We start from the raw sequence: 286,288 nt of genomic DNA, 5'->3' as shown, positions 1-286,288 counted from the left end.
CGGTTACGGGGATATTCATAAATATAAATTTGGTACTCTCAACCTTGGTAACGCGTTGTATATTACGTTTATATTATATATATAATAAATTGTACAAGACTGCGCCTTTAAAACGTATATTTATGCCGGATAAACGCGCATGAACACCACCGCGCCGAGGTACATTTTTTTCACGTCGATAGCGTATTCTCACGTAGATGCGCCATGGACTTCCTTCCTCCGCCATTGTGACGTAACCTCTCAGAGCGCTCTGGCCTTCTTCTCTAGGAGGTGTTGGGCAAGCGACCCCCCTCCCCCCCCCCCCCCCCCCTCAGTCCTCAGAGGCATTATCTAAGGGGGGAATGTACATAAACCTCCAGCTAAATGTCACGGACGACGAGGTGAAACAAAAAAATAACTGGGGAAACTGAAACGTTTAATGGGGCGAACTTGTGCCCAAAAAATAAAAAAAAAGGAAACCGAAGATAACAGCAGAGCGTCCCGGCCGTCGAAGTCGGCGTAACAGCAGAGTCGAACGCTGGGGCAAGACTGACTCCGCTCGCCATGCAGAGTCTTTATGTACCCTCGTGGGTTTCTGGAACCTTCGGCGTGGAAGTTTCGGCGCGTAGAACATTCGGAACTAGATCAGACGACAATGTTCTCGAACTTACGAGAACGCCAAATTGAAAGAATAAATAAAAGGACATTTCCAGTGGCTGGAGTCGAACCTAGACCTACCGCGTGACAGTCTAGCGCGCTAACCATTTGGCCACGCACGCGCTCGCTCGGCCACGCGCGTGGCGATATTTAATATAAGTAGTTATAACGCGATTCGTTGCGGAATACACGAGAAAAGAAAACCACACCCTTGCATGTAAAAAGAAATGAAAATAAGAATAAAGGTTAATAAAATAATAAAAAAATAGCTTGACGAGAGTTAAGAGGGTCAGTGATGGTAACAATGTCGCCAGGAAGGCCGTTCCAGTTCAGAATGGCTGAAGGAAATAAATGGCGGGAAAATGAGACTGAAGTGCAATTAATCGGGGCAGTCTTACAAGAGTAATCGAGACGAGCAGAAACGTAGGAGGCTGGTGCGAGTAAAGATGATCCCAGTAATAAAGAATAATAAATTTTATGAAAGAGACACAGTTTAGACACCCTACGTCGAAACTGTAAAGGTTCAAGATCCGCACAAAGCTTTAAGTTAGTGACACTCGTGTTACGTGAATCATTAGAATAAATAAACCGCGAGGAATGATTTTGGAATGCTTCCAGGGTCTCTTAGGTAACAGAGGTTGGGGTTCCAAATACTAGAAGCATTTTCCAAAATAGGACGGACTAGTGACACGTATGTTAGACGTTTTAGAGAAGAAGGGCCGTTACTATAAGATTGCGTTTGAAGTAACCGAGGCTGCGATTTGTTTTAGAAAGGACAATTAACGTGAACATTCCATGAAAGATCAGATGCGATGTAGACGCCCAGGTATTTATGAGGATTGACAGTTTCAAGTGGAGTATCGTAGTAACTAACTTGAAAGTTAGAGTTACGTTTGCTGAAAGGAACATGTTTGCACTTGTTAGTATTTAATACCATTAACCATGTGGAACACCCCCATTGCAATGTTAGCAAGTCAGTCTGCAAAGCATTAGAATCAGCCATGTCACGTACACGCAGGCGTCTACAAAGAGTCGTACTAACGACTTGCAGAATATTTTTCAACCAGGGAAAAAGTCCTCTTCGCCCCACCCTTTCCATTTCCTCCTCTCCCACTTTTAACTTGACGGCGGGGGGACTTCTTTTGTTGCTGCAGCTCGGGGCCGGATGAGCCAGGCTAAAGCGCGAAACACATGTACGACGAAACCGTCCGATCCGACGTCCGACCGCGCAATACGACGGTCGGAGGCGAGGGTTTTCAACGCTCTCCGATGCTACGAAAACCCTCTCCCCCCCAAGGTCATTCCGGCAGTCCGCACGTCGGATCGGACGGTTTCGTCGTACATGTGTTTCGCGCTTAAGCGCATAATGGCCGCCAGTGGCCGCATTCGCGGAGCGGGCAAACGCGATGCATCGGAGCCATACCGGTTCTTTCGAAAAGTGTAGGGAGCTGCGGGACTGCACGTAGTCCCGCGGTTACGGGGATACTCATAAATATAAATTTGGTGCTCTCAACCTTGGTAACGCGTTGTACATTATGTTTATATTGTATATAAACGTTCATATTATAAACGTTATAATATATTATTTTATTATTATAATATAACCGTTTATATATATATATATATATAGAGAGAGAGAGAGAGAGAGAGAGACGAATCTTGACAAATGCTTCGCAAAAGTAATGTGCGCAGACACAGCAGCCCTAGGATGATAAAAATAAAATTCTAATTTAATGGCGAAAAAAGTCACGCAAGAATATATATATATATATATATATATATATATATATATATATATATATATATATATATATAAATTGTATATTAATGTCGTATAAACGCGCACGAACACCACTGCGCCGCTTGACAAGGAACTTTTTTTTTTTCACGTCGATAGCATCGATAGCAGATATTTTCTCACGTAGTCGCCATGGCCTTCCTTCCTCCGACATTGTGACGTAACCTCTCAGAGTGCTATGGCCTTCTTCTCTAGGAGGTGTTGGCTTATCGGTCTGTTTCTCCGGTTTCTCCGCTCCCCCTCTCCTCTTTCGTCTTCTCTCCTTCCCCCTCTCCCCCGGGCCATCACCGTCCACGCCATACAAAGCGACCTGCCCGCGTCGCGTGTCCTCACCTGTACCTCGCCCCCACGAACGTCACAAGACCACGTGGTTCGACGTGACGTGGCCATGACTCTGACGACACGAGACCAGTATTGCCTGACGCAAGCGAAGTTTCGGTTTCGGTATCTGCTGATGTTTATAACTTTAAAGGGATACTTCAACGAAATTTGAAATATATCCATCGTGTTCAAAAATAGGTTGAATATGATCCACAATATCTATAAATGACAATCGCACGTTTGTATTTTGAGCCTGGTGGCTCTATTTTCTTGTTATTCACCACATTCGGTGGGAGTTGATACCACGAGGGCGCCAGGTTATTTGGTGCCCCGGTAGACTTCCGGTAGTGTATTTATTCGTTCTTCAGCAACGCACAGCGGTCGGATAAGAAGAGTTTCCTTCAAAGAAGTTTCTGTAGTATGTTTGTAAGAACATTAGTGCACTTTACAAAATAGTGAAAATAACTAAAGGTGGCGAGACAAATGGAAAAGAAGAGGAAAACCGGAAGCGCGCAGGGGTCCGCCGATAGGGGGTGGTAGTGAGCTTGTTTGCAAACAAACATCAGTGAATAAACGGCCCATTCTGGCAAGCGCTCGGAGAAGGCCCAGCTTAGAGCACGTGACATCCGACGCAATCGTGACGTAGGTCGTCTCGGGACGAGCAAAGCTACCGCGAGGCTGACGTCGAGAGGATGGCCTAGTCGTTCCAGCCACCGAAGCGGCTGATTTTGTAAGAATTTTGAGTGACGGGTGAATCTTCTATAATCTTGTAGAGGGACAATTGCGACGTCTGGGACGCACAAAAGGAATTCTCGGGAAGAGGGGAGTTCCTCCTTTCCCTCTTCTCTCATCGTGGCCGGAGGCGAGACAATAACCGTCACTGCCTCTCAAGGTTCCTAGATGGGCATTACAAACGAGGCGTTAGCGACATCCACCACGTGCTTTTTGCTAATCGTTTAATTCGTTTTAAAATTATTTTTCGTGTCTTTTTTTAACAAGATATTGGTAGTCCGACGTGATACCGCTCCTTTGAACACATATAGACCATAAAATAAGCGCCGAAATTTCGTTGTAGTACCCCTTAAAATTAAGATTACACAAATAATATTCCACATTTCGCGAATCCGAAAACGTAAAGCTGTTTAGTAGTGCTTTGTGAAATGGAGTCACATGTAAGCCTAATTTTTTCGGAATTGAGTGGAGTTGCCCTTGAAGAAAAAATAACATATAAATATGTTTAAAGATTAATTGGGATATAGGTATAAGGTTGGTTTGGCACTTTTTTTACATCAAGGCCACTGTCCGCCAGTGCTACATGTACTCACCTGACTCACTGTTTTTTATCCAGTTCTTTCGCGCTGTGGGGTCTTGCGGAAATTTGAACTGCGAGAATCTTTCTCCGCGCGATAGTTACAAACAACCCGGTACGAAGCACCCTCCCATAGCGCGAGTCCGCGAACAATATTTGGGATCTCAACCGATCGCCTGAAGTGCTTTTCTCGCGGGTGCAATGCGATCTTTTAGCAGACGATCATCTCGATCGACGCCCGGACTTTCGATAAACCATATTTTGCATCGAACCCCACTATGAATTCTTATAAGTGTCTGAAACTCATTATATTTCAAACAAATGCAATATCAGGATATCGTCTTTATTCACACGATTCAAACAACGGCGCCGGCTTGGCCGGCCGGAGTGTGGCAGACGGCACACTTCTTGTATTCGTCGTCTGCTGCTGGAATCTTGAGGACCGGAAGTTGCAGTCGTAAACATTTCAGAAACAGGCGATTACCGACACACTTCTGTCGAAACATATGACACTGAAGCTTTCTTTATCTGTGATTTTTAGAAGTTTAAATCCTACTTCTGATTTTTGAACGGTCGGGTTTCCGTAGCGAAACCTAGCCACATGTATTTGACCATAACAACGATTCTAGCAACGGTTTCTTACGGAGTCACGAAAATATTATTACAACAACAAACAGGAAGGTAGAAGATGGGTGGAAAAGGTCCAGAGAAGTGTGATATTACACGAACTTCGGGATTTATGCTTATTAACAAGGAACAGAATTTAGTGAAAAATTTTTAAACTGATAAAAACTAGGCCAGGCGGCGCAAGCTGCCGCCCATTACAAAAAGAACAGCCAATGTTCATTTTTTTTATCCATCCATCTATCCGACTTCCAAGCGCGCCAAATCAACGTTGCGCCAAACCACGCTTGTCACACTGCCATCCGCTATCAGTACGTTTAGGTACTTTCATCTGCTTAGAAAGCAATTTTCATGTCATGCCAAATGTTTGTATCGTCACAACGTGCCGCAACCAAACGATGAAGGCTGCGCGAAAGGTACGAAAGAGGCTGCGGTTTTTTGCATTGCCTGTGGAGGAGCCACGCAGAAGCGCATGGTTACGTTTCGCCGGGCGAGAAGACACCAAAAACCTGCCCCACACACCCCGTTTCTGTGCCGAACATTTCGAGCTACGTGCGTACCTAGGCCGCCTAGGCAGTGACCCGCGTACTTCACGTCTTCGTTGGAATGCTCAGCCGACGCTTCTCCCCGCCGTCGACGAGACTCTTGCATCTCCGCCAAAGCGCCGAAGAAACCAGGTGAGTGTTTCGTCAATTCATAGCATCTTCGATCAACTCGCACCGGAATCGCCCTGAAACCAGCACAGTGCTCCTCGGTCGTGCAGCGCAATGTCGGTGCAACATCGAGGACAAACTGCGCCGCGCCGGTGCACCGCGGCGAGCTCCACCTTGCGTCACTTCGCGTTTTGTTCGTTTTTTCTTGCGTAGGTCAGCGCACGGTGCCCGTCTGCTGTCAATTACTTCTATTTTTTACTCGCGGATTTGACGGTCCCACAGAAATAAACATCGTGGACGTGATTGTCGATGGGGTCACGAAGCGGGTGACAATTCCACATGTATATGTTGGCCATCATTATTGGTTCAAGAAAACGAAACGCCAGATAATAGCCGTACCTCGCTGTCATCGAAACGCCTCGCGCCGCTTTCCACGAAGTTCGTGCTTTTCGGGCGCTCCTTGCCACTGCAGCAATCGCCAGTAATCGCGGCGATGGTGAGAAGCTCGTCGTCTCGCCGTCAGAAGACCCGAGGAAATCATCTAGCGCAGCTGCGAGGCGTGCTCGTTTTTGCAAGATCGCCATCTCGATAGTCTGCGCGTCTGCTACTCCCGCCATCGTCTCGATTCCCGCTCCTGGCCGCAATGCCTGATGGGACTGCCCCCCGGCGCACCGCCGATTTTCTTGGTGCGCGTTGGGGCAACGAAAAGCCGCACCGGGAGGGTGCGCTTCGTTGATCGAGGACGTCCGGTGCGCACCGGTGCACTTGATCGAAGATGAAGGGGCGCACCTCAGTGCCCCGGTGCGCACCGGTGCGGATGATCGAGGATGCTATCAATGATTTCTAGGAGCATCGCGTTGCGGGATACGGATGCTAACTTTGTACCCAAACACTACTCCATAAGCGCCCGTGACCGCGAAGGAGCATCGGAAACATGTTCACGACGTCGTGCACCTCGACCGGAAATTGCTATACGCACGGCGCGAAGCGCTCCAGTGGCTCCAGGCACCATACTTTAGCTCATCAAAATATTTGTTTCACTTTAGCAAGGTAAATTTTTAAAATCTGTAAACAGCAACAATAATTTGCGTCTCATCCTATTAAATCGATTTTCCGGCGAAAAGTTCAGAATGGAAACCGAACGAATAAAAGATGGCGCTCAAACAGCTCACCGGAAGTCGATCGGAGATTCCGGGAAATGTGATTCCGATCGTTGGTTTGCTGTTTGCCGGGTTAGCTTTGAAGAGTTGAAGACCTGTGGACGAACACTGGCCGCGGGTCCGTCTGTTCCGTTCTTCGGTCTGCCACGCCGATTTCGACGCGCAGTCCTCTATGCCACCCGGCCGTAAGCGCAGGGGGTCGTCGCCCCTGCACGTACAACAAAAGCGCCAACGCAAAGCCCAAGCGGACCGACTACGCCGTTTGCACGAACCCGCCGACGTCCGGGAGAAAAGACTAGCTCTCCGAAGACAGCAGTATGCGGACCGCACGCGTCGATTGAAAGAAGCAGCGGTGACTGCGGCCGAAACCGCCGAGGCCCGGGAGAAAAGACTGGCCCTCCGAAGGCAACAGTATGCGGACCGTCAGCGGCGAGCGAGGGAAGGTGGGTTGGCTGCACTCGATGCTCCCGAAACCGCCGAAGCGCGGGAAAAAAGACTGGCCCTCCGAAGACGGCGGTACGCGGACCGCAAGCGGCGAGCGAGGGAAGGTCTGCTGGGTGCGTCCGAGAACGCCGACACCCGGGAGAACGGACTGACTCTCCGAAGACGTCCGGACCGTAGGCGGCGATCGAGGGAACTTGTGGTAAGGCTCATCTCGTTTCACGCGCCCAGGTCCTCCATGCACATGCTCGCTGACCTGATGTGCAAGCACAGGGCGGTTCGCGGTTGGGCGGTCTTGCCAGTGCCTCCTATATAAGTTACACGATGCCTGTCGGCTCCGAGCACTGGCAAGCGGAAGGGAGAGGGCAACTGGTAAGTGTGGCTGCCGTGCGGCGGAGCCACCTAGGCGTACAAACCTGCCGTGTAGTGAAGCCAATCATCTCTTGCGTAGAAGGTACAATGATGTCGCCCCAGCAGCACCGACAGCAAGAAATCTAAATGTCCTTGACCGACAGCTCGGGACCAGCTCCCCGTTTCAACGGAACATTGCCCCAGCCCAAGCTATTTCTATGTCACGATTCAAGGTGACCGCCAAAGCCCCAAACTGCCACCAAAGCAGACGGTCAAGCGGCCAAGCGGTTTCTCCGCGTTCGTGCTGCAAAAGCGCAGCCTGGCCGTGCTTGTTTCATATTTTGTCTCAGCGAAACTCGTTTGAATCAGGGCGGTCACATCCAGAAAAGTGTTCCACATGTTGTTAAAAAACACAGATATGATATATCTTCAATAATAATGTAAATGCAACATGCTAGACAAATAAAAAAAACGAACGTCCACCAGGCAGTTCTACCTATAGTAGACAAATAAAAAAAACGAACGTCCACCAGGCAGTTCTACCTATAGTAGACAAATAAAAAAAACGAACGTCCACCAGACAGTTCTACCTATAGTCGGTTACAAGTCAAGAAGGTAGGAGAAGCTCCTCCCACAAGTGTGATGCGCCCGTTTCAAATCTCTCCGCAGTCGAAAGAAGAGTTCACTGGAAACGCTCCTTGTTCCGCTTCAATGGATTCCCACTTGTCTCCGATCCCACTTTTTAAGAAAGCGACCTTTGTATTCATCGGAGAGGGAACCGAGCCCCTGAAAGCAGCCTTTGTATCCATCGGGGGGAAAGCTAATCCCCGAAAGTCGTATTTGTTTCCGTCGGTGGGGGAGAACTCTAATCTCCCTCTCGTGGCTTCCACAGTGCTAAGTCAAAGTCGAAAGATAAAGCAAATATGTACAGAAAGGCAAGACCCTCCTCGCGCGTTGGCCGCGACGTCACGGAAACGGTGGGACGCTATTGGATGCGGAGGTGGCGGAGGGATATCTGATTCCCTTTGAGGGGCATTTGCCGCTACCTTCTCAGCCTGTAACTGACTATAGCCGTACGTGCGTGCTGTGAGGTGAAGCATCGCGCCTGGACACCTCTTGGAGAGAAGCTGACAGGCATAGTGTAACTTATATAGGAGGCACTGTCTCTGTGCGTAGTAGAGCATCGCAGATGCGACTGTAATTAAAGTTTTAGCTAGGGGACGCAAGTCGCCGCCCAGTTATTAGGGTTCGGCCCCATCCAACCGTGCTGTGGCTGCCGAGGCCATCGCCACTCGAAATCCGTGCTCCCCTCTCATTCTTCGCCAGCCGCGAGTTATGTGAGGAAGATACGTCGGCGCTTTCTTGGGGCTCGGTTGGCTTAAAGGAGCCCTGCAAGCACTTTTTTACTGGTTTTTAATTTGCACCGAACCTGAGCGCACTGAACGTAGTAACCTAATGCAACTTTTCTTTTCTCGAAATTCGCTTCATTTTAAAAGTTATGGGCAAATTAAAATTACAAAAACAAGCAAAAAATAACCTCCTTCATGACGTCCTTGGTTGCTTGAGTGGCCGTGAACTAGAGGAGGGGTAGTGAGCTATGCGAGCGCTCACGGCTGCCGCACTTTTAGTCGACGGCACGAGAGGGCGCCACTAAAGCATCTTTTGTATAGGCTGTATACAGCGGGCAGCCAGAGCGGCTCTCATTGCATTTGCTGCGCGAATAAACGCTAATTCTACATGACACTTCATCGGCCACAAACGACAGCAAACACAAGGTAAAGATCAGTTCAGAATGGGAGCCACTTCGCACTGCCGTACCGCGAAACAGCCAAACCGCATGACAAAGCTACTCGCCGAAGGCCTTCGGAACGCTCGGAGCCGGTCGGATCCCCCAGTCCGTAAACGACCGCAGTGCCGCCGCGTACATCCGGGACCTTTCCATGTCGGCACCTGATCCCACTACTCCTTTCTAGTATGCGCCGCCTTTTCCACCGCTTGGTGGCGGGTATGTCGACGGGTCACTTCTTCTTTCCGTACTTTATAAACTGCATTTGTTTCTTTTCTGGTCTAAAGTAGTAAACAAAAACTACTTTTGTAAATAATTGAAGCGGTTCGCGCCACTTATATTTTGTATTTCGACTAAAACGAAGCTTTTAGCGGCTCCGACCAGTAGTAAGCCCAGGACCTAAGACGTCACATTTTGCGCGCTTTCGGTACCGCGGGTCGCCCTCGTCGGTGGAAGAAGTTTCGGCGTCGTCCGGTTAAAATATGACGCACTCATATTTAGTTACTCTCTCCGTGCCCGCTGGCTTGCCCGAACCCCAAGAGACGTGGAAACTGCAAAAAAGGTAGACGCTTAAATATGATTGCAGGGCCCCTTTAAGGGGATACTGAATCCAAACTTGAAATGTACAGAAAACATCAAGAAATAACTTGAATAGAATCGGCTAAAACTGTATATAATCGCATTGTTGTATTTTAAGCAAAGAACGTGGGATACATGATGCAAGTTATTCAGGACATGGAAGCACAACAGGCCAGTCTGATGGCACAGTTCAGCGTAGGCGACTCGAGCCTTCGCAACACAAGTCTCCAAGACGCTAGTCTCCGCTCGCCATGGCCACACGCAGCAACAGCAATCGCCCCCCGCAACCGGTCAGTGGCGTGTTGGCGCCCCTGACATCCTGCAATGGAACTGCCGCTCTCTAGGGCAGTGCACGGCCGAGCTCGCCGAAGTATTGCATTGCATCGGTAAGCCCGCTGCACTCCTGCCGCAGGAAACAAGTGGTGACCGCCTGGGCCTGTCGGGCTACACCAGCTCTTTCCAACCTACGGTAGAGCACAGACACGCCAGGGACCCGCCCAAGCCGCGGTTTTCGTACGGAAAGGCCTGCCACAAGCACAGATTGACATGATGCAGTACTGCGACAAATTTTGGGAAGTTCTCGCGGTGCGTATGACAATAGGGAACAGACACACGATTCTCGTGTCCTACTATGCAAGACCAGCATTGAGCTACTTCTGACGAGGCTACGACAGGTGCACTGGATACCATTGGATGTGAAACCTCCGAAGACGATACCCTAAGGGTTGCATGTTCGTAACGGGCAATTTCAACGCACACCACCCAGAATGGGGCCATCCCAGCGCAGGCGCGAGAGGAACTCTACTTCGAGAAACTGCCGAAGCTGCGCGCCTCGCACTTGTCAACGATCTCGACTACCTGACCAGGCACGGACTCAACGTGAGAAACACCAGCACACGCATGCGTCCTTCTCAAGCGATTCACTGGGACGTCTTCAGATCCACCGTTGTAATGTGCAAGGCAACGTTGCCCATCTTTGAGAAGCTGCAAAGAGCCAAGCAAGACTATACGATGGAGATCGAGGTGCTCAAGGGCGGGCCCGTTCCTGACAAGCATCTGTTCAATCTATGGGAAATGTGTCGGCAACTGCACGACCACTACCTTCGCAACGGCAGGTGGTTCAAAGACTTCCCGAAGGTGAGGAACAGGACGGCACAAGCACGTCACTATGCCAGACGCCTATCAAGATCACGGTCGTTTAGTCACTGCGTGTCCTTCAATAAGACGGGAGCAAGGTACCTACCGAGTGATGATGCGGCCAACGCAACTCGCAGCATCCTGCTCACGACTGATTTCTCCTTGCAGGACTTGGAGAGGGAAGCGGCCCACACATTCTTCTTACAACCTGTCACACTTCCAGACCCAAACATGAACCTGCTGCACAGGCCTGAAGATGATAGAGTACAGAACTCCCCGTTTACACTGCAGGAACTCACGCTGGCCCCACAATCAGTTGACGTGGGCAGCACACCGGGAAGGACGATGTTATGTGGTGTATGCTACGTAATCTATTAGGAAGGTGGACTCCAGCTCTTACACAAACTCGCAACACATTGTGGATGTCGGGCAACCTCCCTGCGGAATGGAAGCACTTGAAGTTCCCTCCTATTCGAAAACCTGGTAAAAAGCCTGACTGCATACAGAACTTCAGACCTGTTTCTTTGACTTTGATGTTCTGCAAACCACTCGAGAAGATGGTCCTCACCCGACTGACTTACCTCCTGGGGGACACCAAAGGCGAGCCACACAATGACGATGCTACAACTGGGTTTCGTCCTGGGCTGTGCATGCACGATAGCTTATACCTCCTTTGCGACCTAATCAGCAGCTCCACCTAGGCTGCGAGCCTAGGTGGAAACAGCAACTGCACATCATTAAGTGAATCGGCAACCGCTTCGGTGGCGCTGGAATGCGCATGCTTTGCATTCTTACTTGAGCCGTCCTCGCATCCAAAGTTTGCCACGGAGCCGTGTGTTTCAGCTAGGGATGCCGCGAACCTCCCCAAAGTTTGGGTTCGAAAGGGTTTGAAATGTTTGAACCTTGCTAAGGATCGAATTTGAGAAGTTCGTAACTTTAAAACCCTGCTGAGGTTTGAATTAGAACAATTAGAAAATGTTATGCTCTCTAAAAGTTTGAGTTCGAAGATATCGAAAATTTTTTTATAGATCGAAAAATTCCAACATGTTGAATTTATTTGAGATTTAAGTTCGAAAAATTGAATATTTAGATTCTTTTTTTAGATACAAGGAGGTACAAGTTCGAAAAGTTCAAAAGTTTTGATTTTAAGTTTCCTGAATTTCACAGTTGAAAATCGAATTCTGCAGTTTCAAACTAAGTTTTCATGAATTCATCTATAGAAAAAAAAATCATAAAATATGCTACAAATTTTACTGAAAACGTCGCCCATTTCTCTTTCACCGTAAATATACTCCTTCCTTCTGAGTGCTGTGGTACTGATGGTACTTCCTGTATTCCTCGTTATTTGTCGTAACTTATGAAACAATCATTGAACTGGCTGAACGGCTTATCGAAAAGCCCTGAGGCGGTCAAGCAAACATGCTTCCTACTTATTTGCAGACTAGTAGTAATCCGATCAAACGTTGCCTATATGCAATGCTGGCATAAGACAACTAAATATACAGGACAACACATTCTAAATGCCGGGATTTTGGCGAGCGCTTCAAAATCGGTAATTGAAGAGTGCGATGCATCTCAGGAGATCCGTCACGCCCTTGACGTCATCATGTCATGCGGGGCCAAGCATACGGTAGTTATTAACGTGTCCACTTGGAGGTGTCAACGCGTTACAGTCGAAGTACCCTAAGGCTGTAGCATATCGCAGAGCCGGCGGAGCTGCCTCATGTGTGCAGTGGCTGACCGACGGGAGCAGGGGGTATGACGACGTTGATGAGGGCAAAGACACTGCCACATCACCAGCGGCCACGATGACCGTGAAGAGATTTGGCCTAGTCGTATTTGTGTGACCTGTCGGCCTTCTTCGTTGTCCGCAACAGGTAACGGAGCTTATTCGCGAAACAAACTCAGACAAAAAAAGGTGCGCATGACAAAACCTAAAAACATCCATATTCACAAAGCGTAATTATCGTAAGTTTTGCGGAAGTTACGACGAAATCCCACGACAAGTGCAGCTGGGCAGTGAAAGTGTGTGGGGGGGAGGTGTCGTGGAGGGCCACCGCCCCCGGGTGTACGCATTTGTTAGGATCAAATGCACCAGGCTGGCAACGTCGCTCGTCATCGCGACGACCAACAGACATTTCTAGGTGCTCTCCACGCGCTTGCCGACTTCAAGCAGCTAGAGAAAAAAAAAAGTACTTGAAAATGAACGCCGCGGAGACAAATGCTGGAACCACTGATACCCGAACAAGCTACTACGACAACGATCCCACCGACCAAGCGACCGCCAAGGACTAGCTGAGAATGCTAGGCTTAGCAAGACACTTTGACGCAATGCTGCTCCGACGACCCTGGCCAAAACCATCTGCCCACGACCAGCTGGCTTGCTGAATGGAATGTGCCCACGCGACCTTTGTGGACCCTTCCCGTATAAACAGTTCGAACCCTGATTCCTCTTTCGGGGTAAGGAGGCCAGTCTTTCCCCTCGTCTCCCCTAGCTCGTTTTCAGATGCAGCAGTGATGAACGCTCTTGTCGAAAAGGGACACATACCTTTTTTGTGTGTTATAGTTCTATAGAGCTCAAATAAATGCCACATGGATTGCCTTTGCAACATGGGTGCATACACTTTCTTTAGCATGTGTCCATTTCATTCCGACATGACGGTATGCAAACACATGTAAAGTTTATGCAGTTTTTGGGAGCTACTCGATGCCGGTCCAACCTTCCTCTGCCGAGTGTCACGTCAGCATCAAGTTGGGGTTCATAAAATCGGTTGTAAAAGATTGTTCCCGAAGCGGTTACCAAGAGCACGATGCCAGTGCGGTTCCGTCCTTACTGTGAACAGGCATTTAAGTGACCATTGTCGACACTAATTTAGCTCGCACATATCTTCCTGGAAGTCGGCTCCCTTCTGCATCCCCGAAGCATTGTAAAATGCCGCGGCGATTTGTTTACACAGGTGCAGCTTCGCAGAGCTGTGCAGCCTGTCCTTTTTTCTAGCATTGATGGTAGTTGTGCTGACTTTGTAGCGATCGAGTTTGTGGCAGTCGACCAAGGCGACCTTCTCGTTGACGGGAAAAGTGGGCATTCGGATCCGTTTCAGTCAAAATTTCCCAGAGTCAGCATCACATCACATGGACAGAATCCCCAAACAAGCGTTGCCGGAAAGACCACCCAAAACATTGGGGGAAGGCAGGCTTGCAGGTCGAGCGTCTAAAAATGCAGTCTAAAAATGGACTATGCCCAGCATTTGTTCTGTGCTGTCCAACGAGGTAGAGGGCCTTAAGCGCGAAACACATGTACGACGAAACCGTCCGATCCGACGTCCGACCGCGCAATACGACGGAGGCGAGGGTTTTCAACGCTCTCCGATGCTACGAAAACCCTCTCCCCCCCAAGGTCATTCCGGCAGTCCGCACGTCGGATCGGACGGTTTCGTCGTACATGTGTTTCGCGCTTTTGAGCAATAAACTGGCAGCTGAAAATGACCCCCAATTGGCCTTATAGTTTTACGTCTAGATTTTAATGAAATACCGCACACATGTAATTTCTTATTGATCTTTAATAACAGTACCGACAATATAAGTTATGTTTCGTTTCTTTTTAGTTCAAAATGTGCTTTTACGACAAAAACTTGGGCAGCTTCGCAATGCCTTCGCTACATGCCGTCAGCTGCGGTGCTGTATTTTGGGTTTTTATCGGAGCTAGACACTAATATCTGGGGCTAACAGGATTGAAAAAAATAGCTTGTTCTTTACGGTGATTGCAGTATGAATCTCGGCTCAGCTTTGCGTAAAAGCCTCAGGATTTAATAACGTCACATGTCTAGTGGTCAAAATTGTACAACATGGCGGCAGCCAAGTTGGGAGTCACTTTTGCCTGGTGAACATGATACTAATTTATCGATCTAAGCCCCTCAATCTTTTTGGGTCAGGCCTAAGTAATCTACAAGTGAGCATACTTCCCGTTATGGCGCTGCTGTTACTTCACAGATTTCGATGAGGTGGTTTTTGCTGCCGACGAAGAAAGTGTTAGAAAAAGGACAAAGAAGGCTGCGGCACCCCTCGGGTATTGGCGGCGGAAGAAAGCGAGTGCTCTCACGCATGCCACCGACGACAAAGTGAGCTCTAGAACTAGCAAAAAAAAGGCTGCATCTGTTCACGAGTGCTGGTGGCGGAAGAAGCATGAAGGTGCCCAGCATTTACTGGCACAACTGGGACAGCCTACTGTGAGCGACAGCGACGTGCAATACAGGAATGCCACGTTCGCTAAGCGAGCCGCCGCAGCCATCGAGCATCGGTGACGCAAGAACCAGGACGAGGCGCAACGTTTGTTAGATGACGCAGCAGAATACGGTCTGTTCACTCTTCAAATGGTGCTCGGGATATTCGTGCAAATTTATCCACTCTTTGCACTTCCTGTGTTTGTTTGCCCGCCAAATGCACCCACATGCGTTTGTGGCCTCACGACCTCGGCCAGTGACGGCATGCATTCTCTATGTTATGAGCACCACGTCTGGGGCCCCAAACTGAGGCTTAAGAAGAACGGTGGGCTCGAGGCTTGGTGAGCGATCCATGCGCAATGTTAGAGGATGAGACATACTCCATCTCTGCGACTTATTTTCTTTAGCTCTTTTGGGTATTTCTACTTAACAGGCTCGATTTCACCCTGTAATGCCCAGACGGTGAAAACGTCATATGAAAATTGACAAACTTATATTATTTGGCTGCATCTGGCCTTACAGATTAAAAATACAAAATAAATCTAAGTTTCTTTTTTAGACAGAAAAATCCAATGTATCAAATATGATACACTGGGCAGTTAGTGAACTCTATTTATGAAAATCGTAAAAGCAGTTGCACTCTTTGTTGAGGCACAGATAGGCATTACACTTGCAGCATGTAACGAAACTGAACTTGTCATGAGGTGAGCAGTTCTTGCATCGCTGCCTCTCCTCAGACGTCGGAAGAGGGTGACCTACACCATCCTTACGAACGTCAATCTTCGGAGTTCTGCTTGCGCCTGCATGTTTCCTTCGTTTGGGTGTGGGGCATGGTAGAGATGATGGTCTCCCTTTCACATTCTTCTCTGCTTTAAACAGACTGTCAGCGACGCCCTCAATGAACATGCGAAGCTTCATCGTCTTCATGTGAAGTTGCTTACAGTGCCGTCTGCAAATTCCACGCATTCACTGCCGTGATCATGACTGTGTGGTAGAAGATGTATAAGTACCACCTGCCTGACTTGATGCAGTTCTTGTACAAAGAAACCAGATAATTATGAAGATCAATTCCGCCCACGAAGCTGTTGTTTGCTCCAATGATGTGGGGGCGAGAGATCTTGATATGTTCTTTCTCTTTTCTGTCCCATCGCCTCACGGTTTCACCAGGTTTGACAGACCAGTAGTTAGACACGAGTGAAACAGCACGACTGTCATACCATCTCACAGTGGCAATGGACCTCGCATTGTTGACACGGTAGTCAAAAGAACTTCCTTCTTTTCAGAACTCCTTCTCGGTCATGAGTTTGCAGTCTTGCAGTCGGTTTTGACGCAATGTTCCTTCGCAATAAATGCCTTTCTTTTGCAGCTCAGCCGCTAAGTTAGTGCTGCTGAGAAAGTTGTCTGCTGCAACTTTGAAGTTTTTGTTTTCTGGAATCAGTGAGCATATTTGTAAGACTGTTCCGCCTCCAAGCCCATGTTCATACTTATTTCTGCTTTGTCCCTGGTACACCTCAAATGGGTATTGTAGTAGGGTGAAGACTTGGCCAAGTTGATTCTGCATATTGAAGAATCGAAAGGTAGCAGCGCTGTCTGTCTACGTCTCCTCTTGTCCTTCATCTTGTTCACACTGTTTCTAATTCTTTAACACTCAAATTGGTATAGGAGCCAAGGTGTTCCAGCACGTCCCCAAAGTTTGAAGCTCTAAAGGGTCGGTTTGTTGAGGATTGAGGATGCTTTAGATTGCTCCTTCCCATGAAAGCTACCGTAATCTCATCAACGGCATTCAGCTCCTCTTGCTCAACCTGAGCGAAGTTGCACTGCAGGCTTGAAATCCAGGGATGGAGTTTTCATATCTTGTCATACTCGTCTTCCTGAGCAACGTCGCAATTGTTGACAAAATGAATGCACTGCATTAGTCTCTCGAACCTATTCCTTGACATCAGAGATCGGGGTGTATCGTGTACCGTTTTTCCAATAGCCCCGTACACTCGGCATCTGAAACAAACCCGTCTGCAAGTATATTCCCAAAAGTTGTTCCAGTTCTGCCCTGGTTGTGGTCACACACTGCCCCTTTTTCTGAGTGCTGTAGATGTTTGTATGCTCAGTAAGAGGCCAAATTGTCTGAAGAACCGAAAGGTTTATCGAGGTCACCAGGTTTGGAAAACTTTTCAGAGAACAAACCTGGATTGCCGTTAAGTAGCACTTTTTTCCATCGTCCACAATCCACTATTGAACTGCGTGAAGAAGCCTGATGAAGCCTAAGATGATCTGTTCATCCTCATCGTCCGACGACTTTTTTCCGGGATTCGGTGGAGGTAGTTCTCAAGCCAAATACTCATCACGTATCCCGGAGAAAAGCTCACCGGAGAAAAGCTCACCAGAGAAAAGCTCACCGGAGATAAGCTCACTGGAGAAAAGCTCACCACAGAATTGGTGGATGCGGAGAAAAGCTCACCAATTTTTTTTTTCTTCTTTTTATATGGAGGCTGTTGGATCATACGCAACCTATATCAATTTATTAACATTAAAATTCAGCTTTGTAAAAAAGAAAATATCCTTTTTTTTTAATATTTGTTAAGCTTATTGGGTATATTTCTCCCAAATTAATAATTGCGGGCGAGTGTTCTATGGCTTACTCTCTATGCAACGAAGCCTTACTGAAAACTTTATGCACTTGAAGAACAGGAAAGTGTTTGAAAACTTAATAATGTCTGCCTAAAACCTAAAAATCACAACTGTAAATGCCGAAAGTGCATGCGCAACAATGCGGTGCCTGAAATTCTCTTTGAAGCTTTTGTTCACCTTTGAAAACAGGATAAAACAGTCAGTAGGATATCGAGGCTTCTTTCTTCTGCGGACATGCCCGTCTTCTAGCCGTTCGTGCTGGTGTTTCCGCTCGTTGCCTTTGTGCGATAGTGCCCTTCTACTGCGAACCACCCGTGACCTTCAGAGCTGCACACTCTCAGCGTTGCTACTCATGACCTATATAATAAGTAGTCCTGTGTAATGTAGCAAACAGGGCAAGTTGGTAAATGTTACATGATGAAAACCGCTTAAACGACGCCGCCGGAGTGAAGACAACAAACACGACAGGACAAGGCTGTTCTTGCAACTAAAGTGAAATTAACAGAAACAGCGTAGCCGGCACTCATTACATCAACAAACACCTACTTATCTATTAGGCAGTACAAAATATTTGGAGCTGAAACGGTTTACACACCGCTATTCATATTGGCTCGCAAAGAATAAACCTCGAAGGCGCACTGTCAGCTGTCAATAAATTGTTCTTTTTTTACCAGTGTATGATGTTCTTATTTTATACTTGTGGCTTAATTAATACACAGAATGGGTGATTACTAATTTCTGAGGAATTAGTAAATATGCCCAATAAACTTCAAGAACATAACAGAGAAGAGGACATACTTTTAATGAAGTGACGAATGCGAATTGCGTTATATTGCCACGTTTGAAGCAGAACCTGCTAAGTTAAAGCACACATGCGAAGGAAAAAGCTTTTTTTTTTTTTTTTAAACGGCTTAGATGAAAAAGGGATGTCATAAAACAATTTAACAACGAAGAAAAAAAATTTTAGAGCTATTTACGGCGCAAAACGAATTTGTATTTGGCGCCCGCGGGCACCGTGGAAAAGTGGCCCATATTTATCACGTGACTGGCCCTTATTTATCACGTAGTGCTTGCGCTCTTTCGAAAGCTTTCTATGGTCTTTGAAAGTTATTTATTTTCTCCATTTTTTTTTTTTCACTTGTTTTGTAACAAAAATACTTTGACTTTTGGGAAACTCAAGTATAAGAAAATCATCACTTCTGTTTTGACGCTTACGAAACCAAAGAAAGACCGCCATTTTCTCTGCGAAGGGGCGCGGAGTTGTTTGTGACATGTCGGTTCCACGAAAGCGACGCCGCTGCTGGGTGAAAGGCTGCAGCTCTCGTGATCGAGACCAGGAAGATTTCAGTAATCACGCGGTACCGGCGGACGAGCATTTGAGAGTGATCTGGCTAGAAGCGATCGGGCGTACGCCTGGCACACCTGGCGAGAAGCATGTCCGAGTGTGTTCTCGTCACTTCGCCCCGGAGGCCTTCGAGCCACGCAGCGAGCGAACCCAACGCGTGATCTTAAAGCCAGGGACGGTCCCAACGCTTTTCTTGCCGACGCCAACAGCAGCAAAGGCTCCGTCACCGGTAAGTGAGGCACAGTCTACTCGATGACTCGGGCGGGAGCTGCGACCCACCGGCAACGCTGTCCGCAGGCGTATCGCTGGCCTCGGAGCGTTCCGCGGGTGGGTTCGCTGGCGTGCGAGGCGTGTCCTCGTTGGGGCGAAGCCCTAGCTGCCCGATCCGGTCGTGGAGTCTGCGCTTCTACTCGGGATCCATCGTAAAAGACGCGGCGCAGACTACCACCGCCTCCACCACCAGCACACAAATGAGCGAAAGCGGCGAAAGTTGCACGTTTTTTAGCCGAGCTGGCCGAGCCAGGCCGAGCAGCCAAGCGGATACCTCTCCCGTGTTGCCTCTCCTCCCCGCGGAGCCAACACCTCCTAGCGGCGGAGCGCACAGGCGCGAGAGAGAAAAGTGGAAAGAAGGACCTCGCTTGACAAAAAATCATCTCGCGCCGTAATTATGTCTCTAAAAATTTTTTTCTTCGTTGTAAAATCATTTTACGACATCCTTTTTCCATCTAAGCCGTTTAAATTTTTTTTTTTTTTTTTTTTTTTTGCGTGTGTCTTAAAAAAAAAAAAAAATCGGTGAGCTTTTTTTTGCATCTGCTCAGAGGCTGGTGAGCTTTTCTCCGCATCTGCCGGTTTTGCGGTGAGCTTATCTCCGCCGCCCACTCATCACTGTCTTCAGAAAGGTCGATATCACTGCATTCACCACCGACACAGACGCGATTGAGAATGTCCCGTGCGGAGAAATCTGTAAAGAAGGAGTTATAACAAAACGCCCAGCTGAAACATCTGACATTTAAAATATCCCCAAAAGAATTGACAAGTGTAGATGGTTGAGCGTGTTGGTTTCCGATTTACGATAAGTAAAGAGGGACATTCAAGACATGCCACTAACTGCTGATACTGTACAGTCAACAAAACTGTGCACTGATCGTTCACTGTGCCTAATGAAGAAATGGCAAATATCAACGTCGCAAACTCGCCTCCTGATTTAGCGGTACGTCCGTAAAAAAGTTTATGTTGACTCGCCGTATCGTCTGCTTGGCGGCCTGTAGGACCCCTTGCGGTGTATATTTGAACTACATTTTGCGAAAAATACCGGGAAATGTATCTGGGGATGATAGAGTGGGCATTTAATTTCCGAAAATGCGTTTAGTATAAAAAAAAATAAAATAAAAAGTCTGGATAGACGACATCAGATAAGATACGCTGGGCATTACAGCGTTAAAGTGGTTGCTGTTAAAGGGGTGTCGCGAACCGGCCGCGGTTCGAGTTCGACCAGGTTCGACTTTTTCGACCTTTTAGTGGAAAGTTCGTCGAACCTTGTATTGAGGTTCGACTCGAGTGCGCATGCGCGACAGGCTGGCCAGTTGGCTTCGGATTGGATGGTAATGGCTAAGAGATGAATTAAGTGCAGCGCTGATCGGCTATTTCAATCAATACAGTACTAAAATTTAAGTTATTAACTTCTTCAGTGAATAGAATTAGTTTATTTTAATTGCAGCTGTTCACAAAATAAAATAACCCTTTGCATAAAAAAATAAATTCTCCAAACCTAGACATGCTTGTATCAAGGTCTAGCCACACTGTCCACAAAGTCGAACCGGTCGAATTTGGTGAAAAGTTCGAAGGTTCGTCGAACCCCGAAGGGTCGACCAAAAAATCTGGTTCGACAAAAGTTCGCGACACGTTGGAGCGACAGCAGAGCAGCTGAGCGGAGTTACAGCAGTTACAGCGGAGTCATTCACGTTTTGTTGCTTTTGTATTGTACGGTTGTTTTGCCGTGCTTCCGTATGAAGGAATCTCGTGATGGCCAAAAAGTGTTTTGTCCCCCGTTGCATGAGTGGACAAAAGCGCTGTCGCGAGAAGTACTCAATATTTGCTGCTCCCAAAGACGAGGCACTACTCGAGCTCTGGCGACGTGCGATACGAAGGAAGGACCGCCAGCTTCAGGCGACTGACCACGTCTGCGAGAAACATTTCGAGCCTTGTCTCGTATCAAAGACCTGGAAGGCCGAATACAACGGAAGGGTGCTGGTCAGCACGCCCCGACGTGCTTGCTTGTCGAAGGACGCCGTACCGACCAGGTTTCTGGAATGTCCGTCGTACCTCCTGGAAGTCGAGAAGCCCAGGAGGAGGGGCCGTGCGGGAAGGCAGCTTCCAGCAGAAAAGAAAAGTGCAGTGTCTAGCGGCGGCAGTGAACGCCGTGATGTTGATCCAAGTTCTTGCGCGCCGTCGACGTCTGCGTTCGACGACGACGACGGCGGCGGCGGCACGCATGCAACGGGCGAAGAACGCCGTGGCCGAGAAGGAACCGACCGTGGCCCGTGTGCCACGGCAGTTTCTTCACTTGCGGGCTCGCTCGATAAGCTGCCGCCTCCGTGCCTGCCGTCGAATTCGGGGGAATGTCGTCGACTTGAAACGAGCGAGGTGAGGAGTGTTGTAGTGTGAAAATGTATGATTTTGCGTGTCTTCAACAAATGGCCCGTCACGGCGTGCCCACCGAACATGCTCGCCGCTGAAGCACAAACATACCTACCAAGTCTCTCGTATTACCAGTTTGTACGGTTGTACATACGATTGACAGCAAAACGTCCAGAAAAAAAGCAAATTACCCCCCCCCCCCCCCCCCCCCCCCAAATTCCCCGCACTTAGCCGTCGTAACAAACGGTTGCAATGATAGCGAGGCCCAGCTGTATCTCGCTATAATGAGCAGTGCAATATAAGTGTAATGAAGTTGTCTTTATGTAACTTTGTTGCCAATATTTCTGTTTAACCCCCCCCCCCCCCCCTCCCCTTTCCCCCACCCCTCCAACTTTCCCGGATTTGGTTTCTTCGAACTTGGCAGGTATTCACAAAACCTTTTGTGTATGCGAGTGGTTGTGCACATATTTGATGAGATGAGCATCTGAGCTATCTTACGTCGGTGCTGAAGGGTCGGTAGTTTTGTGTGTTTGCATTAACGATGACAGGGAATCTGTGCGCTTTGTATTTTCCATAGATGGAAACGAATGGTGTGTCTTTGAACTTTCTCTAAAATGTCGCTATGTTTTTCTGGTAAATGGATCCCAGACTATGGAACAATATTCTAACTTTGGTCAAATGAATGCGGTGTGGGCAAGTAACTTGACGTTGGGTGATGGTCGTTGTTTGTTAAGGTTATGTCGAACCAGACCGAGCTTGTGGAAAGTTGCTAAAGAAACGTTGACATGATTTGGCCAACTCAAAGTTTTGTCAATGATGACTCAAAGGTATTTGAAGTGATCTACTTCAGAAATGGGAAAAATTAGTAATGAGGTAAGAAAAGATGAAAGGCTTCTTTTTGTTAGTAATACGAAGAAGGCTGTTTTCATCAAGCTTTAATTTCATGTCACATTTGTTACACCAGTTTTGAGTTGTACCAAGATCTGAATCTAGCAAATTTTGATCAGAAATTGAAGCTATATTTTTGAATAAGACTCAATCATCCGCAAATAACCTAATGCTCGTAGATGGGTCTGTGACATCCACTATGTCATTTACATAATTTAAAAAGTAGTAGTGGTCCCAAAATGCTTCTTTGTGGCACCCCTGATGGTACATTTAACGTCTCCGAACAACAACCCCCTATCTCTATGAACTGCTTGCGGTGTAGTAAGTATGAATGAACCCACTTTACGATTTCTGGGGGAAGCCCAATACCGTGTAGTTTTGAAATTAGTTTTCCATGGGGGCCTTACCGAAATAAAAAAAAAAAAAAAAAGATATCATCGCACTCGCCGGTTTTGTCTACTAATAGTCTTGCAAATTCATGAACAGTGGATACTTACTGGGTGGTGGTTGAAAAGCCTTTTCTGAATCTGTATTGAAACTCTCAATACGTTGTTGGCGCATAGATATTCGCTAATGTCATTACCATTAATATGCTCAAGCAGCTTGCAACATGTTAATGAGATGGGTCGGTCATTGCTTGGTGATAGAGGGACCCCTTTTTTAAAAACAGGTACAACACGTGCTGTAAGCCAGTCATCAAGTGATACGCCAGAAGAAAAAAAAACACGGAAAGTCATTTAATTTCAAACAAATGCATAATCGTCTCTTTCATTGTTCGAAATTGATTAGCATTAAGTGGCGCATTTGGGTACAGATTGAACTGTACTTACTCCTCGGGGACTTGAGAAAAGGTGTCAAAGCAGGACGCAAGCAATCACAATTTTTCCTTTAGGGCAAAAATGACCGCGGATGTTGGCAGCACTGGTCTCGCATCTTTTTAAAAAAATTTTCAACGATGGACGCGGGCATGTGCGGACGCTTTGACGCATGGCTGCCGGGTACCAGCCATGCCGTCATGCTGTGAAGTGAAACCATGTTTTTGCGTGGTGGGAGTTGATTTTCCTGAAAGCAACGATCGTTGGAAAACTCTATTTGGTCCCTGCCTACCAGTCACCGTGGTCTCGCGGCGTCGGGTGTGGCGTCCCCACGTCGCTGCAGATATGGCACTTTCTAAACTGAAATGTAAATACCAGTGCATCTTCATCAACATTCCTGTCCTTCTTTAAATCTTACGCTACTACAAAAATCTTTCCTTTATCCTGCTGTGTCGAAGTATTGATTACCTAGGTTTCTCTCGCTGGGCTTTGTTTCGAGAGGGACCCCGGTACGTGAAAAATCTGCCGTGAAAGAAAGTTGGTGAAGAGAGGTTAGCTAAAGCAAAGAAGGCAATGTCTGCACGCTGAACCCACACAGCGCGCTTGTTTTTCTCGAGTTCAATTGTTGCATAAAGCGCTCCAAGAACTTTTTGACCCTGGCTCGGGATATTATGCATCGGAGTGCTCAAGTTTTTTTTTTCCTGTATGTATAGTTTGTATTTCGTCTGCCGGCATGGCAAGCACGTGCCGCTGGACTCTTTTTTTTTTGTCGTATGCTGGACAGTTACATTTTGTATACAATTTTGGGAACTAGTTGGTGACAGAGTGGAGGGGCATGGCATAGATCGAACAGCCATTTCTGCTCGCGGGACAATTTCGCTCTGCACTGCAGTAGTTACGTGTTTTATCAGTTGGAGACTGCTTGCATTCATTATAGAAGTATTCAACCTAATGCTGTGCTATTTACTACTAAGCTGGTCCTTTTCAAATAAATTTTAATATGTGCAGTTTGTTTCTTATTTACCTATAGTGGGTACATATATATGTATCGTTTAACTGAAGCATTGCAAAATGTGTCATGTCATAGGCATTTCAGTTACATGTTGAAAGACTCCCAGGTGGTCTAACTTGACTATAATTTGTTCATTGTGGTGAACAAAATGTTGTTCGTTTGTCCAGCACCTGAAACAAATATTTCTATAAGACTATCTGCTCCAAAAGTCGCTTTTGCTGCTTTGAAAGACTATTTTAGCTGCTTCGAAAGCCACTTATGTTGCTCCAAAATGCTGTTTTGGCTGCTCTCAAGGCCACTTTTGCTGCTCCAAAACATTGTTTTGGTTGCTCCAAAAGGTGCTCCAAAACAGCTGAGGCCAATCACATCACTGCAAAGGGCGCAGGATCCCAAATATCATGTACGAGCGGCAGCCCACGAGGCGTCAAGAACGCCTCGTTTGCGAGAAAGTTGCAAAGAGGAAGCGTCAACGGCAGGCCGCAGACGACGAGCTGCAGGAGAACAAGGCGGCGGGCCCTACTGCGGCAACCACCGAATTAGAAGCCCGCCTCAGTGTTATTTTCTTGCCAAAAGCGCGTTGGTAAAAACATTCTGCAAACGCACGTCTCCTATGACTATACTACTAAAAGCGAATACCCTAAAGCACATCAGCTTAAATTATGTCTTCTAAAGCACATCTTTCGATACTGCGACAGCTGCCACTGTCGATCGCGGCACACTTTGTGATAATTTAAAAAATTTTATTTAATTTGTTTCCAGGGTTTTTTTGGCCCAGACCAGTTCCAGATGGCCCTGAGGAGGTCCGACGAGGAAAAGGAGGGGAGCGCCCACGGTATGGACCCTGTTCTCAAATTGGCTGCTTCGTAGTCCAAGGTTATCTCAATAAAAGTTTCCTGTTCCGAGCTCTCTGCGCGCGCTGAAATCGAGCATTCCAAGGATTCACATGAAACCTTTGAATCCGTAGCTTACATATCGCTTATAAGTCTGATCACACTGACATCTAGCAACAAAATGGCGGATAAACGCCTTATGAATACCTCCCATTCGGACGTAACTAAACCTTGGAAGTGTGTTCCCTATCCATGTCTCCATCCGCCCGCCTGTCGTCGCCTAGCGACGGCTCATGTCATCGCCCTTCAAAGGGGTAGCGGTGTCGTTTGCGCGGCGCAGATTCTGTGTCGTCAGTTCTTAACAGTACACAGAAGGGGCCAAACGACGCTCTTTTCAACTTCAACCGAAAAAAGTGTAGGGATGTGAAACGTAAACATTTAGCAAGTGCTTTGCAGTCTTCCAAAGCTGAGGCAGATGTTGCTGAATGCAAGTGCGTGCTTCATCACATTAGCAAGACACGTTGACTTCAGTGACATTACCACGTCCGTTCAGGCATGACGCAGCTAATATGTATTGGAAGTGCTTTACGAACTATCCCCTATGAAATGCGTGCAGTGTCCGTCATATATTTGGGTTTCAGTGATTCACTTTGTGTGCGAAAAACCACCAGGCGCTGTGAATAACTGATTCACTCGAGAAGGCTGTTAGCAAACCTGCCACCATGGTTCTCTGTTCTAGCTGCTAAGCGTCGTCAGTTTCGTTGGTGTAGCCGATCTATAGTCATTTCTTGTTGCCATTAGCAGTTCCCGTTTCTAGTTACGTTAATGTGGATTCATTTTTTTACGCGAAAGCATTAACTGTCCCATGAAGCGAAGCCGGCATTGTCTGTAGCAGCGAAAAACGGCACCTAAATTCCTATTGGCGCAGCGTAACGTGACACCTGCCTGACACGCCGATTATGTGCTGGTCTGAATAATAGCTTGGTTACAATTTCCTTACATTATTTTTTTTTTCCATGCGTCATAAATTATATTTTATGTTTTGTCTCAGATGTGCAGGGCCATTCTGACACCGAAGAAAGCGAATCGATACTGCCGGACGATGGACCGGGTGAGTTTGCGCACTTGTCTTTGACCCACGTGGGCGATAGTTTTAATGGATTGGCATTATTAGTTGTTGGAAGTTCTGTGACTTGAACACTAGAAGATTTTGTCAACTTGTCTTCATGCACAGCTTCAGGCTTCTGAAAATACCTGTAAATGCATTAGCACATTATTGTGAGTGGGATCATTTCTTTGATAGTTACAGCAAAGCACTTTTATGCTGTGAATTGGGCATTAATAGCAGCTTAATTTTCAGCACATAACTTTTTTGTAATTAAAGCCTCCTGCCATCATTTTTTGCAGGGTGGGGCAGTTCCAGTGACAACAGTCTGACGCGAGCTGTTACTATCAAAACAGGTTTGTTGCTGCATGAGTAGTTTTCGCTTTAGGTAGCGGCTCATTTCAGGTTAAAACATGGCAACATTTGAGGGTTGTATGACTGAACACACAGCATAAATGGGATGGGTACAAAATCGGACAACCTGTTGCACCCTCATCTAAGCCACTGTTCATGGCTCCGGAGAAAAGCAGTAGAAAGTGATCTTTCCAAACTACTTATCTCGCAAAAAAAAAAAGCAATCTGATGCATTGGCAAGTTAGATCTCTGCACTGCACAGATCTTTCTTCTTTACACTTGAATTCCTAGAGTTCAACAACATAATGACTTATATCTATATTAGTTTACGTTGGGACAAAAAATCGTGAGCTGTGTTTCTTTAAGTGGACGCTCAGAAAATTATGATATAAAGTATGCCGTGCAAACTATTTTCAATCTAAACTTTTCACAAAGGTCGCATAATGTAGGAAAAGGCCCACACAAAAGAGCTATTTGTAACTGTCGTTATCAGCAGCAGGTCACTTCTGGTTTTTTCTAGCTTTTCTTCTGTACCTTTCAGCATCACCTAAAATGTCCCTCGGCACTAAGACATGTCAATAATTTCTCGGTTAGGAATGTTTAAGGGGGAACACTGCTTCTAAAGCTTTTTTTTTTTTTTTATGTAACTTGTGATAGAATACAAATTAAATTTTCACAACTTATCTGCCTTTACAATCTGACTACTAATATATCCTTCATATTAGAAGTTTCATTTGCAAAGATTATGGAAGGGATTATGACAAAATTAAAATATTGAAATCAGGAAATAAACATAGCTGAGTAAACTGATAGGAATGTAGAGTCCAGTAAAGTATAAATGGAAGCTCTAACAGATTTTGTTTTTATGACACTTTTGAATTGTTTCATTTCAAAATTATTTATTGCAGGAAGTATATAGGGCATCTAAAAAACACTTGACGTTATGTTTAACGTATTATTAGATACCTCGGAGACACACCTATAGGGCAAAGAAAGAGGTTGGGACACTTTGAATGCATGCAATGGAGATATGTCTTCCATAAAAGAGCAGTGTGTAAATAGCAGTTTCTGAAATAATAGCAGAAAAGCATGCACAGCCCCATTTTACAACGTTTTCAAGTCAACATTTCAGGATAAAACAGGCTTATTTCTCCAAAATATTTCAGGACAAGGTGGTAAGTTTCTGTCAATCTCCAAAAAACAAAATTTCAAAAGTGTTTTCTTTTTTGTTTTAAAAAGCAGTTTAAAGCATCTATCTAGCCCCCTTCCTTTGTATCTTGGTGCAAGCCAAAGATCTCAAGCCAGGTCACCTTTTAGCATCCTACAGTGTTGTTTTTATTGCATTTCAGCATAAGCTAAAATTTCACTATGCTATGCTTCCACTTCCAGAACCACCAGAATATGTTGAACAGGACGAAGAGCCTAGCAGCCATCTTGTGTCTGTTAAATCAGGTCTGTCATAAAATTGTGCCTTATAGTTTTTTTTTTTTTTTTTTTTAGCATTATCTCTACTATAAAGGATCTGAAACCTTTTTGTGCTCGCAGAGCCAGAATTTTACGAAGATGTTAAGGAACCTAACAGCCTATTGCCAGCTCTTACGAAAGGTATGTTGCCGATAGCATTTCTTTTTGTAGCTAGGAAGGTGTCTGAACAGTTTCTCGTGTATTTTTCATTTCTATCTGCTGAATCGCCAGATTACACGGACATGACAAAGGTCACGTTCCACTTCAATGCAGGTGTGTACTTTATTAAGCTGGCAAATTCGACGTTCAATTGGCGGCAGCACGTTGAATCCGACCTCATTCTTTGCAGAGCCACAGGTTTCCGAAGAGACTCGACTTTGGCACAACACGACAGTGGCCGTTAAGATTGGTCTGTTGTCTTCGTGGCATTTTATGGTTAGGTGCCACTCTAAATATTGGAATCACTTCCGTGTGCAGAGCCGCCAGATCCGACAGAAGTCCACACCGAGACAGTTTCCACGGGGACGGGTATGTAGCCATGCTATTTTTCTTTCAGTTAAATTTCTTTATTTTTTTCTTAACACAGAACATGTTTTATTAATTAATTTATGTATAGAGTTCCGTAAGCTTTTAGAGTAACATTTTACTGTAATGGCTGGCAGTAAGGGCCTGCTATAAAGAGGCCCTGCAATCCTATTTAAGCCTCTACCTTTTTTTCTGGCGGTTTCCACGTCTCTTGTGGTTCGGGCAGCCCAGTGGGCACGGAGAGAGTAACTAAATATCAGTGGCGTCATTTTTGAACCGGACGACGCGAAAACCTCCTCCTCCTACGGGGGGCGCCCCGTGGTGCCGAATGCGCGCGGCATGTGACGAAATTGCGACGTTGTTGGTCCTGGTCAGCCGAGGGGAGAGAGCTGCCCCTTTACCGGGCAGCTTCTCTCCTCGGCCTCACCTCCTTTCCCCGTCTTCCCCTCCCTCCCCGCATTCCTCAGTCACCGTGGTCCGCAGGCGCGGGGAGACAGAGGACAAACAATGTCACGAAAGAGGTTATTTTTTGCTTGTTTTTGTAATTTTAATATGCCTATAACTTTGAAAATAAAACGAATTTCGAGAAAAGAGAGAGTTCACTAAGTTACTACATTCGGTGTGCTCAGGTTCAGTGCAAATTAAAAAAACAGCAAAAAGTCGTTGCAGGGTCCTTTTAACGAAAATCACCAAAAAGCTTTACACCCGTAGGTAACCATATAGAAACGCTTCAGTTTCTGGCAGGATTTGAACTCGCCTTGAGATTGTGAAAGAAGTGCTTTGCCGACTGAGGCTATCCAGGGACGGCGTTCGGAATGCGCAAAAGCTATCTCTTTGGCGCTCGTACGAGCTTGTTTGTTGAAACATTTTATATACCGTATTTACTCGCATAATGGACATATTCTTATAATGAACGCACCCCTTACAACGGGCATCAATATTTTGACTTGTTTCGTTTTTTTAAGTAACGAACTCACTTTTAATTTTCGGCTCCGCGAGTCTTGAGGCCAATTTTCTTTTGCCGCCTAGCAACCAGGCCAAGTCAAGCCAAGCCAAGCTGCTCTCGTAATGGCTGCAATTGCGTGGTTGCGGAGGTGATCAACCATGAAACTGAGCGGCGATCGCGTCTAGCAAAGCTGGGATCGAGGAATTGTTCAGCCCCGGACATGTTTCGCCCATCGGATGCATTGATGTCAACAAACATGCCGTCGTCTGTGATTCGCTTTCAGTCAGTCAAATTGTGAGAGTGCTGAGGCCTAAGAACAGTCTCTTTGCTCTCTGCTGAGTGAGCTTCGTAGGGCACTTTTTCTTCAGCAAAAGGCACACCAAAAGCGCCCTGAAAAAGGTTCGCAATTTATAGAGCATGGTTACTGGGCGCGCACCCGACCAGCCGTGGGTGCGCCTCCGTCAGTGGAGACGTGCCACAGTACCCTGCCGTGTCATATTGGCACCTAAAATGACATTTGTGCAAAGTGTGTAAATGCAAAAATTTTACCCAGCGTAATGAACACCCCCCCCCCCCCCCCCCCAAATATAAGTCAATTTAAAAAAAAAATGTGTCCATTATGTGAGTAAATACGGTACATAAAAATTAAGTGATCCACCGTCTAGTTTGACTCTCACGGCATGATGGGCCTTCAGGCCTATCACACCATAAGAAACTGTGATAGGCCTATCCCAGATTCTGTGCTTAGTGGGCGTTGTCAGCATGATCAAACTGTTGTTATTTTTATTCTCTAACTTTTTTTTATTTGGGCATGTAGGCTTTTGAGGAGAGCCCATAAAACTGTGTTTGCTTTGTGGGCTCTCTGGCAAACCAGGTTCATGGTGGTCTCATCAACAGCTTGTTGCCAGTCTGATGTATTCTTTCGTGCATCATTCATGATATTTCGCATGTTTTGTCTCGGATATGCGGGATGACTTTGCTGCCCGGCAAAGTGGGACTATTCCGGCGAAAGCTAGACTAGGGCCGTGTTCCAAATCTTACCCGAATAGTTCAGAGGTACTCTGGCTGCTCCTGTGACGTGACAAGACAGAGCAATGCTGGACGCGGGTAGGTATTCGAACCCCTAAGTACAAAACCTCTACCCTAAAGTGAGATTGAGTAAATTTTGGAACACGTCCCGAGTGAACTTGCACATTTATGTCTATCCTGCGTGGCGGACAGTTCGGTAGGTTGACGTTATTGGTTGCCTTCACGTCTCGTGTACTGGAAGACTTTTTTTGCTTCTCTTTTTTGCTTCAAGCTTTTGAAAATGCCTGCAAGTGCAATAGCGTTCTAGCGTCAACAAAATCATTCCATTATTAATGGCGGCAAAGCACTTCTGTGCTCTGAATTAGACACTTCATAACACAAATTTTTCCAGTGGATAACTTTGTATTAATCGCAGCCTTTTGCCATCTTCCCTTGCAGTGTTGGGTGGTTCCAGCGGCAACACTGTGATGACGGCTGTTACTATTAAGACGGGTGGGTTGTTGCACGAGCAGTTTTCGCATAATGTAGCGGGACATTTCGGATTAAATCTAGCACTAAAGGGACTCCCAGCATTTGTGGTTTCTACAATGAAACCGGTGGAACAGGTGCACCGTGCCAATGTTCACAAAATCGCAGCCCAGTGTGTGTTCATCAAAGCCCGGCAGACGCATGTTTGTTGCTTCGTAAGGCATGCGAGGCACATGCCATATGCTCAAATGCTGAAAATGGGAGCAGCCAGATTCCCATTTCGGGAATGGTCCATATCAGGGGTGGCCAAGCTGTGGCTCGTGCGGCTCTTCGGGTGTTGAATTCGGCTCGCAGCTCCCTTCTCTCCCCCTCTGCCCCCTCCCCCACCTCTCTGCAAAGATAAATGGAATGCTTTTTATATCGAAAGACAGGTTGCAGTTCGGTAGTCTTCTGCTACTGCTACCTTATGTACAGTCAGGCTGCTTTTGACTCGGATAGATTGAAAGTGGTACGAGTTTTGTTTATTGCTCTGAACAGACGTTTGCCCTGCCCCCCCCCTCCCCCCGCGGCTCTTGGAAATTTCGTGGTTTTGGTTTAGGCTCTTGGGCCGGGTCAGCCTGGCTACCCCTGGTCTATAGGATGTGGAGGATGATCGTAGAATGCATTATGGTCAACCATTATTGGTCCATCATTATTAAATTGGTCAGGATCAGTAACAGAAACTTGTTGTTGCGAGTTACTTGTTTTACAAAAGAAAGCTATCAAATGTATTGACAACCTAGACTTGTGCATAAGTCTAGGGTTGTCTAGCTTGTAGCTTCTTGTGTTAATGGGAGTTGTTATAATTCAATAACGCTAAAACTTGAGAAGCCAGAGTAATATGTTGTAAATAACTTTATGTTAGCAGATTGAATATTTTGTGAAATTTGCGAAGCGCAGATTTTGGAAATATTTTGCGGGTACAAAATTTCCTGATATGGAGCAATATGTATTGCATTAAGTAACATGAGGTGATCTATTTGTGGGATAAATTTTTTTGTTTTATTTCAAGGTGCGATGTTAGCGAAAATTAATTTGTTTACATTACAGAAGGACCAACAACTGCTATTCATTCTTGATATAAATCTACCAATAAAAAACTGCAGCATAACACATATGGCACAAAATATCTTCTTTAAATAACACTTGTGCAAATAATGGGTAACAATTTACAATTAAGCTTGTTTCGTACCTGAATTCTTACCATCTTTTCCCGAAGACACTGGGCGTTGTTGATTTAGAGCTGTCCTCCGTTGCAGAGTATTAAAGCGAATAAAGGCAGTGCATTTTAATGCTCCTATATTAAATGCTTAAAAGGATCTATTCTATATGTATCTTATATTCTCGTACCACGTAAATGCAATTATTGCACCAACTATATTTTATAGTTGGTGCAAAGTTGCACCGACTGTTGCGACTGCCAAATCCGGAAGGAATTGAACAGGGTACATTTTGTGTAATTTATTAATGTTAGAAAAATTATTAGCACAGGTGTCTTCAAGCTTTATTTAATTTCAGCTTGACCTAAAGTGTCCCTTGGCACATTCTTTTAAATTCTTGTTAAGAAGTGCGTCCAGGGCATATCTATCGTGACAGTTAAGCATAGGCTCCTTCCTTTGTATCTTGGCGTAAGCCAAACATCTCGTAGCATCTCAAGCTAAGCTTCCTTTTGGGATCTCCTAATAGTATTGTTTTTATGTTGTTTTAGCATAAGCTAATGTGTTGCTGTGCCATCCCTGCATTTGCAGAGCCACCAGAATATGTTGAACAGGACGAAGAGCCTAGCAGCCATCTTGTATCTGTTAAATCAGGTCAGTCCTAAATTTGGTGCTTGTTTTCTTGGGGTGGGGGGTTTACTCTGGGTTTTAAAGCATTACATTTATTACAAATGGTTGTGCCTCCTTCTTCACTCTCAGAGCCGGAATGTTACGAGGAAATTTGGGAACCTAGGAACCCAGTGCCAGCTCTTACGAATGGTACGTTTCCGATAGCATTTCTTTCTGTAATGGGAACATGTCGTCTAAATGTTGTCTCGTGTCAGATTTTTTAGAGCGCAGCTCTTAGGGGCCCGTTCCCGGCTTAAGCGGCGTCGCCGTCGTCGTAACCAAGGTCATCCCAAGGTCACTTGACTCCTAAGGTCACATGACCCCAAGGTCACGTGACCCCAAGGTCACATGACACCCAAGGTCACGTGACCCCTCCCCCAGGGTCACGTGACACCCAAAGTCACGTGGCTCCCCAAGTCACGTGACCCCCGATGACGTCATCAATGACGTCACTGTGGATGCCGGTGACGTCACTGATGACGTCACCGGCATCCGCATCGTCAGCGTCATCATCACTGATGACGTCATCAGTGACGTCACCGGCATCCGCATCGTCATTGTCATCATCACTGATGACGTCATCAGTGACGTTACTGATGACGTCACCGGCATCTGCATCGTCATCGTCATCATCGCTGATGACGTCATCAGTGATGTCACTGATGACGTCACCGGCATCCGCATCGTCATCGTCATCATCACTGATGACGTCACCGGCATCGTCATTGTCATCATCACTGATGACGTCATCAGTGACGTCACTGATGACGTCATCGTCACGTGACCCCCACCCAAGGTCAGACCCCCCCCCCCCCCCCCCCAGTACCCTTCCCTCCTCCTCCTCAAGAGCTGCGCTCTAATTCGGCGTTACAGGGAGTTGTAAACGGCTTTCACTTTTTTCCCACCAGGTGAAGCACCAGATTTCACAGACGTAACAAAGGTTACATTCCACACGAATCCAGGTCTGTACTTTATTAAACTGGCGATTTCGACATTCAGTCAATGGCAACAGGTTGAATTCAACCTCGTCCATTGCAGAGCCGCAGGTTTCCGAAGGGGCCCAACAACGTGGCAACGCAGCGGTGGCCGTCAAAACTGGTCTGTTGTCCCAGTGTCATTTCACGGCTAGGTGACATTCTTTATGCTGGAACCACCTCTGTGTGCAGAGCCTCAAGATCCGACGGAAGTCGACGCTCCAGCGATTTTTCTGGGGGCAGGTACGTAGCTGCTCTATTTGTACGGCAATAGCTGTATAAGGCCCTTCCCACCACTGGAAATGACGTCCATTGTCGATGTTGTAGTTGGCGTAGTAGAACGTCGGTCGTTGACGTTGCCAAATCCTCGCAGAACATGCAAAACATGCGTCCCTTTTGTTCCAAACGCTTACCTTCTCGCACCCCACAGACGCCGATGCCCAATGACTTTGCCGTGGCGTGTCGCAGTGTCGCAGCGTCGCAGCTATTGCTGCGACTCTCCTGTGAATTTACGCGGGACTGCTAAATTTGTTTTTCTTGCAGTTCATTATTAGTGCCGTCTCTTGGCGGACGCGCAAACTATCGTGCCTCCACGCCATCTTTGAGGCTCCTCCACCATCCTTTCCCTGCCCGCATAGCCTTCTTCGGGCTGGTTCATACGACGCTGGTTTTCTGGGATGTGGGGGAGGCGTTTGGTACTTAAATATGAATTATATTGCCGAGCCTGATTCTGAAAGTTGCATTGGTTTTGTTTAGAATGACCGAAATGGCGCCAAGAATCTAGCCACTGGGAAGCCTTTTTGCCGCGCATGATGTGACAAGCGCAAGTAGTAACCTCGCGAAAGAATCGCGAGCCGCAGTTGGGGTCCCGGTATTTTTATTGTTGCCGTAATTTTGGTTGGCCGTGGACGCAACTGGCACCGCATTAGTGTCAATTTCGCGGCTTTCTTTTTTTTAAACAATCTTTACCCATAAAATCAATGCCTTTTACAGTGTGGTCACTGCGACATCCATTGGTTTTCTCTTTCTAGATCTGGGTGCGGCACCTCTGAAAGAGTTCCAGCAAGCTCCTGTCCCCACGAATTCTATTGGCTCGTACGCCGTCGTGGCCCGGCCACTACGGTGGGTCCCCACCTCCGTCCGCAACGAAGTGCAGCCGCAGGCAGACATCGTCTACTTGCGCAACGTGGAACGGCACGGCATTCCGATTCAGCCCGTGGTGGCGACACTGCCAGTCGTGGCGGTGCTGCCGGAACGACCGGACGTCGTGCCGCCATGACTTCCTGGTTTAGGTGGGTCTTGCGGATTTCTTCGGGGTGACTTTAAGGCTGGGTCACACTGTTGCGACTGCTTACGAACGTGTGCCTCAAAACCTCTTGATATCTCTTGCGACGAGAAAATGCTTGCGCCGTCTATCAAGTAGCACTGGAACACTCTGCATGTTTCCTGTATTTTTTGCGCATCATTCTTTCATTTTTGGCTCAAAGAATTTCTGACAATGTTAGAAGCAGGATTCCATGTTTTCGGAGTTTATTTTTTTGCGAAATTCTTAGGGTATTTTTCGGATTTTTATATTTTGCTGGAAATTCCAGGTTTATCGGAGATTATTTTTGTTTGATTCCCGATTCTCCGAAATGGGGAGCACTGTTCTTAATTTTTTTTTAAACAAAATTAAATGCCCAGACAAAAAACATTTGGCATTGGCGCCCTTGCGATTAGCAGTATTAACTGTCCCACGACAAACCTTGAAACAATAAGTTACTTCAATAAACGTCGGTACTTTCAAATAGCCACACAGGCATAAAACCATTCAGGCCCTCCTCATACTACGAAATCTACAAGTTCACATCTTTCATCGGTATAAAAACAGAACCTTTTCTCCCTCTAAGGAGAAGTGGCTCTGTTTGTACTGCAGTGAAGCCACCGGTCTTCAAACAATAGAGCGCCCTATTGTTTGAAGACCCGGAGCAGAATTTTCGTCGTGGTTGAGAAGGATGTTAACCCATTGTACTGAACGATTTTTGACAAGATAAACGGGAAGCTTCATTTTGTCAATAGTCCAAGATAAATAAAACCGAACTGGCCTTTACTTGAAACCACTAGTCCTGTGCTCCGCGAAATTTGTTAAGTACCGTCCCTATTGGCTTTTTTTTTTTTTCTATCATGGCTTTGAAATTCTGAGTTTATCTGATTTATCCGAGAACACAGAAGCCCAGTGACAAGCAACCACTTCCCGTAGGCAGTGTGTACGTTTGATCTCATAAAATCCTGCCAAAGCTTTGCTCTAGTGAAAGGTAGTTCTAGGGCAGGATATAAGACAGGCAGGTGGAGAAACGACCACTAAAACCTACCGCTGTCTTGCGACCTGATTGTGTCCTCCTGGCGGCTTTCACTCGGCAGGTGTGTTAGCATTGCGATAGATGGTGCGGCGGCATACGGAAGGCGATAGACCCGTGTTTGTATGAAACTCTACGAGAGAATGCATTGTGTCAGCGATGTTTCTTAATTTGAAGTAGAATTTACTAAATCCTGACGAAATAAAATTACCACATGATTATTTATTGAAATTTTTCCCAAGTTTTATGCATTTTCCAAATCGTGTGAGCGACTGGCAATGTGAAGTCCTCTGTGAAACGTCCGACGCTATGCTTTGCTTTTCATTTTGTTTGTTTTGCTCCCGAACTTGCCTGAAGCAGACAAGTATGGTGGTAGCAGAGGAAACTGGCATTTCTCGTCGGGTTTTCGACCCCTATGTACAGCAAAGATTCTTGAGGTATGGGCCACTACTGTTCTGTTCCGAACTGTCGGTCAGGTTATGGCCCGAAGAAAGAAAAATCGGTGATATTTAACGTGGGCAATGTTGACTTTGGGTGACTTCGTCGTGCTGAGCACAGTGCAACCGCAGTGTGGTGCGACGGCATACAGCTGGCTTTAAATCATGTTTGACTTAAACTTGCTTGCTTGCCTGTAAAAAGCGGAAACTTATAAGGTAGATTGCTGAACTTATAGTGCACGAGTACTGTAGGCTGAGATTACTGTAAAACAGTTAAAGCAGCTTCTGAAGCTGGGAGCTTTCACTCTTAGCATTCACTGTGCGCCACAGCTGTCCTAAAGATGCCTAGTCTTCATCTGGAATGTGGGCACTGGGCAGTCGGTTCCACCTCCATTACAAAACGTTGGGTTTATCGGGGGGGTGTCCATACATTGTGTATTTACTGCAACCCCATTCATTTGATCCTTCTAGGTCCTGGGGCAGCATCTTCAGTGGAAGTCTAGCAACATCAAGTCCTCATGGATCTGACCATCGGTGAGGCCACCTCGGCACGCACCCCCCGCCGTGTGCGACAGATTTCGGCCCCAAGCAGACGTAATCAAGTTCCGCGAGGTCGAACAGTCAAAGCAACAAGTGGTTGTGACATAGTTGTTTTGACGAAGTTGTTATGGGACAGTTGTTGCCTTCTTGTGGCCTCCCTGCAGCACAGTGTTCGGCAGCGTTGCGACTCGTTGAACCGGAACAAGTTTTCGTCGTGCCAGCACAACCTGCTGGTTCAAGTAAGGGGCTCTCCTCAACTAGCTTTTGGAGATAGCGTACGGTGCCTGGATGGTGTCTCCGATCCATGTGCCTACCACGTCCTCATACTTGGGCCCTCTATTTTCGCTCGATGATGTGGTAGAAGTGTCGTGCTGTATGTAGCCTGCCGCGATCCTGCTGGTGACGTAGTGGCAGAGCTGGGCACGGGAGACACCCGTCTTGCCGCCGGTCGCTTGCCAGCTTGCCGGTTTACGGAAGCCCTGGCAGCCTGTAGTTAGAATGCCGCAACAACAGCCGCACTTGCAGTCTCTTTTTATGGCGCAGCTCTTAAGCACCTGTTTTCAGCTTGAGCATCGTCGGCGTAATTGCGCGTTGCATTATGGGAAACGTCCGATGATGCAACACGCGGGTCACTCATGACCCACGCGTTGCATCATGGGACATTTCCCATAATGATGTCATGAGGGTCACAAGTGACGTCACGAAGGTTACGAAAGACGTCACGAGTGACGTCCCCAAAGACACTTGTGGAGGTCACGACAAAGGTCACGACCTCCACAGTAAAGGCGATGATCTTATCAGTGAAGGTGACGACCTTCACGAGCGATGTTATGAGGGGGCGGGAAGAGGAGGAAGGAGAATGAGAGAAGGAGGATGGAGCAGGGGGAAAGGGAGGAGGAGGGGAGGGACAGGAGGAGAGAGTACTGAGGAGGAGGGGCACACCCTACTCTCCCCTCCTCGTCCTCCTCAAGAACTGCGCTCTAGTTCGGCATTGCAGAAAGATGTAAACGTCTTTCTTTATTTCATTTTTTTTCTACGGGACTTTATTGCTTGTTTGCTAGGATCGCGACATCCGAGAGCAAGTCATTCCGGCTTTTGTGACGTCATTTGTTGCCTTTCCCGGACCACTTTAGATGCATGGACGCTAAACACAGCAGCTGGAGGCAGGTTCCAGGCAATTGTACCCAACCGGCAGACTCTTCCTATCCCTCCCATTGGGACTCCAATTGCAGACGGCAGTGGCACATCTCTCCCAACGGGTGTTGGGTTTCTACAATAACAATAAGAAATAAAACAATATGCGCACCGTCGTTGTGGCAACCGCTAGGTTAGGGGGGAGGGTGTGAGAAGCGTTGTCCCTCCTCTCCCTCTCTCGCCCTCAGCGACAATAGGATGCAAGTTCGTTTGGAGTTCGGAGCAGCCTCCAAACTCCCAACGAACTTCCATCCTATTGTCGCCAATGTTGAGAGAAGAAAAACTGCCCTTAACTCTGATTGGACTTGCATCCCATTGCTGCCGTCTGGTTCTTCTACAAAACGATGTAATGGCAATATCTTTTTTTAGATAAAACAAAAAAGAAAGTGTCTACCTTTTTTTGCGAATGTCCGATGCTTCCAAAATGATTGCACTTGACTTTGCGTCACTCAATTGAGTTCTGCTTGGCAACAGTCGTGTTCAGTGACAACCACTTCTCATCATATCGTCAATCAATGAGTGCAAAGCGTGCCCAGCTGCCGGTGTTCCGCGGCTTAAGACGGGCGCACGTCGCCAGTCTGAGCACAAGTTTAAACTTCTTTTTCAAGTTCTCTTTTTATGAGGCACGCTCTTTATATGTAAAAAAAATACTTACTTCACGGCACAACAAAGTAACAGAATCTACATGAAGCTACTATTCAAGTATTCACAGACCTGCAATCACATTGTCAACCTTGCTGTAATTAGCAACAGTGACTCGATCGCCACAGTCTCTCGCAGGTTCCTTCTTCAGCACGAGCTGCTCCACGCGCGTGCTACTGAGCTGCAGTACTCCAACAGCAATCCCCCCACACCGCTCATCTTAACGTAAATGCCGTGTCCTTTGTGACCTTCCAAAATAACTAGCATATTGAAACATAAACTAGCAATTTTTGGCAATCCGAAACTGTAGAAGCAAAAGTATAGCAGCCCCTGTCTTTACCTTTCGTCACTCGGTTATCCAAAGAACTTGGCAGAGCTGTTGCCACAGGAATTGCAGCGCCACTGAGTCGAGCAATTGACAAGGTGCCGTTTGCTCGACATACTGATAGTCGAAATAGACCGATGACCAACAGGCGAACAAAAGCGCCCGCTGCCGCAAATGATAACCACCACCGCAACGCTAGCACAGGCACCGTCGAGCAGTAGACGCAGCCGCGACCACGGCAGTCGACGCGCAACTGTTCTCAACAGTCAAAATAAAAAAAAAAAAAAAAAAAAAGACCAACAAGAGCAAAGTGTGAGGGCCAAACTTTAGCTAACCAAAATATTTGTTTCACCTTACCAAGACAATTCTCTAAATCTGTAAGCACCAACAATAAATGCATCTCATTATATTAAATACATTTTCTGGCGTAAACAGGAAGTAGATCGAAGTTTCCGCCGGTTGACGTACCTTAGCGCAGCGACTTTTTAGGCCGCAAACACAGTCAAAATTTTGTCTATAAACTGCAACGGTTCACTCCGTGCCTGCTCCGCTTGAACGTAGACACTCGGGCTTTATTCGTTATGGTCGTCGCAGGTCCCAGTAAACGTGGTGCGTGTGAAGGCTTTGCTACGAAATAGTCGACCCATTTTTCGAGAAATCTGTATGGTACGGGGTAGTGCTAGGGCACGAGATGGTTCTACTAAATTTGAAACTCCTCCAGTCGGGTCGGGCGTCTCCGCCACCATCCTCGCCGGTCGGCCACCATTTCCGTGACGGTGACGGACCCCTTTGTCTGCAGGAAGTCGTGGGTCCACAAGGCAGAAGAGCCAGCCCGAGCAGTTCTACGAGCTTTTCCTTGGTGGCTTGGACTACGGTACGACAGACACTAGGGCGACTTCGGGCGGCGAAGAGAGGTCGCGGAGCTTGCGGTGATGCAGCTAAGGAATCGGCTACGAGTGTCACAACGGAGGACACGGCCGGCCGAGCTCTGGGTCATACGGAAGTGGCAGTACGGTGCCCGGAACATGTCCTCGACCGGTGTTTACGACGTCCTCAAAAGTGGTCCCTCATAGAGCGGTCATGGTGTCACCGTTTGCGATCCCGGTGGTGTCGTGGCAGTGATGGTGCATGTTTGCAGATGCAGGTTCTGCTGCAGGTTTCTCTCTAGCTTGATAGTCTAGGCAAGCTTCCACGGGCTGGAGTTGGGTCGCCACAACATCTCGACATGTGACACGACGTCTTCCGCATCGTCGTTTGTTGCCACTTCGGGATCGGCTTGTGACGTGGGGGTGGAATGGGACGCCAAACACACCGGACGGCGACTCATTCCGGGCTCCCTAGTGTCTGCTCGGGAGGCACCTTCTGCAAACGAGTGGAAGGTGGCCACACTCTACAAGAGACTACGTTTCCAATCTCTTCTTTTGCCAAACCTCGAATCTGGCGAAGGAGATCCAGTGGTTGTGAACGAGCGGTGCATGTAAGCGAGAAGCGGCGTGTAAAGACTCGCATTTTTTTGACACATAGATAGATTTGGAGGAGGTGCAGTCTGCAAGTCGGCGGTGCATTTACGTCAATTTGCAGTTTCAATCTTGTCTCTTGGCAGTGGATGTAAGCCTACGCCAATAGACGTGGGCTTCGGTGATATTGTCTGTTGAAATTTGGCAAGGCCCATATTGACACCGTTTAGGCGAGGCACGGCCAAAGTGCTCTGGGCATTCCCGACTATACATCACGACGAAAGGATTGTGCCGGGATATGCCGTCTTGAGTCTTAATCCCACATCGAGTATCGTCGACGTGGCAAAAAAGTCAGTGTGCCGTTCAAGCTCCAGTGGCCCGCACTGTGGCATCCGTGGTTGCTTTCGGTGCTCGTCGTGGTTTCACTTTGTGTGCGCAAATAGGTTGGCGTTCGAGTGTGGCCGATCGAGCTTGTCGGAACTCTTTTTCACGTTCATCCATCGTAGGCGCATTTTTACCATTTTGTGAATTCATTATTACGACGCGGAAGTCGTAAATTCATTGAGCGGCCGTGCCAATTTATTGGTAGTGCTGCAAAGAGTTTGTCGTACAAAGAAACGGGATTTCCCCGGTTTACATACTTGCAAGAAGTCCCGAGGCCCTTTGGGAAAACATTTTTGTTTTCAGTTTAGACCTGTCAAGTGCTCTGGTTCTTCACTTTTCCTGCCTTGTGTTTTAGAGGGGAATAAAGCTTGAAGACCTTGAATAGCATTCTCCCTGCTATGCCTCCAACTGGTACTTTACCTGTCACTCTTTTCATAATTTATTTGGAGTGTCTGCTTGCATTGTATTTTAGACAATACTGTTTTATGAATGTAGAAAATCTATGAATACAATATATTTTTGCCAGGCTGACACAAAACTGGGGGTTGCCCAATTTTCCTTTCCTGTAGTGGATGACTGGCATGGACTGGGTGGAGCCAGTTGCCAACACTTTCATTGCCCACGTTTAGAGGATGGATTTAAAGTCTAACATGATGCAGTTGCAGCAGAAAATGAGAACCGTCCAAGTGTAGACGACAGACAAGTGCGCTTGTCTGTTGTCTACATGTTCTCCTTTATCCCTGTCTTTTTTTGCACAACTGTAACTATGTTCAATCTATACCAAACAGCATTGAACGCTCATTCTCCATCCAAATGTAGTAGCAGTCCAAACCATATGCCAAAGTTTCAGAACCTAAAAGTAATATCTGATTTTCTAAGTACTTAGATAGGAAAATGGGGCTTGTTTTTGATAACTGTCACCATTCCGCTCCGCATACTCGAGTGTTTCGTCGGCTGCCATTTTCCCATTGGAAATTTCAGAAAATCTAAACTTTTGAATAAGATAACAAATAGTTCTGAAATTTTGCCATCTGATTCAGACTACTAGAGCTACATTTGGACAGAGATTGAGCATTCTGCAATGCATGCATGTTTACTTTCGCAATTAAAAAAGAAACTACTTTTTTTTGGAAGGGGGGGGGGGGGGACATTGTATGTTTAAGTAGTCATGTCTTGTTTATATGAACCTCGTTAGTTAAGCACATTATGACCAAACTTTTCGGTGGCATATCTTTAGCTATGCCATTTTGCACACAAAAATATGGAAACCCACAGTCCTGACGAATGGGGTAAATACAGAAATTTGTCTCGTTCCTTTGAATGCCTGTGCCTCAGTTAAGAAAAAAAATAATAAGGTCCAAAAGGCCCCTTCGATACCAGTGAACCCAAAAGGTCGCAGTGCGCACTCGGACGTTCGTTGCGGGCCTTGTGGTCAGAGCTGCGCACCAAAACTTTTGACGAAAACTCTGCGGTGTCTTTCGTTTGTGAGTGCCGGGGACAACGGGACGCGTGCGACGCCGTCATTGGTCCGAAGCGCCGCCGTTGGCACTCGTCGGCCTCCCTCTCTCCCCAGCGCTGACAAACTGACAGACACCGCTGGGTTTTTGTCAAAATGAGCCCTTTCGTTTTCGGCAGTCATTTGCAAAGCTGGCGGGGAGCCAGAGAGGAGGAGGCGCCGCACAAAGCATAGCCGTAGTGCTGAATGAGGTGGCGTAATCGGAGAAGGCCAAGGCTAGGCACAGATTGGAAATGAGTGCTGCATCAGTGCTCGGCTTCCAGTCAGGTTTGAGCCGAAACTTTGACGCAATCGCCGTGTCCAATCTCTGCCCAGCGTTGGCCTTCTCTGGTGACGCCATCTGATTCAGCACTGCATCTTTGTTATCTAGGAGGTGTTGGTAAAATGTGTGCGTGTTCAGTTGCTGCTCTGCTGTCGTCGGTGGTTCTTTGTTCTGCTCTCGTAGTAGTGGCGACAGCGGTGCGTGGGCTGCGATATGGATATAGATGCGGTTCCTTCCCCGAGTGAAATGAATCTGGTTCTTTCCAGGAGTGATATGGATGACCGTATCCAAGGGCATCAACATATACCTCGACAGGCACTGTACAGAAAAGGGGTTAAAAAAAAATTGCAGTAAGATCCAGTGGTGTATTAGAGTATACATTATTATGACCCTTGGGAAATGCTTACACTGACTCCATTACGAGGCAAAAAAAAAAAAGGCAACAAAAAATGGAGGAAGCAGAAGAGAAAGCCAAAAAAGTAAAGTGAAGGGGTCAGCGTTTGCGCTTTTCAAAGAGGGACACGTAGCGTTTCCAAGGGTCATGCTAACACATTCCTTAAAGGGACACGAACGCCCTCCCAAATTTTTGTTTCAATTTTTTCCAGGCAAAATTTTCCAAGTGTTCTCAACGGTAAGTCTCAACGCTTACACAGGCTCTTAAAAAGCTACTTTGGTGAATGATGACGAACGAGTAGAAAACTTGTCATCAGCACATTGCCGCCAGCCTCTGCAATGCTAGCAAAAATGCAATTTCGCCGCATGCAAGATGGCCGTCCGGTGGCTTCACTCTCGGTGCAGCGACCAAGCAGGGAAGCGCGATCCAGGAATTGTCATGGAGATTGGTGGTCTATTGCAGAGCCGTGTATAGAGAGAGTTTGGTCAGTGGGAGGCGCGGGCACAGCCAGGGCGTGCACCAGACCCGAAAAGAGGGATCGACATGCTCTCTTGGCCAACCAGAAGCTGAAAAAAATCCTCTGGCGGTGGTAGCAAGAAACAGTTTTAATCATTGGTATACGTTGGTACGTGGTTTTAATAAGGGCGTAAGAGTGAAGTGCAGTAACCCTTCATGGTTGAAAATAGAGTGCACGTGATGTTTGATCATGATCATGCAGAAAGATGTAAGAAACGAATGTGCCGCTCAATTCTGTTTTGCTCGGACAGAGTGTGACCGCTCGGACGACAGATTCTCGGCGTTTGGCGTACGGATTATGTCGATCGTTCCGCGAGTCGCACTCTTCCACCATGATTTTGGATGACCATGATTGAAACATCCCGTGCACCGTATTTTCAATCGCCGAGAGTTACTCCAACACACTTATTGAGTTTGTTTCTCGCGGCCATCGCCAGGGTATTATTTGCGGCTTCTGCTTGGCCACATTCAAATTTTTGAAGACGCCCTGGAACACTCCCAGCACGCTTTCGGCCAATGGCGTCTCATTCGCGTCCTATACTTCCCAATGAATTAATAGAAGTTGTGGGGGGAGGGGTATGGAAGGGAGTAATGGTACCAGGGTCGACTTTCGGTAATGCAGTTTTGTGTATGAAATCTGAAGTACAGTCAAGCTTAGAGGTAAGACAAAGGATTGTAGGCAGGTTAGCTTTAAGGGCACATGATAATTCACCAAGTGAAGGGGTATAGGGAGATATCGGGTTGGCATCCTTTGAGAGCAGAGAGGCAAGAAGTAAAGTTTGACCAAAGGCTAACTGATATGGAGCAGATTAGATGGGCAGCTAAGGTATTCAAGCTCCTATGCATGAAAAGCTTGATTAGAAATCGGACGAAACTGACTTGAAAGCTCGGAAACAAATTTTTACAGGCGGGCAGTCAAACGAAGTCGGTTGAAAACAGAGTTAAGGATGCGGAGAGTAGCTATGTATTGGTTACAAAAACGGGAAATGAGGAAAGAAACTTTGTTTGTTAATTCTCGGGGGAGCTCTGTACTGTTTGAAGTCGGAACTGGGGTACTAAGAACGAAGAATTGCAGGGCAAAATTATAAGATATATAGATATTTTGTTGAATATGTGGAATGGAGGTTCGGGCAACCCAGCGGGAATGGAGAGAATAACTAAATATCAGTGCCATATTTTAACCTGACGAAGGGAAAACCCCCTCCTCCTACGGGGCGCCCCGTGGTGTCGAAAGCGTGCGGCATGTGACGAAATCGTGACGTTGTCCAGGGGCGGATTCAGAGGGGGGGTCCGGATGTCCTGACCCCCCTCTTGAATTCTGGATGTGTAAAAATTTAGGGAGTGGACTTAGGAAAGGGGGGAGGGGGGTCTTAAACATATGATACGCTGACCAACACCTGACCCCCCCCCTCAAGAAATACCTGCGTCCGCCCCTGACGTTGTCGGTCCCGGTCAGTCAGCGTCTGCCAACGTTGGCTTCTGCCTTCAGGGCCGCTAGAAGATTTTTTTTAGTCGAAATACAAAATATAAGTGGTGCGTACCATTTCAATTAGTTATGAAAGTAGCTTTTGTTTAGTGTTTTAGATGAGAAAAGAAAGTCAGTTTAGAAAGCACGGAAACAAGAAACGACATATCCGTCGCCAAGCAGTGGAAAAGGGAGCGCAAACTAGAAAGGAATAGTGGGATCAGGTGCCGATGCGTGCCACGGATCGCTGTGAAGCGGCGCGTAGGGGTGTTGCAAACTTTTGTTGAACCGGATTTTTAGGTCGAACTTTTCGAGTTCGAGCCGGTTTGACGAACCTTCGAATTTTTAACCAGATTCGACTGGTTGGACCTTGTGCCTTTATCCCGTGCTTGCTGTCGTTTATGGCCAATCTAGTGTCATGCTGAATTAGTGTTCAGTCACGCAGCAAATACATACAATGCGAGCCGCCCTGGCCGCCTGCTTCATCCAGCCTATCCAGCACATGCTTTAGTGGTGCCCTCTCGAGCCGTCGACACGGGGTGCGGCAGCCCTGAGCGCTCGAGCAGCTCACTACCCCTCCTCTAGTTGACGGCCACCCAAGCCAGGACCAGGGACGTCACGAAAGAGGTTATTTTTTGCTTGTTTTTGTAATTCTAATTTGCCTATAACTTTTAAAATAAAGCGAAATTAGAGAAAAACAAGGTTTCACTATGTTACTACGTTCAGTGCACTCGGGTTTGGCGCAAATTAAAAACCAGTCGAAAAGTCGTTTCAGGGCCCCTTTATACCTTCCCTCCCTGAGGGGAGAAGAGACGTAGAAAGGGCCCTGGGTTTGGTGGAGAAGATGGAAGGGTGGATTATAAAAGGGTTGAGAATGCAAAGGAGGTTAGAGCCTTGGACTAGGGAAAACTGAAATTGGTAAAAGCAGCTACCATAACTGGAGACAGTGAGGACCGAGAAAAAGTGGGACTCCCTCCCGCGTGGCTCCGGCCCAAAGTCTCAACCCTGTCTCTCAGTGGGTCCGAGTTTTGGAAAGAAACCCAACAAAGTTGACCTAAGTTGACCAGACGAAAATTGGCGACTCCCTCGCCGGGTATGTTTTTCTTTTTTCGTTTTATTTTGTATTTGCCCGATCTCCCAAAGGTTAGCCTGGTGGTTCATTCCCCCGGCCCGGTGATAGCTGCAGGAGCTGCAGGGACGTAGAGAGAAAGAAATGAAGTATGGGATGAAAGCACTTTCTCAGGCTAGGTGGCGCAAGTTACCGTCCGTTACGAAAGGCATCGCATACGTTCATCCATCCGTGATCGTCCGCGTCGTCGGCGGCCGTAATGGCCGTAACGTCGGGCTTCGGGGGGCACTTGGCAGTAGTCGCTGTAGTAAAACGTTGCCCGCGAAACGAGCGAAGAGGCAAGCAGTCCACCATCGTTGTCAAGTCTCCGAATACATGGCGGCCGGAACGAGCAGCGGCGCAACGCGCTAAAAGGCAGAACGTAATGCTTTCGCATTCACAACTCATAAGTGCTTAGGTGTCCTCGGAATTTTTCCCCGTGGTCAAGTTGACACTATTTACTTCGATTGTACTAACGCTTTTGATCCTGCAGTTCATAAGTTGTTCCTTACCAAATTGTCAGCATTGGGCATGACTAGCTCGTTTTGCAGTTGGTTGTCAAGTTCTCTTGGTGAGATCAAAGTGCTTTATGAAAGGTGTTTTTCTACCTCGGTACGTTTTAAATGGATACTGCAACGAAATTTCGGCGCTTATCTTTCGGTCTATACGTGTTCAAAGGATCAGTATCACATCGGACACAGCAGTATCTTCTTAAAAAACACACGAAAAGTAATTTTAAAACAAATTAAACGATTAGCAAAGAGCACCCCAGGCGAAAATTTTCAACTGGGACCAGTTGGTCCCAGTTGCAACTGGTTTATGGAACAATTCCCAGTTGCAACTGGTCCCAGTTGGAGTCGTCCAACTGGGACCAGTTGGTCCCAGTTGCAACTGGTTTATGGAACAATTCCCAGTTGGAGTCGTCCAACTGGTCCCAGTTGGAGTTGGTACCAACTCCAGCAACAATGAAACACGGCACAAAATGGAAGGTTGACAAGACTTTATTGTCAAAAACTTGGAGAATGAAACTAAATAGGTTCGGTGACGTACACGCTCCGGGTTTAGCCACTTGCTTGCGACGGTTGAATCGCTTTTTCAGAGGTGGTCCTTCATGAGATGAAGGAAGATCGGCCGCTGGCGTCTGTTAGTGAAGACGTCCTCAGCTTCTCTTCCCATCGCGTGAAGAAAGGTGCTCACCCGTGATCCTGCGTTGCGCAGGTGAAGTCCTGATAAGATGCGGTAGCGCTCCCACCTTGCAATCTCTGTCACAACAGTCGAACATTTTCGAGGTAGACCTCCCGCCATTTTCGCCATTGTGCTCTCCGCGGCGTGTTCTCTTCCGTCCGGTCTTTCCTGGGTGCCCTCCGATCGCTGAACTGCATCGTTCCATCCTCGAAGTTCACCGCCGCCACCATGGCGTGTGTACGGTTAGGTCCAAAGAAGCGCAGCTGTAGTTTTGACATTTTCATAACGACGCCAACTTGGGCGATGGCGACCCTTCCCTACCGCGTCCGTCCGACTCCGGCGTCAGCATAGGCAGCGCCATCTGTCGACAGCGCGTACCACTAATCCGCACCCGCGTGCCACGGCGGCCGGCTAGCTCTGATTAGTCAAAAGATAAATTTATTTATTAAAAGAAAAAAAATACTGTTGCTATTTAAATAAATGTTTTAATATATTTTAATAATGCACTAAATGTTCATTTAGGTGAACACATTTTGTCACTAATTATATTTTCCAATTAAAAAAATATTTAGTTAATTAAAATTTTTATATTATTTTTATAAATATATAAATGTACCCCAGTAATTAAAAATTCCCTATTTGTATAAATCTAAAAATGTTAGTGTTTTTAGTTTTCTTCATTAGCAAAGGTCAATACACCCCCAACTTGTCCAAATTGTTGCCCAATGTTAACTGGGAATGGGAAAGGCATTTGAAGCTCGACTGGGAATCGCTCCAACCAGTTACTTTCCTAACTGGTTCCAGTGCACTCCATTCCCAACTGGGAGTGAAACCAGTTCACTCCCAACTGGGAATGGTTCAAACCAGTTGACTCCCAACTGGGAATGGTTCAAACCAGTTGACCCCTCAGCTGGCCCCAGTTGGACTCCCATTGGTCCCAGTTGATTCCCAGTTGGGACCAGTTAGTCCCAGTTGCTTCCCAGTTGGGACCAGTTAGTCCCAGTTGAAACCAGTTGAGGTGCCAACTGGTCCCAGTTAGAAATTTTCGCCTGGGACCTCGTGGATGTCGCTAAAGCCTCGTTTGTAATGCCCGCCTAAAAACCTTGACAGGTAGTGACGATAACTTTTCTGGAGCTCCTGCGAAGCTAAGTGATTTTTGGTTGCGTGTGTGTTTATGGGGTAGTAGAAAACAGTTTGTAAAGTAGTGGTAGGATAGTTGGGTTAAAGTAGACTTTTTGGATAGGGTCACGAGACCGAAGCACGCACACATTTGAAACTTTTGGCAGGCTAGTTGGTTGTGTGGGTAGAGGCGTACCCAGGTTTTCTTGCTTTGAGTTTTGGTAAGATATTTTTCGGGGGCTTGCGCTGTGTGTCGGTAGGCAATGGTGAATACGCGACGGAAGAAGGATAAGTCTAAAGTAAAAGAAAGACACAAATCCGATGTAGAGTCTGAGGAGTGTGGGTGTTGGTGCTCCATTCTGGAGACGGAGTTCAAAAGTAGCAGAAGCCGAGGGGAGCAGCTTTACATGGTGGAGTTACAAGAAGGTCGAAGATGGTTTTAGGAGAAAAGGAGGGGAATAGGCGGCTATGGTTGACGAGTTGACGCGGGAAATATGGGTAGAGCGGGAGAAGCGGGATCAGCTTGAGGTGCAGGTTAAGCTGATTAAGAAGGCCGAAGTGGATGTGGAGGAAATGACCAGGGAATGGGAAAGTAAGGTAGAGAGCGTGGCGGGAGAACTTGGGCAAGAACGGGAGCAGCGAGCCGAGCTTGAGCGACAGGTAGAGGAGCTTAGACAGGAGGAAGAGTGGAAGGTTGAGTTGGAGCAGCATATAAGAAGAAGTGTGAGGATATGGTGCAGCAACTGACAGGCGTAGTTAACAAGGAAAAGGAGGAGGTGGCAGAGAAGACGGCGGTAGGGGCGGCAGACCCAGGGGGACAGTTCGCTGGTGACGAGTTGGTTGGCAGTGCAAGAAAGGAGGCTGCACAGCTCTATAGTGCTGCAGTACAGCAGGGTCCGAGGAAGGAAGCAGAGGTTGAGGCAGAGAAAGCACAGATAGCTGGAGGGGGTGAAGACAGGCAGTCGGGGGTTAAGGTGGTGCTGATGGTAGGAGACTCAAACATAACAAGGTTTAAATAGGGGCTGCTGGACAGGGTGCAAGGGGATGGGAGGGTAACCGTAGTGGCCCAGTCAGGAAAGTGCATGGTAGATGCTATGGCCAAAGTGAAGTAGGAGGTGTGGGAAAACAGGGAGGGAGAGAACCTAGTGGTAGTACATGCAGGACTAAAGGATGTGTTAAAGGGACGGAGCCAGAACCTCGGCAGGCAGATAGAGTTGGGTTACCTAAGCTGAGGGAGGTCTACTAGACTGTGCATGTGCAAATATGCACCATCCCAGGGGTCTGGGGACAGTCTTTGCAGATAGAGACGCGGGTGGTGGAGGCTAACCGGGTGATAAGGGGTATGAGCCGACGATTTGAGTATCAAGTAATGGAAGTTAACAGGGGGGTGTACGAGGCTCGCTTCGACCCTTTTACAAGGGGCATCCACTACAGTGGAACTACTGTAAATGAGGGCCGAAATGTAGATCCAGCCGAGAAGGTTTGGAAGGGTGGTAGGAAGCCTTGGGAAGGAATAGGAAAAAGAAACAGCTTAACATGGTGTTCATAAACATGCAGGGGGGCAGGAACAGAATAAAGTGGGAGGAGATCGAGGAGCAATTAGAAAGCGAAAACATTGCGGTATGTGGATTAGCAGAAACACATCTGAGGGATATGGAAGAACCACCATACATACAGGGCTATCATTGGATGGGATGCAACCGAGCCAATGGGGAACGCAAGGGAGGGAGATTAGGAGTGTTAGTGAAGGGTTAGAAACAGGAAAGGGAACGAGAGGGCTGCAGGGAACACGTGTAAATCAAAGGCAGTATTGACTGTTTGGACAAAATCCTGGGTTATGTGTACCTTAAGAACACGGAGTGATGCAGGGGAGGAAAATGCAGAGCACTTAACATGTATATCAGGAGACAATATGGAAATTGCCACTAACAGGGAAATAATTATGTTGGGGGACATGAATGCGCATTTGGAAGACTTTGATAGACATACGGATACAACAGGGAGGATGTAAGAGGAGTTCTGCAAAGCTCAAACACCCCCCACACAGAAGTAGCTCGGAAACCGCACTCACTTCCATTTTGGTGTTCTGGAAGGTTCTCCGACGTGCCTACGAAGAAAAGGTGCAGCCCTGATCAACAATCAATCAGTTCTCCCCCTCCCCATACATGGCCAGACTAGAGTCACTACGTTACCAGAGCAACGCGTTCGATAGTCCACTGTTACTGTTCAATTTTAGCTCTGATCGGCCATTTTGGCGCTGAAACATATACGGTGAAATGGGCTTCACGGCCGCCGACCCCCGTCTCCCAAGTGGACGCACTGCGAAATATCACTGAAATTAGAACGTGCCTTGTCGGGACGCACTACCTCAACGGTGAGACATGGTTGTATAAAAACAATATTAATTGTGCCAAATAGCCTTGTAAACTAAAAGTTTATGACAACATCACACTCCTGTCATTCTGTACTAATCTCCAATAAAAGTTTCTACAAAAAAGCTTTTTCTGTTTGTTTTTACGCAAAAACATGCTTTCTGAATGCTCATGGTGACCACAGTAAAAAAAAAAAAAAAAAAAATTGAGGTGCCATTTTGGTGTTTCAAGTAAGAGTTTCAGTGCCCTGGGAACATTTAGTGACTCTAAGCCGGAGCACGCAGGATTCGCTCTTCGTCCAAGGATCGGGAATAGCAAGCGTGCTGCACTGGGCAGAGTAGACGGAGCGGCGTAACGGTGCGAGAAGAGAAAAGGGAGCGGGACCTCGAATATCGCGCACGAGCGGCAGCGCGTTAAAGCAAGTGGCGTCAAGACGCCCTTGTTTGCGAGAAAGAGGCAAAGAGAAACCGTCGACGGCGGGTCGCAGACGACAAGTTGCGGGAGCACGAGGCGGATACGAAGTGTCGGATGCGGCGGTTCCCACATGTTCCTTCTGCTGTGGCAACCACCGAATTTTAGAAGCGCATCTCAGTGTTATTTTCTCTTCAAAAGCACATCGCGTGAAATCATTCTGCAAACGCACGTCTCCTATGACTATACTACTAAAAGCGAATACCCTAAAGCACATCAGCTAAAGGTATGTCTTCTAAAGCACATGCCTCGACAACACGACAGCTGCCACTGTTTGCGGCACACTGTGTAGTCATTTTAAATTTTTTATTTATTAGAGCGCAGCTCTTAGGGGCCCGTTCCCGGCTTGAGCGGCGTTGGCGTCGCCGTCGGCGTAACCAAGGTTACCCCTAGGTCACGCGACCCCCCAAGGTCACTTGGCCCCCAAGGTCACATGACCCCTCCCCCAGGGTGACGTGACCCCCAAGGTCACGTGACACACAAAGTCACGTGACCCCCCGCCGAAGTCACGTGACCTCCCCTGTGCGTGACGTACGTCATCAGTGACGCACGTCACTGATGACGTCACCGGCATCCACATCGTCATCGTCATCATCACTGATGACGTCATCAGTTACGTCACTGATGACGTCACCGGCATCCGCATCGTCATCGTCATCATCGCTGATGACGTCATCGGAGTCCGCATCGTCATCGTCACTGATGACGTCATCAGTGACGTCACTGATGACCTCACCGGCATCCGCATCGTCATCGTCATCATCACTGATGAAGTCATCAGTGACGTCACTGATGACGTCACCGGCATCCGCATCGCCATCATCACGGATGACGTCATCAGTGACGTCACTGATGACATCATCGGCATCGTCACGTGACCCCTCCCCCCCAGGTCACTTCACCCCCCAGTACCCTTCCCTCCTCCTCCTCAAGAGCTGCGCTCTAATTCGGTGTTACAGGGAGTTGTAAATGGCTTTCACTTTTTTTTTTCCAGGACTTTTTGGCCTAGATCTGTTCCAGATAGCCTTGAGGAGATCCGATAAGGAAACGGAGGGGAACGCCAATGGTATGGACCCTCTTCTCTCATTGGCTGCTTCGTAGTCGGTGGTCCTCTCGAGAAAAGTTTCCTGTTCCGAGCTGTCTGACGCACACTGAAATCGAGCATTGCAAGGATTGGCATGACACCTTCGAATCCGTAGCTTACGTTACGCTTATAAGCTGATCACACTGACATCTAGCAACAAAATGTGGGACGAACGCCATATGAATACCTCCCATTCCAAAAAAACTAAACTTCACAAGTGTGTCCTCTGTCCGTGTGTCCATCTGCTTGCCAGTCGCCTAGCAATGGCTCATGTCGTCGTTTAAGGGTGTAGCGACATCGTTTGCGCAACGCGAATTCTGTGTCGTCAGTTCTTAGCATTACACAGAAGGGGCCGAACGACGCTCTTTTCAACTTCAACCGAAAGAAGTGTAGGGATGTAAAATGTAAACATCTAGCAAGTGCTTTGCAGTCTACTGAAGCTGAGGCAGATGTTGCTGAATGCAGGTGCATGCTTCGTCGCATTGCAAGACTTGCTTCGTCACATTAGCACTTCGGTGGTGTTACCACATCCTTTGGAGCATGACGCAGCTAATGTGCATTGGAAGTGCTTTACAAACTATCCTCTAGGAAATGCGTGCAGTGTTTGTGATAGGCTGGGGTTTCAGTGATTTCCTTTGTGTGCAAAATGGTTGGAAAGTGTTGCTCTAGCAAAGTCAGCCAACTGGTAACGTAAGCTTCACTGAACGAGAACAGGCAAATTTACGGTTACTTCGAGGCAGTTTCATATTTTATTTGTTTGACATTCTTATCTTGTTTAAGTAAGGCCAGCTGAACTAGAATAAACATACAAAGAAAATATTATACAGAAGAGGAGGAAAAAGAAAAGTCTGTTGTTAGTCCAGTGGTGTGTATGGTCTTTTCTTCGTGTATGTTTATTCTAGTTCAGCTGGCCTTACCTGAAGTATGAACCAACTAGCTCAGCTTAAGCCTGTTACTGTTTAACTTGTTTTGTTTGTTGGACTCTTTGATTTGTTTTGAATTTTTGCTCTTCTGAAACTGTAGATGTGAAATGAATGCGTCTCAGAGTAACAATACATTTGTTTCCAGTCCAAGGTGACAATGGTATTGCCAATTTTCACCATATGCTTTTATACTCCGTTTCACCTTCAGTCCGAGCGCAGTGGACGCCACGAGCCATCCCAGCCGATCCAGCGCCGGGAGAGAAACGCGTGACCTGCCGGTAGGGTGGGGCGACCACTGATCTCTATGTCGGGGCGACACAGGGAGCTCAAGGTCGCATGACACTCCCTCAACGCCGCATTGGCTGGGATGGCTCCTAGCGTCCGCTGTGCTCGGACGGAAGGTGAAACGGAGTATAGCATACTTTCACGGCTTCATCTTTAGACTGCCAGGCGCTGTGAATATCTGGTTCACTCGAGAAGGGTGTGCGAACCTGCCACCACAGCTTTTTGTTCTAGCTGCTGAGTGTCGTCGATTTCGCTGGTGTAGCCTATCATAGTCATTTCTTGTTGCCATTAGCAGTTCCTGTTTCTGGTTACAATAATGTAAATCCATTTTTTAATGCAAAAGCCCATGGAGCGAAGCCAGCGTTGTCTGTAGACGCGAAAACAGGCACCTAAATTCCCATCGGCTGAGCGAAACGTCACCTAAATTCCCATTGGCTGAACGAAACGACACCTAAATTCCCATTGGTTGCGGCGCGTCATGTGGACCCATAGTAACGTCATCATAATGTCATCATCGTAACATGCTAAGAAGCCAGCCGAACTGTTGGTGGCGCAGCGGGGAGGGGGAATCTGGGTATGCGCGCTGGCCTTATATTAGGCCTAATGTTAGGCCTGTGCTTATGCTTTGAGATCTAATGTCGTTAACTGGTACGCGCAGCTGTTTGATGCGAGGGGTAGACGCAGGTATGCACTGGCCTGGTGTTAGGCCTAAAGTTAGGCCTAACGTTTCACCTTGAGGTCTTATGTCGTCAATCGGTACCTGCAGCTAGGGCCTTGATGATGATGAGATGACATCTGATTTCAGCACGCGTTTTGCTGACCCCTGCCGCGGCCTCACCCAGCGGCGCTGCAGTCACCAGCGAGCCAGAGCAGTCTGTTCGGCGCACCGCTGCAATCCCTCCCGGAGCTGCGACCACTTCTGCTCCTCTCGGCGCCGAGGAACATGGCGGCACCTGAGGCATCTATATCGTTGGAGGCCGCAACCTCGGCAGTAGCGAAACGTGAGCAAAACTTGAAAACATTACTCGCAGTGCAAAACTCGAAGAAATACTCAGTGGCGTTCGATGGACCTTCTCCACATACCGACGGCACCAGGCGGTGGCTTGCTGAACTAAATATCAAGGAGGTGACCTACCTGCGCTACCAGTCGATAATGGGAGCTACGCTACCAGTTTCTTCGCTCTCTGAGCTGCGGTGCACGCTTAACGCGACTTAAAGGGGTTATGACACGAAAATTAAACGGATAGATTATTCTTGAAATGGAATGCTCATCGGCTACTTAGTATATACACCAAGTTACGCAATTTTTAGAGCTCTGGTAATTGCAATATTCAATTTACGAATTTTTATCATTTTGATCTGGCTACCAGGCAACACTGCCCAAGTTAGTCACGTACACCATGGTGTCCATAAACCACGTGACCATGAACACTCTCTCATTCTAGGCGCCCTCATGATCGCCCAAGCTTTCCTCACCACGGTACGATCAAAACCGCTCACGCAACTCGGTAACCCGAAAGCTATTCTCGCTCTCGCCCCCGGCCCGTTAACCTTTCACCCGGCCTGCATGCGCCTGCGACATATTCCCGGACGACGGTGACCACGGCAAGTTTGTCCGTAACTCGCCGTCGCTGGAGCTGGTAGCCAGCGAGTCGCAGTCAAAATGAACAGCTTCCAACATCTCTTGATAGCAACCACTGTCATCGCTGCTGCGATCATTGTCGAACACTTCTACAAGGCGAGCGATGCCGTAGACGTAATCGTCACGGACGGCATGCTCGAAGCGTGGAAGGTAAATGTCTAAACCAGGAAGCTGAGGTTTGAGACGCCAAGAGAGCCAAGTCTGTGAGTGCGTGCAAGGAGACACCGCGCTAGAGGCTGGCTACGTAGCCAGCCTCCAGCTTCGCCTGGATGTGCCCCTCCGAGGGACCCCCATATAAATCGATTTATCCACGAAACTATCGCGCCGTTTTCAAAACAAATTTAGCAAGAGTATAGGAACATACAATGGGTTTTAGCAGTATAGTTATCGCATATTTTATTTTTGGCTTGTCATAACCCCTTTAAAGAGGGGCATCCGTGGGCGTCCGCCCAAACGTCGTGTTTTTCTTTGTGTCCACTTTCTTTTTTTGTGTAACACCATTATATATACGCTACAATTACGTGTTCTACTCGCTGATCCACAGCCTCCTTCCGAATTTTCTTGATTTCTCGTGCCAACGTCCGCCGTTTGGCATCAGGCACTCGCGCATGCGCAGAACGCTTCTGGGAAAAGGTCCATTAAAGGGCAACTCCGCTTCTTTTCCAGTAGTGCAAAACTATACAGTTCTCTTTGTTATCATCTACAAAACCCCCATGGCAAATATCACGACGGAATTCCGCCTAGAAGTTCATTAAAATCGCTGTCAAAGTTTGACAAGCACGAATCCGCTGGTTTTGGATGAGACGTGCGGGCCAGACAACACTGCCCGGCTGCATTTCCACTTCTTCCAAATTCCTTCTCCCGGCACGTCCGCGACGTCATCAAGCATGCACAGCTTCTTCTTCTTTTTTTTTTTTCTTTTTTTTCTTTCTTTTTTGGGGAGAGCACGGGTGGCGCCAGCGCCGTGAAAGACGTGAGTGACGCGCTCGGCCGGCCCGGCGCTCGACTATTGATACTACTGATAAGCCAATCGCCTCGTTGAGCGCCGGCTTGTGTTACATCCCATACTTTTGAACACCAAGTAAAAGGAGGAGAGGGAAGCTGCTTTTGTAAGAATTTTGAGTGACAGCTTAATCTTCTATAATCTTCTGGGAGGAGAATAGCGACGCCTGTAGAAATCCAGGAGGCACAAAGGAGGATCCTGATAAGAAGGGAGCTCCTTCTTCCCTTGTATATCACGTGGGTGTACATGCTTAGTGATGCCGAATATACAATGTTGTCCGGCTTTGCCACCGTTTCGGTTTCGGTTTGTAATCATGGCTAGAGTAAAACTACACGAAAAATATTTTATTTTTCGCGAAACAAAAGATTGGGGATTGTTTTTGAGTGCTTCAAAAAGCAAAATCGGCCACTATCTCAAATATTTTTAAATTAAGTGGAGGTGCCCTTTTAACATTACTGCTTTCGCTTTCGCAACTCATAAGAAGTGCCTATGTTTTTATGACACTTTTAAATTGTTCAGTTCCAAAATTATTTATTGCAGGAAGTATAAAGGGTGTCTAAAAATAGTTAATGTTATGTTTAACATATTTATACCCCTTATTGGATACCTCAGACATGTACGTATCGGAGAAAGAAAAAGACTGGGACAATTGTGTAAATACCAGTTCATTCTGAAATAATAACAAAAAAGCATGCACAGACAGATTGTACAATGTTTTCAATACAATATTTGAGGATGAGAGAAATTGTTTCACAAAAAGATAAGTACTATCTAGTCCTCTTCCTTCGTATCTTGGTGCAAGGCATATGTCTCAAGCCAGGCCACATTTTAGCATCATATAGTGTTGTTTTCATTGTGTTTCAGCGTCGGCTAAAATTTCAGTATGCTGTGCTTCCACTTGCAGAACCATCAGATTATGTTGAACAGGACGAAGAGCCTAGCAGCCATCTTGTGTCTGTTAAATCAGGTCTGTCATAAAGTTGACGCTTCCATATTTTTCTTTTTAAACATTATCTTTATTGAAAAAAATCTCAATCCTTTTTGTACTTGCAGAGCCAGAATGTTGCAAGGAAGTTCGGGAGCCTAACAGAGTTTTTGTAACATTTCAGTGTAACATTTTATTGTATTTGCTGGCAGTAACAGCCCAAAGCGTGACTCGTTTGCCTTGCGTGGTCCGTATGCAGAGGCCGTGCACGGGAGACCCGCACGGCCGATGCTGTCCTCTGGGATGCAGACATCTGCGGATGGCCTGCGTGTCCCGTCGGGGTCCCCCTCTACCTCGGGACCGGTGCGGCAAACACCGCCTCCGAGCTCTAGGAAAGATGTGGGCGTGACCAGACCTGGCAAGAAGCAGGGCTTGGCGGCCCTCGCCTCTCGTCCTGCCCCGCCCCCCAAGGGACGGGGTATGCCATCTTGTCCTTCTGGTACCCAGAGGAACCCTCTCCGGCCAATCAAGCCAGCGGCATCTAAGGGTCAGCCATCGGCGACAACCACCAATGTTCCAATGAATCAAGGTGAGCTGAAGTCCGACGAGGACGGGCCCACGTCAGGGTCTGAGTGGAATTCCCTTCCTGCCGCTGGTGGATCCACCAGTGAGCAGACGGTACCACTTAAAAGAAAAATGCTCCTCGTGTGAGGGTTGATTTTAAGACCTGTAAATGTCTTCCTTGTCTCTTTTTAAACTTTCCTTTGCTTTTAGACTTCACTCTTTTAAATTGAGACCTGCATTATGCAGTGGAACTGCAGAGGTCTTTTCTGTAATTTAGACGACGTGAGGCTCTTGTTGCAGAGGCATGAACCCTCTGCATTTTGCCTGCAAGAGACTTACTTTAAACCGCTCGACAGCAACTCTTTTAGGTCATATTATCAAGTCTACAGGAAGTAGCGCGTGACTACCCCTGGTGCTTCCAATGCAGTTTCTGTCGTTGCACACAGTGGCACGCCTGCCTGTGTGGTCCCCCTATACATGGCTCTGGAGGCCGGCGCAGTGAGGTTGCTACAGCATCGCCTCGTTACCAATCTGCTCCATTTACATCCCCCCTTCATTTGCCCTGGAACTGGCCCAGCTTGAAACTTTAGTCGATCAATTACCTGAACCTTTTATTTTAATGGGCGATTTTAATGTGCATAACCCCCTCTGGGGCAGTGTAGGAACTGACAGCCGAGATTCTGTTGTGGCGCGCTTTTTAGCTCTCAGAGAAGTATGTGTCCTGAATACAGGAGAGCCAACATATTTTAGTTCTGCTAATCGCGCTTTTAGAGCGCAGCTCTTAGGCGCCCGTTTCCGGCTTGAGCGGCGTCGCCGTCGCCGTCGGCGTAACCGCGCTGTGCATTATGGGTAAATTTCCCCGCTAAATCTAGCGGAAAATTTCCCCGCTAAATGTAGCGGAAAATTTCCCCGCTAAATCTAGCGGAAAAAATTTCCCCGTTAAATCTAGCGGAAAAAATTTCCCCGCTAAATCTAGCGGAAAAATTTCCCCGCTAAATCTAGCGGAAAAAATTTCCCCGCTAAATCTAGCGGAAAAAATTTCCCCGCTAAATCTGGCGGAAAAAATTTCCCCGCTAAATCTAGCATAAAACTTTCCCCGCTAAATCTAGTGGAAAAATTTTGGTCACGTGACCTGGGGAGTCACGTGACACCCCAAGGTCATGTGACCCCCCCCCCCCCCCCCCCCCGAGGTCACGTGACCTCTGAGGGGGCACGTGTTTGCCCCCACGTGACCCCACCAAGGTCACGTGCCCTCGGGGGGGGGGGGGTCAAGTGACTTCCCCCCCCCCCGAGGGCACGTGACTCCCCAGGCTGTTTTTTCATCATGTTCACACACACTTGACTCGTGGCTACCTTTCAAAAAGCAAAGACCCACCGATGTGCAACTACTGCTCAGGAACCATAAGTGTACTTCACATCCTTTTAGTACAGGGGTGGCCAAGCTACGGCTCGCGAGCCGCAATGCGGATCTTCGCGTCTTAAAGTGCGGCTCGCGGCTCCCTCCCCTACCCCCCCCCCCTTCCTCCCTTCCCACTTTCCCGCATCCCTCCCGCTCACACGAGCACTTCCCCAAAAAGCGAAATGGAACGCGTTTTAAATCGAAAGACAGGTTGCGGCTTGCTAGTGTTGTGCTACTGCTACCTTATATACAGTTGGACTGCTTTTGACTCGGATAGATTGAAAGTATATAGTCCAAATTTCAATAATTTCTCTGAACAAATTTCTCTGAACTCCAAATTCAGCTCAGTAACAGCCAGCCGTAACAAAAAACCAACACCAAAAAGCGTTGCCCGTAGGTAACATATAAAAACACTTCAGTTCCTGGCAGGATTTGAACTCGCCATTTTTCAATGGACCTTTACCACATACCGACGGCACCAGGCGTTGGCTGCACGAACTAAAAATCGAGGAAGTGACCTACCTGCGCTACCAATCGATACCGGGAGCTACGCTACCAGTTTCTTCGCTCTCCGAGCTGCGGCGCGTGCCCAACGCGAGCTTAAAGATGGGCATCCGTGGCGTCCACCCAATCGTCGTGTTTTTCCTTCCGTCCACTTTCTTTTTTTGTGTAACCCAATTATATATATGCTGCAATTACCTGTTCTACTCGCTTATCCACAGGCTCATTCCGAATTTCCTCGATTTTTCAATCCGACTTCCGCCGCTTAACATCGGGCGCTCGCGCGTGCGCAGAACGCTTCTCGGAAAAGGTCTATTGTGAAAGAAGAACAATGAAGCGTGGTCACGCGCTTCGTTGTTGAAGCTTTTTATGTACATAAAAATGAAGTGAGCCAGCATCTCGTTTGACTTTCACGGCGTGATAGGCCTAAAGCATAAATACCTTGTCAGAGCATAAATACTCTGTCACTGTCCCTTTAACTGTCCCAAGGAGCAAAACCGGCGTTGTCTGTAGCAGAGAAAAATGGCACCTAAATTCCCACTGGCTGAGCGAAACGGCACCTAAATTGCCATTGGCTGCGACTTGTCATGGGGCTTCATAGCAATGGCGTCATCGTTGCTAAGAAGCCAGCCGAACTGCTGGTTGCGCAGCGGGAGAGGGGGACGTGGGTATGCGCTGACCTGACCTTAGGCCTATCGTTAAAGAAACGCTGACAACCCCTCAAAAAAGTTTTTTTTTTTCATTTTTTGCCAGGCAATTTTTTATGGTGTCAGAATACTACCCAATTAATATTTTGCTACAGAATCGCATATATTTTTAATAAAGCCAAGACACGCAACTGCTCAAAACCAAAACCTGCGCACGGAGGTCGGAGAAATACCTATAGAGGACGTGCCGGAAGTCGTGTGGCTACACCCAACCCTCCAACTGCGTTTTTTTTTTTTTTTGGTTGCGCGCAGCAGGCGACAGCGTTGAGAGTACCGTTTGCTGTGTGTTTGCTTTGCAGTTATGTTTGTTCCACTCACTGTTCTGCACCTCAAGATGAGTTGTTTTGTACATTGAGTAGTGAGTGCCCGTGGTGAATGCCCGTGATCAGCTCCAAGGTATTGCGTGAAGAGCTGCCTCACAGGTGAGGCAGCTCCAAAAGTGGCATTGTGCGGCAGAATTTGCTGAAGTTTTTTAATTATCAACGGAATCGGGACCAATGGCTTGTTGCAATTCCTGTAGAACAGTTACGGACACCTCGGAAAGCGTACACTACCCGATATATATGCTCCTTGTGGAAAGTGACTACAATGAGTTCGCAAGTGTCAAAAAGGGAGTCCCATATTATTTAGTTCAGCGATGTTTCGTCCACAACTTTTGTTCGTTTTTGTTCAGTGATAAATGTAAAAAAGAAATGCGTAAATATTGCAAAGTGTTTGACAAAAACAACGTAGCCCATGCTTTGGATTAAACCTGGGTCCACTGCATGTGAAGCGGACACCTTTCCACTGAGCTGCTGCTTTAAAAATCCGTTTTTACAATTAATTTTATACGAGACCCAATAGGGGACAATTCTGCCGGCAATTTGTTTCTCGAGTTGTGCCGGCTGCCGGCAGAATATTCACTTCCTAACAACATAGCCTTGTGGATGTCCTTGGGCATGTGCAGCTTCCTATCGTGGAGCTCCAAGTATGCTAGTTTTAACATCGTAATGTTCAGGCAGACGAGAGGGAACTTCTCGTTTGTAGTAATGCAGCCGGCTGACTGGCACTCTTGGCTCGAAGTCGGGCAGCACCACGGATTGGCCACATTCGCACCTAGTAAAGAAATTGTATGCATGCATATTCAACTCGAAGTATGCACTTCGTGCTTGACGTTTGCGCATTTTTCAATCTCTTAACAATTCGTGTACGTAACACGACCGATGTCTTCAGCCACGAGAAGGTTCGATGACTCGGCGACTTCTTCGTGCAAATCGGCCCTGTGGTTGGGCGTGTCGTACGGAATTGTAATTGTTTTTATCGGTCCAGAATTTCTCTTTCGAAGGAAGACAGATTGGCTGGTACCGCAAACGACATTTTAAAATAGACGTCCCACGCCCGTCGCCCGCCGCCATCGGCATCCAGCCTGCCAGTCCCACGGTACACGATACGACGCCATTTTGAGAATTATCCAGTGAATGCACAGAATGCTTCCGGTTTTCTGTGCAACTCTTTTTTTCAATCAATGTATTTGCAGCTTTTTAGAAGCCACAAAAAATGGGTTTAATACCTTTCTCTAATTTTAATATTGAGTCTCTGCCTTTAATGATCCCACCGCTTTGATTAAATTTGGTAGTTGTCTAAACCTTAGAAAACGGCCCGTGACCACGGAGAAGAGTGTGAGCGCGACTCAAACCTGCCAGTTCTCGATTGGTTCTTTTCAGGCAGAAAGGAACCGAATTTCGAGTTCCAAACTCTGTTCTGGGTTGTTGGACTGTCATATGTCACGTACGACTAAAAACCTCGTCGAGCATAAATACCCTTTCAGTGTCCCTTTAAGCTTTGAGGTCTAATGTCGTCAAACGGTACACACATGCAGCTGTTGACGTGAGGGGGAACATGGGTATGCGCTGGCCTGACGTTAGGCCTAATGTTATGCTTTGAGGTCTAACGTCGTCAACCGGTACACGCAGCTGCTGACGTGAGAAGGGGACATGGGTATGCGCTGGCCTGACATTAGGCCTGACGTTGTGCTTTGAGGTCCAATGTTGTCAACCGGTACACGCAGCTGCTGACGTGAGGGAGGGGACATGGGTATGCGCTGGCCTGACGTTAGGCCTGACGTTATGCTTTGAGGTCTAACGTCATCAACCGGTACACGCAGCTGTTGACGTGAGGGGGGACGCGGGTATGCACTGGTCTGACGTTAGGCCTAATATTAGGCCTAACATTATGCTTTGAGGTCTAACGTCGTCAACCGGTACCCGTAGTTAGGGCCATGATGATGATGAGATGACACGTGATTTCAGCACCAGCAGCGCCAAGCTTCGCACTCTTGCCGCTGCATCACCCAGCGGTGCAGCAGTCATCAGCGAGCCAGGGCGATCCGCGTGGTGCATCGCCACACTCCTTGCCAACCCTCGGGCCGCTTCTGCTCCTCTCGATGCCGCAGCCGCTTTTGCCACAATCGCCGTTGACGAACGTGGTGGTGATGGCGGCGCCTGGAGCACCTATATCGTCGGCGGCCACAGCTTGGGCAGTAGCGAAACCTGCCCGTCTACGCAAGTACACCGCAGACCAACTAAGGGAGCGGAGTAACGCATTACAACGAGTGAGGAGGCAGGCAGCGAGACCCCCCAAGGTTGTCAAGTCTCCCGATACACGGCGGGCGGAACGAGCAGCGGCGCAACGCGCTAGGAGATGGAAAGCAAATCCTCTCAAGCCGCAAAAAGCATCGATATCGTCGGTGGTCGCAACCTCAGGAGTAGCGAAACGTGAGCAAAACTCTAAAACATTACTCGCAATGCAAAACTCAAAGGAGCACTCAGTGGCATTCAATTGGACATTGATGCTTTTGCATTCACAACTCATAACAAGTGCTTAGGCGTCCTCACAATTTTTTTTCATAACTTTTGAAATTTATATGCGAAAACTTTTGAAAAGAACTAACTAAATAACTATTTCGGGGGCTGTGTGACTGGCTGATTATGTACTGGTCTGAATAATAGCTTGGTAACTGTTTCCTTATATTTGTTTTTCATGCCTCATAAATTATATTTTTTATGCTGTCTCAGATGTGCAAGGCGATTCTGACACGCAAGAAGGCGAATCTACACTGACGAACGATGGACCGGGTGAGTTTGCGCACTTGTCTTTGACCCATGTGATCAATAGTTTGAATGATTTGGCATTATTAGTTGTTGAAAGTTCTGTGACTTAAACACTAGAAGATTTTGTCAACTTGTCTTCATGCAGAACTTCAGGCGTCTGGAAAATACCTGTAAATGCATTAGGACATTAGTGTGAGGGGCATCATTTTTTTGATAATTGTTGCAAAGCATTCCTACGCTTTGAAGTGGGCATAAATAGCATTGTAATTTTCAGCACATCACTTTGTGGTAATTAAAGTCTCCTGCCATCTCTTTTTGCAGGGCGGGGCAGTTCCAGTGGCAGCAGTCCGACGCGAGCTGTTACCATCAAGACAGGTTCGTTGCTGCAAGAATAGCTTTTGCGTTAGGTAGCGGCTCATTTCGGGTTAAAACGTGGCAGGTAAAGGGCTTGCAACATTTGAGGGTTGTATGACCAAACAGGCAGCCTAAATGAGACGGGAACCAAATAAGACAAACTGTTGCCCTCATCTAAGCCACTGTTCATTGCTCCGGAGAAAAGCGGTAGAAAGTGATCTTTCCAAGGTAGTACTCATCTTTCGAAAAAAAAGCAATCTGATGCATTGGCAAGTTAGATTTATGCACTTGCACAGATCTCTCTTCTCTTCACTTCAATTCTTACAATTGATCAAGTCATTAAGTTACATTGTTCACGCGCAGGGCTGAGCAAGTAGTGCCCGGTCCTACGCGCGGCAACATCTACATTAATTTACGTTGGGACAAAAAATCGCGAGTTGCTGTTTCCAGAGGTGCACGTCCACAAAAATGTACATAAAGCATGCCGGGAAGACTATTTTCTACCAAAAATTCTCACAAATTTCGCATAATGTAGGAAAAGGCCCCCACAAAAAAACGCTATGTGTAACTGACATTATCAGCTGCACATTTTTCTGGTTTTTCTTCAGTACTTTTCAGCATAACCCAAAATGTCCCTTGATCTAAGACATGTCCATGGCTTCTCTGTTATGGATGTTTAAGGGGGAGCACTGCTTCTAGAGTTTTTTTTTAATATAACTTGTAATTGAATACAAATTAAATTAGCACAGCTGCCTTTACAATCTGACTACAAATATGTCCTTGACTCTTCCCTGACTGCGGGATAAGCAGCAATTTTCAAAGGATCCGTGCAGCCACTTATATTTTCCTAACTAATTTGCGTATTTAGAAATATAACATATCAAAATGTGGCCATTTAGTTGTTCTTTCTAAAGAAACAAAGTTTGGTATAATGTAAAAGAAAAATTTTTAAATTAAATTTTTTAAAAATACAATGTTGTTGCGGAAGGCGTATAAACGCTGAAACCTTTACATTTTTGTCAAATTAAACAAAAAATAAAAAAAAAATTCAGAATATGCAAAATGATCCCCACACACACAGCTATTGCTTATTCTCAAAGTTAGTGTACTCTGACTGAAGTTGTCTATTTTTGATTCGTCGAAGAGTTAACTTCCGTAACATGCGTGCTTTTCAACGAAAGAGTGCTTATGTTGGGGAAACGCAGATAGTACACCTCACATCCCCAGCAGAATGCTTTGTGTTCTACCTTGGTTTCGTCGTAGCCTTGATTGCAGTTTCTTCCTACTATTTAGCATTTTTGTCCACCTTGTTGGGAACATAAAACGTGCACTCTTGCTCCGTGCAGCATTGGAAATTATAGTGATGCTTAGCCACAAACGTGTTTTAAGTGATGTCTACAACATCATTTAAAGTGCAGCCAGAGCTCTTGACGTCTAAAAAATATGCCACAATATAGTTGAATTATGTAAATAATGCCGTCTTTGTTACGAAGGCTGATACATGCAGTTAGCAACGTTAGACAAGTGAAACCACCGTTCTCAGGACTATTTTTTGACAGCCCACCGGCTTGTGATCAAGCTCAAACCTACGTTGAAAATGCAACTACACTTCTTCAGCTATCCACATGATTGTGAAACATAGTTCTCACTGAATTTAATTTTTCTGACGGCGCTTGGAAACCATTCATCACCGGGGATCGATGACCTATGGGCACAATCAGGAAAGAGTTAATATTGGAAGTTTCATTTGCAGAGATAATAGAAAGGAATTAAGACAAATTAAAATACTGAAATCAGAGAATGAACATAGCTCAGCAAACTGAAAGGTATGTGGATTTCAGTAAGACATAAATGGAAGCTCTAGGAGAAATTGGGGTTGTGTGTGTGTTTATACAGCCTAGAACTTGGTCTGCTTCAGGGGCGACGAGTCTCCCAGCTGTAGATGAGAAATTTAGCCAGTGCGGTACAACCGCTAGCCTGGGATCTTTCACGTGCATCACACAGTAGTGATACACGACCGCACGCCGGTACGATGCTCATCCTGATCGAAACGGGCAGGGGTGGGGCTCGAACCCAGGATCCCTGGGTTCTGCAGCGCCAGCTTTCGCTCCATGTGCTCCGAGCTGGTGTGCGCTAGACCACTCGGCCACCGATCCCCCCCAGCTCTAGGAGAAGTTGTGTTATTATGACACTTTTGAATTGTTCAGTTTCAATATGATTTATTGCAGGAAGTATAAAGGATGTCTAAAAACTCTTAGTGTTATGTTTAACATATTTATACGTCTTATTGGATACCTCAGACATGCACCTGTTGGAGAAAGAAAACAACTGGGGCAATTGGATCTGTGCAAGTGTAGATGTGGCTTCCATAAAAGAGCAGTGTGTCAATCCCAGTTTATTCTGAAATAATATAAAAAAAGCAAGTGCAGACCGATTTTACAATGTTTTCAATTCAATGTTTCAGGATAAGAGTGTTTCACAAGAATACTTCAGAACGAGATGATAAGTGCTATCTAGCCCCCTTCCTTCACATCTTGGTGCAAGCCAAACATCTCAAGCTAGGCCAGCTTTTAGCATCCTATAGTCTTGTTTTCATTCTGCTTCAGCATAAGCTAAAATTTCACTATACCCTCTGGGCAATGAAGTTTGGTATGACACGTTGCACCATCTAGCTCAAAATATTTGCAACACTGGGAAGGCCCTTTCGCCAGCCTGCTTGCTCGTGGGGCTGTTTACGCAACAGTTTGAAGGTGTTGATTTGTGCGTTTTTGGTCTTTTATTCTTAACATTGCTATCGGATGTCTCAGAAGAACAAATGTTGAAGCTATAGGCACTGTTGCACACCGAACTGTGGCTACCTTGAAAGCTTAGCAGGCGTGAAGCTCTGCAGTTTCCCGTCGAGGCCGTGGAAAATACGATGCCGTCGGAGATGAATAAGTGCCGTAAAACGTTAAAATAAGCATTCCGGTCACATTGCCTGACTTGGGATGGATTTCTAAGTGTGCTGTTTGACTCGATATTCGGAATTAATGTGCTCGAAGCCCGGCGTTGTCTTTGGATTCAATGACTCTAGGGTCAGATCAGTCCTTTGACACTTTCACTGCTCCGTGGTCACATCTTGATCGAACAACGTTTTGTGGACGTTTGATAGTAGTTACCGAAAACCGAAGCGAGTGTTTTTTCTGCTTCGCCAATCGCAGAACGGACTGTCATTTGTGCCTTTAGCACGATCGCATAGCTGCCCAAGATGGTTGCTCTATTTCAACCCGTGTCTGTATGGTTCTAACTTTGTTCCCGCTGCGAAAAAACAGTCTACTCAAGAAATAATAATAAAAAAAAGTACTTACCCCACGAGAAAAGGTTATCCATGCGGCATTTATTTGTGCTCTATGTAAAAGTGAACAGCATATTCATTTGACGAGAACAAGCATCAGCCCGCGACGAGCAACTGCGTGTGACACCCTCCAAACTACAGCCAGCTTGCACCAAAAACACATTCCTCGGACACCATAATCGTCTTCAACACAGCGACGAGGCGACTGGAAACAAGCTGATCATCAAAATGAGAATGGCTATTCATGCGGGAAGAGTTCACTTGGAAAGAAAGGCTCAAGGTACACCTAAGCACTTCTTATGAATTGTGAATGTGAAAGCACACACTCCACTCTCCACTCCCTTCTTTAGTCTGCGGCGTACAGCGCGCTGACCTTGGGCGTGGAATGGTGAAGCCACTTCCTCGCGGGCACGCAGCGCCATCGGGTGAGCGATCGTTCAAACTGACGCGCGGGGGCCAATGGGAGCCTCGTCGACGTGCGCCAGCCAGTGGGACTGAAGCCAAAAATTCATCAGCTTTACTGTGCTCTTTTGGGATCGGGGAAACTAGGTGCCGTATCTAGGCTTTTCGAGTGGCTTCATAGCTGGGAGCTGGCCACACTTGAAGAAAGGATTTCAGGTGCCGTTCTCGCGCTTCAAACTGGTGACATCGGCTCGCTCCATGAGACAGTTAGTGCTTTCGCATTAAAACGGTGGGTGAGAGGGAGGGGTGGGTCGCTTTTAGTTAGCTTGTTCTGCACAGGTTTCCGAAGAGACGCGATGACGGCACATGCCACTCTAAATGTTGGAATCACTTATTTGTGCAGAGCTGCCAGATCCGACAGAAGTCCAGACCGAGGACGTTTCCAAGGGAACAGGTATGTGGATAAATGCTATTGTTCTTGCCATTTAATTTTTTTTTTTTTTTAACGCAGAGTGTGTTTTATTATTTGATTTCTATAGAGAGTTCTGTAACATTTTAGTGTAACCCTTTGCTGTAATGGCTGGCGGTAACAGCCAGCCGGAACAAAAAACCAACACCGAAGGGCATTAAGCACATAGGTAACCATATATAAAAACACTTCATTTCCTGGCAGGATTTGAACTCACCACTTTGCGATTGTGAAAGAACAACAACTAAGTGCAGTTGTGTGCTTTTTTGTTGAAACTTTTTATATACATAAAAATAAAGTGAGCCACTGCCTCAATTAACTCCCACGGCGTGATAAGCCTAAAGCATAAATACCTTGTCAGACCGTAAATACCCTGTCGGAGCATGAATACTCTGTCAGTGCCCCTTCAACTGTCCCTTTGAGCGAAGCCGGTGTTGTCTGTAGCAGCAAAAAAACGGCACCTAAATTGCCACTGGCTGACCGAAACGACACCTAAATTTCCATTGGCTGCGATGCGTCTTTTGGCTTCATAGCAACGGCATCATCATTGCTAAGGGGCCAGCCAAACTGCCTGCAACGCAGCAGGATGGGGGAACGTGGGTATGCGCTGGCCTGACGTTAGGTCTAAAGTTATGCTTTGAGGTCTCACGTCATCAACCGGTACCCGCAGCTAGGGCCATGATGATGATGAGAGGACACGCGATTTCAGCACGCGCCGCGCCGAGTTTCAAACTCCCGCTGCTCCCTCACCCAGCGGTGCAGCAGTCATCAACGAGCCAGGGCAGCCCGCGCAGCGCACCACCGCACTCCCTGCCGGCACTGCGGCCGCGTCTGCTTCTTTCGGCGCCGCCGAACACGGTGGTGCCCAAAGCTTCTATATCGTCGGCAGTCGCAACCTCGGCAGTGAAGCAACGGGGCCGTCCACGCCGGTACACCGCAGACGAACAAAGGGAGCGGAAGAACGCAGCAAGACGAGCGAAGAGGCGGTCAGCGAGAGCGAAGAGGCAGGCAGCAAAACTAGCCATGGTCAAGTCTGCACAGTGGGCGAAACGAGCAGCGCGGGCAGCGGCGCAACGCGCTAGGAGACGGGAAGCAAGGCAGAAAGCAAGTCTGTACGGCACACCGCTGCACTCCCTCCCGAAGCTGCAACCGCTTCTACTCCTCTCGGCGTCGAGGAACATGGCAGCGCCTGAAGCATCTACATCGTCGGAGGCCGCAACCTCGGCATTAGCGAAACGTGAGCAAAACTTAAAAACATTACTCGCAATGCAAAACTCAAAGGAGTGCTCAGTGGCATTCAATTGGACATTAATGCTGTCAGAACTCATAAAATATGCTTAGGTGTCCTTGTAATTTATTTTTATTTTTTTACTTTTGAATTTTTGATGCAAACACTTCTCAAAAGAACTAACAAAATAACTATTTCAGGGGCTGTCTGACAGGTCGATTATGTGCTTGTCTGAATAATACAGTCGAACCCGGATATATCAGATTCAAAGGGGATGGTAAAATAGTTCGATGTATTGATAATTTGATATACGAAAATCTGGTAACTTAAGCTCTAGTTGAAATTTCCGCGCGCCTCTGCTAATACCGAAGGCTGCGAGAAACGGGACCTTACCAGATAGAGCCTCTAAGAGCCGCTAAATACAGTTGAGCTTAGTTGGTGAAGATCACAAATACCGCTGTGTTTATGCGACGACGGTGTTTGCGGTCGTTTATGACTGGCCACGACCTCCACACAGCGCCGGCAACAAAAGACAAAAATTATTTTAGAAAATGCATAGAAAAAAACACAAAAACTTGATCCATAGAATAAAGCTGGCACGTCGCAAAAAAAAGTGGCTACCGAAAGTTGGAGAGGAGGGGCTGGGAATCGGAAGCGGAGGGAAGATTGCCTGCTAGCGCCATACAAGAGCGAGCGGCCAAACAGAGAAACAGTCTTTTTTTTTTTTTTCCTCTTTTCTTTTTGGAATTGTGGAGAAGAGAAACTCAATATAAACCCTTTCCCTTTGCCATCCCTGCGTCCGCATTTCCGCAACGGTCGTCGGTTTCGTTTGCGCTGGAGGTTGTGCGACGAACTGCCCGGAAAGGTCGGTATCTGGCGCTTGGAGTGTTCGGCGATTCATGGGCCATATACTTCGTTTGATCTTACGTGCGAGCGAAGGCAATGTTAGGCCTGCGAGTTGAGCACTCGTATGTTCCTGCTTTAAAGGCGCGCTTATCCAGTTAATGCATTTCCTCGGGCTATGCTCTCACGCTTCGCCTTCGCTCCCACATAAGACTAAACGAAGTATAGAAGCGCGAGATCGACGCTTTGTGCATTGCTGCTTTGCTCGAGCGTGCGTGCGATGCAGTAACGCAAAAAGCGCTGGGCTCACGCTTCTAGCTTTGGTTTCGCTCGCACATGAGGTGAAACCAAGTAATATGATACGCAACTTTCGCTTCCGTGAGGAACGAGAGCAACTCACCTGCTAAGGACAAAAAAATAAAAGGTGAAGGACACGGACAGACGTGCACACAGTGTAGATGTCTGCACCTGTCATTTACGTCTTCACTTTCGTAATTAGCATACTATATTAGTCTTCGTCGCTTACTCAACGAAGGCTCGAGCGATGGCAGCGTCCACCATAAACATTTTGACTACTATTTTACTAATTGCTTACATTGTTGCGCCTGTAGTCCAGTTGAAGCTCCTACACGCGACGTTCAATATGTGGCTAATCGGGCACTTCCACTGAAATGACGGTGCACTTTCCTGCTTGTCAGACTGGCGACCGTAGGTCTGTACTCTGCACGAGTATGTGATTTTTTGCTATGTATGCACATACCTTAGGCACCCAGCTTCTCTGCGAAACAGACAAGAGCTACATAGGTGAGCCCGTCGATATTTGGTCAATGGCCAGCGTGTACTCGCCGCTCGAGCTTTTGTACCAAAGAATCATTATTTCAAAATTAAAAAAAAAAAAAGCAGCATTTGCTTTCCAATATATATATATATATGTTTTTTTTTTTATTCTAGTCAACTTTGCCAACTTTGAAGAAAAAGATGAGCTAGCTGTATTAGGACACTTTTAATTTTGTCATAAGTATACCCGTCTTGGCGACCACTGGGAGCAAGTTTTCTCGTGCAATTAGGTGACTGGTTAACAAAAATATTTCAATTAACTTTTTTAAATAGGAAGTTTTAGAATAGCGCACGCTAAAGCTTTGCGTACGCAGATAAATGAGGGAGTTTTAGAATAACGCACGCAATTTTAGTGCACGCAAGCGCTAACTTTAGAATATGGAGTTTTAGAATAAGGTACGCAATTTTAGCGCACGCTAGCGCTAAATTTAGCGCTTGTATTAGCGCACGCGACGCAAGAGAATCTCGCGCTTGCGACGCCACCAAGATACGGTCACAATTTTATTTCACACACGAAATGTTGTAACTTAAGGAAAAACAAGTTTTTTGGTCCAGAGTATTATTTTAGATTTGTTTAAACGTGAGAATGCGACGCGAGCGGTTGACCGGTCGTGTCCGCTTGCGTCGCCTCAACAAGAGAGGTCTCGTGTACTGACCTTCGCACATTGTACCTTCGCCGAGAAATGTTCACGCGTCACAAGCATCAAGCTGTCGGTGATCGTTGTCAAACCGAGTACAATGTCGTCCCGTATTGAAAATCACAGTCGCGAGGATGCCGCCGACGTCGCACTCACGACGAGCCTAAGCAGCCGCTGACATAATTCTGGAAGCCGCCATTGTTTTTTTCAACTCTGCTTGTCTTGGCTTTAGCTACCCTGGCTTTAGCCAACTTCTCATCACGAATCCTCCTTGGAGAAGCGCAAAGCCTCTTTGCGTACGCACGCTATTTCCGAGAAATAGCGCACGCTAAAATTGCGCGCGCAAAGCGCAAAACAACAAAGCCCCTCTACCTCGTTGGCGCAAAACCTGGTTTGCGTTCGGAGCATGCGCAGTGTTGACGACGCTATTCTTTGCGTGCGCAAAGCTTTAGCGTGCGCTATTCTAAAACTCCCTAATGAGAAGTTGGCTAAAGCCAAAACGAGCACAGTTAAAAAGATGGCGGCCCCCAGGACCATGGCTGCGGTCGCTTTGGCGGCGTCGTGAGTGGGACATCGGCGGCATCCTCGACGCTGCAATTTTCAAGACGGGACGAGATTGCACTCGGCTTGGAAAACCCAGTAAGGTGGGCAACGATCACCGGCAACCTGATGCTTGCGACGAGCGAACATTTCTCGGCGAAGGTCAGTCTTGCCGAGGCGTCGCATGCGGATACGACCGGTCGACCGCTCGCGTCGCATTCTCGCGTTTAAACAAATGTGCAATTGTTACTCCAATCCAAAAATCTTGTTTTTATTTTCTCAAGTTACAGCATTTCGTGCGTGAAATAAAAATCGTGACTGTATCTTGGTGGCGTTGCAAGTGCGAGATGCTTGGGCCTTTCCGTCGCGGCGGAGAAACGAAGTGCGAATGACATTTTAGCGAACGGCGACATTTGAGCGAATGGTCGTTTTAGCGAATAACGGGGGCGCGCGTTAACCCATCCGTCGCGCTGCGCTTTACGCCGCTTCGCGGCGACAGTCTGCGGCAACTCATTACAAAAATATTAACTCACTTAGCCCAACCGAAAACGCCGCTTCGCGGCGTCCGACTATTCGCTAAAGTGTCGTTCGATGAAACGTGGGCGTTCGCTAAAACGTCATTCGATCAAGTGAGTGCCTCCCGAAACGCCATTCTAAAACTTTCTTGCGTCGCGTGTGCTAACGCAAGCGCTGCGCTAGCGTGCGCTAAAATCGCGTCCGTTATTCTAAAACTCCCTAATGTTGACTTTAGAGGGCTTATTGCATTTACGAAATTGAAGCCCAACCTCCATACGCTCCAACCGCATTGTCGAATAATTTGGCCGGTATCAGCCGCAGCGATTTTTTCTGCGTTATTTACCATGCGGTTGGAACGTAGGGAGGTTGGGCTTCAATGTCGTAAATGCCATATGCCCTCTAAACACACTAATTAAAAAGTTAATGAAACTATTTTTTGTTAATCAGTCGCCTAATTGCACATTTAAACTTGTTTAGTGGTTGACAAGAAGGGTGTGCTAATGGCAATATTAAAAGTGTCCTAATGCAGCTCTTTCTTTTTTTGAGAAGTTGGCAAAGTTGTTTTGAATAAAAAAAAATATCACCATATATATATATATATATATATATATATATATATATATATATATATATAGTGAGAAGGGAATATTTCGAACAAGTGCAAACGCTAGTATTACTTTGAAATAAATGGTGGAGAGGGGGACTTTTTTCAGGTTTTTTTCTGTTTAAACAAAGGGAAGAGAAAGGTATACCTTCTTAATGCTAACATGTGTCGAGAGCTAACATACTTTCATATACTTCCTGTGCTAGGGCTGAGCCATGGTGGTACAATGCTGCGTCCCTTCTTGCAAGAGGAAATTCAGAAGAGGCAGTGGCATATCACTTCATCAATTTCCCTCAGATCCGAAGCTCCGTCAAGAGTGGATTAAGGCTGTCCATTATGAAGGGTTTACACTCTACATCGAATCATACAGAGTCTGTTCTGATCACTTCAAGCCGACAGACTTCAAGCAGACAAACACCAAACTAAGGTTTCTAAAAAAAGGAGCAGTCCCCAGTATTTTCTCCACAGATTCTGAGAAGTTGCCACCACCAAACAAAGAATCATCCTCAGTTCGTCAAAAGCAAAATGGTAAGAGCAACATTTGAGCCATGTAGGCAATCTAACTACACTACTTCTTGGTGACTTTGCACTGCAGCTTTGTTCAATTAATATCTAGACTTAAGTCCACTTCAACGTCATCCACTTGCCGTCATCACTAACTCAGAAACTTCTTTAATGCCAGTTTAAGCCGCATGTGCGAAACGCAAATGCGCCTTGCGGGTGCACCTCATGTTGGACAATATGAATAGCTCGTTGATACAAAGTAACAAAAACCACAGCACTCAAGAATGCGCATTATTTTCCATAACTGTCTTTCGATGGACAGCGACATAACGCGCTGCTAGTTAAGCAAACAGTCCTGATGCCTTGTCGGAATCAAAAACATAAAAATCACAGCTGTACGACAAACGGGTTTGCACGATTGCACGTCAGTTTGACTCCATGTAGGTTCTCCGCCTCCGACCCCCCCCCCCCCCCCCAAAACACACACACGCACCACCGTCATGACCACCACCACCGCACACAAACATGCCGGCGCATGTCGGCGAACCAAACAGAATCCCGCACCTCATGCACAATCGCTTCTCAACCTCGCACGACGCAGCCACAACGGCCCATGTCACCCACTGCCGATGGTGGTCTAAGAAGCTCTTCTCATGTCTCCAGGTAGTGTAAATTCGTGGCCCTTTGCCACCGATCACATATATCTCCGACGTACGTGCACTGCCTGTCTCTTGCCTGAAAGCGTTCGCCTTCGCGACGCACGCACATACCTTCGTTTCCCGTCGCAGTTGGCTGCAATGCTCGCTGGAACACGCCGAACTTTCATCCTGTAGCGCTGTTACTTGTATCCTCGACACCTGGCTGTCGAAACTACTTAGTCAAAACTGTTTGGTTCTTCCGCGGCATGACACAATGATCCGACGACGACGCACTCCGCTGGCAGACCGACATGGTGCATGCGTGGTGCATTGTTGCCAGTACCCTTTTGAATCGCCGCAGGCGTTGCTCCTGAAGTACGAAAACGACGGTGACGAAAACACGAAAACAAACGTGGTTCGAGGGGCGGCCGCTCATGACCCAAGCGCTCGCACACTATCTCTGCGCTTTCTGCACTGCGCTACCATATTGGTCACCGCTCTGCGTGCTCCTCCTCTCCTTTTTCCTGCGTCCACGTGCCCTAACTGGCCCTATGGCTCCGTCGTCAATGTGCCAGGCTTTCTCCGTATAGAGGAGGCTATGAATGAAGTTAAGCAAGCAACGAAAAAAGAAACTTCACTAAATTCAGCAGCAAACAAAGAAAAAAACGGGCAAAGCAAAACCGGTGAAAGAAAAAGGGAAACAAAGATAAGGCGTTCAAAGTGTGATTGAGGCTAAAGAGTCGCACAGCGACAGCTCTGTTGGAGGAAGAGTGCACGCTACCGTTCCAACAGCAACAGCAAGCACTCCCTGCCCTCTATGCGCTCGCGTGCCCTTCCCCTTGCTTTTGCCATCCTCCACTTTGCTTGTTTTTCGGCTTTTTTACAGTTGCTCTTTCCTTTCTTGCAACTTCCCTTCTGCTGCGTATCCCCGTGCGCGTATGCTGGCTTGGCGGTCTGCCAGCCCAGCAACGCGAGCGGCAGTTTTAATTCGCCATATCCAGTGTCCCCGCCATGGTATTTCGATACAGGAAAACCGCTCCTATGCTATTACTTATGATTTTGAAGGGAATGTTGGGACTGTTCGATATAAGCAATAATTCGAAATACCCGAGTGTGATATAGCCGGGCTCGACTGTAGCTTGGTGACAATTTCCTTATATGTGTTTTTCATGCGCCATAATTTTTTTTTTTTTGCTTCGTTTCAGATGTGCAGGGCGATTCTGACACCCAAGAAATCAAATCTATACTACCAAACAGTGGACCAGGTGAGTTTGCGCACTTGTCTATAACCCACGTGGTCAATAGTTCTTATGGATTTTCATTATTAGTTGTTGGAAGTTCTGTGGCTTGAACACTAGAAGATTTATGCTGTGATTTGGGCATTAATAGCACCTTAATTTTCATCACATCACTTTTTGGTAAAGCCTCCTGCCATCCCTTTTTGCAGGGTGGGGCAGTTCCAGTGACAACAGTTTGACGCAAGTTGTTACTATCAAGACAGGTTCGTTGCTGCATGAGTAGTTTTCGCGTTTGGTAGCGGCTCATTTCGGGTTAAAACGTGGCATGTAAAGGGCTGGCAACATGTAACCGTGGGCGTCCGAGTGCGACCATATGGTCGCCAGGCAGAAGGAACACAACCACCCCATGTGACAGCTCGTCAAAAAGTGCCTTTAATCGTAAATCAACAACCGGAAGAAGCTTCGCTTCCGGTAATCCCGCAGCACAACACATGTGGTGCCATCTATTGCCAGATGTCCTCACTACATCTCCCCTTCCAGCTCGAGGGAGCTTTACCTCGTTCTTTCACAAGTTCAGTCTTTGAGGAGGCTTGACTTGCCGCCCCGAACGTGTGACGCGTATACCCGGTGGGGGAGACTGCCGTGTAGAACTGGGCACCACCGCTGAATCGCCTGTTGGTTTTTCGGCAACAGGAACTGGCCCTTCTGAAGTTGCAGGCTGGGTGCAAACAAAGTCGCTTGGCTGGCTGGGAGTACTGGGCGTAAACGGCACCAAGTGGCGACGGTTGCGCTGGACAACACCCCTTGGCGTCTCGACCACGTAGGAGCGCGGCTGCTTGGCCGGGCTCAACACCCTAGCAGCACATGGTATATCTTGTACCCACACCTCTTCCCCTGCTTCCAGAGGGCGCAGTGACTGGGCGGCGTGACGCCTGTTGAAGTCCTCGCGTTGATGGCTCTTCACGCTCTGGTCCCTGCTCTTGACGAGCTTTGGCGACGGCCACTTCGGCATCAGCGATGCAGGTAACCCTGGCAGTCTGGTTCGGAGACGACGACCCATGAGCAGCTCCGAAGGGCTGTAGCCGGTCACTCCGGGTGTGTCCCGGTACACCAGTAACGCCATGTGCGGATCCGCTGCCTTCACGAAGAGCTCCTTCAGTGTTCGAACCATGCGCTCTGCCTCGCCATTCGCTTGCGGGTACCTCGGACTGCTCGTACGGTGGGCGAACCCATACAAGGCTGCGAAAGAGGCAAATTCCGTTGACGAAAACTGCGGACCGTTATCAGAGACCACAGTCTCCGGAATCCCAAAGCGGGCAAAGGAACTCTTCATAGCCGCGATGACGGAGCTTGATGTTGTGGTCGCAAGACTGACCACCTCGGGGAAACGGGAATAGTAGTCAACCATGACCACATAGTTGCGTCCTTGCAGCTCAAAGAGGTCAACCCCGATACGTTGCCAGGGGCGATCGGGTGTAGGAGTCCCGAGAAGCGGCTCGCAGCGCTGAATTCTTGTTTGGGCACAACGCTCACACGTCCCCACCAGTTGCTCCAGCTCGCTGTTCAAGGTTGGCCACCACACTGAGTCGCGAGCCCTTGCCTTGCATCTTCCTACGCCTTGGTGGCCCTCGTGGAGTAATGTTAGCATCTCCTTCTGAAGAGTCTGAGGAACCACGATGCGACAGTCCTTCAGCAACAAGCCCTCGAAGGCTGTGATGCTGCCTCGCTCCTTCCAGAAAGCCCTAAGATGAACTGGAACGTTGGACACCTTCTTGGGCCACCCATCCTTGCAGAATCGGAGTAGGCCGGCACAGACTCCATCCTCTGCTTGGTGCTGGCGAAGACGATCGAGGCGAGTGGATGCAAGACTTTCGATGTTCTTGAGCAGTGTCCCAACGAAGAGCTCGACGGTGTTTACTTTGGTGTCGGCAGCCTGTACGGGAGCTCGGGAAAGGGTGTCTGCTGTCGCCAGGAGCTTCCCCGGTACATAGAGAACGTTGTATTGGTAGGCCATAAGCCGCATCCTCAGGCGCTGAATGTGAGGAGGCATAGTGTCCAGTTCTGCAGATCCCAACAGAGTGACGAGGGGTCGATGATCTGTTTCGACATCAAACCTGATGCCACGGACGAACTGGTCGAACCTTTCAACGGCCCACGTGACGGCCAGAGCCTCTTTCTCCGTCTGGCTATACCGGGTTTCTGTCGGTGTAAGAGATCGCGAAGCGTAGGCAACGGCACGACGCTCTCCCGATGGTTGGTCGTGTAGCAGAACGGCTCCCAGTCCATACGAACTTGCATCAGCCGACACTGTGGTATGGTACGAAGGGTCGTACTTGGCCATGCAGACTTTGGAGCTCAACATGCCCTTAAGACGATCAAAGGCAGACTGCTGACTGGGCCCCCAACACCATGCACTGTTCTTTTGGAGAAGAGCACGAATCGGCGTAGTCATGTCGGACAGGTGAGGAAGAAAACGGCCTACGTGATTAGCCATGCCGAGAAGTCTCCTGACACCACTGACGTCCGCTGGGGCCTCCAAGTTGACCAGAGCCTGGACCTTGTCTGGATCGGGGCTGATACCGTCTGCACTGACTGTGACTCCTAAGAACCTAACAGTGGACGCTGAAAAGACGCACTTGGCCCTGTTCAGTTTCACTCCGGCACTGCTCAGGCGACCCAACACTGTTGCAAAATCATGTTCCTCTTGGGTGCGTCCGAAAACCAAAATGTCGTCGATCATGTGGACGACTCCGTCGAGACCCTCCAGGATCCTCCCCATTTGACGTTGGAAATACTCCGGAGCGGAGCAAATTCCAAAAGGAAGGCGACAGAAGCAGTATCTGCCAAACGGGGTAATGAAGGTCGTGAGGAGCTGGCTTTCGGCAGATAGCTTGATCTGGTGAAAACTGGCTGTAGCGTCGAGCTTGGAAAAGATCCGTGCAGGACCCAGACGTCCCAGGATGTGCTCCACCGATGGGAGGACGTGACGCTCCCGCTGGACCACCTGGTTAAGGCGTGTGAGATCGACACAGATCCGGTAACCTCCAGAGGACTTGGGGACGACAACGATACCAGAACACCAGTCCGTCGGATTGTCGACTTTACGGATCACACCGTCAGCTTCTAGCTTATCCAGTTCTTCGCGGACAATGTTATGAAGGGGAATCGGAATGCGGCGAGGAACGCTGAGGGAGAACGGCTGTGCTCCTGGCTGGAGTCGAATCACATACTCGTCCTTCAGCTCACCCAACCCTTCGAAGATGTCGCTGTGAAGAGGGCTCTGCTGGTTGAGACTGGAGAGGGTGTCAACAAACTTCACCACACCCAGCTTCTGGATGGCAGGAAACCCCAAAAGAGGCGAGTCTTGCGACGGCAGGACATAAACCCGCTCCACTACCGACTTGCCTTTCCAAGTCAGTGTGGCTTGGAAGGTACCGAGAACTGTCAATGGGTGATTGCCCGGTCCAGTGAGTTGCCCTTCAGGCTCTTGGAGACTGTGAGGTGCTCCGGGAAACGTGCTTGGCACCACCGTGACTTCGGCTCCGGAGTCCACTTTGAAGTCGACGTCGTACCCGTTGACGGCGACCTTGACAAACTTCGCTCGGCCCGCGGTCGAAACAGCATGTAGATGAACAGTGCTCAAACTCCGTTTCCGCTTCTCGCAGACATCTTCGAAGTGACCCAGGCGTCGACAGTAGTGACACTTGGCTTGTCTAGCCGGGCACTCGTTGCGGGGGTGCGCTTGACGGCCGCAGAATCTGCAGTTCTTGCTGCCTTCTCTCGGTGACGACGCCGAGTCTTGCTTGGGAGACGTCTTAGGGGCCGGTTTCCGACCTTTCTTCACACGAGCTTCATCCAGCTTGAGCTGCTCAGGTGCGACGGCAGCTGTCTCGTCACGAAAAACGGTCGCCCGCGCCTTGACGGCGTCTTCGTGGATGCGTGCTTGTAGCCGGGCCTCGGCCATGGTGAGGGTCGGACAGCGGCAGAGCTTGTCAGAGAGTCTCGAGTCGAGAAGTCCTACGACGAAGCGGTCTCTAACGAGCCTGTCCTCGACCTCCGTGGACGGATAGTTGCACTTGTGGACGAGTGCTCGAAGGGCCGTGTAAAAACTGTCGACGGTTTCCCCTCGTTCCTGGACCCGCCGGTGAAAAAGCACGCTGTCGTACACCTCGTTCGGTGGATGCACGAAGTGCGCCTTGAACTTGTCTGTTACCGCAGCGAAGGACCACCATTCCTCTGCGGTGAGGCCTAACGTCTCAAGAACACGCCGCGCCTCTTCGGATCCCATAGTGTACAGTAACGTCCGCACCTGAACTTTGTCCGACGCTTGGTAGAGGCCTGACGCAAAGCTGAAGTCTTCGAATTGTAGAAACCATTGCGGCCACTTGTCGGGGTTTGCGAAGTCGAATTTGGGCGGTGGAACCAAGCTCGGGAGTGAGACGACGGGGGCGGTGGCGGCGGCAGCTTCCGTTGTTCTCTCCTGCGACATGACGAGGAACGCAGCGACGTTGACGAGAAGACGGAAAGCGTAGCAGCGTGCGACGCAGAGAGGCAGGGCTAGCTGTGAGCATAGCAGCAGCGAGGAGGACTTCAAACCGGGAGGCCGGCCACTTCTGACACCATGTTGTGACCGTGGGCGTCCGAGTGCGACCACATGGTCGCCAGGCAGAAGGAACACAACCACCCCATGTGACAGATCGTCAAAAAGTGCCTTTAATCGTAAATCAACAACCGGAAGAAGCTTCGCTTCCGGTAATCCCCCAGCACAACACATGTGGTGCCATCTATTGCCAGATGTCCTCACTACAATTGGGGCTAAAGAGTCGTGCAGTGACAGCTCTGTTGGAGGAAGAGTGCACGCTACCGTTCCAACAGCAACAGCGAGCACTCCCTGCCCTCTATGCGCTCGCGTGCCCTTCCCCTTGATTTTGCCATCCTCCACTTTGCTTGTTTTTCGGATTTTTTACAGTTGCTCTTTCCTTTCTTGCAACTGCTCTTCTGCTGCGTATCCCCGTGCGCGTATGCTGGCTTGGCGGTCTGCCAGCCCAGCAACGCGAGCGGCTGTTTTAATTCGCCATATCCAGTGTCCCCGCCATGGTATTTCGATAGAGGAAAACCGCTCCTATGCTATTACTTGTGATTTTGAAGGGAATGTTGGGACTGTTCGATATAAGCAATAATTCGAAATACCCTAGTGTGATACAGTAAAACCTCGTTATAACAAAGTTGAAGGAGCGGTCGTAATTATTTCGTTATAACCATTAGTTTGTTATAGCCAAAGTCCATTTCTTCCCACTATTAGCAAGCAAGGGGAATTATGATTGCTTTGTTATATCCATTAGTTTGTTATATCCCGTTTTGTTATAACGAGGTTTTACTGTATAGCCGGGCTCGACTGTAGCTTGGTGACAATTTCCTTATATGTGTTTTTCATGCGCCATAATTTTTTTTTTTTTTTCTTCGTTTCAGATGTGCAGGGCGATTCTGACACCCAAGAAATCAAATCTATACTACCAAACAGTGGACCAGGTGAGTTTGCGCACTTGTCTATAACCCACGTGGTCAATAGTTCTTATGGATTTTCATTATTAGTTGTTGGAAGTTCTGTGGCTTGAACACTAGAAGATTTATGCTGTGATTTGGGCATTAATAGCACCTTAATTTTCATCACATCACTTTTTGGTAAAGCCTCCTGCCATCCCTTTTTGCAGGGTGGGGCAGTTCCAGTGACAACAGTTTGACGCAAGCTGTTACTATCAAGACAGGTTCGTTGCTCCATGAGTAGTTTTCGCGTTTCGTAGCGGCTCATTTCGGGTTAAAACGTGGCATGTAAAGGGCTGGCAACATTTGAGGGTTGTATGACCAAACAGGCGGCCTAAATGAGACGGGAACCAAATAAAACAAACTGTTGCCCTCATCTAAGCCACTGTTCATTGCTCCGGAGAAAAGCGGTAGAAAGTGATCTTTCCAAGGTAGTACTCATCCTTCGAAAAAAAGCAATCCGATGCATTGGCAAGTTAGATTTATGCACTTGCACAGAACTTTCTTCTTTACACCTGAATTCCTACAATTCAGCAACATAAATTTCTAGGAGCGCACATACAGAAAACTGAAACATAAAGTATGCCGTGAAAACTATTTTCGATCCAATATTTTCACAAACAACGCATAATGTAAGAGAAGACCCACAGACAAAAGCCACATACATGCATAAGTCATGTTATCAGCAGCAAGTCACTTCTAGTGTTTCCAGCTTTTCTTCTGTACCTTTCAGCTTAACCTAAAATGTCCCTCAACACTAAGGCATGTCCATGGCTTCTCTGTTATGCCTGTTTAAGGGGGAACCCTGCTCCTTCAGCTTTTTAAAATAACTTATGATCGAGTACTAATTAAAGTTTCACAACTTGTCTACCTTTTCAATCTGACTGCAAATATATCCTTAATACTGGAAGTTCCATTTGCAAAGATTATGGAAAGTATTAAAGGGAACTACAAAGAAATAAAGTGTTTTTCTAGACAGCCTAATTGGGACAAGCATGTCACAAAACAATTTTTTACAAAAAAAAAAAAAATTTTGCAGCAATACTTATTGCGCGAGACTGATTTTAGTTTGTGGCTATTTTGTCCGTTTTAAATTGCGCGCCACAAAGTTGGTATTATGCATCACGGAGAGTGGCTGTTATACGTCACGGAGGGACATGCGATAGCAACTCTTTTCATTGGCTAGGAGATTGATTGACAGCTTAGATCTTGGTTGTTAAACCTTTGTGATGTACTGTAATTTCCTTTTGAGTGGCATATTTTTATGTTTTAAGAATAGCCCATGTAATGAGAGTTATTATTATTTACAAAAGGTTTACAAGACGGGAACTTCCATTTGGATTCATACCATAACAGACAAAAGCATGGCCGCCAAACTCTCTGCTCCCACCTGTCTCGCCTACCTCGACTAGTTTGGCTGAAGTGATCAGTGTTTCGCGTTGACTCGGGTGCTTGAGTGAGACTTCCTGAAGTGAAGTAGTGTGTGTTTAACAGCTGTCGCAGGTGTTAGTGATAGGAAGCGACGCGGGGTTTAGGCTTTCATGGTGCGGTTTGTTACTTGCGTTTTCTTGGGGTGTTCCCTTTGCTTTCGTAGCACATTTTCATTGGCTTCTCACCGTGCTTTTTCTTTTTTCTTTTTTTTTGCACGTGCAAATGTCAATTTTTTGGAGATGTCAGCTCCCGTAAAGCAGCACCGTTGCTTTGTAAAGTGCTGCCAGATTAGTGATCGCGACGGCGAGTCTTCCAGCAGCCATGTCCCCCCGAAAGATGACAAGCTGAATGCTATTTGGTTGGAGGCAATCGGGCGTAGCGACAAAAGTGTCCAGGTATGTTCTCGTCCTTTCGCTCGGGAGGCCTTCGAAATTCGCACCAGGTGCACTGAACGCCCGCGACTGAGACACGGGGTGGTCCCGACGCTTTTCCTACCGAGCGCGCCGAAGGCTCAGGCAGTGCGCCGTCATCGTTGCTGGCAGCCGTCCTCTGTGGCGTATCTCCGTCTGGCCGAAGACCCGCTTGCTCGCAGCGGCCAAGATGTTGACGCTTCAATTCAGGGTCCATTTTGTGCGCAGTTCGCACAGAACCAACGTTACTAGTTGCACAGAACACAGAAGTTACAAAAGGCTGTGGTACGCACACAAGACGCACCGGGAGTCGAGACGCTGCTTGCGTCGTTCAGCTCCGCAGCCAAGTCAATTCAAGAGCAAATCCAGGAGCGAGGGTTGAGGCCGACTTCTTTTCCGCGCGGGTCGAAAGAACGGGAGTTTAAAATGTGGAGAGGTTATGACTCCGACTAAATTACATCCTGTATCGTAAATATTCCTAAAGAAAATTTTTTTTTTTGGGGGGGGGGAAGATTTGTTTTGTGGCATGCTTGTCTGTTTAAAGGGTTTAAGACAAATTAAAATACTGAAATGAGAAAATAAATGTAGCTGACTAAACTGAAAGGTATGTGTATTCCAGTAAGGTATAAATGGAAGTTCTAGGAGAAGTTATGTTTTTATGACACTTCTGAATTGTTTATTTTCAAAATTATTTATTGCAGGAAATATAAAGGGCACCTAAAAACACTTGATATTAAGTTTAACATATTTCTACCTCTTATTGGATACCTCAGACATGCATGTATCAGAGAAAGAAAAAGACTGGGACAATTAAATCTGTGCAAGTGGAGAATATGGCTTCCATAAAAGAGCAGTGTGTAAATACCAGTTCATTCTGAAATAATAACAAAAAAAGCATGCACAGACCCATTGTAGAATGTTTTCAATACAATATTTCAGGATGAGAGAACTTGTTTCACAAAAATACTTCAGGACAAGATAAGTGCTATCTAGCCCCTTTCCTTCGTATCTTGGCGCAAGCCAAACATCTCAAGCCAGGCCACCTTTTAGCATCCTGTAATGTTGTTTTCATTGTGTTTCAGCATAAGCTAAAATTTCACTATGCTGTGCTTCCACTTGCAGAACCACCAGAATATGTTGAACAGGACAAAGAGCCTAGCAGCCATCTTGTGTCTGTTAAATCAGGTCTGTCATAAAGTTGGTGCTTTCATAATTTTTTTTCTTTTAAAACATTATCTTTATTGAAAAGAACATCAATCCTTTTTGTACTTGCAGAGCCAGAATGTTACAAGGAAGTTCAGGAGCCTAACAGCCTAGTTCCAACTTTTACAAAAGGTATGTTAGCGACAGCATTTCTTTTTGTAGCCAGGAACATTTCTGAACATTTTCTCGTGACGTTTTTTTTTCATTTCTATCTGCTAAATCGCCAGATTACACGGACATGACAAAGATCACCTTCCACATCAATGCAGGTGTGTACTTTATTAAAGTGGCAAATTCGGCGTTCAATCACCAACAGCACGTTGAATCCGACCACATTCTTTGCAGAGCCACAGGTTTCCGAAGAGACTCTTCGACAGCACAACACGGCAGTTGCTGTTAAGATTGGTTTGTTGTCTTCGTGGAATTTTATGGCTAGGTGCCACTCTAAATGTTGGAATCATTTATTTGTGCAGAGCCGCCAGATCCGACAGAAGTCCACAGCAAGGCAGTTTCCACAGGAACAGGTATGTAGCCAATACTATTGTTCTTGCCATTTAACTTTTTTTTTTAACGCAGAGTGTGTTTTATTATTTGATTTCTATAGGGAGTTCTGTAACATTTTAGTGTAACACTTTACTGTAATGGTTGGCAGTAACAGCCAGCCATGACAAAAGACCAACACCGAAAAGCGTTACGCCCATAGGTAACCATATAAAAATGCTTCAGTTCCTGGCAGGATTTGAACTTACCACTTAGCGATTGTAAAAGAAGAACGAGGAAGTGCGGTCACGCGCTTCATTGTTGAAACTTTTTATATACCTAAAAAAGAAGTGAGCCACCGTCTCGTTTGACTCTCACGGCTTGATAGGCTTGAAGCATAAATAACCTGTCACTCTCGCTTTAAGGGGGGACATGGCCTGGGAGGGTCAACTTTTGAACCGTTCCCTTAAATTAATTCAAACTTTCAGGGTGAATTGAACCCCATTAGGATTGATGACATCTAAAGTTTCAGTCTTGCAGGCCAATTCTACAACACATAGTGCTTAAAAAGCTCCAGAAAAAAAGTGACTTCAATAGGAAATGTATTTAAAAAATATAATAATTGCAATCCACAAAACGTTTGTTTTAACGTGAAGTAGAATACCCATAAAGTTAAGGTAAAAATTAATTGTAGAAAATGCAATTCTAAAGGAAAACAATAACACAAAAAAGTGTAAAAGATTTCAACAAATTTCTGTGTTTTAAAATATTCAGTTTTTGTCATGAAGAAGTTAGCTTTTTCAGAATATGAGTACCTTAACTTGTTCCTCAGGAAATTTCAGTCCAGGACACCACTGAATGAAATCTTTACACTTTCGACATGTCAAATGATACATTTCCTCATACCACATTTCCTGCCAAAAAGCGGAACTGAGAAAAATGCATTTGAAGTTTCAACTTTAGGTTTCTTTCTTTTGCATGAGCCCGAGGTAGGCAAAATTCACCTGGGGCATTGTTAGCATCTTCCTCTTTGAGACTTCCTTGTTCCCCTGGCAATAGGCTCCTTGCACTGACGTCACATCGCACACTTTTGAACACCAAGTAAAAGGAGGAGAGGGAAGCTGCTTTTGTAAGAATCTTGAGTGACAGGTTAATCTTCTATAGTCTTCTGGGAGGAGAATAGCGACGCCTGTGCAAATCCGGGAGGCACAAAGGAGGATCCTGATAAGAGGGGAGCTCCTTCTTCCCCTTTTCTCTGGGGCATCGGAAGTGACGTCAAGTGCAAGCCACGTATAGCTACCAGTTTGTGTCATTTGTAGGCAAGCTAACTTTTGTAGCAGGCATTCCTTGACAGATAAACTGGCAAGAACGAAGAGGCCAATCATACTAAGGAAGAGCAGCAAAGCAGGAATATGATCTGAAGTGGAAGATACTGTGAAAGGGTGTTACTGAAGATGACACAATATCACATCACTGGGCAGGACCAATCGTAAACCTTGTTTCGGGTCTCAACCAATAAGATTGCTCATACCAAATTTTCAGGATTTTTTCTGTTTGGATGTAAAGGGTTCTCCTGGCCAGTGATACTTTTGAACTTTGAAAGTCTCTACGGGCTAAATCTAAAGTAAATGGCGCTTCCAATGAGGGTGAGATGTTCTGGCTATGTTAAACGAGTAGGAAGTAGCACTAAGTAAAAAACACACAAAACTTACTCCCTGCTGACCAAAGGGCTGCCGACATGTCGAAAATAATTTATTGTGAGATAAATCCTGCATGTATAAAAATGAAATTTTCTGAAACCATTTTTTAGAAGTTGATAAACCTAAAAATATACTTTTTGAAAAAAACATTTTTTCTGAAAATTTTGAATTTCGAGGCCATGTCCCCCTTTAACTGTCCTATTGAGCGAAGCCGGCGTTGTCTGTAGCAGCAAAAAACGGCACCTAAATTCCCATTGGCTGCAACGCATCATGTGGCTCCATAGCAACGGCGTCATCGTTGCTAAGGGGCCAGCCGAACTGCTGGCGACGCAGCGGGATGGGGAAAACGCGGGTATGCGCTGGCCTGACGTTAGGCCTAACATTATGCTTTGAGGTCTAACGTCATCAACCGGTACCCGCAGCTAGGGCCATGATGATGATGATGATGATAAGAGGACACATAATTTCAGCACACGCCGCGCCGAGCTTCGCACTCCTGCCGCTGCCTCACCCAGCGGTGCAGCAGTCGTCAGCAAGCCAGGGCAGTCAGCGCGGTGCACCACCCCCCCTCCTGCCGGCGCCGAGGAACATGACAGCGCCTGAGGCATTCATATCGGTGGCGGCCACAATCTCGCTAGTAGCGAAACCTCGCCGTGGCCCTCCACGCCAGTACACCGCAGAGGAACGAAAGGAGAGGAGGAATGCAGCAAAACGAGCAAAGAGGCTTGCAGCGAAATCCACCATCGTTGGCCAGTCTCCGAAAACACGGTGCAAGTCTCCGAACACACGGCGGGCGGAACGAACAGCGGCGCAACGTGCTAGGAGACAGAATCAAGCCATTCAGAAGCGTGAGAGGGAAGGGGATCGCAAAGCAAAGCTTTCCAAGTGGGAAAAAGCATCTATATCGTTGATGGCCGCAACCGCAGCAGAAGCGAAACGTGAGCAAAACTTGAAAACATCACTCGCAATGCAAAACTCAAATGGAGCATGCAGTGGCGTTCAATTGGACATGAATGCATTCACATTCACAGCTCATAAGAAGTGCTTAGGTGTCTTGAATTTTTTTTCCCCAACTTTTTAAATTTAAATGCAAACATTTTTGAAAAGTGTTACCAAAATAACTGTTTCAGGGGCTGTCTGATAGGCCAATTATGTGCTGGTCTCAATAAAAGCTTGGTGACAAATTTCCTTGTGTGTTTTTTTTTCATGCACCATAAATTATATTTTTTATGTTTTGTCTCAGATGTGCAGGGCGACTCTGACACCCAAGAAAGCGAATCGATACTGCCGGACGATGGACCGGGTGAGTTTGCGCACTTGTCTATGACCCACATGGCGAATAGTTTTAATGGATTGGCATTATTAGTTGTTGGAAGTTCTCTGACTTGAACACTAGCAGGGTTTGCCATCTTGTCTGCATGCAGAGCTTCAGGCTTCTGAAAATACCTGTAAATGCATATTAGTGTGAGAGGGATCATTTCTTTGATAATTGCAGCAAAGCACTTTTATGCTGTTAAAGGGCAACTTCGCTCAATTCCAATAATGTGTGATTTCGAATTAAAAAGCCCTAGTAAAAGACACTACGTCGTTTGCTTCGCGAAAATTGGGATATATATTTTTAAATCTAATTTTAAACGCGAGCGGAAATTGAAACCGAAACTTCGGCTTCGTCCGGCAATATTGGCCTCAGGCCGCCAAGTACATGGCCATCACGAGGTACGAGATGTCACGTGATCCTCGGCCCAACGACGGACGGGATGGGGGCGGGCGTGCGGCAGGCGCGAGTGTCTACGGCATTTGACGACGTCTGCACAACTGCGGCATAAGTCTGCGACTCTGCGCACGTGGTGTCCATAGTGTGGACGAAACTCCGAGAGGCAATAATCACAAACGGTGAGACGACGACGGTGGTTGTGACGCGGAAGGCGGCGGTAACGGCGGGCGGTTGATCTGCTCCCAAGAAGCGCGCTGCGCAGGCGCGTACGCCAATCACGTGGACACCGCTGAGCGCAGAGAGGCAACGTTGCTGACATCAGGCGCTACGCTCGATCGGAGAAGTAAAAACAAGCAAAAGGGGGGCCATGATGATGACGTTTAGCTCAATGTTGGCTCCGCCCATGCCGTAGCCTTGACTGCGCTGTTGGTTGCGCCTGAATTCGCCCGCTCGAGTCGGCCGATTTCGGCCACTTGGCGAGTTGCAAAATTTGCCGGACCGTTTAAGAAACATTTAGACAGAACTGCGTCGTAATATTTGACGTGTGGTCTTCCTAGGCAATACTGAAGAGGACTGCATTGTTTTTTCAAAACCAAAAATGAAGCGAAGTTGCCCTTTAAGTGGGCAATAATAGCACCTTAATTTTCAGCACATCACTTTGTGGTAATTAAAGCCTCCTGTCATCTCTTTTTGCAGGGTGGGACAGTTCCAGTGACAACAGTCTGACGCAAGCTGTTACTGTCAAGACAGGTTCGTTCCTGCATGAGTAGTTTTCGCGTTTGGTAGCGGCTCATTTCGGGTTAAAACGTGGCATGAAAAGGGTTGGCAACATTTGAGGGTTGTAAGACCGAACAGGCGGCCCAAATGGGACGGGAACCAAAAAAGACAAACTGTGTTGCCCTCATCTAAGCCACGGTTCATTGCTCCGGAGAAAAGCAGTAGAAAGTGATCTTTCCAAGCTAGTGCTCATCCTTCGAAAAACAAAAAAAGCAATCCGATGCATTGGCAAGATAGATATCTGCACTTGCGGAGATCTTTCTTCTTTACACCTGAATTCTTACAATTCAGCAACATTAATTTTTAGGAGCACATGCACAGAAAACCACAACATAGAGTATGCCATGAAAACTATTTTCAATCTAAAATTTTTACAAACCACGCATAATGTAAGAGAAGACCCACACAAAAAAGCTACATGTAACTGACGTTATCAGCAGCAGGTCACTTCTGGTTTTTCTAGCTTCTGTACCTTTCAGCATAACCTAAAATGTCTCTCGGCACTAAGACATGTCGATGGCTTCTCCGTTATGGCTGTTTAAGAGGGAACACTGCTTCTGAAGCTTTTTTTTTTTTTTATGTAACTTGTGATAGAATACAAATTAAATTTGCACAACTTATCTGCCTTTACAATCTGACTACTAATATCTCCTTAATATTAGAAGTTTCATTTGCAAAGATTATGGAAAGGGTTAATTAAGACAAATTAAAATACCTAAATCAGAAAATAAACATAGCTCAATAAACTGAAAGGTATGTGGAGTCCAGTAAGGTATAAATGGAAGCTCGAGGAGAATTTGTTTTTATGGCACTTTTGCATTTTTCAGTTTCAAAACTATTTATTGCAGGAGGTATAAAGGGCATAAAAAAAACACTTGGAGTTTTGTTTGGGGAACTACGCAAAAAAGTGAACGTTTGAACCACTCGTCCGATTCAAATGACATTTACAGGGTTTGTTTCTGTTGATGTTGAGAACATTTCTGCCAAATTTTGTGAACCTGAGTGAAGTGTGTCTGCGTAGGAGAACTATCGTTTTTTGAATTACTCGTAATTTTGTCGTTTTTATGTGTTATATTGCTTTAGGACAGTTCAGAGCAGATAGCTTTGGAGCCAGGCACGCAGCCAGGGGGGAGGCCTATGGGGCCCGGGCCCCTCCCGAAATCTTCCATTTTGCTGGAACCTCCTCTCCCCCCTCCCCCTCATACAGCATTTTGTCATGGGCGGGCCCCATGACAATTCTGGCTACGTGGTTGTTTGGAGCTATGTTTCTATATTATACCATCTTTCGTGACAAAAAAAGCTACGTAAAGACAAATACTATTTTTTAGATTTCCATCCTTTGTCCAAAATTTTAGTTCTGGAGCATGAAACATGACAAAAATAAAAAAATACAAGCTCATAGCTATCTTCCCCTTAAAATTTCACCTCACAAAAACTCGTAGAAATGAATCCAAGTTACGCAATAACAAAACGATAGTTTTAAAGTGAAATTTATGCCGAAAAGTGGAAGGGAAAAAAATGTGTTCAATGTGCTCCAACCTCTACCTTTTCTTTAGCATTGGTGGACCGAAAATACTAAAAAAAAAATAACTGCAGTGTAAACTAATGAAACTAAATAGTAGTTCCTGAAATTAAAGCAAAAAGGCTTGCACGGCCCCATTTTACAATGTTTTCAAGTAAATATTTCAGGATAAAAGACTTATTTCACAAAAATACTTCAGGACAAGATGATAAGTGCCTGCCACTTTCTAAAAACAAAATTTCAAAAATGTTGTCTTTTATATATTTTGTTTCAAATAAAGCTTGGCACAAACCAAACATCTCAAGCTAGGCCATCTTTTAGCATCCTATAGTCTTGTTTTCATAGTGCTTCGGCATAAGCTAGAATTTCACTATGCTGTGCTTTTATTTGCAGAAGCACCAGAATATGTTGAACAGGACAAAAAGCTTAGCAGCCATCTTGTGTCTTTTAAATCAGGTCTGTCATAAAATTGGTGCCTCCATAGTTTCTAGTGCAAAAGCATTAACTGTCTCATGGAGCGAGCCGACGTCATCAGCTTTGAAGCCATACAAAACGGCACCTTAATGAAACCGCCCGCGTAGCTAGCCAACAGCACCTTTTACGCTTCAGTCCCATTGGCTGGTGCGCGTCAACGAGGCTCCCATTGACCGCTGCGCTGCGTGTCAATTTGTGTGGTGTCATCCTGACTGTGTTATCACTTATCACCGCGTTCGCTCGCCTCTTATCGGTTGTACGGCGCGTGGCAATATATACGACGCATGGAATAAACCAAGGGGTTCGTTCTGCTGGCAACCAGGTTGCTGTCTGTTCCTTCCTTGCGCCACAAGGCGCACGACAGTTTGAACGATCGTTCACGATCGCTGCGTGTCCGTGAGGCAGCAGCTCCACCGTTCCACGCCCAAGATCAGCGCGTTGTGCGCCGCAGATTAAAGAAGGGAGCGAAGAGCGGCGTGCGTGCTTTCACATTCACAACTCATGAGAAGTACTGAGGTGTACCTCGAGGATTAAAAAAAAAGAATCTCAAAACCTTTTTGTACCCGCAGAGCCGTTATGTTACGAGGATGTTCGGTAGCCTAACGGTCTAGTGTCAGCTCTTATGAAATAGACGTTGCCGATAGCCTTTCTTTTTGTAGCTAGGAACATTTCTAAACATTGTCTCATGACTTTTTCTTGGTTTCTACCTGCTGAATCTCCAGATTTACACGGATGTAACAAAAGTCACATATAATGCAACCACATTCTTTGCAGAGCCTCAGGTTTCTGAAGAGACTCTAGGACAGCACAGCACGGCAGTGGCCGTTAAGATTGGTCTGTTGTCTTCGTGGCATTTTATGGCTAGGTGCCGTTCTAAATGTTGGAATCACTTACATGTGCAGAGCCGCCAGATCCGACAGAAGTCCGCACCGAGGCAGTTTCCACGGGGACGGGTACGTAGCCATGCCATTGTTCTTTCCGTTAAATTTTTTAAAAAAATTAATAGAACAGAATGTGTTTTATTAGTTGATTTCTATATAGAATTCTGTAACGTTTTAGTGTAACCGCGCATGCGCTCTGCAGCGCCGGAGCATTACAGCAGATGAATGGGTTACAGATCACATTTATGCATTGAATATTCACACATACTGCACAAGCCAGCAACTAATATAAAAAAAAAAAACATAATTCAAAACGATACAGAATAATAAAATGTTAATTTTTTATAAATTTTAATAATGCCAAAAGCACTATCAAAGAAATTCACATTGCATAGATCAGGTTATTAAAAGAGGCACCGTTAGCTGGTACAATATCCGGAAGTACCTCATTCCATTCCGATATAGTTCTCGGAAAAAAAAAAAAAGAAAACATCATATAGTAGTTAGTTCGACATTTTATTTCACATATTTTCTTTTCATGATCCCCCCTGCTCGGTATATAAGATATATAATGGGGCATTTGAAGATAATTTGATTCAGTGATTCTAGTGAGATCATTATTAATAGCATAGATAAGTTTAAGTCTATTTTGCTTACGCCTTTTTTCGAGAGGTTCGATACCCATACAAGCTTTCATCACTGTCACACCTTCTGCTCGAGAATAGTTGTTTACAATAAATCTAACGGCACGATTTTGAGTGCCCTCTGTCTTATCTACGAGATATTTTTGATGCGGATCCCATAATGTGCTTGCACATTCGAGGTGTGGTCTAACTAGTGAATGATACACAGAATCTTTTTTAAGATTTGAGGAGCATTACGGACGTTGCAGATGGCTAGGCTAAGGACCCTGCCAGCCTTTTTCAAGATCATATCTATGTGTTGATTAAACGACAGGTCTTGTGAAAGAACGACGCCAAGATATAATAGTTTCGGATACCTTTCGCGGCGAGTCTCTTCCAATAGCATACGTGGAATCAATATTTTTTTTTTTTTTTTTTTTTTTTTACTAAATGTGATGTGAAAGCATTTACTTGTGTTTAACCCCAGTTTCCTGGTTTTTTGCACACCGAACGAACCCGTTTGAGATCCTCCTGCAGAAACGACACATCATTAACATTCTTTATTGCTCTGTAAATTACGCGATCGTCCGAGCATAATCTGATTTTAGAAGGTAGGAAAGACGCTAAATCATTGATGTAGATTAAAAATAAAAGCGGTCCTAAAACTCAACCTTGAGGTACTCCCGAAGTTACGTCTACAAATTTCGATTTCTTAGTCCCCAGGACAATGCAGTGTTTCCTCCCACTCGGATAGTCTTCTATCCACCGAAGTACATTACTGTCTATGTTTAGAGCTCTCATTTTATGCAATAACAATTGGTGCGAAACAGAATCAAATGCTCTAAGGAAATCTATAAAATTGCATCAGTTTGCTGCCTATTTCCAGCAGTACTGACGTTGGGCGTTGCAGGAGACTCCTCCAAGAAAGCCGTGTTGGTTAGGATAAAAAAATGTATTGTCTTCTAAGTGCTCTATTATACTGAATGTCAACGATTGATTTTGGCCCGTTTTTATGAATCGGTGCAACATATGTTTCTTTCCATTGTTTAGGGAGTAACCCAGTTTCGAGCGACTTATGAGAAATTATATAAAAGTATTTCGACGCTATATCCGAGCAGGCGCTTAATACCCTGGGAGACATCTCGTATGGGCCTTGTCTTCTTCTAAGGAGTTTAAACAATTTCTTATTCCCTCTAGTGTGATTATGACAGGAGGCATGACATTTCTTACCGTATCTGTAAGAATCGACAAATTTTGATAGCGACTGTTTTTAAGAAATATTGACTGAAAATAATCATTGAAACTGTTAAAAACGGTTAGCTTTAATAGCGTTGTCGGTTAGGACTGTACCGCTATTTGTAATGCTCGGGACTCCTGTTCTTTCTATCCGTGTTGTCTTGAGATAACTCCAGAATGCTTTAATAATTTTATAATTACATTATTAATGGTGGAAAACAACTTCTGTGCTTTGAATTAGTCGTTAATAACACAATTGTTCTAGTGCATAACTTTGTATTAATCGCAGCCCCTTGCCATCTCCACTTCCAGGGTTGGACGGTTCCAGCGGCAACACTGCGATGACGGCTGTTACTATCAAGACGGGTGGGTTGTTGCGCAGTCAGTTTTCGCATAATGTTGTGGGTCATTTCGGAATAAAACTAGCACTAAAAGGACTACCAGAATTTGTGGTTTCTACAACGAAACAGGTGGAACAAGTGCACCGTGCCAATGTTCACAAAATCGCAGCCCAGCGCTTGATGATCAAAGCCCGACAGACGCATGCTTGTTGCTTCGTAAAGCGGAGAAGGCACGTGTCATATGCGCAAATGCCGAAATTGAGACCAGCCAGACGCCCGTTTCTGGAATGGTCTATTGGATGTGGAGGATGATTGTAGAATGCATTGTTGCCAACCATTATTGGTCCATCATTAATTTTACTGGTCAGGAACAGTAACAAAAACTTGTTGCAAGTTACTTGTTTTACAAAAGAAAGCTAGCTTCTAGCTTTCTTTTGTAAAGTCTAGCTTCTGGCTTGTGTTAATCAGAGTTGTTATAATTCAATAAAACTATGACTTGAGAAGTCAGAGTAATTTACGGTGAACGACTTTATGTTAACAGGCTGAATATTTTGCAAGGTGCGGATTTCGGAAATATTTTGCGGGCACAAAATTTCGCGATTTGGAGCAATACAATGTGCATTAATTACCATGACGTGATACATTTGCGTGATAAATTTTTAGTGTTTTATTTCAAGTTGCGATATTCGCGAAAATTAATTTGTTTATATTACTGAAGGACGAACGACTGCTATTCTTTCTTGAGAGAAATCTACCTACAGGAAACCACAGCATAAGACTTATGGCACGAAATATTCTTTTAAAATAACATTTGTGCAAATAATGGGTAAAAATTTACAATTAAGCTTGTTTTGTGCCTGAATTTATACGTCTTTTCCCGAAGACACTGGACGTTGTTCATTTATAGCTGTCCGTTTCGGAGTTTTAAAGCGAAATAAGGCAGTGCATTTTAATGCTCCTATAATACATACTTAGAAGATTCTATTCTATATGTCTCGTAATATTGTAGTACAAAGTTGGTACAATTTTTGCTCCAAGTATATTGGTGCAAAAATATATAGTTTACGAACTATACATTTTTATCGAGTATAAAAAAAACGATGCATGCATAACAGACTGTTACGACCGCCAAATCCAAAAATAATTGAACAGGCTACATTGCGTGGAATTTCTTAATGTTAGAAAACTTATGAGCACAGGTGTTTTACAGCTTTATTTAATTTCAACATAACCTAAAGTGTCCCTTGGTACCTTTTTTGAAGTTCTTGTAAGTAAAGCACGTCCAGGGCATCTCTATAGTAACTGTTAAGCGTAGGCACGTACCTCCCTCCTTCGTATATTGGCATAAGCCAAACGTCTCGTAGCATCTCAAGCTAAGCCTCCTTTTGGGATCTCATAACCGTATTGTTTTCATAGTGTTTTAGCATAAGCTAATGTGTTGCTGTGCCGTCCCTGCATTTCCAGAGCCACCAGAATATGTTGAACAGGACAAAGAGCCTGGCAGTAATCTTGTATCCGTTAAATCAGGTCTGTCTTAAAATTAATGCTTGTTTTTTTTTTTTTTGTTTTGTTTTTATACTCTGGGCTTTACAACGCATCACCTTTATTAAACATGGTCTCAGTTTCTTGTTCACTCACAGAGCCAGAGTGGTACGAGGAAGTTTGGGAACCTGGGAACCCAGTGCCAGCTCTTACGAAAGGTATGTTCCCGATAACATTTCTCTAATGGGAACATGTTGTCAAAATCTGATTTGTCGTGTCGTATATTTTTCCCATTAGGTGAAGCACCAGATTACACGGACGTGACAAAGGTTACGTTTCACACAAATCCAGGTCTGTACTTTATTAAACTGTCAATTTCGACATTCAGTTGAAGGCAACAGGTTGAATTCCAGCTCGTCCTTTGCAGAGCCGCAGGTCTCCGAAGGGGCCCAACAATGTGGCAACGCAATGGTGGCCGTCAAGACTGGTCTGTTGTCTCAGTGTCATTTCACAGCTAGGTGCGATTCTGAATGCTGGAACCACCTCTTGTGTGCAGAGCCTCAAGATCCGACGGAAGCCGACGCTCTGGCGATTTCTTCGGGGGCAGGTATGTAGCTGCGCTATTCGTATGGCGATAGCTGTTGTGGGCTCTTCCCACACCTGGAAATGATGTCCATTGTTGGATGCCCGTCATTTACGTAGCCAAATCCTCAAAAAAAAGATTGCCCATTGCCCACAGGATTCAAACCTGGGTCTGCTGCATGCGAAGTGGAGGAATTACCATAGAGCTACGCCATGGCGTTAATAACCCGCTTTATACTTGAGGTTTTTGTAGTAACCAATGCCCTGTGCACTTTGCTAAAAGAAAAAAAAAGGGTTGATAAAATTTTTGTTGTAGCTCTGCCAGTACCGAGAGCTTGTGCTAGGAGGAGGGCTTCACGTGCTCTGGACCAAAGAACCGAAACGAAGCGGAGGCGTTTGGAACAGAACATACGTCTATTTCGTTCCAAACGCTTATCTTCTCGCACCCCACGGACGCCGATGCCCAACGACTCCGCCATGAATTGTGGCAGCCATAGCTGTGGCTGTACTGTGATTTTATGCAGGACTGCTAAACTTGTTTTGGAGCGCAAGCTTTTAGGCACCCGTTTCCATCTTGAGCGGTGTCGACGTCGCCGTCAACGTAACCGCGGGGAAATTTTTTCTGCTAAATTTAGCGGGGAGTTTTTTCCGATAAATTTAGCGGGGAAATTTTTCTGCTAAACTTAGCGGGCAAATTTTTCCACTAAGTTTAGCGGGGGAAATTTCCTGCTAAATTTAGCGGAAAAATTTCCCTGCTAAAAATTCCGCTAAATTTAGCGGAATTTTCTCCTAAATGGGAGGCGAGCAGAAGAGGAGGACGGGCATAGACTTCTCTTTGTACCTTCCCCTCCTCCTCCTCAAGAGCTGCGCTCTAATTTGGCGTTACACAAGATTGTAAATGTCTTTCTTTTTTCTTGCAGTTTAGGGTTTTTATAGACATTTTTACTATTAGGGCCATTTCTCAGCGGACGGGCGAACCATCGTGTCTCCACGCCATCTTTGAGGCTCTTCCACCGTCCTCCCCCTGCCCGCATAGACTTCTCCGGGCTGGTTCATTCGATGTCGTCGGTTTTCTGGGATGGAGTGGAGGCATTTGATGCTTAAAAATGAATTATATTAGTGAGCCTTGTTTTGAATGTTGCACTGGTTTCGTTCAGTATGACCGAAACGACACCAAGAATCTAGGCACCGGGAAACCTTTTTGCCGCACACGACATGACAAGCGCAAGAAGCAACCTCGTGAAAGAATCTGTAGCCACAGTTGTCCCGATGTCTTTATTGTTGCCGTCGTTCTGGTTGCTGCGGATGCAACTGGCACAAATCTGGGATTTGTGCCAGTTGCTGTATTGATGGCCTTGACCAGCCATCAATACAGCAATGGGGAGCTTCATGTATCGAGAGAATTTGACAAAGCTCTCGGTAGAAGCAGGCGGCGTGGTCCTCGCCATTTTGCCACTTGGATAGTCCTGGTCCAACGCTACTAACTAGAGAGATTCGCCATAAGAAGTTCAGGTTGAAAATAAAAACAAATGCAATCCATATATTTACTTTAGTTGGCTTCTCATTTTTTTTTTAATGATTGCGCAGCGAAACACGGCAGTAGCGTCGCGTCACTTTGCCGTTGCAGCGCCCTGCCCGTCACATCAAACGTGGGTCACCGCGTTTGAAACAACGGAAGAAGTTTGGCGCAACGTCTGACAGATGGCGCGCAAATATGAAAAAAGTCTATTGGCTGTCGCAGGCACTGGGGTTGCCATTTTATGTTAAAAGGACCGTGATATTAATTGTTGGGCGGGGATAAATTATTTTAGGTTGGGGTTTTCAATATTTGCATATCTTCTAGTGTGCCCAAAAGAAAACTAGTACACGAGGGTTGAAAGCCAAAAGCCTGCTTTTCGGTACGAAAATATGAAAATATAGCGGACCATTTCTTACTTCCTTTCCTTCGGTAGCTCTCCGCCTTTTCACTGCGACGCATCCTCAGTGCCAAAGCACGTCGGCCAAACCCAGCTCACTCACTCGTCCGTCGACAAATGTTTGTATTTGCGTTCATTGCCAAGGAGTGCCTTGGCAGCACTTATTATCACTCGCGAATGACTGGTTTCATGGTGGGCCTGGAAAGTAGGATGGAAGCTGGGGGTCATCGCGTCCGGTGAAATATTACGTCACAGCCACGTGGTGTCTCAATTTTGCTTTGGAGTTGAAGAGGAAAGCTAAGGAGGAAAAAGTTTCAAAAATCATTTGATGGTCCCTTTGACTCGGAGCTCAGCTAAGGCTACAAGTAACGTTGTTTCTAGGTTCCTTCCATTGCAGTAAACTTCCTGGGTCTGTGCCCTGCAAGGTGCCTATCCTGCACAGCAGTTTCCAAAGCTGAAACTTGCATTCTTAGCCTTCTCTCTACTACACATCATTGCTGAGGACATCTGGTTTCTACTTGCCGTATGGGCACGGGGGAATTATTTCCCACATAGAAATGTTGCATTTATTGAACGCTTCGTTTTTGGGGCTTTACGGATTATTTAAAAAGAAGCCGTGGAAGCTACACTGGTGCTGTCTTAAAAGGTGAGTTATACAGCGAGGGAGGCATAATATAAGGGGTTAATTGCCGCAATAAGTTACACAATCAACTAAAATTTGTTTGTTAGTACTGAAACTAAAGTACAAAGTAAGTGAGAGGTTATATACTTCAAGTAAAGTAGGAAGCACACCGAGTGCAATGTACTTAAAGTGAAGGACTAAAAATATTATGTAATTTTAAACTAAAGTATAAGTACTTTTTAACACAAGCTTTTATATTGCCTTTTCATTCGTTTTTGTTTTTTTTCTCTTTAATTTGTATGCTTTGCCTCAAGGGGTTGCGTCAGTTAGTTGGGTGCGTCAGTTAGTTTCGGAAATGGCGGCAAATAGTGAATAAAGTCAAGTGGCCAAGGGGTAGTTTTGTTTTCGCCGACAAACTATATGACACATTCAACTTATAAGGCTCTTCATTGTATAGGTATTATAGCCGCCATTACTTCACTCGGAGAAATGACCAGTGACTTCTCGAAAGATGATAGCGCGTTTTCATAGGACGATGCACCATTTGTGTGTGTGTGTGTGTGTGTGTGTGTGTGTGTGTGCACGTGTGCGTGCGCGCGTGCGTGCGTGTGTGCGTGCGTGCGTGCGTTAGATGTTGCAGGTTTTTTTTGCCATATTTCTTTAGAGTTGACAAGGCATCATTTTGTGCTACAAGTCAAACATCACCAAATTTGGGGATATGTATACTTTGAAGTCGGCGATTGTACTTCCCTCCGAAAGTACTAGAAAAAATACTTAAGTACAAGTACATGCTCAGAGAATGTACCCTACTTCAAGTAAAGTACAAGTTTTCTAAACCTACTTGAAGTAGTACTTTAAGTATGGTGTGCTTAAAGTATTTCCCTACTCCGCTTTTTAATTAGTAAAAATAGACATATTGTTTCAATAAGAAATTTGCAGAGTACTGACCAGTAACAGATAACGTTATCCATTATGTTTTGCACCACCAGCCTTGCGCCTGTCACACGAGGGATAACCTTTGCACACAACTCTGCTTTGTCTCTAAAATTGGCTGAATTAGTTGTTTAGCTGTTTTAAATGACACTCAACAAGTTTCTAATTGGAACCACATATTTATTTTCACTAATTAATGAGTTCATTAACAAGTTTCAGTTACCTAGTTGTCCGACTTATCACTATGGTTAGCCCCTATATTGTGCCCCCTGACCAGATAACTCACCTGCACACACTGCATTTATATCGAGTTTGCAGCTTTTTTTTTTTAGTAACCTTTCTTTATAAAAACAACGCTTTTTACAGTGTAGTCACTGCGACATCCATCCGTTTGCTCTTTCTAGGTCTGGCTGCGGCAGCTCCGAAAGAGTTCCAGCAAGATCCAGTCCCCACGAATCCCAGTGGCTCGTACACCGTCACGGCCCAGCCACTGCAGTGGGTCCCCACCTCCATCCGTGACGAAGCGCAGCCGCAGGCGAACGTCGTTTACTTCCACAACGTGGAACGGCACGGCATTGCAACTCAGCCCGTAGTGGCGACAGTGCCAGTCGTGGCGGTGCAGCCGGAACGACCGCACGTCACACCGCCGTGGCTTGCTGGTTTGGGTGGGTCTTTCGGATTTCTTCATGGTGACGTTAAGGCTGGCTCACACTAGAGTGCCTTCATGTGCGCTTCGCATAGAGTGATGCCAACTGCCTGTTTCCCTTTCCCACGCCCTCTTCCACCTCCATTTTGTTTCTCTCATTGTTTCCCCGTGCGCCGGAAAGTGGCGTTTGTGTCCATCAGTAATCCCATCCGAGGGGGAAAATGCTAATCCTCCCTCCGGAGGTTCCACAATGCTGCTCCGAACTTCTGAGATAAGGTGCTTGTTTCCGGGAGGGTTATAAGCCCCACGGATTATCGCCGAGGAACAAAATGGCTGCTGGTTTGTCGGCAAGTGGTATTACAAAGGGTGGCATCACCCTAGCAAAGCGCACATGAAGGCTCCCTAGCTCACACGCTTGCGACTGATATCAGCCGTGTGCCTTAATATATCTAAATATCTTTTACAAAGAGAAAATGCTGGCGCCGTCTATCAAGTGTCACTGGAACACTCTTCATGTTTGTATATATCTTCCCTATATTTTTTGTGCATCGTTCTCTCATTTTTGGCTCAAAGAACTTCCAACAATGTTATAAGCAGGATTCCGTGTTTTTTTAGTTAATTTTCTTGTGAAATTCGGAGGGTGTTTTTCTGAGTTATATTTTTCGCTGGAAATTCGGGGTTTATTGGGCCTATTTTTGTTAGATTCCCAAGTCTTTGATATTCAAAGCTTAATTTTACTCTGTTCTTATTTCTTTTAAACAAAAATTAAAAATGCCCAAACAGACATACGCTAAATTCATTAAAAGAGTAACCGGTCTCAAAAGACATTTCTGCAGCTGCATTTGGCATTGGCGCCCTTGCAATTAGCCCCGAGAAGTTCGCGTGGCGCCCCCTTACGGCGAACCGGGGTGACGTCACGGCGAGGAGAGAATTTTTCCCCGACTCGGCACGCTCGCCCTGTGGAGGCTGTGACGACGTTACCTGTCGGCGCGCTCGTTTCTATTTGATTTTTTTTTTGGCGTGTTTTTTATAGGAAGTGTAAATTTTTATATGAGCCTTTATTGAGGTATGGCCTGTAGCTACAGGCGAAACTTCAACCAACATTTTAAGCATGGTTGACAGGGCAGGCAACGCACGAATCACAGCTGGTATATGAAAATAAAGAAATATGGCCACAATTGCAGGAGCATCACTATAGATTTACATTTTGCACAATAAATGCTGCTGATGGTCTGAATGAATTGGCAGGTTATGTATATTATTTTTTTTTTGTATATCAGTTTTTAAACAAGATCGCCGAAGCAGAAAAGCTGCATGCTGCTCGAGCAACATGTTAGATACAGTCTGGGCCATGAAGAGAGAATTACAAGTAAGACAGCCCAAATGCAGGGGCAAAGTAGGAAAAAAAAAAAAAAAAAAAAAAAAAAAAAACAAGGAACATTTATTATATACATTGCTCGCATTTGACCTTTGCTGGATTCGGATAGTATATCAATGGACTACACGGGTGGTATCTGTGGACTAGTTTATATCAACCCTCAAGTAATGTATAACAAACGTAAGCGAAGGTGTCTAGCTAGTTATTAGCCCCTTAAGCCCTAAAATTGAAATTTTACTTAAATCGAATTGTCCTGAAGCTAAAATACCAGAAGCTTTTCTCACGCAGACTGTCGCCCTTCACAGGTTCCACATTTTCTGTTGCTAGTGCTGCATCTACCACTGGACAGACGTTCGAATGCTTGCTTTTACTCCTGTTTGCCTCTGATGTCAGAGAGTTCAGTTCTAGGGAGTGTGGACGCTGAGGAAGCTTTTGGGGACCTGCAGCAGTGTCCCTTTTAATTGGAAATGACAATTCAGACTAAACGGTGTATTTTCGGAATACCCAAGGCTGGAATAAAGAATGTCAGGAAAAAGTATAAACATTGCATATTACGGCACTATTGCCGTGCATAGTTTGGCAGTTCAATACATATCATACTGACAACTGGGGGCAATTCGGCCGTTTTTGCTGCTACCATACAAACTAATTTCCAGTAATTGTGCAGCTTCTAAGAAATATGCCTGCATGCGTGTGTAAACTATATAATTAATTCACGAAGAAGCTACATTTATTGAAAACAACCCTGTTCCACGAGCACTTTCAAGATCATCAGACGCAGGGCCTTTAAAACATCTGCGAACCAGCGCATGTAGAGTGGCAGCGCAGAGTCGGGGTCGCGAGCTAATTTGCCGACCACCCAAAGGCCCATGATATAAATGCCACTTCAAATGCCTTGAAAGCGGGATGTAATATCGTCTTAAATCACAAACGTGCAAGGAACAGAATCCCAGCGTCTGAAACACTCGCGCCACCGCTTCACCGACCCCTCGCAAGATTGCCTTGTGTCGTGTGGACGGACGGGGAGGTTCATCGGCGGAATGGCCTCCACCGATAGCTTTCGGGATTTTTAACCCAATTTTAAAAGTAAAAGGGACAAGCAGGCTTATAAAATGTACGGAAGCACGTCAATATCGGCCTAACTCAACGTCTTGTACACAGGGTAAACAAAGTCCAGCTCCTCGAAGAGCTTGCGGCACACAATGCCAAACCAGGAAACCGGTGCTGGGAAGCGAGCCGATGCGAGATAGCGGAGCGGAGTACTCCCCCTGACGTCACGGTACACCTCACCCAATCCGGGCGCGGCGACCGCAGCGACGCTTGTGTTCGCTCTCGGGGCTAATTGGCAGTATTAACTGTCCCAGGACAAATCTTGAAACAATATGTTGCTTCAATGAACGTCATTACTTTGAAATAGCCAAACATTCATAATAAACCCTTCAGCTGCCCTCTTTATACTACGAAATCTACAAGTTCACATCTTTCATCGTTATAAAAACAGAACCTGTTTGTACTGCAGTGAAGCCACCGGTCTTCAAACAATAGGGCGCCCTATTGTTTGAAGACCCGTGGCTTCGCTGCGTTCCCATAAGAGATGAGCCTTTTTCTTTTTAGAGTGCAGCTCTTAGGCGCCCGTTTCCGGTTTGAGCGTTGTCGCCGTTGCCGTCAGTGTAACCGTGCATTGCATTACGTTACATTCCTATAATAACGTCACACGTGATGTCACGAGGGTCACGAGTGACGTCATGCGTGACGTCACCCTCGTGACGTCACACGGGGCCTAAATTTAGCGGGAATATTTCCATGCTAAATTCTGGCGAGGAAATTTCCCCACAAAATTTAGTGGAAAAATTCCCCGCTAAATTTAGCAGAAAAATTTACCCACTAAATTTAGCAGAAAAACTTTCCCACTAAATGTAGCGGAAAAAATTCTTTGCCAAATTTAACAGAACAATTTCCTCGGAAAATTTAGCTAAAAACTTCCCGTGCTAAATTTATCGGAAATATTTTTCTGCTAAATTTAGCGTAAAAATTTCCACGCCGAGTTAGGTGGGGAAATTTCCCTGCTAAATTTAGCGGAAAAAATACCCCTCTAAATTTAGTGAGAAAATTTTCCCGCTAAATTTAGTGGAAAAAAAATTTAGCTGAAAAAATTCCCCGCTAAATGGGAGGGCAGCAGAAGAGGAGGGGGAAGAGGGGCATACCCTCCCCTTCTCTTCCTCAAGAGCTGCACTCTAATTTGGCATAAAAGAGAATTGTAGACGTCTTTCTTTTATTTTATTTTTTTACTTTTTCCTCAGGTAAGTTTGGTCTTTGCGAAGTTTATAGAAAAAATGCACCACCTGTAGGCAACGCTGCTCAAAATCGTAGCGCGATAGGTTAAGAAACCGATCTCGGTCGATACAAAGAGCCTGGCCGCTATTGGAGACACCCTGTTGTTCTCTTCCCATAAAAAAATGAAACCAATAAGCTTGCCCACGTCAACGGTGGACGTGTTTGCAAACGTCGGAGTTTAAAGTAACTTGCGGTGCTTTCTCCCTAAAAGGGGGCGGTGAGAGGCAACAGAGTGTGCTGTACCTTTCGGGCCCAGCTGCAAGAGCATGTGGCTTCGTCTCTCGTTTCATTTTCTCTCGCTCTCGTGCGAAGGACTTGGAGCAGTGCGGAAGCTACGCTAGCCTCGACAATCCAGTGCGAAACAGTTTATTCGGAGCATGGTAGCTCGCACACGTAAGTTGTAGTGCATGAGTACTATAGGTTGAGGTTACTATGAGGCAGTTGAAGTAGCTTCTGAAGCTGGGAGCTTCCACTCTTTGCCTTCACTGTGCTCCACACCTGTCCTAAAGATGCCTAGTCTTAATCTGGACGTCCACCTCCATAACAAAACATTGTGTTTATCGTGGGGGTGTCCATACAGTGTGTATTTATAGTACAACCCTATCCATTTGTTGCTTCTAGGTCAAGGGGCGGCATTTTTGCTGCAAATCGGGCAACATCGGGTCCTCGTGGATCCGTCTGTCGCGGCGAAGCCATCTTGACACGCACCCCCCGCCGTCTGCGACGGACAACGGCCGCAAAAAGACGTAATCGAGTTCCGCGAGGTCGAACAGTTGTAGCAGCAAGTTGTTGTGACATAGTTGTTTTGACAAAGTTGTTGTGGCACAGTTTTTGTGGCCTCGTTGCAGCACAGTGTTTGGTGCTGTTGCGACACTTCGAAACGGATCGTCGTCCTGCTGGCACATTCGGATGGTTCAGGTAAGGGGCTCTCCTCAATTAGCTTTTGGAGATGGCGTACAGTGCCTGGATCATGTCTTTGACCCGTGAGCCTACCACATCCTCAAATTCGGTCCCTCGATTTTTGCCCCACGACAATGTGCGAGTGTCGTGCTGTCGCCTGCCGTGAATCCTGCTGGTGACGTAGAGACAGAGCTGGGTGCGGGAGACGCCCATTCTGCCGCTGGTTGCTCGCCAGCTTGACGGTTTATGGAAGCCCTGGTAGCCGGGAGTTGGAACGCCGCAACAACACCCACACTTAGAATCTTTCTTTCTTTTTTTTTTCTTTTTTTTATGGGATTTTTATGGTTCTCTGCTGGGATCGCGACATCCGACAGGACATCACTCCAAATTTTGCGACATCATTTGTTGCTGTTTCAGGACCGCTTTATTTGCTTGGATAGAATAGGACGCTAAACGCAGCAGTTGGAGGCACATTCCAGACATCATACCTTTGCACCCAGCGCATAGGTATTCAGAGAAAAGGGAGTAAGGGGGGGGGGGGGGCATGTTGCCCCCCCCCCCCCCCCTTTTGAAACCTCTCCTTCCTCCCCTCATACAGCATTTTGTCACCGGGCGGCCCCCCCCCCCCCCCCCCCTCCCCCCCTGAATCAATACCCTGGCTACATGCCTGCTTAGCGCAACAAGTTTTTGGGCTGCAGACGCAATCAAAGTTCTGTCTATAAATGGCGATGGTTCACTCTGTGCCTGCTCCGCGTGAAAGTAGACACGCAGGCTTAATTTGTTATGGTTGTCCTGGGTCCCAGTGAATGTGGTGCGTGTGAAGGCTTTGCCACGAGATGGTCAACCCATTTTAAAGAAATGTGTACGGTACAAAATACTGCGAGGGAACGAGATGTTGGTTCTAATAAATTTGGAATTTCTCCGGTCGGGTCGAACAGGTCCGCCGCCGTCCTTGCCTGTCGACTACCACTTCTGTGTTGGTAATAGACTTCTTTGTCTCCAGGAAGCCGTGGGTCCACAAGACGGTAAAAGCCAGCGTGTGCAGTTCTACGAGTTCTTCATTGGTGGCTTAGACTATGGTACGACTACTCAAGGGTGACTTTGGGTGGCAAGGAGAGTGTGCAGTGATGCAGCTGTGGAACCGGCTACAGGTGTGGGGTCAAAGGACACGACCAGTCGAGATGTGGGTCGTACGGAGGTGGCGGTACGGTGCTCGGAACACTTCCTCAACCGGTGTTTACGGCCTCCTCGAATGTGGTCCGTTGGGAACCTGTCACGGTGTTGCCAGTGTGTGATCCTGGTGGTGTCGTGGCAGTGGTGGTGCATGTTTGCAGATGCAGGTTCTGCTGTAGGTTGCTCTCTAGCTGGACAGTCCAAGCAAGCCTCCACAACCTGGAGTTGGGTCGCCACAACATCTCGACGTGTGACACGACGTCTTCCGCATTGTCGTTTGTCGTCACTTCGGAACTGGCTTGCGATGTATGGGCGGGATGGGACGCCGAAGGCACCGGACAGCGACTCGTTCCAGGCACCCTAGTGGCAGCTCGGGAGGTGCCTACTGCAAACGAGTGGAAGGTCGCACTACGAGAGACTAGGTTTCCAACGTCTGCTTTTGCCGAACCTTAAATATGGCGAAGGAGATCCAGTGCTTGTGAACGAACGGTCAAAGTAATGGCGCACGCACGTGAGAAACGGTGTGCCAAGACCGTTGCGATGTTTTGTTGCAGTCTCAATCTTGTCTCCCTTGGCAGTGGATGTAAGCCTGCGCCAATAGATGTGGGCTTCGGTGATACTGTCTGTTGAAAGTTGGCAAGGCCCATATTGACACCGTCTAGGCGAGGCACGGCCGAAGAACTCTGGGCATGCGCGAGCGACTACATCACAACGGAAGGATTGTGCGGGGTATGCCGTATCATCTTGGTGCAGACTCTTGATCCCACATTGATTATTGTTCCAGTGGCCCGCATTGTGGCGCCTGTGGTCGCATTCGGTGCCCATCGTGGTTTCACTTTACGCACGTGTGCGCACAAATAGGTTGGCGTTCGAGTGTGGCACGCTCGAGCTTGTCGGAACTCTTTTTCACGTTCATCGATCGTACAAGCATTATTACCATTTTGTGAATTCAAAAAACGCGGAAGTCGTAAGTTCATTGAGCAGTCGAGCCAATTTATTGGTAGTGCTGCAAAGAGTTTGTCGTGCATGGAAGAGGGATTTCTCCGGTTTACATATTAGCAAGAAGTCCCTAGTCTCGTTGAGAAAATGTTTTTATTTGTTTTCAATTTAGACCTGTTAAGTGCTCTGGTTCTTCACTTTTTCTGCCTCGTGTTTTAAAGGTGAATAAAGCTCGAAGACGTTGAACAGCATTCTCCCTGCTGTGCCTCCAACCAGTGTTGCGGAGTTGCCACTCCGGAGTTGGAATGATTCCGGAATCATTCCACATTTTTGTGACCCCGGAATGGAATGGGAATGGAATTAGATGCCTTTTGCCCGGAATGGAATGGGAATGGAATGGGCCCGGTTCTTTATATTTTTTATTCATTTTTTTTTTTTACGTGTAGCTATATTGAGTTAGGCAGCGAGTCAGTTGTTCAGAAATAAAATCAACGGGAAACTGCGAACCCGCGTGGAGCCCTAACAGACTTATACTCAAAAAAATGCAATACAAAATATAAGCATCAAAGCAAGGGACAAAGGGGGGAGGGAAGGGGGTGGCAGTGGCGCCTTTCACCAGTGAAGTTCAACAGAAATCCGAATGCATCTGCGCCTGTTGCACGGCTCAAGGGTACGTCATCAGTCGACGTGAACCTGACCCGCTGCTCTGGTGATCCGATACCCAGGAAGGAGGCCAGACGTGGCCTCGCTGTGCCGACCCAGACTTTGTACTCCTGCGACTCGGCTCGAGCGCGCTGTTTCTCGGAGAGCTCACACCTATGCCGGCCATCTCAGGTCACAATCCACAGGTCTTTGTTTGGATGATGCTAGCCGAAACTTGAGGACTGCCATTAATGCGTTGGAGGCGGAAGGTCGGCAGGTAGGGCCGTCGCAGCAGGGATGCCACCGTATCGATTTCTCAACCATAGCAGAAGATAAGACATGTGCTCCAGGATGCTTCACATGGTCCACCCTATTCTCGAAAATTCCAAATGCAACTGCCTGCATGGTCTTCAACGAGGTCCCCTACAACGAAAGTACATATTGTCCTCTCATACAGTAGCGTGGGTAAAGTTTCATGTTCAAGGCAACACCTACAGATACAAAAATACTAGTTCATTCCGCCGTGACGTCATGTGATCAGCGTTGACAGGGGCACCCTTATTGGACAGGAAAGTGATGATGTTTTGATGGAATTTAGAGGTCAAGGTCTTTTCGCATCACTGGTCAGACAGACAGGATGCCAGGGAAGGGATCGCGGTCAATCCTTGATGGAACGTTTTTCGAACCCCGTCGTCCGGAACCACTACCTTTAAGGCGAAGCTCCAAGCCTGTGGGAAAATAATTTCGGGATAAAAAAGAAAAAAAAACTTCCACTTCAAACTTAAAGCCTCATCTCAGTTGGCATCTCAAAGAAATTTGAAAAATGTATTGCATTATCAGTATTTATATTTTTGTCCTCCCTAAAAAGTATTCCTGCATTTGATTTTGCAAAGACGTTTTGACTCTTTTTAAAATGTATTTGCGATGCGTATCATAATACATTTTAACAGATATATTTGAGTATCAGTATTAATTTTTAGCTACTATTTTCATCTGTCCCAGTATTTGTATTTTCAAATACATTTCTGACTATTTCTGCCCAACCCTGCAACGCAATGCACCTGTCAGGTGTAAATTTTTACGTTTAGGAACTAGAGGGATGGAATGGAAAGATTCAGCCATTCCAGGAGTGGGAATGGGCCCAGTGTCCCCAAAGGAATGGAATTGTCGAAAAATCTAATTCCCCGCAATGGGAATGGAATGGGGGTGCCCATTCTGCAACACTGCCTCCAACTGGTACTTTACCTGTCACTCTTTTCATAATCTATTTGGAGTGTCTGCTTGCATTGGGTTTTAGACAATACGGTTTTATGTGTGCAGAAAATTTATGTATGCAATATATTTTTGCCAGGCTGACACAAAACTGGGAGTTGCGCTAATTTTCCTTTCCCATAGTGGATGACTGGCATGGACTAGTGGAGCCACTTGCCAACACTTTCATTGCCCACGGTAGACGATGGATTTGAAGTCGAACATGATGTAATTACAGTAGAAATTAAGAACCGTTCAAGCGTAGATGACAGACAGGTACGCTTGTCAGTCGTCTATGTGTCCCTGTCCTTCTGTGTTCAACTGTAACTATGTTCAGTCTATACCATTTTGCCCAACTGTCTACATTACTGTATAATGGCATGGCAGGAAAAGAACCACCTGAACCATTATATGGTATGCTGAAGTCGTTGCTCATTTGACAGCAATGACCACGGGAACAAATATTCCAGAGACATGCAGTAAGTGAAATTATAGACGCTTTCAGGCAGCTGTGCATGGGCGCCGCCATAACCGACCTTCAGTTTTTGTTCCCGATTATTCCGTTCGCTTCACTTCATCATTACCACAGCAGGACAGGCTATTGCCATTTTAGATTCTACTGCGTTCTTCTCCCCAGCCAAGGCCTTTGTGGGGGCTCGACAACGCCCGCTTCAGTGGCTCGGCATCTCGGTAAGACAAGAGAAGGTCGGCTATGGCGGCTCAATCTGGCGCGCGCTGAAAGCGTCTATATGCAAAGCATTAGGTGAACATCGCCATGTTGAAATCCCGACAGGCCGTCGGACGACGACAATGCTTGTGAGTAGTTTCGTATCCTGCTCTCACTTTACAGTGACTGTAGGGAACTTAGCAGTTCAATTAAGTGCCTCTTTCGTCTGCCACATTAAACCCTTGAATGCCCCAAAAGCAGTATATTCCCCCCCCCCCCCCCCCCCCCCCCAAGTCAAGAGGGAAATATATTCCCTCGGTATCGCAGCAACTTCCACCCATGTTTCAACTTAATAAAAATATTTTTAAGAGAGTATGTGCACGAGGGGCCTGCAAAACCTGTTGACTGGACTAAAATTTTTCAGCATGATGTTTTGTTTGTTTGTTCGTTTCATTTTGGGGGGGGGGGGGGGGGGGGGGGGGGGGGGGGAACGAGCTCTGGTTGCAGAAGGATGATTTATTGAAAAATGGGAGGAAAACGTTGAGGAAAAAGATCTCATTTAATACATGTACTGCACTCAAACAAATTTCCTTCAGTAATAATTATACTTGTCATCATCAAGTAAAATTACACAAGTTTGTTGTATACTACTCGCGTGGCAACATCATTCTTTACGGGCATTTTGTAAAGGTTCGTTTTTCAGTATTTTATGTTTTTCACCTGAAAGGGGAAATCGCTTGTCAACGAGAGAGGCAAGGCATGTATTTTCTTTCCTTCTGGATGATATAAGAAGTCGTCGGATGATCTATCATCCAGTGCTGTTACATGCCCAAAGGTTCCTGGAGAAAATGCAGATTTCAAACTTGGCATAACAATATTGGCTCTTCCTATGATGCCATTGGCTTATATGTGATGACTCTGATTGGAACTCGGATGCTGACACTCGCCAGAACGGCACTGCTAATGTGGTTTAAAAAAAAAAAGAAAGGTTAGTGCTACGTGTAAAATAATTCCATTTCTTGTTCATCAGCGTCGGGGTCCTCCAAAGTCGCTCCAACCCTTGCACCAGTGATGATTTTGGATGCACTGTTTGCTAAAATATTTAACGTAATTGTGGCGAAAACCAACCTGTACGCAAACAAAATTGGGATCGGAGTGCGGGAAGAAGAGAAAAAGATTTCGGCATACCATTTGCAGCATAGAAACTATTTGCTTGCTTTGAAAAAAAAAAAAAAAAAATTGAGAAACTGCAGGCATTGTTTGACAGAGAAAAATGATAAGGATAAGGTTCACCTTTGTGTAGTGCTCTCTTTTGAAGAGTTCCACCAGAAATGTATGGGCTCAACGATGACCCAGAGGAAAGAATGTTCTCGCCCCTGCATTCCTGGCATTAGACATTCAATCTTGCAACTTTTTGGTTTTAGTGCGAAAGCATTAACTGGTCCCATGGAGCGAGCTGACGTCATCAGTTTGAAGCGTGAAATTGGCACCTAGCTTTTGCGATCGCCTTCGGTTCCATTGGCTGGCGCGCATCAATGAGGCTCCCATTGGCCTCTGCGCTCGTCAGTCTCCACGACCGCTCACCCCACGGCGCTGCGTGTCTATCGGCCCGCCATTAACACGGAGCGTCCAAGGTCACGAGAGGAGCACGCATGCTGACCGGCGACGAAAAGTATGCAGCAGACGAAAAAGGAAGCGGACGAGCGGCTTGCATGCTTTCGCATTCACAACTCGTAAGGTGTGCTTAGGTGAACCTCGAGCTTTTATTATGTATGTGGCAATAAAGACAATTTTACAAAGTTTCATTAATATCTAAAACCCGTATAAAAACATTTTTTTTTAAGGGATAAGCAGAAAATAATGATTCCCAGTTATTGCAGCTATCCTGACTATGCATTGCCGAACGCTCATTTTCACACAAATCTAGTAGCAGTCCTAACCAGATGCCAAAGTTTCAGAACTTAATCAAAAGTCGTGTGATTTTGTAAATATTTAAATAGGAAAATGGGGCTTGTTTTTGGTAACTGGCAACATTCAGCTCCTTGTATTCAAGAGCTTCATCAGCCGCCATTTTCTCAATGGAATTTTCCAAAAATCTTACTTTTGAATGAGATAATGAATAGTTTTGAAACTTTTCCATTAAGCTACATTTCGACAGAGATTGAGCATTCTGCAATGCATAAAATGTTTTTTTTAATGCGAAAGCTGATGTCATCAGTTTGAAGCGTGAAAACGGCACCTAGTTTCCTTCGGTTCCAATCCTGGCACGCGTTGACGGGGCTCCCATTGGCCACTGCACTCTTCAGTTTCCACCACCGCTCACCCCATGGTGCCGAGTGTCCATTAGCACGGCGTTAACACGGAGCGTCCAAGGTCACCGTGCCCAGTGGCACACGCGCTGCCCGGCCACGAAAAGTATGCAGCAGACGAAAAAAACTTTCAGCCTTTCCACCCTGGTGAAAAAGGAAGACCAGCGAAGCTGTACTACGGTCAGATGACCTCCAGGACGACGTCTAGGACGACCTCGAGGACAACGTCTAAGACGTAGTGATGCAAAACTATCGATAAATTGACTATCGATACTATCGATAGTTTTGGAAAAAACTATCGATAGTCGACTATCGATAGTGTTATCGGTAGTTTTTCGACAGTCGACTATCGATAGTACTATCGATAGTTTTTCGATAGTCGACATTCGATAGTTTTTTGATAGTCGACTATCGATAATACTATTGATAGTTTTTCGATAGTCGACTATCGATAGTTTTTCGATAGTCGACTATCGATAGTTTTTTGATAGTCGACTATCGATAATACTATCGATAGTTTTTCGATAGTCGACTATCGATAGTTTTTTACTATACTGGCGACTACGATGCTATCGATAGTTTTGCACCTATAGACCGTTCCATTAGGGTCATAGCAGAGAGGGTAATAGAGAAAAAAATTCCCTCTCCCTCTCACCCCGCACATCGTCTGCTCTGCCGAGTGGACTGTACCTAGCATGCGACTGGCGTGCAAACCCTGTTTAAAACCGCGTCATTTTGGACATTGAAGCGCAGATGAGCAGGTTTTAGTATGCCGGTTATCATGTAATACTATGCTAGATAAAAAGACTAACAGGGTCCAATTGCGCTGTCACCAGCGTGCAAATAAAAAAAAGGAAAACTGTGTCAGATTGGCCGGTCTTATCCGGCCAAAAATAAATCCGGTTGCTGTATTGTTTTTACTTCACAAAGTTCGTACTGGTGTAGGCCTTTAGCGACCATGAGTGGAAGTCTGAAATAATAAATAAAAACGTGCTCTCTTGCCGCAATACGCGCAGTAGTTGAGGGTAGTACTGCCGGCTGACTCAATTACTATTTAAGTAACGGAAAAAGAGATATGCTAGTTGGCCATTCACCGAAATAGAACAACAATAGACTGATTTTAGAGTAGCCATAACTATTCTAAGAACGCGAACAACTTCACAACGGTAGCCACGAGCGAGAGTTCGATGTTCCGTACAGCCCAAAAATGGAGAATGGCAACCTCCCGGTTTGTCGTCTGCTAGTGGTGTCGGGCGCGTACCCTTTCTCTCGTTTTACCCCGCCGAACTTGGCCGAACCCGCTGAATTTCCCGGATGTATGGAGAGGGCACAGCTGTCTAACAAAATGGTGCCGCCCAGAGAGTGCTAAATAGAATGGTCTATAGTCTGTTACAACTTACAACTCAAGAAGGTAGTGCGAGGGTAAGATGGGCCGGGGAGGGGGAAGCAGACAGAACGCTAAAGAGATGAGGAGGTTTCCCCATCTCTTCTCCAGCGTTCCGTCTGCTTCCTGCTCCCCGGCCCGTCTACCGCTCGCCTCCCCTTCTCCTCTTTTCGCCCAAACTCTCATATTCGTCACTGAAAGCTGAACCAAAGTTGGGATGGTAAGTGCCTGGGCTAGTTGGTGTCCCATTTGAAAAACATAAATTGAGAAAAAGAGAAGAGGGAGCGACGCAAACTACTAGTGTCGCAAAACTATCGATAGTAAACTGTCGACAGCACTATTGATAGGTTTACGATAGTAGATTATCGATAGTTTTCCGATAGACGATTAACGAGAGTTTTTCGATAGTCAACTATCGATAGTACTATCGATAGTTTTTCGATAGTCGACTATCGATAGTACTATTGATAGTTTTTCGATAGTCTACTATCAATAGTACTATCGATAGTTTTTTTAACTATCGTTAGTCAGATTTCTGGCAACTATCGATACTATCGATAGTACTATCGATAGTTTTGCACCACTACTCGGACGACCTCAAGGACGACTTCTAAGACGACCTCGAGGACGACGCCTAGGGGAAGCCTAGAGGACAACCTCGGACGACATTTAGACGACGTCTCGGGCCACTTTAAGGACGATGTCTAGGACGACCTCAAGGACGACTTCTAAGATGACCTCGAGGACGACGCCTAGAGGAGGACCTCAGGGATGACATCTTGGACGACGCCTAAAGAAATTCAGCCTTTCCACTCGGGTGAAAACCAGAGTAAAAAGGCTGGAAAGGTTGTCGCCATCTATGAGCAAGGCCGGCAAGCCGATTGTCTGGTTGCCGCCGTCGCTCATAGATGGCGGTAGCTGTCCAGAGTTTTCTGTCGACATTTCTTTGCGGGGGACACGATCCTGGGGAAACTAGCCCTTAACAGCTCCGCTGTAAAAGGGAGCGGACGAGCGGCTTGCATGCGTTCGCATAAACACACAAGGGATGCTTAGGTGTACCTCAATCTTTTTTTTTTCCCAATTAAAATAAACTTGTAAAATTTTTTTTTTTGACATTGTACATTTAAGTACAATAATGTCTTGTTAATATGGACCCTGTTGACATATTCACCCCGAGTTATGAGTGAAATTTTTGGCGACGGATCTTCGCCATTTATCGCAGTGTGCACCCAGACACTCATTGTGGGTTTAGGGATCAGAACTGCGCACCAAAACGCTCGTTTTGACGAAAACCCGGCGGTGTCTTTCGTTTAGGAGTGCCAAAGAGATAAAAGGAGAAGGGGGAGAGGGTGACGCGTGCGACGCTCTGGTTGGTCTAAAGCGCCGACGTCGGCATGCGCCCTCCCCCTCTCCCCGGCACTCACAAACTGACAGACACCGCCAGGTTTTTGCCAAAACAAGCCCTTTTATTTTCAGCAAAGTCATGTGCACAGCTGGCGTGGAGCAAGAGAGGAGGAGGCACCGTACAAAGCAGAGCCCTAATGCTAATTGAGACTGCGTAATCAGAAAAGGCCGAACCTCGGACACAGATTGGAAACGAGTGCTGCAGCTTCAGTGCTTGGCTTAGAGTCAAGTTTTAGCCGAACGTTGAGGTTGACACAATCGTCGTTTTCACTGTGTGCCCAGCGTTGGCCTTCTCTGATGATGCCATCTGATTCAGCACTATGGCTTTTTTGTATCTAAGAGCGTTTCCACCGCGCCGTGGCGCAGGTTCCACTGCGCCGCGGTGCGGTGGAATCCGGTTTCGTAAGGTCTTCATAGTTGCGTTCAAATGCCTCATTCACACACTGTAACCAGCTTCTAGTAACCAGTGTCAGTGGCGTACCAATTAACTTGTTTAGAGGCAAACCAGACCCCTCCCCAAGATTGGGGGGTGGTGCCCTTAGTATCCCTTGGCCAGTGTTCGCTCTGCCCAGTTTCGGGTGTTTCAGGGGGGGGGGGGGGGGGGGGGGGGGCAAATGCCCCTTTTTGTCCCCTCCCGGTTGGTACACCCATGACCAGTGTGAATGAGGCGCATTTGACCGCAATTACGAAGACCGTAGTTCAGATTTCAGCAGCTCTTTTCAGAGCCCCCAAATCGCTGCTCTTTCGGATACACTCCTTGCTGCCTCTTACGTCAAACTACAAAAGCAGACGATGCACAAAACAAGAACCGTCACAGACGAAGCTACGTCATTTCTGTAGCAGCATTGGGCTGTTTTATTAATTAATATTTTCGGCGTGACGCTTTCTGCACTGTGAAACTTAAATGAAAACACAAACAACTTCATTTTGGCAAATATTATTCGGAACCAAAAAAACTCGGATAAAAGTGCTTTTTCACTCGGCACGTCCGGTCCAGTGCACTCACTGGACTCGACTCACTCACTCTGCGCGTCCGGTCCAGTACGTCCAGTGCACTGGACGCTGGACATGCGAAGGCACAGAGACACAGCACTTCGGCATGCCAAGGAAGCTTTGAACACGCCATGAAACCGGCGAAACTTCTTTCAAAGAGTTGTGCCTTTTTCTGTGGCACTGCGCTTTCGTAAAAATTTCCACGTGTTCTCAATGGCAAGTATCACGCCTCACACAGAATCTTAAAAATAATCTTCAGCGAATGACGACGAACGGGTAGAAAATGTGTCTTCAACACGCTGCCGCCGGCCTCTGCAATGCTAGCAAAACGGAAAAAAACGGCATGCAAGATGGCCGTCCGGTGGCCGCAGTTGCACTAAGCCACTGTAGTTGCACTACAGTGGCCTAGAGAGTCTAGGGCACTGTAGTTGCACTGCAGCGAACCAGCGGGGATGCGCGATCCAGCAATTGTCCTAGAGATCAGTGGTAGAGTCACATTTTTAGAGCTCGCGACCACCGCTAGGGGCTGTTTCGCGGCCTGTGGTTGGCCACGAGATGCTCGCCTATTTAAACCTATTAATGGCCAAACTGGATAAGGCAAAAAAACATGGCAGTCGTTCGGTGTCTCCCCGAGAGCTGTTGCTCCGCCGTTGAGAAATAATCACTTTTTCTTTTCTTTGTACTCGGACTTCCGACTTGAAATTTTAGCACAACAGGCCAGTCAGACATTTTCGAGAAACGTTGCTACAAGATCCGTTAAGTTTTTATTTTTGCGAGTCATTTTGGAGTGTAATTTGTTTTTTCTGACACCCTGTACAACAAACTTTTGTAATTTTATTTGGTGAATAGTATAATTATAACTGAAGGAAATATTTGTTTCAAGAATGCAGTATATGTATTAAATGAGATTGTTTTCCTCAGTTTTCTTCACGTTTCTTGATAAATTATCCTCCACATTCTAGAGTTCCCCGCTCCCCCCCCCTCCCCCCCCCCCCCCCCCAAAAAAAAAAAAAAAACACATTATGCTGAAAAATTTGAGACCAGCCAACAAAAGTTTTGCAGGCCCTTGTGGCATGTACTCTGTCTTTGAAATATTTTTATTATGTTGAAACATGAGCGGAAGTTTGCTGCGATACCGAAGATATATTTCCCTCTTGGACTCGTGGGTGTTTCTAGGGGATGGGAAATATATTCCCTTCGGCGATTCAAGGGTTTAAAGGGGCCATGAAACGAATTTTGGGTTGGAATGAATGATTTTAAATTGGGACTTTACTAATCGCATATCGTTTAGTTGGCCAAAAGAAAGAGGCTGGAAAGTCAAAAGCCAGCTTTTCGGTACGAACATTTGAAAATATAGCGCACTATTTTGTACCTTCTTGCCTTCGAAAGCTCTCCAGCTTTTCACTATGATACATCCGCGGTTCCAAAAGCGCGTCACCGGCGCCAAACTGACGTCAGCAGAGCCCAGCTCACGCATTGGACACGAGAACTGCGTCACTCGGACGTATGCGCTCGTCAACAATCAATCCGTCGACGAATATTTGGATTCGCGTTCGTGGCCAATGAGTGCCCTGACGGAACTTATTGTCACTGGGGAATGACAAGTTCTATGGTGTGCATAACAAGCACGGTGGAAGCTAGGAGTCATCGCACCGGTGCCGAAGGAATGTCACGACCACGTGATTTCACAATTGGCATTTGAGTTGAGGATTAAAGCTAAGGAGGAAGAAGTAGGAAAATCGTTTCATGGCCCCTTTAAGGTGGCACACGGAAGAGGCACTTAATTGAACTGCTAAGCTCCCTACAGTCACTGAAAAGCGGGAGCCGGGTACAAAACTGCTCACAAGCATTGTCGTCGTCCGACAACCTGTTGGGATTTCCACATAGCGATTTTCACCTAAAGGCCTGTTCACACTCTTGCGACTGCTTGCGACCTTTTAAACCTGGGTTCCTTAAAACTTCTTAAACCAGAGAACACACTGGCGCCATCTATTGGGAAGCAGTGTAAACTCGGCGGTCCGGCATATTTTTTTTTTATTTCTCACGCAATATCCTTTCTTTTTTGGCTCGCAAAGCTTTTGTCAATGTTATAAACGAGCCTTTCTATGGACGCGTATTACGCACATTTGACCTCGGAAATCCCGCAAAACCTTCGCTTTTGTGAAATGCAGTTCTAGGGTCACCGCATAGATGGCGCCACAATGTCAGTGTGTTCCCTCATTCTAGAAACATTTACGAAGTTGTAAGAGATCTCGTCTCTCTCAGTCGTACTCGGTCGCAAGAGTGTGAACGGGCCTTAATGCTTGGCATAAAAAGTTTAACATCCTGCAAAAAGATGCTCGTAAAATATTTGTTCACATGGTCGTTGCTGTCAAATGAGCAAGACTTCAGCATACCATGGGTGGCCCTTTTCCTGATACGCCACTATACAGCAGTAACAGTTAGGCGAGTTGGTATAGATTAGGGTGCCTTCAAGTCCTGCTTCGCTAGTATAGATAGAACATAGTTACAGTTGTGCACAGTAACAATTACAGTAAATAACAGTAACACAAAGACGACAAACAAGCACACTTGTTTGTCGTCTGAACGGTTGTCAGATTCTACTGTAATTGTATCATGTTAAACTTTAAACCATCCTCTAAATGTGGGCAATGAAGGTGTTGGCAACTGGCTCCACCCAGTCCATGCCAGTCATCCACTATGGGAAAGGAAAATTAGACAACCCCCTGTTTTGTGTCAGACTCACAAAAATATATTGCATACATACATTTTCAGCATTCATAAAACAGTATTGTCTAAAATTTAATGCAAGCAGGCACTCCAAATAGATTACTCAAAGAGTGTGAGGTAAAGTACCAGTTGGGAGGCACAGCAGGGAGAATGCTATTCAAGGTCTTCAAGCTTTATTCCCCTTTCTAAAACACAAGGCAGAAAAAGTGAAGAACCAGAGCACTTGACAGGTCTAAACTGAAAACAAAAAAATGTTTTCTCAAAGGGCCTCAGGACTTCTTGCAAGTATGTAAACCGGGAAAATCCCATTTCCGCGTACGACAAACTCTTTGCAGTACTACCAATAAATTGGCTCAGCAGCTCGATGAACAATTAGGACTTCTGTGTCGTAATAATAAATTTACAAAATGGTAAAAATGCTCGTACGATCGATGATTGTGAAAAAAAGTTCCGACAAACTCGATCGTGCCACACTCGAACGCCAACCTATTTGTGCACACACGCGCACGAAGTGAAACCACGACGGGCACCGAATGCGACCACAGGTGCCACAATGCGGGCCACTGGAACTTTGAACGGCAGACAAACTTTTTGGCACATCGACGATACTCGATGTGGGATCAAGAGACTGCATAGAGATGATACGGCGTATCCTGGCACAATCCTTCCGTCGTGATATATAATCGGTAATGCCCGAGCACCTTGACTGTGCTTCACCTAGACGGTGTCAATATTGGCCTTGCCAACTTTCAACAGACAGTATCACCGAAGCCCACGTCTATTGGCGTAGGCTTACACCCACCGCCAAGAGACGGGATCGAGACTGCGAGTTCATGTATTGGACTTGCAGTCTAGGAAATGCACCGCTGACTTGCAGATTGTATATTTTCCAAATCTATGCGGCAAAAAAATGTGAGTCTTTACACGCTGCTTTGAGCTTATGTGCACTATTAATTCAACCGCTCATTCGCAAGCACTGGGTCTCCTTCGCCAAATTTCAAGTTTCGCAAAAAAAAGACATTGGAAAGTAGTCTCTCGTAGTGTGTGGCCACCTTCCACTCGTTTGCGGTAGGCACCTCCCAAGCTGCCACTAGGGTGCCTGGAACGAGTCGTCGTCCGGTGTGTTTGGCGTCCCATTCCGCCCGCACACGAAAAACAAGTCCAGAAGTGGCGACAAACGACAATGCGGAAGATGTCGTATCACATGTCGAGATCCCGGCAGTTGAGGCTAGAAGTTCCATCAAAAAGTATGAGCGAACGCGGGAGTCACTGCTGTTGCGCCGACCCAGCTCTTGGCCGTGGAAGCTTGCCCGGATTGTCAAACTAAAGAGCAACCTGCAGCAGAACCTGCACCCGCCACATCCACCGCCACTGACACGACACCATCAGGATCACAACCGGCGACACCATGACAGCTCTATGAGGGACCACTTCTAAGGAGGCCGTAAACACCGGTCAAGACATGTTCCAGCACCGTACCGCCACTTCTGTATGACCCACAGTTGGGCTGGTCGTGTCCACCGAACCCACCACCCGTAGCCGGTTGCACAGCCGCATCACCGTACACTCCGCGAGCTCTCCTCGCCGCCCGAAATCGCCTTGGAGTCTGTTGTACCGTAGTCGAAGCCACCAAGGAACAGCTTGTAGAACTGCCGGGCTGGCTCTTACCATCTTGTTGACCCACGGCTTCCTGCAGACAAAGGGGTCTATGACTGGCACGGAAATGGCGGCCGGCTGGCAAGGACGGCGACGGACCCGTCAAACCCGACCGGTGGGGTTCGAAATTTAGTAGAATCAACATCTCGTGTCGTCGCTGCATCCCGTACTGTACACAGTTCTTGAAAAATGGGTCCACCGTTTCGTAGCAACGCCTTCACATGCACCACGTTTACTGGGACCTGGAGAATTGTAACGAATAAAGCCTGCACGTCTGCTTTCCCGCGGAGCAGGCACGGAGTGAACCATTGCAGTTTATAGATAAAACTTTTTATTGCGTTTGCGGGCTAAACAGTCGCTGCGCTAAGGTACAGTTTCCTGGAAGGTGCCTCCAGCTGCGGTGTTAAATGTCCTGGCGCCTAAAGTGGTCTGGAAACGGCAACGAACGTCGCAAAAGCCGGAGTGACGTGCTATCGGATGTCGCAATCCTAGCAAATAAGCGTGAAAGTCCCGTAGAAAAAACACAAGAAAAACGAGAAATTGGAAGTGTAGCTGTTGTCACGGTGTTCCAACTTCTGGCTGCCAGGGCTACCGTAAAGCTTTCAGCTGGCGAGCAACCAGCGGCGGAACGGGCATCTCCCGCACCCAGCTCCGCCTCTGCGTCACCAGCAGTATCGCGGCAGGCGACAGCACACACACTTTTACATCATCGGGCGAAAATCGAGAAACCGAATTTGAGGACCTGGTAGGCACACGGATCGGAGACACGATACAGGCACCGTACGCCATCTCCAAAAGCTAATTGAGGAGAGCCCCTTACCTGAACCATCAGAATGTGCCGGCAGGACGACGATCCGGTTCGATATGTCGCAATGCCACCAAGCACTGTGCTGCAACGAGGCCGCAATAACTGTGCCACAACAACTTTGTCAAAACAACTATGTCACAATCAGTTGCTGCTACGACTGTTTGACCTCGCGGAGCTTGATAACGTCTGCTAGCGGCCGTAGTCCGTCACAAACGGCGGGGGGTGCTTGTTGAGGTGGCCTCACCGCAACGGTCGGATCCACGAGGACCTGATGTTGCCCGACTTCCTGCGATGATGCCGCCTCCGGACCTAGAAGCAACAAAGGGATGAGGTTCCACTAACCACTCGCTGTATGGACAGCCCGACGATCGATGCCCACATAGCGAATGAAGACTAGGCATCTTTAGGACCGGTGTGGCGCACAGTGAAGTCTAAGAGTAGAATCTCCCAGCTTCAGAAGCCACTTCGACTGCCTTATAGAAATCTGAGCCTGTAGTACTCACGCACTACAAGTTACGAGCTCCCATCCTCGGCATAAAGTGTTTTGCACTGGATTGTCGAGGCTAGCGTAGCTTTCGCGGTGCTCCAACTCCTTCACACCGGCGGCTTCACTGTGTTTGAAGACCGATGGCATCACCGCAGTACAAACCGAGCCACTTCTCTTTAGAGGGAGAAGAGGTTCTGTTTTTATAAAGGTGAAAGTTGTGAACTTGTAGATTTCGTAGTATAAAGAGGGCAGCTGAGGTTTTATTTAAGTGTTTGGCTATTTGAAAATATCGACGTTTACTGAAGCAAGATATGTTTTCAAGATTTGTCCTGGGACAGTTAATACTGCGAATTGCAAGGGCGCCAATGCCAAATGCAGCTGCAGAAATGTCTTTTGAGACCGGTGATATTTTTTTTTTATCAATTTAGCATATGTTTGTTTGGGCATATTTAATTTTTGTTTTAAAAAAAATCAGAGTAAAATTAAGCTTTGAATATTGGAGAATCGGGAATCTAACACAAATAATCTCCGATAAACCCAGAATTTCCAGCGAAATAAATATTAACTAAAAAAAAACACACTTCAAAATTCACAAATAGAAAACGGAATCCTGCTTATGACATTGTCGGAAGTTTTTTGAGCCAAAAATGAAAGAATGATGTGCAAAATATATAGGAAACACATGTACGGACATGCAGTGTTCCAGTGCTACTTTATAGATGGTGCCAGCATTTTTTCGTCGCAAGAGATTAAAGAGGTTTGAAGCCACACGGTCGAGAGAAGTCGCCAGCGTGTAAACCAGCCTCAACTTCACCACAAAGAAATCCCAAAGACCCACCCAAACCAGCAAGCCACGGCGGCACAACGTCCGGTTGTTCCAGCTGCACCGCCACGACTGGCAGTGTTGCCACCAAGGGCTGCATTGCAATGCCGTGCCGTTCCACGTTGTGGAAGTAAACGACGTTTGCCTGTGGCTGCGCTTCGTCACGGATGGAGGTGGGGACCCACTGCAGTGGCCGAGCCATGACGGTGTACGAGCCAATGGAATTTGTGGGGACTAGATCTTGCTGGAACTCTTTTGGAGCTGCCGCAGCCGGACCTAGAAAGAGCAAACGGATAGATGTCGCAGTGACCACACTGTGAAGGACATTGTATTTATCAATAAAGATTTCTTAAAAAAAAAATAAAAATCTTTCAGCCTTTCCATTCTTGTCAAGAAGGAAGACCAGCGAAGCTATATCTTTACGACGTCTCGGACGATGTCTAGAGGACGACGTCTAGGACGACCTCAAGGGCAATGCCTAGAGGACAACGTCTAGGACAACCTCAAGGGCGACTTCTAGGACAACGTTTGTAGGACGCATAGAACAACCACATGGATGACGCCTAAGTCGTCCTTAAGGACACCACGTCTCCCAGCACAAGCTCTTAGCATTGACAGTACTACAGCAAAACTTTGTTGTTGACCCTTTTTTTCTGGCTTAAGTGGCTTCACCGCAACCGTGACGTCACAAGGGTCAAGTGATGTCAAGAGAGTCACGTGACAGAGGGGAAGGAGGAGGGGCATACCCTCCCCTTAGTACCCTCCCCCCCTCCTCAAAAGCTGCATTCTAATTCGGCGCTACAAGAGGTTGTAAACCTCTCATTTTTTAAGAGTATGTGCAGAGGGCGTTGGTTACTACAAAAACCCCAAGTATAAAGCGGGTTGTTAAAGGGGCACTGACAGGTCAAAATCATATTTTTTTTATTATCCGAAGCGACTGAAAATGATTTTTGGACATTACCTTCACAATTTTAAACTTGGGAACTCAGTACTATACCTGGAGTAAGAAAACAATTTCCCAAAGCCGAATTTCAAGTTCCTGCGCAATCCGCGCCAGTGCAGTGACATCAAAGATTGAGTCGTCCTGCAACTCGAGTTTCTCTCAAACCTCCGAACCGTCTCGAGCAGAAGTGTAGTTTGCCCGTGTCCCGCGATCAACTTCTCTTCTCCGTGCCTGCCGCCTATTGCTTTGAGCAGGCGATACTTCACTTTCGAGTTTGAAGTTCTTTTAGGGCCCTTTCAGCAATCTCAAATTTTTTGAAACGGTGCGAGGTCACAGAGAATGCGCAGTGGACCCTTGTTAGGCAATGTAAGGGGCCACGTCGCGCCGGTTCTGCATGAAAGGCTGACCCGGCAGAGTTGCAACCAAGTCTGTGATACACAGACACCAAACACAGTTGTTTTGACCCTTTAACGATTTCCTTTTCGTAGTCCGATGTGTTGTCGGTGCCTAAAGAAGAGAACTTTGTCCGATTCCCCGACTCGCCGATCATAGTGCCGAGCACCCGCATGTATTTTGAAGGAGGATAAAAAGCCAGGAGGCGACATCATTCCAGACTTCAATGTTCGGGCATGTATTTTGAAGGAGGATAAAAAGCCAGGAGGCGACATCATTCCAGACTTCAATGTTCGGTATTTCAAAAAGAAAAGTCGTAGTGTGTTGGCAACTGCGCTTAAAAACACGTTTCACAAATGCCGTTTTTAAATATTGTAGAAATGTTGCTTACAAAGATTCTAAATTTCAGTATCGATTATGTCACAAATAAAAAGAAGCGAGGAGGTGAAAAAAGGGAGAGAAAAATGCCAAAAATAAGGTGTTTGCGTGTCTGATTACAAGTTGCATCGTTTCAGACAACAACAAAAAATTATGACCTTTGGGGTGTCAGTGCCCCCTGACACTGTGGCGTAGCTCTATGTTAATCCCTCTGCTTTGCATGCAGTGGACCCAGGTTCGATTCCCGTGGGCAATGGGCAATCTTTTTTTGAGGATTTGGCTACGTCAATGACGGGCACCCTGCTACGCCAACTACAACATCAACAATGGACGTCATTTCCAGTGGAGCTTAACAGCTATTGCCGTACAAGTAGCACAGCTACATACCTGCCCCCAGAAAAATCGCCGGAGCGTCGAATCCCGTCGGATCCTGAGGCTCTGCACACAGAGGTGGTTTCAGCATTCAGAACGGTACCTAGCTGTGAAATGATACTGAGACAACAGACCAGTCTTGATGGCCACCGCTGCATTGTTACGTTGTTGGGCCCCTTTGGAAACCTGCGGCTCTGCAAAGGATGAGCTAGAATTCAACCTGTTGCCGGCGATTGAATGTCAAAATTGCCAGTTTAATGAAGCACAGACCTGGATTCGTGTGGAACGTAACCTTTGTCACGTCCCTGTGATCTGGTGGTTCACCTGGTGGAAAATAAATGCGACACGAGACATAACATTTTGACTACATGTTTCCATTACAAAAAGAAATGTTATTGGGAACGTACCATTCGTAAGAGCTGGCACTAGGTTCCCAGGTTCCCAAACTTCCTTGTAATATTCTGGCTCTGTGAGTAAAGAAAGGTGCAATCATTTATAATAAATGTAATGCTTTGCAAGGCCCAGAGTAAAAACACACACAAAAAAATTAAAGCCGTTTATAACTCCGTGTATCGCGGAATTAGAGCGCAGCTCTTGAGGAGGAGGTTGGAAGGGTACTGATGGGAGGGTATACCCGTCCTCCCTCCTCCTCACCTCGTCATACTGCCTGCTACTTCGCCACAAGGGCCACAAAACCTCAGGGGGAGGAGCCACGTGATCTCAGGTGGGGTCACGTGACCCCAGGGGGGGGCGGGGTCACGTGACCTCAGGGGGGTCACGTGACCCCCTACGGTTATGCCGACGGCGACGGCACTCAAGCCGGAAACGGGCGCCTAAGAGCTGCACTCTAATAACAAAAAACAAGCACCAACTTAGGAATGACCTGATTTAACAGATACAAGAGGACTGCTAGGCTCTTCGTCCTGTTCAACATATTCTGGTGGCTCTGCAAATGCAGGGATGGCACAGCAACACATTAGCTTATGCTAAGACAGCACGAAAACAATACATACTATTATGAGATCCTAAAAGGAGGCTTAGCTTGAGATGTTACGAGACGTTTGGTTTATGCCAGGGTACGAAGGAGGGAGGTACGTGCCTGAGCTTAACTGTCACGATGGAGATGTCCTGGTCCTAACAAGACTTTAAAAAAAGGTACCAAGGGACGCTTTGAGTTATGCTGAAATTAAATAGAGCTAGAAGACAGCTGCTTTAAAACTCTGCAATGGAGGACAGCTACAGATCAACAACGCCCAATGTCTTCGGGAAAAGATGTAAGAATTCAGGTATGAAACAAGCTTAATTGTAAATTGCAAACTGTTATTCGCACAAACGTTATTTTAAAAGAACATTTTGTGCTAGAAGTCTTATGCTTCAGTTTTCTGCGGGTACATTCCTATCAAGGAAGAACAGCAGTTGCTCATCCTTCTGTAATGCAAACAAATTCATTTTCGCAAATACCGCAACTTGAAATAAAATGAGAAAAATTTATCACGCAAATATATCACCTCATGATACTTAATGCAATACGTATTGCTGCCTATCAGTAAATTTTGTACCCAAAAAATATTTCAAAAATCTGCGCTTTGCAAATTTCACAAAATATTCAACCTGCTAACATAGTTATTCACAACATATTACTCTGGCTTCTCAAGTTTTAGTGCTATTGAATTATAACAACTCTTATTAACACAAGAAGCTAGAAGCTAGACAACCTAGACTTGTGCACAAGTCTAGGTTGTCAATACATCTGATAGCTTTCTTTTCTAGAACAAGTGACTTGTAACGACAAGATTTTGATACTGTTTCTGCCCAATAAATTTAATCTTGACAGACCAATAATGGTTAACCATAACGCATTAATTCTACAATCAACCTCCAGATCCTATACAACATTCCAGAAACGGGCATCTGGCTGGTCCCAATTTCAGCATTTGTGCATATGGCACGTGCCTTGCATGCCTTATGAAGAAACAAACATGCGTCTGCCGGGCTGTGATGATCATGCGCTGGGCTACAATTTTGTGGACATTGGCACGGTGCACTTGTTCCCCCTGTTTCATTGTAGAAACCAGAAATGCTGGTAGTCCTTTAAGTGCTAGATTTAATCCGAAATGACCTGCTACATCATGTGAAAAATGCTTGTGCAACAACACACCCGTCTTGATAGTAACAGCCGTCGTCGCAGTGTTGCTGCTGGAACCATCCAACCCTGCAAGAGGAGATGGCAAGAGGCTGCGATTAATGCAAAGTATGCGCTGGGAAAATAAGTGTTCTGAAAAAATTCAAAGCACAGAAGTACTTCGCCACCATTAATAATGGAGTGATCACGTTGATGCTAGTATGCTAATACACTTCCAGGTATATTCAAAAGCTTGAAGCTGTTTATAAAGAGAAGCAAAAAAGTGAAAGCCGTTTACAACTCCCTGTAACACCGAATTAGAGCGCAGCTCTTGAGGAGGAGGAGGGAAGGGTACTGGGGGGGTGAAGTGACCTGGGGGGGGGGGGGTCACGTGACCTTGGGGGGTCACGTGACGATGCCGATGATGTCGTCAGTGACGTCACTGATGACGTCATCAGTGACGATGACGATGCGGACTCCGATGACGTCATCAGCGATGATGACGATGACGATGCAGATGTCGGTGACGTCATCAGTGACGTCACTGATGACGTCATCTGTGATGATGACGATGACGATGCGGATGCCCCCCCGAAGTCACGTGACACCCCCAGGTCACGTGACCACCCCCAGGGTCACGTGACCCCCGCCGAGGTCACGTGACCTCCCCGATGACGTCATCGTTACTGATGACGTCTCCGGCATCCGCATCGTCATCGTCATCATCACTGATGACGTCATCAGTGACGTCACTGAGGACCTCACCGGCATCCGCATCGTCATCGCCATCATCACTGATGACGTCATCAGTGACGTCATCAGTGATGATGACGATGACGATGCGGATGCCGGTGACGTCATCAGTGACGATGACGTCATCGGGGAGGTCACGTGACCTCGGCGGGGGTCACGTGACCCTGGGGGTGGTCACGTGACCTGGGGGTGTCACGTGACTTCGGGAGGGGGGTCACGTGACCTCAGGAGGGGGGGGGTCACGTGACCTCGGGGGGTCACGTGACTTCAGAGGGGTCACGTGACTTTGGGTGTCACGTGACCTTGGGGGTCACGTGACCCTGGGGGAGGGGTCACATGACCTTGGGATGACCTTGGGGGCCACGTGACCTTGGTGACGGCGACGCCGCTCAAGCCGGGAACGGGCCCCTAAGAGCTGCGCTCTAAAAACGTCTTGCAGCGCACAAGGCATGAAGCCTCCTGCAACCAATAACGCCAACCCATCCAACTGTCGGCCACGCAGGATAGACATAAATGTGCAAGTTCACCTGGGACGTGTTCCGAAATTTACTCCATCTCGCTTTAGGGTAAAGGTTTTGTACTTTGGGGTTCGAAAACCTACCCACGTCCAGCGTTGCTCTATCTGTCTTGTCACAGGACAGGAGCAGCCAGAGTAACTCATCTATTCGGGTAAGATTTGGAACACAGCCCTAGTCTAGCCTTCGCCGGAATGGCCCCACTTTGTCAAGCAGCAAAGTCGTCCCGCATATCCGAGACAAAACATGCGAAATATCATGAATGATGCACAAAAGAATATATCAGACTGGCAACAAGCTGTTGATGAGACCACCATGAACCTGGTTTGCCAGAGAGCCCACAAAGCATAAGCAAATTCATGGGCTCTCCTCAAAAGCCTCCATGCCCAAATAATAAAAAAAGTTACAGAATAAAAAAAAAACAGTTTGATCATGCTGACAAAGACCCATAAGCACAAAATCTGTGCTTATTAGGCCTATCTTGCCGTGAGAATCAAACAAGACTGTGGCTCACTTCATTTTTATGTATATAAAATGTTTCAACAACGAAGCGCGTCACAACGCCAGAGATCGCTTTTGCACGTTCCGAACGCCGTCCTTGGATAGCTCAGTCAGCAAAGCACTTCTTTCAGTCCCAAGGTGGGGAGGAAAGTTAAAATCCTGCCAGTAACTGAAGTGTCTTTGTATGGCTATACCTATGGGCATAACGCTTTTCGGTGTTCTTTGTTACACCTGGCTGTTACTGCCAGTCGTTACAGTAAAGCGTTACACTAAAACTTTACGGAACTCGTCAAACCAGACTATATTGAACCCATTTACATCAAATTATTCCTTATATTGAAAAATTTTTGTGCACAGTAATGTTACAGTGATAATATATAGCAAAAACTATGGTTACATCGAACAAAAATAGCAGCTGCTACCGACATATCGAACTGCCAAGACCGCCGTTTTGCTCTGCAAGCTGGCTTTCCCCTAAGGCAGGCGGCTGCATTGGGGGAAAGCCAGCTTGCAAAGCAGGCTGGCTTTTTTTTTAACGGAAGACAAAAAAAGATAAAAAATATCTTTTGCAGAAGGAGCGGGGAGAGGGTGCTTCGTGCTCCCTCTCCTTGCTCCGTCCGCAAAAGAGAATATTGTTTCTTTTTTCTTCCAGGCATTTGACACAACACCCCGAAAGAAAAAAAAAGAAAAAAGCCAGCTTGCTCTGCTAGCTGGCTTTCCCCCAACGCAGCCGCCTGCCTTAGGGGAAAGCCCACTTGCAGAGCAAAACGATGCTCTGCAGGGGAAAGTGCTCCTGCTTGGACGTGCTCCGTGCTCTCGGCATAGTTAGGTGCTAATGCGCGAATATGGAAGGCAGCGGCCTCAGCATTTTGGAGTCCGTCGATAGTGTAGAAAAATATCGTTATCGCGGATGCAATGAAGAAAAAGCAGCAAAAGATGCACGACTACTTCACTGTGTAATATTTCAGCAGGAAGGGAATTTTTGAGAGTGAAATTCGTTAAAACTTTTATATCGAATTACCCGCTATATCGAACTGGTAGACGTTATGTTTGCGAGTTCGATATAAACGGGTTTGGCTGTATATAGAGATCAACTAATAAAACACATTCCGTGAAAAAAATAAAAAATATTTAAACGGCAAGAACAATAGCATGGGCATGGCTACATACCTGACCCCTTGGAAATTGCCTTGGTGTGGACTTCTGTCAAATCTGGCGCCTCTGCACAGGTAAGTGATTCCAACATTTAGAGTGGCACCTACCCATAAAATGCCACGAAAACAACAGACCAATCTCAACGAACACTGCCGTGTTGTGCCGTCGTCGAGTCTCTTCGGAAACCTGTGGCTCTGCAAAGAACGATTTCGGATTCAATGTGCTGCCGGCAATTGAACGCCAAAATCTCGAGTTTAACAGAGTACACACCTGCATTGAAATGGAAGGTGACCTTTGTCATGTCCGTGTAATCTGGTGATTCAGCAGACAGAAAAAAGTCATGAGAAAAGGTTCAGACACCTTCCTAGCTACAAAAAGAAATGTTATCAGCAACATACCTTTCGTAAAAGTTGGAACTAGGCTGTTAGGCTCCCGAACTTCCTCGTAACATCCTGGCTCTGCAAGTACAAAAAAGATTGGTATTTTTTTCAATAAAGATAATGTAAAAAAAAATATATATATGGAAGTGTCAACTCTATGACAGACCTGATTTAACAGACACAAGATGGCTGCTAGGCTCTTTGTCCTGTTCAACATATTCTGGTGGTTCTGCAAGTGGAAGCACAGCATAGTGAAATTTTAGCTTATGCTGAAACACAATGAAAACAACACTATAGGATGCTAAAAGGTGGCCTGGTTTGAGATGAACGGCCTGCACCAAGATACAAATGGACTAGATCAGGGGTGGCCAAACTGCGGCTCACGAGTCACATGCGGCTCTTTGCGGGTTCAAGTGCAGCTCGTGGCTCCCGGGTAAGCTGAACCTTTTTCCCCTCCTGTGTCCCTGGGACAAAAAAATATAACAAAAATGTTCCTTGGCAGCTAGACGTGTCCAGTGACCCTGTTCCATTATTGTTCTAGAAAGAATTTCGAACGCATGATGGGCATCAGGGGCAGTGGCTGGCTGGAGAACCATGCAATAATTTTTGTTTAGTGGGTGAAGAAACGTTTTGGTGCCTGGTGTTACTTGTTGTAGTCGACAATTACACTTGACTCCTTTGGAAAGGACGGTTATTTCCGTATTATTTCTTGTTCAAAATAGCCCCCTCCCTCCCCTCCCCCCTTTTTTTCCCTGCGGCTTTTTGAACTTCTTTATTTTTGTCTGCGGCTCAAATCCCATGTCACTCTGGCCGCCCCTGGGCTAGATGTTTTACACTGCTTTTTGAAACAAAATATATAAAAAAAAATATTTTTGACATTTAGTTTTTGGAGATCTACAGGCACTTATGATCATGTACTCAAGTATTTTTATGAAATAAGTCTCTTTTCCCCTGAAACATTGACTTGAAAACATTGTAAAATCGGTTTGTGCATGTTTTCTTGCTATTATTTGCATCCAACTGACCTTTTTCAGAGATTGTTGGGCGCATGCACCGAGTCTGAGAGAGGGGAGGAAAGGAGACGGCGCCATTTTTGGAGGCTCTCTCTCGTGCTCTAAGTCACTTAGACAGTGCTGGTTTGGCTTGAATCCCTTCACTATTCTTACGGCTTGGCTTCACAGTCGCCATACTTCACCACTGCACAGACGTTTAGTTGCACAAATAGCAGCAAAAATGGTTCAAATTCAAGAATTTATAAAGTTCCAGCAGCGGGTGGCGTATGAAACCACCCAATGTCAAACACCCCTCCCTTTTTGCCATGCTTTCAAAAGCCCCTCTTTCAGAAGCCTATGACGCAAATCCCTCGTGTCAGGTGGCCGGGTCTTCAACACGATGGCAAGACATTCTGCTTTTAACTAAAAAAACTAAGTGTGCGTGCGAGTTTGCATAACGCAATCATGCCGTGCCCGGTACTCAAGTAAAGATTAACCGTGGATAAGGCTTTCCATACTTCATGTGCGCTATACACATCCACGTCTTGCAATGTGAAAAGTGAAAAAAAAAAATTATATATTAGTCTGGCAAAACATTTAAAGCGTGCGAAATGGATTACGGCGACAGAACCCTGACGGAACGCGTTGGCAACCGACTGTGAACTTTCGTTGGCAAGACCCACTTCGTCGGATGTTCGTAAACGTGCTGAATTCAAAGAGAGATTCTACCATACCGTTCCTCACTTTTCGACAGTGCAGGCGAGCCTTCGCGACATCAAGACTGCCCGGAATTCACCCTGATCGAGTTTGTTTGCACAGCTCCGGGTGCGGCGATGCCCTGTGCACTTGCACCGTACACCGGACGGAATGCAATAAGCTTGAATAACTTAGGCGATCAACCAGAGCGAAATCAGTTTGTAGTGGTATGGCCTCATAAACAAAGTGCACAAGCTCCGCACAAGGTGGATGGTTGAGTCGGGATCGAAACTGGTCACCATTACTTTCCGTACATAACACTTTGCCTTGAAAGCCGACCCCTTTTTCAGTTGCTTGCACGACGCGACACCGAAGTGACGACTGAGTGACTCTGAGCCGATGGTAGGAATCGATGCGGCATCGACGGTCTATCTATCTTTGAAGGTATAAAGACGAACGAGGTCGTTCGTATCAAAGATAGTGGCTTTCGTTAATCCTCCGGGGTCGTCCTCAGCCATTTCAAAGAAAATAGGCACGCGAAGCAACGACAGAAAGGCACGTTCTGAATGGCGAAAGGTGGAACAAGGGAACACGTAAATATGCGGGCCGGGAGACACGCCGGACGCTGGCGCAGACGATGGAGCAACGGGCCCGAAGCCCCCAAAAGTGTTTCGAGCGAATCCCGCGAGAGCGCGCCACGATCGTGGCCAAACTCTGAAAAAGGCCCCCCATTGTGCATTTTTTTTCTTTCTCCGATAGGTACATGCATGGGGTATATAATTAAGGGGTATAAATATGTTAAACATAATATCCAATTTTTTAGATGCTTTTTATACTTCCTGCAATAAATAACTTTGAAACTAAAAATTCTAAAGTGTCATAAAAACAAAATTTCCTAGAGCTCATTTATACCTTACTGGGCTCTACACTCCTATCAGTTTACTGAGCTATGTTTATTTTCTGATTTGAGTATTTTAATCTGCCTTGGTTCCTTTCCATAATCTTTGCAAATGAAACTTCCAATATTAAGGACACCTTAGTAGTCAGATTGTAAAAGCAGATAAGTTGTGAAAATTTAATTTGTATTCTATTGCAAGTTAGATAAAAAGAAAAAAGTTCTAGAAGCAGTGTTCCCCCTTAAACAGCAATAACAGAGAAGCCATGGACATGTCTTAGTGCAGAGGGACACTTTAGGTGATGCTGAAAGATGCAGAAACTAGAAAATCTAGAAGGGACTTGCTGCTGATAACGTCAGTTATAGTATGTAGCTTTTTTGTGTGGTTCACCTCCTACATTATGCGTGGTTTGTGAAAATTTTATATCGAAAATAGTTTTCACAGCACACTTTACGTTGCGGTTTTGTGTGTGCACTTCTGGAAACCGACTCCCGATTTTTTGTTCCAAAGATATAACTTATGTTGCTGAATCGTGTAAAGAAGAAAGATCTGTGCAAGTCCAGAAATCTAACTTATCAATGCATCGGATTGCTTTTTCTTTTATTGTAGGATGAGTAGCTTAATTGGAAAGATCACTTTCTACTGCTTTTCTCCGGAGCAATGATAGTGGCTTAGATGAGCTCGCAACAGGTTGCCTTATTTGGTACCCGTCCCATTTAGGCCACCTGTTTGGTCTTACAGCCCTCAAATGTTGCCAGCCCTTTACATGCCACATTTTAACCCAAAATGAGCCAATACCTAATGCGAAAACTACTCATGCAGCAACGAACCTGTCTTGATAGTAACAGCTCGCGTCAGACTGCTGTCACAGGAACTGCCCCACCCTGCAAAAAGAGATGGCAGGAGGCTTTAATTACCACAAAGTGATGTGCTGAAAATTAAAATGCTATTACTGCCCAATTCACAGCATAAAAGTGCTTCGCTGCAATTATCAAAGAAACGATCCCACATACTAATCTGCTAATGAATTTACAGGTATTATCAGAAGCCTGAAGCTCTATAGCTGCATGAAGACAAGTTGGCAAAATCTTCTAGTGTTCAAGTCACAGAGCTTCCAACAACTAATAGTGCCAATCCATTAAAACTATCGGCCACGTGGGTCAAAGACAAGTGCGCAAACTCACCTCGTTCATCGTTCGGTAGTATGGATTCACTTTCCTGGGTGACAGAATGGCCCTGCACATCTGAGACAAAAAAATATAATTTATGGTGCATGAAAAAAATATAGTATAAAGAAATTGTCACCAAGCTATTATTTAAACCAGCACATAATCGGCCTGTCAGGCAGCCCCAGAAATAGTTACCTTGTTAGTTCTTTTCAAAAGATTTTGCATCTAAATTTCAAAAGTTATGAAAAAAAATTCCGAGGACACCTAAGCATATCTTCTGAGTTGTGAATGCAAAACCATTAATGTCCAATAGAATGCCACTGAGTGCTCCTTTGAGTTTTGCATCGCGAGTAATGTTTTAGAGTTTCGCTCACGTTTCACATGTGCTGAGGTTGCGGCCACCGACGATATATATGCTTTTTGCCGCTTGAGACGCTTTGCTTTGCGATCCATTTCCCTCTCCCGCTTTCGAATGGCTTCATTCTGTCTCCTAGCACGTTGCGCTGCTGCTCGTTCCGCCCGCCGTGTGTTCGGAGACTTGCACCGTGTTTTCGGAGACTTGCCGACGATGGTGGATTTTGCTGCCTTCCTCTTCGCTCGTTTTGCTGCATTCAGTCGCTCCCTTAGTTCGTCTGCGGTGTACTGGCGTGGACGGCCACGGCCACGTTTCACTATTTCCGAGGTTGCGGCCACCGCCGATATAGATGCCTCAGACGTCGCCATGTTCCTTGGTGCCGAGAGGAGCAGAAGGTGCCGCGGTGCCGGCAGTGAGTGCGGCGATACACCGTGCGGACCGCCCTGGCTTGCGGGTGACTGCCGCGCCGCTGGGTGAGGCAGCGACGGGACTGCGAGGCTCGGCACGGTGCATACTGAAACCAAGTGTCCTCTAATCATCATCATGGCCCTAGCTGCGGGTACCAGTTGACGACGTTAGACCTCAAAGGATAACGTTAGGCCTAACGTCAGGCCAGCGCATAGCCACGTCCCCCATCCCGCAGCGCTGCCAGCAGTTTGGCCGGCCCCTTAGCAACGATGATGCCACTTCTATGAAGCCACATGACACGTCGCAACCAATGGAAATTTAGGTGCATGCCGTTTCAGTCAGCCAGTGGCAATTTAGGTGCCATATTTCGCTGCTACAGACAATGCCGGCTTCGGTCCTTGGGACAGTTAAAGAGACACTGACAGGGTGTTTACGCCCCGATAGGGTATTTCTGCTTCAGGCCTATCATGCCGTGTGAGTCAAACGAGACGGTGGCTCGCTTCATTTGTATGTATATAAAAAGTTTCGACAACGCAGTGCATAACCGCGTTTCGTTGTTTTTCTTTCACAATTGCGAAGTGGTGAGTTCAAATCCTGCCAGGAATTGAAGTGTTTTTATGTTACCTATGGGCGTAACGCCTTTCGGTGTTGGGATTTTTTGTTACGCCTGCCTGTTACTGCCAGCCGTTATAGTAAACAGTTATAATAAAATGTTACAGAACTCTCTATAGAAATCAAATAATAAAACACTCTGCATTAAAAAAAAGTTAAATGGCAAGAACAATAGCATTGGCTACATACCTGTTCCCATGGAAACTGCCTTGCTGTGGACTTCTGGCGGATCTGGCGGCTCTGCACACGTGAGTCCAACATTTAGACTGGCACCTTACCATAAAATGCCATGAAGACAACAAACCAATCTTAACAGCCACTGCCATGTTGTGCTGTCGTAGAGTCTCTTCGGAAATCTGTGGCTCTGCAAAGAACGTGGTCGGATTCAACATGCTCTTTGTGATTGAACACCGAATTGGCCAGTTTAATAAAGTACACACCTGCATTGAGGTGGAAGGTGACCTTTGTCACGTCCGCGTAATCTGGCGATTCAGCAGATAGTAATGAAGAAACTCATGAGAAAATGTTCAGAAATGTTCCTAGCTCCAAAAAGAAATGCTATCGGCAACATACCTTTCGTAAAAGTTGGAACTAGGCTGTTAGGCTCCCGAACTTCCTCGTAACATCCTGGCTCTGCAAGTAAAAAAGGATTGAGATTCTACTCAATAAAGAAAATGTTAAAAAAAAAATATATATATCAAAGCGTCAATTCTATGACAGACCTGATTTAACAGACACAAGATAACTGCTAGGCTCTTCATCCTGTTCAGCATATTCTGGTGGTTCTGCAAGTAAAAGCACAGCATAGTGAAATTTTAGCTTATGCTAGAACACAGTGAAAACAACACTGTAGGATGCTGGCCTAGCTTGAGATGTTTGGCTTGCGCCAAGATACGAAGGAAGGGGGCTAGATAGCACTTATCATCTTGTTCTGAAGTATTTTTGTAAAACAAGTCTCTCTTATCCTGAAATATTGAATTGAAAACATTGTACAATTGGTCTGTGCATGCTTTTTTGCTATTATTTCATAATTAACTGGTATTTACACACTGCTCTTTTATGGAAGCCACATCTCCACTTGCACACATCCAATTGTCCTAGTCTTTTTCTTTCTCCTAGTGTTGTGCGAATATTCGAATTTTCGAATAGTAGTTTCGAATAGTTATCTATTCGATATTCGCTTCGAGAGCAGTTGTAATATTCGTGCTTTTCAAAGTGTTCACAACTCACGGTGGCAAGTTTGTTTACTGTCTAAAGACCAGAAAGAAACGATATCTAAAATCAAGAATATACTCACATGTTTGGCAAAATGGTATAAATACTAGGGTGGGAACTTTGAAATATATTCATTGCATTTATTTCATCAACTTTTTTAATAATGGGCAAAAGAAACCGAGCAACGAACTCCAGAGACGCCGGCGCCATCTTCGCCAATCTTGGCGGCCTGGTTGCCAGCACTCTTTTCTTACCACCACCACGTCCAGACATAAATTTAGAAAAACAAGTTTAGGATAAAAATAAACACTATTAGAAATTTCTCATAACGTGCATAATTGCTCAGAAATTTTCATTTCCGATAAAACTCAAACACGGTTTCAAAACATTTAAACTATAATATTTCGAAGGAATATTATTACAGTGACAAAGTGAGTGGATGACATCGACATTGTCAAAATGACGGCAGCTAAGTCGGTTGGCAAGATGGACTAAAGACAGCGTGAGAAGTCCAGTTTGAAAGTATTTCTGTAAACTTCCCTCTAAAAACGGCCAAGGTTTTTGAACGGCAAGTATTCGATATTCGATTCGAAAATATTCGACCAAAATCACTATTCACTTCGAATTCGATTCAAACTCAATATCCACTATTTGCACAACCCTACTTTCTCCAATACGTACATGTGTGAGGTATCCAACAAGGGGTATAAATATGTCAAACATAACATTAAGTGTTTTTAGACATCCTTTATATTTCCTCCAATAAACAATTTTGAAACTGAACAATTCAAAAGTGTCATCAAAATATAACTTCTCCTGAAGCTTCCATTTATAACTTACTGGAATCCACATACCTTTCAGTTTACTGAGCTAATAGCCGAAAAAGTGTAGTTTCGGCTTCAAGGTAGGTTTGAGCTTGATCACAAGCTGGTGTGTTGCTCAAAAATTGTCTTGAGAACGATGGTTGCCTTTGTCTAACATGGCTAACTGCTTGCATCAGTCTTCGTAACAAAGATGGCATTATTTACAAAATTCAAGTGTATTGTGGAATATGTTTTAGACGTCAAGAGCTCTGGCGACACTTTAAATGACGTTACAGGCATCACTTAACAGACGTTTGTCGCTAAGCATCAGTATAATTTCCAAGGCTGTACTGAGCCGGCGTGCACGTTTTATGTTCCCAACAAGGTGGACAAATATGCTGAATAGGAAGGAACTGCAGTCAAGGCTATGACAAAACCAAGGTAGAACACAAAGAAAGCATTCTGCTGAGGATGTGAGGCATACTATCTGTGTTTCACCAATATAAGCATTCCTTCGTTGAAAAGCACACGTGTTACGGAGGCTAACTCTTCGACGAATTAAAAATAGACGTCAATTAAAGCGCACTAACTTTGAAAAGTAAAAGCCGTGTGTGAAACCCATTTTGCATACCGTATACGGTATTTTTTTTATTTTTCAGTTTTGCATGTTTTTTGTATTAAAAAAAAATATATTTTAAAATCTTTCGACCAAATTGTACCAAACTCTATTTCTTTTGAAAAAAAACAACTAAATGGCTACATTTTGATGTGTTATATTTCTACATACGCCAATTAGATAGGAAAACATAAGCGGTTGCACGGATCCTTCTTATCCCGCGGTCAGAAAAGAGTTAAGGACATATTTGTAGTCAAATCGTAAAGGCAGATAAGTTGTGCAAATTTAATTTGTATTCGATTGCAAGTTATATTAAAAAGCTCCAGAAGCAGTGTTCCCTCTTAAACAGCCATAACAGAGAAGCCATGGCCATGTCTTAGTGCCGAGGGACATTTTAGGTTATGCTGAAGGGTACAGAAGAAAAGCTAGAAAAACCAGAAGTGACCTGCTGCTGCTAACGTCAGTTAAACATAGCTTTTTTGTGTGGGCCTTTTCCTACATTATGCGACCTTTGTGAAAATTCTAGATCCAAAATTGTTTTCACGGCATACTTTATGTAGCGGTTTTTTGTGCGTGTCGCTACTTCTTGAAGCGACATGCACAGAATCGCAATTCGCTACTCCCGATTTTTTGTCCCAACGTAAATTAATGAAGATATAACTTATAATGTTGCTGAATTGTAAGAATTCAAGTGTAAAGAAGAAAGATCTGTGCAAATCCAGATATCTAACATGTCAATGCATTGGATTGCTTTATTTTTTTTTTTTGTAGGATGAGTAGCTGGGAAAGATACTTTTCTACTGCTTTTCTCCGGAGCAATGAACAGTGGCTTAGATGAGGGCGCAACAGGTTGTCTTATTTGGTTCCTGTCCCATTTAGGCCAGGTGTTTGGTCATACAACCCTCAAATGTTGCCAACCCTTTACATGCCATGTTTTAACCTGAAATGAGCTGCTACCTAAAGCGAAAATTACTCATGCAGCAACAAACCTGTTTTGATAGTAACAGCTCGCATCAGACTGTTGTCACTGGAACTGCCCCACCCTGCAAAAAGAGATGGCAGGAGGCTTTAATTGTGATTTGCTGAAAATTAAGGTGCTATTAATGCCCAATTCACAGCATAAAAGTGCTCTGCTGCAATTATCAAAGAAATTATGCACTAATGCATTCACAGGTATTTTCATAAGCCTGAAGCTCTGCATGAAGACAAGTTGACAAAATCTTCTAGTACTCAAGTCACAGAACTTCTAACAACTAATAATGCCAGCTCCATTAAAACTATTGGCCACGTGGGTCAATCAAAAGAGAACCGACGTCACGGATATGCGAATTTACACGGATTCTCAAGAGGCGCTCCGAGAATTCCGCCGGATTGACACGTGCAACCCCACTATTGCAGAGATTCGAACCCTGGTGCGCCAGGCGAGGGCGCATCAAGCCATCAGCGTTACGTGGCTCCAGGCCACGAAGGCATCCCGGGGAACGAGCAGGCAAAAGGGGCCGTGAGGGCAGCGCTAGAAGCAAGATCGCTCTCACAAGGCCCGGTTCCCTCGTCTGTTCAACGGGAGGGGCCCCAGGACGACTTCAAACTTTCAGAGATGAGGCGTGCAGAGAAAACCACACGCAAGGCGAGCCTCACTGCACTTCTACCGCCCAACCCTCATCTGAACCCGCGCGGCTTTCCACGGTGGGAGCGGATGGCACTAAACCAGCTACAAACAAGAACTATGATGACGCCAGTTAGCCTGGCAAGGTTACACCACCCAGCGAATCCACAAGACTTCGGCCCCGATCCAAACTGCCAACAGTGCAGCGTCTCGGCCACCTGCTCCTATCTTGTGTGGGAGTGTGCTGGATATGCGCAAACGCGGGAGGCCGCCATCCACGACCTCCCAAAAAACCTTACGCCCCCGCTCCTTTTTGGAGTGGACTCATCCGAACACTACTGAGAATGCGGAACAGAAACTCATTTATGCATCACTTTCATTTATGCATCACTTATCAACTTCCTCCGATCCTCAGGGGTCGGTAGATTCATCTAATCATTATCACCCATCACTCCCCCCCCCTTATCCCCCTGCCTACCTTGAGGCCCTCCAGCCAGAAGGCAGATATCTAATAAATGTATTATCCATCCATCCACGTCGGTCAAAAACAAGAGTGCAAACTCACCTGGTCCATCGTCCGGCAGTGTAGATCCGCTTTCTTGAATGTCAGAATCGCCCTGCACATCTAAAGAAAAGAAAAAAAAAAAAATATATATATATAAATATATATATGCCGGGTGTTAAAAAAAGCAGTGAAAGTTGCACTTATGCCGCTTAAGGAGGCGAGTTATACGGCCAGGGGGACATATTATAGGGGCTAATCGTAACGACCAGTGGACTAATTATTTAAAATTCGTTAATTAACTTTTTAAATAAATGAAAATAGACATATAGTTCCAATTAGAAACTTGTTCAGTGTCATCGAAAACCACGTAATCAGTCATTTCCAGAAAGACTTTGAGCGCGTGAGAAGCGTTAGTAGTGCACTAAAGTTACCACTTGTGGAGCAGGTACAAAGCTAGCTGTTGCAATAACGCGATTTTTCCGTCTCTTATCTAGCCCCAGCCTTGTACCTGCTCCACGAGTGGGAACTTTAGTGCAATACTACGCTTCTCACGAGCCAAAAGTCTTTCTGAAAATGACTGATTTAGTGGTTTTCGATGACACTGAGCAAGTTTCTAATTGGAACCATATGTTTATTTTCATTAATTAAAAGTTAATTAATGAATTTTAATTAATTAAGCGACTGATCGTTACGATTAGCCCTTTATAATATGTTCCCCTGGCCGTATAACTTATCTCCACAAGCGGCATAAGTGTAACTTTCAAGGCTTTTTTTAAACAAATCTGTTAAGCTTAAAAAAAAAACACCCTGTATATATATATATATATACAGCACATGAAAAAAATCTAAGGAAATTGTTACCAAGCTATTATTAAGACCAGCACATAATCGGCCTGTCAGACAGCCCCTGAAATAGTTATTCTGTTAGCTCTTTTCATAAGTGCTTGTATCTAAATTTCAAAAGTTATGAAAAAACAATTTCGAGGACGTGCACCTAAGCACTTGTTGTGAGTTGTGAATGCGAAAACATTATTAGGGGCAAAGCTCCTTACGGTCTAGCCCTATCCATCCGTCCGGCATCCGTGCTCACATCGATTGCACTGCCTCTGGGACCGACCCACTTTAAAAAAAAACAATGTACGCCCAGACGGGGGTTCAAACTCAGGACCGCTTGCTTACGAGGCAGACGTCTTAACCACTATGCTAACGTTGGATGTAGCGTCTATACAGGAGAGGGCGCTGCGGTCAAGTGCATATATAATCGCGTTAAACTTTGCATGCATTGGCTCAATGTTAATAGACGAGGTGGAGATGCGTTCCCACGGCTTCTAGCGGATCCAAGCTGATCCGCTAGAAGAACCACTGGCTCTGCATTTCACCGACCGTAAAGCAGTAATAATGAAGTCGAAACACAACCCGGAACTCAGCACTACCTATGAGCAATAAAAAAAAATCAGCACCATCAGCACTACCTATGAACAATAAACTCAGTATCATCAGCACCACCAGAGCTTCGCCCCAATCAACATCATTCACCAAGTGAAGATGCGGCCTCTTTTGTCCAACTGAACGCCACTGAGTGCTCCTTCGAGTTTTGCATTGTGAAAAATGTTTTCAAGTTTCGCTCACGTTTTGCTACTGCAGAGGTTGTGGCCACCGACGACATAGATGCTTTTTGCAGCTTGAGACGCTCTGCCTTCTGTCTCCTAGCACGTTGCGCCGCTGCTCGTTCCGCCCGCCGTGTATCGGGAGACTTGACAACCTTGGGGAGTCTCGCTGCCTGCCTCCTTGCTCGTTGTAATGCACTTTTCCGCTCCCTTAGTTCTTCTGCGCTGTATTTGCGTGGACGGGAAGGTTTTACTACTGCCGAAGTTGCGGCCACCGACGATATAGATGCTTCTTGCCGCTCGAGATGCTCCGATTCGCGAGCCGCTTCCTTCTCACGCTTTCGAAAGGCCTCGTTCTGTCTCCTAGCGCGTTGTGCTGCTGCTCGTTTTGCCCGCCGTGCATTCAAAGACTTGAGAACGATAGCTAATTTATCTGCCTGCCTCTTCGCTCTCGCTGCCAGCCTCTTCGCTCGTCTTGCTGCGTTATTCCGCTCCCTTAGTTCGACTGCTGTGTACTGGCGTGGACGGCCCCGTTTCGCTACTGCCAAGGCTGCGGGTGCAGACGATATAGAAGCTTCGGGTGCCGCCATGTTCCTTGACGCCGAGAGGGGCAGAAGCGGCCCAAGCGCCGGTAGGGAGTGCGGCGGTGCGCTGTGCTGACCGCCCTGGCTCGCTGATGACTGCTGCACCGCTGGGTGAAGCAGCGGCAGGAGTGCGAAGCTCGGCGCGGCGCAAGCTGAAATGACGTGTCGTCTCATCATGATCATGGCTCGAAGTGCGGGCACCAGTTGATGACGTCAGACCTCAAAACATAACTTTAGGCCTAACGTCAGGCCAGCGCATACCCACATTCCCCCATCCTGCTGCGTTGCCAGCAGTTTGGCTGGCCCCTTAGCAACAATGACGCCGTTGCTATGAAGCCACAAGACGCGTCGCAGCCAATGGAATTTAGGTGTCGTTTTGGTCAGCCAGTGGAAATTTAGGTGCCGTTTTTCGCTGCTACAGAAAACACCGGCTTCGCTCAATGGGAGAGTTAAAAGGGCACTGACAGAGTATTCATGTTCCGACAGGGTATTTACGGTCTGACAAGGTATTTATGCTTTAGGCTTATCACGCCGTGAGAGTTAAACGAAGCGGTGGCTCACTTCATTTTTATGGATATAAAAAGTTTCAACAACAAAGCGCACGACTGCACTTAGTTCTTCTTTCACAATCGCAAAGTGGCGAGTTCAAATCCTGCCAGGAAATGAAGTGTTTCTTTATATGGTTACCCATGTGCGTAACGCCCTTCGGTGTTCGTTTTTCGTCACGGCTGGCTGTTACCGCCAGCCATTACAGCAAAGGGTTACGCTAAAATGTTACAGAACTCTCTATAGAAATCAAAAAATAAAACACACTCTGCATTAAAAAAAGATTAAATGGCAATAACAATAGCATTATCTACATACCTGTTCCCGTGGAAACGTCCTCGGTCTGGACTTCTGTCGGATCTGGCGGCTCTGCACAAATAAGTGATTCCAACATTTAGAGTGGCATGTGCCGTCATCGCGTCTCTTCAGAAACCTGTGCAGAACAACCTAACTAAAAGCAACCCACCCCTCCCTCTCACCCACCCTTTTAATGCGAAAGCACTGTCTCATGGAGCGAGCCGACGTCACCAGTTTGAAGCGAGAAAACGGCACCTTAAATCCTTTCTTCAAGTGTGGTTAGCTCCCAGCTATGAAGCCACTCGAAAAGCCTAGATACGGCACCTAGTTTCCCCGATCCCAAGATAGCGAAGTAAAGCTGATGAACTTTCGGCTTCAGTCCCATTGGCTGGCGCGCGTCGACGAGGCTCCCATTGGCCCCTATGCGTCAGTTTGAATGATCGCTCACCCGATGGCGCTGCGTGCCCGCGAGGAAGCGGCTTCACCGTTCCACGCCCAATGTCAGCGCGCCGTACGCCGCAGACGAAAGAAGGGAGTGGAGAGCGGCGTGTGTGCTTTCGCATTCACAACTCATAAGAAGTGCTTAGGTGTACCTTGAGCCTTTCTTTCCAAGTGAACTCTTCCTGCATGAATAGCCGACCTCATTTTGATGATCAGCTTGTTTCCAGTCCCCTCGTCGCCGTGTTGAAGACGATTATGGTGTCCGAAGAATGTGTTCTTCGTGCAAGCTGGCTGTAGTTTGGACGGTGTCACACGCAGTTGCTAGTCACGGGCTGATGCTCATTCTCGTCGACTGAATATGCAGTTCACTTTTACATAGAACACAAATAAACGCTGCATGGATAACTTTTTCTCGTAGTGCAAGTACTTTTTTTTAATTATTATTTCTTGAGTAGACTGTTTTCTCACAGCGGGAACAAAGTTAGAACCGTACAGACACGGGTCGAAATAGAGCAACCATTTTGAGCAGCTATGCAATCATGCTAAAGGCACAAATGACAGTCCGTTCTGTAATCGGCGAAGCAAAGAAAACACTCACTTCGGTTTTCGGTAACTACGTTCAAATGTCCACAAAACGTCGTTTGATCAAGATGTGTCCACGAAGCAGTGAGAGTGTCAAGGGACTGATCTGACTCTAGAGTCATTGAATCCAAAGACAACGCCGGGCTTTGAGCGCATTAATTCCGAATATCGAGTCAAACAGCGCACTTAGAAATCCATCTCAAGTCAGGAAATGTGATTGGAATGCTTATTTTACACGTTTTACAACATTTATTCATCTCTGACGGCATCGTATTTTCCACGGCCTCGACGGGAACCTGCGGAGCTTCACGCCTGCTAAGCTTCCGTGGTTGCAACAGTCCGGTGCACAACAGTGCCTACATCTTCGACATTTGCTCTTCTGAGACATCCAAAAGAAATGTTAAAAATGAAAGACCAAAAACGTATGAATCAACACCTTGAAATTGATGCGTGAACAGCCCCACGAGCAAGCAGGCTGGCGAAAGGGCCTTCCCAGTGTTGCAAATATTTTGTGCTAGATGGCGCAACGTGTCACACCAAATTTGATTGCCCTGAGGGTATAGTGAAATTTTAGCTTATGCTAAAACACACTGAAAACAACACTATGGGTATACTATGGGATACTAAAAGGTGGCCTGGCTTGAGATGTTTGGCTTGTGCCAAGATGTGGAGGAAGGGGGCTAAATAGCACTTATCATCTTGTCCTGAAGTATTTTTGTGAAACACCCTTATCCAAAAATATTGAATTGAAAACATTGTAAAATCAGTCTGTGCTTGCTTTTTTTATATTATTTCAGAATGAACTGGTATTATTGACACACTGCTCTTTTATGAAAGCCACATCTCCACTTGCACACATCCAATTGTCCCAGCTGTTCTCTTTCTCCGACAGGTGCATGTCTGAGGTATCCAATAAGGGGTATAAATATGTTAAACGTAACATTAAGTGTTTTTAGACATTCTTTATAGTATTTCCTGCAATAAATAATTTTGAAACTGAACAATTCAAAAGTGTCATAATAACACAACTTCTCCTAGAGCTTCCATTTATGTCTTACTGAAATCCACTCACCTTTCAGTTTGCAGAGCTATGTTTATTTTCTGATTTCAGTATATTAATCTGTCTTAATTCTTTTCTATTATCTCTGCAAATGAAACTTCCAATATTAACTCTTTCCTGATCATGCCAATAGGTCATCGATCCCCGGTGATGGATGGTTTTCAAGTGCACCCAAAACATTAAATGTAGTGTGGAGAACTATGTTCCACAATCATGTGGATAGCCGAAGAAGTGTGGTTTCGGTTTCAACGCAGCTTTCAGCTTGATCACAGGCTGGTGTGTTCTCAAAAATAGTCCTGAGAACGGTGGTTGCACTTGTCTAACATGGATAACTGCTTGCATCAGTCTTCGTAACAAAGATGGCATTATTTACATAATTCAACTGCATTGTGGCATATCTTTTGATGTCAAGAGCTCTGGCTGCACTTTAAATGAGGTTATAGAAATCCCTTAACAGACGTTTGTGGCTAAGCATCACTATAATTTCCGGCGCGCACGTTTTATGTTCCCAACAAGGTGGACAAAAATCCTAAATATGAAGGAACTCCAGTCAAGGCTATGACAAAACCAAGGTAGAACACAAAGAAAGCATTCTGCTGGGGATGTGAGGTGTACCATCTGTGTTTCACCAATATAAGCATTCCTTCATTGAAAAGCACACATTTTATGAAGGCTAATCTCCGACGAATCAAAAATAGATGTCGGTTAGAATACAGTAACTTTGAGAAATAATAGCAGTGCATGTGGGGCCCATTTTGTATATTCAAAAGTTTTTTGTCGTGTCGTTTAATTTGACACAACTGTTGAAGATTCGATGTTTATACTCATTCCTCACGATTAGTGTATTTTTAAAAAATTACATTTTAACATCTTTTTTTTACATTATACCAAACTCTGTTTCTTTTCACAAACAACTAAATGGCCACATTTTGATGCGTTATATTTCTACATATGCAAATTAGGAAAATATAAGCAGTTGCACAGAACCTTTGAAAACTGCTGCCTTTCTCGCGGTCAGGAAAGAGTTAAGGACATACTTGTAGTCAGATTGTAAAGGCAGACAAGTTGTGCAAATTTAATTTGTATTCTATCACAAGTTTTATATATAAAAAAAAAAAAAAAAAAAAAAAACCCTAGGAGCAGTGTTCCCCCTTAAACAGCCATAACAGAGAAGCCATGGACATGTCTTAGTGCCGAGGGACATTTTGGGTTATGCTGAAAGGTACAGTAGAAAAACTAGAAAAATCTGCGGCTGATAATGTACATGGCTTTTTTTGTGTGGGCCTTTTCACACATTTGCGAGGTTTGTGAAAATTTTAGATAGAAAATATCTTCACAGCATACTTTATGTAGCGGTTTTCTGTGCGTGCACTACCAGAAACAGTGAGTTGCAATTTTTTTGGTCCCAAACGTGAATTAATGTATGTACAGATAACTTATTATGTTGCTTAATTGTAAGAATTCAAGTGTAAAGAAGAAAGATCTCTGCAAGGGCAGAAATCTAACTGGCCAATGCATCAGATTGCTTTTTTTTTTTTTCAAAGGATGAGCATTAGCTTGGAAAGATTTTTTTCTACTGCTTTTCTCCGGAGCAATGAACAGTGGCTTAGATAAGGGCGCAACAGGTTGTCATATTTGGTTCCCGTCCAATTCAGGCGACCTGTTTGGTCATACAACCCTCAAATGTTGCCAGCCCATTACATGCCACGTTTTAACCCGAAATGAGCCGTTACCCAACGCGAAACTACTCAAGCAGCAACAAACCTGTCTTGATAGTAGCAGCATGCGTCAGACTGTTGCCACTGGAACTGCCCCATCCTGCAAAAAGAGATGGCAGGAGACTTTAATTACCACAAAGTGATGTGCTGAAAATTAAAATGCTATTTATGCCCACTTCAAAGCGTAGAAATGCTTTGCCGCAACTATCAAAGAAATGATCCCTCTCATACAAATGTGCTAATGCATTTACAGGTATTTTCAGAAGCCTGAAGCTCTGCATGCAGACAAGATGGCAAAACCTGCTAGTGTTCAAGTGAGAGAACTTCTAACAACTAATAATGCCAATCCATTAAAACTATTTGCCACGTGGGTCATAGACAAGTGCGCAAACTCACCCGGTCCATCGTCCGGCAGTATGGATTCGCTTTCTTGTGTGTCAGAATCGCCCTGCACATCTGAGACAAAACATAAAAAATATAATGTGTGACGCATGAAAAAAAGTTTAAGGAAATTGTCACCAAGCTATTATTCGGACCAACACATAGTTAGCCTGTCAGACAGCCCATGAAATAGTTATTTTGTTAGTTCTTTCAGGAGTGTTTACATCTGAATTTCAAAAGAAAAAAAAAATTCCAAGGACACCTATTCTTACGATTTGTGATTGAAAGCATTAATTTCCAATTGAGCATTGCTCAGAGCTGATTCAAGTTTTGCGCTGCTAGTAATGTTTTCGTGTTTTGCTCACATTTTGCTAGTGCCGATGTTGCTGCCACCAACGATATAGATGCTTCTTGCCGCTTGAGACGCTTTGACTCACGATCCGCTTCGGCCTCCTGCTTTCGAATGGCCTGGTTCTGTCTTCTAGCGCGTTGTGCCGCCGCTCGCCTCACCCGCCGTGTATTTGGAGACATGCATCGTCTGTTGGAAGACTTGACAACAATGGTGGATTTCGCTGCCCGCCTTTTCGCTCGTTTTGCTGCGTTTTTCCGCTCCCTTAATTCGTCAGCGGTGTACTGGCGTGGACGTCCACATTTCACTACTGCCGAGGTTGCAGCTGCTAACAATATAGATGCTTCAGGCGCCGCCATGTTCCTCGGCGCCGAGAAAAGCAGAAGCGGCCTCAACGCCGGCAGGGAGTGCGGCGGTGCGCCACAGAGAGCGCCCTGGCTCGCTGCTCTAGCTCGCTGGTGACTGCTGCACCGCTGAATGAGGCCGTGGCGGGAGTGCAAACATCAGTGCAGGACCAGGAGTGTGAAGATCAGTGCGGCACGTGCTGGAATCATATGTCATCTCATCATCATCAAGGCCCTAGCTGCAAGTACCGGTTGATGACATCAGACCTCAAGGTGAAACATTAGGCCTAACTTTAGGCCTAACGTCAGGCCAGTGTACTGGGTGTATCAAGGAGTGGCCAGGCTCTTTAAATCGACCGCAAAATTCGGTTTCTTAACCTATCGCGCTATGACTTTGTGCAGCGTTGCCCACAGATGGTGCATTTTTTTCGTAAAATTTGCAAAGAGCGAACTTACCTGAGGAAAAAGTTAAGAAAGAAAAAGGCTTAGCTCTTATGGAAATGCGGCGAAGCCAAAAGTCTTCAAAGAATACTGCGCCGTTTCGCACGGAACACAAGAGATGGCACAAGCGGCCACGATGCCAACTGTTCCAACGAACGAGCATACGGCGCCGAGAGCCGACGTCTTTAGCAGACAATATTTACGACTCGAAAGCGGCGCAAGCTTTTCTGATATCAGTTGCCAATGCATTATTTATCATCCTTACTGATGAAACATATTGAATGGACCCATAATCGATTAAAAAAATGGTTTGTCGGGATATTTTGACTGTTTTTTTCGGGCTACCGATGTCGTCTGCTTTGCAGTTATTTGTAGTTACTGTACCTGTTATTGTTTCTGCGACTGTCGCCGCCTGCAGAACGCGCTCCGCTTTTGAGTCGAAAATATTGTCCGCTAAAGACGTCGGCTCTCGGCGCCATATGCTCGTTCGTTGGCGCAGTTGGCATCACGGCCGCTTGCGCCATCTCTTGACTCGCGTGCGAAACGGCGCCGAACTGTTTGAAGACCTTTGGCTTCACCGCATTTCCATAGGAGCTAAGCCTTTTTCTTTCTTTACTTTTTCCTCAGTTAAGTTTGCTCTTCGCAAATTTTATGAAACAAAATGCACCATCTGTGGGAAACGCTGCACAAAGTCGTAGCACGATACGTTAAGAAACCGAATTTCGCAGTCGATTTAAAGAGCCTGGCCACTCCTTGATACACCCAGTATACCCGTTTCACCCCCTCACGTCAAACAGCTGCACGTACCGGTTAACAACATAGGCCCGTGGCTCTCAAGTTTTGAGCAGTGCTCCAGGCGAGCAAAATAAAATATCTGGCTCGCGTTCCAGACGTGCGTCATCATGCTTCCCCACTACAGTTTTTTATACACCGTTCCATTGTAAGGGCCAGCGTAGCAGAGGCTACAAGTGCAAGCTCCAAGCTTGCAGTGTCCCTGCCAAGCATGCGCGCTCGTGCAGTGCAAGCATCGCTCGGGGGAACATGTTTTTGTAAGTAGCTTCAGCTTTGCTATCACTTAAAGTGAAACATACGGGCTCACGGAAGCTATGAAAGAACGCAATAAAATAATAAAGCTCATTGGGACGCCGAGGCCGCGAGCTGCATAATTAATTTTTATTTTAGTTTTTCTTTTTTTTAAGACAATTTGCTATCGCGCATCTATGGATGCTGACAGATGCTTGCATTCGAACGTGGCACGTGCAAAATTGAACGTTACAGCGCCACCTGGATAGTGCTGCCAGCATAACACGGTCGCGTGTTCCGGACACGCTCGCGCTCCCTGCCCGAGAGCAGCGGGCCTATTAGATATCAAAGCGTAAGGATATGCCGAACAGTAGGGCTAACGTCAGGCCAGCACATACCTGCAGATTCCCCCTCCCGCCGCGCCGCCAGCAGTTCGGCTGGCTCCTTCCTTAAGCGCGGTCCAAACCAGCGCGTTTTTCTGCGCGCGTAAGTCGTGCACTTCCCGGAAATTGCGTATTTCGTGATGTCGCACTGATTCCTTGCGCCTTCTGGGCGCGCATAAGAAAGTTGGAGGATTCCAACTTTTTCTGAACGCGAACAAAAACGCGCTGTGACGTAGTAGGGCGCTCCTCTCCCGCCCAATCGGTGAAGGGCACCAGTTCCGGCGCCGCGTTTTTTCGCCGTCGCATGCATATGCTCTCCGCTCGCCCGAAAGTGCACCGTCCTAACCAACGCGCACGCTTGTGACTCTGAAAGCGCACAAGAAACAGCAAAAACGTCAAGAATTAAGCAATTTCCGGGAAGCACATGACTTTCGCGCACACAAAAATGCGTTGGTTTAGATCGTGCTTTACCAATGATGATGCCATTATAATGGAGCCACATGACGTGTCGCAACCAATGGGGATTTAGGTGTCGTTTCTGGCTGCAACAGACATCTACAAATAACGCCGGCTTCGCTCCATGCGACAGCTAAGACTTTTGCATTAAAAAATGGATTTACATTAACGTAACCAGAAATGGGAACTCCTAATGGCAACAAGAAATGACTACAGATAGGCTATCACCAGCGAAATCAATGACACTTAGCAGATAGAACAAAAAGCTGTGGTGGCAGGTTCGCAAACCCTTCTAGAGTGAATCAGATGTTCTCAGCGCCTGGCAGCCTAAAGATGAAGCCATGAAAGTTGTATGTTAAAAAGCATACAATGAAAATCGTCAATACCCTTGTCACCTTGGACCGAAAAAAAATGTACTGTTACTTTGAGACAAAGTTTGATCACAGATTCATTTCACTTCTACAATTTTAGAAGAGAAAAAACTAACAAATCAAAGAGACCAACAAGCAAAACAAGATAAACTAACAGTCTTAAGCTGAGCTAGTTGGTTCATACTTCAGGTAAGGCCAGCTGAACTAGAATAAACATACACAGAGGAAAGACCATACACACCGCTGGATTAACTAACTATTCTGTTTCCTCCTCTTCTGTATGGTCTTTTCTTTGTGTGTACGTTTAATCTAGTTCACCTGGCCTTACCTAAACAAGATAACGGTGTCAAACAAATAAAATATGAAACTGCCTCGATCTAACCGTAAATTTGGCTGTTCTCCTTCAGTGACGCTTACGTTATCAGTTGGCTGAATTTGCTAGAGCAACACTTTCCAATCATTTTGCACACAAAGTAAATCACTCAATCCCCAGTCTATCACAGACACTGCACACATTTCCTAGGGGATAGTTTGTAAAGCACTTCCAATGCACATTAGCTGCATCATACTCCGACGGACTTAATAACGCCAGCGAAGTGCTAATCTGACAAAGCAAGTCTTGCAATGCGATGAAGCATGCACCTGCATTCAGCAACATCTGCCTCAGCTTTGGTAGACTGCGAAGCACTTGCTAGATGTTTACATTTCACATCCCTACACCTTTTTCGGTTGAAGTTGAAAAGAGCATTGTTCGGCCCCTTCTGTGAAATGATAAATACTTACGACAGTATGAGAACAGGGTCCATTCCATTGGCGTTCGCCTCCTTTTCTTTAGGGACAATAGACCCTGAAAAAAATTAAAAATTTAATATGACTACACAGTGTGCTGCGGCCACAGTGGCAGCTGTCGCGTTGTCGAAAGGTGTGCTTTAGAAGACATACTTTTAGCTGATGTGCTTTAGGGTATTTCCTTTTACGTTTGCAGAATGCTTCCACGCTATGTGCTTTTGGCGAAAAAATAACACTGAAACGCGCTTCTATAATTCGGTGGTTGCCGCAGCAGAAGGAACAACATGTAGGGCCCGCCGCCTCCGACACTTTGCATCCGCCTTGTGCTCCCGCAGCTTGTCGTCTGCGGCCCGCTGTCGACGCTTTCTCTTTGCCTCGCCCTCGCAAACAAGGGGGTCTTGACGCCCCTTGCGCTAATGCGCTGCCGCTCATGAGTGATATTTGGGGTTCTGCACCCTTCGCTGTTCTCGTGCCGTTACGCATCTCTGTTTAGTCTGCCCAGTGCAGTGCGCTTGCTGTTCCTGCACCTCAGATGGAGGGCGAATGTTGCGTGGTGTGGCCTGGAGTCACTGAATGTTCCCAGAGTACCGAAACTCCCAGGCTCAAAACACCAAAATGGCGGCTCAATTTTTTTTTTTTTTTTTTTTTTTACTGTGGTCATTAGGAGCATTTAGAAAGCCTGTTTTAGCAAAAAGTCAAACAGAAAAAGCCCCTTTTGTAGAAATTTTTATTGGAGATTAGTACAGAATGACAGGAGCATGATGTTTTCATAAAATTTTGGTTTACAAGGTTACGCGGCACAATAAATATTGTTTTTATACAACCATGTCTCATTGGCGACTTCAGGTATCGCATCCAGACCTGGGCGCATCCTTTTTTCAGTGGTATTTCGCAGCGTGTCCGCTTGGGAGATGGGGGTCGGCGGCCCTGAAGCCCCTTCCGCCGCATGTTTTAGCTCCAAAATGGACAAACCGAACCCGAAAGCTTCTTCAGAAACTACAAGCGATATTAAATAATACCTCATTAGTTAATTGGATCGAAGATTATCTAAGAAATAGATCACAGTTTGTCTCATATAGGGATGTTCATTCTAGCAATGTTAGTTCCGGTGTCCCACAGGGATCGGTTTTAGGACCTCTTTTGTTTTTACTTCACATTAACGACGTCGCAAATGGTCTTCCAGTTAAAATTTGCCTCTAGCAGATGATTACGTTTTGTACAACGAAATCAACTCCGTAGATGACCATGCCTTGCTAAATGACTCTTTTGAACAGTTTTTCAATTGGAGTAAAAAGTGGAAGATGGAAATTAATTTTGAGAAATCTGTCGTTATGTCATTTACTAATAAAAAGAAACCATCTGTTTTTAGGTATGGTACTGGTAATATAATTCTGCGTCAAGTTCATGAATACAAGTATTTGGGTGGTTTTTTCACGCCTAGTCTCAAATGGGATAAGCACATCGGTTCTATTTGTTCTCATGCTCTGCAAAGGCTAGGATATGTCAAAAGAACCTTAAAATCTTCAACTAGGAAAGTTAAAATAACGGCGTATAAGACCTTGATTAGACCTATCTTAGAGTATGGTTGTGTGGTGTGGGATACGTACCTAAAGGGTGATATTAAGCAGATTGATGCAATACTATCAAAGGCAGTTATATTTATTTGTGATATGACCGCAATTTTTCTCCTAGATCTACCATGACTTATATAGGACTTACGCCTCTTGATTCTAGACGCGCTGTAGAACGGCTTAAGCTCCTACACAAAATTGTGAATAATAACTGTGCACTTATTCATGAAAAATATGTTGGTTCTGTTACTGAATCACGCACTCAAAGCTTCCATCCTTTAAATCTCGTACCGTACAGAGCCCACCTTAACTGTTTTAAATATTCTTTTTTTCTTCGAACGATAGAAAACTGGAATAACATAAATGGATCAGTTCGTTATCTCCATTTTTTAAAGGTTTGTTTTAGAAATACAGTAGGTGTTCTGGTACGGTGCCTGGAGTGTGCTATATAAGTATATGTGATTGTTTTTGTACGCATTTTTCACGGTTTTCTAAGTTTTGTTTCGTAGGGTGTGTACATCTTTAATCGTTGGCCTTTCTGAATGTTTATGTATGTTTTCTTTCCACTCCTGCGATGACCTCATTGAGGTCGCAGTATTTTGAAATAAATAAATAAAAGCAGGGGTGCATCAAGCGTAGCGTTCACTATATGTTATACAAAAATACAAAGTCTCGCATTAATCTTTTTTTTCATGGAAGGGTACAAGATCCAGGAGATTAAGTAGGTATTCATAACCAAAATAGATGCACCTCCCAACCCATGAACAATATGCACGAGTCGATGCTGGACTTTTTCTGAAATACTTGATTGGGTCATTCAATGGTGTTCCATACGACTGAGCGAAACTCCGGTTTCGACAAAGCAACAGCATGAAATAGATGAATCATGCTAGCGTGAGTACGAAAATTCCGCATCATTCAGGAAATAAGGTTTAGTACCAGATAAGTCATTCACAATCTTCGAAACGTGCTCAGTAAACGAGAGGCAGGAATCAAACAGCACTACCAGGTCAAGAATAGTATCTGACCTTGCAATAGTTGAACCTAACATTTGGTATACGGGTATTCAACGCAGCTTGTCTGACGGGTATAGGAATGAGCCTTGGTCTTATTGGGGTTAAGTAAAGAATTATTTTTCAAACGAAAATTTAGAACTGTTTGAACAGCGTCTTGATTTATCTGGCGGTCAGTAAATGGGGAAGCGGATCGGTGGCCAAGTGAGCTAGCACACATCAGCTCGGTGCACATGGAGCGAAAGCTCGCGCTGCACTGCGGGGGCTCCGGAAGCGGGGGGGCAGGGTGGGCTTGAGCCCCTCCTGTCCTCAGGACCGAGCTGCCGAGCCCCCCCTCCCCCTCCCTCTTTTTTTTTTTTTAGTTTGTGTGTTTGCAGGTTATCTGGTATGGGCCTTCGGCCTATCTGCTGTACCTCCGTCTCTCCTGAGCCGAAATAAATGAAATGACTCTTTATGCATGCTGACCTACCGCCCTCCTCACCTCCTCCAAGCACAAAAAGCACCGGGGCGACGGAGAGGCTTGCTTGAAAAGTCAAAACCAGAAGAAAATGACAGGCAGGACTCATGAGCCTGATTGACAACCAGTTTAGAGCGAGCAAAGAGGAGACAGCGAAATGAATAGATTTCAACAAGACGACGTCGGTGAGCATTTGTCTGCTTCCCCCGTGTGGAAGCAAGAAGCCCAGAAGATGCATGGTGCTTCTGGCCCGCGGACAAAACAGGCATGCGGTACTACCGCGGCGCTTAAAGGCCATCATTAGGAGAGGGGGGGGGGGGGGGGGGCTGGTGAGCTTGAGTGGGGATTCGGGAGTGCTTAGAAAAGGCGAAAGTCTACGAGCTCCCAAATTTGACAAGGCGCCTTCGATGGCGAAAGCTTTGCGCGCATGCGGCGTCGTGCCCGCAGGGTGGTAAGGCATGAGGCGACACATGTTTACAAACTCAGGACAACACAACACGAAGTCTGAAACACAGCTCTTATCCTTCAGTACCCTCCTTTTGTGATGCCCCCCAACTTGTATTGACGCCAGGAGTCCGAAGCGATCACGGTCGATGTACTTGATCCTGAGGTACATACCGATGTATGCAACCTCTGCTTCCAGTTAAGACATCCGATGGCCCAACTTGCTGTGTTTGAGACTCCGTGTTGTGTTGTCCTTTTTTCCCCCCAGTCTCGGGGTTTTGTCTAAAACTTTTAACACTTGTTTGTCTACGTCTGCGTTAATACATCATGCTTCCCCGAGAATCCCTAAATGAAGGAAGGTTTTCATTTTTAGACATAGCCAATTTGGCATAGGCACAGCTGCGGTTGACATGTAACAGTTGGTATAGGAAAGAAAAAATAAAGAACACATGGTGCGGCTGATTTCAGGGGTTATCCAATCATTGTATGAGTTGTCAGTGCAAGCTTCTTACTGTTATTTTACTGAACCATTGTTTTAATTTGTTTTCCATGGATATGTGCGTGAATATGCGAACGCGGTGCATTAATATGTTTTCATTCAAATGTGGCAATTAATGTCAACCTGAAACCAACCTAACCTTGAGGATTTCGGAGATGTCGAGCCCCCCCTCTAAAGAAAGACTTCCGGAGCCTCTGCGCTGCAGAACCCAGGGAGCCTGAGCTCAATCCCCACCTCTGCCCATTTCGATCTGGATGATCATTAATTGTACCGGCGTGCGGTCATGTATCACCACTGCGTGGTGCACGTTCAAGACCCCAGGCTATCAATTGTATTGCATTGGCTAGATTGCTCATCTATAGCTGAGAGACAAGTCGCTCGTTGAGGCAGACTAAGTTGAGGCTGTATAAACATACCAACAACCGTTTTTTTTTTTTGTTTTTGGCAGTAAGTAGTTGTCTGACTTTTGCCCCGATACATTTTGACATCATCTGCAAACTGCAGCACCTATGAATGCTGCAGACTATCTGCCAGATCATAGACAAGAATGTTGAACAACAGCAGCCCAAGACTTTGCCCCTGAGGCATTTCAGTATTTGAAACGTACGATGTAGTTTGGTCTGTTTGCTCTCACCAAGATAACTTGACAACCAACTACAAAACGAGCTAGTCATGCCCAATGCTGACATTTTTTAAGGAACAACTTATGATCTACAAGATCACAAGCTTTCGTGCATTCGAAATAAACAGTGTCAACTTGTACACGAAGAAAAATTCCGAGAACGCCCAAGCAGTTGTGAATGCAAAAACATTACGTTCTGTCTCCTAGCGCGTTGCGCCACTGCTCGCCGTGTATTTGGAGACTTGGCAACGATGGTGGATTTAGCTGCCTGCCTCTTCGCTCGTTTTGTTGGCCACGTTTCACTACTGCAACTACTGCCGAGGTTGTGGCCGCCGCCGACCATCCCGTTCACCGGGCAAAAGTGTCCCTCACTCGGCTGCCGCCATGTTGTTCAATTTTGATTTTTTTGAAATTTTGATTTTGACCACTAGACACGTGATCATAACAAGTCCTGAGGCTTTTGCGCAAAAATGAGCCAAGATCTGTATTGCGATCGCTGTAAAAAATATAGTAAACTATTTTTCTCAAGCTGTTAGCCTCAGAGATCAGTGTCGAGCTCGGCGGCTGACGGGTCGGCATCTAGCGGAAGCATTGCGAAGCTGCCCGAGTTTTTGTCATAAAAGCACATTTTGGACCAAAAAATTGTTTTGGACACTGAGCCCCCCCCCCCCCCCCCCCCCCCCCCCCCCCCCCCATCCCCCCTTTTTGTTTCATTTCTTTTACAGGCCATTCATTATGGTTGTCAGAAGACTACCCGATCAATAGTTCGCTGCAGCGTCACGTTTATTTTTATAAAGTCAAAAAACGCAACTTCTCGAAACCGAAACCGGACTGGGAAGGAAAAAGAAATGTTCAAGAGGAGAGAGAGTTGGCAGAAATCACGTGGCTCTGCAACATTTTTTTGTCTCCAATCAGCGCATTTGCGGCCATTTAGAAGCCACAAAAATTTGGTATATTTAATTTTTGTTTTTAATATTGAGTGAGTGCGTTCGATGACCCACAACGTTGATTATATTCCGTAATTGTGTCTAAACCATTGAAAGCGCACGTGAACACGGAGAAGAGAGTGAGCGCGACTCAAACCAGCCAGCTGTCGATCGGTGATTTTCGGGCGGAAGAAATTCTGTTTTGGGTAATTGGGCTCTCATCTGTCATGTACAAATGAAAACCTTGACGAGCATAAGCACCGTCAGTGTCCCTTTAAAACAGACGAAACATAACTTATCTCGTCGGTACTGTTATTAAAGATCAATAAACAATTATTTGTGCACGGTACTTCGTTACTGGAGCAGCATTTTACTTCACACTAACGATTGTATTTTTAACTTGCAGCACTCGCAATCCAGAAATGAACTTGATTCAGCATCGTTAGACGGTTTACAAAATACCACACACACAGCTCATCACTGATATCAGTGGTCTGGCTGATTATCAAGTGCACGTGACATGAAGTTTGAGTGCGGCTCGCCTAATCGTGATTGGTCAACCGATTGCACACAACCATATGAGCCGCGCCTCAAAGATTTTCAATCTTACCGTCTTGTACTTTCAATCTCGCCGTCTTGTACGTTTGCCTTCGAAAACCATCCTCGCTCCACAGCGTTGCTCTATTTGTGCTGCCATGTAATCCATTCGAGTAGATCTGGAACATTGCCACAACCGAACAGATTGTATTCCACCTTTAACTAATAGCAAATCGCCGGAACAGCTGGACTGTCCAGAACTTTGTACCTGATATATGATGCAAAAACATCTACGCGCGACACACTTACCAAGTTTTTCCCGCAGTGCCGATTCTTGATCGGTATCCAAGCGCGTGAAGGCAGAGACGCAGCACTTCAGCGTGCCAAGGAAGCTTTGATCACGCCGCAAGACCAGCGAAACTTACTTTCAATGAGTTGTGGTTTTTTTCTACGGCACTGCACTTTCGTAAAAATTTTCACGTGTTCTCAACAGCAAGTCTCAACATTTACACGCGGTTTTAAAAAACGTCTTCAACGAATAACGACGAACGAGTAGAAAACGTGTTTTCAACACGCTGCCTCTGCAACGCTAGCAAAAGCGCAATTTCGCTGCATGCAAGATGGTTGTCCGGTGGCCGCACTCGTGGTGCGGGGTTGCGCGATTTAAGCGAGTTCGTTTCACTACACGCGCGCCCACCAGTGGTGGAGTAACTGTATAGTCTCTGCTTGCACAGCAAGCGTAGCATATACAGTCACTCTAACTAGTGGTGCCCACGCGTGCCGACCAACATTACTAGATTACCTAGTTACTTCAGTCCGCCTTCCGTGGTTTGAAGCGCCACCTAGATTCTTGTTTCATAACTGTGTGTTCTATAGAGCTAGTGTCACTGAACAACTTTTCAGAGTACCACTTTCGCATTCGCCAATCCTGATCACGTGGACGGAAGTGCCGCCATGGAGCATCCTGCTACACCAGCGCCACTTACTTCCGTGCTTTCCGGCATTTCCAGTTCCAGTAGATTTGAATTTGGGAGCGTTTTTTTTTTCATGTGGATCAACAGGATCGAGCGATAAGGTGATAATGCCTGGGTGCTGCGCCAAGGGCTGCAGCAATAGGGCAGAGTTTCGGAAAGCATTGTTTAACAATCCTCAACAAAATGCAGACCGAGAACAATAAAACAAGTGGTTGCGCGGCATCAATCGAACGAACTTCAAACCCACCAAGGTCGCATTTCTGAAAGCATAAATAATTTTACTTCATGTAAACACTGTTTACTGCTTTGGTCCTGCCGAGTACTGTTGCTCTGTATGGTGCCCATTCCAGGCCCAACTGGTCGACAGACTCGAAATCGTGCAGCGTCAGGCCACATGGACTCTATTTTCACATGCCGGGCCAGCGTGCCCCTGCACCCCTGTGTGAGGCTCGGCTTAAGGCTCTTGGGTGGCAGAGCCTTTGGCGCCGCCGGACTGTGGATCGGGCTGGTCTGCTGTGTCAGCTGCTCGACGTCGGTTCTATGGAGGGCACTCCTCTTAGCTCCGACATCCAAATAGGGAAGCGATCCGGCCAGCCAGGTCCACAGCTTGCAAGCAATGTGCCCCACACTAACTCTGCGCTCCCGGCTGCCCTTAGGGACTTCTTGGCCGCACCCTTGTCCGTTTGTTACCCCATCCCTACTGAACGGACAGAATCAGCTGCCCTTTGCCCCGCTTTCTCGCAATCCTTTCTAGCGAGTAGGTACATGTTGTTCTTATGATGTTTCTGTTATGTTTTTCTCCTTTCTTTTTCTCCTGCCTCCAGTGGTTGGCTAGCAGACGCACAAGCGTACGGGCTTTCGTCTTTCTGTTCTAACCGGGCAAGCCACTCGGGGTAAAACTTCTCTCCAAATAAAGATAATTATTATTAATAGATTATAAAAAGAGTGACAGGTGAAGTACCAGTTGGAGGCACAACAGGGAGAATGCTATTCAAGGTCTTCAAGCTTTATTCACCTCTAAAACACAGGGCAGAAAAAGTGAACAACCAGAGCACTTCACAGGTCTAAACTGAAAACAAATAAAAACGTCTTTTCAATGGTACTCGGGACTTCTTGCAAGCATGCAAACCGGGGAAATCCCTTTTCCTCGTTCAACGAAGTCTTTGGAACACTACCAATAAATTGGCTCAACCGCTCGATGAACTTACGACTTCAGCGTCGTAATAATGAATTCACAAAATGGTAATGATGCTCGTACGATCGATGAACGTGAAAAAGAGTTCCGACAAGCTCGGCCGTGTCGCACTCGAACGCCAGCCTATTTGTGCACACACGCGCATGAAGTGAAACCACGATGGGCACCGAATGCAACCCCGGATGCCACAATGCAGGCCACTGGAACGGCACACAGAATGTTTCGGCACGTCGACGACACCTACTCGATGTGGAATCAAGAGTACGCACAGAGATGATACAGGGTGTTCTGGCACAATCCTTCCATCCTGACGTAGTCGCGCATGCCCAGAGTGCTTCGTCCGCACCTTGCCTAGACAGTGTCAATATGGGCCTTGCCAACTTTCAACAGACAGTATCACCGAAGCCCACACTATTGGCGTAGGCTTACACTGCCAATAGTCAAGATTGAAACTGCAAATTCATGCATTGGACTTGCAGTCTAGGAAATGCGCTTGCAGATTGTGTCTTCTCCAAATCTAGGCCCCAAAAAAACGTGACGGTCTTTACACGCCGCTTCTCGTGTACGTGCACCATTACTTTGACCGCTCATTCACAACCACTGGATCTCCTTCGTAAGATTTGAGGTTTTGCAAAACCAGACGCTGGGAATGTAGTCTCTTGTAGTGTGTGGCCACCTTCCACTTGCTTGCGGTAGGCACCTCCCAAGCCACCACTAGGGTGCCGGGATCGCAACCGGCGACACCATGACAGCTCTGTGACTGACCACTTTTGAGAAGGCCGTAAACATTGGTCGAGGACGTGTTCTGCGCACCATACTGCCACTTCCGTACGACCCACAGCTCGGCCAGTCGTGTCCTCCGACCCCACACCCGTAGCCGTTTCTGCAGCCGCATCACCGCACGCTCCGCGACCTCTCCTCGCCGCTCGAAGCCGCCCTAGAGTCTGTCGAACCGTAGTCGAAGCCACCAAGGAAGACCTCGTAGAACTGCACACGCTGGCTGTTAGCTCCTTGTGGACCCATGGCTTCCTGCAGATAAGGAAGTCTATGACTGGCACTGAAATGGCGGCCGACCGGAGAGGACGGCGGCAGACCCGCTTGACTTGGCCGGAGGGGTTCGAAATTTAGTAGAACCATCTCGTGCCCTTGCAGCACCCTGTACCGTACACATTTCTTTGAAAATGGGTCGACCATTTCGTAGCAAAGCCTTCACACGCACCACATTTAATGGGACCCAGGACAACCGTAACGAATAAAGCCTACGTGTCAACTTTCACTCAGAGCGGGTACGGAAAGAACCATTGAACTTTACAGACAAAACCTTGCGTCTGCGGCCCAAAAAGTTGCTGTGCTAAGGTACAGAACTTGGAATTTGCCTCCAACTGCTGTGTTTAGTGTTCTATTCCGCCCAAGCATCTAAAGCGATCACGACATGACAACAAATGACGTTGCAAAAGCCAGAGTGACATGCTCTCAGATGTCACAATCCTAGCAAATAGGTGTGAAAGTCCCGTAGAAAACAAAAAAAAACGAGAGATTTCAAGTGTGGTTGCTGAGGCGGTGTTCCAAGTCCTTGCTGCCAGGGCTTCCATAAACCTTCTAGCTGGCAAGAGACCAGCGGTGGAATGGGTGTCTCCCACACCCAGCTCCTCCGCTGCGTCACCAGCAGCATTACGGCAGGTGACAGCACAACACTTCTACTGCTGCGCCGGATAGGCGCCTTCCGGGGCACATACCCTGGAGGTATAATGCAACGGAAGGAACCTAGACACAACGTTACTCGTAGCCTTAGCTGCGCTCCGAGCCAAAGGGACCATCAAATGATTTTTGCAACTCCTTCCTCCTTAGCTTTTCTCTTCAACTCCAAAGCAAAATGAGCCACCACATGGTTGTGACGCGGTATTTCGCCGGACGCGATGACCCCAAGTTTCCATCCTGCTTTCTATGCACACCATGAAACTTGTCATTCGCAAGTGATAATAAGTGCCGTCAAGGCACTCCTTGGCTACTATCGTGAATCCAAACATTTGTCGACGGACTGACTGTTGACGAGTGAGTGAGCTGGGTTCGGCTGACCTGCTTGGGCACCGCGGATGCATCGCAGTAAAAAGGCGGAGAGCTACCAAAGGAAAGGAGGTCACAAACAATCCGCTGTATTTTCGTACCGAAAAGCAGGCTTTTGGCTTTCTACCCTCGTGTACAAGTTTTATTTTGGCACAATAAAAGATGGGCAATTAGTAAAAATCCCAATCTAAAATCATTTACCCAGCCCCAAATTAAAATCATGGTCCTTTTAACATAAAATAGTGTACAGAAGTGCTCTTTTGACCCCAGTGCCTGTGACGGCTGATTCTCACATCCAATAGACCTTTTTCATATATGCGCGCCATCTGTCGGAAGTTGCGCCAAACCTTTTCCGCGGTCTCGAACGTGTCGACCCACGTTTGATGTGACAGGCGGAGCGCTGCTACGGCAAAGTGATGCAGCGCTACTACCGTGTCTCGCTGCGCAATCAACGAAGCAATGAGAAGCCAACTAAAGTGAATATATGGATTGCGTTTGCGTTTCTTTTTAACCTGAACTTCTCACACCGAATATTGGAATGATTGTAGCATTTTGCCGGGACTATCCAAGTGGTGAAATGGCAAAGTCCGTGCCGCCTGCTTCTACTGAGGGCTTTGTCAAACTCTCTCGATATATGAAGCTCCCCATTGTTGTATTGATGGCCGGTCAAGGCTGTTTCCCAGATTTGTGCCAGTTGCGTCCGCAGCAACCAAAAGGACGTAACAATAAAGACACTGGGACAACTGCGGTTAGTGGTTCTACGAGGTTGCTCCTTGCGCTTGTCACGTTGTTTGCGGAAAAAAGCTTTCCTGGTGACTAGATTTTCGGTGTTTTTCGGTCATTCTGAACAAAGCCGATGACACCTTCAGAATCAGGCTCGCTAATATAATACATACTTAAGTACCCAACGCCTCCACCACATCCCAGAAAACCGATGACATCGTATGAACTAGCCCGGAGAAGGCTATGCAGGCAGAGCAAGAACGGTGGAAAAGCCTAAAAGATGGCGTGGAGGAACGACAGTTTGCGCGTCCGCCGAGAGATGGCGCCAATAATGAATAAAGTCTAAAAAAACCGTAAATTGCAAAAAAAAAAAGAAAGAAAACGCACAAAATTCTACAGTAGAGTCGCAGCAATGGCTTGGACAAGTCACGGCGAAGTCGTTGGGCATCGGCGTTCTTGGGATGGGCATAGAAAAGCGTTCGGAAAGAAACAGACGCATGTTTTGTTCCGAAAGTTTTTGCTTTTTGTTTCTTCTTTGGTGGAGAGCATGTGATACTGCATCTCCCAGCACAAGCTCTTGGCATTGACAGTGTTACAACAAAATTTTGTTGTCGACCATTTTTTGTTTTTGTTTTGAAGAGTGTGTGCAGAGGGCGTTGGTCAGTACAAAAACCCCAAGTTTACAGCAGGTTTTACACTGTGGTTTAGCTCTATGGTAATGCCTCCGCTTCGCATGCAGCGGACCCAGGTTCGATTCCCGTGGGCAATGGGCAATCTTTGTTGAGGATTTGCCAACGTCGACAATGGACATACCTGCCCCCGAAAAATCTCCGGAGCGTCGACTTCCGTCGGATCTTGGGGCTCTGCACACAGAGGTGGTTTCAGCATTCAGAATCGCACCTAGCTGTGAAATGACTCAGACAACAGACCAATCTTAACAGACACCATTGCGTTGCCACGTTGTTGGGCCCCTTTGGAAACCTGCGGCTCTGCAAAAGACGAGCTGGAATTCAACCTGTTGCCAGTGATTGAATGTCAAAGTTGCTAGTTTAAAAAAGTACAGACCTGGATTCGTGTGGAATGCAACCTTCGTCACGTCCGTGTAATCTCGTGGTTCACCTGAAGGGAAAAAGATCTGACACGAGACATAACATTCTGACTACATGTTCCCATTACAGAAAGAAATGCTATCGGGAACATACCTTTCGTAAGAGCTGGCACTGGGTTCCTAGGTTCCCAAACTTCCTCGTAACATTCCGGCTCTGTGAGTCAAGAAGAAAGTGTGATCATTTTCAATAAAGGTAATGCTTTGTAAGACCCAGAGTAAAAAACCCCCAAAAAACAAGCACCAATTCTAGGACTGACCTGATTTAACAGATACAAGATGGCTGCTAGGCTCTTCGTCCTGTTCAACATATTCTGGTGGCTCTGCAAACGCAGGGACGGCAGCGTAACATATTTATTTGTTTATTTATTTACCCTCAAGGCCCCAAAGGGCGTTGCAGAGGGGAGTGGAAGAGAGTGGGGGGGAAAAAGGTGACAATGGTACAGTTGTTCATACAATGAAATATAATGTAGTAATTAACGCTTGCTCAGACATTTCAAAAATAAGTTATAAAATGTTATAACAGTAATACCAATTAGAAAATGGATCATCAGAAAATGACAAACAAGGCATTTTTAAAATCAATAGTACTGGTTATGGAGACTATGTCAGCGGAAAGGCAATTCCAATCAGAGCTAGTGCGAGGAACAAAGGAATTATAATAAGTGTTAGTTTTTGTAATTGAAAATACCGACTTTGTTCTGAAAACATTAGTAGGTGGAGTTAGAGGTTCACGGTGCATGAAAGGGTTATTATGATAAATCTTATGAAATAAAGTCAGGCGGAATATGCGTCTACTGTTCATTAGTGTAAGTAAACCAAGGCCATGTTTCATTGAAGTAATGCTGGAAACGGTGTAATTACAGAGAATGGAACGTGCCGCGCAAATTTGAACTGGTTCCAACGTTGCAATGTTAGTGTTGGTATGACCGTGGTCCCAAATAAAACATGCGTTTTCAAGCTTTGTACGTACTAAAGTAGTATATAAGAGAAGTTTTAGTGACACTGGTGACTGTGAGAAATTTTGTTTGAGATATCTAAGCATGCAATTGGCGTTGTTAGTTATGTAGTTAGTGTGAGTTTCCCAGGAAAGATCAGAAGTTATGTAAACACCTAAGTATTATTACGAGGACGCAGACTGCAGCGGATGTCGTCGATGTAGTAATTCGAGCATATGTTAGTATGACGGGAAACTCTCACGGATTTACATTTATTAAGGTTGAGTTGCATCAAACACTTGTCGCACCAGTCAGATGGGAGGACGGAGATGCCCGGAGTTATTTGTTATTTCTTTATATACTACACAATCATCAGCAAATAAATTGATATTAGAGGGGATACATTCAGACAGATCATTAATATGGATGAGGAAAAGTAGTGGACCTAAAACAGAACCCTGGGGAACTCCAGATGCTACGGGAGAAAGTGGAGTTAGTAGCATTGGCATGCACAAATTGATAATGGTTGGTTAAAAACGATTCTATCCAGCGTAGCATGTTTGGATCAATGTTGAGCTTACTAAGTTTTAATAGGATAGCCGGTGAGGAACTTTATCAAAGGCCTTAGAGAAATCAAAATCAACAAAAAAGCAGTCTATCTGGGAGCCATGGTCAAGGACAGAATGAAGCTTATTAGTGAAGAGCAGAAGCTGTGTTTCGCAGGAAAATTATTTGCGGAAGCCGTGTCAAGTAGGATGAAAAAAAGAATCTGATTCTAGGAAACATGCAAAGTTAGATTATATGATATGTTAGAGTATCTTACAAGAAATGGATGTTAAAGAAATGTGCCGGAAGTTATTCGGTGAGGAGTGGTCACCACTTTTACGAATTGGAGTCACCTTTCCAACTCTCTAGTCTTTGGGAAGGCAGCCTTCCTCCAATGATTGCTTAAAAATCACTGATAGTATAGTTGATGAATATGGCTTTGTGTTCTTCAAGAATTTAGAGTTAATATTGTCAATACTGGACAAAGAAGAGAGCTTGACGTTGTTAATTATTGCAGCTATACATCATTGGCAAAAAGTCAGGGCCAGTAAAGTTGGGGTACAAAGAAACATGGGTGGAAGAAAAAGATTGTATAAATATATCGCTTAGCAATGATGCACACTCATCTTGCCCTACCCGTTCCCCATCTATGTTTGCAAGCTTATGCTAAAACGCCATGAAAACAATACTGTTACGAGATCCTAAAAGGAAGCTTAGCTTGAGATGTTTGGCTTGTGCCAAGATGTGAAGGAAGGAACTACATGCCTATGCTTAACTGTTGCGATAGATACTATGCCCTGGACGCTCTTTACTAAAAAAATTTAAAAAAAGGGACCAAGGGACATTTCAGGTTATGCTGCAATTAAATAAAGCTATAAAACATCTGTGCTAATAATTTTTCTAGCATTAAGAAATGCCACAAAATCTACCCTGTTCAATTCTTTCTGGATTTGTCGGTTGCAACAGTCTTTTATGCATTTGTCATTTTTCAACCAACTCTAAACCTTTTTAGTCGGTGCAACTTTGCACCAACTATAAAAATATAGTTGGTGCAATAATTGCACCAACATTGAACAAAAATATTAAGATGCATATAGATCCTTTTAAGTAATTAATATAGGAGCATTAAAATATACTACCTTATTTTGCTTTAAAACTCTGCAACAAAAACAGCTCTAAATCAACAACACCCAGTGTCTTCGGGAAAAGACGTAAAAATTCAGGAACGAGACAAGCTGAATTGTAAATGTTTCTCCGTTATTTGCAAAAAAGTTATTTTAAAAGAATATTTTGTACCATAAGTCTTATGTCGCAGTTTTAAGTGGGGAGGTTTCTATCAAAAAAGAATAGCAGTTCGTCTTTGTGTAATGTAAAAAAATGAATTTTCACGAATATCGCAACTTGAAATAGAACGCAAAAAATTTATCACACAAATATATCACCGCATGGTACTTAATGCAATATCTATTGCTCCAAATCCCAAAATTTTGCACCCGCAAAATATTTTCAAAGTTTGCACTTTGCAAAATTCACAAAATGTTTAACCTGCTAACATAAAGTCGCTAACAGTATATTACTCTGGCTTCTCAAGTTATGGTGTTATTGAATTATAACAACTATGATTAACACACAAAGCTAGAAGCTAGACAACCTAGACTTGTACACAAGTCTAGGTTGTCAATACATCTGATAGCTTTGTTTTGTAAAACAAGTAACTTGCAACAAGATTTTGTTACTGTTCCTGACCAATAAATTTACTAATAACGATGGACAAATAATAGTTCACCACAATGCATTCTACAATCATCCTCCATTCCAGAAACGGGCAACTGGCCACTCCTAATTTTAGCATTTGTGCATATGGCACGTGCCTCGCATGCATTACGAAGCAAAAAACATCTGCCTGCCGGGCTTTGACGATCACGCGCTGGGCTGCGATTTTGTGGACATTGGCACGGTGCACTTGTTCCACGTGTTTCGTTGTAGAAACCTCAAATGCTGGTAGTCCCTTTAGTGCTAGATTTAATCTGAAATGACCCGCTACATTATGCAAAAACAGCTCGCACAGCAACCCACCCTTCTTGATAGTAACAGCCGTCATCGCAGTGTTGCCACCGGAACCGTCCAACCCTGCAAGGGGAGATGGCAAGAGGCTGCGATTAATGCAAAAATACGCACTGAAAAAATTTGTGTCATTAACGCCAATTCGAAGCACAGAAGTGCTTTGCCACCATTAATAATGGAAAGATCACGTTGATGCTTGTATGCTAATACACTTGCAGGTATTTTCAAAAGCTTAAAGCTCTCCATAAAGAGAAGCACGAAAAGTCTTAGTGCGCAAGACATGAAGGCTCCAGCAACCAATAACGCCAACCCATCCAACTGTCAGCCACGCAAGATAGACATAAATGTGCAAGTTCACCTGAGACGTGTTCCAAAACTTCCTCAATCTCACTTTAGGGCAACGGTTTTGTACCTCGGGGTTCAAAAACCTACCTGCGTCTAGCATTGCTCTGTCTTGTCACGTGACAGGAGCAGCCAGATTAACTGTGATCTATTCGGGTAAGATTTGGAACACAGCCCTAGTCTAGCCTTCGCCAGAATAGTCCTACCTGATCATGCTGACAAAGACCGATGAGCACAGAATCTGTCATAAGACTTCCAGTCCTATCACAGATTCTTACGGCATGATGGGCCTAAAAGGGGCACTGACTCGTCAAAATCATTATTTTTTTCATTATCAGAAATGACTGAAAACGATACCTGGACATTATCCTCAAAATGCGAAACTTGTGAAATCAGTATCTGTGAAGTAAAAAAACTACTTCCAGATACCGAATTTGAAGTTCGCGTGCGATCCGCGGCAGTGCAGCGACTACCCATATTGAGCCGTCCTGTGAGTTCGAGTTTCTCTGACACCTCCGAACCTGCGTCACAGCTAGCTGTTGCTGCCAGCCAATACAGTAAAGTGTTGCACTAAAACTTTACAGAACTGTATACAGAAATCAGCTAATAAAACAAAATATGTGTTTAAAAAAAAAAAAGAATCTAACGGAAAGAACAATAGCATGGAAACATACCCATCCCCGTGGAAACTGCCTCGGTGCAGACCTCTGTAGGATCTGGCGGCTCTGCACACATAAGTGATTCCAACATTTAGAGTGGCACCTACCCATAAAATGCTACGAAGACAACAGACCAATCTTAACAGCCACTGCCGTGTTGATCTGTCGTAGTCTCTCTTCGGACACCTGTGGCTCTGCAAAGAATGTGGTCGGATTCAACGTGCTGTTGGTGATTGAACGCCGAATTTGCCAGTTTAATAAAGTACACACCTGCATTGAAGTGGAAGGTGATCTTTGTAACGTCCGCGTAATCTGGCCATTCAGCGGATAGAAATGAAAAAAAGTCATGAGAAAATGTTCAGAAATGTTCCTAGCCCCAAAAAGAAATGCTATTAACAACATACCTTTCGTAAAAGTTGGAACTAGGCTGTTAGGCTCTCGAACTTCCTCGTAAAATTCTGGCTCTGCAAGTACAAAAAGGATTGAGATTCTATTCAATAAAGATAATGTTAAAAAAAAAACTATGGAGGCATTAATTTTTTGACAGACCTGATTTAACAGACACAAGATGGCTGCTAGGCTCTTTGTCCTGTTCAACATATTCTGGTGGTTCTGCAAGTGGAAGCACAGCATAGTGAAATTTTAGCTTATGCTGAAACACAATGAAAACACTATACGATGCCAAAAGCTTAAGATGTTTCGCTTGCGCCAAGATACGAAGGAAGGGGGGCTAGATGCTTTACACTGCTTTTTAAACAAAATATATTTAAAAAAAAAACCTTTTTGAAATTTTGTTTTTGGAGTTTAGCAGGCACTTATCATCTTGTCCTGAAGTATTCTTGTGAAATAAGTCCCTCTTCCCCTGAAACATTGACTTGGAAACGTAAAATCGGTCTGTGCATGCTCTTTTGCTATTACTGTAAAACCCTTTAAAAAACCCCTGAAAAAGAAACAAGTTTTTTTTTTTTTTTTTTTTTTTTTTTTTTTTTTAACAATCAGGTTGGGACACGCGTGTCAAGAAATTAAATTTATGCGAGAAAAGATTTTATCCTGCAATATTAAAGGTGCGAGAAACGGTTTAGTTGGCAGTCACCTCCTTTCCACTTGTTTCCTCTCTCGGCCTTTCAGGCGTGTGGAGGAGTGGTGGATCGGCTTTGCCCTCACGTTGAAGTGGAAAGACCGAATGACCATTCCGTAATGTCATGGACTTTGCGCGCAGAATTTCAAATAAATCTCTCCAAAAAATATTGCTCTAAAAAGAGTCCTTTCATTTTTTTTTTTTTTGTGTCAAATTAATTTTTTGACACGCGTGTTCCAACAAGACTGTCTAAAAGATCTTTCTTTTTTTTTTCTTCTCAGGGGTTCTTTAAGTTTGTAAGCCCTAAACTTTCACAAAATTTGAGAATTGAAAAATTCGCCAAATTGAAAGGTACACGAAAATTTCGGTACTTAAAAAACAGGCGTCTGAAATTCACAAACTCCAGCGGCTGCGATTATGACCTCTGTGTCCGATTCGAAAAAAATAGGGGCCGCGAAAATAAAGTGTTTTACAGTATTTCAGAATTAACTGCTATTAACACACTGCTGTTTTATGGCAGCCATATCTCCACTTGCACGCATCCAATAGTCCATTTTTTCTTTCTCCGACAGGTACACGTGTGAGGTATTTAATAAGAGGTATATATATGTTAAACATAACATTGTGTTCTTTAGATGCCCTTTATACTTCCCACAATAAATAATTTTGAAACTGAAAAAGTCATAAAAACAAAACCTCCAAGTGCTTCCATTTGTCTTAATACTTTCCATAATCTTTGCAAATGAAACTTTCAATATTAGGACATATTTGTAGTCAGATTGTGAAGGCAGATATGTTGTGCTAATTTAATTCGTATTCACTTACAAGTTATGTTAAAAAAACTCTAGAAGCAGTGTTCCCTCTTAAACAGTCATAACAGAGAAGCCAAGGGCATATCTTAGTGCCAAGAAACATTTTAATATATGCTGAAAGGTGCGGAAGAAAAGCTAGAAAAACCAGAAGTGACCCGCTGCTAATGTCTGCTACATGTCGCTTTTTTGTGTGGGTCTTCTCCTACATTATGTGTGGTTTGTGAAAATTTTAGATCGAAAGTAGTTTTCACGGCATACTTTTTGTTGCGATTTTCTGTGTGTGCGCTCCTAGAAATTTATGCTGCTGAATTGTAAGAATTCAGGTGTAAAGAAGAAAGATCTGTGCAAGTCTAGTTGTCTAACATGTCAATGCATTGGATTGCTTTATTTTTGTAGGATGAGTAGCTTGGAAAGATCATTCTCTACTGCTTTTCTCCGGAGCAATGAACAGTGGCTTAGGTGAAGGCGCAACAGGTTGTCTTACTCGGTCCCCGTCCCCTTTATGCCACCTGTTTGGTCAGACAACCCTCAAATGTTGCCAGCCCTTTACAAGCCACATTTTAACCCAAAATGAGCTTTTACCTAACACGAAAACTACTCATGCAGCAACGAACCTGTTTTGATAGTAACAGCCCGCATCAGGCTGTTGTCACTGGAACAGCCCCACCCTGCAAAAAGAGATGGCAGGAGGCTTTAATTACCCAAAAAAAAAAGTGATGTGCTGAAAATTAAGGTGCTATTAATGCCCAAATCACAGCATAAAAGTGCCTTGCTGTAATTATCAAAGAAATGATCCCACTCACACTAATGTGCTAATGCATTTACAGGTATTTTCCAGAAGCCTGAAGCTCTGCATGAAGACAAGTTGACGAAATCTTCTAGTGTTCAAGTCAGAGAACTTCCAACAACTAATAATGCCAATCCATTAAAACTATCGGCCACGAGGGTCAAAGACAAGTGCGCAAACTCACCTGGTCCATCGTCCGGCAGTATGGATTCGCTTTCCTGGGTGTCAGAATGGCCCTGCAGATCTGAGACAAAACATAAAAAATATAATTTAGGATGCATGAAAAAAAAATGTTTGGGAAATTGTCACCAAGCTATTATTCAGACCAACAGATAGTTGGCCTGTCAGACAGCCCCTGAAATAGTTATTTTGTTAGTTCTTTTCAAAAGTGTTTGCATCTAAATTTAAGAAGTTGGGAAAAAAAAATTCGATGACACTTGATGTGAATGCGAAAGCATTATTGTCCAACTGAAAGCCGCCAAGTGCTCCTTCGAGTCTTGCGCCGCCAAGTGCTCCTTCGAGTCTTGCGCCGCGAGTGATGTTTTCGAGTTTTGCTCATGTTTCCCTACTGCTGAGGTTGCAGCTGCTAACGATATAGATACTCCGACCGCCGCCATGTTCCTCGCCGTTGAGAGGAGCAGAACTGGCTGCAGCGCCAACAGGGAGTGTAGCGGCGCGCCGCGCAGACTACCCTGGCTTGCTGCTTTGGCTCGCTCGTGACTGCTGCGCCGCTGGGTGAGGCCGCGGCGGGACTGCGAAGCTTGGTGCGACACCGGGAGTGTGAAGCTCGGCACGGCGCATGCTGAAATCACGTGTCCTCTCATCATCATCAAGGCCCCAGCTGCGGGTAACGGTTGACAATGTTGGACCTAAAAGCGCAATGTTAGGCATAACGCCATGCCAGCGTCACCCCCCTCACGTCAAACAGCTGCGCGTACCGGTTGATGACATTACACCTCAAAGCGTAACGATAGGCCAACCATTAGGCCTAACGTCAAGCCAGAGCATATCCGCACCCCCCTCTTGCTGCGTCGCCAACAGTTCGGCTGGCCCCTTAGCAACAACTATGGAGCCACATGACACGTTGAAACCAATGGGAGTTTAGGTGCCGTTTCGTTCAGTCAATGGGAATTCAGGAGACGCTTCGCCCAGCCAATGGGAATTTAGGTGCCGTTTTTCGCTGCTACAGACAACGCCGGCTTCGCTCCATGGGCCAGTTAATGCTTCCGCATTAAAACATGGATTTACATCAACATAACCAGATATGGGAACTGCTAATGGCAACAAGAAATGACTTTAGATAGGCTACATCAGCGAAATCGACGACACCTAGCAGTTTGAACAGAAAGCTGTTGTGGCAGATTCGCCAGCCTTCTTCAGTGAATCAGATATTCACAGCGCCTGGCGGTATAAAGATGAAGCCGTGAAAGAATGTTAAAAATACATATGGTGAAATTCGTAAATAGTGTTGCCAACTTGGACCAGAAACAATTGTATTGTTACTTTGAGACAAAGTTTGATCATGCATTCATTTCACGTCTACAATTTCAGAAGAGCAAAAATTCAAACAAATCAAAGAGTCCAACAAACTAGACAAGATAACAGGCTTAAGCTAGCGGAGCTAGTTGTTCCATACTTCAGGTAAGGCCAGCTGGACTAGAAAAAACATATACACACAAAGAAATGACCATACACACCGCTAGACTAACAACCAACTTTTTTTTTTTTTCCTCTTCTGTATGTTTTTTTGTGTGTGTATGTTTATTCTAGTTCAGCTGGCCTTACCTACACAAGATAAGAGTGTCAAACAAATGAAATATGAAACTGCCTCAAACTAACTGTAAATTTTCCTGTTCTCCTTCAGCCACGCTTACGTTGTCAGTTGGCTGGATTTGCTCGAGCAACACTTTGCAATCATTTTGTACACGGAGTAAATCGCTCAAACCCCAGTCTATCGCAGACACTGCACGCATTTCCTACAGGATAGTTTGTAAAGCACTTCCAATGCACATTAGCTGCGTCATGCCCCGACAGACGTGGTAATGCCACTGAAGAGTAATGTGACGAAGCAAGTTTTGCGATGTGACAACGCATGAACTTGCATTCAGCAACATCTGCCTCAGCTTTGGTAGACTGCAAAGCACATGCTAGATGTTTACGTTTTACATTGCTACACTTTCACATCGCTACACAGTTCAAAAGAGCGTCATTCGGCCCCTTCTGTGTAATGTAGTGATGTGCCAAACTTTTGCCAAATCAAAAATTCGGCGCCGAATCGCCAAATTTTAAAAATACATTGTTGCCAGACCTAAGAGTTTATATTTCATTTTTTTGGGCAAAAAAAGTTTGTAGGTTCTTTATAAATGCATATTGGCACAGCTCTTACAAAAATAAGGTAATATTCTACAAGATAATTGTATTGGTGTCATTTTTGTGTGTTTACTGGCAATTGTACAGTGACTTTTTGCAGAAGTGGTGTGACAACGAGGTTGGGTAGTAGCTGGTAGTAGCAAACGCAGCAATGAGGTTGGGACGCAGTCACGATACCGGAGTTTCGATTTTGAGGCCTCATCAGCGCAAGCCTTACTTTCTCTGCCAGTCACCGTTTCGTGAATGCAATGGCTGCTGAGCCTCAACTATAAGAGAAAACAATATTATTGTAAATATGCTTGTTTTCGGATTCAGATCAATTCAGCTTTGCATTAAAGTGTGCGTCCCATATTCCCAACGTCTCGTTTTTAACTTTTAAAACGCCAGTTTCCAATGTTAGGACACGAAGATGGGAAGAGTTAGGAATGTTGGACGTGCAATGTGGAGCATGATAGTTATGTTTAGTTTTATGCAGATAGGTGAAAGCCGCGACATAACGCTAATTAAAATGCAATATTATTTGTTTTGGCACAAACTACTTGTGAGCCGAAAACAGGACCGCTATAATAGTGACGAGTTCTTTAAAGTACTTGTCAGTCAATGTTGCAACTACCTCGCTGCATCACTCGAAAGATCAAACGAAAATCACGTTATCCAGAATGTACCGGCTCATTTGTGACTTGCGCAGTAGACTGTGTCAATTCCAAGTCTTGTTCCAGGTCTGCTCTTGAGGCAGAAAATATGAGAATTACACTCACAAGGGCGAACAAACGCACAGTTACCATGCCTCCTACTCCGTACCTCGCCATAACCACTGGTTGTGCTACACTGTACGATGGTAATCGCACGACCGCACGGCGTCCATTTGCAATTCATGGCCCTGTCAGCCCCGTCGCATTCTCGCGGAAGCACAGACATTTGCTGAACTTTTGCCAAACTTTCGTTCAAAAGTTTGGCATGTGCCAAACTTCGCTGACTTTGAAGTTTGGCAGATTCGGTCCATCACTAGTGTAACGCTAAGAACTGAAAACACAGAATCCGCGCCGCGCAAACAATGTCGCTACGCCATTGAGGGGCGACGACTGGCGGATGGATGGACACACGGACAGAGGACACACTTCTGAGGTTGAGTTACGTCGGAATGGGAGGTACTCATATGGTGTTAATCCGCTGTTTCGTTGCTAGATGTCAGTGTGATCAGACTTATAAGCGTCATGTAAGCTATGTATTCAACGGTGTCATGTGATTCCTTGCAATGCTCAATTTCAGCCTGTGCCAGACAGATGGAACAGGAAACTTTTCTTGAGAGAACCTCAGACTATGAAGCAGCCAGTGAGAGAATAGGGTCCATACCATTGGCATTCCCCTCCGTTTCCTCGTCTGACCTCCTCAGGGCTATCTGGAACTGATCTGGGCATAAAATTCCCTGGAAAAAAAAATAAAATAAAAAATTTAAAATGATTACACAGTGTGCCGCAATTGACAGTGGCAGCTGTTGCGTTGTCAAAAAATGTGCTTTATTTAGAAGACATACTTTTAGCTGATGTGCTTTAGGGTATTTGCTTTTCGTAGTATAGTCATAGGAGACGTGCGTTTGCAGAATGTTTTTACGCTATGCGCTTTTGGTGAGAAAATATCACCGAGACGCGCTTCTCTAATTCGGTGGTTGCCGCAGCAGAAGGAACAACATGTAGGGTCCACTGCTTCCACCACTTTGCATCTGCCTCGTGCTCCCGCAGCTTGTCGTCTGTGGCTTGCCGTCGATGCTTTCTCTTTACCTCTTCCTCACAAACAAGGGGGCCTTGACACCTCTTGCGCTAACGTGCTGCTGCTCGTGTGTAGTATTTGGGGTCCTGCGTCCTTCGCTGTTATCGTGCCGCTACGGTCCTCCGCCTACTCTGCCCAGTGCGGCAAGCTTGCTATTCCTGCTCCTCAGATGGAGAGCGAATGTTGCGTGGTCTGGCCTAGAGTCACTGAATGTTCCCAGAGTACCGAAACTCCCAGGTTTGAGGCTCCAAGATGGCGGCTCAATCTTTTTTTCTTTACTGTGGGCACCAGGAGCGTTTAGAAAGCATGTTTTAGCAAAAAATCAAACAGAAAAATCTCTTTTTTGTAGGAATTTTTATTGGAGATTAGTACAGAACAACAGGAGCATGATGTTTTTCTAAAATTTTAGTTTACATGGTTATGTGGCACAATATTGTTTTTATACAACCATGTCTCACGGGTGATTTAAAGGGATGCTGAACCGAAATCTGGATTTCCCAAAACACGCGGCAAAAGCGTGCAACGGGATGCTACAAACACCAAAATATCACTCATACAGCGATATCTCGAATGGATGACCGTATTTTTAAAAAAAAGAGGCGCATTTGGCAGGAATGTTGACGTCATGTTTCTCCGAGAAGGAGAGGGAACGGCCTCGCGTCTTCTCCGCCTCGCGGCCTTAAGGGAACGAAGCGAAGAGAAGAGGAAACTAGGTATCTTGACGGTCACGCGCCTCGTCGGCCTGGTTCAATCTCGACTTCTTTTTCCAAAAATACGGCCGTCCATTTGAGATATTGCCTTACTAGTAGTGTTGTAGGGATTGTAGTGTCCCGCCTACATCTCCAGCATTGTTTTTTTTAAATCCAAATTTCGGTTCACCATCCCTTTAAGGTATCGCGTCCAGACCTAGGCGCGCCCTTTTTTCAGTTGTATTTCGCAGCGCGTCCGCTTGGGAGATGGGGGTCGGCAGCCCTGAAACCCCTTCCACCGCATATGTTTTGGCGCCAAAATGGACAAACCGAACCCAAAAGCTTACATTTAAATACCTACACATTTGTGATGGGGCTGAGCAGACTACCGTGCACAAATAATTATTATTGATCTTTAAAGGAACACAAACATTCTCCATATATTTTTTAAATCTTATGTTAGGCAATTTATTATATTGTCAGAAAACTTCCCAATCAATATTTTGCAAGTGTCACATATATTTGTAATAAAGTAAAAAAAAAAAAAGACAACTACTCAAAACTGAAACTAGACTGGGGTGTGTAGCCGAAAATCATGTGGCTGTGCAACTTTTCTTTTTTTTTTTTAGTCAACATATAGTATCAGTTTTTAGAAGTCACAAAAAATAGGCATCATACTTTTTCCTATTTTTAAAGGGATACTTCAATGAAATTTGAAATATACCCGTCGTGTTCACAAATAGGTTGAATATGATCCACAATATCCGTAAATGACAATCGCACGTTTGTATTTTCAGCCTCCCATGGCTGTATTTTTCGTTATAAACGACCTACTCTGGCAAGCGCTCAGAGAGCAGCCAGCAGAGAGCACATCACATCCGCCGCAATCATGACGCAGTTTTTCTCGGGACCTTACGTCCGGACGCAGCGAGCTATCCCAGCCAATCCTGCTCTGTGGACGTAGCCCATGATACGCCTTCTGTGCGTCGCTATCTCTAAGGTCACGTGACATTCACACGGCCTTGGATAGGCCCCGATGGCTCGTAGCATCTGCTGAAAGCAGCCGAAGCACACCAGCGATCGCGCCCCTGCAAGTAAACCCAAAGCTGTCTTTGTACGAATTTTGAGTGGCGGGTTAATCTTCTATAATCTTGTAAAGGGACAATAGCGACTTCTGCGACACACAAAAGGCATTCTCGGGAAGAGGGGAGTTCCTTCTGCTCTTCTCTCGTCGTGCCCGGAGGCGAGACAGTTACCGTCACTACCTGTCAAGTTTCCTAGACGGGCATTACAAACGAGGCGTTTGCGACATCCACCAGGTGCTCTTTGCTAATCGTTTAATTTGTTTTAAAATTCCTCTTCGAGTCCTTTTCAACAAGAGATTGGTGAGTCTGATGTGATAATGGTCCATTAACACGAATAGACCAAGAAATAAGCTCCGAAATTTCGTTGTAGCATCCCTTTAATACCGAGTGTGCTGAGTGTGTGCCTTCGATGACCCACAACTTTGATTATCTTTAGTGGTTGTGTCCATGGTGGAAGAAAGCACTGGTGACTAAATATCATTAACATTCAAAATAAAACTGAATAAAATTAAAATAATTTTTGTAGTTCATGGCGTGACATTTTAGTATTGCAGGTCTGATACCCAAGAAGTGACCTGTTTCCTGAAGTGCTACGACAGATATATTGAACTAGGCACATTTACTACATATGCATGAACGAATTTAGCAGTTAGCAGAAATCATTGAAGTAAGACAAAAGAAAAGAAATGTAGTATTAGTAAACATTTAAGCATGATTCCTGCCATGTGCTATACCATTTAGATTACCTTTGTGTCACTTGAATGAGTTGCACCGGAGGAGCTTGTTTCCCCCGAAGAGCTGTTGCCAGCTTCCACGGTAACAGACGGGTCTTGTCCCTCATTCGTGAGTGGCACCGACGGTATGACGGGCGGTGCAACGCCGGAGGAATTAGTACGTCTTTTAAACGGCTTCGATGACGGCGAAATAGCAAGCTCGGAAGATTGGACAGAATGCAGGGGCGCTTCAGCGACAGATGTCTTCGGCTGACGTCGTTTACGGTCGCTAGTCTCAGCATGCTTTCTCTTTCGAGGCGGATTTCTGGGTTTTTTGTAACCTGCAAGGTACTTCGGGCAGTCAGGGAAAATGCTCGGAACAGCGTCTACAGATAGCACGGCCTTCTTTGGAGCATGGAGGAGAACTCTCCCCCCGAGCTCCGCATGATACGTTTTCGATACCAGTTCGTCGGGGAAATGCTTGGCACAAACATGATGACTAGGTAGTAACCTGCGATCGGCCCTCGCGATTGCACGACGCCACTGCTCCAGGCGAGCGTCATTCGATGGAGCTTTAAACAAGGGCACTCGCTCTGCACAGTTCCGGTACCCCGAGTTGCAGTTGGGAACGAAGCACTTCTTTCCCATCACCTTCGTGCACGATGGTGGCACCTGTGATTCAGAGCCGTGTTTAGGGTGCAAAACACGAGGCCAGCCACTGGCCACACACCACCGCCACACATGCACCGCTTGCACCACACCACCACTCCAACCACACCACGAAAAAGGCGAGCAAGCACACTACGCCGCCGACACCGTGGCCGCCGAGGAATGACTAGCCCACGATCAGCCTTAGGAGGCACTGTCGCACCGTGTTAGGAGGGACCCTAGTATGAAAAAACATCTAGGGACTTTACTAGTATTCAGTGCTTTAGACCCTCGTTGCTTGGTGTAAACAGTGTAAACCACTGTAGTGTAAACATAGGTTTGTTTACCGAAATTCCAGATATTCGTGTACAAGCCGGGCAACACTGTCCATACTTTCGAACTTCTTCGAACTTTAGTGAAAGTTCGCAGGCTTAGCGAATCGGGGAAACCAGGGGAACCATGAGTTTCGACGGTTCGACGTCAAAATCGAGGTTCGAAAAAATTTGACGACACCCCTTGCCAAGCTTGACTCGCGTACTACCTCGTGTACTACCTCGGGTGGTTTTATGTTTTTATCGCGTTTATATGTGAAGACCACGGTGAAGACCACGGTGAAGACCTCCTGAAAAGGGCTAGTACTTAGGAAGTGGCGCGGGGTAACAGGCTTTTGTTTTTGTTGTTTTTCCGGTTCGCTTAGCGTGATTCGCGTGTCCCGTCTACCCTACTTTGTTTTCGTTTGCTGGCGCGTGTTTTTTTAGATGTCGGATCCCGTAAAGCTGGTAAAGCGGCGCCGCTGCGCTGTCAGTCGCTGCAAGCCAAGTGATCGTGATGCCAAGTATATCAGCAGCCATGGTGTTCCGGAAGATAAAAATTTGAGAGCTAGTTGGCTGGAGGCAATCGGGCGTTCGCCTAGCGACAAATTTTTTCGGGTATGCTCGCGACATTTCGCTCCGAATGCTTTCAAGCCTCGCACTGGTGCACGTCTGCAACTGAAACCCGGGGTGATCCCTACGCTGTTCTTACCGACGGCAACAGCGGCAGCTTCCTTGGTAAAAGGTGAGGTTGCAGCCAAGGAAATGTTCGTGTCGTTGGCGTTGTAATTAAAGCGAAAAACTCCCGGCGAACAATTGAAGGCAAAACAGCATATCTCCTTTGAAATCGGGCATACAGCATACAGCTTAGTATCCGTTTCAAACAGCCGTGTTCACTATTCTTTTTATACGAGACCCAATGGGGCACAACTGCCGGCGCTTTTTTTCCCCGGGCTATTGTGCCGGCTGCCGGCAGAATATCCACTTCCAAAAAAAAAAAAACCATAAAGGACAATGCGAAGCATGTTCCGTCTCCCCGCGTGTGTTTCCTGGTAAAGATTATGGTTGCGTAAGCTACTCCGAGTGGAAAAGTACCCAACAGCAGAGAAATCATCTAGTGACGTCACCATTCTTTTATATATAGAAGGGAGACCGGTCTAGCAACTCATTCGGTTCATTTCAGACTACCATGGGCAGACCACAGAGAGTAAAGACGCCAGAAGAACAGCGTGAATATAATGCTCGACGAAAAGAACAAAACCGTCTTGCTCAACAGCGTCGTAGGCAAAACCCAGCAGCTCTCGCACAAGACGCCGAGTGTATGCGTCGGGCTAGGCAGGACCCAGCATATGCCGCTAGAGAAGCGGAGCGGAAGCGACAAGCTAGGCAGGACCCAGCGTATGCTGCCAGAGAATCCGAGTATATGTGTCGGGCTAGGCAGGACCCAGCATATGCCGCCAGAGAAGCGGAGCGGAAGCGACAAGCCCGCCAAAACGACGAGGAGCGACGTGGGGCAGAGAGCGCTGCGAAACGACGCAAGTATCATGCCGATCAGTTGGCCAATTTCAAGGGGGCTAATTCTAAATTTGAAAAGAAATTTGTTGACGTTAAATTTGGATTCACTTGCTTCGTGTGTGATCGACTATGGTTTCAAGACGATCTAATGTGCATTTCACATGTCACAAATAGACAAAAGAAGCAAAGCGCACTCGACGTGTTGTCACATTCCTTTCCTGGGGAGGACGTTGTGAACTTTAAAGTATGGTGCCTGCAAGGATTCCTTACTCGAAGGTAAAGTGCCTCTACTTTCCAAGACTTTTGGATACGCATATCCTCTGATCCCAGCACATCTACCTCAGTTAAACATCGTAGAAGAACGACTGGTTGCACCGCGGATTGTGTTCATGTCAATCGGACGTCTTTCTCATGGAGGCGGACAGTTGGGGATTAAAGGCGAAATCGTAAACGTCCCCATTGATGTACAAAAGACTGTCCAGAGCCTTCCTCAAAGCATCAATGACGACGTCGCCATCAACGTACACTTGAAGCGGTGCCTGCTCGCAAAACCTACATACGCTGCAGGTATCGTTCGAAAGGATAACATCAAAGCATGGCTCGACGTTCTTCTCCAGAGTCCGCTCTACAAGTTCAACAACATTCGCTTCAACTAACAGACTTTCGAACGTCTCCCGGACAAAGGGGAGATAGACGAAGACAAGGTTGAGAAGCTGATGGGCGTTGACGACTTTGATCACCCAAAGCAATGCGTCGTGGCTATGAATGCAACGAGTCGGACGGTTGTGTACGATGAAACATGCATGGCCGGTCTGCAAAATCAGATGCACTTCGTGGCCATTGCTCCTGGTAAAGGTCAGGCGCCAATCTCACTCTTGTATGATTCTAATCCGGAAGAACTCCCTCCGCAAATATACCTCTGTCAGCCTCGTCAGATCATGAGCGATCGGGTACATCATTCTCCCTTGTAACGAGTGAAGTTCGTTGCACTGATCGAAGGGGCGTCCATCCGACGCATGTGCTGTACATGGCTATGAAAGTCGTAAGGCACAGGATGGTTGAAAAGACGATCACCTTCAGAAGCAACCATGCGACAGGCAGCATTACGCGCAAACAACTCGAGGACGGCGAGTTTGTCAAATCCGCCATCGACCAAGACCTGGTGTTCATGCGAGACGGCCCGAACACCATCCAGTACATGATGGAGAAGAAGAGAGAGGTGTTTGCAATGATCCGACAGCTCGGGAAGTCGACAGTCTTCCTCACCATGTCGGCATCGGAAATGCATTGGAAGCTTTTGGTTGCACTCTTCGAGAAATTAAGGGTGCAAGGCAACCCGGAGTTGCAGCAATCGCTCGAGAAGTTGTGGCTCATCGATGCGTCTGACTTCGTGAACAACGATCAGGATCTTTGTCTGGCAGACTTTGTCGCCCATTACAGCTCCAACGATAGGGCTAAGAGATATGACCGGAAGGACAGACCCTTCATCATCAGATACAGGCAATACACAATCGACGACCCCATCAACTACAAAAGGGAGCAAGTTCTCCTCTTCCATGCAATCATGCGAGAAGTTGACATTCTAGACAACCAGTAGTGTAGGCTTTCCATTTTCCCGGGGGGCAGTCAGGCAGGCAGCAGGCTGAGAAGTTCTCCAGGGGCGGGGGGGGTGCCTTTTTGCACAATTTGTTTTACACCTGCAATTGTCAGTAGTTTATTATAGGGGGTACATTTTACAGCGTATTTATATCGCCATGTGTCCATCACTGTGTGTCAATGTCAATCGCCGTGCAAGCGTAGCCGTGTGTTCATCGCCGGTGCCACGGCGGATGCGCCGGCGAACACAAATCTGCAAAACAAAATGCTTGTGCCAGCTGCGAAGTTGTGGGGGTCAGAGTCGCTACTAAACAGACTTTTGGAACAGCTCCGGATGGAGTAGGCGCCCTCTATATGAGCTTCCGGTTGTTTCATTATTTATTTATTTATTTATTTTTTATTTTTTTTTTGTGGTGGGACATTGCAAAATGGCAGGCTGCTGTGGAAGCAGACCACGCGGACGTAAAAGTGATCGATCCCATGTTACGTCCTTGCCAGAACTGAAGCTTGAAGCTAACAAAAGCACGCTGGGATTCAATTTCCCATGTATTTTGTCTATAAAGGCAAAGTGGGTGTTATTTTGTTTACATGCCACTACTAAAAGCTCGTTACATGGCACGTAAACAGCGTCTTAGTGAGGGTCATGGCCCGGTGGGGGGCTCTGCCTCCCCCCCCGGATCCCACCGGAGAAGCACGGGCCCCGATGCCCCCCCCTCGTAGTCTACGCCTATGTAGACAGCAAGTTTGCGACAATTTATGAAGAAAACCTGGACAGCATAGCGAAGCAAAAGCAGTATGTGGTGGGGATGGATTACGAAAAGATCCTGAACATCCACAGATCCATCATATCCGAGGAGAGCGAGCGAGCAGTGGGGACTACTGAAGATGCAGAAGCCTCATCGAACGTCCGTGTCGACTACGACCAAGACGGCGACATTCTCGATGAACCAAAGTACATAGCTTCGATTCATAGCGACAGTCCTTGTGCAGCAGTTTGAAAGCGGACAAACATTTACACACGGGAAGAGGGAAGCATGAACCGTGGTTCCACTCCATTATGTGATTGACCAACGCAGAACAGTACGAGGTCGTCCGAGAAGTCATTCACCGAATCACTACACCCGGTTCTAAGTCAATGTGGGTCTTCCTGACCGGACCAGCAGGATGTGGAAAGACGTTCGTCCTTTTCCTCATCATGGATGTGTATAACAGGTACTATAATACCAATGGTAACTGTGATACAAATGCGTATGCCGTGTGTGCAAGTACTGGAAAGGCCGCTGTCGCCATTGGTGGAACCACGGTTCATGCTGCGTTTAAGCTCACCCTTCACAACGAGGGTGGATTGTCTGACAGTGATCTTGACACATATTGCATGGTCTTCCGAAATGTGAAGTACGTCATCATCGATGAAGCGAGTGTGCTCTCTGCCGACATGTTCGCTAGAGTCGAGAGATTCAGACAAATTACGTGCGAGTACAATGAACTGTTCAAAGGACTTGATTTGATCATGTGTTGTGATCTGTGGCAATGTCGCCTGTTAGAGCCAGTCCACTTGCATACTTTCCGTTGAATCGGGTGGTACGGCAGGAAGACATGACATTCTCGTCAATTCTCACTGAAATCGGAAAAGGCGGTCCTCGAGCAAGAAGAACTGAAACTGATTGAGAGTCGTTTCGTCACGGCCGATCATGCGACAGTGGTGGCACCGGGCGCACTGCGTCTGTACTATTCCAATAGCGACGCCGCTACGTTTAACACGGAGGTAACCCTGAAAGGGGTTGACAATGTGGTCGTTGCAGGATTGCATGACCAATACTTCAGGTAGCAGACCAACGACGAGTATGCCAAAGCACTTGCTAAAGTTAAGAAAATGCAACATACCGAAATGGGTAACTTGCCACAGACGATCATGCTAGCGGTTCGAAAGCCGTACATGATCACACTCAACACCGACGTCAAGGACGGACTTGTGAATGGTGGTGTTGGCACTCTGCAAGTGATTGAGTATGCGGAGGATGCCATTGACGTGCCTCGCCGACTTTGGTTTAGATTCAATGTGCCTAACACGAAACGCTTTGCACGCATCAAAGCAAAACCACTTAGGGAGGCGGCCAAGAGGCAAGGTGTCCGCATTGATCCAGATCTGGTGCCAATTGAGCTACGCTCCGTTACCATCACTTTGGACCAAAAGACAAGAATCAGTTGCAAGAACAAGCAATTCCCTCTCATGCAGGCGAGTGCACTGACAGTTAACAAGTCGCAGGGGGCAACCTACTCAGATGTTGTGTATGATTACGGCAAGAAGCATCCCCAGAAGTTGGAGTATGTCGCCCTAAGTCGGTGTACAGATCTCAACCGACTGTACATAACAAACGTCAACGTTGACTTCACGTTCTACCACAGAAATGAAAACGTCGATAGGGACTTGCAAGACGAGTTCAGGCATCTGGAGAACCATCATCTCCCCACCATCACGAAGGCATGCAATGCAATGTTAGAAGAACTGCATTCGATTGCACATGCTGCTCAGTGTTCGATCCCTAGGTCTGCACTCCAAGGATCTGACTCACGACTTCATCCTCAACTAGGTACCAGTGTTGTATCTTTCGGAGACGTGGTCGGACGCGTCCTACGAATTGGACGGATACATTGGAATAGTCTGTGCGAAGCGAGAGGGCAGCCGCGCGGCAAGCGTCGCAATCTACGCAAAGAAGGAAGCTTGTGTCTCTCGCTTAATCAATAATCCTTTGTATGCGGCGTGCAAGTTTATCTGCTCTTTGCGCTCCTCGTGTGTTTAATGCACCCACATGCTTTTGTTTCACCACAATCTCTTTATGTTGCCTGTTGATTGCCATACCCCTCCTTTTAAACATTTCCTCTCTTCTTGCTGCTGATGTTGGTAGATCATCTGATAATCAAGCACTGCTGAGGCATACCCTCGGCTTCAGCAATGACCTACCCACACCAGCAGCAAGATGGCAGAGGCCGCGCCACGGCACGGTTGTTTTGCGTCGGGCGCACTTCCGGTCTGGGGCTGTGGGCGGAAGTCACCATGCAGGACTTGCATTCCTGTGTTGTTTTGGAAGAAATCACACAGAAACCTGCCTTCTGGGGTTGTACCAAAAGGGTCGGGCAAAGTTTGAAGGTCAGTTTTCATGTGTTTTCTGTGTGCTCAGTTTGTCCGAAAATGTGGATAGGGGCCGAGAAAAAGGAAAACCAGACGCCGTCGGGCCACGATTGCTTGTGAGGGAGGCACTTTGTTATGTTCAGTGTGTCTTAAGTTTAAACGGCCGCCTGATCGTTCGAACTGTCATCTGCTTTTTGAAACGTTGCTGCTGGTTGTCATCTGCTCCAAACATTGACCTGGTAATTGCGATAAGAAGTAAGTGCAGGCCTTAAAAGACTTAAGTTTGAAGGTTGTTTGGGGTAAGTAAGCTCGGTGTAAACAGTAGACTCAATGTAAACAGTTTTTGTTTGTAAACATGAGTTGGTCTATAGACAAACCCATGTTTACAAACAAACCTGAGCGTCCCTGGCAGATGCTACCGGCGCGGCGCATGCGCAATGGAGTGTGAGCAAGAAGCTCTCCATCGTTCGTAAACAAACCATTGGATTGCGACGTTGTCAGCGTCGGTGTGAGTCCCCCATGCTTTTTTTTTGCGTTGGAATTGTTGATTGGATGTCTTCCTGGGGGTAATGTCTGACTACTTTAGCGGCTTGGCAAAACTAACGAGGCTCGTTACACCGCAAAACTTGGCGTGAATAATGTGCGACGTGCGGTGATTCATTCCGCATGGACGCCGCAGAATGGACGCTAAAGTCTGTTAAGACTTCAGCGTCCATTTTTAACAGAAGGCTGCCACCACGGCTTTTTGTTCTAGCTGCTAAGTGTCGTCGATTTCGCTGGTGTAGCCTTTCTATATTATTTCTTGTTTCAATTAGCAGTTCTGGTTTCTAATTACGTCAGCGGAAATCCCTTTTTTTCGTATCTTTTGAAATTTAGATGCAAACACTTTTTATAAGAACTAACAAGATGACTATTACAGGGGCTGTCTGACAGGCTGATGATGTGCTGGTGTGGATGATAGCTTGGTGTCAATTTCCTTATACTTTTTTTTCATGTCATAAATTATATATGTTTTGTCTCAGATTTGCAGAGCGATTCTGACACCCAAGAAAGTGAATCCATACTGCCGGACAATGGACTAGGTGAGTTTGTGTGCTTGTCTTTGACCCAGGTGGTCAATAGTTTTAATGGATTGGCATTATTAGTTGTTGGAAGTTCTGTGACTTGAACACTGGAATATTTTGTCAACTTGCCTTCATGCAGAGCTTCAGGTTTCTGAAAAATATCTGTAAATACATTAGGACACTAGTGTATGTGAGTGGGATCAATTTCTTTAATAATTGCAGCAAATCACTTTTATGCTGTGAAGTAAGCATTTATAGCACCTTAATTTTCAGCACATCACTTTGTGGTAATTAAAGCCTCATGCCATCTCTTTTTGCAGGGTGGGGCAGTTCCAGTGACAACAGTTTGACGCGAGCTGTTACTATCAAGACAGGTTTGTTGCTGCATGAGTAGTTTTCGCGTTTGGTAGCGGCTCATTTCGGGTTAAAATGTGGCATGTAAAGGTCTGGCAACATTTGAGGGTTGTATGACCAAACACCTGGCCTAAATGGGACGGGATAAGCATTCCAACGATGGAATGCTTATATTGGTGAAACACAGATAGTACACCTCACATCCTCAGCAGAATGCTTTCTTTGTGTTCTACCATGGTTTTGTCATAGCCTTGACTGCAGTTCCTTCCTATTTAGCATATTTGTCCACCTTGTTGGGAACAAAATGTGCACGCCGGCTCAAGACAGCCTTGGAAATTATAGCGATGCTTAGCGACAAACGTCTGTTAAGTGATGCCTATAATATGATTTAAAGTGTTGCCAGAGCTCTTGATGTCTAAAAGATATGTCACAAACAGGTGAATTATGTAAATAATGCCATCTTTGTTACGAAGACTGATGCAAGCAGTTAGCCATGTTAGACAAGTGCAACCACTGTTCTGAGTACTATTCTTGACAGCACACCAGCTTGTGATCAGCTTAAACGTATGTTGAAACCGAAACTACACTTCTTCAGCTATCCACATGATTGTGGAACATAGTTCTCCACACTACACTTAATGTTTTGGCGGCGCTTAGAAACCATAGATTACCAGTGATCGATGACCTCTGGTCATGGTCAGGAAAGAGTTAATATTGGAAGTTTCATTTGCAAAGATTATGGAAAGGAATAAGACAAATTAAAATACTGAAATCAGAAAATGAACATAGCTCTGCAAACTGAACTGTATGTGGATTCCAATAAGGTATAAATTGAAGCTCTAGGAGAATTTGTGCTTTTATGACACTTCTTGATTTTTCAGTTTCAAAGAAAACACTTGACGTTATGTTTAACATATGTTATTGGATACCTCAGACATGTACCTACTGAAGAAAAAAAAAGGCTGGGGCAATTGGATGTGTGCAAGTGGAGATGTGGCTTCCATAAAAGAGCAGTGTGTAAATACCAGTTAATTCTGAAATGATAGCAAAAAGGCATGCACAGACCCATTCTACAATCTTTTCAACTCAATATTTCAGGATAGAAGAGACTTATTTTACAAAGATACTTCAGGACAAGATGATAAGTGCTATCTAGCCCCCTTTCTTCGTATCTTGGCGCAAGCCAAACATCTCAAGCTAGGCCATTTTTTAGCATCCTATAATGTTGTTTTCATTGTGTTTCAGCATGTGCTAAAATTTCACTATGTTGTGCTTCCACTTGCAGAACCACCAGATTATGTTGAACAGGACGAAGAGCCTAGCAGCCTGGTTCCAGCTTTTACGAAAGGTAAGTTGCCGACAGCATTTCTTTTTGTAGCGAGGAACGTTTCTGAACATTTTCTCGTGATTTTTTTAATTTCTATGTGCTGAATCGCCAGATTACACGGATGTGACAAAGGTCACCTTCCACTTCAGTGCAGGTGTGTACTTTGTTAAACTGGCAAATTCGGCGTTCAATTGCCAGCAGCTCGTTAAATCCGACCACATTCTTTGCAGAGCCACAGGCTTCCGAAGAGACTCGACGACCGCACAGTGCAGCAGTGGCCGTTAAGATTGGTCTGTTGTCTTCGTGGTATTTTATGGGTAGCTGCCATTCTAAATGTTGGAATCAATTACGTGTGCAGAGCCGCCAGACCTAACAGAAGTTCACACCGAGGCAGTTTCTACGGGGACAGGTATGGAGCCATGCTATTGTTCTGTCTGTTAAATTTTTTTTATTTAACGCAGAATGTGTTTTATTAGTTGATTTCTGTATAGAGTTCTGCAACGTTTTAGTGTAACGTTTTAGAGTAACGGCTGGCAGTAACAGCCAGCTGTAACGAAAATCACCAAAAAGCGTTCCGCCCCTAGGTAACCGTATAAAAACACCTTAGCTCCTGTAAGGATTTGAACTTCCCACCTTGCGATTGTGAAAGAAGTGCTTTGCCGACTGAGGTATCCAAGGACCGCGTTCGCAACGCGCAAAAGCGACCTCTTTGGCGCTGTCATGTGCTTCGTTGTCGAAACATTTTATGTACATATAAATGAAGTGAGGCATTGTCTCGTATGACTCTTGCAGCGCGATAGGCCTGAAGGGCTATCACGCCGTAAGAATTTGTGATAGGCCTCGAAGGCCTATCAGATTCTGTGCTTACCAGTCTGTCAGCATGATCAAACTGTTATGATTTTTTTTTTTTTTTTTGGCATGGAGGTTTTTGAGGAGAGCCCATGAAATTACTTATGCTTTGTGGACTCTCTGGTAAACCAGATTCATGGTGGTCTCATCAACAGCTTGTTGACAATCTTAAATATTCTTTTGTGCATCATCCACAATATTTAGCTTGTTTTGTCTCAGATATGCCGGACGACTTTGCTGCTAGACAAGGGCTGAGTTCCCAATCCTACTTGAATGGATCAGGGTTGGACGGTTCCGGCGGCAACACTGCGACGACGGCTGTTACTATCAAGACGGGTGGGTTGTTGCACGATCAGTTTTCGCGTAATGTAGTGGGTCATTTCGGATTAAATCCAGCACTTAAGAGACTACCAGCATTTGAGGTTTCTACAACGAAACAGGTGGAACAGGCGCACCGTGCCAATGTTCACAAAATCGCAGCCCAGCACGTGATCCTCAAAGCCCGGCAGACGCATGTTTGTTTGCTTCGTGAAGCGTGGAAGGCACGTGCCATGTGCACGAATGCTGAAAATGGCAGCGGCCAGTTGCCTGCTTCTGGAATGGTCTATAAGGGTGTGGAGGATGATTGTAGAATGCGTTATGGTCAGCCATTATGGGTTCATCATTATTAAATTTATTGGTCAGGAACAGTATCAAATACTTGTCGTTGCAAGTTACTTGTTCTGCAGAAGAAAGCTACCAACCTAGACTTGTGCTCTTGTGTCGCTTGTTGTGTTAATCAGTTGTTATAATTCAATAACACTAACTTGAGAAGCCCGAGTACTAATACGTGATGTGAACGACTTTATTTTCACGGGCTGAATGTTTTGCGAAGTGCGGATTTCTGAAATATTTTGCGGGGCACAGAATTTCACGATTTAGAACCATACATAGTGCATTAAAGGGATACAGGATCAAAACTTGAAATATGCAGAAAACATCAAGAAATAAGTTCAGTATGATCAGCGAAGCCTGTAATGAATAATCGCACGGTCGTATTTTGATCAGATGGCTATATTTTTGGTTCTAAATGCCGGGATTTTGGTGAGTGCTTCAAGATCAGCCAGCGAAGAGCACGATGCATCTGGTTAGACCCGGCAGACATCTTGACGTCACCATGCCTCGGAGGGCCAGGCGTACCATAGTTACGAGTTTTGCCACTCGGAGGCGTAAACGCGTTACAATCTCGCTTTGTCGAAGTACCCGAGGGCTGTAGATATCGCGGAGCTGGCAGAGCTGCTTCAACTGCGGGATGGCCGACCAGCATGACGAGAGTGGTGGCAGCGGCGGTGGGTACGATGACATTAGCGAAGACGACGATGCCGCCACATCCCTAGTGGCTATGGTGGCCGAGAAGCGATTCGGCATGGAGCCGTATTTGTATGACCCCTCTCCCTCCTTGTCCGCAACAGACAAGAAATCCTCTGACACTCAGGAAGCGCCAGGCAGCCCCTTTCCACCAGCAGTCGGGCGCGTGGGCACGGCGAATTGGTGAGCCTGATCATTGAAGAGTCCGCAAATGCATTCGCGCAGGCATGCACGCTAAAGCAGCGAGACGCTTTAATGACAGCGCGCTAGCCGCGCTGTCATGAATCATGAAAGTATGCCGCCTAGACCAGGTCGTGGTGTTAGCATGCACACCACACTCCATTCTTCTTTCCTTATTAGCTTGTAACTTTTGTTGGTAGCCTGCGAAATGTGATTTTGTCGAAGGAACGCTCGCGCTAACAGAGATCGGTAGTTAGAGTATGCTCTCAACGGCGGCCTTCCAAAAGTGTACGAATGCACAAACACAACAATGAATGTGCCACAAAGCGCTTTTACGGAAAGGGCAGAAAGATGTATAAAATGCAAGTTTGGAACCAAAAAGCGCGTGTGGCCTTCAAAAGAGTTTTCCCCGTGCGAGGGCTTGACCGTGCAGGCAATGCAATCTGCCCTAGTCTGCTCCATGCAAGTGTGTACGTAACCGGTGCTACCATGCTGTGCTGCAAGCCCGTGGTGGTTTTGCACAATGTTTTCCCTTTGCGCGTGCGCAGTGGTCCCGCTCAAAGTGGTGTCACCCTCATTCCCGTAGCATCTTTGCTCACGCTTGTCACTGAAGTCGGCCTGCCGTAGCATAGCAACGGTGCTTCACGCCGTAGCTGAGACATTGTGCCAGTACAGTACGTCAGGCAGTAACGGTACACGACGGTACGGTGCTCATCCAGATCAAACAGGGGAGGGATGGACATTCAGTCCAGAATCCCAGCTGGTTCTACGATTTGATGTTGCGTTCAACGTGCACCAGGCTGCGGAGTGCCAACACGCTCGGCTACCAATCCTCCCTGAAGGAATGTAGTCTACTGCGACTGCTTGCAAAACAAATATTTAAAGAACACACATTGCAAAGATTGTGAGAATTTAGCACTTTTTCACAAAAACATATTTGTACGTGCCACACACTTTCTAGGCCTCGAGAACATTAAGGGTGAACAAATAGAAAAAAAAAATGTATTTGTTCTAACAGGTGCTCCTGCGGCAGCATGTGCAGACCAATGCAGACGGCGAAGGAGTCAGTGTGCTGCAGGGAGCTGCACAATGTGGCACGCATGTGCAGTGACCAGGGGGTGACTTGTGTAACAAAGCACCCCTTGTTCGAGCTGTACTGCCTAAACACCGCCATCTTGGACCTAGAGTACCAAAAGCTCCGGCTCCTCTGCCCTCTGGATGCAGGAGACGGGGGCCCACAAGAGTATGTATATTAGAATTCTGGCAAAACTTGTGATATAAGCAAGATGATTTTCTCAGTTGATACTGCCTGTCCTTCGGAAATCAACATTCCATGCCTCCAGTTTTCATTAGCTGTTTTTCTCCTCGATTTGTAAGATAAAAAGATAAATCTCTTAAAAAACTAACGGGGTGGCAAAGGAACCGTGGAGGAGTTCTGTAACTTGTATTGCTTGCACCGTACTCGGCATCAACCATTTCGTGCTGCATTGTCAAGGGAAGTGTAGCTTCCACCATGCTTCAGCTCATCACTGCTGCAAAAACACATGGCTTCGTGTTTATTCTCATTCAAATGCTATCGCGCGACTAGCTTTGACAGTTAAAGCACTGTTGCAGCAACACTGACCTTGACAACACAGCACAAAATAGTTAACACTAAATAAAGCACGTGTAAATGTGCACAATCTGACGAGTTTACTATTCAATAAAATTTGCTTTCAAGCTCGTCCATTTCTGTATTCACAGAATCTTGGATAAAACAGATAGCAAATAGTTCATACTGGTCATCATTGCAACATGGTTGGGTGTGATATCTCAAGGGAAAAATAACAAAATTGTGTAATGGGCGAGGTGAATTTTTTTAAATGACAGTGACTGATTGACCTCGATGATGGTGAGCAATAAAAATATAAAAGATAGGCTTGCTTTTGCATTATCGAGATATTACCACCATATACTAGTCATTGAGAAAATTCTTGTGTGCTTTATCTGAATTGCAGTTAGGTTCTATTATATATCGAACTCGCATATATCGAACTCCACATATATCGAACTCTCAAAACAAAAAAACGGGAATTAATTCGATATATCGTGTAATTCGCTATAACAGTTTTATTGAATTTGACTTCTCAAAAATCCACTTTCAGCTGACATATTCCACAGTGAAATAGTCTTGTATCTCCTGCTGCCTTTTCTTCATTGCATCCGCGATAACGATATTTTTTTACACTATCGGTGGACTCCAAAATGCTGAGGCCGCTGCCTTCCTTATTTGCGCATTAGCGCCGAACTATGCCGAGAGCACAGAGCTCGTCCGAGCATGAGCACCTTCTGCAGACCGCCGTTTTGCTCTGCAAGTTGGCTTTCCCCTAAGACAGGCGGCTGCGTTGAGGGAAAGCCAGCTATAAAAAGCAAGCTGGCTTTTTTTTTTTTTTCATTTTTTTCTGAGCGGGAAGAAAAAAGAAACATTATTCTCTTTTGCGGACGGAGCGGGGAGAGGGAGCACGAAGCACCCTCTCCCCCTCTCTCCGCAAAAGAGATTTTTTCTTTCTTTTTTGTTTTCCGTTTAAAAAATAAAGCCAACGTGCTTTGCAAGCTGGCTTTCCCCCAATGCGACTGCTAGCGTTGGGGGAAAGCCAGCTTGCAGAGCAAAACGGCGGTTTTGGCAGTTCGATATATCGGTAGCGGCTGCTATTTTTGTTCGATGTAACCGTATTTTTTGCTATATATTATTACTGTAACATTACTGTGCACAAAAATTGTTAGATATAAGGGATAATTCGATGTAAACGGGTTCGACATAGTCGGGTTTGACTGTATTCTCTTGAACTGGCAACTGATTGGTGTTTCATGCAATCTCATCCGATCTTAGGAGGCACCGCTACACTGCCTACCAACAATTTACGTGGTGGGTGGACCACAAGCCAAGGCACGGCAACCGGGTGCCACTGCCCAGCTGCGCCGTGGAACGGATTCGACGGGAGTTCCCATCCACCAATGGAAGTTACGTCGATCAAAAAAAATAAAAGGTATCCGCCATATGAAGAGCTCCTTTACATAGTGCTATAACTGATGTGGCTAGACAAAAAGGCCTGGTATCAACAAACACATTTATTATTCAACACAAAACCGGAACTGGGCAATGTAGGTGAAATGTACAAGATGGTCCGCTTCCGTATTGTACTGGAAAATATCCTTCTTGTAGCACGTCTTGATCTTTCTCATTGTGTCTGGTTCTGCTGCAGGTCGTCCCGTGAAGTCAGTTCAAGTGTGCTCCCTATGTCAGTTATCAAATACTTGATCACCAATCGTCGCAGAAAACTTCACTCATTTTCACGTTTTGCTCAGTCGGGAATGGAAAGGCATTTGAAAACACATTTGTACTAACTTCATAGAACGATTCACAACAAAACTCAACTTTCTAAAAAAGATCATCACATGTGACAAGGCACAGATTTTCTAGAACAGTCTGGACACCGGACGACTGATGCACTGGGAGACTTTTATGTTGCTGATAAGGAAAATGTCAAAATGGCACTGCAGAATATGCAGAAGAGGTAAAAGAGAAAATGGTACGACTGCTAAAAGGGTTGGCACATGGTAGCTTGCAGCACCGTTCTCAACTGGGGGAAAGTTGTATGTAACACTATAATGATAGGGAAGGGGGCATGTTGAAGACAATATTAGTTCAGTTGCAAGACCTTGGTGACTGGTGACTTTTGTCACCAGTCATTATTTAATATCCACAACTCGTAAAACTGCCAGAGGTGAAAGGTTTTCATATAACACTGCACAGATGACCACCCTATATGCTACGCCAGTTGTCTGTCATGATATGAGCACGTCGACCTACAGACCCAGCCTACTGTTCAGGGACAGATGTGATGAGCTGCTACAACAGCATACGTTTGCAGAAAGGCCACATTCCCAGCAGCCTTTGACATTGCACTCAAGGGCTGAAAGAGTTTCTAACAACATAAGAAAACCGCAAACAAAGTGGAACTCCAAGTCAACAAGAAACAAACCCTCGACACACATAAAGGGGCAATGCCACTAGCCTTGTACAGCGTAATATATTCTGATTGAGCACGCCCTAAGTGTGGACATACAGCTTGTTTTGGAAGATGAAAGAATGAAGTCAAGCAAACAAATCAACTACTAGTACGTAACGGCAAGAGCAAATGTACAAGATATTCTTGATATAAAAACACCGCGTTTTTCGGACCAGGTAAATAAACTATCGCAGGAAGCTGAAACTGCGAGAATGTGACGTTAACGACTGGGACAGAATGCGAGAGTTTGAGAATGTGACGTTACTTGGATTAAGAAATTAAAAGTTAAAAACCAAATTTTTTTTATGAGCTGCTGTCCCCCTAAACCTAATATTGTGCGAACAATAACTGACATTGCAGACAGATGTGGCATTGATATCAGTGAAAAACACTTGGCACAAAGAAAGAAACTTTTTTTAGAGAGAAGCTGTTAGGCGCCCGTTCTCGGCTCGAGTGGCGGCGCCGTCGGCACAACTGCGTGTTGCATTATGGGACGTTTCCCATAACGACGTCACGAGGGCAAAATTTTCTTGCCAGGTTTGGCGCGAAATTTTTCTGCTAAAGTTAGCAGGAAAATTTTCCCGCTAAGTTTAGTGGAATAATTTTTTCAACAAATTTAGCGGAAAACTTTTACCCTCGTGACGTCACGTGACCCTCCCCTCCTCCTCAAGAGCTGCGCTCTAATTTGGCATTACTGTCGAGACCGGTTATAACGAAGTCAACGGGAATCGGAAATCCCTTCGCTATATCCGCTGTTTCGTTATAACCGACTCCGGTTATAACGAAGCACAAAAGGGAATGGGAAATCGTGATCGCTTCGCTGTAGCTGCTATTTCGTTATAACCGACTTCGTTATAAGCGGTCTTGACAGTACAGAGAATTTTCTTTCTTGCTGCCAAGAGTTTCGACCCAAATAAATGTCAGTTCTTATTTTTACTATAGGTAGAGACGCCTACTTGGTTTTTCTTTTATAAGGGGGGGGGGGTTAAAATTAATAAAAGCACTTGCACAAACTTACATTGATGTACATAAATCGAAAATGAAGTTTTTTTTTATTTCACGACAAACAACATGAGATACGACCTTTCCACGAAAACCTAGAGACTCCTCTCGGTGAGACTTTTGGTGTTGAACTGCGCTCGCCAAACTACGAAGATCCGCATTCAAGCTGCTAACTGCGAGTCGCAAAACATTGTGGAGGTTCTCGTCAGGCATCCGTGAGCGGAAGTTGGATTTTATGCACTTCATTCGTGAAAAAGTCTGCTCGCAGACGGGCAGCGAATTAGTCAACTTTATTTTTTTGTTGTTGTTTCTTTAGCTGACTGCGTAGGGGGGGAGGGGGGGTTACCGGGAGGTTGAGGGCCGTATGATACTACGGCCCGCCGGATCCGGCCCGCAGGCCGCTGGTTGCCGACCACTGCGCTATAGTTTCTCCTCCCTGCGACAGGTAGTTTTCTAGCAAGGATAAAAGAACAGTTTTTTTTTTTCTGAGTAACATTTGGTAGAATTTTGCTTAACCCAATTCTGGACGCTCATTTCATAGGCCTTTTCACCCGCCCTCGCATGGGTGCCACCATCTTGGAATCTCATGATGCGGCTGCCTTTATGTTGCTTCAACTTGTCGATCCGCTCTCCCCTCCACGCCTTGGCGGATGCATTGTGTTCATGTCTTTCGTTGCGTTTCACCGCGTTTTCTTATTTCGGAAATTGTCGTCCAATACTTATGTGTACTACTTAATTGCATTACAACATTACGCGGCCAAGTTTTGTGGCACGTTTTAACTATTTTCACCGTCTGTTTACCGGATACCTGTGAGGAGGCCATATGATGCGCGGAAATCGGTGTTAGCACTGATATACATTGAGTATATAGACGACTCTAAGATAGCACAAAGGTTCAAACGCCAATGCAACACCAGTTTGCTTACTAATAGTGGCGCAACATTCACAATAAGACGCAAAAAAGGTGACAGAAACAGTCAGCATAAACAGCCTCTATCTGTTTCACGAGAGCATCATCCTTTGCATTCATAACAGATCAAGAACATTTGCTTTAAATTATAGGAGGGAACTCGTGGAGAAGATGGGCAACAAACGTCTAACGTGCATTTTATCTGAATCTAGGCATCACGGTATGTCAGGATCAAGCGATTTGTTTGCTCACATTATTACACCTACAAACGTTTGATGTTCTTAATTGTTTTTGCAATATAAAGTAGCTGATCATTTTATTTATCAATTTAGAGAAAAACTACGCAGTGAAGTCTTTTGAGTGTATTATGATTTGCTTAAAATAGCCAGTTCAATTTAATATAATTTCAATATAAAATCTGAAGCCCTTCCACTTCACGTGAAGATGGAGGACCAGCGAAACTGTTATCTTTGCCCTGTCTACGACGATGCCTAAAGGACGACTTCTTGAATGACGTCTAGTACGACGCCTAGGACGACATTTAGGATGACCTCAAGGACAACTTCTAGGACAACCTCGAGGACGTCTTAAGATGGCCTCAAGGATGACTTCTGGGACGACCTCGAGGACGACTCCTAGAGAAATTCAGTTTTTCTACACTGGTGAAAACCAGAGTGGAAAGGCTGGAAAGGTTGCTGCTACCTATGAGCAACGGCGGCAACCAGACAACCGGCAAACCGATTGTCTGGTTATCGCCGTCGCTCATAGGTGGCGGTAGTTGTCTGGAGTTTTGTGTCAACATGCCGCTTGTCCGCGGACACGATACTGGGCAAACTAGCCCTTAACAGCTCCGCTGTAAAAATTGGGACGTCCCACGGAAAGCAATACCGACGAAGCTCACAGTCATCGCTTTTCCGCAGTGCGCGGGTGCTCGGTGAGAAGTGCACTCAATGGGACTGACCATAGCCTCCTATATACTGACAAAGCCTGGCAGATCGCCACGAGAAGCACCCGCCGAAATGGAAAAGGTGGAGCGGCAGATAACGGATGAGAAGAAAGCCACGTGACTGGTGCCCCACTGCAGCAAGACGCTGAAACGCACTTCTTCCGAGCGAACTAGTGTGTTTCGGGTCCTCGCCGCCGCAAAAGCTGTGCGCCGACGTCCAGGTTCCCCGAGAAACGGCTCTTTGATGCTCCCTGCTACCAGATCCTCGCGCTCCAAATCTGCGACTGGGCGCTCTATGGCTCCGTCGCTGAACTGCCAGGCGTTGCGAGCGTAGAGGCTATGTATAGTATTTGAAAATTTTTGTTAAGTGATCTACAGTACCCAGAGGGTGCCACTCGCCATCATGTACACCCTCGCCCCCGGGTGCGCAGCTTCATGCTTGTGAACAGTTGAGTAACTGAGTGTGGCTGGAACTTCCACCTGTGTTGGATGTCTTTCTTTGCGGCGTTGGCACACGAATCCTAGGCCGCCGGCTACCTCCGTCTTCGGCATGCAAGATCGTCTTTGCTTCTCGCAGGCTCGTGTGGGCCTGTGCTCTTTTCGTGGGGTTTTCTTTTTCAAGGTATAACCGCTGACATCAGCACACGTCAACCTCTCCCTCTCCCTGGCGCTGACCAACTGACGGACACCGCTGGGTTTTCTTCAAAACGAGCCCTTTAGTTTTCGGCAAAATAATTTGCACAGTCGGCACGGAGCCAGAGAGAAAGAAGCACCGTACAAAAGCCGTAGTGCTGAATGAGATGGCGTAATCAGAGAAGGCCAACACTCGACACTGTTTGGAAACGAGTGCTGTGTCGGCACTCGGCTTAGAGTCAAGTTTGAGCAAAAGGTAAAAAAAAGGTAAACTCCAATTGTTTCCAATCTGTGCCCAGCGTTGGCCTTCTCTGATGATGCCATCTGATTCAGCAATATGGCTGTTATATCTAGGAGGTTTTGCGCCGCGTCACGGTGGAATGCAGGAGTGTTCAGTTGCCACTCTGCCGTCGCTGGTGGTTCTTCGTTGTTCTGGTAGATGGTGCGTAGGCTGTGATGTGTGTGTGTAGTTAAAATGATGGATGCGGTTCCTTCCATGAGTGGTATGAATGTGGTTCTTTCCACAAGTGATATGGATGACCGTATCCAAGGGCGTGACATGCTCCAATAGGCAGAGTACAGAAAAGGTGAAAAAAATTACAGTAAGATCCATTGGTGTTTTAGAAAATACAATATCATGACCCTTGGGAAACGCTAACACTGACCCCGTAACGAGGCCAAAAAAGGGCAGCAAAAAATAAAGGAAGCAAGAGAAGGCCAAAAAATAAAAGTGAAGGGGTCAGCGTCAGCGCTTCCCAACGGGGGACGTGTGTGACATTTCCAAGGGTCATGCTAACGCATTCCTTAAGAATCCACCAATGGATCTTCCTGTATCTGTTTGGTCTTTTACGTAAAAATGGGTCATTACCACTTGCAGTCTAGTGTTGCTCGAGATCGTGTGACCTACGACTGGGAACAGAGAAGAACGAACCCTAAAGCAGCTAGCTCACCTCACTGTAGACCTCGTCACCAATGGAGAACGGAAGGGAAGCTCTGGACCAACAAAGCTCTCCTGTACTCCGTTTCACCGTAACTTCGCAAACAGCAAAGGCTACGGTCTAAGCGAGCCAATCCGCACTGGAGATGCGAGACTCCCTAGGCGCACACAGTGCTGTCAAAGACAGGAGGGAGAGATTGCTGCTTTTGTACAAATTGCGAGTGATAAGTTTCTGGGGGTTCAAGGCGACGTCGAGGGACACACAAAAGCATCGGATAAGTTTCTCCTTCCTATCTCCCCCACGGCTGGAGAAGAGGGGAAAGAGGAGCTCCCCCCTACGCTTGTTGATGTCTGTGTTTGGATCCCAATTCTTTATTATAGACGACCCGTGCTATGGACGATTTTTCTGGGGAATGGAGCCGTTCTTATTAGTGAGGCACGACTGTACAGATTTTAAATGGATTACATTTATAGGGCCACCTCTTATACCTGAGCCCCACAAAAGCGACAAGCAGTAACAACCGACACCAGCTAGCCTAGAGCACGTGCTGCATTTCCGCGAAACTGCCCCTGGCGGGCTTGCTGTCTCAAGTGCAGGTTAAGTAAGCGGCAGTGATTGCGAGCCTGCCAAAGATACCTTTGCGGGCACGGGGCTTGTCAGTGTCGGTCATTTGTTTGTTGCTCCAGCGGGACTCTGGCATTAGGGTTCTCGTATCCATGCCCACAAGTGGCCTGAATGGCGACGTCACACTAACGACACATATTCCACAGAATAGTGCCACAGGGGACATAACCGCTGCACAGTTTGAGCAACTCTGGGATACACTACCAAAGAGACTAGCGTTTCTTTTGTTTTGTTTGAAGGTGATGTCTTACAAGGATTGCGTGGTGTCCTACAGATCCTCGTGCCTGCGGTCCCTACCCTTGCCCCATTCTTGTCCTTGGGACAGTTGCCTGCAGTGAGATGCCTTTCACAACAACTAGAGGGTTTGCTCAAAACCTGGGAGGTGTCGTCGCTCAAAAGAACATGTGCAATTCGGTTCTTTTTATACTTCAAAATCGTAGCACAACATAGCGCTGCCAAAGGTGAAAACAAAAGATGCGTTCGCACACAAACTCGAGGCATAGAAGTAACCCCACTTCAAACCCTGTGGGCAACCTGGGGATCCAAAGCGTTGGCCCAGGTTGCCCATCTACCAAATCGTCAGTGGTCAATTCTACCGCGAGGGGGCCAAGAACAACTGGCCATGCAAGCGGCGCTCCACCGCTGACAAAAGGTCGTCGCAGCGTATGCACGAGGGCTCTTGGGGTCACGGTGCGGGCGATAACGGTCATTAAATGTCTACGTGTTTTTGAACCAGTGTATTGTGTCCTTCCCCGAGACGGGTAGCAGCAAAGGAATTCCCACAACCTTCATATTACAAAAGGGAATGGGTGACATTTATTTTCTACAAGTATCGTCAGTGGCACTGCCACATACAGAGCTCAATGACAGAGCACAACTACTTTTTTTTTTTTTTTTAGGAGGAGGAAGTGTAGAACAAACAAAGACCTACTGTATCGTCGTCTCAAACATCTATTACACAAGCTTCTGAACAAGCGTCGCAAAAGCCTCCAAAAAAGAGGCGTCGTCCGACTCCTTTAAGTATAGCCACGCCACTACCAAAGGCCCTTACTATCTTGTTCTATACTGGCACAAAAAAAAAGTGTGCCGCGCGGCTCGTGTGACCTTACCGGGATTGAAGGACGAGTTGGAGTCGCAGTGTATAATACCGGCACCGGTGGTACAAACACACCGCCAAATACCGTGGAATTGGGCTATACAAGCAATACGGCCGTAACGGCCTGGTGGTGGTAGAGATGCACAAACACTGTTTTCACTGACCCCACTAACACGCAACATGCAGTGTGAGAAATAAATAAAAGGATGCAGTCGCACAAAAGAATGTGCCACAGGAACTCATAATCGTCGAGAAACGAAGAAAAAATCATGCGCCTCGTCTCGCCAGCGTCCGACGATCCAAGGCGATCCGACGTCGAAGCTGCCATAAAAATCCAATCGCGCCGTCGGATCGAACCGTTTCCCGAAATGTTACCAGCTGCACTCTTCTCGTTGGAGTTCCCGAAAACTTATGAAGTTCCAAGTTTGGAACAAACTCATTATGAGGCTATGGCAAGACACTCCTGAGCGGACCCCGAACCGGAGATCTTTGTGTTTGGCTCCGACAATCTGGTGGAGCCTTTTCTTTTCTAAAACCGCTCCCGAAATCCCGAAAGGCAGGTGGGTCCGAGACACGGAAAGGTGCGGACCCGCGGAATGAGAACTAAGCTAGCCGGCTTTCCGCTTCCGCCATCGGTTGTTTGTTGCCTCGGCGAGAGGGTCGTGAAGTTGGGTCTTCGGATGTTTTGTTTGTTGGCTGGCTGGCTACTGCCCGGCAAATGCCGGTGGCGGCAGCATCCGAAATCTTTCTTCAGGCGGCCGGAGCACGGCCCTGGTACGTGACGTCGTTTGGATGACCTCCACCGCCTTGACATTTCTGCGAGGGAAAGCAAACAAGTTAAAACTCGGATTTCAAGAAACCCAACTTTACAAACTAATTACTATATTTTTTGGTTTCTTACGGCGTGTTTCGTCTGCCAGGTCTTCATGGCCAGCTTGTACTTCTCAAACTCGTGGCACCAGTCCGAGTAAATCTTGCGGTAGTCCGTCTCGGATGGCGTCCCGCAGGTGTCTGCGAGCGGGAGCGGGTCGGCGTTACTCCACTGTCACGGGTTCCCACGTCAAAGCGCAGTATTTTGGTTGCGCCGTACCCCATTCATCTTTAAGCCAAGTGTTGAGATGTCTATGAGCATGTGCTCCTTGCTGTATTGTAAGCTCCAACATGAATGGGACAAAGACTAGAGCAGTGGGGAAGCTACAGACCCATTGAGTACTGCGAATTTGATTCATGATATGTTTGAAAGTAGTACTGGATGCTGAGTGTCTGTCATTGATTGGTGAAGATTACAGTAAACCAAGAGATAGTCTTTCCATACTCTCCTAAAGGTGAAATAGGGATGATTTTTTCATACTTCACCTATTACTTTTTTTGATAATTGTGTGCACTATGTTATGGAATGACTCAACAGTTGCAGTTACGCACGCAATTTCCAGCCGTCTTGCAAATGAATAAATATTTGATTCCAGTTTTCATAATTTGCCAGGTCAATGTTTTCGCTATCTCCACTCAAAAACTTGCCGAATTGGGTACCCACCAATTTCTCTTTCCAAAACCAATAGGAAATTTCAGTCCCCGAAAATACACTCTTTATGCGATTTTAAAAAAATCTCCACTTCGTCCTTCTTTTTCCAAATGCCCGCATTTGCAATGTTGGCATGTGCAGCGCTTTTCAAATACTCACGAAGGATTTTCTTGTTGCCGCATTGCAAGGAGCTTGGAATTGAGTCGATGCAATGAGTCAGCATAATCCTAGCAAACCTGAGCCACTCGCCCACGGATAGCTATGAGCCAAGCACTTTGAAGTATGAACATTACTGCTGGAAGGGATACGTCTGCTGCCAGAGGACAAGCGCTAACTAACAACTGACAATTAATGGACGAGTTGTTTGTCAGTGGGTGCTAGTCCTGCGTTTGCCCCCTACTACGGGGTGTTTCAAAGCAATGCTGTGGTGTAAAAAAATATAATAAAAATACACCGATGAACGGCGTTCTATCTGCTGGATTGGTTTTCGGGTATTCGCTGCAAAGAAGCTTTCACGTTTTTGCTTTACGTTGTGCCATCTGTGGGTAGCAATGTCAACCAAAGACGGCTTTTGCCGTTTTCCTCTCTATGCATAGAAAATTTTTAAAAAAGTTTTGGACTTAAATTATGTTTTTGATTTTTACGGCCGAATTGCGGTTGGCGACACACTGCAGTGTTTGTCCTGTTGAGCCGTGTTTACTTTAAGATGCACAACCAACTACCGTAAAATACCGAGCATGCACCCTCACTTGAGCAAGCGCCCCCCCCACATCTTCCTGGAATTGGCCATTTTTGTACATGACCGAGCAAGCACCCCCTCCCACTGCCACCCGTCCCGAAGGCATTTTTTTAGCTTTGTTTCGGGCTTTTCGGCTGTCGCAGTAGTGAACAAAGCCAATGTTGAATCCAATCCAATAGATTGCTAGAATGCACCACCAGCCATTGCCACCATTTCCTTGGCGCCTGCGTAGGGAGCGGCTGTCTTCGTTCGCCAAGCATCCGTATACGGTGCAAAAGAAACTCGAAGTTGTGAATAAACCTCGGAAGAATGGCAAAAACGTGTACCTGACCTCTCGCCATTTCAAGTTGGACTGTAAGAGGGTATGCGAGAGGTACGTGAAGTACAAACTTCGGGAAGTCAAAGGTGCGACGCAAATTGAGCAACGGTGCCCATATCTTTAGCGAAGTTGACGACGCCTTGTACGAGTTCTCGGAGTGCGAAAGGAACTCTGGACGTGCGGCGAGGAGAGCGACCTTCATGAACGGCTGTCTGACGTCGGCGCCATTGTCCCCGAGAACCCCGACAAGCTGCGGACCGAGGGCCTAGACCTCATTTTTAGATCTGATACATAGGATCGTTTTTGTGACTTTCATAGCGACTGAGGAGAATACCAGAATTTCCGAATTGAACATTGATTGGAGTGTCTGTAAATGAATGTTTTCAATATTGCACGCTATAATGCTTTCTTTATTTCAGTTTTACTGGCCTCCCTTTTGTGGCTGCCATCTTGAATTTCGGGATCCATCCGAGTAAGGGCCCTCTCCCTATCTAGGCGAATTATCTCGAAATTTTGGGGGGTGCTTGCTCGGTATTTTACGATAGTCTGCCAGTCAATTTCGATTCAGACAGGGTTCCTTAAGATGTGCAAGTTTGAGAAACACCGACCCAAAACACCGCACCAACGTAATCGAAGAGACTGACCGGCGTCCACGGTGACGTTGTAGCTGCACAGCGTTCCGAGGGAGTCCAGGTGCAGGTCGTAGCGTCCGGTGTCCCGCTCAGTCAGCCCCAGCACCACCAGCCCGTGTCCCGTCGAGTGGACAAACTTGTCCCGCTTGCTCGGCACCGGGCGCCGCTCCCGCCCCTGCTGGTGGTACCACACCGGGGTCGCCCCCGTCGCACCCGGGTTGCCCCGGAGCGCTCCCGCGTGGGGCGGCTCCAGGAGTTCGGGGTGGTGGCCCTGACAGCTCAGGTGGACGCTCTCGCCCCAGTGGGCGCGCAGCTGGCGACGACGGATGCCTGGGGGCGAGGCGAGACGGCTCAAGGGGAGGTGCGACGACTTTAGCGTTGCAAGAACTTGCGGCACGTTACTTTTATTTAGCTTATCGTAGCGCGAGTAGAAGTAAATATGCCGTTTTCCCCTAGAACCAGGATACTGCAATGTCATCGTGCAATCACAAAGCAAAAAACATGGTAGATGGCGCTACAGATGCCATCCAAGTCAACAAAACCATCCCATCTCTGCCATTTCTGTGACAAACTGGAAAAAAATGTATAGCAACACTTGTGTTTTCTCGCTCGCCTGAGATCAAGTGTCAGTTGCGAACGTCAGTGATGCCGACTGGTTGTGGTGTTTGGACAAGAGTATGTAGAAATACAAAAAAAAAAAAAAGAGAAGTAAAAGATATCAAAGGAGGGAACTAAGATGCATAGAAATACACCCATTTAAATGCAACTAAAGCACCACACGTGAAACAAATGCTAGGCTCGTTCGATTTGACTACACCTCGTGCGCCAGTCTGCACTTCGTGTCAAAGTTGCCAAGTAACTAAGTTCAAGAATTTAGGCATTTGTTATTAGCTACAATTTTAGTAACTAAATACAAAAAAAAAAAAAAACTTGGACGCTTTGTTTTAATATTTTTGGTTATTTCGAAGCGTGGTTGCTGCCCCGGCAATCATTCATGCCAGTCTATGAAGCAAAAAATATTCAGAAATTAAAAGTTTATCCTATAAGACTGGTTAATACCGAAGGATATTTTCTTGTGCGCTCGAGATATCCAGGAAATTCAGGAGCGTGTAAAAGCCTCGTGATTATGCTGGCCAAGCTTAGATAGCAAACATGCACACTTCATCACTTTGATGTACTGCGTGGCCAAGTCGAGCATTACCGCGGAGCACGGACGACCAACGAAGCTTGCTTCGAGGAATTTCCCAGCCCTATGAGCCCTTTTGTCCATCGTATACACTGATGCCAACGAGCAAGTCATGGTCTGTGACCGCTTTTGGACACTGAAACTGTGCAAGCGGTTACTCCTAAGAACGGTCGCATCGCTTTCAATGCCGAGTGCCGCTGACACGGAAGTCGCGTGTGGCATTGCAGAGGACTTTTTCACATTATTGTCGGCGAAGAAACTGCTGAATGCACTCTAAGAAAGGTTGGCTATTTGCAAAGCGGTTACTGCTGCGCAACTGTTAGCAGAGGCCAGCAAAAAAATCAACAAATTCTCCCCAGTGAGTACTGAATAAAAAAACAAACTTGCAGTTTGAGTGTGTTTTATTTAATTCAAAGTTCACTTAATTTTTAAACGTCTTGCTGTCCTCGTGAGCTTTGAATTATCGAGAGTCTACTTTCTAAGTAACAATGAAATTTAAGCAATTCTACGTTCAAACTGTAGTTGCACCTCTGGGGTAAGAAATTAATCGGCTCCATTGCTTGTCAACATCATGCTCACAGATATTGCATAAACTCACGTTAATTTTACTTATATGCGAGCTTGGTGTGGTGCTCTTTCACCAAGGATGAAATTACAAAAGTGGAAGGCATTTAAAAGTTAGCTCCTCGGTTTGTGTTTAACATTTATAATCAAGATCATCACCCACCAAATTAACAAAAAGAGCTCAGCTTCCGATATTAGAGACACAAGCTCAAATAGGTTGAAAACTGTTTATAATATGATGAACGGCTCCATTCACATAGGTAGCTCTGACAACCGTTTTAGGACTTCTTTCTTCCCTCGGGCAATTCAGGATTGGAACAATTTAGCAAATGACATTGGGACTTTAACTAATTTCGATACCTTAGTAGAGGCTATTGAGTTACACTTTAACAAGAAGCTCAAAGGGTTTTTGATAAAAACGAGTTAGACGTGAATTCTAGAGTATATTTATCACGTTTGTTGTCCTCGAAGATATAACTAAACATCAGAAAACAAGAAAAACCTCCAACCAGTCGTTACGTCGTACTATTATCTACTATCTTTCAGCCGCTAAATGCGTGTCGCTCATGTGGGCAGCGCGTGCAATGGCAAGCTTGCCGGGTATTTTCCCCCGCACCGACACCAGCCAAGACGTCTTTTTCTAACCTTTTTGAAAACGGCAAGAGTGCATGTGCATAGCTTTGATTGGAGCTAAAGACACGCGAGAGCGGAGATTTCGAAAACTCTGGCTATGACGTCACACTCCGAGAAGGAAGGACTTCAGCGGTACTTCGAAAATCATTTTCCGCAGCCTCCGTGCACCAAATTGAAAAAATAATCTCGATATTTGTGATTTTGGAAGCCAAATGAAGACGATTTAAGTGTTTTTCCTCAAAAACAGAGCCCCTTCAGTTTTTGTTTAACGGTGTGCCGCTATATTTTTCCTTATTTTTAAGAAAACAAAACTTTAAACCACTTCTACAGTCGATTTTTCAGGGAAGCTGGTAGTATTTTCAAATAAATAAATATATATTGGTGCAAGCAGAGAGCTAAGGCCCACACGAAACTATGCCGACCTCTTTTCCGTGTTAAAAATTAATCTACAGTGAGCGATTGCAGCACATCTCGATGTTGAGGGATTTTTAAAAGCAATCGGAATGGGCGTTGTATTTTATGAGTAAGTTTAATGGCAACCAAGTACAATGGCAAAAATGTAACAATAGTTATAACTTAATTATGCTTCAGCTCGTTTAACCGCAACCTAAAGTACTTTTCTTGGACAATTTTTACACCTCTGTTCGGTGTAGGTCGGCACAAGTAAATGACAGAATAGCAGAGAATAAGATGCTCGAATACTTACTGCCTTCGCAAAGCCCTGGCGTGGTATTACTCACATCCTGAAGGTACCTGGAAAGGTGATGAGGCATACAGAAATTAATCACAAGCTTAAGATACAGGTGAATGCTCTTTAATAAAATCCCTAGTTAAATGTGTTCTCGCACACCTGCTTTGTTACACGAGGGAACTCACTACGGTAAGTCTCGCATGAAATAAAAGTTTCTAAAGTGCGCACCTAACTGTAATGTATGGAACCTCGACCCTTGGGAAAACGTGTGCATGATGGGATTTCAACCACATTGGGAATATTCACCACCCTCAAACATAACCGGATCTCAAGCAGATTGGGAATGAAATGCATTAACAAGTACGAACAGAGCTCATGTTGCGCACGTTCCAGAACACCACAACCTTTCAACAAATGCCCCCATAGTCGCAGACGGCACGCCGACGTACACTCCGTGCTTTCCACCGTTCCTCTCTCTCTCTCTCTCTCGTATCCGCTCCACCTTTCAACTCACCCCAACATGCAGCTTTGGAGGGGAGGTTTAGGAAAACTATCATTTGATAATGAAGTGACGTGTGGAGCATGTTTTTCAAGTTTTTGTGCTGAAATTTTGTAAGGACTGCAGCTGGAAGCTTACTTTCTGCATTTTCATGTTTTTGTTATGAAAAAATACCAATATCTTTAACCTGCTGTACGTGAAAAAAAATTAACTTTTTTTCACAATTTTATTTTTGATTAAAACACTTCCAGCCTTCCTCTCTGGTGAAGAAGGAAGACCAGCGAAGCTGTACTATGGTGGGATTGAAGTATTTATAAAAACTACCCAGCCAGCGTGGCGTCCTGTCGTCGCCGGGCATCGCGCTTGCGCTTGGCTTCCGTGGCACGATCGTCGTCCGTGACGTTGGCCCGCCCGCGCCGGCTACATCGCTGTTTCTGTTCACGGCGGTGTTCGAGGCGACACTCTGCTCTTCTTTTGCAAGGGATTCGGAACCACTCAACGCAGAGGAACTTGAGGCGATAGTGGCTTCGCGGCGTTTGCGCGACCCATCGCAGTGCTGCGCGTGTCGCCGCTCCTTGCGCTCCCGCTCTTCTTTCTCCAAACGAACGTTGTCACGTGGCCGAATCATTGCGAGTCCAAAGGGCAACTGATAAGAGCACTTGCGCAACCTCAACATCACAGGACACAGGACACACACGACTGGTAGGTAAGATGATGTTTTCGACTCTCCTCCTCGTACGCAAGTGAGGGTGACGGTGAACTGGCTCAAGTTTTGTGTCAACACGCCGCTTGTCCGCGGACACAGTAGGGGGGGAACCAGCCCTTAACAGCTTCGCTGTAAAACTGTATAATTTCTGTAATTTGTTTCTATAGCCACATTGTTACACTGTATGTTTCACCGAAAGAACTGGCTATTATCATGACCTTTTCTAAAATATAGTCATCCCCAGGTGGCACAGTGTACACTCTATGCACTTCACGGAACTCTCCCAACGATAAACTTATAAACTTGAAACTTTACACGTCATCCTCTTCCCCAGCTATGGATATGCCTTGAAAATTTTCTACAAATGAGACTAACAGTTACAAAGCTTGCTTTCCCAAGCAGTGTCCTCCCTTAAAACGAGCAAAAGGGGGGTCGTCTTTCTGTCCTTCTCACCCGTTGACGTAGGGGCGGCACTCATGGTGCTCCCTGTCCCAGCCACAGTAGGGGTCCCGCACACAGCGCAAACAGCTCAGGTGGCGCCCCCTGCACAGGTGCAGGCTCACCTGGCGCACTCCGTCGTCCGAGCCCACGTACAGCGACTTGTGCTGCGAAGGGGGAAGAGACAGCCAATGGCCGCGTCGATTTGGGACCTCCATTTAACCCCACCGTATAACCCCGTAACTCCATATAAACCCGTGTTCCACCAAACACGGGTCAAAATGTCTGTGTGAGAAAACCATGCATTGCGCAGAAAAAAGATGCATACCGGTAGCGTCCTTCGTTTTAGGGTAAAACCCTATATTTACACCCCGACTCGATCTAAAAAACACAACTCGATCTAAAAAAATCGAGTTAAGCTTGATTTTTTCCTCCGAGGTCGGAAATTGAATTTCACCAATTTCCAAATGGCTCTGCTCCGAATGTATCTTTCAGGAAACAAAGGGTTGGTAGGAACACGTGCGCTAGCCGCAGACCTCGGAAGCAAACCTAGATTCTGTTGGATTCAGTGCACTGCAGAGAACTTCAGTGAGTCAAGCCCCAGAATGCTCCCTTTAGATCTATTGTCAAGTACCCTTTGCCCTTCTCAATTTTAATCCCTGCAAAAAAAAAAAAAGAGTAAAGAGAAGGATGAGAAGTTATTTTCAAAACTTTGCTTTGAAAGAAGAGTTCGAAATTTTGTTCTCGTCAAAATGAAGTGTTATTGTTGTGCTTTGTAAATGTATGCATAAGCTGGGAGATGTTGAGAGAACATTCTCTCAATTCAAATATGCCCAAAGGACGAAACAAGACTAGCTAGGATGGAAACAGAAATGGTGCACATGCAGAAGATAATGTAAGCAAAAATAATTACGAAAAAATTAAAAAGTCCGAAAGAGCTCTTATATTATGTTCCCATGCTATCTTGTGTGCTATAACTTGACTGTGAGAAAAAAAAAAAAAAAAAAGAAAAAAACACATTGATATAATGAATGCGGTCAACGTTTTTTACTGTTAATTATACTTACATCTTTCCAAATAAAATCTGAAAAAACCCGAATTCAATAATTTTCAATTTCTCCAGATTACCAGCTTTAACCCAGCGCCCAATTTTTAGCCCCAATTTTTGAAGAATATCAAACTCGAAATCGAAGGATTCTACGCATTGGTCACTAATTGTGTGGTGTGTATGTTCAGACAGCCAAATGTTATTAGCCAGCCCCAGTGGACGTCTGGTGTCTCAGCTGTAGATGAGAAATTTGACCAGTGCAGTACCACTGGACACCTGGGGTCTTTAATGTGCATCACGCAGTAGCGATACACGACCACACGCCGGTTCGACGTTCATCCAGGTCGAAACGGACGGGGGTGGGGATGGAACCCAGGATCTCTCGGCTCTGCAGCGCGAGCTTTTGCTCTACGTGCCCAGAGCTGCCGTGCAGTAACGCACGTGGCCACCGTTCTTCCACTTGCTTACTATCGAAGAGTCTATTTACTGAGGTGCGTAGTGTCTAAGGTAATTAAATATTTTGAGTTTGATTCGCATAATTAACTTTTGTAGTTAGTGAAAATAGAAAGATAGTTCCAGTTAGAAACTTGGTAGACATCATTGAACAAATTTAGAAAGGTTTGGAGTGCGCGCTTTATTTTTGTCTTCCTAAAATTTACCGATTTAATGGTTTACGATGACGCTTATCAAGTTTCTAACTAAAACCATTTAAATCAGTGATACAGCACGCAATTAACACGAACAGAGATGGACAGCGGACAGGATGAGCGCCGAAACGACACGTTTATTTTTACTAACAAAAAGGTTAACTATGCGCAGCTAATTAAGGACTTATTCTCCGAAGCAGTGTGGACTTCGCTAAATTGGCCACTCAACAATGACTGATGTGGTGCCGATCGGTTTTCCTCCGCGATGCATAGTTCTTGCGCTAAAAGTTGGGCCGACGTTCGGTGAAACGGCCGACCTATCAAACACCGACACTGCAGAGATACACTAGGGGGAAAAGAGAGTATGCTACCTCATTGGAGACCTCCATGGTACGAATAGGTTCCCCGGGATTGACCTCGAACACGTCCACGAGGTTGGAGAAAGACTGGCCGGAACGGTCCTTCCACTCCACCAGCTTGTAGACCAGGCCGTCCCCTGCGCGCCAGGCCAAATACGTTGATACAACCACTCGGGTGGTGACAAAAAGCAGGCACCGATATACCAAAGTTTCTTTCTGCTGACTTTACTGTAAAGAGGTTTTAACTGTACTTCAACATTGCTTCCTCGACAAATACGCTCGCCCATTTTGCTTTAACACCACCACAAATGCAAACAAACTGTAGTCCGCTTCGCCTCTAAGTGTGAACGGGCAGTAGAGGCCTTTCTGGTGAGAGTGCTCGTTCCAGAAAAGCATGTTTCGAAGCGCCTTCGAAACACTAAACTCTCGGAGAAGCTTTTTTTTTTTTTTTCTTTTTTAAACTGCCTGGATAAGACATTCTGTCACAAAACGCACTCCCCCCCTCTAAATATATTAATGCTATATTTTATGTTGCAAGACATAAGTTAGCCCCTTGGCTACCAATCATTCGTGTCGCCCCTAAAGCCGCAGTCCCACAAAAAACACTGTGTTCGCTGCAGGCGTAAAGACAGAATTGTCTGCACCTCAAGCACGTTTCAGGACACATTTGCTTTGAACATATCTTTTTGCATATATAGCGTCTGCAGGCCATCTCTTATAACGTACTAGCAGCGCAAGCATGGCTTAAAGGACCAGAATCGGTGCCGCGAAGGCCGCTTCAAGGGTGAACGAAGCACCGTCCAAACGCGACGGGGAAATTCCACTCACGGGTGCCGGCGTAGTAGACGAGGTAGTCCACGCCATCCACGTCGACCCGGTGCACGGCCAGCGAAAGGAACACGACGTTCTCGCGGAAGAAGACGGGGCGCCCTCCGGCCTGGGGCACGGCCGAGTCCATGAGGGTGTGGGTGCGCAGAAAGTTGAGCACCGCGTCGGGCAGGGTCTTGGTGCTGTTCACGCACAGGCCTGGACGGGGCTCCGGCACCTGGCTCGTCAGCACGGGGAGCCAGGCGGACGAGGACGTCTTCTGCTCCTTGAACTTGCCCCCGAAGGCGCCCTGGATGTCGCTCAGCCGGAACGAGCAGACGGCTGATCCGTGCGGGCCGCCGTGCCTGGGGTCGGGTGACACGGTGAACTCAGCACGAGGACTTAAGGCCGCCGCCAGAATCCGATTCACACGGTCGGGCGACGCTTTCAGGTTCGATACGGAAGGTCGAGCCAAACCGCCACAATCGAATTCAAACGGTCGGGCAACACTGTCATCTTAATACGGAGGGTTGAGTCGCCACAACCCAATCCAATCTGCATGGTCAGGAAATGCTAGCTGCATTCGATTTACCCGCACCTCCTGCAGCGGTGCAGAAAAGTGTAGGGTGTTGTACTTTCAGTCGTATCTCAAAACACATCACGGAAGTACACTGCCCAGCACTTTTCTGCACCAGTGCAGGAGGTGCGGTTAAATCGAATGCAGCTACTATTAACTCAATAAACGAGGCTAAGCTGCCACAATCCAATCCAATCTCATCCACATAGTCAAGTAACAGTCGATTTGATATGAACAGTTAAGTTGCAACAATTGAATCCACACAGTCGAGCAACTGTCGACTCGATACAAAGGGGCCAGAGGAAAATTGTTCACACCCTCGCCGGGCAGAAAAGGCGGACGGGGGGGGGGGTTTGACATTTTTAGTTTTTTTTTTGCCTGATCCCCCAAAGGTCTGCCTGGTGATAGTTTCAAGCCAATACGAGAAACGCATTGACTTGAAAAGGGAAAGGGGAAACCAGGTTTTAGCTATCGTTTCTAGGCTAAGTGGCGCAAGATACTGCTCGTTTCGAAGGCTACACCGTTATCATCCATCCATCCAGTTTGAGTCTCCAAATTCCAATCCAATTGACATGGTCAAATAACACTACCAACTCGACACGAAGGGTTACCTCACCGCTACCGAATACAATCTAGAAGGCTTTTGCAATGTGTGGTGGTCGCACCGCTGAAAAGCACCGACGTGGTTTCCTTGGGGGCTTTCCTTTCTAAGTGCGCGGCGTTCACAAATCGGCCCACATACTGCGTGTTCCGTCGCCGCATCCAGTAATCTGAGTGAAATTGGGCTACACTACAAAAAAGGGTTACATTGGAGTCCACTTACAGCGATGTGGTGAAGACTGCGTAGACGTAGCTGTCGTCGTCTGGAAACTTGTACACCGACTCTGCCAATGAATTGCAACGAGTACGTAATTAAGAATGCGGGTCGGCTTAACTCGGCGGCTAACGGAACTCACGGATTTCATTGAAGTAAAAGGGGTACTCTCCGGGTAAGGAGCAGTTGAGGCGTGCCTTGAGGAATGTGGCCCAGTTGTGCGTAAGGATGTTCTTTCCACCCGTGTCTTTCTGCAACATTCCAAGCAGACCGACAAATCTAAGGGCAACCGGCGACCCATCGAAAACCTTGCTGTGAGCTCCGCTAACATTTAAGCACGAAGAAAAGAGCTTAACTGACCTTCGTTGTGACCAGAAAAAATGCAGTGCCAACACCGGATTTTCGCATCAAAGCAGCTCTACTAGGCGTCGACTATTCTGCGCTACGTTGTCGAAGTTAGCGTAGCTTCCTGCAGTGCTCCAACTCTGTCAAATCTAGCTTAGCAAGAGCATGAAAAGGAGATGCAAGATGAAGTCGTGTGCTCTCCCAGTAGTGCGGGGCTGTGGCACTCTGGAAGATACGCTAACCTTTACAATGTAGCACAAATAGGTGGACACCGTTCATATAATCACTAAACAGACTGCGCTTATAAGGGAAGTCAATGAGGCCGTAATTTTGAGTCAGAGCAGTGTTGTTAGCTGTCGGCGACTTGCCTGGCAGAAGGGATTTTCACCACTTCTAATCTTTCTGCTTGTTAAAACGGCCCGTTACAGAACACTACAATGCAATCCAATTATAACGATAATTAAAAAATCCAAAAATTCAATAGTTATAACCGACTATTGTTGTATCAGGACCAGAAACTGATCATTTCTAGTCTAGAAACAGACCATTATAAGCAGTACATTGTTATATGTGGTTCCATTATAAGTGGATTGCACAGTACACCATTGACAAAGTCTCAGCATAAAATGTAGTAGAAATCCATGTTAAGCCTAGCTTGACAATAATTGTCCCTAGTTATGTTTCTTTCATGCATGCAGTAGCAATGCAACCAACTGTTCTTAGCATGAGATGCAAAGCTAAAAAAAAATTAAGCCCAAATTAAAAAAAAAAATTTATACAAGCTTGAATATGTTGACAGACTGGTAAGCACGGAATGGTAAGCACCGAAGTCTTTTTATACGGTACCCTATGAGCATAACGCTTTCGGTGTCAGTTTTTTGTTACAGTCAAACGTTACCGACCTCCATAGAAATCGCCCGATAAAACACGTGCTGCGTTAAAATTATTATTGTCCTTCCGAGAAGGCAGTAGAAATGCAACTGATTGTTCATAAAAGTAAAAAGGATAGATCAGGCTGCGGCAGCTCACCTTGCAGACGCGGGCAACACGCGAGTAGATGACCTTCCCGCAGTTGATGTACTCCACGGCGCTCTCGCGGAAGAAGAAGAAGACGTGGTCTCCGATGTCGAAGGAGCCCACAAAGTTGGGTTCTGCGACGCGAGAAAATCGCAAGAAGACAGGTCGTGAAGAAAAGACGTAACGGTGTAACGTAATGAGAATAACCTTTTGTGGCAATGCTTGGTCATTTGCTCCTGAATTTAAAAGGCACGCAGTCATCCGAAGACATTTTGCAAGCCTATCCTTGTATATCAGGTTTCCGTTTCACTATACACCTCTATACTAGTAGAGACCGATGTATAGTGAAGTTGGGAATATAGTGAGACAAAGTTTAAGCATGCCTCTAATACTTCTAAAGGCTTTCAGGCACCAATGTAGAAAATGTTTTACTTCTCCTCCCCCCCCCCCAAGAAAAAAAACAACTGAATTTATTATAAACAGGGTTAGCGATACTGCTTACCTACTAAAAAAAAATGCTGAACTCCACTAGCTATTGCAGCACCAGAAGACTGTTAATAATACAATAGTGACTGCTAAAGTTCAAACGCCCCGACCCCGATACACTGAAGAAGTATAGGAGTCGGTACGGCAGTAGACCCCACCGCCCCAGTTTTTGTTCACGAGGCCCGTTTCAAATGCCGCAACTTATGACACGGGCCGATGCAGGCACCTTAAAAACCCGCACCACAGGGGTGAAGCGCAGAGTGAAGGCAGGGAGCCGTGGTGACTCACTGTCGAGCCACATGGAGTCGTATTTGAGGGTGCGCATGAAGAACTCGCTCTGCTCGTGGGTGGTGCGGTTGAACAGCGTCGACCGGAAGATCACCGTGTCCGCCTTGGTGAACTCCGCCACCGTGCCGCTGTACAGCCCCGGCAAATCTCCGGGGTTGCCCCGCTCTGCGGAGAAGGCGGCCCTCACAATTCGCCCGAGTTACTGGTCGGTCGATTAAGTCGGTTGAAGTAATTTCCGGCCTATAAGTCGCACCTTCCTATAAATGCTCCTCTTCGCAAAAACGTTGCTACGCAAGTCCCCCTTCTTTGCACAATGAGCCCAGCACAGTAGCCACAGACTATAGTCCGCGGATTGTACGTGTTTAAAAGTTTAAATTTTACGCGGTGCGAACTTTCTACGGGTGCGGACTATACAAGGATTTGTTTTTTCTAGATCGTTGATTATGACGAGACAAGACAAATTCTGCGAATGACAGAGTAGTATGTTAATAAAAATTTCTGTATGATACGAGCTTCTTTGTGAGCTAAGAAAGCTAAAATTTATCAAGGTATACTGATTATAAGTTTTTTTGTTTTTTTTTAAACTTCAAACTATACACTGATTCCAACTATAGTCCAGAAAATGGGTTTCACAGATCGGCAGCAAGGGGGCGGTGCCCAAGGGTTGTACTTGCAAACATGCACAGACAACTGGGAATATCATTGTATTGAATTTTATATAAAGCTCAATTCTTCCACAGCCAGTAATGTGTGACTGTATGCATTGCTTTTTTTTTTATTCTTTTACTATGACATTGTACGACTAGTGTTGATAGGTCGATCAATAGTCAAGTCCCTTTTTTTCTCCCTCTCCGACGAGCGCTGTGCACGGCTGCGAGCGCCTCGTCGGGCAGCGTCAGCCAGCCCCTCGTTCCATCATCCGGGACTAAAAGTCCGAATAAGGTCTAATCATTATTATTACTACATCGTTAAAACATAAATCTCCGGCGAAGCGCAGCCACACTCACCGACCCAGACGGCGGTAGAGTTATCGTCCGGATCAAAAGGGCACTTTCCGATGCCCCGCCCGATGTCTCGCAGGGTCAGCTGATCCCTCGGCACCTCGGTCAAGTTGCTGCTCTGCAGGGGCAAAGACGGTAAGAGCAAAGTCGTCTCAACAACACTTTGGGACCGCCAAAGGCCCGTTCGCACGCTTGCATTTGCTCACGACCGAGCCTCTACGACCCCTTACGACGCAAGAACACGCTGACATCTACCAGTTAGGCCTGGAACACTTCTGACCCTCGAATATATTTTTCTCTTTTCTCACTCATCTTTCTTTCACTGTGGGCTCTAATGGCGTAAATTCGATCTCAGAAAGACAGCAAAACCTTCGGTCTGGTTATACGCTGGTTCGATGTGTTCCACACATACCCAATTGACGACAACAGCGGGCCAGCATTTGGAAGGGATCGCAACATACGAGGCACGGTCAAACGCAAACGTGTGATCCGGCATCAAAACGTTACACAACGAGGTAACCGGCAGACCGTTACTACGATCCAATTTGTGTCGAGCGCGGGGACTCACGAATATCTCCAGGTCCCGCGGATTCTGAGCGTTGGTGCCGCACACGTAGAGCTTGCTGCCATCGCCTATGGGCTGGATGACCTTGATGTGGTTCCTGCACTCGTAGTCCTGTAGACCGACGTGGTCGGCTCTGGTTAGGCTCAAGATGCAAGTCAAAAATTGATGGGCAAAGTTAATGCTTCCAATGAGAAGTAAACGGACTGACACACGCTCAATCACCCAAAATAAAGTGTGCCGTCTGAAAGCCTAAACCTGAACATCACTCGTGCGTGCCATTGATGTCTACCTTTAGTTGTTTTTTTTTACCTTCACAGCCTTCGCATTGAAAGCAATTATCTACTATGTACATGATACCGCAACCTGCACATCTGTTGCATGATTGCCTAAATAAATTGAACTTCATGTCATCAAGATCATTATAAAGAAGGGCCAGTTTATAGATACCCTGTAATCACATGACGTTTTGGACCCAACCCCGAGACAAGGCAAGACTTCATCCTAGTATTTTGTTTCTGCATTATGAAAAAAAGATGTTTCTTCTTAGGTATGTATGAGATATGACCGTTCATTCAATAGTAGCCTTACCTATGCAGACCACACAAAGCGGGAGAAATACAAGGGAACAAAATGAACAAGGCAACATACCTCACGCTTTCCTTTATAGACACACGTGGACACAACGTTGGGATTCGCCGTCAAGCTGCGATCCTGTAAAGAGCGCAGAGTGCGTATTGGCACGATAGACCGGCAAACTCACTTAAAAAGTTGAGTACCTAACTCGTAACTCATGTCATATCAAAAGCCCCACTCACGTTGCACTTGGTTCGGTTGACGTTGGCCAAGTTGAGACGGAACACTTTGTCCCTGAAAACAAGTGAAACACGGTAATGTTAACAGTCTACCTACGGCATCCCGATGTGCCACAATCCGGTTATCGGATTTTCTTATCGTATTTCTTTATTATTTCGTATCAATTTTTTGTTGTCTTCTTTGTATTTGTTTTATGCAGACTTTCCGCTCGAGGTCACGGTTCAAACCTGCTCACATTCCTCCGACGAAGAGAACTTCCCGCTTGCGATCCATGTAAAATGTCCTGTAGTAGAGACGTCCGCACGAGAACTCACGTACATGATCTGAAACAAAAGTTTTAGATCAGTGATTGTACCTGAACTAGAAACAAACTCTGATCAGCCTACTCGTAAGCGAGACATATACAGGGGATTTCTGCAAAAGCTTTCAAAAGTCCCCAAAAAATATGCTGTTCGAGATAAAAAAGAAACTTTTTGCGGGAGCCTTGGCAGACGTCAAGGATTGCAAAAACATAGTACCATAAAATGCCGTGGAAGAGCCCACTTCGTTCAAGTGCCCACAATTAATGTGTTCCAAACTTGGGAATTCTACAACTTATGCGTCAAATGCTCGATTTGACCGGACGGGCGCCCATGTTTAGATTAATCCAGTTTTCAGTGGAAGTGGAGTGGGCACTTTTCCGGTATTTTACGGTAATTAGCAAGATGATTAACTAAATATTTTTTAATTATTTTTTCAATTAGTCAAAACTAACATATGACTCCAATTAGGAACTTGCTAAACGCCATCGAAAACCACTAGATCAACTTTTTTTAGAAATACATAAGGCAGGGGCAGCACTTCACAAAATGCCAAAAAAAAAAAAAATCAGTTTGGACGTGTTTTTTGGGTTTAATTTCTTACCGGAGCGCATCCCTTTGCCCATGGTCCCCAGTGGCCGAGACATGCAACACACGTGCACCATACTTCCGTTCATTCTACGAGGAAGGCAGCGCGCCGGGAAGTGGCTCCGGTAAAAAACCGAAACCTAGAAATGCGTCCAAAGTGAGTTTTCTTTTCAGAACGCCGTAAAATGCTGCCCCCACCTTATATCTTTCTAAAAAGAGTTCATTTATCGGTTTTTTATGATGCCTAGCAAGCTTCTCGGTAAAACTATATGCTTACAATCACTAATTAAAAAATTAATCAGTAAATTTTAGTTAACCGTCTTGCTAATTAGTATGCTTTCGCAGCCCTTGACGACGGGCTGGTAGTTCGTTCCTGCAAAGTTTCTTTATCTCGAACAGCATATTTTCAGGGATTTTTAAAGCTTTTGCAAAAACAGCCTGGATAAAGGGTTTTCTTGAGCGATCATAAGCCATAAAAAAGCCACACGTATAAGCCAAGGGACAGAGTGCAATGAAAAATTTCACAAAGGTGGTACATGCTCAAATCTGCCAAGCCTGCTCTAAAATGTTTGTCCTAAAATTTTTTCTTCAAGAATTTGTTTTAAGTGGTGCCACCTGTGAATAGCAGGCCAACTAGATGGTTTGATTCCATTTTTCTCCTGACCATAGGAATAACACATTCTTCTTTTCTTGCATTATTTTTTCCAGAAGCCTACACTTGCAAAATTTGGATATGATTAGAATCCTATGTTTTCGGTGTTTATTTTTCTTCAAATTCAGTAATGTTTTTTCGGTTTTTTTTTTTTCTTTTTTACCCGCACATGAGGTATTTCTCGGTGTCAATTTTCAGTGTTGGACAATAAATTGGTGTTTGTCGAGCCTTATGCTGAAGAAATGAGACACTAACTGTAATTCTTCAACCTCCAAAAACATGCTTGTGCCCAGAATACTTGGATAATGTTGCGGCACCAACAAAAGAAGAAAACAAGATAAGGGATCTTGCTTCCGAAGAAAGAAGCAGCCTCGCAAGCAGTTCAGTGTGGCCGTGTTCACGTAAAATAAAATAAAATTGGAGTCGAAGACTTTTTGTTGGGGGGGAAGCTTGGGTTTTTTTTAGTGAAGGAAAGTTCTCATTCTGTGTTTTTCGGCTTTTCCCGATTTCAATAAAACCAGCTCAGGGGTTAGTTTTGGGGCTTGTCGGTATTTACAGAAAACAAGGAACCTTAGTTACGATAAATGCACCACATAAAGACACCTTTGTGATAAAGTTTTGTATACTCTTTTCTTTTCATTTGCTTATTTAAACTGCTCTTTACGACAGAATAGTGCACGAGAACACACTATATATGGATGAGCTATGCAAACGTATGCATCAGGAGTCGCAAACAAAGAAACAGACGTCCTCAGCTTCAAGTCCATAGTAGACAGCCCAGTACAAGAACAACAACAGCATCAATTATTCAATGTTCAAGAGAAAAACACCAGTGTCCCCTTGAGCACACACACAACAAAAAAAACTCTAGAGAGAAAAAAAGAAAAGGAGGGTAAGAAAAAAGTACTAAACAATGTGGGACATGGGTGTGGCTAAGTGCATGAACATGCCAGCCACCGTTCCCCTCACCCATCCTCCTATCAGTCCACCTAGAACGGTTTGGCCACTGACATCCTTTAGAGAATGCCCCAAACAAACAGTACTATAAAACCAGTATGTTATAAAACGTGCCAAAAAAATTATCCTGACGATGATTACACTACTTCATTACCCACTGACAGAACCCTGTCATTAAACACGAGGCAAGAAGACAACGCCTAAATGCAGACGACCAGACATCTATTGCAGACGACGCCGCCGCCATTATTTCGAACCGCCCGCGCAGGCGGCACAAAAAACGCGGAGTCGCGCGACGCGAGGACATCTTCGAACACAAGTTGTTGACTACTCCGAGAACACGCTCGATCACTGACCTTTGTGATGATGGCGTAGCGCAAAAGGCCAGCGACTGCCGGCAACCGCCCGCGCGAGAACCGTTACAAACAGCAGCGACAGCGGGACCGCCCGTTCCCCGGCCATAACTCCCGCCACCCGATGTCTTGCCGAGTTCTAGGAGAACGCTAACGACTGGACTCTGGGGAAAAGACGGGCTCGTCTCCGGAGAACGGCACGACACCGTCCCCACATCGCGAACAGCCGGGAAACTCGCGGTCTTCGAAGCCCGGTCTGGGCGGGTCTCAAGCCGCGGGCGTCGCGGCGCTACGGTCTACGTCTCTACTACCAGGACCGATCGATGATGTGGGGAGAGCGGCACGAGTAGCGACGCACCTGCGTTGCGCCGTCAAGCGCATCCTTCCCTACCGACGGGGCCGTGGCGGTGTTTCGACCCGGAGCTGCGACACTCGTGTTTTATGGTCTTTGAGCTAAAAAAAGCCACACGCATCGCATTCTACTGTGTCGAGTACGCGGTTCCATTCAAGATGGCGGCCGCGTCAGGAGATCACGTCTGCTAACCGTCTGATATCGGCAAAATGAACAAAACTGGCGGCGCGACGCCGATTTAGGGTCTTCTCAACTGAACAGAACGAAGCTCGGGAAGTTTCTTCACTTGTAAAATGAATTCAGCGCGATAAAAATGCTGCTTTGTTCGGTAGATGGCCGAGATTAAGTCGGGTGGGTGGTCTTTGTAACTGCAGTTTCAGTTTTCTAGAGCGGTAGCGCGCCGCTGTTGTCGGGTCTGCCTTTTGAACACGGGCATCATCGAGTAGTAAAATGCGCACTGTAGCGCCAGTCACAAGTGCAGGTTCACGTTCGCTTCTTACGGAAGTCAGTGACCACGCGTCGTTGCAGTTCGGCGTTGCAGTTTCGTTCGTAAGAAATGCCGAGACGCCGCCGGCAATGCTGCTTTCAAAAAGGGTAATTTGCGGCTAAAACCCATAAAAGCCTACTCAACGTTGACGCGTGACTCCGCTTTCCAATGGGAACGCGTTTATTTATTTATTTTTTCGGAAGGAAGTGACGTTTTTTGACAGCCATCGACGCTTTTGAAGCACATAACGAACTTTCGTTACAGCGCTTATAACGGCAAAAAGCGTTTTAACGCCGCAGGAAGTTGACGAATGACGTCACTTCCTTCCACTAAAGAAACACGTTCAAGCAGAAAAGCTGCCTGGAGAGAATTTGAAAAATTATTGAAAGCCGACCAAAACGTTTAGTTCTGGTCTAACTGAGGGCGCATCAAAACACGAAGCCCGCGCATTGTATGGCGCGCAGATATCCTTTGGGTTCTTTTATTAAAGGACTAAACATTACCCCATATTTCCAAAGCCGTAGTGAATTCAAAGTCACCGTCTCCATACAAATAAACGCTAAAAGTAAAAGCAAAGGAGCAAGCAAAGCGTTCCTAGTTGCTTTTGTGCGTTTTTAAGTCATATGACAGCTTTCAATCAAACTCGAATGCCTCGTGCTCCTTGAATATATATATGTTTCTTTTCTCTATATCTTTGAGGGGCTTGGCCAATGTCAGATTGAAACCAAATATTATTATTCAGCAAGACAATGTGAGATCTTGGGAAAAAAAATGAACTTTCTTGGTAAAAAAAAAAAAAAAACTGAAAAACATTCTTCATTTACAGTACCCTCCCGAAATATAAAATCAGTGGTGGAACCAGCATTTGAACTTTTGCGGCAGGTTCTGTAGCAAGCAAAATATTGGTTTTGAGCAGCCACTGACGCTTTTGGAGCAGATGCCAACATCTGTTAGCACATCACTTGAGAATGAAAAAGTGACTGCATCTCTAGATGGGTCCATTAACGATAGTGATCAAGGGATCCTTTTTGATATTCAATCATTTCACGCATTACCGTTTGTGATAATAATAGACAGGACGTAAGAGGAACACAGTCAAATAAGGCTCTAGTCAGAGTAGGTTTCATTTACAATGGGTATTAAAAATGGTTGAAAAGTGAATCATTGCGCAACACTTCATTGGGATAAATCCTGTCTCCTCCCCGTTTTACGCTCGGTAGTCTGTTTACCCTGTAAATATTTCTGTCAAATGCCAGCATATCCGCTAACACGTCAACCGACAAAAATGGGTCCCGTAAGTTTAATGAACCCACCGAACTCAAGACCTCTAACAACATAAACTGCAAGAAACAACCGCCCAAAAATATTATAAAAGCCTACACGTGAGCTTTAAAGGTGACACTGCTCTTTTGATGGACAGCAGTTGTACGGGAACTACCATGATTATTCAAATATATGCAAACCCGTGTTTTCTTCTCTCTCTTTTTCTGCTCAGTTTCGTTCTTTTTAATTTGGAGATGAACTTACAATTAGGACATAGAAGGTCGACCTTTAATAATCCTGAGCGTAAATTGTGCGCCTATCGCGCTAAGCCAGGCGCTCCCCCGGGTCAGTCGCTGCTCCTAGCACTCCGGTGTAAAGAGGTGAAGCTCGACGCGAGGAGCGCAAGTGCCACGGTACTCTACAGCCACCAAACAAAGGCACGCGGCGGACGTGATAATCGATTGATCTGATCGGGAGTACCAGACCCTGGTTTTGTCTTATCGCGGTAGCCGCAATCGGCAATCCTGCTATTTCGCGAAGTTTTCTCGGGACTCTTAGTTTCTGACATCGCCGCAGCATCATCTGGAAATTTAGATGATCTCGGCGATCAAACGGCCAGAGCGGTTGATGCCCGGCATCGGCGGCTCTGGCCGGTTGATTTGCAACATCAAAGCGCGACATCGTGGCATTCGTCATTTCCTTGTACGTACGTTCTTGCATCGGCTAAACTAGAGTAGGCTAAACCAATGAAGTACAGCGAATGTCCTGGGACTTGCGCTTTTAGTGTGCGTGTTTGTAGTTGTATGGGTTCCGAAGTTCGACTGTGCTCCGAGCTAAAACGAAACATTGCTATGAAATATATATTTGTACAATTTTTCTTTCTTTCGACCATTTTTTTTTTTTTTTTTTGCTTTATGCAAAAAAAGGCATTTTGGCGCAAGATGTAGCAGACTTTCGTCAATTTGGTGCAGCACCTCCATGACTGTAAAATGCAAAAGATGCGCTATGGCCTGAAACATATTGTAAGAACACCTATGCTGCCCATATGTTGTGTTATGCTTTCCACCCCACTGAATAACAAATCTGATGATTAGTCGTCATGTCACAAATCACATTACTTTCATCGACACCCCATAAAAAGGACAGTCTCAGATGTCAAAGCCTCCTGCACAACTACGAATATGTGCCCCCCCCCAATGTGTTGTACACTTTGATGGCCTTTTGTGACACCTCGAACAAAAATGAAACGACGCTCCAAACTGAACCTTTGCTTCCCCTCTACAGCGTCTGCACATATATCTTGGAGTGAGGCACAGAACAAGCGTGAAGACAAAGTCTCCACAAAACGAATAAGGACATGGCTAGAGTAGCATAAAACTTTCCAGCAGTTATGCAGCACCAACATAAGTGTGACCAAACTGACAAGGCCAGTGGCATACCAACTTGCTTTTGAGTGGGGGGCAAACCGCACCCCCCGCCCCCCCCCACACACACACACAGGGCGGGGGGGGGCAGTGCCTTTAGCACACCTTGGACGCCGCCGGCCATTGTTTGCCCTGCTTAGTGGCAGCTGTTTCAGGGGGGGGGGGGGGGGGGGGGGGGGGCAAAACACGTGCCTTGCCCCACCACTCTAAGAACTGGGGGAGGGCAAGCGCCCCCTTGCCCCCCCCGGTTGGTACGCCCATCCACACGGCAGAATAAGTGAGAATACTCACCAGGCCAGATGGCACGATGGCTGGAACCGGTGACGGTAGCCACTAAGCAGACCACGGTAACTGTGATAACCGCAGAAATCCCCATGCCGCCGGTGACTAAGTTTTTGAGGCGGTGCCGTTGAAAACGGGTGGTTTGGCACAGGTGCACTTTCTTGGCGCCTGAAAGCAACTAGATGCACGATAGAAATGCATTGTGAGACCTGAGAATTTTTTTTTTTTTTCGGTAGCAATTTTGACATGAATGAGATACTGAATGTAGCATGTTTTAATTTTTAGAGAAAGATGTCATTAGGCAATAGTATATAAAGTTTTCAGGGATCAAGCTTGTTAGGATCAAGTTTAAAAATCAAAAGCCTCAGTGAAAATCGCTAGCAGACGATTCAGACGTTGGCAGCGATGAGATGCGCAAGGATCTACAAGAGTGATGCAAATTTCAGGAAATCAGACATTTGTTTGTGTACAAACATGTATAAGAAAAAAAAATTATCCTTACAGTTGCGAAGTCAATAACGATGTGACATCAGTGAAAAAATGCAAAAATACCACTACAGGTGTAAAACGCAAAAATACTGAGAAGCCGGGAGACATCAGAACTAAGATAAGCATGCTGACTACACAATAAATAAAAATTCATTGCACGCTTCATCTTCCATGCATGTATGCACACAGCAAATACAAGCATCCATCTCAATACAGAGCTATTTCTCGGCATGCCTGAGCATTAGCGTTCCCTTCAGTTTATATATCTCGTCTAAATCCTAAGATGACATGGGAATCTGCAGAAACGAAAACAGAATAATAAAGTTGCTTGATTAAAGATGATTCTTGAGATTTCAATCAGTTATCGTGCCACATGCCGCAGAGACTTGAAAAAAGGTTTTGAGCTTGTTGTATGTTTACCTCAGTCTCTATGCAATACATCTAAGGGGTGTTACCGAGCGCTTTTCAGGCATAAAATAAATTCATATAAATAAACCAGTGGTCGGAGTGCAACAAAACTTTTCACAAATGTGTGTTTAGTTTATGCATTTATTATAATAAAAATTTGTGAGTGTAAGATTCCGGGAAAAAAAATGCAAGAAAGGAGAAACATGTTATTCCTATGCGCAGGTAGAAAAACAGAAACAAACCATCTGGTTGGCAGAGCTACTTACAGATGCCACCACATGAAACAAGGACCTGAAAACCTTAAGGAGGATAAATGCTTGAAAGCAGATACATCAGATCCGAGCACGTGTGGCATCATAAGTGAATGGGAGTAGCAACATCAACCAGACAGTTAGCTTCCATTTTGCCTTCTGTACATAGGAATAAAACTATACAAAGGAATAACATATTGATGAATGCACTACCTAAATACACTATTCTGTTCATAATGGAACAGCGTGAATTTTACAGGGACAGAGGAAGGAACTGGACAGGACGAACGCTGACTAACAACTGAGAGGTTTATAATAAACCTTTCAGTTGTTCGTCAGCGCTCGTCCTGTCCAGCTCCTTCCTCTGTCCCTGTAAAATTCGCACTGTTCCATTATGAATACACACCAACTCGCCCAGCTATCTTGTTTACTAACACTATTCTGAAAAGTTTCAATGCACTCCACTCACTGACTTATTTGTTTTTTTTTTACACCTGGGTAGCGCTTGGGGAGAGCACAGATGATCATGTTGCAATGAACGACAGTAAGCCTCTGAATAGTTGCATGTTAACAATAAAATGAACGGGCAATCAGACAATTTATGCTACTTGCACCCGTATCTTCTGTACTTATACAGGACGAGATCAATGGGTAGACCAATTAATAAATGACATTTATGTTGGAAAAGCACCTCTGCATACCCCCAATGACTGCGCCCAAAATGAGAACATAGACATATTAGGGTCATCCATTGCATTTTAAAATTGGCGTGCTTCTACAAGTGTTTGTACCGAGGCCCGTTCACACACTTGTGACTTCTTAAAAATACACTGACATCCCCCCAAAAAATTTTTTTGGCAGTTGATTCAAATTGGTGTCAGAAGATTAGCCAATCAATATTTTGCTACAGCGCCACATATATTTTTAATGAAGTCAAAAAACACAACTGCTCGAAACCGAAACCGAGCTGGGGAGGAAGAAGAAATATAGAAGAGGAGAGAGTTGGCAGAAGTCATGTGGCTGTGCAACTTTTTTTGTTCTAATCAATGTATTTCCAGGTTTACAGAAGCCAGAAAAACTGGGTATCATATTTCTTTTCAACTTTTTCATATTCTGTGTGTGCCTTTGATGACCCACAGCTTCGATTATATTCGGTGGTTGTGTCTGAACCATAGAATACGGCACGTGACCACTGAGAACAGAGTGAGCGCGACTCATACCGGCCAGTTCTCGATCGACGGTTTTAGGGGAAAAAGAAACCGAATTTCGAGCCGCGAATTGTTTTCTGGGTAGTTGGCCTCTCATATGTCATGTACAACTAAAAGCCTCGGCGAGCATAAATACCCTGTCAGTGTCCCTTTAAGACCTAGTGCCTTGGAACCTCTTAAAATCTCTTACAAGAGGACACACTGGTGCCATCTATTGAGTAGCGGTGGAAACTTGGCGGTCCCGTATATTTTCTATTTCTCTCGCACATCATGCTTTCTTTCTTGGCTCGAAAAACTTTTGTCAAGGTTATAAATGACCATTTCTCAAAGATAGTATGCACATTTTACCTCGGAAATCCCGCAAAACCTTCGCTCTCGTGAAAAGCAGTTTCAGGGTCATCCACAGATGGCGCCAGTGTGTTCTCTCGTCCCAAGCGATTAGGAGTCGCAAGTGTGTGAACGGGTCTTTAGCCAGAATTTGTTGTATTTACAACCTCAGTTTAGGAACAAGGCTAAAAACAGCTGCTGTATGTTTTGGCTCGCTGGAAGCTACAGCTTCAGCTCTGCACAAGCTGAATCTGAAGTTTAATGGAATGCATGCCCAAAGCAAACGTTAATATGATGCCATTAAACTTGTCATCCTTAGTGCAAAAACAAGTCATGACTGATGTCGTGATTGGAGTTCTAGTGACCCAAATGAACCTGGGCAATTCCTTCTTAATTGGCTTTTGAACTTCAACATGACAGGCCTTAATTTCAAGATACCACAAGTTAACTTATGACTTGGATCATTGAAGGTTCTACCTTTCAATTCTGCTGCAGACCATGAACATTGTAAATATATTTTTACGCATCAGTGGAATACTTTTACACATTACTGTAGTCTACTTTTATGCATTACTGTAATCTATAAAAAAATATCGTAAAAAATCTAATACCTGTTAGTGATGTAGTAATCACCACTGACTAGGTAAAAAGCATGCTGACCACTCTGCTTTTTCTATCTTTTGATCTTCATATGTTCTTTATAAAGTTAGTACGTTGCCTTCGCTGCGCTACAAAGATGTTCTGACCGAGCACGCAGTCTGCTGTAACAGCCCCGCAAACATGGTGAGCACAGAACATATATTTTCTCCTTAAACCACCGCCGCGCCACATTAGAGAACATTAAACATTCCATTATAATAAACGAGGTGCACCCATCCTCATTGCCGCCTTCATGAACACCGAAACACTTACGGCGCTTCAGCTTTTAAGTAAGTTCGACATCGATTAGTAGCGAGAGCAAATTGGAAGGTAAAGGGAGGGGAGCGGAGGCATCAAAAGATGCGACAAAGGAAGTAGCGACTTCGCAGGTGATCGCGGGATTTTTCATCCGAGCGATTTTAGCTCCGAGCTCGCTAGGAGCCTACACTCGGAGTCGGGAAATTCGAGCATCTGTAAAGATTCTGCGAGCGATCCGAACATCTTGTAGGGTAGGTTGCTCAAAGGGGGCTATTTTCAAAAGTGATTACCTCAAATTGGAGCAGAGGCCGTCGCTGGCATCAAAGCGAAGCCGTTGCCGAGCGATTCTCGACGACTGCTGGATACGATGTAGCCGATTTGCAAAGCTGGGGATAAAATGAGGGACTATCCTGACACCGAACACGGCGTAATGCGACAGTCGGTCATTTTAAACTGTGACTTTTTATTCCAGGCATCCGGCCCATCAGGGATCAAAAATCATCAGCGCAAAAGAAGCGGATGGCGATAAATTGACGCGTCAGCCGCTGCGCTGTGCGTGGCGCTGTTGACGTTAGCGACGCAATTTAGTGCCGCAAAAGCACACCGTGCGTAAAAGTAAACTCATGGTAAAAATGTAAAAAAAGCTGAAAATCCTGAGTAGTCATGTTCACACTTAGCCTTAGCGTTTTTCGTTAATAAAAATTTTAATTAAGTGCTAACACATGCTATATTTAAAACCACAACAAACAAGAACCTGCTGGTTGCGATCGTTAGTTCAGCTTTGTTTTCAAATCGAAAATGAAAATATTTTCAGTCCTTTCAGTGGATATGTTACGAGTGTATCGTGTTATACAAAGGTGTTTCAAGTGTTTGGTAATTAGTTAGAGGAAGTATTGTTTGTTTTCGAGGTAAGAACAAAAGGTTCGACAAGATGACGTTTTTTCCGCACGGTCAGAGTTTTCGAACACGCTCGTTAGTGTTTTCTCTGTTTTCTCCACTGGTTTTCTCGTAAAAGCAATGGCGCCCATCCCCCTCTCCGCAACAAGGACAACAGAAGCTTCGGCTGCATGCACACAGTCCGTGATTCCCGTGCGAAATGATCCCCGAGAAAAGTGAGGAACCTCTACAACGAGAGACCGATGACAACGACTCTAAAAGAGGCAAGCACACCGCCATGCCTGCGTCGCTGACGCGTCGCCAGCGTCGCGGCAACGACGAAGTCTTCATCGGCGCCGATCCGCGAGCTCTGTTAGACACGTCCAACACTTCCCGTTCCTCAGACCTTTAAGAAACCACCGTAGATCGTTCACAGTTCGAGGAACAGCGCAGTGTAGGCTAAGTGCCCGTCCAAGTTCGGTTCGACCCCGCTTTCCGATGTAAACAAGGAATCGGGCGATGCTGTGCTCGGCGGAAGCGACCGGTGAAAACAGCATCTCGGTGTGCCGCACCATCGTCGTCGGGAGTCCCATCGTCGTCGTCGCCGGCGGCGGAAACGACGGCACCGCGGGCGATGGACAGGAGTTCGTCGGCGGGGGCGAAGACGACGACGTCAAGCGTGAGACGAGAGGCGAAGGAGTCGTGGTCGGCGCGGAGCCGAACGGAGAATCCCAGCTGAAGGTGCTCGACCCGACACCCCCGCCATGCGTCGTCGTCAGCGTCGCCGGCGGCGGGATCGCGGCTAACCTTTCCGGAGACTCCTACCATAGCAGCGACTCCAGCGGGGCGCCCCGCTACTGCGACGACCCGTACTGCCAGCTCAAGGGGGACGGCGGCGCGGTGCAACCCGTCGGCGACGGGAGGGCCTGGAAGTGCGACGTCTGCTGCAAGCAGTTCTCCCAGAAGCACCACCTGCAGACCCACCTGCTGTGCCACTCGGGTCTGAAGAGGTTCGAGTGCCATGTGTGCCACAAGGCGTTCAAGCAGCAGGCCCACTTGAACACCCACCTCCTCATCCACGAGGGCCGGCGGCCGCACCGCTGTCCGCATTGCGAGCACAGCTTCCTGCAGGTGACCCACCTGAAGCGCCACATGGTGACGCACGGCGGCAGCTGCCTGCCCTGCGGACTGTGCGGCCGCCGGTTCGCGTTTCCCAGCGACCTGTCGGCCCACGTCGCCAAGCACCACCCTCCGCCGCTCGCCCGGACCACCGCGGCCGGTGCGGCGCCGGGCATCCACCAGCCCGCGGCGCACCAGCTTCAGTGCGAAGTGTGTGAGCGGCTGTTCCAGTACCCGAGCCAGCTGCGCGACCATATGCTGGTGCACACACAGGTCCGCCGCTTTGCCTGCCACGACTGCGGCATGCGCTTCATGAAGGAGCACCACCTCCGCAACCACCTGGTCACCCACAGCCCTGTGAAGCCGTTCCCGTGCCCAGTCTGCGGCCGGGCCTTCTCCCTCAAGGCTAACATGGAGCGCCATGTGCTCATCCACGAGGCGCAGCGGCGCTTCGGCTGCGACCGCTGCGGAAAGCGCTTCTCGCAGCCGCAGACGCTCAAGATGCACCTGGTGTCCCATGCGGAGGTGAAGCCCTACTCCTGCTCGGTGTGCGGCAAGGGATTGGCACGTGCGCACAACCTCCGCGCCCACATGGCCATCCACCAGACGAGTAAGCCCCACCGGTGTCCAGACTGCACGAGCACCTTCACGCTCCGCGGGAACCTCGTGCGGCATCTGAAAGAGAAGCACGCCTCCACGTTGCCTGGGGAGGCGGTGCAGACACTCCTGGCGCCAGCAAGCCCGCAGCGGGGCGTCGGTAAGCGGCGTAAGAACATCCCAAAGCGCCTCAAGAAGTTTGGCGACGCGTCCGGCGACGAGGACGGCAACGAGGACTGCGAAGACGACGAAGCAGACGACGTTGAAGCTGAGCATGAAGCGGAAACGGAGGAGGTCCAAGCAGAACAGGAGACCGAAGTCCGGGATCGGTTCCAGGACCTCTCCGGTCACAAGTACCAAGGCCTCCCCGGGTCGCCGGAGACGGTGGGCGTCGCATCTCGGAACCCGGAGGTGATTCAGATGACGTACTACCCGGCGATGTCGGAGCAGCAACACCATCATCACCATCACCACCACCATCACAACAACCACAACAGCGACGACCCACCGGCGTCGGGCGCGGAGCACAAGCCGTTCTCGCTGCACGCGCTCCAGCCGGCGCCGTTGTTTACGGCGCCCGGTTGCTTTTACGGTGAGCTTCCGTCTGCAACGCCAGCCGCAGTCGGCGCGGAGGAAGTTGGAGCGAGGCTCCAGGCGCTGCATGCAGCCATTGACGACCTCGCAGGGAAGCTGGGGCCCGATCACGACAAGGTGACCGCGCTGCACGCCGCACTGGATCAGCTCGTGCCGCCGTCGCAACAGGCCACCGAAGTCCCGCCCTAAACGCCAAACGGGAACTGTCGCGGCTCCGTGGAAGCCGTGGTCGGAGGCGAGACTGCTGCATCTCGCGGAAGTACTTCGTTGGCGTGGGAAATTGCAAACAAATAATTTGGTCGTACTTGTCTGTAGCCCACCCTTAAACAACCAAAGAAAGATCGGCGTCCAACCCCCCAACGGCCACTTTTTGGTGTGAATGACCAACGAAGGAGCAGAGTGAAAAAATGTGCAGCTTCGATCCCCGCTTCATCGAGGAGGTGGTGCGATCGGTACAAAAGACCGAAGAGAGTGCGAGCTGCTGTTTTATTTTCTAATAACAGCGGCGGCTGTGCATGATTTTTTTCTCGGCGTTTTAGGCAAGTCAGGCAGCAGTGCCAAACACCAGTTGCAGAGGGACAGAACTATAGACAGTTTGCAGCAAGGACACACACTCCTGGGGTAGGAGTCTTACGAGATTCGTGGAGCAAAGCTTCGGCGTGAAAGCCTGTCGTGGGTTGTTGCATGCTGCCTTTCATATTGCATAATATTATACTGCCTCATCTTGGAATAAGTTGCTGTAGAACAGCCTAAGAAAACGTCGTGGTGTCTCGCTTTTCTGTGCAGCTCGTCTGCGTTGTGGCGAAAGCTGCATAGCAAGTGTGACGCAGAGCCGTATATGTAGAGAGTTTGGCCATTCATTGGGAAGTATAGCAGACAAATCGGGAGGCGCCATTGGCCGAAAGCGGGCTAGGCGTGTTCCAGGGCGTCTTCACAAATTTAAATGTAGCCAACCAGAAGCCGGAAACAATACCCTGGCGGTGGTCGCGAGAAACAAACTTAAGAAGTGCATCGGAGTAACTCTCAGTGACTGAAAATGTGGTGCACATGATGTTTCAATCACTGTCATCCAGATTCATGTTGGAAGAGTGCGACTAGCGGAACGATTGACATAATCCGTACGCCAAGCGCCGATGGCCGTCTGCCGTCCAAGCGATCACACTCTGTCTGAGCAAAATTGAGTTGAACGGCACAGTCGTTTCTTATAACTTTCTGCATGATCCTTATCGAAACGTCACGTGCACCCTATTTTCAACCATGAAGGGTTACTACATTGAACTCTTACGCGCTTATTAAAATCATATGCCTATGATTAAAACTGTTTCTTGCTACCACCGCTAGGGGATCCTTTTCAGCTTCCAGTTGGCCAAGAGAGCATGTCAAGTCCTCTTTCCGAACCTGGTGCACGCCCTGGCTTTGCCCGTGCCTCCCATTGACCAAACTCTCTGTATACACGGCTCTGGTGTGACAGAAGAGCAAACCTTGTTTTTTGCTCCTCAAAAGTGCAAAAAAGAGGCATCACCAAAAGCTCAAATTCTGCTCGAATGCAGTAATGACAGTTGGGGTGAGATGCTGATATTTAGAACATACCATTGGCAGTTGGGATGAGACGCTGAAGTTTTAGAATGTACCATTAGCCGAAGCAATTTTACAAAAGTTACGATAAGGAAATAACACCCTCGTGTGGCAACAGACCCCATTCTTTTTTGAGCAGTTACAAACTTGCTAGGGTATCTTCCATTTTCTTGTTTAAAATGATCAGTCATTGCTTCTGACTAATTAATTGTTCTCAAATTTTTGCATCCTGTTTGAGTGATCTGCATCACATTGAAGCAGAGCCTGAGCTTTTAGTGATGTAGATTATTTTTGCAGCATAAAGAACCCTATTCATTTTTCTCAGCTCACCCTGTATATATAATGCTGAATGTATGTGCCTAGAGTCAAATCGACGACATAACCTTCCAAGCTGGACGTCTCTCTTGCACAACCGTTAAACGGCATATGCTCGATCAGCACAAATTTGACACATGTTCAGTGTTGGACATGCCAAATCTAGACATTCCAGACAATCCCTCTGAAGTATATCCAAACCGGATTTAGGTTCAATGTTCAGCCAGGTCCTTGCTGCTGAACAGAGCATTAATGTGAGGATTTACATGGAGAAAATGTCTGGCATCAGCAAACACCTATTCAGCTCACACCTGGCGAAAAGTTTCAAGCTCATTGGCTCATGCAGAATGTAACATCCGATAGCCCCTTACTTGTGAATGCAACTTTTGTTTCGATCAGAGCCAACGTTGCGGGTAAAGGATCTAATAATTGCAAAAAGTTAGAAGAGGATCAAAGTGGCAGCATTAGCGCTACGAAACAGGAAGTATACATGTTTACGTTTTTTACCCCCCCCTCCCCCTTCCGGATAGTGCTAACACCATAGGCAGCATCTTGGGGAAAGCATCAGCAGTATAATGGAGGCTACACTAGGTGGTGGTGGTGGTGGTGATGTTTCCCTTCACCACCACCTGCGCTTCGTTCTACAGTGTGAGCAAGCTACTGTCGCCACCTACCACGGCCCACTGTTCTTTTCATCCTTACTGTCAAGCTTGGCCGGACAAGTGTGGCGGAAGCTGCAAAAGCGAGCTGTGGGCTTTCGAGCATCTTTACCGAGGACGCTTGTTCGTGCAGCGCAAGCAGCATCCAGGGTAACATGCTCGTGCTTGTACGTTCAGCTTTGCTCACACATGGGGTGAAACAAGCTACAGTCGATCCAGAACAAGGCTGCCATTATCGATGCAGTTTAATGTATGCCTTAGGCCCGGGCATTTCAAACCGGGGTAAAGAGTGCCAATTGGTCAGTCATCGGCTGTTGGTGCAGCATGTATATGTGTGTGGTGGGTCTCTTTTAAACGAGTTCACTTATAATACCAAAATTATAATTTTACGACAAAGAAAAACAGTAAACCAATAGAGGGATTTGGTGCATTATGTTTCTGCACCCTGTGTGTAGACTGTCGATCAAGCTTTTGGTCCGACGTTATCGGTTGACTATGAATGTCTCTGTTCCACTTGATGTGGGAGCCAGTGCCGATTGCCCCTTCTCACGTCGTGCAAGAACCAAATGTTGGGCGTTTCTTCCGCATCTCTTCTAAGCAGCTCCGTCACATTGCCATCCTATTTATTACTGGGGCAGTTGGCTATTCCGAGACAAAGTTTGTCTTGGAAGGATGCATACAATCTGCTCTTGCCCGATTGGCTTGCACCGGTATGCTTAGAGGGTAGTTAGCTGTTCCCGAACTTCAGCAATTTGGCAGAAAGCCATGGCACTTGTTACCTAGTTACAAGAGTGCTCGATAATTCCACGATGACATCAAGCTGCTACGTAATTCAACACCGGACAACAAGGGCTATGTGAACACAGTGGACCGACACATTCAACGAATCCAGATACAAAAGCTTGAAATGTTTAATACGCTGTCGAGCGAAAAAAAGTTCTCAATGTGTAATTGTATCGTGCTCACCAACCTTGCAAGTGCTGCCCCCAACACCAACGACGTCCCAAGCATTGCGGCTACTGCTTCATTGCACTGCTCAAAGCCTGGTTCCCTTCTTTGCATTCGAGTGTGATGAACTGCGCCGCAACCGCTTACGAGAGCAGGGCCGTATATGCATAGAGTTTGGTCATTGATTGGTAAGAATAGGACGAAAATAAGGGCACGTAATTAGTCTAAATTGTTTTAATGACCTTGGGTGCAATGCGATGATCGACAGCTCTTGTGACCAACTACTAGCCTCAATTATTCCCCTAGCGGAGGCAACGAGCTTAACAAATACCCTCCAATCACAATTTCTAGGTAAGGATGTATTCAAGTATTTCATTTCAGCATGCTAGAGTTTAAATTAGTGATTCTTCGTAACTGAAAGGGCCACATTCATGACGCACTCACTTTTTTTTTACTGCGGCCGCAGTCATGACTAGTAGGGGTGTCGCGAACCGGCCGCGGTTCGAGTTCGACCAGGTTCGACTTTTTCGAATTTTTAGCGGAAAGTTCGTCGAACCTTGTATTGAGGTTCGACTCGTGTGCGCATGCGCGACAGGCTAACCAGTTGGCTTCGGATTGGATGGTAATGGCTAAGAGATGAATTAAGTGCAGCGCTGATCGGCTATTTCAGTCAATACAGTACTAAAATTTAAGCTATTAACTTCTTCAGTGAATAGAATTAGTTTCTTTTAATTGCAGCTGTTCACACAATAAAATAACCCTTTGCATAAAAAAGAAATTCTCCAAACCTAGACATGCTTGTATCAAGGTCTGGCCACACTGTCCACAAAGTCGAACCGGTCGAATCTGGTGAAAAGTTCGAAGGTTCGTCGAACCGGTTCGACCCAGTCGAACCCCGAAAGTTCGACCAAAAAATCTGGTTCGACAAAAGTTTGCGACACCCCTAATGACTAGTGGGCAGTAAAAACTGCGGCTTCGGCTCCGTGGGAGTTTTGACCCAAATCCGGGACGCGCACCCCACATTCACAGCGTTGCCTCATGTTTCAGGAAATTTCTTTGTCGATGCCTCCTTTCCTGGCTCAGTGAACGCACTTAGCACTTTGAAGCTCCCCTTTTCCACCAATATCTTACAATTATACAATCACATACTCTCGGCCTCATCCAGAAACAACAAATACCTGCACAACGCTATGCGAATCTCAAGGTCATCCCAGCGCATTCTTAGCAAGTTGATCGCAAAAGGAATGTGCGGCGCTACCACTCCACCTCCGGCTTTCTCCAGCTCCTCTCTTTGACCAGACTCTCTATTCGCGACTCCAGCAAAACGGACGCCACCAAGCGGGAAAACCGGGAACCAGTCGGACCAGGTCGCTCCGCGCCCCTCGGCGCGTCTGGTGGCTTTCGCGGACACGTGTTGTCGACGCGGAGGCGAACGATGTAATTTGACGAAGGCCCGAATATTTCTTAAGTTTGCCTGAGTGTTCATTAGTGTGGTGAAGCCTCAGTAGATTGTTTCCTTCCATCACTTGTTTGAAAGCCCGTTTACTCCACAACACACAGTCGCAAGCTTTCGATTTCTTGGATGCATGGGGAGGAATCACGGAAAAACGTTTTGATTTCTTCTCTGTCTCGAATCACATTGAAAGTGACGACAAGCTGGTAAGTGGTTTCTTTATAAGGATGTAGAACAGACTGACGATGACAGACGAGGTGTTTCACTGAAGGGAACAACAATGTTGCAATCAAGTGAATGGGAAGGTTCGATGGCTGCTTTTCTTGAGTTTGGTTGTGCTCGATTAGCTTCAAGTTTGAGCCACCCACGCCGGCAGGTGCGTTGGCTATTCATCTTGGCTGCTTTTCGCGAAAAAGCCTCTGGACCACACTGAAGGAGTTGGACTGATTTTGCAATTACTTGATTTAGGGAAACCTGCTTGCTGCATATGATTAATGAGGGAAATTATCTGCTTTCAAAAGGTGGGGGACGCGTCTCGCAAAGTTAGATGCTGTCACGGCGTTAGGATCTATCGCGCCTCCCAATATTTATATTATACCCCCGTCGAAGCCAGCAGCAATATACCTCTTCATTGCTCAGGTTGACCAGCCACAAAAAATACTCATTTTAACCGTTCAGGATTCGAAGTCAAGTCCAATGCAGAGAGGTTCTGCGTAAATCTCATATAGAGGCTCTTCAGTTTGTCCGCATTCGTCTTCGTGCTGCCGGTTCACCTAATAGCTAGTCAACTAAGTTCATATTTCAACCCGAAAAATATACTAATATCGCTTTAGTGGGACCATAGTATGCAATATAATACATAACCCGCTCGTCGAAACGACTTCTCGATTGCTACTAAAACCTGAATTGAAATACGAGTATCAGCTGCTTAGTGGGGCACCAGCGGGTTAACATGCTCCTTGGCTTAAGAAGCGCTAGCTTAATTTTCGTAATTTTCCTGCAGCCTGTGTTGTTGACCGAGCAGACGAGTGGAGCTGTTTCTTAAAAGGGGATAAGCACAAAAGCTCGATTTCTCTGACTGATAAGTCGCATGGTCGAGGCATGCGAATTAGCTAAAAATTACTCTCGGTGGAACAATTCTGTAGCCATGGCCGCTTTCCTTAGACAATGAAAATTAGTCTAATACCGTTCCTCTGGAGCCCATAATTTCGGTTTTGAACGAAGTCTCCAAAACTAAAGATTGACATGAAAAGAACAAAAAACACCGGCAAAACAAAACTATGCTCAGCAAGTTTATGCGCACCGCCTGCACTTAACCATCTCAGTTCAAATACCTATAAAATTGGGCATTAAACAAAAGAAAATCTGTTAAATTGAATGCGCCACCCGTTCAGGCGGCCCGGCCGAGCCGACGCGACCTGGACCCAGCCTGAATGTTTGTTGGTGGTGGCACCCCCTATAGGTCGCTGGAGTCGTGAATATGCGGCTCTGTACGGAGAGAACACACTAGCGCTATCTGTAAGGTAGCCCTAAAAACGCTTCCAATCCGTGTAACTATTCTGAAGGCTTCGTGGTATTTGCAAGGCCAAGTCTATGCACGATTTGCGAGAAGCAGTGCGACACATCGCAGCCAGAGGGCTGCGATGTGTCGCACTCAGTTCTTTATTTCACGAGCGTAAAAAAAGTGAGTTGTTCGCGAAAAAGGACACAAATGTTTTATTCCAGGTGGTGCGTGGTACAATGTTCGGTCTAGGTTGAAGCGTGGCGAAGTCGGGGGCGGTGTGTTCAGCGGCGTCTCCTGTCTGAGGATCGGTCCCTGCGGCGATGACTTCTTTTCCTGTAAAGACATTTCCCCATCTAAACACTCGGCCTTTTCGTGCCCCACACGCCAACGCGTGACGCCGTTGTCGGTGCAGCGCATGCGCGAACACTTTGCCTCGCGCAAATCTGGTTTTCTGGCAAGTCGGTAGCCTTGGCAGCATAGTACAAAAGAGTTGACGCCAAGTAAAGAGAAGCGTGAAATGATGCACAAAAATCTACAGTTCAAGCGGGTTGACAGGAGACGGATTGGACTTGGATTGGATTATGGCTGAAATGATGCACAAAGATCTACAGTTCAAGCGGTTTGACAGGAGATGGGTTGGATTATGGCAGCAAAACTCGCTGTATCAGGCGATAAGTCTCAAAACTGGATCTAACGGTTGTGGGACCGAAGCAAAAGGCACAGCCGCCACTGCCCGTCCGTCCCGAGGACGACTCACTTCTTGGTGGGGCCCTTGACGAAACACCAGTCCACACTGATGGTCTGGTCCAGGATCTTGGCGCCGTTGAGGGCGTCGATGGCCGCCTGCGCCTCCTTGAACGTCTCGTACTCCACCAGGGCGTAACCCTGTGCGCAGGAGCGGGGAGTGCTCAACCAACAGCCAAGTCATGCGGACCGTTCCCACAGCGCAGCGACTTAAGGGCACTTTGGCTAGAGCCATGGGTTCCTCAGAACCCGGAGTTTTTTGTTTTCCAATTGGCAATGAACCCGTCTTCACAGATAAGATTAGTGAGGGCCAAAATTCATTGACTCGCTCTCCAACAAAACTGAAACCAGTACAAGTTACTTAAAAAAAGAACAATATTCGGCAGCTCACCTTGAGAAAGCCTGTCCGTCTGTCCAGGTTCAGATGCAGGTTCTTTATCTCCCCGTACTCTGCAAACTTCTCGTAGATGTCGTCCTCCTGAGCTTCCTCGTGCACTCCCGTCACGTACAGGATCCAGCCTTCCACCGCTGCAACGTCCATTTGAAGACATGGTACAGGCAGTTTAAAGGGGCTGTGCAACGATTTCGAGTAGGAACCTTTCTCACTTTACACGAGCTTACTGGCACTAGTGGGGTTCAAGTACACTCGCACAAAGTGACGCTCACAAAGAAGCTTCTTTGTCGCCGGATAATTTGAAGCACAAAAACATGCATTTTCTCTCAGTCCCTCCTTCGCAAAACTTGATGACAAAGTTGAAGGGACCACATTGTTGGCATTGTCAACAATGCCATACCTAGGAGTTCGCCGGACAGCTCCGCGATAATATTTAAATGCGACTCGTACAGTAGACACGAGCACTGTGCAAACATTCAATTAGGGCTTCTGACAATCGATACCTCGACGTGCGTTCAGATAGTGGACAACTACTGCGATGACGGGAACAGCTGAACCTTAATGCGCAGAACTCTGTGCAAGCCCTATACTTTGCCAACCCCAGCACGTGGCTATGGTAAACATTGGCGGCATATAATTGGTTGCAGGTCACGCCAGCTCAGCACCAGCGGAATATTTGGCTGCGAGACCAGTTGGGACAGGTTTTTTCCGCGCAGAAAAAGCTTTCGTGCCACTGCAGCCGATTTGGATGCAAGGAAATGGCGCTTGCTGAGGTCGCACTCTGGTCGAGTCGCCAAAGTTGTCGGAGTTCCCCAGTTGTGCAAATGCTGCTGTCTCGCTGGTATTGTTGTGTCGGCAGAAATGCTCATTGAAACTAAAGAATTATTCAACCCTCTTCGACAAGAGGCATCTGAACGATGAAGACAAAAAGAAGATCTGTGGGATAAAATTGGAGTGAGTGGTACATACACACATTGACTCCATTTGCTAGTCATTTTATCATTGCATTCTCGTATCGCTGAGAATGTCGAGAAGTCTCTCGGCACTGCAGCACTCTCAATACTAAAAAAACACTGCAAATAAAAAATAAAAAATGCATACCAACAGGGATGACTGTTTGTAATGTCCGAAGTCGGCTTGTTAGGGCGGTTTCCCAAAACGAGAGCAGAGTTTAAACACCGCAGCTATCAGTTCCGGCTCCACACTGAGCTGCAGCCTGTACTCTGTCTTCATCGACGTCGCAGCAGAGAAGACAAGCTTGAATTTTTTCTAAAGTTCCCGAACCTCTTTGCGACCTTCCACTGAACCTGTTGCGACCCAGTTTGGGAAACGCTATCCTAGGTCACTGATTTACACTTACATCTCTGTGGGCCAGGTTCGTCGTTTTCATCCGTGTCCATGGCTTCATATTCCTGAATGTCTTCGCGGGCAGTGCCATCTGCGCACGACACAACACGAAAGAAAATTCCGAATCGAATTCGAATAGACGAGTTCGTTCTACAGCCACCGACAGAATAAGAAGGGCACGGAGGCCTTCCAGTTAGAGAGACGCACCGCCCTTTTCATCCACTCAGTGACTAAACTATAGACCCACCTGCGCCGAAGCCACGGCCTTTCCTCTTCCGAGCTCGTTCCTTCAGCTTCTGGACACTCTCTACAAAAAGAAAAAAAAAGAAGGGCAGCGTTTACTACGGCACACGAGCTCACGGCATCTGTCGCGGCAAGGAAGGGTCTTGTGCGGGATATGTGGTCTTAGCGAAGATGAGCAGTGAACGAGGAGTATGCTGAAAATCCCAAAACTACGCAGCAGCTATTGGGTATAGATAGGATAAAATTACGAGCATTAGGCATTAGTCACTCTGCGTCGTTTCACCCTTGTTCCATCTCTGGCGTGTTGCCGAGACTGCATGAAAAAACGCTCGTACGGAACGCAAAGCGACAATTCTTAGCGCGTCCTCGAAATAAGAACGAACAAGGAGTCAATGCGTGATTCGAAATTACTTCACTTTTACGACGAATAGGCCCGGGACCTGTCGAAAAGATCTTTTCATGATCGCGTTTCTGACACTACTAGGCGCGCCGATATTTGTGGCGAGCGCGGTGGTGAGTTAGGGCGCATCATGAGAAGTTCCAACACCTCCGTACTGTGGAGATTGAGCGGTAAGACGTTAAACTCTAACAGGATGAGAAAATATGTGGCTACTTACGATCTCCTTCTTCATCAACCTCAAAATCTTCGCCTCCGTCCAAATCTAACACGTCCGCCATTTTGAAGCTTGAAATGTGCAATGCGCTGCGGCGCTAGAGTGTACGGCGTACGGCGCTGCGGTCAGTCGTTTACAATACTTAAATGGATGAGGGTATACGCTACATCCTTTGTAACGGGCGCTAGCTTGCGCCACCTAGTCTAAAAAGACAAACATATGATTCCTTGTAGAGCGTGTCCAAGAGCTCCAAGTGTTCTCAGAGGTAATTCCATTATAATAACTCTACGGGTAATTCTCACCAGTTAACAAAAGGTTTTCAAAAAAGTCTTCGGCGAATGACGGCGGACGAACAGAAAACTTGCCTTCAGCACGTTGCCTCCCAGCCTACGACTTTTCGTGTGTGATGATCTTTCGGGGGAAAATAAAAAGAGCCAGAGCGGTTCCGCACTAGTTGCGTGCAGTACAGCCAAAGGCGATGCCAGGCGAGGGGAGAAAGAGCAGGCACATGAAAGGCTGGGGAAGAGAAACCTCCTCTCCTCTCTAACGTTCCTCGTGCTCCCCCTCTCTCCTCGCCCTCCACTGCCCTCTCTCGTCTTCCTAGTGCTCGTTGCCTTCGCCTGCACTCCACATCTGTATCTGTGAGCAGTCTGTAATATCTGTAAATCGACAGCAGCGCCATCCTGCACCTAGTGCTTGCACTACAGTAGCTTAAAGCGGTAATGTAAGGCCGACCAACAAGCAGAAAGAGGGACGCTCCCTCCTCTCCGCGTTCAGCTCAGATACCCGCTGCTGTATGGACAGGGGGAGAGAAGGAAACTGGGAACCGGATGTCTGCCCAGCAGAAGAGGATTCTGTGGGTCGGCCTTTAACAAACGAAGCTGGAGGAGCGGCCTCGCGTTCCTTGGAAAAGTGGTGCCATTCATTGTTGTGGAAATGCTCGAGACATATGTGCCGCGCGCCACTTCTGGGAAGCACATAGCGTTTAAATCTAGCTCGGTGCTGCGCTGTGCCGCCATGATCTTCTCAAGGGCTGCACGTTGCATGTGCCTCATGCATCGATGCACCTTGCGCTTTTTTTAAAACGTGAAGGGGCTTTAGCAAAACCATGGTCGCCGCGACGGTTTCACAGGAGCCAGGGAGCGTCGTCACTCTGCGCTTTTCAACTGCACAGATGTGATGGCGGCTTGAGTCCCTTGGAGTACGAGTGACAGTTGGTTTCGCATAATTTTGCTCTGTACTGAACCTTTCGTCTATGCAGTAGCAGCAGAATGCAGAGTGCCGTTTTGGCGCCACCCTCACGATTGCGGGACCTCTCAACCATTTAGCTAAGCAAGCTGTCGTCACACCTCCACCTTTTGTGTCACGGCAAGCCGAGAAAAGCAGGTAGGAGCTTCACTTGTCCCACCTCTGAGGATTAAGCCCCTCTATCCTGGGTAAAGTGGCACCATTCATTGTTTGGAAATGCTAGACATGTGCCGCGCCCTTCTGGGAAGAGCATGGCATCTGAAATTTGTGCTGCGATATGCGCCATGATCTTCCCAAGGGCTGCAAGTTGCATGTGCATCGAGACACCTTGCGCTACTTTTAAAACGTGAAGGGGCTTTACCGAGGATCGGTGGCCGAGCGGTCTAGCGCACACCAGCTCGGAGCACATGGAGCTGGTGTGCGCCCCTTCCCGTCTCAATCTGGATGAGCGTTGTACCGGCGTGCGGTCGTATATCACTACTACGCGGTGCATGTTGAAGACCCCAGGCTAGCGGTTGTACTGCATTGGCTAAACTGCTCATCTACAGCTGGGAGACAAGTCGCCCGTTCAGGCAGACAAAGTTCTAGGCTGTATAAAGATACACACAACCCCCCAATCCCACCTCCAGCATAAGCTCTCTACCTCCGAGAACGCAAGTCTCCTGCACCGCGAGCACGCACGTGCAGCCAAAGGTGTGGAGCGTGTGCTGGACGCCGCCTGTCAGAAGGCAGGTCCTTCTGCTCATTCTGTCAGTGACCAAAGAACACCGTAGCCCTCAAGTCCCATTGCCGCTTGTTCATGAGGGCCGCTACCGTTTTCCTCACTATGGATAGTGCACCTGCCGCCCACGCGGTCATTTTCATTTTCATAGTGCATAAAAGCTTGGCATTTCACGTGCTTGCACTAGGAGAGGAAGTTCAACTATCCCTACTCTGGCTTGTAAAAAAACTCCACAAGGAGGCGATATACAAACTTCTCACTGCAAATAAAACCACAAATGACACTCCTGCTAGCTTACACCGATGTGAAATACATCTGAAGTAAAACTGGCGATACCTAATTTGTAACAAACCATAAATTGCCTTCCAATTCAACAATAACCGCCAAACTTGACTACGATAAAACACACTTCTGACTTTTGGGAGGGCTGCTCCACTGGATCACCCTTTATTGAAGCTGTTATCCAGAAATTCCGTTTACAAAAAAATCCATAGTCCCAGGCTAACGGCCTCCACACAGCCCAACTCCGAAATATTTTACTCGCGCAGCCACAAATAATAATAATAATAAAAAAAAAAAAACCTTTCCCCAGTTTCACACTTTTGCGAGCCTTTGTACCTACAATCGAGGCTGCACGACGCAAAAAAGAGACTGCCGCTTAAATACTGCCTCCGAGGACTACAGGGAAAAAAAAAAAGAAACACAACAGAAGTTCAATTGAAGTTTGTCGTACACGTTCACACCAACAAACACACTATTAAAGTTCTCCTGCCACTCGACGTCCGTTTGAACAAGAAAGTACGACAGTCTGTTTCCTCCCCCCCCACTTCCGACGTCTACGAAAGTCCATTCCTATTCTTGCGCCGGTCCGCAACCGCCGCCACCTACGGGAGGGAGACACCGGCACACAACCGTGTTGGCTCGCATCTTTGTCTTGGCTAGACACCGCACCTTGTCGCGGTCGACGCCGCGAAACACGTAGCAGACGCCGCCACAACCACTCGCATTGACTTGGCACGGCTCGCCCGCCCGCGGAACCGTCCTCGAGCCGTGGCCGATTCCGGAAATCCAGCGAGTTCCGCCGATGGCACCGTTCGACCGCAGAGATCCACAGATGGCAAGGCTGCACCGAAGCAGACGCGCCGCTCAACCGCCGATTCGGCGGACGACTGGCGCGGCCCGGCACGACGAAGCGGGGCATCGCTTTTTGCCGCGTCATCACGTTTTCCAGTTGAGTGAGCCCTGCGCCATGGACCGCGGCGGGATCATGTCCAACAAGTACTGCCGGTGCAGGTCGGCCGCGGGCGGGAGCTTTCCGGCCGCGGCCGCGTTGGCGGCGCCCGCCGCACTCAGCATCTGGTACGAGTACGCCGCCAGCAACGGGCCAAACGGCAGCACGTGCGCGGGCTGCGGCGGGTGGTGCCCTCCCTGGTGGTGCCCGCCGGCCGCGGCGGCGGCCGCCAATTGCTGCTGCAACTGCTGCGCCTGGAGCAGCTGCTGGGCGCTCAGCTTGGGCAGGAACCCGCCGGCCCCGCCCCCCGTGCCCAGCCGCGGCGAATGGGCCGCCGGAGGCGGGGTCGGGGAGGCTTGAGGGGGTGGGGTCGGGGAACCCGTGGCCCCGCCACCTCCCGCAGCCAGGCGCTGCTCGATCTCCTGCTCCTGCTGGAGAGCCTTGACGAACGCCGTCTTGAGCCGGTGCGTGTGTTCCGCCTTGAGGGCCTTCTTGAGGTTCGACGTGACGCAGGCTTCGCAGATGACGGCGGGGCGGCCCGACCGGCGCGTGTCCTGCCACTTCCAGACTGGCGTGAAGTCCAGGCCGCACTGGGTGCACGAGAAGGGGTCGGGCGGCAGGGTGCGCGAGCCCGCCTCCCCGTCCGTCAGGAAGCCCACGACCGTCTCGAGGCCGAGCAGGTAGACGAATTCGGGGCTGCTCGCGTTGGGCACGAAGTGCATCTCGGGGGGTGGCGGCTTTGGGGGCGGGATCTGCAGCAGCGTCTTCTCCAGCTGCTTGCGTAGGGCCAGCTTGGCCGCCGCCTGACGCTGGGCGGGGCTCTGGGTTTCGCCCGCCGACGACAGTCCCTGCGGCAAAGGACGGTCTCGTAAAGCACTGCTCTCGACCGCGGGTGAATGTGCGCATGAGGCGAGTGCATGTAACTATGGAAGCGTGCCAAACTTTGCAATGAAATGTGTCCGGTAAGGTCGTCTCTTGGTGATTCGGACTATGCCGGAATTACCCGAGAAAAAACGTGCGAGTAATCCACCGGCTTTTGTGCGTAACGGATCGGCTTTTATATTAACGTGCACATGCAACTGTTCGGACCAATAATATGGTCGTGTCTGTACCCAACTAAGAACATTAAGTTTTTATAAAATATTTCGGGGGACCACTTGTTTCCATGGGATGCTACTTCGGGAATGAACCAAGTAAACGGATGCATATTTCTATCACTATTATGGACAAAGGACAATGATCCACAAATGTCAAATAAAATGACTGGTCATAGAGTGCACCGAGAGCTTCACCGTTCTTTGTTCTTCCCTGTCCACCTTGAGAAAGATGCGAGGCCTAGGCACCGAACAAGAGATCCGATTCTCCGAGCTTTCGGGTCAGACGGGTCACTTGCCCCTCACTTCCTATTGTCGTCTGCAGTCGTGGACAACAAACTTCAAGTGTTCGCTGGCCATGCATGCCCCTTAAGTGTAAAGGGAAAGGCAGGACACCTCTCTGGTTATTTAGAAAGCAGTAAAGTCTATGTCGGGCGTCCACCGGAGGTGGACAAAATGCGCTTTAAGAGTAGCAGATGTGTCTTTTAGACAAGTAGGCTCCGAAGCGCCCGCGCTCTCGCTAGAAAAATTGTACATTTTGTGATCACAGTTGTTTATTTGTAGTCTTGACCTCATCCGTTGCTATAAGCAACTTGTATTATGGACAATTTTTCTGGGAAATAAAGGTCTCCGTAACAAAGGGGACTTTGAGTCCATCTTTTTACGGCGGCAACTCGATATATAATTCCAAGGCCTCCTAAACAAACCAGGATTACGGTTATGCTAGGCCTTTTTTCCAATTAAGAACACAATTAAATAATGCAAAATGCCTTTCGTCCGAGACACGACTCCCAAAAAGGGGGCGTGCTGCGAGGTTTGGACGCATTCGTACGAGAAAAACAAGGCTACGCGCAATTGCAATTCAGGGTTTTCAAGACGCCTAGGGCATGCACCATAAAAAAAATTATCTTAAAAACCACTTTCAACCTTCTCCGTTCACCCCCAGGCTGACAGTGCAATGGAAGCTACGCGTTCGTGCAGTAAGTCATACGTCTACCTTTTACCACGTGATCATACTCTCGCCCATACCCTCGAAGAGAAAAAGGGCAACACCTCCTAGGTAAGCAAGCCCGAGTGCTGAATTTTCCTGCGTCACTAAAAGAGGCCAACGTAGGCCAGATCGGACATGACTGCAGCGTCGGCGATTGGCCGGGAGTCACGTTCCCATTGATTGGACACTCCTCGTAGCCCAATGGCGATGTCCCGCCCAATCGATCCATTTGAGGGTTTGCAATTGCGCAATAGCTTAGCACACTGTCCATCGTTTGACGTCGAATCGTGTACAGCAGCGGAACAACTCGACGTTTGCAAACGAGGCGCAGGTTGCCCATGGCTTCGACGCGAAACAGTGGACGATCACAATTTTAGCCCGCGTCCGATCTCACTTCGCCGTAGGGCTTGGTTCGTAGCAGACGATTTCCGGTGTGTTAGCAGACAACGTACGCCATTTCGTTTTACTTTTGTCTGCAGATGGCACTTCGTACCAGGCAAACCGCATTCTTCGCTCGCGTCGGCAGACGGACCGCCTACGAACGCCATTTTTGCTCGCATTGCGAGGCAAATAAGATCTCTCTCAATCTCATCAAAATGGGACCCCAGGCATCGTAGCCCAACGAACCGGCACCCACCTGTTGCTGGGGCGCCGTTTGCTGCTGCTGGCCGGCCGTCGCCACCGCCCCCTGGTGGGCGCCCGGCGGACCGCCCTGGTGGCTGTTGCCCATGTAGGCCGAGCCGTGGGTGGCGTTGCCACGCCCGCCCAGGCTGTTCATGGACATGCCCCCCGGCGTCGCCCCGGCGTTGGCCGGCAGCCGCAGCACGTTCTGTTGCAGCGAGCCCACGGCGTTGGACGAGCCGCCCCGCGGCACCCCGGCGTTGGCGCTTGCGGCGCTCAGCGAACCCGGCAGCGAGCTGGGGCCGCCCGGCGACGCGCCCTGACTGCGCAGCTGGGGACACCAAAGGGACGGAGAGTTCACCAAATTGTTTTTCCCCTCGAATGGGACCATGTGCATCCGTTTCCGAGTGTGCACGGTTTAACTACGATGTAGTCTCTTGCAGCGTAACATAGTGTAAATAACCTAATCTTTGCGAGGACTTAATTTTCGCGAATTTCACGAATCGCCTACAATTCGCGATAATAGGTCCCGCAAGCGCAAACAGCTCCGGTAAAATGTAAACGCATTGGAATCTATATTGAGGTCCTACAGTGTCGTGAAAATTAGGACCCGCTAATCATTCCAAAACTTCAGCATGAACCTAAATCATGAAATATTGAGCCCGTGCAAAAAGGAGCCCGCTAAGAAATAAGTCCCTTGCAGTATTTGTAAACTTTCCAGTTTTAACCGGAAAACGCCAATAGACGACTGTCAGTGTCAGAAATACAGAAATCGGTCAAAACCGAAAAACGTAGATCCCTGAAAAGTTCTGCTCCTGCTAGGACTGTCTGTGTTGACTAAAACCAAGAGTTAATTTAACTCTTAGTTTTTCACGAGTCTTTCATTGATGATCACTCTTTCTAGTGTCCGTCCGAAATAGAGCAACATTCGAACAAAAGTAAACAAAACCACAAAAACATCTCTCTCCAGCGAGTACTGGAGCCAGAGCTTTTTTTTGCAGGTCCTACGTCACAATGAAGTGTACAGTACGGTACTAGTTTGTCTTAGAAGCTGCCTTCGCTATGTCAGGTCGCTCACTGTGGTAAAATCTCTCTTCGCTAAAGTCAACATTTTTTTTTGGAAATCATTTTCACATTTTTAGGTATCTCCAATATACAATTACCTAAAATGGCTGTACTACCGATAAAAGTGTACTTCAGCCATACTGGACCATATCCATATTGTACTGGGTGGGTAACAACCTCCTGAACAGGTGGTGAAAACATTTAATAAAACTAGAGGAGCGGGACCATTTACATGAACCACACAAACCCAATCTAAATTCCCACTAAGGGTGGGGATGGTCTCTGCGAGATCCCGTGGCATATGGTGGTAGACAAGAATTGGAGACATATCGAGATAACGGGCAATGTGTCTGAATTTCTACCTGATCAAATGCCAGACGCCTACGGCACGTTGCCGCATTTTGACGAAAATACATACGGGCAATGTGTCTGAATTTCTATCTGATCAAATGCCAGACGCCTGCAGCACGTTGCCAAATTTTGACAAAAATACATGTAACCTAACAGCTTCACATAAACGAAGGGTCTATTTCCGTTCTCATGCCCTTTCAATACATTGCCTCAACAATGAAGCCGCCTCTCGAGTGACACAAATTTTGCCGGGCAAAGTCAATCCAAGCAGAGCCAACAACAGTCAAGGCCAACTTCCTGGCACATTCCACGGAATAATAAGTTTACGAGAGAATATCAAAATTTTAATTGATTCATGCTTTACGATACCAAGACAATTAAAGTCCTTTGGAACACTACAATCTTTCGTCATAAAACATTGTGGCTCATAAAATTTAATGGAAAAAACAAAACAAAAAAACTTGTAAGAGTTGTGAAATAGAAACTATTCTCAACCAAAAGTTCATTACTGCTTATTGATATTTTACGACTGTCATCCCCAAAACACTTCTGGGAAACATTGGGCGCGTTCAGTAGCGGCCCCGGAGTCAGGGAGTCACTGACTCCTTCCACTGGACGGCCAAAAGTCACTTCCGGTGCACGTAACTCCGGGGCTTCGGAGTCAAGCTCCGAAGCACCGAGTCCGGAGACGGTGCACGTAGAGTCAAAGGAGCTAAAATGACGTAATTTCCTGACTGGCGACGATTTCCGGCGCTAAAAGAGGAAAAAACAAACAATATGGCGGGATAAACTGCTTCGGTTCTGTCGCGGGTGCGCGGTTTGCTCGCTTTTGTTAATGAAAAGTGCTCTAGGTAAGACGAATAACGCGTTCGAATATCTTTTTCAGGTAAGGCTCTTTTGGAAAATGCATTGGACAGTATTTTGTTTGGTTTGAATATGCTAATAAACAACGCAAACGTTCATTTGACGCTGTGTCTTGATCACCGTTGCACGGAAACTCGGTAATTGACGATAGTCCTGTCCGCGCTCAACAGAGCAAAACAGGTTATGAACGCGACTTTGGAAGCCGGTTGGACACTCACGCAGTGCATGATACCGATTAATGTTTTGTTTGCGTAGCTAAATCGGGGTGCACGTTGGCTGAGGCTCGCTTCGGCCGACAAAACCTTCATCGCCGAGCGCGGCCGAACTTCCCGTGTGTATACGAATACATTTTATAGGAAGTTCGTTACGAAGGGCAGAACAAGCTTATGGCCGTATAAAAGTATCGCAACCGGCGGGGTAGATTCGCTGAGCTCTGTATTTTGCGTGTGCTGACGACGTTTTTTGTCGGCTTTTATAACAGTAGCTGCCTTTGCACCGCCAAGCGAAGGGCTCGATCGCGTTGCATCGCTTCGAACAGCAGCGCTGATGTGTACAATCACCCGCTTGTTCTTCAACGACCTTGTAAAGACTTCTTCAATACCGGGGTCAAATAAAAGCGATCGTGCTCGCCATCGTCTGCTTCCAGTTTATTCGGAGACCGTCTGGCGCAGGGGAGGAAGCGGAAGTTGCGTAGAAGCAGGTTTGGAGCCGCGGGTTTTTTTGCCGTTCAGTAGGCGCTCCGATGACTCCAACTCGAGGCACTCCGTTCGGAGGCAAGGGAGGCGCTACTGAACGCGCCCATTGCGACGTTTGTTGTTGTTCAGTTGAAATTCACTTTTCGTGGATTCGTTCCTGTCCAAAAACGTTGGAAATGGACAGGAAGAGCTTGCTTCCTTTCCAAGACAAGCCAAAACGCTCGGAGAGAACCAACAACAAGCGACAGAGCCCTTACCCAAGCCGCAACGCCAACCAGGTCCGGTGTGTTTCGACTGTTGCTAGCTTGCGCTGCCGCCGCAGCCACTGCGTGTTGCGCAGCTTGGTGCTGCGCCGCAGCCACCGCCGCCGCCTGCAAAACGTTGTTTCGATTCGTTGTCGAAAATTGTTGCAGACAACAAACTTCTCGCTGCATGATGGCGATACATTTTCATACTCGAGAAGTTTCAAACCTTGATCATGGCATGCTACACTGCTGAATTATGAGCAGAAAAAACTGTTCAAGAGCCGACCAGCTTTGTTACACATACGACACACGAGTAGAAAAGTAGATATGTAAGGTGCGTTATGACGGAGAAATGTGGGGCTCGGCTACGTTAACCCTCTCAAACGCTGCTTCGCCATTTATTATGGAAAAAAACTTTCTTTGCAAACTTTGCCTGCCAGACGTAGAGTAGAGAATTCCGCTAAAATTGTTAAAATGACTCGCTATACAATATTCCCCCCCCCCCCCCTCCAAAAAAGCGAGGAGTTTAGATGTACACATTTTTGTACATAGCGTTCAAAGGGATTAAGTCCATTGCCGAAGCTAGTAAAGCACTTTGCTTAGGGATAAGCAGGGTTAGGGCTGCTTGAGGAATTTCTATGCTGTGCTGTTAGGAGCCTATTGTAAAGACACATGTCAAAGCCATATAGGCAAGGCAAGGTTCCAGCCAAGTTAAAAAAAAAAAAAAAATTAAGCAATGCAAAAAAACAAAAAAAAAGGTTTACGAAGAGACAGTTTTTCCCTAAAGGCAGTAAAACCACTGGCTGACATGTAGGGCTCGCAACACTGGCTGGGTGCAGCAAGCCATCAGCAAGCCTCAAAAAGTCCCAAGGACCACCCCCCCCCCCCTTCTACCTTGTTGCCAACCGATAATACTGGGCAATTAAGGTGTTTAGATAGTGAACAAAGTTAATTGCACTGACAGAATATGACAAGACAGAATAAGAAGGCAGAGGGGTTAACCGTGGGCACAATGTAATATATATATATATATATGTATGTATATATACCGTATTTGCACGAATATAACGCAAGTTTTTTTTTTTTTTTTTCGGAATTACGCGTTCCGAAACGCACCTCGCGTTATATTCGGAATAGAGTTCAGCCACGAGGCGCGAGAGTCTGGAGGGAAAAGAAGTGGGGATGTGGAAGGGAATTTATTAGCTTTTGGGCCACGTAAAAAGGCAAATAGAAAACATAAAAAAAAATAGCATTTTTATCACTTTTGTGACAACACGCGCAGGCCGCAGAAACTCAGCGCACGCGCCATGCCGGAATGCCGGCACAGGCCAATTGGAGCCAAGCCAGGCCAAGTTAAGTCAACACAAGTCAAGCAAAGACCACCGACGCGTTCACGCAATCGTGCGACAGGAGGTGCTTATTTATGCAGAGGGACCAGAACAAGAAGTGTGACCCTGTATCCGGTTCAGCAGTATTCCTTCTGCCTGCACATTTCTTAGTTTCTGTTCTCACTTCTGCTATGCCGCCCAGTGCGAGAAATTGAGAAATTGATGCGGCCTCGGCTCCCGTTATAATAGTAATATATTTTTTTCTTTTTGAGGGCATCAAAACCTGCCCTCGTGTTATATGCGTACAAATACGTATATACAGTAAAACCTCGTTATAACAAAGTTGAAGGAGCGGTCGTAATTATTTCGTTATAACCATTAGTTTGTTATAGCCAATGTCCATTTCTTCCCACTATTAGCAAGCAAGGGGAATTATGATTGCTTTGTTATATCCATTAGTTTGTTATATCCCGTTTTGTTATAACGAGGTTTTACTGTACATACATATTAGTGGGAACGGTGCCCGCAACACCAACTCAGTCTGTGGAAGGTTAAACTAAGAGGGGGGGGGGGGGGGGGGGGGGGGCACTGCAATTTGGGGTGCTCGCAGAACCTATGAGGCCAGCTTGCGGAACACTTCTGTTCTGGGGAATCCAGTTTGAGAGCCCCTGATCTAAGGGTTTGGTCATACTCATCCATCCACTTTAGTGAACAGCATTTAAACGAGCTAAAACAGAATTTAAACATGCCAATCAACACCAAGGTAATGGTAACAAGCGGTAAATACAAACAGCCTTACACAGAACACGGGGAGAAGTAAAGCAAGTACCTGTTGCTGCTGTTGCTGCTGCTGTTGTTGTTGCTGTTGGTGATGATGGTGGTGATGGTGATGATGGTGGTGGTGGTGATGGTTGCTCAACGTCATCTTTCCAGACGACGTCATGGCCAGCGTCTGCCCCGGGTTGCCCATCATCGTAGGGGCGGACCTCGGAGGTGGAGGGGGTGGGGCCAGGGGAACCCCGCTCCTTGGTGCGGATCCACCCACGGTAGGCGTAGCTCCACCCACGGTGGGCGGGGCGACGGTGGGGGTCGGCTTCGGGGTGGGCGGAGCTTCCCTCTGCAGCAGTTGGCTTTGGCGTACCTTCTTGAGCAGCACCAGCTTCATCTCCTCGTTGCGGAGTTCTTGGCGCAGGCTACGCACTAAGGCCCTGAGGGAATAGGAGATGTCATTACCACTCTATTACCTGCACGAGTTTCTAGGCCTGTGGTCTATTCTGTAAAACATTTTGGTAGTTAAATACTAATCGAGATGTTTCTACGGGCATTCTCAATGCGAACACTTCGGACTGCTGCCTAGACTATTAAACATCGTCATTCAAATGAAAACTGTTTGGTTAATATGTGCAATTTGGTTCGACATGCATCAGACAAATAAACCGATTCTACGCAAAAATGGCTGCCACATCGTCTATAATACCATACTTAGTGCTTTGTACTTGTGAACCCCGAAACACCTTAGTGTTCAGAAGTGTGTTGTTTCCTAACGTTTCACTTGACAATTATTTTGTGCACAGTGAGTTGTGCAAGACTACTCCCACCAAAATGAGGGTGACCTTGCTTCAACCGGCCTGTACCATCCCGTAATAAGCCTCCAATAAAAATTTATCATGCAAGCTCACATTACATTTAAAAATTGTAAACACACTACAGCCAAGACCGTCGTTCTAGGTTGGCAATTCCTGGGCAGAATTTAGGTTAGAAGCCGTGACTATACTGGCTTGATAGTCTGGCCCGCGTCGATAGTAGTTTTGTCAAAATCTAGACACTCATATGCATGCACGCACCAAGGCATATAATAGCAACCTAGGTGCCCTTAGGGGGCGCCCAGCTTTTCAAAGACCCAGAGATCAGAAAATCAACAAGCTTAAAACCGGCAGCCCTTCCAAGATCAGTTGGTCGCAGGGCAGTACCGTAAAATACGGAGCAAGTGCCCACCCAAAATTTGGAGATAGTAGCGAAAAAAAACTGGGGAAGGGCACTTGTCTGGTCATAAATTTTACATATAAACGTACTGTGCATATTTTCTCACATGTTACAAATTTGCAAACTGGCGCTTAGTATAGAATGGGCGGATGCACGGCATTCTTTCTACGGTAAGGTGTGGATCAAGGCTATCAACAGAACACACAAAAGTAGAACTGACAATTTTCACAGCATTCATAATTACGCTTTTCGAGCTTCCAGAAATGAACTTGGCAAACTATCGCAGAAACCCAAGATCACCGGAAAGTCTCAGAAAAAGCTTCCAAGCCCCTAAGACCGGTGACTTCGCAACAGAGGGCTATCAAACGTCTGCTTGCTCATCTCCCGGAACAACCTCGGGTCCTGCCATTCGGTAACGCCGGATAGTGAGGATCGTCCATCGTCCTGTGTAACCAACACCTCCCAGAACAATCAAAGCCTGTGAACAGCCAGCCCCCCTTCCGCGCAACGTCATTGGGGCCAAGCCCGTACGGACTCCCGACTGTCTTAGGTGGCGCTTGCACGACGACCCCGGACAAACCGTGTCGCCGGCCGTACCTGCGGGTGAGCAGCTCCTGCTGGGAGAGGGGTGGGCCCTGCCAGGCACCGTTGAGCAGGCGGTGTCCGTTGAGCCGGGACGCGTTGTCCTCGTCCGAGAGCACTATCACGTCTTCGGGACCCAGCCGCTGGGGGCCCCCGGCCTTCCGCCGGCCCCCCGGGGCGCGGCCCCCCGGGATCACCGCGTCCGCCACCGGCAAGAGGGGTGGCCCCGCCGCCAAAGGCTCCTTCCTGCGTCGCCACGGACGGAACGACAGCGCAATCCCACCGTCAGTGCATGCGAGCATTTAAGGGGGGAACGCTACCAGGAAAAGTGAACTTCTGTGCCGCTTGCTTGATTTCAGTCAAATTTGCAGTGGAAGTTTTTTTAGAATCAAGACCATTCCTGCCGAATTTCATTGTCCTACGTCAATTCTGAAACTTGTTACGAATGCTACAATATGAAAGTCAGCGTGTTCGTTTAGGAAAACTATTGTTTCAAAATAATACTTTCGTGATTTCTATGGGTAATATAGTCATAAGAACAGCCACAGCACATACTGAGGTAGCTATTTTGCTATATTGCACTGTTTTTCATTAGTATAACTCCGTAAGATGAAAATATTTTTTCATGTCCACTTTTTTTACAAATGAAGTTTTTTTAGCATAAAAGAATGTTAAAGTAGAAAAACTAACCAGCCATGCATGTTCCTCACAAAATTCTATCCCAGAAAACCACCAAGAATAAATCTATTGTGCATTAGCAAAACGACAGTTTTCCTAAAGTGAAATTTATCAAGAAAAGTGGAACGAAGAAAAATTCATTCAAAGTGTTCCAACCCCTACCTTTTCTTTTGCATCGGTGGACCGAAAATAATTTATAAAATATTAACTATGCAGTGTAAACTAATGAAACATCATGGGCATACTCTCTAGGTGTTGGTGGATGTAAATACGGCATTTTTAGAGCGCAGCTCTCAGGGGCGCGTTTCCGGCTTGAGCGACATCGGCGCAATCGCGAGGTCACGTGTCCCTCCCAAGGTTACGTGCCCCCCCCCCCGCCCCAAGGTCACGTGACCCCCCCCCCCCCCCCCCCCCTGAGGTCACGTGACCGCTTCCATCCTCCTCCTCAAGAGCTGCGCTCTAATCCGGCGTTACAGGGAATTGTAAACGGCTTTCATTTTTTAAAATCAACTTCGCTTGCAGACATCGTTTTTTCTGGGTAGTGTACCCTCCCCCCCTTAAACGAAAAAGTGCAAACTCTCCCCCCACCCCGACGGTAAGGACGGCGCATGAAAGGACACTTTGTCGTATGTGTGCCGACCTGTACATGCGCCTTGTTGCAAGTTTGTTGTGTTCCAAATGTGTTGTCCCGTGCATGTCCTACTACTGCATGTGCCTTATAAGTGCATCATCCTGTGGGTGTGCCTCCTGTATGTGTGTTGTCTTGTGTGTGCCCTCTTGATCACATACATAGTCCTGTATTTGTATGTTGTTGCGTGTGTTGCTCTGTATGTATGCCTCGTAGGATGCATGCTGTGAGTGTGCCTTGTAGCGAGTGTGTTGTCCTGTGTATATGTCACTGTGTGTGTCTTGCCTGTGTGTTGTCCTGTTTTGTATGCCTCGTGCGTGTTGTTCTCTTTGTGTGTGCATATTTCGGTGTTTGTTGCGCTGTGAGCGCCTTGCGTGTGTGCTTTCCTGCACAGAATAGATCTCTTTCAAGAAACCTAGAACCCACCGCCAGCTGATGTGTCTTGGTGATCTCTCGCCCAGCAAAGCGTGTGAGTGGACCCGAATATGAAGCCAAGCACCCACCGACACAATACAAGGCATTTTACGCAAACACTTTCCATTAGTGATAGAAGTGCAGAATTAAAATACGGTACCACGAATAATTAGCACAGCTTCCACACTAGGTGGCATACATTTGTGTAAAACACCCATCACACCAGCCTCCGTTGGAAGCAACATTTTCCCGAAAGCGAGACAAAACGGGCACCCACCTGACCGAGAGGTCTTCCACCTCCATGGCGTCAAGAGAGGGGACCGGACGTTCCGGCGCCTCGAGACGTTTCCTGCACGTAACAGACGATTCACCCCGTGTCATTTCTGGTCCTGGAGCCCGAGAGTCTAGGCACTCGAACACGGGCAAATCCGCGCCGGGAGTCTAGGTCACAACTCGGTAACTGTCTTGCCATGGGGTTACTCCCGTCTATACCATATACCTTTCGCTACACCAATCCTACATTAAAGGGGGCCCTGCAACGACTTTCTTTACTGGTTTTTAATTTGCACCGAACCTGAGCGCACTGAACGTAGTAACTTAATAAAACTTTCCTTTTTTCGAATTTCGCTTTATTTTAAAAGTTATAGGCAAATTTAAAATTACAAAAACAAGCAAAAAATAACCTCCTTCATGACGTCCCTGGTTGCTTGAGTGGCCGTGAACTAGAGGAGGGGTAGTGAGCTCAGCGAGCGCTCACGGCTGCCGCGCTCCGTGTCGACACTCCAGAGGACGCCACTAAAGCATGTGCTGGATAGGCTGTATGAAGCGAGCGGCCAGAGCGGCTCGCATTGCATTTGCGGTGTGATTAAACACTAATTCGGCATGACACTTCATTGGCCACAAATGAAAGCAAACACGGGGTAAAGATCAGTTCAGAACGGGAGCCACTTTGTGCTGCTATACCGCCAAACCTGCCCACCGAAGAAGTCGAAGGCCTTCGGAACGCTCGAAACCGGTCGGATCCTCGACCGCAGTGCCCACACATCCGGGACCTTTTTACGCTCGCCACTCGTTGGAGACTGATCCCACTACCCCTTTTTAGTATGTGCCACCTTTTCCACCGCTTGGTGGCAGGTATGTGACGGGTCATTTCTTGTTTCCGTACTTAATAAACTGCATTTGTTGCTTTTCTGACCTAAAATACTGAACAAAAACTACTTTCGTAAATAATTTAAACTGTTCGTGCCACTTATATTTTGTATTTCGACTAAAAAAAGCTTTTAGCAGCTCTCACCAGTAGTAAGGCCAGGACCAAAAATGGATGTCGTCACATATCGCGCGTTTTCGGCACCGCGGGTCGCCCCCATAGGTTAAGGAGGTTTTTGCGTCGTCCGGTTAAAATGTGACGCACTGGTATTTAGTTACTTTCTCCGTGCCCGCTGGCTTGTCCGAACCCCAAAAACTCTTGAATATAATTGCAGGGAAGCCTTTAAGGTTTGTTTCTTTTCCTACCCTGGAGCTACACAAACACCTCGAAACTTTTAGGCACGGCGTCTCAGTTGAATGCGCTGCCTCCAACACGTGCTCGTTGCCTTCCGCTGTGCTATGGCTGTTTGTGCACACTCGAAACTCGAGCACCGAAGTGTTATGGACGGCAAAAGGCTCGTACCAGAGGCAGGACCACTCGAAGACCTCCTTGTTCTCATCCTGTCGGTGCCTACAGACGCACTGTGGGCAACTTATGTCCCAGCAAACTTCCGGTCAAACGAGACGGCAAACCAGCCCCCACCATAGCACCGCTTCTCGCAGCGTTCATGAAATATTTTACGACCAGTTCTCCAGGCGATTAGCTAAAGGGCCAATTAGCTAGATACATTGGAAATTTTTTAATACTTCCGTAAAACGACAGATTCTCTCTTATCCCTTTTACGGTGCAGCAGAAAGACCTCGCCAGATCCCCAACTCTGCGATTTCCGTAGAACTAGAGAACTTCGTCGTCCCAAAAATATTGACGTCGAGAGGTTCGGAAAACAGAGTGACCGGAAGTCTCTCCGAGGGCAAGAGATGGCTCGCGTACGTAAACGGTGAAAGGGTCTACGGTGCAAATGCAATGTCGACGCTCTTCTCCCCTTTGCAAGGACGGCATGACGAGCGACCCCAATCTTTACTCCTCGAGTTGGCGCCTTGAATAAGAACTTTCCAAACATTCCACTAGCTTTCGAACGTCTTTCGCTTGCAAGAGAAAGAAGGGAGATACGGACGACCGTCTAATTCGACCAACTCCGTCGCGCTGTGCGAATCTCTCATAAATGAAGGCCACGCTCTATTCCACATTCAGTCTGGTCGCAGCCAAAGCTGCGATACGACGGAGCCGATTGAGCGGCGCTCAAAGGTGCATCGTCGCGGTGCTAATCGTCTTTGTGTGTCTGCCATCATTGACCCGAGCAATGGTGCGACGGAAGGCGCAGGATCATGTTGCGTTAACCGTGCGTGATCGGTTTAAAGGGCAACTCCACTTAATTTTTGGTTTTGAAAAAACAATGCAGTCCTCTTTAGTATCGCCTAGGAAGACCACACACCAAAGATTACGACGCAGTTCTGTCTAAATGTCCCTTAAACGGTCCGACAAACTTTACAACTCGCCCAGCTGCCGAAATCGGCTGACTCGAGCGGGCAAATACAGGCGCAACCAACAGCGCAGTCATGGTTACGGCATGGGCGTAGCCAACATTGAGCTAAACGTCATACCCATCGCCCCCTTTTGCTTGCTTTTACTTCTCCGGGCGAGCGTAGCAGATGACGTCAGCAACGGTTCCTCTCGGCGCTCAGCAGTGTCCATGTGATTGACGTAACGCGCCTGCGCAGTGCGTCCGGCCGCCCAGACGTAATCTTGCTGTCACTGCCATCTCCCGCGTCACAATCGCCTTTGCGTCTCACTGTTTGTGATTATTGTCCTTCAGAATTTCGTCTACACTACGGACACCACGTGCGCAGGATTATTATGCTGCAGTTGTGCAGAAGTCGTCGAATGTCGTAGACACCAAAACGCGGTGAAGAGTGTGGTGCAGACGACACTTGCGCCTGGCATACGTCCGCCCCAATCCCGCCCGTCGTTGCGTAGAGGATCACGTGACACCTCGCACCGCGTGATGGCTATGTTCTTGGCGATCCGAGGCCCATGTTGCCGGACGGAGCCGAAGTTTCGGTTTCGACTTCCGCTCGTGTTTAAAATTAGATTTAAGAATATATATCCCATTTTTCGCGAAGCAAACGACGTAGTGTCTTTTACTAGGGTCTTTTAATGCGAAATCCTCATTACAGCGAAATCTTTGGAGTTGAGCGGAGTTGCCCTTTAACAATGATAACAAGCACGCAAAGATGGTGAGCACCGCGACGACACACTTTCTCTGCCGCTCGACTGGCTCAGTCGGATTTTAGCATTAGCTGCGGTAGGACTTAATCCGAAACGGAGTATAGACCGCATCGCCTACTGCACTAAACCGCCCAACCTAAATCTTGTGCGGTGGCTTCCGTGGTCTCGACAACTGTGTTATGCGAGCCGTACCAAAAACAGCTTTAGAGGGGCCGTAGACGTCCAACGAAACAATGACGTTGAATGCGCCAAGGAACAAGGCCGGGCCGCCTTCTCTGGTCAGCAAGCCGAAACGGGAGTAAGAAAAAAACGGAGCCAGGCTAAACGATTTTTGTCACACAGGTGGAATTCTCTGGTAGTGTTGCCATTAAAAAGCTTAACCTGAAAGCTTCTCATATTCCTCCAAATTAACGAGTGCAATTAAAAAAATAAAATCAGCCGTCCCTGTGGCGTGTTCCAAAGCCGTGCTAAATGCGCAGCACTCATAGGCCCTTTGTGACGCGACGACGTCGCGCTATGTTACGGTGTCGCATCATAACGTCACCCATGTTGCGGTGTCATGTAAGATCACTCGAATGACCGTTCAGAAAATGTGGTCACGTCACTATAGACGCAAGGCCACCCGGCCTTGCGACACTGTGACAATACAATGTCACAATGTAACTTTTTGGTGCAACCCGACGTCACGATCTGACCCACCGACCTCGTGTCATGGCGTCAACGATGGCCCTAGAGTTCCTTTCTCTAAATCTCGTCGCCGCCCCAACACCTCAAGGTCGGAGGCTGACTGCCGCGAACACCACGACATCACCAACAAGGTAACATCCCGGGCACAAACGTGAAAACCCTAATGGCTGATCCTACGAACGGTATGCATTTTAAGACCCCGGCCGGGCGACGCGAGCGGCCCGACTTAAAGGGGGGGGGGGGGGGGGGGGGGCTCTCTCCCGCGCGGCACAGGTGCCCCACCTGATGTCCAGGGGTCTGCTCGAGGGGCGGGGCGCCTCCGTCCGCCCCAGAAGGCCCCGGTGCAGCCACGTGGACTCCGTGGTCGCTGCGCCTCACTGCTGGCCACACGCCAGACGCGCCAGTTCCCTGGCATTCATGCTTCCGCCACCAGGGGCGCCGCCTGTGGTCTCATAGAGCCTGCGAGAAAAAAAACGACCCCTCAATCGACCGCACCCGCCGCGCGTGGATACGCGCTGTGGTAAGACCCCACAGTTCGCTCTCAATGTCGCGAATTTAAGGAGACTGATGTTATCGCCGGCCGGTTCACACATTCGTGACTGCTTACGACCGCATTACTAAAACTTCTTGTGATGAGAGAGCACGCTGGCGCCATCTATCGGGTAGTTGTTGTCTCGTTGGACCATCACTCAATTTTCATACTTTTTTTTTTTTACACATTTTTTTTTGTTTGAACTATGTTTGACATTGTTATATACAACCATTTCCCAGAAAAACACTTGAAATGCAGTTCCAGGGTCAACTTGTAGATGGCCGCAAGTGTGTTCTCTCGTAAGAAATCGCAAGAACTCGTTCGTAAGCAAACGCAAGTGTATTAATGTGTCTTCTTTCCTAGCACACTAATGATGAGAACATTCGAGGCGAAGCATGTTTTTGTTGAGAGGATGCACCCCGGCGCTGACGTCAATTGGGGAAACGAAGCAAAACAGACGGTACCATAGCTTTTTGTCTCGTTCGTCCAAGGTTCTGAATCCAAGCCACGCTCTTAGCTTGTCCCCCCGAAAAACATTCCTAGTTTGGAAATGTAGGGGTCGTGGAATCGATGCCAATTTTCGCAAAAGAAAGTTGCATTCTCTCGGAACCCATTTGGATACTATTGTGTTCGACAAGTTGAGGAGTTATTTGGGGTAACAATGAAGTACCAGTGTTTAAACGGTCAAGATGTCTACTGTGTGATGGCTGCTAGGGGTTTTACCCAAGAACCTCAACGGTCCCCGCACATTATTCGATACGGTGGAACTACCTGGGAACATGCACGTCCTGCACCTGCCATGTACAGTACCAAAAATATAAATAGTATTGAGTGCCATCACGCGGGTCACGGCTTGTAACCCTTTCTGCAACCGTTGCCTTAAGAGTAAGTGCAAGCATAGAATGTCTCATGAGCTCCACTATATGAATTATATGAGCCACTTTTCTTTTTCTTCGGGTGCTATTGTGTAAGCCTGCACTGCAGGGCTGATATCAATGCAAACAGTGAAGTGCTCACTTTCATAAGCATATGTAATCAGGTGGCACAAAGGTGGCAATCAAATGTGAGCCATATGCGTTGTTCAGTAGCACTGACATGCGTGGCACCATAAGGTGGCTTCAGTTTGGTTGGTTTCGGTTTCAGTGGGCTCGCGGCTGTGTTATGCTGTTTTTTTTAGTTTTGTGATATAAATGTATCCTTTGTGGTACAGAGCCAATGATACAGTGGTAATGGTCCACCTTGAGAACTATGACGTAGTTAGGAGCCTGAACTGTGGACGTTTTTACTAACATCTTCATCTGATTGTGTTCTTCGTTTGGTCAATTTCGGCGGCGAAACGATTGAAATGATGCCGGGGAAGGATTGCGGATGTCTATGGCCGTACTGGACGTACCCGCTAAAAGTAATTTCTACGAAAATAGACAAATGAAGATACTAATGCATAGGGGCAGAGTGAAAAAGCAGGTCAACGAGCTGACTAACGATGTACTGAATCGCAGAGAACAGATAAACTCGTTTAGTGCTCACTGTTCGGTTTGCAAGGACACCAATGTTTTGTGAAAATTGCCGACCGGAAAACCCCCCTGTAATAACGCATGGAATGCAAAAAAAAACAAGGAATATTGTCTCCTTCAATTTCTTTAAAGAAATTAAGTACTCGAGAGATGTTTCGATGGTCCATCCAAGGATGAATAGGAAATTTTTTTCAACTATCAGCGTCGAGAGTAAATCTGGCATCGACAACGCTGTACTCGAGTGATTTTCATGCAGACAGCTTATTTTCGACGTCACATATTGCGTAACTCAGACGCTTTCGTCAGGCACTCACAAGCTCTCCGACGTTTTTCACGAGGGGAGCCCAACCCTTTGTGTCTAAATAAATTAACTGAATTGGATATGTTAAGAAAATTTAATGACTGCAGACGTGAGACCGAACACAATGTATAGCATCTTTAAATTCCTAAATAAATAAATCACGCAAATGTTTATACCGCAAAAATGAGTCCTCCATATAATCAAAGTTTTGGATTTGTTATGAAGGCAGAGCACGATGCTTTCAGAAAACAGAGATCATAAATGCCTGATCATACTGTAAAGTACCGGGCAAGCACCCACTGAAAATTTGGAGATAATCGTGAAAAAATGGATGGGCGCTTGTCCGGTCCTCAATTTTACGTATCAATGTACTGTGCATATTTTTTCAGATCTTACGAATTTGGGCACGGGCGCTTAATGTGGAATGGGCGGATGCGCGGTATTCTACGGTAAATATACTTTGCGCTTCTTCTTGCACCACTATCAGTTAGCCACTGTCATAAATAATTGGCCTCTCAACCTTGGTGCGTTTTAGAGCCATCCACATACTCAACGTGCGCCAGTGCTAATGCCGATTCCTTTCCTCACACATATCCGGAACGCTGACGGTGCAAATAGTCAAAACGTGTTATAACATCAAGTGCAGAAGTTGTGCACATGATGATGGCATGCAGTTGGGTAGTAAAGTTAAGTATCTGACGACGCCTCACAAAGCAAAGCAAAGAAGTGCGGTAAAACATGACCAAAAACACAAATACGCCTTCACCAAGGTCCGGAGGGGAGAGAGGAGCGACGATTTGAAGCTACCTTATGGCGGCCGCGTCATGTGATTGCAAAATGGCGGTGCCATGCGACGGAGGATGAAAAGGTCTACAACAGCAAGCGAAGCTGAAGCTACAAACACAAGCAAGCTGCCTTGAGTGGTACTTTCAGTGTCAGGGCACACAATACAGGCACGAAAAGACTAAGTTTGCAGGCCAGCTGGTGGTATGTCCTTCGTTCGTTTGGCATGTATATCCCCCATGCCAAAAAGCGCTGACGTCATGTTCGCGCTAAGTGTCAGTGCACATAAATACATGTACGAAGCCGCTTTTGGCACCTCTTGTAATCAAATAAATCGGAAAGAAAAACGCTGTAACTGACTAATTATTTAGTCTGCCTGACTGAGAAATGCTCCAAGCTACCCAGTATGTACGAATTATTCGGGATATTTGCTCTTATAATTGAGTCCAAGGAGAAAATGCACTCACTTTTCCCCATCAAAACAGATTACCGGAAGTAAATCTTCAACTGGGTACTGTTTGCTTCAATTCGCCGCAGCAGACTAGTGGCATTTGAAGCTCTAGCCAACATTTTAACTCTATGCTTCCAGTATGGGCAAAAACATTGTTTTGCCGTTGCCACGCCAATAGAAGACACCACCCATTCTCGTTTTACCTCACCTCTATTTTTTTTTTACTGTTTGCAGGTTGAAATGTTTTATTCATTTTCTGCCGCCAATACCGGATATGTCTACCAGGTGGCTGGGGAGGAGTAATCAAAAAAAGGTCTGTACATCTACCTAAAGACTCTGAATGCAATAAGGGCGTGTACGAGTACACAAAAAATATGCTCAAGGGGTAACTAAATTTCATATGTTGTGATAAACAAAATGTTAAAACTCGTGCCTTTCCGTTTTTGCAAACTTTGCAAAGCCTGTATCAGTTCAAATATTTAAATCTGCAATACAAGGTTACAGCAGAACCTAGGCGCCCAAACAAGAAGGTATTCAGTCAAAAATAGGAACACAACAAAAAAAAAAAAACAACAACAAAGTGCCGCAAGAAAAAGGCGCTGACACAAAAAACCAAGAACGCTGATGGCTGCCCAAAAGCAACTTGCACCGACTTAGATTCCAAAGACACAAATCGTGCCCTCCCAACCCCAAAGCCAAACAAGAGCCTGGATTGCAAGCTCTGCCATACTGAGTCATACCGCGTTTCGAGAGAGCGATTGGACTTTAAATTCGAAGTGGAGATACGTCCCTTCTTTATCTCCCCGTGGCACACACATTCTTTCTTTTTCCATAGAGGCGGATAACTACACCACGCTCGAGTTGACCACGCTTTCCGAGATTTGCAAGCAGCAAGAAAAAATTGCCCGATAAGGCTGGAGCTTGGAAGCGAGGCTCAGATAGCCGATCGAAAGCACGATTTACGAGGAGGGGGGGGGGGGGGGGGGGTGCGCAAGCAAAAACAGACTGTTTTTAAGCATCATATAAACTAACTATGCACTACTGAGAGTCCAGACCCTGCCAGTATTTTAATGCTAGTGACTGCCGTGGCATAGTTCCAGAATTTATCAGTTTCAAATGACAGAAGCGATTCCCTAGCACACTGATGAGTGAGAGGATGAGGAGATATCAGTCTCAAAACAATAGTTAATCGAAGTGCCCCCCTAAGTGGTGCTACCTCCCAATAAAACTGCCGAGAGCTGCATTTCTTCGAGCACTTCAAGGTCGATAGAGGATGGAGAGTACTTGGTAAAAATAAGCAAAACCACAGCGCATGCCACGGGATCAAAGTCGCCACAAGAGGTGCAAGCGTTCGAGGTAGAGGCAACAAATGGTGTCGCTAGTCACTCGGGCAGCCACAAGGGTTTCAAGAGACAGACACGCAAAGGTCTTGCTTTGTCCCTGCGTTAGTGATGCATCTTATAAGGGACACCAAACAGTAATATATGTTTCGAGTGTGATTCACCGCAAAAATGATAGACGAATAGCCTTGTTCCACTGTAGAGTCAAGAGTAAAAGTCACCCAAACAAGCCTGCCTCTTTGCGCGATTGATTAGGACGCAAGTAGCTGATAAATTAAAGAAAACCAAATCCAGCTTGTTTCTCAACATCGTCGCTGTTGGATAGGAAACATACCTTCAAGAGGGGTGTGTAACCATGCTTACATTGTGTCTGGTGCTTGAACCATCTACACTTGTTTTCCCCTCAAGAACCATGGTAAAAAAAAGTGTTTCATCATGGAGCATTACCAGTTTCCTTTTTTATGTGGAGAATGAAGATATGTATATGTAGGCACAGTTTAGATTAGATATATGTTATCTCATCAAGATGTTCATGTTCCAAAGGCCAAAAGCATTGCTTCTTCCTCTGACAACAAAATCTTGTAAGAACTACTTTGCGTGGCGTACAAACAATACGCAAAACCTGCTTTTTTTTTCCTTAAGGTGACAAACAAGTATAGCCCAAGAACACGAGAGATGCCAAAAGACGTTTAAACCACACTCTCCACCTTTGACTGAACCGTCTTCACTGAAGCACCGCAGACACCGTCTCTATGCCGAAATTCGATAGCTTCTCGTACGTCCAAAATAATGACAATATAAATGGGATCTTAGTGTAACCCAACCGGTAGTGGATAATGCTCCAAATTTATGGTTGAAGAGCAAACAAACTGCACCTTGGGTCAATGAACGTGATTGATGTCCAGAAGAAGGGTATTTGGGCTACGTGTATATATATGGATGGTTTCCGAGAATAAATTTCAGTTGCAAGTAGTGCTCTGTGTTTGTTTCTTTTGCTTGTCCATTGTTTCTAGCGCTTTTACCCTCGGAAATATGCCCAGAACGTTTCAGACCGCAGTACGCAATCACCTAAGGCCCAAACTCCCCTGACACACTCACAAAACTTAACTTCAAGAAATTGTTAATTGAGAGTATTATGGATCACTGGTTATGTCGCAAAGGCAGAGGACCAAAACGATTTTACTGTAAGGGCGGTAAGCCCAAGCTTGTCAGTTTTAAGCAGACTAACTAACAGAAGTGGCATCTAAATTCCTACACGAGCCCCTTTCAATGCTTTATGTATGCTAAAGAGGCGACTGGAATCTATCAAAATTGGAAAATATGAACGACCAACATATGTGCACAACGGCGCCACAAGACGACTCAGTGGTGGTTTGGATTTCTTTACATGGCATGTATTTACTGCTCTCTGCAAGCAGAAAAGGATGTCCCGTCAAAAAATAACTAAACAAATCGGACAAGTTGAGAGCCCCCTAAGTAATGAGCAAGAACTTGATAGATGGCAAACACAAGCAACCACCCTTGGATTGTGTATTATGCGAGGGTGGAAAAAGGAAAGTTTGATAGTAAGCAACTGCGTACTTAAATGCACAAAGATTGCAGCAAGACCTCTTGTGCCGTCTGTTAGCCGTGCATCGCATCACAGACTTTACGCATTTTTCTGAGGAATTTAACACCATCTGTTATGCCAAGAAACAAAAACATCTGGTTGTGCTGAAGATACCCTTTCTCATTTTGAGGAACAATGACGTGTAGAAAAAACTGGCTTCTTTTCTTTGTAACTTGCACTATGTCGAAATATATGAGGTATCCCACTGACACCTTGTCTGCTTTTGTTTGTTTGTGACTAGGGTTCCGTGATTTCGGGGTTTTTGGGGGGTTTATTTTTCCTTGCAGACTCAAGGTTCTTTGGTGTGAATTTCCCCGAGCGGCGTTTATTGGGACTTGTGCTCCAGAAAATAAGACACAGGAATGGAATTTTCCAACCCCTATAGAACATTGGCTATGGTCTGAACACTTAGAGAATGTATTTGTGCCGTAAAGAAATGAAAATGAGATAGGGGATGTGGTTCCGAAGCATGAAACAGCCTCACGGACAGTTTCGTAGTGGTTCTATTTAGGGTTAACACAAAAATGAAACTGTGAACACACATCCTCGTCCCGCACAGCTTTGGCTTTTCATAGTCAAGGACAGGTGCAATTTGGGGTTTTTCGGCTTTGATAAAAACCCTCTTGGGGAGTAATTTTCGGGGTTCATAGGTATTTACCAAAAACACAAAGCCCTATTTATGACCTGTAACCAGCATTGCCTTACACATGGCTTGTGCATGACATCATATCACCATGCTGGTAGTTGATTCTACTCGCTCCTGGCCGTAAAGAATGAATTCTGTGGTTCGAAATAAAGGCCACAGAAGGTACGCACCCAGCAGCAAGACCACCACAATGGCAGATGGTGTGATGTCAGAGCAAGAGATGTTCAGACAGGTTTAATAGTTTAGGTTTAAACATGTCTATGCATCTGCAGACAGGTTTAAAGCTTTCATAAGTGGAATACAAGCCATGTAAAAACAAAACCAAAAGTTAAAATTTTTTCATCAGCTTTTTAAGGTTTTGGAAAACCTGCAATGCAGAAGAGCAGCCAAAAGATCTAAACATGCACTCCTATGCTCAGATAAAGTTGCTTCAATGTGAACATTATATAGAGTAAGGAGCTCATTAGGCCAGTGCAGAGCCGTTTATTGAGAGAGTTTGGCCATACATTGGTTTGAATAGGCGAGCATCTCGGGGCCAACCACAGGCCTCGAAACAGCCCCTAGCGGTGGTCATCAGCTCTAGATTTGTGACACGACTAATTTAAGCCGTTTTAGCGTCGCTAGAGTGATAAGGTTTAACTCTCGGTGACTGAAAACTTTGTGCATGTGAGGTATAAGTAACGCCAATATTCAAGTGTTGAATAAACGAACGTGCGCTCCAAACCAGGGTCGACTTGCTAGAAACAGCGTCTCAGCTGAGACGGGGAAAGAAAGCACTGCCAAAGCCAGTGCACGAGCCGAGCGAGACTCCGCGTCTCAAGACGCTCGCGCGCCCCACCTTTTCAACTGTTTTCTTTCAGCCAGTCTCGGGACGCTGTTCTAGCAAGCCGGCCAGAGCGAACAAATATCAGCAGTGCAGACAAAGGCATGGGCACGAGCGCGTGGCTTTGGAAAGTGCCTCCTATGCACGAGTTCTCGTACAAACAAAAGCGTTTTGCTGAACTAGGCTCACGCGCCTGTACCTTTGTCTTCACTGCCGACATTTGTGAGATGGAGTAGAGAGGCCGAGATTGAACGCTTCTATTTCACGTTTTAAATGTTGTTTGAAATTTTGTGACGTCGCGGTCACCTGATTGGTTGACGCGATGTCACAAATTTAGTTTGCGCTCTTAGCGTGGGGGGAATATTCGGCGCCGGCGGCAGCCTTTGCTCCGCCTATTGGCCAAACTCTCCCAATACACGGCTCTGGGCCAGTGGTCTTTCGCTCCTGCCACTGTGCCTTATTTCAAGCTCTGCCAGGAAGAGGCCATAACTTTAAACAGATCCTACACTAAGGCTTTCGACTACAGCACAATTCACTTATAAGGATGCCACATATAATGAAATACTGCTTATAATGATTCGTTTCTAGACTAGAAAGATTCAGTTTTTAGTCTAGATACAAGAGGAATCGGTTATGACGATTGAATTTTCGTTTTTTTTTTTTTTCATTATTGTTATTGCACTGTACTACCAAACGATGCCTGTACACTACTTCGGCGCTTTTCACATTTCACTTAGAAAGGGCACTGGCAGACATCAAAATTATTAGGTTAGTAACATAACTGAACACTTTCCACCATATCAATGGTTTTGATGACCATCCTTCAACAGTAAGAAGAAGAAAAAAAACTGCCGATGGCTTGTTCGTGCTACCAGTGTCGCAGTGCGTACAAAGAGCCACTACAAAGGACAAAACGAAAACACGACGAAGTCTGATCGAAAAGCAAAGGTTGAACGATAATCACTTACATCACGGCAAAGATGGCATTTAACAAAGTCAAGGCAGATGCCATGGTTCAAAAACGGAGCACAAACTAAAACAGACTGCAGTGCTGGCATTTTGCAGCCACGAATGATCAGCAACACCGAGTCGTCAAGCCAAGGTCGGTCAGCTCAGACAAGGCGAGTGGTATAGTGATAACCTTTATTTCGACCCAGGAGGGTTGAGGTGCGGTTGGTCTAGTACACAGAGATGCTCCATCCAACCTTACAACACAAACACGCTCATAAATAAACCTGATTCCCAAGCCAAGGATCCGCCAGCTACCGGAATTGTAATGCTACAAGAGTAGATACAAAGGGAGACAGCTTAAAGGAAATATCCCTTCCTTCGTGCGTCTAAGATGAATTCAAGGAACGAACGGGAAACACCCGAGTTTTAAATGGCACACAGCGAGAGAGGGAGAGAAGGACAATGCAAGCGATGAATCGACTCAAACGTCGCGGAGAGAAACAACTGGTCGCTTCGCTTTTTCTGTTTTTCGATTTTTTTTTTTTTTTTTTATATTTCCGGTAAATTTTAGTGCAGCGGTGTTTGTGAAGCCTTGCCAGCGTTCCTTAAAAGTAACTCGGGCAAAGCACTCACAACCCAAAATTTGGGGGAGGGGGGAATTGATTCTGCACAACGGAAAGTTTCACAGACCAACTGCTTTAGTTGCACTCGCGGTTCCGTGAGCTAAAGAAATTTTTTCTTAGTTCACTGATTTCATGTTCGAGCACCGTGTTTTTTTGGTTTGTTTTCAGGGATGTCGAGTTCTTAGCTTCGTGGTGTGGTCTCTGAACTGACAAAACGTCAAACTAAACGAAGAAAAAAAAAAAAAAAAAAAAAAACGCCGATATCTAGACGAATTGAATCTACAATAACCGCGATCTCTGGAGCGTTTTTAAGTCAAACACACATGGATCATGGAAACGATACACTTTCCTGCAAGACGCGAAAGTATGCAGGCCAGGTTTAGATTATGACACTTTCCTATGCTTTTTGGCCACATCGCGACGAGTCGCAGCAATTAGCGACAAGCCATTACACGGGTTAACGATTAACTCGGCGACCTAACCCATGAACTATCCCCTCTCCAAGAAGAAATCGCCGATGGACTGAGTTCGAAGCGAGTACGGGATCCGAGATGATCAAGCACTCATTCACTTTTGGTTCCATAACAAAAAAAAAAAAAAAAAAAAAAAAAGGAAAAAGGTCTCCAAGGCACGCTGATTGCACTTACGTGGTGTGTATTTTTGTCCCAAGCAGCAGTAGCAAAGACTGTCACATTTTGTTTTCTGTCTCTGCGCGTCGAAGACATCACAAGTGAAGAGAAAGACGACGATACACTTCCACGTAATAAAGTAAAAAAACAAAAATAAACCGAAAAATTAAAAAAAAATAATTTGGCATTATTAACGCAAAACGCTGGCGTCACTATTTAGTAGCCTGCTGTAGTGTCGTTTTCAAAATGGCGAACTTTTCGTTAATTACCGTCTCGGGTTTTCGTCTGCCGCCCTTTCTTTCTTTCTTTCTGGCTCCTTTTTGTTTTGTTTTTCGTTCTTTCCCTACCTTACCATCCAGCCGTGCCTCGCGGCGAATGGCGACGGACAACGCCGCCGCCGTCGACGCCAGTTTTGTTTTCCTTGTTTTTACTTTGTATTGTTGTTCGCCAGTCGCCTCCTCCCTCCCCCTCCGCGCCACGGAGAGCGCTCCCTTTCCTCTCCGCTGCCTTCCCAAAAATCGAACTCTGCGACGCGCTCCTCGCCGAAGGAACGAGCGAAGAAACCGAAGAGAACCAAGACAAGCGCCGACCCTAATCAGCGCAGCCTCGTTATCGCTGCAGACAGCGATAGCGCGCATCCTAATCAACCAGATAAAAACCCGCCAGTGCACTCGAATACAGGCAGCACACGGCCGAATTTCAGAAGCCTCAGAGACGAATTGAGTTCACGTAAAAAAACACGCCGGTAACCATCAGCCGGCGTCTAGCAGCTGGTCGCACGAGCAGCCGAGCATTCAACGCGAACAAAGGCTAGCGGCGTCCGCCATTTTGTTTTCCTTTCCCCTCCATCGCGTGCCTCCTCTCCCGCGACGGGTTCATTGGTTCGTGCCCTCCCCCTCTCGCGTCTATATATACACCCGACATGCCTATCTCTCCCTATCGGCGATGGCATCGTTTTGATAGCTGCCGCGCGTCCCGATAGATGGCGACACCTACCCCACCCGTCCCCCAACTCCCCCGCAACGCGAAGTGGGGTCAAGACCACAGGGGTGCAAGTTTTTACGCTGAGCTACCGCGTTCCGATTTCATTTTTCACGAAGGACGCAATCTTTCGAGCCAGCCTCAAGTCTGGGCGCGAACGACGAATTCCCCAACGCGTTGTAGAGGCGCGCCGGAGGTCGGAGCGGCGTCGGTTTTTAAATGAAACGTGGCCAGCATGCCAATCAGCGGGTTCGCTTCCCTCCCCCCCGCAGTAACGACACCGCATTACATTACCCGGCGCTTCGGCGGAAATAACTCCGTTTCGACACCGCTGGCGACGCCATATTATTAATCCAAACACGAGTGTTGCATTACACGATCGCTGGTCTTTACCGCCCAACACTTTCTAAATCCTGCAAAGCATCCTCAAAAGAAAAATAAATAAAAATAAAAAAAGAAAGTACGAAGGGAAATTATGGCGACTTCAATTAACTCCCAAAAACCAGATCAGCCACCCTTTTACTTCATCTCGGTTCTGAAGTTTTCATCCCAGACTAATTTTACCGAATCAATAAAGTTTTCTCAACATAACTTCGCAAAGCCCACATGTCTCCGACGTGATACACTTCTGCGTGTTTTTGTTTTTCATTTTTATACGTTTTTAAACTAGCAAAGCTGACTGGACCCAGACCTCACCAAGCGATAGCAGTTCGGATCAAAACCAAATATCAGCGTTCCTCCAAAATGACCGACGTAAACTTTGTTTACAGTCTTCGTCCGTGAACCCCGCAGCGGCGAAGGCCGCGCGTTCGCTTACCTCGACTGTCTCGGCGATCCTCGGCGGCTACCGGCATTCAGAACTGAAGGGTCAAGTCGCTTAGGCCTAGCGGCTGGCTCCGTTTATCCGAAAGGCCCGGATTCGATGATCCGCGCTCGGGCACGTTTTTCCGAGCCCCGACGCAACTGAACGCACGTCCAGACGTGTCGGCGACACTTGGAATACAAGCACACACAAAATAAAACCGCGTCGGAGAAGCCTTTTCTTTTTTTTCGCGCACGCTTGCGAAGGCAGACCCACGGCCGAACTCACAAGACACCACGGAGCGTACTTGTCCGGCCGATTCGTTCGGTCAGTTGGGGAAACCCTTGCGACGCTCGGAATTGATGTGGCACCTCCTGTCACGGAGCACACTTCGCGTCGCACGGACGTGCAAACTAGTAGAGTTTAACTGGTTGCTGATAGTTAAGCGGCCCAAATCACCCGCTTCATTATTTCGGCTTCGAACGTCAGAAAAAACGAACAAACATGGCTGCCGCCCGACGGCGACAGAGGAGATTCTACAGAGGGAAAGGTTTTCCACTCCTCCCAGTCGCTTGTTCGCCTCGGCGCGGCTCGTTTTAGTTCTATTTTTTTCTTTTCCCGTAGGGGGGCGCATGTTTCGTCATTGGCATTTTTCTTGCTTGTGTTTTGTTGTTGGCGCGCCTGAGAGGCGATCTCTAAGCCTTTTTAATTGGACTTCGCTAATCTCTCGAAAACTGCCCGCTCGTGGGATTCTGATCGGTCTGATTGGCTACTTAATCAGCACTGACTAATTATGATACTTAAATTGTCATGTTTTTTGTTTTGTTATTTCAAGTTTCCGCAAGGATGTGGAACACACACTGGGGTATGGCTCGCTCCGTTTGCGAAACAAAACTGCAAACAACGAATAGGCGAAAAAAAAAAAAAAAAAACTGAAACGCGTGAATTATTGTCTACATTCCATCGGAAAAGACAAGACCCAAAATAGTCTAAGAAAATTTGCATACAATTTTGCACAAACTTCGATGTGTAGTATTTTTATAACTATTATTTTGTCTTTAATAAAAAAACAAAAAAAAAAAACAGCAATGAATAATGTATAAAGATCAGCTCAAAACAATTTACAATATTCAATTGTTTACTTGAAAAATAAAACGCAAATACCATGCAGAGACTGCTAGCTGTTGAAGACAAAACTAAAGTCACCTACAGAGTTAATAAAACACCATCTTTCAAATAGTAGAGTTCCATTCCTGGAAAAGATATGGCAAACTGTCCTACATGAGAGATCCAACAATCAAGTCGTTTTGGTCTCCTCACAGCCACAAAATTAAGTTGCAATTAAATGTTATTGCAATGAAATCATTTATTCATATTCAACAAAACATATATATATTTTTTTTAATATACAAGCTTCCTTTGACCATCCAAAAGACTGTACCAGTTCGTTGACGCACAAGATATTAAAAAAAAAAAGGACCCTCATAGAAAACTGAAGGTCCCAAGTAGCCCTGTGCCATAATACACATGCTGGGCTGCCCATATCTTCTCTTGCTAAATAAACTGTATCCATTTAGCAATGAGTCCTAGATATAATCCACAGATTTAACGAGGTCACCATTCCCAAAACCTGACCTAACCATGTGCGCCTTAAAAGAAAGATAATTGAGAATATCTGTGTTCCCCAAAACTTTCCAGGAGAATATCCTGCAATCATGCAAAAGATAAAGGCATAAACAAAAAAAACATTGGTGGTGTGACTAATGCCATGACATCTGACCTGCATGAGGATGACTGAGTCACTCCAATGCACAGTGCACAGCTGATGGCAACCCTAACGATAAAGTTGACACAACTGCACATTAGGGTCTTAGACAAGCCTTTCCACAGCAGATGTCTGACAATACTGTACAAAGATCCTGAAAAACTCTGCAGAGGAAAGCCCTTCAAGACCCTAATATTCTTACATTACTAATCCTCAAAGTCTTGAAAAACCTGAAACTGTGAAAGTCTTTGAGGATCTAAGAGGTCCCAAATGTCTTCAAGAATCAGAATGTCCTAAAGTTTCTAAAGGTCCTGACGGTACTTAAGGGCTCATAAAAGCCTGAACGTATGGAAGACTTCGAGGATTAAAGAGACCCCAAATATCTTCAAGATACTGAACGTCCAAAGGTCCTGAAGGTCCCAAAGGTCCTTGAGGGCTATCAAAACCCTGAAGATTCACAAAGTTCCTTGAGCACTCAGGCAGGAGTGAGCACGTACGACGGGTCCAACATGGGCAATATGGCTGCCACGCTAGACACCACTCCTAGCAGTCCTACGGTTCCAGGTTCGAGGGTCGCATGACCTAGATTGGAGTATGGAATCCAAAAGTCCGCCAGATTCTTCACCAAGTCCAGGAGCAGTGCCCTGTGCAGTCCGGCAACTCTGAGCAAAGTGAGACCGGAGTTTTTCCACGGCCGCATGTGAGGTGGCGACAGCAGGAGCGGCGGAATGATTCGGCAGAGCTCGGTGATGTCGCGCGAGAGGGACGCCACGATGGCCACCAACCAAAACTTGTTGCTGGTTCGGCTCCAAGATTCCCTGCAGGAAGGTGGCGCATTGACACAAATGAGACTTGGGGCCCTTAAAACAGCGATGACATGCTCGGACGACTGACAAAAAGCAGGGGAGTAATGTGATATATCATGGTTCTCCCCAAATGTGTACCTTGCTCATAACGGCACAAGGGCACTAGTGAGTCCAGTCTTAGTTCAGCATACCTAGCATGAAGAAACCGAAAACATCATACTTGCCGTCAAAGCTCAACAGCAAATCAAAACAAATCTGATAGCATCTTTTTTTTTTCTTTTCAAAAACTAAGTGCTAGCATTGTCAGGATTATCCAGAACGTCCACAAATGTGCACTTGATATAGTTGCTAAATGCGCATACAAAAGGTGTATATGATCGTTGCTTTGGCACATGCTTCGCATGCTCGTGCCACTGAACTGTCAACCAGTGGTTTACGTTCGCTTGTTCTCACCTGAGTAGGAAAGTGGTGGAACTAGCATAAAAATATTCACTTTTTAATTATTTTTTTTTTGTACTGTGTATCCCCACTTCCCTCTTTAATGCCCTTTGAACCTTGAGGCTGCTGAAAAAAAGTATGGTTCCAATCCTGTGAGGCACCACTTTTTTTTTTGCAGCTTTCCCAAAAATAAATCTGCACAAGCTTTCTCGGAGGAAAAATCGCCTCTAACATCATGCAAACAATTGCATGCCTATGGAAAAAAAAAAAAAAAAAAAAGTATGAAACTTTTGTAGATGGGAAGTGGACCAGGAATAGCCAATAGAAAGCACCAGTTGGGAATCAAAACAGGGCAAATGTATGAGGTGTTTACTTTCAAATCAAACAGACTTTTTAAAAAAGTGGTATGATTCACGAATACAGTCTTCACTTCATGTTTGTTGGGCTTGGTGAACATGAAGTGGGTAGATAACCATCACAATCAGTCGGCTAATTAGCTAAAGTGCGTTCATAAACTTTTTAATCGACGCTCTGTTGGGTAATGTTGCAATTACAATTTTAAAGGCAGTCATTACAAGACGCTAAACCAACTATAATACCATTTCCGAAAAAGCAACGGGACTCAAGGCATTTATCTACAATTTTTTGCGTTTCTGCCACCTGATCCCGAAACGGGATGCCGAACAAGCGTCGCAAACCCTGCACGCAAGGACCCAAAGAAGAGCGACACGCTTGGGATGGGCAACGAGTCGTTATCTTGTCAACATGCCGTAGGTGAGAGAGCCGACGTCACACTGCCGCAGCAACTTTACAGTCTAATCTGGCCACTGCGGGTGGAAAAGACTAGGCTGGGGCACCATTCTGGCAACTGTGGGCACACCTTAACAAGCGGCGAAAAGCTAGGTGGCGCAAGCTACTGCCCATTATAAAGACTAGAACCGTTATTACCCATCCATCCATCTGAATCATTCAGGATTGGCTATTAAGGCTAATCCGTACATATTTGGGAATGGTGAAGAAAAAAAAAAAATTGGCATTTATTGGGGTTTACATTTCAGAAAACAGGACACGAGTGTAAGCTCCCCAACCTGCAGAAAACGTGCGTGCGGCAAAAATGCCTAAAAAAGGCCGGAGTACCGGTAAGAAAAGGAAAGGAGACAAAGAATGTGGTTGTCAAAGAAAGCAGCAACCTCGTGGACAATTCAGTGCAGGATGTGCCCTCAGAATAAATGCAGAATAAAGCTGTCGTGGCAGGGTAATCCGACGCAAAGAAGAAGACCGAAATGGGTGGTGCGTTGGTTGCGCGCCCCCACCATTAGCGCTGCCGGCTCGGGACACGAGCAGCAGAACGACTACCGATCTCAACGATGACAGACAAATCTGCCCGTCGCGAGAAACGAGTTATCCCACACTGTAAATAAAAACTCTTCCTGCGAAGCAAACGTGAAATTTTTTTCTTTTTCTAATTCAAGGACGTCTTTATTTAAAGGTTATTTGTTTTGATGAGGTGGGCTCGGGGGTTATTCTACGGGGTTTATCGATATTTACTGAAAACACAAAATTCTGGTCTAAGCAACCGTTTCTCGTAGATATTGCGAAGAAGTCATTCCCCAAATACTGCGGGATCTTCGGTCTAGTTGTACGCAGATGAAAAGGGTTCCAGGCCAACCTGAAAGATGGCACGAGTGCGTTGTCTCGTCGTAGGCAGTCAGGGGCGGCTACAATGCACTCAATTCCATGCAAATGCAAACGCGCGAACCAGCTTGAACGGCCAAACCGTGCAGAGCGGCGGTAAGACGACGGCGCTCAAGCCATACTTCGCTAACATGTATAGACGCTACCAATGACCCCCTTCGAAGGAATTGCCTCTGCAGGTTCAGAAGTACAGCCCCGGTGCCACCGCGTGAGGTTGTCAGCAGCTCAGTAGCATCTAGAGACATCTGCAAGCAGCCCAGTTTCAAAAGCTAGTCTGGCCACCGTGGGTGGGAAAGCTTTGTTCGAGCGTCGCTCCGGCAACAGACGGGCATGCCTTAGAAAAGCTTGGCCATAGGACGATCTGCAGACGACTGGAGCGAGGCGGCGACACCGGGAGGCCGCACTTCGCAAACGTGTCTAGATGCCGCCGCCGACCCGCTTTGAGGGAATCACCTTCGCAGGTTGAGGAGTCCGGCCTGGTGCAACCACACGAGATTGTCCGAGAGGATGTAGAGGGCGTTGCCGAGCCGGGCAAGGGTCAGGCTCAGCCGGTACGTCAGGTCGGGGAGCCCCACCATGCGGGTGGCGCCGTGGAGAGAGTCCAGAAACCGGCCCAGCCGCAGTACTGCGCAAGGTCAATCGATCGATCGAAGGCTGTTTTTTGTGGTAGGTTTTCTGACCAGGGGTATGTGCTTATGGGGCAGACTGCGCAAGAGACAGCAGATTGCAATGCCAAGATTGGACACATCGAATGCAAGATTAAATATATTGAACACACAATGATTGAGCATTGAACACCCTTGCATGCATAGTGAATGTATATCTCGGCACCACGAAGATTAGGCTTACTTTTAGCTATTGGTCTACCATTCCTAAGGCATTCTATGGCAATGTGCATCACGAGCAGGGTGAAGAGCCTTTACCGAGACCCATCCAAAGTCAAAAGAAGTACTTTAAAATTTTTGATGAGGAAAGAGAATATAGCAAGTTTTGCAATTGAAATATGTACTGCCAACAAAAAAACCAACATGAGTAACCTTCATGCACAACACTATCGTCTCTACATTCTCAATTTTTTTAGCATTCTCTTCCGACGGCCCATTGTAATTTTATTGCTCCTCACGTGTACCTTGCCAAAGGCTATCTATTGAAGACGTCGCTTCTGGTTCTTACTGTTCAAACTTTGCTTCAATGATATACACTATCGGGAACAAACGACGTAGTGCGTAGCCTTTGATACACACTCCGCTAACCTAAAGGCACGTGGGAACTGATAACAACACTGCAAAGTGGGTGGGAGCTGCGAGGGTGTGCATCCTACGCAGGACGCATACCCACGCAGCCCCCTCCACCCTGACGGGCTATCAGTTCCCAAGTGCTTCTAGGTAGGGCAACGTTTATCTAACGCCCCGTGCTCTGCGGTTCACATTTCATCCGTGCGTGATAGCACATCTTATAACATCTGTGTACCTTAACTTCATATACATTGTTGATTATAGTAAGCGAGACTCCATGCCCGCTAAATGTGAAGGAGATTATACGGCTAAGTGCAACCTAACAAGAACCAGAACCTCCTATCGAGCCTGATGCAAGCGGGGCTCAAGTTACAGTGTGCATTTTGAGTCTTGCGTTATTTCATTGAATGAAAGACCCGAGAAAGATTAGTTTAAAATGGGCACGGCAAGTTTTGGTTTAAGAGAGGATGAAGTTTCAAAACAAACCGCACCAGTGGTAAGTAGCCCACACTCTGTCTCAGCACAAAGTTAGTCATGATTTGTTACATAACGAGAGATGTTTGAACTGGCACAACTATAATTTCTGCAAATGAAGTTGCTAGTATGTGGGCAAGACTTGAAAACCTCGCCACATTGTCCTAGCATTACAAGCTGTCAACCACATCAGATGTGGTTTAATACAGAATGCTTCTGGCACCAAGCCAAAACAACAAACTATGGAGGCTGTTTCTGACGCAAAAAAGAGAAAACAAGGGCAATCTTCCTCCTGCCCTACTTGTGCAAGCTCGCCACCTGATAACGTCTGACAATGGTGCCATCTGATAATGGTGCCATCTGATAAGAAATTGAGAAGTAATATAGAACAAGGGATTTCAGTCGAGAGGAATTCATACTGGCTCGATGAAAGGCCGCCCTTTTGATGAATGCGGCCCACGTGGCTCCTTTCCTAAAAAAGCACACGAATGCGGATTGCTGGGACTTACAAAAGAATTTCAGCAAATGATGAAATGGAGATATTGTTTGGGGTAACAAACGAGGCCTGTGCTAGAACGATGGTCTGATATTAACATGCTTGAATTCTCAGTACATGTTCCATCTTTGACTGATTCATCTTTGATTCATGTCTTGTCACCTGCAGGTCTGCATTTATAATACCAATGACTGGTCTTCTGCAAGCATCTGCTCTGTGGACAAGTGTATACGAGTGGAATTTTTTGCGAATTAAGGTTTGGTGCCTGTAACATGCCCCCCGACTGACATATATTGCATCCCATACCTCTCCCATGCATTGGAGTCTCCAGCAACAAATTACATCCAAGGAGCTTCTGAGGAAACAGCTCAGATCCTGGCAACCGTGGTGGCAGGTCGTAGAAGCAATGGTGCAGTAGCTAGACGGACGGGCATCAGCAGTGCTGGCGTCACGGCACCCGAACCTGTGGCTGTTTAACTTTCCGTCGGTTGGTCAGCTGCAGAATTGGCTACAGCTGTCTGCCGGAGTATCTCCAAGAACCATTACAGCTATCGCTGATATCAGAGACTCGATTGTGACATCAGGAGGTGGAAATTAAGTGGACACTGGAAGGTTGTGAGTACGTCGGTCAGAGACAGGTTCCAGGTGGCGGGCACAGTGAGTAGCCACTTTGGAGCAAAGAAACTTGCAACTCCTTCCACTTGACGGCAAAAGCCAAAGCTGTGTACTCCTGAAGTTTCGGTGTTGGGCTCTCAAGCACAGAATACAGAGCACGGAGTCAAGCTTTTGTGCACAGAGCATGGAGCAAAGTGCACAGAGCAAAGTCACAAGAGTGAAGTATGATGTCGTTTCGGAATGCTGAAGCACACACAACAAAAGAGTAACACATACAGAATGGCCAGAGACTTGTCGTCCATTGTCTGTGCTTCTACGTCGACCAAACACACACGGGTATCCCCGCCATATCTTAGCTAAACTTGGTGAGCAGTCGTATGCCAGAGCAAGCTCAAACCAAGATTTGTATAAAACAACACTCCAGGAAGCCCGCATTGCAGCTGTGCAGCTGCAGCACAAGACACAACACAATGTTTCACACACAGCTAACATAACATCTGAAATTCGGGACTGCGCATGCCCCGTGCCCACCGCGTGACGTCACTGAAAAAAAAAAAAAATCCATAAGCACCGCCAAGACTGGAGAGCACTTACATCGTCGACCAGAGCTGAACAGCACCTCCAGGTTCTGGAGTCGCGCAACCGTATCCCTGCGACACGACGTTTTCTGTAACCAATACCAGACGAAGCGACTGCTGTACTGGAACAGCCTGCAAGAGAGAACAGCGCGCATTTGTTAGCAAGACGGTTCCGGTCTATCGTGGCACCGAGTACCCAATATAATACGATGCCTGAACTGTTCAATCCCCTCCCCTGTCCCTTTCGATCCGGATGAGCATCGTACCCGCGTGCGGTCGTGTATCACACGGCGTGATGCACGGTACCCCAAGCTAGGAGTGGTACTGCGAAGTCAGACACCCGTTGGGGGCTGTCTGGCTTCCCGCTGTGTGAACACACACCACAGAACATAATTCCCAACAACTCACCTGAACAGTCTGTCACGGCCGGCAGTTTGGCCATTGAACCTGGCGACCTCGGCGAGAAAATCGCGCATGCCGTGAGTGCCCATGGTCTTGAGATGAGGAAGCTTTTAAAGACCGACCAGGAAGTTCTTGTTGCTCGGCTACCTTGGCGCCGATTTAACGCTTGACTCACATTTAACGCTGGGCAGGGCACGTCGTTCGACCTCTATGCATCGTGATAAGCACGATGCAGCGAGTTGCGTTTACTGTCACTGTCAGTATTACGAGATCGGTGGGCGTACCGTACGTCTACGGCGTTCACAGACCCGCGGATTACACAGCCGAGCGCGGATTTACAAACACTCGGTGAGATTTACGCCAGAAAAGCTGCGCCAGCTGCGCATTCAACCCCCTGCTCAAGTTGCTGCCCCTTTCGATTTGGGCAGAGTGGGCTCGAATTACGCTTACGAAAGAGCACGCTTGGGGCGCTAGTCTACACCTCGAGGGCGTTTTAGTTGTTTAATGGTTTCCTAGCTTTCCTGGAAGAGAAAACTACACATTTTCATTTGATAGTCTTGCAAAACTTTAGTAATTGTTCTTTTAACAATAAAAATATATTAGACTAAGTAACAAAATAAAAACAAAACCCGCAAATTTTGGGGTTGCATTTTTTGTTTTTGTTTAGCTACAACAGATGTTTAGCCAAGCTCTTTCAACGTCAAATCCCGCTTAGATAAATATATTTAGGTAGATGTTAATTCTGATACTCTGTTACAAAACATTTATGTAGATAACTAATTTTTAATTAAAAAAATCGGCAAAAAAAAAATACTTAAAGCGTTGAGTGGTAATCATAGGTGGTAACACGCGTCGCCTAACGTCGGAAAGTCGACGTGGCAGCAAAAACCTGCATAAATGTGAAGGTTGTTGTGGCATGGGGTGGTGTTGCTACAGCGACGAACGGCGTCGCATTTGAATGCAAGCAACGGGTGGACGTTTTGGTTTGCTGACAGCGGCGAAAAGAAGGTGCGTGTGTATTTCAGACCTCTTGCCGCCCTCTGGCGCTTTGGCGATCGTTTCTGAGAGGGTGGAGGGCACATATCAGGCTAAAAAAGGATGAGCGAGCCGATTTCACCGGCGACGTTTGGCGTACTTGAACGCTACCACCGTCGGGTACAGAACCAGATACTCAAACTGAAAGAACAGGAAGACTGGAAATGCTACTGCGTCGAACACAAGATCCCCGTCCAGTGTGCGGACCTACCAACCGGCACAAAGAAAACAGCGATTCGGAAGACGGCGCAACCTCAAAAGAAGGCGCCTTCCAGGGTCTGTCGAAAAAGCACCGCAAGTTCACCAGCGTACAGCGTGAAAAGTCTGGCGGAACAACTGAAAGTTTATTACAACCAATTAGAGAAGCTGAGTGCTGACTACTGCGGGGTTGATTCCAAGAAAGCAGCAGCGCAAGGTTCGGGTGTTGACAACGCGAAACCGAATCTGGTGGACGTTGGTACATCACCGATTGACGATGCAAATTGGGAACTCGAGGTGAATGAACGAATCCTTGACAAGACATTCAGGGTAATGCTTAATTCCGATCCCAACGAGCGGTTCTGCGTCGTCAAGAAGGAAAGGGTTTTTAGGTCTCCCGACACCCATCGCTGGCAAGCTGGTCCAGTCCCATCGCAGCAAGACCAGGTCAAGGTCACATCTAAGTCAGAAGCGCAGGAGTGCGATGCTCCTGAGCAGAAACAAGAATTGGCTGCAAGATTTCTGGATAATGCAACTCAGTGTTGCGGCGAAGCTCCAGAATCCAAACCCCCGATCGCATTGGACGTGCCCGATCACCTGGAGGTCGACATCGAACGCTACAAGACAGCGATTGGGTCTCAGATGAGGTGGAAGAAACCTTTCTCGCCACTGAAGGATGTGAAAAATCCCTGGACGTTTATTGAGAACGCGAGCAACGATATCTTAGAAGGTGCCATGGAAAGTGTTCTTCTGGAACTTGAAGAGATCTTCGGTTGCGTTGTCGATGAACTTCTGGAACAGGAATTTCTGGAACCCCTGCCGTGATGAATGTGCCTCCTTCATCTAAAACAATAATTAATCGGCAGAATGATCAAACTAACTGTTTTAAAAGAGCTCACATTAAACCGCCCAGAACCCCCATCCGTGTGTTTATTCTGTTTTGCGTGCCGGAAAAGTCAGATGCAGTTGAAGGTAAGCAATATAATAAATTCCCCCGGCGGGTATAACGCAGACGAAAAAAAGCTAAAAATCATGTCATATAACGTCTGAGACTCTGGCGGAAGAAACTGGAAACTTTTTTAGTAGAAGGAACGGACACAGAAGGGGACGTCTCAAGCTCAGATCTCAGTCGTTGTATGACATGATTAGCTATCACCAGCTCGCCTGCACACTCACTGTCTTTACGCTAAAACTGCCGCCGCTGATGATCTTCAACCAATTTCGTGCTTTCAAAATTGAGAAAGGCAATATTATGGCACGACGGCGTGCTTTCTCGTTAGCCGTTCATAGACTTGCTATCGAGGTCCATTGTTATACGTTCATAATGGATCGCCCAAATGATAACAAACTCAGTTGTATAATAATAACAACTCAGACCTGACTTCCTAAATTCTCCCAGCCAATTACACGTGACGTGAGTTACGACTTATGCGTGCGAACGATTACCTTCTCGACCCCGAATGAAAATGAGCTTGGTGTAATACCTGGACAAGGAAAACACCGCGAGGCTTAACATAAATTTAATCAGTAGTCGACAAGACGACCAGTGGGCACAATATATGGCTGGTAATTGTTTGTCGACGACAAACTTAACGCAAATTCACTCTCCGACCGACCACAGCTTGCCACGGCTCGCTGTCGTGTTCAAACTAAAAAAACAAACAAAAAACGGAGAGGGTGTTTAGCTTTTTTGACGGAGCGGTGAAACGTTCACTGACTACGGCGCCGGTTTGTATACACCTTGAGGAGGCGTCGCGCATTCGTGTCGCGCCTTTTTCTCTGGTGCTGGATGTGGCAACGTCTCTGAAGTGCGCGTCTTCCAGGTCCGATTCAGTGAGCTACGCTATTTACGACGCACACCTGTGAACTTCCACTAACAACGGTGGTTCTCGTTGCTGGCTCCAACGGCTACTGGAATTACAAGCACCAGGCCAACGACTGCCACGCGTACAATGGCAGTGACGTAGCCAGGAATTTTTTGCGGGGGGGGGGGGGGGGGGAGGGGGTGGGCTGAGGTGGCTAAGATGTCCATTACTTGGTGTGCGGAGAGGGGGGAGGGGGGGGGTCAAAACGCCCCCCCCCCTCCTTTCTGGCTATGCATCTGGTACCAGGTACTACACACACATGACACTCCCGATCAACGAATTGTGGTTAGGATGTACGTTGGCATTGCCTACAACAACCCAACTCCCGGTGTCGTCATCAACCACAGAAACGGGCCTAATGTGTATGCATGTCTCCCAATAGTCTACATATTTGAAGCAGTTACACCCGATAACTTTCTCAGCGTTATTCAAAGGAAGAAACCCACGGGGGGCAGTGGGAAAGTGATCAAAACCGGACCTGAAGATCACATCTTAATTTTGTTTTTTTCCTCGATTCTAGGTTTCAATAATTTCGTTTATTTCCAGAAAGACAATTCTTTGCAGATGGTCTTAGGGGTGCCCGCAAGGATACGAAGGCACATACAAAATTGGCAAAAATGGTGTTTTACATGGAAACCTGCTACTCAGGTTCGATGTTCCAAGATCTGCCGCCGGATGACATCAACCCGTATACGCCATGACGTCTGCGAATTCGGGCGAGTGCTCCAGTATACCTCTCATTATGACAAATACAGGGAAACTTCTACTGGCAATCGTTTCTGTGTCAGCTGGATGGAGCGGCAAGAAAGACTTGAATCACGAGACGCTTCTAGAGCAATTAAGGATCGTGAAAATACTAACGTACTCGAGTCACGTGTTCTGATTTGGAAACCCAGCAATTGAAAACCAGATGGTGAGTGAATTTCATGGTCAGGGTGTACCCGCGGCGGTCATTTTAAGTTCAGTTACTGATGGAGTCGTTCAGAAGAGAGCCACCGTGTTAAAAAAGCTCGAAAACATTAGCAACCCGTATCGTAGAATTCTACTTAATCGAAAAATCCCCCTCCCTCCCTTCTTTTTGAGGCACTCCTCGAAATTGTATAATGCAAGTACCCTCGCTTCGGGAACCACGAGGTGCACCGGAAGTTGGAAACTTTGCACCTATGTGGCTCTTCTGAATTTCACAAACCAGTTCCGTTACAAGGCGGGGTTGTATTCTGATTCGATATGTTTTAGACTCGTACGCGTTTGAGCACTTGCAGTCGTTCATCAACGCTTGCGAACGAGGTTTTTCTTTAGCGGACGTTCGCAAAGCCGTAGACATAATGTGCGTCTATACTCCACGTATACTGAAATGGTGGACGTTTCTCATTAGTGGTTGGGAGCCCGCCATATCATATATAACCAATAGATAATGCCACTGTTATCAATGTTTTGCCAATAGCACTTTTATGTGCTTTGATATCGCTATCCCGGAACACTGATCCCATACCTCTCTCTATCTGTTTCCACCCCATGCGGGAAAACAGTATCACCTGTCACTTTCGTGTTGTTGGAACGCATAAAATCCTCAGACATGTCGAGGCCGTCAACGGTTTCACCATGTTTCATCGGTGAACAGGTCATCACACGCAGTTCTGCTCTTCCTTTCGACGTTTCTTACTATTTCCCAAACCTCAATGACGCCCGATGTCCTTGACAGATACCTAAAGGAGAAAACGGCAACAAAACTATGGGTAGTGTTGGCAGCAGGGTCACACCGCTGGGACAACTACCGTTATCAAGCAAGCGTGTGCCATGCGTAACCAGACGCTCCACAGTCATGGCGTCCCAGACACGAGCGCACCGTGGCCCCCATGTTCGACTACATCGCCTACAGCGCCAACAACCCGACGCCGGGAGTGATACTCAACTACCCCAACGGCCCCAACGTGTATCCAGGCGTGCCGAAGGACTACACGGACAGCATGGTGAGGGCTGAGACCTTCTTCAACGTGCTTCGAGGCCAGAAGCCAACCTATGGCAGTGGCGAAGTGGTCGCCGGCGAACCAGACGACCAAGTCTTAGTCTACTTCGTTGGAGAAGGTCAGAATTACATGATCCAGTTTCCGGATGACTCGATATAGGCACACGATCTCGTCAACTTTCTCGTGGAACTGAAGGTTCACCGGAAGTTTTCGAAGATGGTCTTCTACCTGGACACCTGCAATTCTGGCTCCATGTTTGAATTTCTGCTGCCTGAGGATTCGAATGTTTACACGCTGACCGCCACCAACTCTGACGTTGTATCCAGTGTCTGCTACCTCGACCCAGGGGGACTGACATCCCGGGTAATCGCTTCAGCGGGAGTTGAATGGAAGACTCTGATAGAGAGGACCATAGTCGACAGACACTGCTGGGACAGTTCGAAGTTGTGAAGAGGTTGACAAGGAGTGTCATCGCGGGATATGAAAACTTGGTATTTGAAAACTCGACTTTCAGTGAAGAAGAATCTAGAGTGAGTTTCAGGGCCCCGGACTGGCTGTTCAGGGGTACCTAAAGGAGGCCACGGAGCTGGTCGACATGGAAGACGTTCTGTTGTTTGTATTGTCAGAAAAAATCGATCAAGCTGTTGATCCGGACAGAAAACTTGTTCCGATTGGAGATTAAGAGTTTCATGCAGAAAAGGGCCTTCTTAGAAACCAAAGTTTTCGAAATCGCAAACTTCATAGCTAGCAGCAATATATCCGCTGCCAATTTCCTCATCAAAGAGAAGCTCCGGCTGTCAAAGTTCGAGTGCTACGAGCAAGCTGTCAGACTTTTTGACTCCTTGTGTTTCAATGTAATTGAAAATCCCTACGCCCTCAAGCAGTTTCAGATCTTTGTTAATGTTTGTCAGGCGGATTTTTTTTCCGTGAGATTTTTCAAGTTATGGACACAATATGTACCCATGAAAAAGTGTCCGACATTCGACGAGGCAAACCGTGATTACATGTTAGTTTTTTATGTAAGACTTTGCTGCCATGTTGCCTTCAAATATATGCAGTGCGACTACAGTCACCAGGTGCGACCATGGAATTAAATCGAATATAAACACGGACGTTCTTTGGATGCGTGATAAATGTCGCTGACATATGTCTACACTGAGAAAAAGAAACTTAGATTTTTTTTAGCTTTAAAGTAATGGTGAGGGGGTTGGTTTATTCGTAATAAGTGGTATCAAGACGTCCTTATCGGTCATCTTCTGCATATCTTTGTCTCCAGTTTACGAATACAACATCTAAGCTCTCTCTCTCTCTTTCTCTTTATTTCTGTATCTTTTTCTAACTCCAAATAAGAATGATAAAAATGGAAGTAATTCTCTCGAAATATACCTATCGCTACAGCAGGTACCTTCAAGTTTCGAATTGTATTTTTTTTTATTTGTCCTAAGAGAGACTGATTTATATAATGCACATATTTAGCATTTTCTTTTGCTTTGGTAAGTTAAGCTACGTTTGTGTAAACCACGTGATTTATTTACCCCCTTCTTTTTTTCTTTTCTTTTTTTTTTAGAAAATGCCCGAAGGAGATTGATCTTAAATAAACGGATGGATAAATAAATGCTTGCGCCACTCCATAAACATTTTGTACGAAATACTGCAAGGATGCACGGAGCACGGGTCTCGAGCATTTCCTGCGCTGGTGTGCTTTCTCGGCTGGAGCAACATACGCAGCTACACATTTCGATATGGAGCACGCGCTTCAGCCTAGCACCGATCATTGGCCACTGATATTTTTTTTCTTCGACGTGGCACATCATAGTTCAGCCGGCGCGTGCAAAGCTTCGACATACAGCCAACAGAACCATCAAGCACGGCGTAGGACGGCTACTAAACACGTCTCCGGAATTAAAATGCAGTCGCCATCGTCAGACCGGGTTAACTCTTTTGCGGATACACCCCACTATCATCGGGATGACCCTGGTCAGGACACATCGCAGGAACCTCCGCGAGGTCACCAAAGGGACATCATCCAAAACAGCCCCAACACCCAGAAGGAAAGAGTCAACGCCAGCCGGGTCATCCTCCGACCCGGGGTCGCTCAAGACAATCGAGATGACAGTAGCTCAGAAGACACCGATCGGGGCAGCTGTGAGGGCCGAAGCGAAGCAGCAGAACAGATGGAAGAAGGTTCAGGGACGGTGCCAGCCGCCGGCATCCCTTGTCGACTCTGTTCAGATGGCCTCAACGCCGACGAGCCAGTGTTCCGCTGCCCTTGCCGGTGCCCCGACGTCTTCATTCACCGGTCGTGTCTTGAAGACTGGCTGCACAGAAGTCCCGAAGCCTCCTGCCCCACATGCGGGGCAGCGTACCCTGTACGCCGAAGGACAAAGGCTCTGTGGAGATGGTTCTGGGAGAAGGACTCGAGGATGGACGCTGCGGTATTCTTGGCTAACGTCGTCTTCAGTTTGGGCAACGTCGTTGTCCTCTG

At 46.4% G+C, this 286,288-nt stretch overlaps 9 protein-coding genes, 3 long non-coding RNA genes and 1 other non-coding gene across 16 annotated transcripts in view; 6 read left to right on the top strand and 7 right to left on the bottom strand.

Moving 5' to 3' along the window:
- Window positions 1-20,975: 20,975 nt before the first annotated feature.
- Window positions 20,976-52,721, top strand: LOC115332161. Its single transcript, XR_006077506.1, has 16 exons — window positions 20,976-21,628; window positions 25,097-25,169; window positions 26,219-26,278; window positions 26,575-26,628; window positions 28,016-28,078; window positions 28,172-28,231; window positions 28,322-28,363; window positions 28,440-28,499; window positions 28,568-28,618; window positions 31,029-31,082; window positions 32,846-32,908; window positions 33,014-33,073; window positions 33,962-34,021; window positions 34,090-34,140; window positions 34,929-35,189; window positions 52,615-52,721. It is a non-coding gene; the product is annotated as an uncharacterized LOC115332161 (transcript).
- LOC115332158 lies at window positions 52,614-96,336 on the top strand. Its single transcript, XM_042289139.1, has 15 exons — window positions 52,614-52,686; window positions 54,718-54,913; window positions 75,855-75,914; window positions 76,097-76,150; window positions 81,357-81,416; window positions 81,599-81,652; window positions 87,896-87,955; window positions 89,063-89,116; window positions 91,914-91,973; window positions 92,042-92,092; window positions 94,192-94,245; window positions 95,685-95,747; window positions 95,861-95,920; window positions 96,000-96,053; window positions 96,130-96,336. Exons 2-15 carry the CDS (start codon window positions 54,856-54,858, stop codon window positions 96,315-96,317), a joined length of 930 nt encoding a protein of 309 aa, XP_042145073.1. The 5' UTR covers window positions 52,614-52,686; window positions 54,718-54,855; the 3' UTR covers window positions 96,318-96,336.
- Window positions 96,337-99,929: 3,593 nt separating this feature from the next.
- LOC120844403 lies at window positions 99,930-107,376 on the top strand. The gene is made up of 3 exons (XR_005716387.3): window positions 99,930-100,420; window positions 104,735-105,031; window positions 106,017-107,376. It is a non-coding gene; the product is annotated as an uncharacterized LOC120844403 (long non-coding RNA).
- Window positions 107,377-118,661: 11,285 nt separating this feature from the next.
- On the bottom strand, window positions 118,662-121,802 carry LOC121834993. Its single transcript, XR_006077413.1, has 2 exons — window positions 120,982-121,802; window positions 118,662-120,195 (listed from the first exon to the last, which is right to left on the bottom strand). It is a non-coding gene; the product is annotated as an uncharacterized LOC121834993 (long non-coding RNA).
- Window positions 121,803-122,260: 458 nt separating this feature from the next.
- LOC115332154 lies at window positions 122,261-177,997 on the bottom strand. The gene is made up of 28 exons (XM_042289138.1): window positions 177,050-177,997; window positions 174,116-174,188; window positions 146,896-146,955; window positions 146,546-146,599; window positions 142,720-142,770; window positions 141,294-142,007; window positions 139,725-139,784; window positions 138,543-138,596; window positions 135,642-135,704; window positions 135,493-135,552; window positions 135,360-135,401; window positions 135,224-135,283; window positions 135,109-135,159; window positions 133,919-134,413; window positions 133,560-133,619; window positions 133,206-133,259; window positions 129,958-130,020; window positions 129,810-129,869; window positions 129,682-129,723; window positions 129,546-129,605; window positions 129,427-129,477; window positions 126,524-126,577; window positions 124,773-124,832; window positions 124,636-124,689; window positions 124,500-124,559; window positions 124,381-124,431; window positions 122,357-122,555; window positions 122,261-122,264 (listed from the first exon to the last, which is right to left on the bottom strand). The coding sequence occupies exons 1-28, from the start codon at window positions 177,662-177,664 to the stop codon at window positions 122,261-122,263; spliced, it is 3,324 nt and encodes a 1,107-aa protein (XP_042145072.1). The 5' UTR covers window positions 177,665-177,997.
- On the bottom strand, window positions 160,176-166,738 carry LOC120844406. The gene is made up of 5 exons (XR_006077412.1): window positions 166,727-166,738; window positions 163,427-163,489; window positions 163,264-163,323; window positions 163,127-163,196; window positions 160,176-160,303 (listed from the first exon to the last, which is right to left on the bottom strand). It is a non-coding gene; the product is annotated as an uncharacterized LOC120844406 (long non-coding RNA).
- A 149-nt stretch (window positions 177,998-178,146) lies between the features above and the next one.
- LOC8026237 (P2X purinoceptor 7) lies at window positions 178,147-192,381 on the top strand. Of its 3 annotated transcripts, XM_029994485.4 has the most exons (13): window positions 178,147-178,320; window positions 178,630-178,720; window positions 179,159-179,510; window positions 185,239-185,298; window positions 185,601-185,654; window positions 186,920-186,982; window positions 187,074-187,115; window positions 187,192-187,251; window positions 187,320-187,370; window positions 188,030-188,146; window positions 189,262-189,340; window positions 190,356-190,580; window positions 192,207-192,381. In XM_029994485.4, exons 3-13 carry the CDS (start codon window positions 179,165-179,167, stop codon window positions 192,358-192,360), a joined length of 1,251 nt encoding a protein of 416 aa, XP_029850345.2. In that variant the 5' UTR covers window positions 178,147-178,320; window positions 178,630-178,720; window positions 179,159-179,164; the 3' UTR covers window positions 192,361-192,381. The 3 variants fall into 3 exon arrangements, with proteins under 3 accessions (XP_029850345.2, XP_002402512.3, XP_029850347.2); XM_002402468.5 differs by lacking the exon at window positions 179,159-179,510 and having other exon boundaries at window positions 178,151-178,720; XM_029994487.4 differs by lacking the exons at window positions 178,630-178,720; window positions 179,159-179,510 and having other exon boundaries at window positions 178,251-178,275.
- Window positions 192,382-199,232: 6,851 nt separating this feature from the next.
- On the bottom strand, window positions 199,233-227,026 carry LOC8026218 (semaphorin-2A). 2 transcript variants are annotated; one of them, XM_029994482.4, is made up of 18 exons: window positions 226,759-227,026; window positions 222,898-223,066; window positions 216,467-216,554; window positions 216,234-216,285; window positions 216,067-216,129; window positions 215,422-215,529; window positions 214,860-214,971; window positions 213,853-214,017; window positions 213,091-213,212; window positions 211,859-211,967; window positions 211,726-211,786; window positions 210,347-210,690; window positions 209,531-209,655; window positions 207,480-207,631; window positions 205,837-205,883; window positions 202,760-203,077; window positions 200,437-200,546; window positions 199,233-200,351 (listed from the first exon to the last, which is right to left on the bottom strand). In XM_029994482.4, exons 2-18 carry the CDS (start codon window positions 222,980-222,982, stop codon window positions 200,286-200,288), a joined length of 2,127 nt encoding a protein of 708 aa, XP_029850342.1. In that variant the 5' UTR covers window positions 222,983-223,066; window positions 226,759-227,026; the 3' UTR covers window positions 199,233-200,285. The 2 variants fall into 2 exon arrangements, with proteins under 2 accessions (XP_029850342.1, XP_042144754.1); XM_042288820.1 differs by lacking the exons at window positions 222,898-223,066; window positions 226,759-227,026 and adding an exon at window positions 219,084-219,351.
- On the top strand, window positions 226,863-230,412 carry LOC8026219 (zinc finger protein 366). Its single transcript, XM_002402470.4, has one exon. It carries the CDS (start codon window positions 227,864-227,866, stop codon window positions 229,841-229,843), a length of 1,980 nt encoding a protein of 659 aa, XP_002402514.1. The 5' UTR covers window positions 226,863-227,863; the 3' UTR covers window positions 229,844-230,412.
- A 5,884-nt stretch (window positions 230,413-236,296) lies between these two features.
- LOC8026220 (RNA-binding protein 8A) lies at window positions 236,297-239,547 on the bottom strand. The gene is made up of 6 exons (XM_029994480.4): window positions 239,454-239,547; window positions 238,841-238,900; window positions 238,607-238,684; window positions 237,244-237,380; window positions 236,866-236,993; window positions 236,297-236,441 (listed from the first exon to the last, which is right to left on the bottom strand). Exons 1-6 carry the CDS (start codon window positions 239,512-239,514, stop codon window positions 236,390-236,392), a joined length of 516 nt encoding a protein of 171 aa, XP_029850340.1. The 5' UTR covers window positions 239,515-239,547; the 3' UTR covers window positions 236,297-236,389.
- Window positions 239,548-241,831: 2,284 nt separating this feature from the next.
- LOC8026221 (transcriptional repressor p66-alpha) lies at window positions 241,832-258,606 on the bottom strand. The gene is made up of 7 exons (XM_029994478.4): window positions 258,532-258,606; window positions 254,467-254,538; window positions 252,485-252,715; window positions 250,734-251,112; window positions 248,589-248,702; window positions 245,373-245,687; window positions 241,832-243,498 (listed from the first exon to the last, which is right to left on the bottom strand). Exons 2-7 carry the CDS (start codon window positions 254,490-254,492, stop codon window positions 242,638-242,640), a joined length of 1,926 nt encoding a protein of 641 aa, XP_029850338.1. The 5' UTR covers window positions 254,493-254,538; window positions 258,532-258,606; the 3' UTR covers window positions 241,832-242,637.
- A 12,963-nt stretch (window positions 258,607-271,569) lies between these two features.
- On the bottom strand, window positions 271,570-279,160 carry LOC8026222 (peroxisomal membrane protein 11B). The gene is made up of 4 exons (XM_002402473.4): window positions 278,745-279,160; window positions 278,353-278,468; window positions 275,392-275,563; window positions 271,570-272,817 (listed from the first exon to the last, which is right to left on the bottom strand). Exons 1-4 carry the CDS (start codon window positions 278,825-278,827, stop codon window positions 272,475-272,477), a joined length of 714 nt encoding a protein of 237 aa, XP_002402517.3. The 5' UTR covers window positions 278,828-279,160; the 3' UTR covers window positions 271,570-272,474.
- Window positions 279,161-285,710: 6,550 nt separating this feature from the next.
- The window catches only part of LOC8026224 (E3 ubiquitin-protein ligase MARCHF3-like), a 792-nt gene continuing 214 nt past the window's right edge, over window positions 285,711-286,288 (top strand). Inside the window, exon 1 of the mRNA XM_002402475.3 lies at window positions 285,711-286,288. This exon is cut by the window's right edge and continues 214 nt beyond it. Within this exon, the coding sequence (XP_002402519.3) occupies window positions 285,711-286,288 (578 nt within the window).

Source organism: Ixodes scapularis, unplaced genomic scaffold (genome assembly GCF_016920785.2).
Source record: "Ixodes scapularis isolate PalLabHiFi unplaced genomic scaffold, ASM1692078v2 PGA_scaffold11__112_contigs__length_91849675, whole genome shotgun sequence".
NCBI classification, from domain to species: Eukaryota; Metazoa; Arthropoda; class Arachnida; order Ixodida; family Ixodidae; genus Ixodes; species Ixodes scapularis.
Note: the sequence above shows the minus strand (reverse complement) of the source record. Positions and strands in the feature narration are given on the sequence as shown.

What these genes read in the sequence shown, in the direction of transcription:
- LOC8026222 (XM_002402473.4), bottom strand. Translation starts at nt 278,827, where the DNA reads ATGGGCACTCACGGCATGCGCGATTTTCTCGCCGAGGTCGCCAGGTTC. An exon ending in GGCCGTGACAGACTGTTCAG is followed by an intron (nt 278,469 to 278,744) that starts GTGAGTTGTTGG and finishes TCTCTCTTGCAG; the next exon opens with GCTGTTCCAGTACAGCAGTC. An exon ending in GGACTCCTCAACCTGCGAAG is followed by an intron (nt 272,818 to 275,391) that starts GTGATTCCCTCA and finishes ACCTTCCTGCAG; the next exon opens with GGAATCTTGGAGCCGAACCA.
- LOC115332158 (XM_042289139.1), top strand. Translation starts at nt 54,856, where the DNA reads ATGGCGGCACCTGAGGCATCTATATCGTTGGAGGCCGCAACCTCGGCA. An exon ending in AACCTCGGCAGTAGCGAAAC is followed by an intron (nt 54,914 to 75,854) that starts GTGAGCAAAACT and finishes GCTTCGTTTCAG; the next exon opens with ATGTGCAGGGCGATTCTGAC. An exon ending in ACTGCCGGACGATGGACCGG is followed by an intron (nt 87,956 to 89,062) that starts GTGAGTTTGCGC and finishes CTCTTTTTGCAG; the next exon opens with GGTGGGACAGTTCCAGTGAC.
- LOC8026220 (XM_029994480.4), bottom strand. Translation starts at nt 239,514, where the DNA reads ATGGCGGACGTGTTAGATTTGGACGGAGGCGAAGATTTTGAGGTTGAT. An exon ending in GGTTGATGAAGAAGGAGATC is followed by an intron (nt 238,901 to 239,453) that starts GTAAGTAGCCAC and finishes TTCTTTTTGTAG; the next exon opens with AGAGTGTCCAGAAGCTGAAG. An exon ending in GTCAAGGGCCCCACCAAGAA is followed by an intron (nt 236,442 to 236,865) that starts GTGAGTCGTCCT and finishes ATGTCTTTACAG; the next exon opens with GAAAAGAAGTCATCGCCGCA.
- LOC8026221 (XM_029994478.4), bottom strand. Translation starts at nt 254,492, where the DNA reads ATGGAGGTGGAAGACCTCTCGGTCAG. An exon ending in CAGGAGCTGCTCACCCGCAG is followed by an intron (nt 251,113 to 252,484) that starts GTACGGCCGGCG and finishes CTATTCCCTCAG; the next exon opens with GGCCTTAGTGCGTAGCCTGC. An exon ending in TGGTTGGCGTTGCGGCTTGG is followed by an intron (nt 245,688 to 248,588) that starts GTAAGGGCTCTG and finishes TGGTGTCCCCAG; the next exon opens with CTGCGCAGTCAGGGCGCGTC.
- LOC8026218 (XM_042288820.1), bottom strand. Translation starts at nt 219,189, where the DNA reads ATGGCCGGGGAACGGGCGGTCCCGCTGTCGCTGCTGTTTGTAACGGTT. An exon ending in TCTATAAAGGAAAGCGTGAG is followed by an intron (nt 215,530 to 216,066) that starts GTATGTTGCCTT and finishes GTCGGTCTACAG; the next exon opens with GACTACGAGTGCAGGAACCA. An exon ending in CTTTTACTTCAATGAAATCC is followed by an intron (nt 211,787 to 211,858) that starts GTGAGTTCCGTT and finishes ATTCATTGGCAG; the next exon opens with AGTCGGTGTACAAGTTTCCA.
- LOC8026237 (XM_029994485.4), top strand. Translation starts at nt 179,165, where the DNA reads ATGGGCAGACCACAGAGAGTAAAGACGCCAGAAGAACAGCGTGAATAT. An exon ending in AGCTGTTACTATCAAGACAG is followed by an intron (nt 185,655 to 186,919) that starts GTTTGTTGCTGC and finishes TTCCACTTGCAG; the next exon opens with AACCACCAGATTATGTTGAA. An exon ending in GGCAGTTTCTACGGGGACAG is followed by an intron (nt 187,371 to 188,029) that starts GTATGGAGCCAT and finishes GTTTTGTCTCAG; the next exon opens with ATATGCCGGACGACTTTGCT.
- LOC115332154 (XM_042289138.1), bottom strand. Translation starts at nt 177,664, where the DNA reads ATGGGAAAGAAGTGCTTCGTTCCCAACTGCAACTCGGGGTACCGGAAC. An exon ending in GGACGTTTCCACGGGAACAG is followed by an intron (nt 142,008 to 142,719) that starts GTATGTAGATAA and finishes ACGTCATTTCAG; the next exon opens with CTTGCGCCGCGCCGAGCTTC. An exon ending in TCTTGTGTCTGTTAAATCAG is followed by an intron (nt 135,553 to 135,641) that starts GTCTGTCATAGA and finishes TTTTACTTGCAG; the next exon opens with AGCCAGGATGTTACGAGGAA.
- LOC8026219 (XM_002402470.4), top strand. Translation starts at nt 227,864, where the DNA reads ATGCTGTGCTCGGCGGAAGCGACCGGTGAAAACAGCATCTCGGTGTGC.